The 288,358-nt window shown below is 38.2% G+C and overlaps 1 protein-coding gene across 1 annotated transcript; it reads left to right on the top strand.

Annotated features, from left to right (window-relative positions):
* The first annotated feature begins 34,385 nt into the window (after positions 1-34,385).
* Positions 34,386-236,628, top strand: HCN1 (hyperpolarization activated cyclic nucleotide gated potassium channel 1). Its single transcript, XM_075079035.1, has 8 exons — positions 34,386-34,919; positions 57,892-58,315; positions 138,945-139,106; positions 164,231-164,449; positions 193,923-194,069; positions 213,873-214,113; positions 230,962-231,126; positions 233,107-236,628. Exons 1-8 carry the CDS (start codon positions 34,534-34,536, stop codon positions 233,913-233,915), a joined length of 2,553 nt encoding a protein of 850 aa, XP_074935136.1. The 5' UTR covers positions 34,386-34,533; the 3' UTR covers positions 233,916-236,628.
* The last annotated feature ends 51,730 nt before the right edge of the window (positions 236,629-288,358 follow it).

Consider the following 288,358-nt stretch of genomic DNA (forward strand, 5'->3'; position numbering starts at 1 on the left):
AGCAGTCGCTTTTTATAAATGCATTAAGAACCAACTTACCTATGCTTATATACAGCCATTTCCAATATTAACAAGCACGATTAAATTCTCCCAAGACAGAAGCAATTCATATTAAATCACAATTCTGCTCACAACTGGTCTTAAAATGTTGTATTCACTAATGGGAGCCAACAGCTCCAGGAGAAGTAGAGAACCTGCTACCGAGGGGAAACTCTCACTGAATTGTCTGCAGAGTGCGCATATGCTGTGCAGCAGTGCAGCAAGGGCATAACTTGACCATCAGAAATCAGCAAAACGATTTTCCAGTAATATTTAGTACACTAAACCACTGGCAACTACGGTATCTTCAGACCCATTTTTTCAACTTTTATTTCCTACTAGTTTCAGTTTTTTGAACCAGCTAGGACTATCTTGATTTCTCCCACCCCATCCCAAATCTCCCATTTAACAATTCTTATCATACATAATCAAACAAAGACTTTCTCTCCTAAAAAAACAAACCATCTTGTGTCTGTCTCAGGTGGACTCAGGCATCTCCCAAGTTCTCCAGCCCCAAGTTAGAGTTCACCCTCTCACAGACATTTATTCATCTTGAATGCAAGCATAAGCAGCTGAAGAAGGTGGTTCATTGCATTTCTGTCTTTGGGTTTTCCATATTTGTTTATGCATTGTGTTGTATAGGCACTAACACTGTCCATACTTTCCAGAAGGATCTGATTCACTTTTGGTGCACAATACAAAGATCCTCTGTAAGTCTGCAGTTGACAAGGGCCTCCAGGTGACCACAAATACACGCACTCATGAACAAGTGGATAAAAACCACAAATTTTGCCCAAAATTCTAAGCAGAGAAAAATGTATCCAGGGAACCCCAGATATGACAATCATTCACCAGGCAGGCTCTGTGTTACTCTTTGAATAGATTGAGCAAACTTTTTTTAGAGAAGAGATGAAAAGAAGGAAGTTACAGTATGAACTCTAGCATTCCAGCCCTTTGTTTTTTAATAACTAAAATTACCAGAATGTTATTTTGCTTTCCAAAGACTGCTTAGCCCAGGAAAAATATTTTGCATCCGCTCATATGCAATAATATGCAGCAGCTATGCATTCTTCATTCACTGTTTAGCATATTTTACATCATAATCTGCAACAGCCAGCATTTATTTTAAATAATATTTCAAATGTTCTACTAAACTAATGTAATTAATGGCTCAGTGGAACATATTACAGGTAACATAACAATGGTTTAAATTTAACTAAAACATGGAAAGTTTGAACAGTAAATATATTTATTGTACTTCAATATACTGGTCAGTGATGGATTTTTCTTTGAAAAAGCTTAGATCTCCTTATATATAATATAAATAATAAGTGACAGATATTAGGTAAATCTAACAGACTACACTGGGCCAAATGTAATTAATCCTAGTTTTCATTGTTTGAAATCTTTATTAACTACATCAACTATAGTGATTGCACATGTCACTAATACATTGCAGATTCACTTTCCGATTAGTATGGTTGCTGTGGCTGAAGGCAACAAACTAGCAGTGTCGGCTCTACTGTAGTTTTCATATGTTTGGGCAGATCTTAAAGACATGGCCTCATTTGTAGCTAGCTAACTCACTACTTCAAGGTCCCTTTTTCATTCTATACTATGCTAACACATTTAATTCCCCAGAACACTTTGCTCTTGAAAAAAAGTCAGCACAAAACAAACAGAATATAAAATTTTTCAGTATGCAATTTTGCTCTGATTTTCATCTGTACTTTCTTATAAGTGGAAATGTAAGGTTTAGGCAACTGCTGCATCCTTCTGACGTTTTCTCTTGTTTAAGCACTGTTTGCCTGAATGACAGCCTTCTTGGATCTCATAAGACCCAGTTTTGTAGGCTATGCACAGATTTCTTCTTCTGATTTTAAGATAAGTCTATTCCATGAAAGGAAGCTGTAATAGCTGATCACTACTTTCATAATTGCAGCTGCAGAAGTTAAAGGACTGTAGAGCTTTTAGAAAAATGTGACACCTCATATTTAACATTTAAGATTTGTAGCAGAGTACCAATTTAAATCCTAATTTAAATCTAAATGATTCCACTGGGGGGGGCTTCAAATACAGGGAAGTTTGGCTCTGTATTGTTAACGGAAATAGTTCATTATAACTAGTACTTTGTTGAAATCTACGCTAAAGATAATACACCAAAAAAACCTAATAAAATAGATCATAAAACTAGATTTCATCAAGTCTAAACTGCAACCCTTCATTCCATCCAAACACAACCTATAAAAGATACCTATTTAAGTAAAATCAAAGATCTTAGAGTCAGATGTATATTCAAATGACTTAATGCCATAATGTTTTCTGCTGTCATCATAATATTTTGTAGTCTGCACAGCACAATGACTGTATTTTTCTTGAATGTGATTTCTATGCTGATTATATATATTGACCTCACTGAGGTTATCCATCTGCCTTCCACTGTTGAATATTTCTGCTCTTCACGTACAGCATTTACTTAATACTTTCCCTGCAGGCGACTCTTCTCCATACATTCGGACAGTGAATTGCGTACACAGCTGTACCCACACCTCTTTATATTATCAGTATCTTTTCATTACAACTAATATAATGAGTTTCACCAAACCAATTCACCAGGACACACTAAAAATAACAACCTCAGCACCCAGTAATCTGAAATTTTGAGTTGCCTTAATTTCTCCTAGTTTCTTTGAAGAGCATTCAGAACAGTCACTTTCTTCTAACTTTGGCCTCAGTTTTACACCTAAATCCCCTTTGCTCAGGAATGTGCCATCAGCTTACAGTACACTCTGAGGTTGTTCCTTATCATGTGTTAACTTACATAATACTTGATTGGTATGAATAAAATAAATTCAATACAAACCTCCAACGAATAAAATAAATTAAAAATCAACTTCTAATGAAAGCCAAATTTAAGAAATAACTCTTCTCTATTTTTGGCTGTACTTATATAACTCTAATTAATTTTAATTCCATGAGACAAAAGAATCTCTACATGGTGTTGTGGCTATCCCTTCCAACAAAAATTCCATCAGGATCCTAGCTTATTGTAAATAATGCAGGCACCTGCAACTATTTTAAAGCTAGTTACAAATATGGCAGAGCCAACCTCTTTCTTGGTAATGCCACGTGAGCTAAAATGGCATAAGTCACAAGCTGTTGCTTGGAAGGCTCAGGCTGGACATCAGAAAAACAAGTTCTTCATTAGGATGGTAACCTAGCAGTTAGAAAAGTCTACTCAAAGATTTCTGTAATTCCTATCCTTGGAGATTTTCAGATCTCACCCGGGCAAGGCTTTGAGCAACCTGATCCAGCTTTGAAATTAGTCCTGCTTGGAGAAGTAAGGTCCAATAGCCCCACATGTCCTTTTCAACCAACTTTTCTATTATTTTTATGAACCCATATATAAACAAAGATGCCACATCTTCAGTTTCCAATAGCAAGTGTCAAACAGGCACATTGGTCTGGTTCACACCTTTGGGACAAATTTTTGCTAGTTTAAATTGCAAGTACCTCTGAGTACAATGACTAGAAGATTGAAAAAGCTGCAAAGAATATCTTTCCCGTTACTGTTATCATGCAAAAAGCATCCAGATTTGCAATTCAAATATGAAGAGTATGAAGAGCAGGTAGTGTTGCAGCCAGGAGGGGAAAAAATCTGTTGGGAGTTGCATGGGCAGATACGGGAGCTGCTTTTTACAGACATTATCTGTTTTGGTTACATAGCATGACTTCAATTTTTCCTCTTCCTGAAATCCAAATCATCAGAAGTTGCATTGGCTAGATAAGTTGGGGAACAGGAGAAATCTCTCTGCTGATTATACATTGGACCATGAACAGCATTTATCTGTATACTAGCAAAAGAATGATTTCTCTTGCATTCTATGAGATGTGAATGGACTTCCCTGAAACTACTTTAAAAAGCCTTTTGTCATAGCGTGAGACGAAGAGATATGCAAAAGCTCTGCCAACATTTAGTACTCAGTCTGATGCTCTAGCTCATTGAAAACAGCATCAAAAAGAAGCTGCAGTCAAAAATGTGCTTTGCCAGAAGCTATGGAACAGTCAGTTACTTTAAACCAGTGAATCCAGAAATAAATTTGGTAAGATTATTACTTCCTTCTCCTCCCTGTAGTACTGTTGATGCTCCTTCAGTAACACTCCTGGTGATATTCATCCAGGAATATCCTTCAAACACAACTCATATGCTAAAAGAGTGAAAAAGAGATGTTTCATACAGATTTTTCCCTGGTATTTAAGTCATCTGAGCAGCTTCTAAACTCCTGCACTATAGTGAGAATTGTCTATATCCACATGTTAACTCTGGAGATAAAGGAAGGTTTTACCCTTTTTTTCCCCTTCCTGTTATCCAAAGCTGAGTGCTGCACACATCACATGAATAAAACATCCCTCCCTTATATCTTATGTGCTGCTTGGAAGTTATCTAATACAGGAATCCAATAAGTTGATCTTATTCATACAGTATTACCATAGTAGCTGATTTAAAGAACTTACTGTTACTGTGGAGCAGTTCCTTATCTACAGTTCCTCTCTTTAAAAGCATTTTCTATTTAAAAAATTATGCTGAGAACATTAAACTCTACTAAGAATTTTGATTTTGCTTTCCATGGATTTATGGGTTTGCAGTTTAGAGACAGTTTGTACTTTATACTGGTCAGCAACTTGATGCAGTCATAAATACAATTTTTATGTGCTCCAGCATTTTGGAAGAAGGGAAAACAGCAACAGAGGCTATGCTACCCAGTTCCACAGTAGCTGAGGGACTCCACCTCAGGTCATTCTGGAGATCATATTAACAAAGCATGGGATTATGTCATAACTAGTTATCATGATTTTAACTTAAGTGCCTTTAATTCCCATGCTAACGGGTTTACATTATAATTTATCTTCCTAGTAGAGATGAACCATTACAGTTCCACATGAGAACAGCAGCTGTCAAGTTGTACTGGGGTACTTCCAACTATGTCGCTTAACTCACGTTGCAGCAAGAGCTGTAAATCTGCTTGAAATAGTCTTCAGAAATAGCTGGATTTGGAAGGAAGCTTTAATATGGACTCTGAGTAACCACCATGCAAAACAGAGTCATTTACCACTCATTACCACCTCGATACAAAAATCCAGAAGGGTAGCATTGTGAACAAGCACAGATGCAAATTCTACTTAATTTTCTCATTATGTTGGGAAAGCACATGAATGCCAGTTTACCTCATTACCAAACATCTTCAGGTTTAAAGTGAGCATCCCCTTATCAAAAAAAGGGAAAAAAAAAATTCTCAAACCACCTAACTCTGAATGATTATCCTCATGTTCAAAAACAAAGTCTTTGTCTGTTGGAAAGTACATTTAGGTATAAATTTGAAGCAGGGGCTTCACCCCTCCTCATCTTTGCTGTCTACACAGTAGTGATGTAGTGTAACCTAGTGTATTGGGTTTGCATGGCAATGTTTTGGTAGCTGGGGGCTACAGGGGTGGCTCTATGAGAAGCTGCTAGAAGCTTCCCCCCATGTCTGACAGAGAGATTGCCAGCCAGGTCCAAGACGGATTCGTCACTGGCCAAGGCCAAGCCCATCAGTGATGGCGGTGGTGCCTCTGTTGTAACAGATTGAAGAAGGGGGAAAAACTGCTGTGCAACAGCAGCCGGGAGAGAGGAGAGAGAATATGTGAGAGGAACAACCCTGCAGACACCAAGGTCAGTGAAGAACGAGGGGGAGGAGGTGCTCCAGGCACCGGAGCAGAGATTCCCCTGCAGCCCATGATAATGACCATGATGAGGCAGGCTGTCACCCTGCAGCCCAGGGAGGTTAATGGTGGAGCACGTATCCACCTGCATCCCATGGAGGACCCCATGCCAGAGCAGGTGGATGCCTGAAGGAGGCTGTGACCCCGTGGGAAGCCTGCACTGGAGAAGTCTGTTCCTGAAGGACTGCACCTGTGTAAGGGACCCACACTGAAGCAGTTCATGAAGAACTGTATCCCACGTTGGAGAAGTTTATGGAGGACTGTCTTCTGTGGGAAGGGATGCTGGAGCATGCTGGAGCAGGGGAAGAGTGTGAGGAGTCCTCCCCCTGAGGAGGAAGGAGCAGTAGAAACATGTGGTGAACCAACCACAATGCCCATTCACTGTCCCCCTGTGCCACGTGGGGCACTTGGGAGTAAAGTTAAGCCCAAGAAGAAGGCAGAGGTGGGGCGAAGGTGTTTTAAGATTTAGATTTTATTTTCTCATTACCTTATTCTGATTTGATTGGTAATAAATGAAACTAATTTCCCCAAGTCGAGTCTGTTTTGCCTGTGACAGTAATCGGTGAGTGATCTCTCCCTGTCTTTACCTCGACCTATGAACCTTTCGTTGTATGTTCTTGGTGTGGTGTACTGGCTTTGTGGAGTTACCATCTAGCATCCATCTTTGCGCAAAAATGAAATGAATAAAATACCACCGCTCTGTGTGTAGTTTGGCGTTCTGCACACCAGGTGAATGAACCTGCTTTTCAGGAAAACACTACCAGACCTGTCTTGCTCACTGTGTTTGAGTACTGGGGGACTGGGCCCTGCTTGGTGAGGCTCTGCCAGCTGCACTGCTGGGTTTGGTTCCCTGACCCTTTTGGAGCAAGCAGCCCTTGGCTCTCCCTGAGAGTAGCCTTGGGAGTGATGGGGACTCTGCTTTGTCCTCTCAAGGAAAGGACAGAGGGAAAGTTGATATTTAAGGAGCATGGGATACATTAGCACTTTGTTTCAGAGCAGGTATAATGTTGAAGCAATCTGCCAGTCATCCTTCCTGCTGCCTGCTTTACAGAGCAGCCTCTGACAGGAGAAAAGGAACTCCTCTTGGGAGATGAGCTCTAAGTGCTAAGAGATGTGCAGCCTATGGGACCAGCCTGGAGTGTGCTCACTACATTGCTTACCATACGATGTGCCCTTTAACATGGCAGGGGATATACACCAAGGAAGCATGAATAATATAAAACATTTTACATAAACTTGAAATTCTTTACGTAATGGATATGTAATCGTCATCTATAAAGTTAGTTTGGTAGAAGCCAAAAGTTGCAAGCATATTTCTGATATTTTTGTTTATAAGTAAAACTATACAAATAGCAGTTGCTGCACAATTATACACTTTAGGATTCCAGGAGGAAACTTTGGAAGAAATCTCACTGCAGAAGTCTTCCCAGGTTTTCTCCCATGTTAGAAAATTTAAATATTCAACAGTAAATGACCAAAAGTTGTCAGAAGCTTAGTGGTACTCTGTGGCATATGTAAATGGAGCTGAATGGCACCACTGACATTCTCAGTGGACACTCCCACAAATCATCATTTTCAGTTGCACTAATTTGTAACCTTGATAGCCTCAGAAAACTGGAGACACTACATGCAGGGCAACATTTACTAAAAGGCAAAAGCCTTAACCCAACTTTGGCATACAAAATATGAGTAAACGAATGAACTTCAGCTGCAGGGAATTAACTCCTCTATTGTCTAGAGATGATCATCCTAGACTTTCTGAATAACACCTTGGCTGTGGGACCTGGATAAGGAATATTTCAGCATCTGCTTTTACTTTGCTAGAAAGATGCAAAGAGAATTCTAGATCTGTCAAACTAAGCTTGCCATTTGTATTTAGCCTTCTAGCAACACACAGTTATCATGCATATGCAATATTTAAAGGACTTTTCATTTTGGAGCCTTTCCAACCTCTTTATTAAATTTTGTCTCAAATTTTTTAAAGTGAGGTTTTGAGTATGTAATTACTTTTCTAATAATGCAGGAAAGATGTTTTGCTACCAATCACACAGGAATCTCAAGGAAGTAAGTACACAAAATAATAAGCTAGTCCATTTAGCTATTAATAAGAAACACATGCAACAAGCAAACAGAGACAAAAGTAGTAAATTAGCCCAAACATAGTAAATTAGCTGTTTTTTTAAAATAAGCTTTTGGAAATTATATTGGTGACATTAATAAGTTTTCAGGACTTGGTATAACTTTCTAAATTCACAGAAAAATAAAGATTGTCTTCCAAGTCAGTTAAGAAGTAGGAGCCTAATTCAGCTGGTATGAAATAAAATGCAAAGATTTACTGTTAAGAAGCTGAGTTGTGCTCTCAAGAATTAGTACAGAAGCATAATGACATTACTTTGGAAAGTGTCTAGCAGCTGCTTTCAATATCCTTGGTTTTGCCAGGATATTTTTATGATATTGCAAACAGCTGCTCTTGTAGTACACAGTATGCCTGTCATCTGTCTATCAAATTATTTCATTTCAGTATAAACAAGGAACAAAAATAGGACATAGGCAGCAGTCAATAGGAGTGGATTCATGGAACCTATTCTCTGTAAAGAAGAAGGATTCATTATTTCTAGCTCATCTGCTTGTAAATTTATTTCTTGCAGAAACTGTGTTTTGTGTTTGCAATTGGAATGATTTATTCTCCACTGCAATCTGCAGTTACAGATTGCTGAGGCTATGTGTTATATACAAGGTGGGGCTTTTGGCTGAGGTGTGAGGGAATCAGCTCTCTTTAATTGTGACTGACAGACAGTTATTCGGTAAGGTATCATCAAAGAGCAGTGCTGATTAAGGAAAGGGCTTACTGGCTGTAAGTGCTCTCTACTGTTCGAGCTTCGTTGTCCCATTGATATCCAAGTTACAATGACTATGATTCTCCTTAACAGTGCTCTTTTACAGGGCTGAGCTCTAGCAGTCTCCCTGTTAGCAGCATGATAAGATGGTCAGTGTAGTAATTAAGTGTACCACTGCCACTGACATATTTTCTAAAAACTAATGTGAGCCATGGCACTGGTTGGGAAGCTAGGGTATGACACAGTGATAGGTTTATAAGCTAGCCACTACCACTCAGAAAAGAAATTTTAGGATGATAAAAGGCTTATGAAAAAGTAAGTTTATTATGAAGTTCATAGAGATGTCAGCTCAGTGTGCAGCAGCAGTGAAAAAGCAAATAAAATGTTAGGAATCATTAGGGAAGGAATAGAAAATAGAACAGGGAGCATCTATGGCACTATATAAATCTGTATAGCAGCTTCAAACAGCACCTGTGGTTTGGTTCTTCTCTCTCCAGCAGAACTGGAAAAAAGAAGAATGACAGACAAAAAGGATGATCAAAGACAAGAAATATCTTCAATAAAAGGAATGACCAAATAAAATAGGCCACCATGGCCTAGACCGGGAAGGGGAAGGAGAGATGTCATGAAAAGTCTATAAAGTCATGACTGGCAAAAGAGGAGGTGGATTCAGCTTGACTCAGTGTGGGTACTACATGGACAGTCATCTTCTCTGGCAGCCATCACCTCAGTGCTTGACTGGAGACTCTGAAGAAGAATCCCAATGAGTGGTCACATAAGTGTAGAAAACCAACACACCAGAAAGAAAATACAACATACAAAAAAGGTGGTTAGAACTGGGAGCCTGAAGTGATTGCAGGATGTATCTCTAAGGCATGGTGTAAATGATTTACACCTTCTGCCAATTTGTGCCTCAGCAAAAAATAATTCCATCAGGCTTAACACCTTTCATCTTTATTGGTGTGAGGTATTTCAGGTTATCTCCAACTATAATTCAATGCATTTCTTAACAGGTGTATGCTATTTGATACTATTTACTTCCACTTTTTAGCATTTCAATATATATCAGTTTCACACTAAAAATATTCTAATTCTTTTAAAGTATTATCATCAAATGCAATGGGAGACTTTGATTTAAAACTTAAAAATTAAGTACAACAAATTACTTCAAGTACTTGGTGTGCATTTGCCAGTCTTGTGACTCATGGTTTCATGTCGTTTCATTGAAATTGTTGTGACAGGCAGCTCTGTAGCTACACTGAAATAGAGAAGAGGATCTAATAGGGGTAAAATAAAAACCTGTATGTCATTACCAATGCAAGAACAGAGTGATAAACAATCATAGAATCATAGAATCATTAAGGTTGGAAAAGACCTCTAACATCATCAAGTTCAACCATCAACCCAACACCACCATGCCTCCTAAACCATGCCCTGAAGTGCCACATCTACATGTTTTTTGAACACCTCCAGGATAGTGACTCCACCACCTCTCTGGACAGCCCGTTCCAATGCCTGACCACTCTTTCAGTAAAGAAATTTTTCCTAATATCCAATCTAAAACTCCCCTGACGCAGCTTGAGGCCATTTCCTGTTGTCCTATCGCTAATGACTTGGGAGGAGATACCAACACCCACCTCGCTACAACCTCCTTTCAGGTCATTGTAGAGAGAGATAAGGTCTCCCCTCAGCCTCCTCTTCTCCAGGCTAAACAACACCAGCTCCCTCAGCTGCTCCTCGTAACACTTGTGCTCTAGACCCTTCACCAGCTTCATTGCCCTTTTCTGGACACACTCCAGCACATCGATGTCCTTCTTGTAGCAAGGGACCCAAAACTGAACACAGTACTCGAGGTGCGGCCTCACCAGTGCTGAGTACAGGGGCACGATCACCTCCCTGCTCCTGCTGGCCACACTATTCCTGATACAAGCCAGGGTGCTGTTGGCCTTCCTGTCCACCTGGGCACACTGCTGGCTCATGTTCAGCCGGCTGTCAGCCAGCACCCCCAGGTCCTTTTCCTCCAGGCAGCTCTCCAGCCACTCCTCCCCAAGCCTGTAGCATTGCACGGGGTTGTTGTGACCCAAGTGTAGGACCTGGCTCTTGGCCTTGTTGAATCTCATACCGTTGGCCTCAGCCCATCAATTTACAGCTGTTTCCTCCAGGGGAAAAAAAATCAGGTAGAAAAGAATTGTATTTTAAATTCAGTTATTGTAACTTGTGCCATTAAGGGAGAATGATAGGGATAATTACACTGGGGGATGAGAGACGAATATCTAGCCTTATGTTTCAAGGCAGAATAGAAAAGAGGTGATGTACTTGGGGACATACAAATGGATTGAAAGGTAAAGGAATACTGAAGATCCAAATACTTTCCTCTATCGAAATAAAAGGATTTATACTTTTAGGAGGTACAACAACTTAAACCTTACAATGATTTTACATGATTAAGAATCTAATTAAGTGACAAAATATAGTACTAAGAGTAAATTAATTAATCCCATATTTAAATGCAGGAATGTCAGCCACCTGTCTATTCTCTGATTTAGAAATACAGATTCAAATATCAACATACAGACATTTATATTAAAGCCTCAGAATGTAGAATCCAAAAATAAGTCTTAAGTTTTATTAAATACTCTTATCTGGAAACCGACCTCTAAGCCATATTCACAGCTTTGAATTTTGTATTATTTTAGCAATTTATGCTTATCTTTGGGTCCTTATAAAGACCATGTTCAACAACTTCATTTTGCTAGCACAGGGGGTGCTAGACATAAAGACAGAGCTTGCCTTTTCAGAAGATCATGTACTCCCACAGTCTGGCCCATGACTATGGAAGAGACGACCATAGGAACTATGTCACAAACCTCACCATTTACTGCTCCTACTGCAAAATGTGTTCCTGCAATCTGGCTTTATATCAGACAGAGTGACATATGGATCAGTCAGATTGATACATCTATTTGTGCACATCAATAGTACATAAAAATACAGAATACACTTTCCAACTGCATGCACTTCCCTCAGGGGAAAAAAATGAAAGAATAAGCACGTAAGAGATGGTAATCAATTTGCTTAATGTATTACCTGAAGGCACTCAGACTTACGTGATAAGAATAGCAAGAGTGGATGAAGCCCGTGTTAGCAGAGTAGGATATTAAAGCAAATAATTGGTAGAGATGTTATCATCGCACTAACACCTTCTCAAAAAGAATATTCATCTCTGTGAAGTTACCATTCTATGCTCATGCAGTAAAACCGTCTGTTGGTTTGTTTTTCCTTAAATTATCTGGTTTTTTTTGCAAGTTATTTCACTAATAGCATTTGCTTGACTCAGTGCGGTTCTGGACAGCTGTTACACAAACAATTAAACTTTTCCCCAATTCTAAGGTTCAATGCTCTAGACCGTAATTTGCTCATTATTATGATTTGGGTATGTTTTTACCCTCAAGTTGTGAAATGCTGACTTGCCAGGTGCTATTCCAGAAAGTGTTTCAAGACTTTTTCACTGTTTATTAATGATCTGTTAAGAATACTACTGTCATGCACAATACTTTCCAAGCACAGAACGCAGACAAGGTTTTCCCTCTGGAAATTTGGATAAGCAAGTTCACAAATAATAAAAGCCTGCTTGGTAGATAGGAAGGAGGTATTACAATAGAAATATACAAACATAGTTAACGACATTCTGTTGCATTTGATAACTAACCATTCAATTAAAAAAGGCTGTCATTTACATATCTAACATCCAGCTTCCAGTACAGAGAAAGGTGGCAGAAGGTGAACATGCCTACAGATTGGCCCTCCAGTGTTTTCAGGACCGGAGCATGTGCCAGAAAAAATCAGAAAATGCTATTTTTTGCTTATTTATGTAACGTTGTACTTCTTACGTTTAGCCTTTTGAATATCAGGCAGAGACCCACCATGAAAATATTTAGTGCAAGCATTATGAATGCAACAGTCAGCACAAGCAGAGACAACAAATTATTTTTTTATTGTTATTTTATTAAATATTAAGTTGTTATTAAGTAGTCTTGTAGTTCATTTAGCCTGAAAAACTAAGGTCTGTTATCTTACTGTAATACAGGTACCAAACTGAAGCTGTCTGACAATTCTAAATTGTACCTCTGAATGTGAAATGAATTTGTAGCTTTCTGGACCAAAAAAAAAAACAAGAAAGAAAAGAAAAAGAAAAGAAAAAAAAAAATAAGTTGGGCCCAAACAGGAGTTATCTAAACATAAATAAATAGACCCAAACCTTGACCCAAAGCCTCACTGAAAGTTATCAGGCAATAACTTTCCCAAGTCAAAGGTGGAAATTAGGAAGACATTAAGAAGGAAGCATGGTATTTGAAGTATTGCACAACATAAGTAATTTATCACTGTATCTCAAAGAATCATTTCAACTAAGCTAAATCCTGTATGTTTAGTACTCAAGAAGTTCACAGCAAAAGCACAGTGGAATTTTATCAACAGTAACAACTGATGCATTATTCCTGTAATAAAATAATCAGCAATGTGAGACAGACTTGTTTATGCAATATTATATGCTATCATTGGGAATTTAATTGATGCTGGGAAATCTTTTTGAGCATCTAGCAATTGCATTTCAAGATGACTAAACATCTAATTTTCAACAGCATAATGAAAAGGTTATTCTGACTGCTTTTGAAATTGTATGATGAGAAAATAAGTTCACACTGAACATGGGCATTTCTGATTATTTGTAAATAACTACAGCTTCTGCTTTCTGCATCTGGGTACTCAGTTCCCATTGTGACAACGTAAATGGCAAGCACACTGTGGTAAAACACCTCGGTGCTACTCGCGACTGAATACCTCACCATAATTTATGAGAAACCCAGAAGAGAGGTGGATGTTAAATAGCTTCAGCAATTGTAAAAGCCATCAGTTTCAATGTTTCTAACTGCTTTTGTGATCCCAGACTCATTCAGGCATTGAACTCCCAGTGATGTCAGTAGTTGTTGAAGTGCATTTGAGGACCTGAGCCAGAGTGCAAAAGATCTGTGCTAAATTTGCAGGCAAACTTCATTAACCAAATGGCAGTAGACAAGTTGCCTTTAGTTATTTGACTTTCTGGTCTTTTTAACAGGCAGAAACATTTAATTTGTATCGATATCTCTTGGCATAAAGAAGAATTCCCACCCCCATCTTTTCAGGTTCAATCAATTACAGTAAACATAAAAATAGTGGTATTTTTTAATATTATCAAGTTCAAATAATTTGTTAGCCTTTGTTTTTAAAGTATAGCTTCTTATCAATGCTCACAAGCGTGACAATTCCCATCCCTAACCACTGGGAGGTAGCAGATGTACTATGCATTCATTATTTAGAGATCTCTTGAACTGTGCTTGGTACATCACCTAATATATAACTCTGTCGATCCATGCTGCCCAAGGATGTTTCTGTTCTCTTTAAGTTTACTTGGTTTTGTGGAAAATCGTACATTTGATGCAGTACAATTAAAAAAAGACCCTCAAATATTATTTATATAAACTTAGATGTGGTGGTCAACATTTCTACAAGAAAGCTTTGAACAACTACTACTGGAAATGTTAGTAAACAAGTTGCTTCTTGAAATTTGTTTGCAACATCTGTTGGAAAAATGATTCAATTATTTGGATTCCACATAAGGTTATCTCTACAATATGGCAGCTGTTCTCTTTTCTCACTCTAATTTCGTATGAACATCACTTTTCAGATAAGAGAGAACTTCTGGGCACTACCGATCTTGCCATTTTATTTAGTGAAATGTAACACAATTAAAAAATCCAAATAAATTCAAACCCTATCCTGATAAAATATTTTTCTTTTTAGTTTGGTTTTCTAGAGAATAAAAAACCAGTACTGCTGTAACATTAAATAATCAGTGTTTACTGGGTGACTAAACACCTTAATCGGAGAAATTAGTCTAAACATATCACAACAAAGGGCTACTGTAAACATTTCAATACTTCTTTGTTGTTCTGCAAATATCATGAGAATAGATTTTCCTTTCATATTGTTTATTAAAATGTAAAAATGCCCACTTGCACAAATGAATTATGGATAAGAATGGAAAAAATGTGTCATACTAAAAATGTAGCTGGATTCTATTATCCTTTGAATAAGATCATGTGAGCAGCTCCACTGACTTAATTTGCTCTGTTCAGTAAGCACAGCAAGATGAACAAGAGGTGCTACAACCAGCCAGTAATTAAGGGCTACATCCTGAGCTGGTAATGCCCAAGACTTGAATTACTAACTAATGTATGGGGGTAAAGGGAAGTTACAAATAAGAATGTGCAATTCTCTTTCAACATGCTAATCTTTCTCAACTTAAAAAAGCAACATAGCCTGTCTTTATAATTTCTCCTTTCCTCTAAGAAAACCTACTCAATTTGTTTATTAAGTAAATCTAAATTTAATCACATGATACGTGTTACTATCCCTAACTTGTCCACAATATGTATTGCTTCCTAAACAAAACAACGCTAGACAACGGCTGAATAAAGTGAAAGTTCACAGCAAAATTTAAGGACATTTCTTCCCACTTGATTCTATATGTATTCTCTCATTTCAAACTGAGCTTAAAACAAACTGTTTTTTGCTTCCAAACAGTACTTTGAAGTTCTGTTGTCCTCATTCTACTAAGACTTTGATGTGCTTCACATGCACTTCGAGTTGCCACTCACACTGTCAGTGACATCATTATTATGAAACTATGTTTTTCTAGTTTGCGGTTTTGCCTACCAACAAAATACTGATTTTGAGTTAAAATCTGCCTATGTTTATACTGATATTCAGTAATAAAGACTGCACCAAAAGCTGAATACATAGCCTGAATTCTAATCAGGGTATTTTTATTTGATTTCAGACACTACTTCTTACAAATCTCATATTTCTTTATTGCTCAAAGAAGTGTAAATTTATTGTTCAACATAAACAAATGTTTTTAGAACAATATCACTTTGCTCAGCTAGATGCTTATGAACAATTTATTCAAATTTAGCTAAAATGTTTTGGAGATGAGCTAGAACTAGAATTACAGAACAATTTCAGAGCTTCCTGAGTTCACAAAGAAACAAAAAACCCCATAGTTCCAAAGTAGTTAAGGATTTAATTTTGTAATTTCCATTTTCAAATCTAGGCGAACCTGGGAAAAAATAGATAAGAAAACTTTAAGAGCTTTACCTTAGAGGTTTGATGGTTATTCTTTAGTGTTATAATTCTAACTTAATCAAACTAAAAATCTGAAGTCTTGCTGTTTCAGTAGACCCCAGCATTATGAAATACTCTGGAAAAACTTTATGCCTCTGTAATTTGGCTCTCCCTTTTTCCTTTTTTTCCACTTGATGTTCGATTTTGAAGTGTTGAACCCTAAGTAACACCTCAAAAGTGTGCTGTATTCTTGGTGAAAATCAGTCTTGCTATGATATCAGACAAAACAGAGTTATACAATACAAGAAACTCCTTCACTTATTTTAGTAGTCTTTCTAAATAATTAATTAATTAATTTATTTATTTATTTTATTGAGGGGTGTGGAAATGTCAATAAGAACTATGCTTAATAATACCAGATTCTAAAAATCCAGAAATACTGAATACATTTTAAAAATTCCTCTAGGATTCTTCCCAAACCAAAAGTTTCAACAGACCATATTCATTCTGGAAAAAAACCTGGTTTTCATCAGCCATTTTTTTTGATTAGCAAATGTGTTGATGTCCAGTTTTTATAATAAAATAATTTGACCTAGGTCAAAGTATTTTCTCAGCCTGATGAGGTTTTAACCCCTTATGCTCTGCTACCTGCCTGGAAAGTAGGATGGCAACACTTATTTTCCAAAAAATGAATTTAGGATTCATTAAGCCAGAAAGAAAGATGCCGGAGGTCAGTGATTAGGGCTGTTATTCCTGAGGGATTTAAAAAAAAAATAAACCTGTGTTCTATTACTATTCACAGAATTAGCCCATCATTTCATCCATTGACCTTCTAGTATTATATTTCCAAGAAGACCTGGCCAATTTTCTATTCAAGTAAAGTGAAGAAGGTAAAGGATGGAAGCTCAAGCCTTTCTTTTAATTCATTTAATCCCCATATCCTCAACTTCTTTATTACTAGCTTGCCTGTGGATTTTTACAACTCAATTAATTTCATACCTGGGAAATCCAAAAAGCTTTCTTGACAGTAGTGCAAGATTGCACAGAAATCAGTTCATCCCTGAAGATCTCATCACAGGGTGGAGTCGCCTTCAGTGAGGTAGTTCTGAGGACAAAACCTTAATTAGGGGAATGACAGAGGAAGAGATTATTTGATTTGACAAAAACTAAGTTTTAATTTCTTTTGTGAACAGCTATGATGGTGGATTCAACCCCTTCTGCAGTGGAATTTGTGGTAGAATGCAGATGGTGCTGCAATTTTATTATGTTTCAAAAACATTTTTGGTAATTAAGCAATCAATATTGAAAACCTCTTGCCATAAGAAGAGTGTGCTTTTTGCTGAAAAACTGTAAGTCTATAAAACATTTTTTTCTATACTTAGAGTTTAGAAAGGTGCTGACATTCACTTCCTGTGAATTTTATGATTTGATTGAAGTTTAGAAAGAAGTTATGCCAAAAAGGCTTGAAAACAACCATCAGCATTATTTCTTACTGGTATGATCTTCAAATAGGAAATACTGGCAAGAGAGGACAAAAGGAGTAAATGAATAATTACCATTACGTGGTGGACTCTTCTCACAGAGTTCTAGTGCTGAATTTGATTTATAATGCATTTTTTGTTTAGATCTACAGGACAACAAAACCACTCAATCAATCTATTGATTTTTTCAAATAATATCTTACATTATTTAGTCTAATACAGCGTGTTTGAGAGAATTTGTCTCTTGGCTGTCTATAGAATGTGACATGCTAATTTGAAACATTTGCTAGCAGTTGATAAAACAGACTAGAAGATGTTAAAGAATACCAGGTAGTGTTTTATTCATTTCAGAAACTCAGTGCCAACTGGCACATCAGCTTCCATTTATGCTCAAGGAAATGCTTTGCAGGAGAGTCCCAGGAAAAGCTGAATAATTTATTCAGTCTATGAGAGTACCAAGCCATACAGCGCAGGTCAGTCCCTTTCAGAGTTCATTCTCAAGCCAATGCCCTCAGCTACATCAAGCTTTATTATGTTGAAGGGAAAGTTAGTGGAACATAAAAAAAGCTATTTTAAGGATGTGAACTCTGTACCATAGGCCCTTTACTCTTCCTATAACCATCATACATATTCTGCTATCACTGATGTTAGGAGAAGGCACGCACTGAGCAATGATTTGAGATTTTCCAAATATGAGAGAAGAAAGATTTTAGGGGCATTTCTTCACATTTTGACATAGTTTTACTCAAGTAGGAATGAAACTGGTAGTCTTTCTGTTATAGCAGGAAACTTCCATGTGGCAAACCTAAAAGGAAGACCTATCGATGCTACTGCAACTGAACCATGCAAATGTTATCATTATTCATAACTCAAAAAATTCAGTGACATTTAAATTATTTCCTGTAAAACAACAACAACAAAAAGCTTTTGATCTTATTAGTAAAGACTGAAACTCAAAGACTGCAATATTTCTCTAGATGATTTTTGGCAGTGCTATTCTGCCTAGATTGAATTCAATCTGCATGCAAGAGTACTAGCTCAAGGATTTTCATCTTCAGTATATAGAATTTAGCATATAGAGTTTACTATCCATTTGAATTTGATTGGTAATTTGTAAAATTTAAGTGAGACACATGCCTCAGAGACACAATGAAAGTATATGTCAGAATTAGATCTCCTGCCTCTTGTATTGGAATGAGACCATTAATTCCATTGATTTCAGTACAATAATTTCTAATATATATATTTATATTTAAGACAAAACACTTCAGAGTTTTATATTACAGACAGTGAAGGATAAACCTCTGGATTTATGGTTGATATATTTAGAATAATCCTAAAATCACACTTTACAGTACATAATTGTATGCAGCTTTCAGCTTAGCCAGTGGAGTGTGCCAAGTTAGTTGAGAAAAAATGAAAATTTTAAATCTCGACACTGAATTAATGAATGGACTGCTATCAACAACTTTTGCAGTTTATTATCTGCCTTTGATATTGTTACATGAAAGAGGATATGTAAGCTATAGAGGTAACCCAGATCAGCAAAGGCAATGTGCAATCCTCTTTTCCAAATATATGTATCAGTCCTCTTAAAAAGCAGCTGAAATTTTAATTTATATTAAAATTGCAATTTAGCACACTTCAAAGGAAAGTTCGGAAGGAGTATCAAAGGAGAAGACTGAAGAGATGTCCATACAATGGGCATCAGGGTATTCAAAGATGGTCACTATGATGAACAGGCGAAGGACTGTATATTGGTCTGAAATAACACAGATTAAACTCAGAAAACTGTAGCGCTCTTGTGCTGGAAAGTGGTTCTACAAGAGTGGGGTATTTTTCCAGTCATCACCTCACCTCTGAGTCTTTATAAAAATAGAGTTTGTGGAACAGGAATGACTAGATGAACCTTATGAACAATCAGAAAGGACTGACTAGCATCAGATATTCTGCTTAGATTTCACCATGTCCTGACGTGTCTCTAATTTACTGAAAAAGAGTTTCTGAAAAGTGTTTTTGTTTGGTTTTCTTTCCTTTGTTGAACAGAAATTTTTTAAATTGCCACCTTGTGGTATAATCTTTCTAAGATTAATCCTGTGAGGAAAAACATTCCACAGTGTCTGTACTCAGAAGCCTAACTCAAATGCAAGATACATCTAGACAGATGCAATACTGTAAGATTACTATTTGGATCTCAGTTCCCTAAGTTATTGAGGTGTATATCAAAACCTGAGCATGTGCATGCTTTCTGTGAAATCAACAAGACTATATAAGCTTAATAATTTTGCTGAATCACAGAGTAAATTACTCTAAGTAGGCAAAATTAAGTATGTGATAGTCACAAAAAATTTTCAGGAAACTGCTTACCAGTGCAGATAGATTAGGCTTTAATAATTTATTAGGTTGTAAAAATTTGTTTTAAAATAACATGGCTAAAATGGGCTCCATTGCTTATTTCTAAAAGTCACAGAAATAATCCTGCAAGCTCTGCAATGTTACATGATCCTGCTAGACGCCAGTATAACATCTTTAAAAGTATGACCACAGACAGTGACCTCCCTCTGAGGTTTGAATTGATTATCTTGTATAAACAAGATAAATAATCTTGTCCAGTATATATTTTTAATTTTTGTCACAGTATGCTTTGTTTGATTTATGACTGAAAGTGAGGTGACCTGCATGACTGCATTCTCTTTCAGTTTCACAAAAAAAGATAATTTTTTTTCTCAATAACCACGGATCAAGGCATCATATGATACAAGCTGAAGAAGGCTTACAGTGTAAAAAGCACTACCAAACAAGTCAGTGGTCAAACAGTTGATTTGATGCCTATCACACCCCACACAAAGGTGATCTACCATCTAATGTCAAGGGACCATACAGATTTGCTTAGGAAAGATTAGCACATATGTAGGATTTAGACATGGTCTATCCCACAGAACTGAAACTAGTAGGATCTCATTACATAGTAGAAATATATGAATTGCTACCATAACAGAATTCTTAAAGATGGTTAGAAGTGTTGCCAGGTTATTTTCCTTCATTAGATGACAGCCAGACCTGCTCTGACTTTTACAGTCTTTGCATTGTTTCCAGTGACCTTTGGATCCCACAGGTAATAATAGTTCCACGTCAACACTCACTGCCTATACAACATAGCCTGCATACGTTCTGCTTTAATAACATTCAGCCTTAATGGTCATCAATAGTCCATTTATCCATATTTACAAGTCAAAAAAATGAATTTCTGTTGTTTTCTGAGATGCTAGCTGTTCACTCAGCATCTCTATATATGTAGTCTCAAACCAGTATCATATTTCAAAATAAAAGCAGCATAGATGACTCACCGTAAGCACAAGTATCCAAGGCTCTTTATGCAAAATGAATGGACTCATATTTTTAAAGACAGCATTATATAAAATCCTTTAGTATGATTAACAGTAGAGGTTCTGACCTATTCGATTGCTTCTGTAGATTAAAATTGAAGCTGTCTTTAACATTTGATCACTAAAAGTCAGAGATAATTTTAATGAATGTTTTTTCCCTGTGAAAGATTTTTTCCACAGTTCCAGGGGTATTGCTAGAATTCCACCATTGCTATTTGTATTTTCTCTTACAGTCGCCTTTTAAAAGTGTATGTTCCATGTACTTCCTCCTCCTGTTTCCATGTGGCAGGCAAAGATATTCCATGACTCAAACAGCATTAGCAACTGAATAAGCCTCTAAGTGTACTGAGAAAAATGGAGAGATGGTAACAGCCACATTTCACAGAAGTAGAAAAAGTGCTTGTGTAGCATGCACTGGCATAGCTGAGCATATGCTCTCAACGGTTCTTTAGTCATCTGCTTGGAGTGGGCAGCAGTGCTGAGGAAAAGACAATCTGTCTCTCTGTTAATGAAAAAGTATCTCTATAGAGTTGATTAGTATAAGGGTAAACTGTTCAGTGACTTCGAAACTGAGAAATATGAAAAAAAAATGCACGATCACTGTGGAAAAAAATTACCTTTTCTGCTTGTGCAGGTCAGATATTTATGGCACATTAAACACTAAGTCGGTAAAGCTTGTAGTACTTTAATACTTCAAGACAGAATGTAAGAAATCTAAAACATTTTTAACTAAATACATCTGGAAGATTTACCAAGTTATATTTTTTTTTTCCTCTCAAGTGTAATACCATCTCCTTTTAAAGCATGCCTGCAGTTCAGTACAGAGATGCACAAACCAGCTTTAAAAGAGATAGCAGAGGCAATGGAATAGGTCTAAAAATGTTAGCGCATAAGCTAATCAGCTCTCACTTCTCACCTGAATACCTTGACATACACAGGGCTCCATGCTGCCGCTACTAAATTGCTTCATATAAACAAGCTTAACTGTGCAGATAGCTTGACTATCTCTGTACTTTCTATTGGATGCAGGGCAGGCATATTCCTTATATAGATCTGAAATGGCAGGTGGCTGAGCAAACAAAAGTGAAGGTCCAATTCAGCAGGGTTACAATGTCCTTTCATACTTTAACTAGAGATCATGCTGTTGGCATTTTATCTGACAATAGTGACAACATAATCATATTGTAGACAGGACTAACACCTCCTTCTTTTAATTAGATCATCCAACAGTGAAATCCATTTCAATTGCTGAAAAAGAGGGGGCAGAAGTTTTGCCAGCTGGACTAACCCACAGATTTATAATTTTATATTATATTTATATTAGCAGATGGACAAAACAGCTCAGATTTTTTTAAAAAAAAGGGTTAGACAAAACAAAGTATATTTCTCTTATATCCAGTTGTGGTAACTTTCTTTTTTAGAATATCCAGAATATCCAAAATTTTAGAGAAAAAATTCACATTTGCTGAAGTGTCTTTTGAGCAGGAAATAAGCCCTGGTCTTTCTTTCAAATACGTATTCAAATTTTTCCAGTTTGAGTCCTGAGTCAGGAATGGAACCCACTGAACGCACTGTTCTCCTGTTGCCAGTAAATATTTATTAAATCATTAGCAAAATGTCCCTCCTCCCTGTCTAGTACCAACTCCACAGACAACACCAAGTTGGGTTGGAGTGTTGATCTGCTTGAGGGAAGGAAGGCTCTACAGAGGGACCTGGACAGGCCGGATCAATGGGCTCAGGCCAACGGTATGAGATTCATTCAACAAGGCCAAGAGCCAGGTCCTACACTTGGGTCACAACAACCCCGTGCAATGCTACAGGCTTGGGGAGGAGTGGCTGGAGAGCTGCCTGGAGGAAAAGGACCTGGGGGTGCTGGCTGACAGCCGGCTGAACACGAGCCAGCAGTGTGCCCAGGTGGACAAGAAGGCCAACAGCATCCTGGCTTGCATCAGGGATAGTGTGGCCAGCAGGAGCAGGGAGGTGATCGTGCCCCTGTACTCAGCACTGGTGAGGCCGCACCTTGAACACTGCATTCAGTTTTGGGTCCCTTGCTACAAGAAGGACATCGATGTGCTGGAGTGTGTCCAGAAAAGGGCAATGAAGCTGGTGAAGGGTCTAGAGCACAAGTGTTACGAGGAACAGCTGAGGGAATTGGGGTTGTTTAGCCTGGAGGAGGCTGAGGGGAGACCTTATCTCTCTCTACAACTACCTGAAAGGAGGTTGTGGCGAGGTGATTGTTGATCTCTTCTCCCAAGTAATAAGCAATAGGACAAGAGGCAATGGCCTCAGGTTGCACTGGGGAGGTACAACACTGAAAGCGTTTCAAGCGTTGGAACAGGCTGTCCAGGGAAGTGGTGGAGTCATTATCCCTGGAGTTATTTAAAAGACATGTAGATGTGGTGCTTAGGGACAGTGTTGGTTTTACAATTGTATTTAATGACCTTAAAGGTCTTTTCCAACCTAAATGATTCTATAATTCTCTGTGTAGGATCTACTTCCCCTTCTTAGGTGGAGAGGTTTTGTGATGGATGTAGAATTTTCAGAGTTGCAGATGAACGTAACCATGAGACAAAGAAAGGAAAAGTGTTTGACTAAAAAGGAAAAGAAAGCATAGAATACATACTACTACAAAACAACTGGCATTGTCAATCATGAATTTTAAAATTAGGGTGTGCCTAAAGTAATGTCTCCCACCTTCCTGTGTTTTTCTTAGTGGGATGTTTGCCACAGTTTTCAAAGTAGAAAGGCATACAGAGTACTAAAGCCCATCATTCTCCACCAGATCATTACTGATGAATTCTTAGTTGCAAATATATATGGCTTTAAGACATCAGCTTGTGTATTTTAATCATAAGCAATTTTTTAAACGTGTATGAATAAACTCACGTATACCCTAAACACATCTCTCACAATGACAACATACAAAGCCTAGACAAAAACCTAGATTTTATTTATAAATGATGGCATAGCCTATTTTAAAGAATTCTAGACTGCTCATAGGAGCCTCTCTCTCATGCAAACATAGATAAACATATCAGTGATACATGGTTTTAAAAAAAATCTATTAAGCTTATAATACTTAAGAGGAATGAAACTCTGAATGTAAAATATAAATTACATTATTTTTACTTCATTGTTTCAAGGCACAGAAGGGATCCATCAGAAACATCAAATCATTTTTAGAGGGAGAAAGACAGACATGGGTAGCACTTTGGGACTTTCTTATTCATATTAAATAGAAAGTGCCCAAATACGGGCAGTACTAAATAGCAGTAGAGAACTGAAAGAGTGGTTAGTAAATAGCAAATATGAATGAAGATATAGATTACAAAGCTGCCCAGGTTGCTTAAAATACAGAATCCAAGAATAAAATCTACCAGGACACCAACTTACAGAACCTAACTGGGAAGTGATTCTTCACACAGTGACATACAGTGAATGTACTACTACAACACCTACAAGACGATGAAAAGTGCTAGGATTCTCATTTGATTAGAAATATTCAGCTTCACCAGTTTTGTAATTATACTAGAGTAAAAGCCTTGCTCTTCTATGGACACAAATGAGAACAGCGCAAGAAGAATCTACTAAAGTCCCTGCTCAGAGACGCTATACCTCTGTGCTGGTTTTGGCTGAGAAGGGGTTAATTCTCTTACTGTGGTGTCTCTGATGGTCGGGGACTTTTCCAGCTTCCCGCGCTCTGCCGCGAGGTGGGGCAGGGGCGGGGCAGGGCCGTGGTCGGGGCGGCTGACCCCGACTGGCCAATGGCAGGTTCATTCCGTACCACGTGACACCATGACCAGTATATTGAGGGGGGGCAGTTGCGGCTCGGGGAGGCGCGGCGGCGGGTCGGTGAGCGGCTGTGTCGTGTGCTGTTTGTTTTGGTGGTTCATCCCCCTCCCCCCGGGTTTCATGCCTCTCGTCATTTTCCTTTCCATTGCATTTTTTGTTTTATTTTATTTTAATCATTAAACTGTTCTTATCTCAACCCACGAGCATTACCCTTCTGATTCTCTCCCCCACCCCACCGGTGGGGGAGTGAGCGAGCGACTGTGTGGGGCTGAGCTGCCGGCTAAACCATGACAACCTCTTAAGGGCAAGAAAAAGGGTGAGCCAAAAACCAAACCCAAACTTAGGATATAATAGCTTATCAACAGAATCATTCATATCCTTTGCAACTTGCCACCCGGTGTATGAAGACAATTATTCAAGCATTTCAGAAAAAGCAAGTTTTAGATACAGAGCTTTCCAGACCTTTTTTATATTGCTACCACTACCTAGTCTCAGTTTGTATTACAGTTTCTACTTATCAGATTTGACTTTCCAGCTTGAAATATTATACTCTGAAACTCCACATCTTTCTTACAAAAGGAATTGAGATAACATTGTATCTTTTAAGATCAACATCATCTACCATCTGTAGAACACTACTGTCAGAGAAGGCTGTTGTAGTTTTGAATGCCATTACAAACAAGATAGGGGAACTCTCTATTAATAAAGTGCCAGATACCTGTTTCCTATGTTTATCTGTGATTGCTACACGTGCCATGTATTTTCTCACAAGCTTTGAAAGCCTTTGAGGATATTCTTCGCATTCAATTTATCCTCCGTTTATGTCAAGTAGTACCTTGCTGCAACCACTTTGAAAGATCACATCTTGCACAGACTCCTATCCCTATTTCTCTGATGACATCTTAAATTTTTTATCCTTTTTATAGTATCTTGCTCCCCGATGCTTAACTTTACCCGATTGATCTGGTAAAGTTCTTTTCAGTTCCCAAGTAAGAGCCACAATTTTTCAGGTAAAGTTTGAAGGCAAATATGCATTCTTTCTTATTTTCCCCTTTTTTTTGTGTTGCATCATCTTATTTTCAAATGGAGATTGGTCGTTGTTGAAGATCTGCCCTCTCTGTTCCCTACAAAAATAACACCAGTCCACCCACCAAAAAAAAAAAAATTACAATGTCCTCTGAGGTTTGCTAAAATAAATTAAATACTGTAGCAAGATTGCCCATATAGTGGTTTTCTTTCTGGTTAACCTCCGAGTCCAGTTCTGCCACCACTCACACAGATGAATGAAGATACTTACACATGCACAACGATCTTCACTGTTCTGTGGGTCAAACAAACACGTTTTCATAGTATGCACCCACACAAAGATAAATGGTTGTCTGGCAATTCCATCCGTAAGTGTCTCTGTCTATCTTCTATGCAAAGTATTCTTTAGCAGTAATTTTTACCGGACTGAAAGTCACTTGGGAGAATACTCTTCTTTAAAGAAACATTCTTAAATAAAAGAATAAATATACAGAAAAGACTGTAGGAAATAAATATTGAAAGTGCTTTCATTTACTGAAGCTTTATGTGCACTTAGATTAGATTACTGTTGAGGATACCTACTATGTATATACTTCCATAAAAGTTACAACTTTTATGCATTTTCTTCCACCTACTTTCCTTTTAAAATGACAAAGTCTTCATATCTTTTGCTGATATCACTTAGAGGGAATGCTTGTAATCACCTTTCCCTTAAGCTTCCACAGTTAACACCACTAGTTTAGCAATGCCTTAGTTACAAGAACATTGATGATTACTGCCAGCATTGAATTTTGAATTCCTCTGAGCTGGCTTGGATGTTACAGTGGTTAAGAGCCTCCTTACACTTCATGTTCCTAATGCTCCTACTGCCACAGCCCTGGGGAATTGACTAACTTGCAGCATTCAGTTCATAAAGCTTGGGTTTTCCATCCAGTCTTACTTTTCCAGAAGACCTGAACTTGCTGCAGACACTCATGCTCCCTTATAATTCTGTGGAGCCTTGCATGTGAGACTCCCATGGGCATGGAATTCACATCCAATAGTTCATTTCCAGAGCACCACAAAGGCTGCCTGTGTTCCCTCTCCAGAAGATTTATTGGCCATACAGCCATAGAATCGTAGAATGGTTTGGGTTGGAAGGGACCTTTAAAGGCCATCTGTCATCAACTCCCGCAGCCCCACTATGTCAAAAACCAACTTCCCATCAGCTATCCAACCATCTAATTTTAGGGTGTATACCTAACGCCACACAGGTTTTCTCCCAGAAGTGGCCTAGGAAAAGAAAAAAGCAACCACCTTTTATTTTCCATTCTTGATGCTAATGATTTAGATTGTTATTCATATTTCTCTTTAATAAAAGGACACTAAGCCTGTAACAGGCATGCCTCCATTATGGCATTATGTACTGATATCACAACTGGAAAGGGGAAAAATCATCTTAGAGGTAGAACTTCTTTAAAATCACTAACTCATCTGTTTTCCAAGTAGAAATCAGAGAGTATGGCAATCTGCTTTCAAACCTAAGCAGCCACTGCCTGCACAAGCAGTACTTACCTCGTATTTATGACAATTCAGGATATTACATCTGTTCAGCTGTGTACATTGTACTGCTTGCTTCTGCCAGTTGTGATAGCTTATTCCCCTCCCCTGCAGCAGAGATGCCTTTAGCGGAAAGAAAGTTGCTGGTGTGAGCTCGGGAACAGAAAGTCTGACAGCAGTAACTGGGACAACCCTTCCAGAGTTGTGTGTTCAGTGTCACCATTCAGCCTGCATCCCTGAAGCAGTGCAATCAACCCGGAGTAGTGCTGTGTGCTCTTCTAATTACACACGCTACCAATTGAAATGTGCCTACCACCAGCACAGTAAGCTACGAGTAATACAAAGTACCTCTGAAAAAAGATGACATAAATAGGTATCTGAAAGACAGCAAATGAGATACAGCTCTAGATTACTGCTGGGACCATCTCTGCACTCCTCTGTACTCCTTTTTAGTTGCTGGTAAAACAGACGATTTAACTCAACATTGAAAAGGTTTTTGCATTCACACTGTTTTCTCCAAAGTACTAATTAAAAACAGTTTTCCACTTACTGAATTTTAAAAAATATTTTGGAAAGTTGTAAAAAGCAGTATAGATTTAAAGAATTGTTTTGCCAGTATTCAGTTTGGTGTCTGTCCCCCCCCGCCAATTCTTGGCCCTAGAGCTGAAATTTCTTGATTTTCAATAACTTGAAGATTTTGCTTTTCAGCAGATGTTCCTTCAACTTAGAAACAACTGGAGCTGGTCTTCCTTTCTGTAAGCACTTAGCACATCAGCTTTCAAGATTTTAGGTTATTACTTTAAGAAATATTCCAAGCAGGCATTTTCAAAAGCAGGATATTTAACTTAATGAATATTATACCAAAGAGAGGTATTAGTCCTGCAAGACATCGCTGTACATAAAAACCTGAATACAACACATCACTTATGCATTTTGCTTGGCGCTGGTGTCTACATCCATTAAAATATGGGAGTGAAGGGACGGATCTTAAGTACTTAAACTAAGTCAATCAACACACAAAAGTAGTTTGCAGGATTAAAACTGACAACTATTAAAACCTTAACTAATGAACTTAAAAGTCAATAAGAGGGCACTTTCCAGCTATCTCTAAAAGCATCCTTCCAGTTCTGATACCCTGACCAAAGTTAGGACAGGAAGGTAAGCAAGACCGTTGATTTCTGGAAAATCAGGACAATGAAAGAAAATAATTTAAAAGCTAGCGTAGTATGTCTTCATACATGCATATCACAGCCAAATATTCGACACCATATACTTAGTCATTCCTTTTTATGCTGATATTCACACATTATTGAAATATACAACTGTAAAAAAGGTTTTATTTGCTTGGTGCTGGAACATCCAGAGGAAAGATATTTAAAATCACAAGAACTTGTTTTTGTGGAGTGATTATACAATTATGTAGGAACACTGTGCAACAGGAGGAAAAAGTTCTTGTTAATGTTAAGTTGCACTTCAGAGGAATTAAAGGTATTTGCCTTTTTAGAGAAGTGGTATATTTTTCTCATATTACAGAGAAGGGGTCCAAAAAGCCTGAATATACCTGCTGCCCAGCATAGTATTGAGCACTCTGAAGAGTATCATGTGACCTTTCACAGCTGTGTACACTAATTTTAGAAATGTTCACAGGACTAGGATTTATAGTAAAAGGTATCATGTTTTATACAGAAATTATCCAGACATGCCTAAATCTTTGTTGTGTCAAATCACAGTTATTCAAACCAATACAATCATAAGATAAATACTACTTTAAAAAAAGATAAACGTTTATATGGAGTCTGCTTGCCTATGAACTAAAAATCCCCAAGAATTATTTTTTTTCATAGCAAAAATTCAAAGTGCATTGTCAAAGCTATTTAGCTGGTCAGTTGAACATTTGTCAGAGAATGTGATTTCTTAATGATTTCTACAGCACTACAAGTACCCAACAATGCAGGCAGTAGGAAAAATTAATAAATTATTACCTAGACACCTCCAACTCAAAAAGAAATCAAACTAGAATTTGTTTTCCACCTTTTACTTTCCATTTGTGGCAGTGTTATCGCTGTAAAGATTGGATAACTATCTGACAGATTCCTGAAGAGATAATAAACACTAGCGTGAAAATATTCTTCTTCAAAAAAAGGTAAGTACTTGGAGCACACAAATATTCTACCAAATTACAGAAGTGATTTACCTAAGTAAAAGACATTCCAGAGAGCTGGTAAAAAGCAGTAGGAATTTTCTGTGCTTTAATTTTACGCTGGGTCATGGGCAACAATAAAACCTTCCTGTCCCGCTTTATCAGTTGTTGTTCCAAAGCATCATGCTCAGCTGCTGTAGCAGGCCTTCCAGCATTCAGCACCAGGCCAGAGCTGAACACCAAGGTTTTCCAAAAGGTAAAGAACGGCTGTGGCACATGACAAATAAATGAGCATGTATTTCTGTAGATTAACTGTAACCGAGTAGACAACTTAGTAGATCTCAGTACACTATAATTATTCTTGGCTACCAGTGTTTCACACAACCCAGTAGGTTACCCATTGGAAGACTATGCTTCTGTTCACATGTACCATGGTGTGTTCCTATCTGTACACATGAGCGTGTCTTGCACCCAAGGCCATGTCTCAGAGCCATCTCCTATTCACACTAGTTGTTTACCCTTGTTTTTGTTCTACAGAACAGACACTAATGCTTGGGATTTCTTTTAAATCATGCTTTTAACTCTCTCTGTAGGAGACACATTTCCCACAAAACACGTTTCCAGAAAACATGACATCACTGCTTTTGGGAACAGGCAACAGGGAAGAAGCTGCCTTTCATACTTTGTAGCAAATTTCAGCATCAATTACCTGGTCTGGCAAATTTAGGACTTGAAAATTTTACAGGTTGAGCACATCTGCTCTTGTTGACCTTTATAGAAATCACCAAGACCACATTTACATCAGTGTTCAGTGTGGATACTCAAACTGTACAATAAGGTAAATATCACATAAATACATGGAAAGCTACCACCTAACATACACACTTGTAGGTGCACTTGCTTTGTGAGAGTTTTCTTAAAGGGATACTAATGATTGCAAAGGTAAGATTCTTCCTCCTTCATGAACATTATTCAATATTAAGCTTATTGGCAAACATTTGTTGCCAGTATGTATGAATGAATATTCATGGAAGTAATACAAGTAGGGTGGGACCAAATGAAAATAATTTTATTGTGAACTTCAGACGACCAGACACAGAAAACAGCACATATTATGAATTCGGATTAATCTTCAATTTAGCTTGCCCAGCTAGTCCTATAATTGTAAATATAATTTTCCTTCCTTGCTAATCCTGCTTTAACATTTGACTTGATGGCGATCTTCTGTTGAGAAATACCTTACAAAAATCTCACAGGGTATGAAACTAAAACCTGAGAGGTAAGAGCTTTGTTCTGCAGTCAGGCGCATCTTATTCTGTCATCTCATAGAAGTCCTGTTGCTCCTCTGTGCCCCAGTTTCTTCACTGAACAAACTACATATGCTTTAACACATTGGCTGTTATTTTTTAATTTCTACAGCTGAGCTGTTCTGGGCATGTTCAGGTTACACCAAAATGAGAAAATGAGAGAAGTGGGACTATATTTACTACAGGCATAAAAATTTACTGTGCTTGGCAGAAGAGAAGGGAATTCATTTTGAGGTATACATTAGCATTACAGTTATAGAGTCATACAAAGCACTGGAATTAATGACGTTACAATAGTTTGATGGAGTCCTCTATGTAATCAAAATAATTCAATACAAACAAACAAAAGAGCCTACTACATTTTTAGTAGTGATCCATTAACCTGGAACATAGCAATGAGTTACAAATTAAAAAGGTTTTATTTTCCTTGTTCTGCTAACACTGATTTCTTAGAAATCTCATTTATAATTTTTTCCAGTGTCTCTCCTGACAGAGTCACAAAATCAAAATCAAACTTGACAAAAACCAAGCTATACCTTTAGCTAAAGTGAGTCTGTGACATTTCAACCATATGTAGCCCTGGTGAGGTCTTCAGAACTAGTCACACCATGTCCCATTACTTCCCTTTCTGTCAAACCAAAAAGCTCCCATCTAAGCTTACATGTTGGCCTGGGCCTCAGGAGAGGTCAATTTCCTGGCTGAAAGCAACGTAAGTTATTTTGGCCTGGAGAAGAATCCATTCTCCCACACAAAAACCACATATTATGAAAATCCTTCCTCATCTTCACAATTCAGGTTTACTACTGAAGATTGCAAGATGCTGAGATGTTAAGGCTATTAAGGCCATACAAATACTTAAGACAAACAGTACTTTAATGTGCACAAGTATACATTTCTTCTATGTAGAATAATAATTATAAAATCTAATATTTGATAACAGGAAGCACAAAATATCAAAGTATCAATTTTACAATGGACAGTAATTGATAGTGTAGTTTATATACACGCTGTGTTTAAGAAGCCTGCAGAGAATGTGTTATACATATTGCAGGTTATTTTCTCTCATTAACAACTTCTCTTAAATCTTATGACATTTTGATGTAATAAAACACTTTTGGATTTATATAATGCCACCACAGGAAACAATATTTCCAGATTCTTGTATGGCAGAAAGACGGGCAAGCTAGGAAGGGGTAGCCATTCTGGTAGGTCTGTCGTCCACGCTAAGGATAGACAAACATTGACAAAATGAGACATTTAATACAAGCAAAGCTGCATAAAATAAGAAATTGGATGTTCTTGTTGCGCACAATTTTCATCATCCAGAAATGAAGGACTGTCACCATTAATATAATGTCATTGCTTCTCCAGTTAAAGGAATGTACATCAGGATCTGCTTACTGCATCTGTAAATGCCTCAATTTTACTGTTCTGATTTACTCCATTACAAGCCTATTTTCTCCTGTACATGACTAGCTGTTGTTTAGCTTATGCTGGGAAAGACCATTCAGGTCAAGGGCTGCATGCTAAAGTCCTCTGAAATAAGGAGCAAAGAGGTGGAAAAATTGCTTGCTTGCAGAGAGGAAGGTTAATGTTGCGACACATACCTGACTGAAATGTGGGAAGTGTCAGTTCCAGTGACGCTGGTGTGGTAAACTATGAGTGCATGGAACTGCACAGCATGACTAGCCTATTCATCCCTTGCCTTTGCAGGTTTCTGTCAAATATGGCGTGAGCTAATTCTTTTACAAAGCTGCAAAACAATAATAATTTCTTACTTTTTAATTATCATTTGGTGACAGACATTGGATGAAAGAAGGAGGAGGACATCATCTGGGGATAAACCAGTAAGAGGGTTTTGTCTATCAGCAGCTGTGCATGAGCCATCAGCAGCTGTGCACACACTCTTCACTGTTTTCGGAAAAAATCATACAGAAAAAGTATCACTCCAGATGGTGAAGACTTATGTATGTCAGCCCTCAACCAATCATGCTGCAAGCATATTCCTTCCTACTCTGGTCACTGCCCAGCCTCCAGCAATCTATCCTGGTGCATCTACACTTTCCATCTTCTTCCACACTAACATCATGTTAAGGTTAAAAACTTCTACACTTAGCAACATATTAATGCCTTCCAAACCATGTGCGTTAGAGTGCAGCAGGCATAAACATTCTGTTAGAGCTGGAATTGCTGAGAAAGGCCTCAGATCACCTCGAAACACAGCTCCCTAACCTGATCTGCACTGCGCAAATTGTGGTGTGCAGACTTGCACACGTGTTTCTCTATCAGGTTTGTTTTACGCATCTGTTTTGTAAAGGATGAAGTGGGTAGCAATGAAGTGTCAAATACCATTGAAAATACTGGAGCCAAGCTTGGGAGACTTTAATTCTTTCTTACTATATTTTTAATGTACAAAAGTAAAGGTTTGTTGAGAATGTGTGAAAAACAAACCCATGTCAAGCCAAATGGAGTCCCAGGATCTACGCATATGTGCTCTAATATATGCCTTTATACTTCTGCAGGTACGCTTAATGATATAGCTCCTGTGATATCATCTGCATATATTGATTCTATACCATTCTGTAACCCAAACAAACTCACCCTCTTTAGGGGTAAATGGCACCATCTTTTAAGTTTTCAGAGCAGAACCCAAGGCCCTCCTCCTCGCCCATGGCTCATTAACATCTGCTTACCATTGGCAGAACTGCTCCCTCTGATCCCACCTCACCCCACACCTCCCTGAACAGTACCCACAGCAGTAAGGGTAAAGCGTGTAGAGACACCCAAGGCAATACATATCCTATTTCCTTTGAGTGCACTTAGCCTACCGGGAGCTAGGAGTAGCTCCTGCTTCCTTTCCGTCCAGCAGCCTTTTCTGTCTCCAGGCTTCCCAACTGTAACTGACGCGGTTCAACGTCAGCTGGAGCGAGCTGAACGCGGACTCCAGATCGCTGTTTACCCACAACACCAAAATCACCTCTCGGCATATGTGAAAAGCTTGTCTCCGCGCTTGGCCACACCTGCCATTTTACGCCTTGCACCGAGACAGGCGGGCGCCCGCGGCAGGGCGGCCTTCCCAGCGCGAACCGCTCCCTGGCGCGCTCCAGCCGCGCGCGCAGCAGCCCACGCATCACTCACCCCTACGCTTGCGCGCTCGGCCACGCGTTTTCACTCAGCGTAGGGTTCAGGAAGGGGGAAACAGCTGCTTGGAGGTAATCACGTGCCCTCTAACCGGAGCAAAGTGTTTTGTGTGTGAAAACAAGCGTCACTCAAAACCTGGCCTTCCCTCCTCGCTCACACCCCCTCCTGCTTCCTCACCGTCGTGCACGCACTGCACCAGTAAAGGACAGGTTCTGACTTCATTTTCAGCAGCATGAACCCAAAATGCCTCTGCTACCCCCAGTGCCGTCACTCGGCTCCCTGACGAGGCAGACCCCCGCCTCTTGCTCTCTTCCAGCCAGGCTGCTCCCCGAGCAGGAGGCAGGCGAGCCGCTGGGACCCCTCCACAGCTCCATTCCCAGCCACGGCCGCCCGCACTGCGTGTGGCGGCGCGCCTCCACCTCGCGCCTCGCCCAAGGCGAAACGCACAGCCACCCGCCGCACGCCTGCAAGCGCAGGCCCCACCGCCGCGGCGACCCTCCCTTCTCCTCTGCTCCGCTCGCCTGCGCGCCGCTCCGCGCCACGCCCTGTGGCGGGACGGCGGCCGGGCCCGGCACGCGGACTCCCCCGCGCCCCCGCGGGCAGAGCCCGCCCCGCCCCGCCCCGCCGGCTCCTCCCTCCCCGCGGCCCGGCCGCCTCTGCCCCTCAAGGACTCCGGGGCGCTCAATGTCAGGCGGGCGGCGCGGCCGCCGGCAGGGGGCGGGCGAGGGGCAGCGGTGCCAGCCCTGCGCGGGAGCGCGGCTCAGAGTCGGCGGCGCTGGCCATGCCGGGCGGCGCGGCAGCGCGGAGCTGAGCCCAGCCCAGCCCAGCCCAGGGCGGCCGAGCCCAGCCGCGGCGCTGAAGGGCACCGGCGGCGGCGAGGCTTTCCCGCGCTCTCCCGCGGCCGGGGCGCGCCTGCCCCGCAGCATGGAGGCCGGGAAGCGCAGCTCCTCCGCCGGCAGCCGGGACGATGGCAGCGCTAACGCCTTCCCAGCCAAGCCGGCGGCCCCGGCGGAGAAAGCCCAGAGCAGCCCCGGCGGCGGCGGCAGCGGCGGCGGCGTGAAGGAGCATGGCAACTCGGTGTGCTTCAAAGTGGACGGCGGCGGGGCCGAGGAGCCCGTGGTGGGCTTCGAGGATGCCGAGGGGCCCCGGCGGCAGTACGGCTTCATGCAGCGGCAATTCACCTCCATGCTGCAGCCGGGGGTCAACAAATTCTCCCTCCGCATGTTCGGCAGCCAGAAGGCGGTGGAGAAGGAACAGGAAAGGGTTAAAACTGCGGGGTTCTGGATCATCCACCCCTACAGCGACTTCAGGTGAGCGCGGGGCTCCCGCCGCCGCCGCCGCCGCACGGGGGTGGCCCCGCCGCGGGGGCCAGGGCGGCGCTCCCGCCGCCGCGCGCCTCGCCCGGCGCAAACTTCGCGGGCTCCGGCTTGGGCTGCGCCCGGCGGCGGTACGGGGCTTCCCCCGCGGGAAGGGGGCTCGGCATCGCCCCTTCCCTCCCTTCCCCCCCCACCCCCCCACCGCGGGCAGCCTCGCCGCCCTTCTCGGCGGCTACAAGTTTCCGTCTCCGACTCCGCGTCCGCGCGGCCGGGCGGCGGGAAGGCTCTGGCTGCCGTGGCGGGGCGGCCGTCCTGCCCGCTTCGCGCCCCTGGGCCGCCGCGGGGCCCGGCCCGGCCCGGCGCTCTCCAGCGTGCTGCACCCGGGAGGGGCCCGCAGGCCCCGCGCCGGCCGGGCGCTGCCCGCGGCCTGCGGGTCCCGCCCGGGCTGGCCGCGCCTCGGGGCCGCGGGCTGGGAGAGCTCGCAGGGGCAGCGGCAGAATTACAGCCCCGGGGGCCGCCCCGGGCACGCGCCGGCCCCGTCCTGAGCGCCCCGCATAAACGTTTGTTCCGGCGGGAGAAGCACGTCTCGGTTAGAGTTGAAGCAAAATAACTTTATCCAAGCTAATGCTGTGCGGGGAAACGACATTTTCATAGGTAGATGGGTAAACGTGGTGCTAAATTAACGTTGCTTTCACAGTAAGTGGAAAATTCATAGGAAAAGCAGTGCAAAGAAATTCCTGTGAAGACATACTTTGTTTTAAAATTATATTTTAAGTGAGGGACTATTTCATTGTACTCCCTATGCCAGCTGGCTTTATGCCTTTGTAAATTTAACACTCTCTACGATATTTGCTGAAGAACTATCGGTGTCGTTAAGCATAGTTAATCAACAGCTTGGATTGAACAGCCTGCATGTATACAATAAGCAAATTGCACTGGAGACCATGTTTAAAAAAGAAAAATACAGAATGTTCAATAGTTACATGGATCTTCTAAGAAAAAGTAGGTGAAATAGAACATACTTCTGGTGGGAAGAGGAGGAAATACTTCCAAAGGCCAAGTTTCTGTGGGACTATTCAGAGTGAGGTCTTACACAGTGAGCTGTGCTAGCACCTTGCATTCGAGCCTGAGAGCAGTACCACTACAAGAGTGGAGGAGCAGGGCAGCACTCGGTTATGACTCAAAACCATGCTTCGAATCCCTGCTTTTTTCCTGGGTCCCTGGAGGCAATAAGCTGCACTCGTTCTTTTCCTGGAGTACCTTTTACCCCTTGCATGCCAGCTCAGCTGCGCTAGCAGGTGCATTAAGCGGGGAGAGCCACGAGTCCACCCACTCCCTTTCTGCCGCCCGGAGAGGGATGTAGCAGGTCACATCTGGTGCTGTGGTAGCATGCATAGGGGGTTAGGGGCGCCTGATAGCTTCTTACTTACCCATGCATGAGAATGAGTAACTTTATTCATGTGAGGATTCTTTTAAAATGAATGAGATTATTCTTGCAAATAAGTTCCCTTGTTGTGTTTGAGTGAGGTGCACAACCCAGCAATGTTTTGGGCAATATGCGGCTATGCATCAAATTGTACAGCGTATAACTTTTTAAGCTGGTGTGTGAAACAGGTGATAGATACGTTGGTTCTGTTTTATTACAGAAACATCTCCTAATTCTGTCCTGTTCTTCCTGTGGGAAGGTTTAGAGATCATAGCATATGTTTACTGATTTTTTTTTTTTCAGTAGGAGTAAACACACTGTCCTTTTCAGGCCTGTTGTCTGCATATTTTTAAATTAACTGTATATTCTGAGGGTTTTATTATGTCTTTATTTTATTAGAATGGAGGTGTTTGGCTTTTAAAATAAAGCTCATAGTCTTTCATTAGTGTTGGTATGATGTGGCTGGAACTGGACCCAAATTTTTAGCCAGTAGAACTGTTTCGGTGACAAATGTGAGATGTTAGTGTTGTTACTCATGAAATAATTGCAACTGTAAAATGGTACTACTCTTTTTGGGTGGCAGCGTTCACAGAAATGGGTGAAGAAGTTGTACTGTATAGTATATTCACCTTATATGGGAACCGTGACAATGCTACTAAGTGCCTCCTAACAGTGTCTCTGTACTGGAAAAATGCATATGTAAGGATGGAGTTGTTCTGATTTATTGTTGCATGTGATTTTGTAACAACGTAATGGTTGTGTGTAGACAAGCCTTAAAGCATCTGAAGAGGTAGAGGTATTCTAATTTAACTGTGTTAATACTGATACCACCAAGGGAAGAAACTAAATTTTCTACCAAAATAAGAAGAAAAAGTGAAAAGCAGAATGTTTTGTTGTGTCCAAGTGAGAAGATTTAGAATAAGTTTGTAAATTTAGCTATTATTAGGACGTTTGTAGAACATACGAAAATGGACATCACAGTAAATTTTAAATATAGGTGCACTTAGAATACTGGGTTAGACATGGGAAAATTCTGGTACAGGTTCATGTGGACTCTGATTTATTTTTGTTTTTCTAGTTCTGGATGCTTGTATGTGTTTGCTGGGATACTTTGATGCATATGGCTTCATTTCTTGACCTCCTTCTCATGACTGTTATAAAACTTGTTATGTTTATCTACACTGAGCAATATTTTGCTGTGCTGTCTGGAGAGGGGCAGAGGCAGGCAATGTCTCTATGCCCTTCCCCACACCTTCACCCCCAACCCCCGCTTTTTTTAGTATGGACAGTGTGGAAGCTGTGTCTGTAGACTCGGTGCTCTGTGAATCGGTTACTCTTGTCCTTGTGGGCATTGGTCTCTAGTTTTATGGCTCTATGTCCTGCCTCTGTTTCAGGGAAGAATCGGTTCTTCATCCTTGGATACATCCTTGGGGAATTAAATTCAATAAGTATTACATAATTTCTCCACAAGGAGACCATGTTGTTCCTGGTTGTCTTTTCCCAGTCTTCTGAGGGTAATGTCTAATTTTGAAGCTGTTATGTAAACCGAGCACCTAATGCACATCAAACCCAGCACAAGACCTCGTTTATCTCTTCGCAGCTGTGATTGCTGCATCTCTAAACTTGGACAACAATTCTGTGCAATTGCATGACTCACAAAAGGTAATTTATTGTCAATGTTTTGGTTAGAGTTTATTGAAGTCCAGCGTGCTTTTTATGAGATAATGAGCGCCTCTGGCGGTCCCTGTGCACGTATGGTAGAATGAGCCTGCATCGCTGATCCAGCCCTGTGGCCTCGCAGCCGCCGCATGGGAGCAGCATGAAGCCAACAGGAGATGGGAGCAATAGCACATGGTTCTGCTGCTGCCATACGCCTTTCACTCATTTCATAGCAGAGTTGTGGTGGACATGGGCTTTGGGTGACTTGTATATGTTACAGCCTTCTGGTATTACTGGAAATGTACGTGGCTGATTTTTCAGACAATTAATTACTCCATGTCCTTTGGTGTGTCAGTAGTTCCTTTAATGCCTAGAGGGCTTGCTTGCACATGCCCAGGCTGTTCATCCAGCCCTGTAGCATCTACCTCCCTCCCTGTCTACCGGTACACAGAGAAAGTCATGTTGTCATGGAAATCTTGGTCTTATTACCACATCAGCTAGGGCATCCGTAGTCAACAATCTAGAAAGAAAACAGTTAGTACGTCCGGAGTCAGAGGGAAGAAGTATCTTTTGACTGGAAATAGCAATGTATGAGAAAGACTGAGCAGGAGTAATAACGTGTATGAGTAAGTGTAGCCTTTGCACTCTGATGGTTACAGTTCTCAGTTTGATGTTTGGGAACAGCCTTTGACTGGAGGTGGGACAAAAATTTTAATTTGTTTCAAGATAAAGTGAAGTAAGACTGTGATGTGGAGTTGTCTGGCAGAGTAGCGGGTAAGCAGGTGCAGTGCAGGCAGCGCTGAAGGTCTTTTTCCTGTGTAGATGAATACAAAGAATGAAATGATTTGCAACTATAGCAAAAAAACCTATTAACACTTTATGTTCAGAGAATCTCTCTGGGTAACTTCTCATCTATTCAAGGAGCACAAATTTTAATGATAACAGAAAAGTAAAAGCAGAGTTAATTCTAAAACTTGAACAAAATTTCAGAGCATGGTGAATAGTAAAGCTATGCCAGATTTTTTTAACATGTGTGGCATTCCAGTTTCAAAACCTTTTTGTATACACATTTGAGGGTAATAATGTAAATGTATTAGGTTTATTACATAAATCTTTATAAATTATAGAAAGTTCTATTGTGCTCTTTCGTAAGTAAATTTAATGTCAGGTTTCAATGGATTTTAATTGGGGTGAAAGACAGTAATATTTGCGTGTGTACATCTAGGTACTTACAGAAGAATATTTTTGTCTGTTGTTATTAAAAAGATTCTATTTTGTGCAGTTTTATGCAACCCATCCACATTGATGTGCACATGTTCACCTTAATTTTTTTCAGTTAAGTCTGAGCCAAACTCTAAGTTATAATGGCAATGTATTAGTGTGCCTCATATTTTTTATTATACTTCTCCTGTTTTGAACTTAATTTGCCTTATGAATCAGTTTTCTTTTTAATTGGTACCTGTCTTTTGGACCTGCCTCTGACCACCAGCAGTCACCTTAACGTAGTGGACTGTCCATGTTATATGTGCAGCTTACATACATATTTCTAAAATTTGTGCATGCATTGGTTTAAAACCTGTTCCTCTGAGACCTGTCTTTCGTGCCATGTGTTATACCTATCATTTATATACTGAGAAGCTTAGGATAAGCACTTTGTCCCTCTCTTTTGTCACATGTCTGTAATGTCTCAGTTGAAGCTAATGAGATTTATCTTTTTGTGAGCTGTTGCATACTTAGGTTTATATAGAGCAGTAGAGTTGGAAGGTAATGCTATATGTGATGAAGGCAAAATGAGTTGTAGCATACTTAAGTGTAATTGATATAGATATATGTATGCAAAATTAAGTACATAAATCATGTTGGTTTATATTAAATAGATCAGATACAAATTAGTGTGGGTTTTAATGGATACATTATGTCACTGGTAGTGTAGGAGTATGAAATGTCTAGTTTTGGATTCTCAAGGTAGTCATCTCAGTCTTGTTGCTCAGGATTTGTCATGAGGTTCTCTTTCAGTATTGAGACTTTTAAATTATTTGCTAATAAACTATAATCAGGGGTTTATAATTATACTGTATACATTAATTGCACAAACAAATTTCTTTTTTTTTAAAATTATTTGGTTTTTATGACTGAAGCACAGTTTAGCTAGGGCTATCTTTCATGTAACATTTTCAAATGCTATTGTGGCGACTATAATTTTTATTTCTATTAAAGAAAAACTTTGTACAGTTTAACTCTTCCTATTACTTGAACATTCACTCTTTGTATATGACTAAACATAGAGAACCATTTACTATTAAAAAGATTATTAGTAGTGCTTCATTTTATATTTGCTGTATTCCAACAATTTTTGGACTTTACTTCTGTAAATGCCCCAAAGGATAAAATGACAAAATTGTAGCATTAATCTAAATAATGCATTTATAATGTCTGAAAATCGTTTCTCACAGTAAGTTATATATTAAGCTTTAGGATAGTACCCCAGGTAAAATGCAACTCCCATAAAGGTAGGCTGAAGAGAAATACGGTAATGGTCCTCAAATGCATAAATGGATGTTACAAAAAGGAAAGAAATTACATGGAAGTAATAGGGTGAAATTGCAGCAACAAATATCTAAATTAGACATTTAGGAAGCAGGACCAAAAATAAGCATTGAAAGATTCTATTGGAAGTGCTTTGATGTGGAATATGGGCCAGAAATGCATTAGGTTGTTTTTCATCTTCAGTTCCTAGTATTTTTAATATTGAATAATGTCCTGTCATTGGCTGTCACTGATTCATTTGTTATGAAATCTAGTTGACTAAAGCTAGCTCCTGGCATTTCTTTTTGTACCAGTTGTAAGCATGTGTAAGTGAAAATGGATATGTAGAGGTGTATGTTGTGCTTTTGGGCTCGTCAGGGCCATGTGGTTTTGCACCCTTTGAAATTTTCTTCAAAAACCACAAAAGCAAGCTAGCTGAGTCCACCTGAGATTGGTGTAGCAGACGCTCACCTTCTGGACCTCTAAGGGATGTGGGGACAGATTCGTCTTGTTCAAGGAAAGCAATTCATTTTATTGATAAGACATCCTTCTGTCTCTAGATAATGTAGAATTCTAGTGCGTAGTTTGAGCTTACATATATGCTGATCATTTCCCAGTTTTCATATGTCCATTCTAGTCCTGGAATAACAGTCCATTCATTGCATTTTCTTTCACATTTTTGATGTGTTATATACTTGGACATAGGATAAAGTTTACAGCAGAGAATGACGGCAGTAAGCATAACTCAAATAATTCCTCGGTTCTTTGAAATACTTTTAATTGATGTTCTGAAGATTGCTGGCAACACCTATGAAATATACAAGTATATTTGCATTTTCTGGAAGATTCTTAATTTTACAATATTCACCTTCACAATCTAAATAAAGGCAAATATATTAACCATGATTTTGAGATGCGTTAAAAAGAAAACAAAACAAAAGCAAACCAAAATGTTACAGAATTCCTGTGAGTAATCGAGAAGATTGTGTTTTGGGGGAGTTATATGTGAACCTTTGAACTTTGACCTGGGATGCTCTATATAATGAGACTTCCTCTTCAGTTTTCTGATTATTTCGTTTTGACTGTCATGAGAAAGAAGTGCTTGATTAATATTGTCTATATATATATACTTATCAAAATTTAGATCTCATAAGACCAACATCATGCTTGGGCTCATGGGGAAAAAGCACTGATTCTGTTATTCCCATTGATTATTTTAGCAAGACTACACATTTTTGAATGTGTACTGGCACTTTTATATGTTAGCTTATCAAAATAAGCAATCCTTATAATCGAGTCAGTAAAAGTTTTTTCTTTATATTAGGTTTCTTGGACTTGAGTATATGGAGGGAACTGTAAATTGGAATACTATGTAAAAGTATGGAATAGTAAATAAAGGTCTGGATTTAGGATTTGGTTTGGGCAGTTACAAAGCTAAATACAAAGTGCATAACGTTTGATAAGTTGCTTAGGCTTTTTTATGGTTATATAATCAAGTTAAAATTCGAGTGGCTTAGTTTCTGATTGTTCAGCCTAGGGTAGCAGTAGAGATGTATGAAATCAGAGGTCACTTAAAAGGTATTAATCTTTACCTCTGCATTTCTACCTACCTATCTAAGATTAGTGACACTGTAATATTTAATTAAGCTTTGTCAGCTTTTTTTGAGAGGCTTGGTTTGAAGGTACTAGAAGGCAAAATACTATTTTTAGAGAGGTGGGTAGAATATGCAAATTAGTAAAGAAATTTACTTCCTTTCACTGTAAGTAAGTGGTATCCATTTTCACCTCTGCTTTTACTCAACTGGATGCCTGAGAGCTGCCTTCTATGTCAACATACAATTTTTGAGGGAGAGGAAACTTTTAACCTACTTTGCAATGTTTAGTTTTTAACCTGACAGTACAGTTCTCGTTAATTGCTTGAAAGTCCTTTAGCTGTCTATTCCGCAATTCTTTCCCAGAGGCATGATTTAATTTTAAAAATCATAGTGTATTCAGCTCTAATTATTGGAGGGCTTGTTCTAGACACATAGGAAGGTATGTTAATGACCAAAAAACTGTATCAGCTGGAGTCAATGTCAGTACTACCTCAAGGACATTGTCATTTAGCTTCCATAAAATCTCTGCTATTATCTCTTAATCTGATGATAGTCAGGCAAGCTGCATATTTTGCAATAATCTTATTGCCTTGATTTGCAGTGCAACTGGAATAAGTCTGGAGTAAACTTGCGTTCAGAAAATGTTCATTTAATCACAAAAGAAATGCAGTGTGTTTCTATTATATATTAAAAAAAATCCCAAAACATACAAACCCCAAGCCCTTTTTTATTTATGCCAGTGAAGTTCCCACAGCTGGAGTTGCATCATTTAGCTAAGAATAGGATTTTGTTCTTATTTTATTAACTTCTATGTTGTTTATGTGGATATCTTATCTAGTGAAGCCCTTTATTTAACAAAGAACTAGATACATTACTAGAATTTAGCATTCTGCTGATAAAAAAAATTTACTATTTCTAAAAATGTAATACTTATTAAATTTTTATTAAGGTTTTTCATTTTCAACTGAAAAGGCACAAGTTGCTTTATGCTCATGGTCAAAGCTAGGCTGGGGATTTTTTTTTGGGGGGAGTGATTTTTTTTTTTGTTTGTTTGCCTTTTCACTGATGTAATTTAAAATGGCTAATATACATAAAAATTGTTTTGACTGCAGAGGTTTTTTTTAAGCTGCTATTACTCTTTTTCATCTGATTCTCAGTCTGAAATCCACTGAAGCTTACACTTGCACTAAAGCTCCAGTGTATAAAGAGCTTCACAGAACCTCACCGTATCAAATCTTCCAGTTCTATACATAGCATACTCTGGTTGCCTCCAGATTTTTTCTCTCCTGTCAGCAGAGAAAAGTATGAAAGTATTGATGTTTCCTTGGCTGGTTCTGTTGTATGTTACAGTAACTTGCCTGATCCTCTAAGAAGCACCTCTCTTTATGGCATGGCTGAAGCAATTGGCAGTGTGGTTCTGATATAATCTGATGTTAAGCAAATCTGTAGGTTGAAGTAAATTTAAGGTAATGTATCATAGCATCCTGATAATAAACGATTATTCTAACTTGCTGTAGGTCAAAGCTGTGGAAACTATACTGAACTTTTATAAAATACATAGAGGAAGATCTATCCAACTCTACTCAGGAGATGGAATAAGCGTATGGCTACAGAACCATGGGGATGCAGTCAAGCTCTCACCTGACTATTGAAAGGTTTTCCATCAGGGTCTTGAGTGACTTCTGTCTATCTGTTCATTCCAGGAGGACTTATGATTTCTGTCTGGTAGAGAAATTACTATGAAACCAGCAGTCGGTAATACTACCCCCTAAAACATCTTACTAGTGCCTGACAGTACACATTTGTAAGCTTCTGGGTTCCCCAAACACATCCTGGGCTACAGGTTCCTTGGGATGACTGCATATGGGCTTGTTTGCACTTGATTTCTCAGTGAAGATAACAGCCGAGCTTGTCTGTCACTCTGGTTCACCTTGTCTTTGGTGCCAGACAAGCTCAGTAGTAACACCAAGATTTCCTTTCCAGCTAGGGATTAGTCTGTTAGACACAAACTTGGAAACAAAACATAAGCAGTAAAATAAATCAAGCATATACCCCAAGCTTCAGTTAATTATTGGGTACCCTTCTTGTTACCCACCTTACCAAGTATACTTCAGAGATACCCTGTTTTTCAGAGCTGTGTGCCCAGTGTCCATGGAAACTGTTATCTAGGTGACTCCCTAAATACAGAATTCTGCTTCTTCTGTCTTTTATTTTATAATTTCTAATAGTGTAATTTTCAGGTCGTGAAATCATGCTATAGGCAACTTGCAGTTCTCATTTGCAAGTTATCAAGAGCATGGTGGTATAGTCCCTGACAGACTTTTTTTTAAAACGTCTCCTTTCCCTCATTTTTTTTCCTTCTCCCTCCCACATCTTTTTGAAGATATAATGAATTCCTTTATATAAATGGAAATGATGCATTGATTTTTTTTTTTTTAATTTGTTAGCTCTGCTATGTAGTTTTCCATTCTTACTGAGTCTGTTAGCTAGGAGATACTGAGCTGTTTGTTCAAACTAGCAGGCAGAAATTAGCCTAGGTATTCTTCGTAGTGTCTTGGAGTTTGTAAATAAACACATTGTAATAACTGAAAAAAAAAATTGTGTACACATTTTCTGTTTCCCATGACTTCGGCAGGATGGAAGCTTTCTGTGGAGAACTGCAACCTGATGCAATTGAACCTGCTGTTACTGTAGACCTAATAACATGATACTTTGCTGTTTACTGCTAGCTTGGGAATTCTAGTGTTGCATACATCTATAACATTAAAGATATAATTATAAGAAACACAATTCTGTAATGTAGAGGGAGTATGGTATCAAGAGTAAGTGCTGCCAGATGGTAGGCAATCTAACAGCATTTAAAAAGGGTCAAAATTGAAAATGTCTGAAATCTGATGGCTTATTAAGCAATAGACGTTGCATGTGTGGGACAAGTGAGAGATAAGTAACCTAATTTAGGAGCCCACATGACCAAAATCGACTTTTACTTGCATGCATTCTGTCACTAAATATCTGAAAGGTATGTTTTTACTAACTTAAAGGTGTTTTTGAAATTTGGAACAGAATATTACATGCAGTGATATACTGCTGGATGTTGAAAAGTTGAGTAGGATTTGTACATGTTCTTATTATTTATTTATTGAAGTAGTTAATTTATTATGATGGCTGATCTCTGAAATAGAAGAAGAAATATAAAAACAATTACAAGTTTTTTAATGTTGTAAAGAATTAAATCCAGGACCTAATAATTGTGTTATTTCATATGCATATTACTTAGGTAGATGTGAACTAAATAAGACATAAATGATGACTGATTCCAACTAAACATCTTTGGTTTTAGTCTGCTATTCAAAGGTATTATCTATGAATTTAAAATCTCTTGCTTCCCTTTAAACTGTCCTCTGTTCTTGTTTCCTAAAGGTAGATTTTCCTGAGGTCTGCCTGTATGTTGCGCTCTGTCATTCACATGCAGGCTAATTTTCTTTTGTTGAGAGATGATTCTCGTTAAGACAGGTCTGAGGAATACTCCTTCAGTGTTATACAACCTGTCAGTGTTATGCAGCAATTTCCACCCCCACCCCGCTCATTGCCCAGGACCATATGAACATGTGACTATGGTTGTTTCTGTCATTTCTAATCTGCAGCCAACTTTCACCTTCTTCACAGGCTAGACCAAATTTACCTTTCTGAGGAAGGGATGGGAGAGCTGCAGTGAACTTCCACTCCCACACTTGTTCCTCACAGTGCAACAGAGTTCATTCAGACTTGTTTCAGGGAGGGGGAGCTAGCTATATAGCTCAGGAGTGCAGGTACAATAAATCTGCATAAAATGGTAGGAGATGCTCCTGCTGGGGCTACTGATCTGTAATTCCATGAAGTGTGGATGAATAGCACCTCATCTTAGTGTTGAATATACATACTGATTTTATGCCACTGGCAAAAAGAGCAAATTAATATGATACTTAACTTGGTTTCATGTTTCCAGTACGAACTTTTCCATTTCTGGAATGGTTTTGAAAATGTTAGTTTCACCCAGTGCTCTGCATAGAGAATGCAAATCTCTAAGATGTTAGATGAAGATCTGAGGTGGAAGTCAGGAGCCTATCTTTGGATTCCAGAACGAGCCAGGGACCTAGATACTTGTAAGCATCTGAACTGTGTGCCTGAACATCTTTCAGAATTCCAGCTGTAAGGAGCTGTAAATGGTAAAACTGATTTTTAGAAAACGTCACCCATGGGTGCTCTGCATTTGCAGAACTAGTGTATCAGAACAATTTGAATGTGCTTCACGTTCCATTTCTTTCGTATTATGTATTTTGATTTGCAGTTTACAGATCAATATCTTTTCTAAGATTATGATGAAAAGTTCTGTTAATCTTTTTTCACCCTCAATTTCTTCCTGTTCTCCACCAATGAATTATTAACATCTATTTGGCTTTCTAATTATTACATATCTTTAGCTTAAATGTGTTTGAATAGTTTATAACTCACTGTCCTCCAAAAATGAAACATAAATATTTGGCTAAATTAAATTTTGTCTTTCTGAGGAATATTGGCTTGTGGCTAGAACCTCTTCTGAGATCTCCAAAGTGAAATGTTTTCATATGCTTTCAAGCCAGAAACCTATTCATTAGATTTAGACAACTTCATTTTGAGTGAATATGGATGGAAGATAAAGATGGACATCTGGTGTTTTATTCACCATGGTAAAGGAAGCTCTTTTTATTTTGCTGTATCAAAGCAACGGTCATCTGTCTGTATGGAAGTAAATAGCTTCCTTGGTACTTTTGCAGTTGTTTATAGTTCAGGTCATAGGTCCCTGACCAAAGTTTCTGAGTGCTTATTTTAGAGCTGCTTATCAGTGGCTACGATTATAGGCAACTTTACTTGCAGGCACACACTTTCCTCTGTCACCCTTAACCTGTACTGTGTGGCTGATCTCAAGAGCAGCACGGGGGCTGTGCCATTGTTAAGGAATATGGACTATTTTATCTGAACACCGAAAGGTGAGAGAAAGAATTTTTGTACCAAGAGACTTCAAAGTCAATTGTGAAAAACAAAACACTCTACCAAAATATAACGTGGAGAAGTGGATTATTAAATAATTCCCTTTCATATTTTTTCTGATTAATATTTATAGGTGAAGCATATAACAAAGCCTGTGGTTAAGTTTGAATATATTTTCAGCGCTTAATATCTTTATCAATCTTCTATTTTTCAGGCTGAAAACTGACATGTTTTTCTGAAGCTTAAAGTGATCTCTTTTTTTTTTTTTTCTTAAATAAAGGCAACTGTGGAGGAAAAAACCGTCATCTAATATAACTGTTTTGAATAACAGTTCTACTTTAGATGGTTCTGTTTTAATGAAGATGATAGAATAGAATTTTCAATTAATATGTATATTGATAACAAATATTTTCCAGAGGCTCAACAAGCATTTCAAACGACTAAATTAAAACAATTATTAACAAATACATTTCAAGCCAGTAATCTGCCATAACTCAGCAAATACTTTCAACGCATAGTTTGTAAATTTAATACATACTGTTTTTAGAACTGTATCTTGGCCATCTGTTTCAGTGTTGTATATACTCCATTTTTTAATTACACCCAAGCAACGGATATGATCTGCAGTGCTGCTGCTGGCAAAGGTGTACTGGAAGGAGGAAAGGCATCGCTGCATATAAAGGCAGTCTCTTGTAATATCGAGCATTCCAGGTTATTTCCTGTTTTGCAGATCAAAAAAACTTTCAATAAATAAGTATATACGTAGGTTGTTCTGTTGTTTTTTAAGACATTTGATTGTTTCCTTTTTTAAGAATAACCAAAGCCATTTCTCTGAAAAAAGAATTAATTTCCTTGTATTGAATTAAATTGCAAAAGGGCCATTCAGCTATTGCATTCCATTATGCTGACCAATGTTCATAAATGTCAGAGGCATATTTTACATCCCCAGGAAGTTGGTTTGTATTCCAAACCTTCACCCTTCATGGAGCTGCTCGCAGTGGCAGTGAGTGAGGTTTTGCTCAGGCCTGCATGCGTGGACATTGCTGGAGCATTAGAGGAGCAGAGGTAAAACTAACAAGATCACAGTTACTTTGGCCAATAACTAGAACATCTTTGAACATCATGTATTCTTTTTCTTGTTTGCTTTGTTTGCTTTTCTGGGTTTTCCTTTTTGTTTTAAACAAGCGAATATCAGGTCTATCTGATCACTGCTCTGTCTAGCTGCATAATTGGCAGATTTGTTTTGGCAATGTAGGCAGAGTGCTATGCTGTAAGAAGGATGGTAAGACTGGAGCATGCAGAGTGCCAATTAGGAAATTTAAAAAAAATGTTAAAATGACATTGTATTTACTTAACTACTGTGGAGGGCAAACGGCTAGCAGAGAGATCTGGGTACGTGCAGAATAATGAAGAAAACCTGGGGGTTTCTGAGTGTAGTTGGTATAGAGGGGGTGAAAACTGTAAAAACTGCATTTTATTTCTGGTAGGGAAAGGTGTTTTAATGTATGAAGTAAGAAATTTTATTTTGAAAAATAATTGAACTTCCTAGCTCAGCATTCTCCTTCCTACCCACTATTTAGTGCAGAGCTCCTGAGGTGTGTCACCCTGTAAAAGGGAAATCATAACAAATATGCATGGGGAAAGGTATAAGCAGGCTTGTGGAATATTACTTCTGTCATTTCTTAAAATATTTTGTGCAGATTGTATTTTCAATTAATTGATGTTTTAGATAAATTGATACAATGAATTTAGTTAATAAAATGAATAAAATAACAATTCAATAACCATGCTAACACAATCTTCAGTGCGTATTTTTGAGCATGTATGTGAATGTCTCCTGTATCTGTTCAGTAATCAAAACTGTTCAGCTCAGATGTTGGAAGTGCAGAGTAAATTCCATCCTCAGCTGGAAAGAATTTAAACCTGTATGTTTACTTTGCATAGTGCTTCTGGCACGGATACTTTCAATAACAGTATCATCCCTCAGAGTCATTCTGCTTTGACAGAGTGAAAAAGTGAGAACTCCTCTCTGGTCTAGTGGTTGCCTTCCCTGGGAAGAAGGTTTTGGTTCCTGCTCTAGTTTGGGGAAAGAGAGCAGGTTAGCAGCGTACCTTGCTTCAGGAGACACAGCATAGCTTGGGGGTAATGAATTTCCCAGAGAGGTGGGAGATCCTGGGCTCAGCGACCCACAGATAGATGAGGAAAGTTGAATGGATTTTCTTATGTGTTGGTGAGAGCACTAGGTATTGAGCTGTTTTGCAAAAAGGGGAGGCACATGACATGGCCATAATTATTTATCATGTTAACGCTGTTGTGAATTTGATCCTTCTTTTTCCGTTGCTTTTCTAAAAGTGTCTGATATATATTTTAATCCTATTTCATCAAAGTATAAGTAAAAATGAAGAAAATTATGATTTTTACAGCAATTCCTCAGTTTCTCATGTTATTTTCACAACAAATACAAGTTAATTTATTTTAAAAATACGTAAATATTTTAATTAGATTTAATTACCTTTTGAAGCAAATGGTTGACTGCAAAATGTTATAGTAATGGATTACAATAAAACAACTTACTGATTCTTAAAATGGTGCTTCTACTTATTTTAAAGGATTGAAATCTCTGTACTGTATTTTTATATTCAGAGAAACATAGGCTTTGAAGCCAAAGATCTGCCATAAATAATTGTAAAAGGGAATAATAATTTAACCTGATATATTTATACTATCTCAATTTCTTGTTCTTGCATTAGAATCTTGTACATCTGTGTAGATACATAAGAGTTGTATAAATATTCAGCCATGTATATTTGTTTTCACTCACAAGGTAAGGGTACAAAGTCTGCATATATAATCCATCAACTTGTTTCATACCTGTCAGTAGTTCTTTGATGCTTTTTCATGTCTCTGATTTTTCCCTTCATGAATTTGAAGACTCCCTGCTTTTTCAGTTTAAATATAGTGCCCAATCTTGCCTTCAGTGAACTTTTTCAAGAAATGGTACACCAAATTCTAGTAAATGAAAATTTATGTTTGAAGATGTTTGTTCGAACATACTGTGTCTTTGTACATTTATACACACAAAGCCAGTTTCACCTCTGATTATCAGAATGACATTGATAGTAGCAGTATATATGTCAAAAAACAGGAATCTTGGTGTCGTATGTGAACCAGGTTGATGGTCCTAGCCTTGTTGGTTTTTTGTTTTGTTGTTGTTTCTGTCAGAGGTATTTGCCTCAGAAAAACTAATTGTCCCAACTCATTTGGTGGTCAGAGGCCAGTCTCCTCACCGAACCCTGTAACTGAGGTCTATCAACAGCTACTGAGCAATGTCTTGCCCATCATCTCCTTTGCTTGAAGATAAGTAGAGAAAATGGACTTTTCCCCATCAGCAGAAACTTTAAAGATTATACTGATAATTGAGAGATGGAACTGATTAAAAGAAAAAAAATATTTATTAAACAATAGTGATATTTGTCTGGCATTTTTGGTTTTGCGAGGGGGTGTGGGTTAATTTACCTTTGTTTTCACATGATGCTTTGTTAAGAAGAATTACAGAAGGCTTCTCCCAATTTAAGCCTCTGAATTTTTACTTAGTATGGAGGCATCCTAAGTGTCATGTTTCTAAATGGCACTCTTGAAATTACTGTCACTACACAATTCTTAACGCAAGTGTTGCAACATGAGATATGAGATTATTTTGCAGCTGAAATATTTTTAGATATGTCTCTTTCAAACTTTTTCTCATGCCTGTAAAGTGGTAATTTCTAATTTGGGAATGTGAATGCACATTTTAAAGTGATCCACTATAAAAATATGCTGACACTTAAAGAATCAGTGTGTGGCAATTTGCGGTGAGGTTGGTGATAAGAAACTGAAACAAATCAGTTGGAGTCCCTGCACAAAATGTTGCCTGGTACTGAGAGGCTACGGTCTAACAGTTTGAAGGGGAGGGTAGATTTGAGGAAGATACTGTTACTTGTGCTGTGACCTGTGTTGGTACAGAAGAAATCTTGATGATCCGAAATGTATCTATTTTGATCAGCATACAGGTCAGAATAGGCTTTTTCCAGGAGAATATTCATTTGTGAGTCCTGACTTTTCATTAGAACTTTTTTCTAGCTGGTAGCTACCTGGACAGGAGCGCTACCCTGCTTTTCCACCAAGGAATGGGGCCAAAGAAAGGAGGAACTGTGTAAAGATCATTGAGTGCAAAAGCAATATCAGAGCTCCACTGACAACAGTGCACTGTTTTGCCCAAGGTTAAGTGGAAGTCAGGTTTAATTCCTTCTACTGCAGTTTAATAAGTTTCTCCGTAGGAAGAGCGACTGCAAACATCAGATGTATTCATGCACTTGTGGTAGGGGATTATTGGCTAAAACCAGAGAGACTCATAATTAAATAATACTGTATAAATTTCTTTGTCCTCTCCTTTCTCCCCTCCCACATGCAATGAGGGCAACATTACTCTTCTACCTTATTTCTCAGAAATCTGAGACTCAATGCATGTAAAATACTATGGAAACCTTAGACAGAAGCTATTGCACGTGTACTGAGAATTAAAAAGCTTTTGATAAAATACCTGCTGCCTAAATATTAGTCGAATTTACTGAAAATATACATATATATATATATTAGTATAATGTTAGTTAATGTTGTAGTCACTTTCCATGGACAGCACTGTGATTTTCTTTTCTAGTAATCAAGCCTTTGAAGCACTCAAGCTTTAAACCTAAACAAATTCTGTAACAAAAGCCTTTTCAAAATAGTAAAGTGCTGTTCATTGGCTTCACTGGGTTCTGATCAGGTCTCCTGAGAGCTGCATTTATCTAATCATCTGTCTTGTGCATAGAATCACAGCTGAGCAGCAAATTGCAAATCTCCACTGCTAAGTGTGTTTAGTTATCAGATAAAACTCATTAAATCTGTTTGAAATTGTGCAAGGTTTTAATTTTTAGATACGTTCTATGGCTATATAAAAAAGAAGATTCAGAACTGCTGGATTTTATTAATCTGTCCTAGAATTCCTTTTCTGCTATGGGTTAGGAAGTTGCATCAATGTTTAAAAAATAACAGCAAGGGACATAAATTGGATCTCTAAGTATATATGGCTAACCTTGAAGGGAAGGACTTCAAGATTAGTCTGAAATCAAATGAAGATTTCTTGTGGTCTGAAAACTCAATTATTGTCTTTTTTTTTTATATGCTTTTAGTCTGAATCAGAATGAAACCATTAAGCTGGAAGATTCCCAGTCCAGCACTGCTCATAATTCAGGCAGGGAAACAAGAGTTTTCAGAACATCAGCCTGTGCCTCATCCCAGACTGACTGTTTTCAAGCAGGTAGAGAAAGCCTTTTTGCCGCTTCAGCATGTTACTTAGCTAAGTCAGTGAAAGGTCATTAAGCTTGATATGTATTAGGTTAAAAAAAAGAATAACAAATAATTGATGAAATTTTCACATGAGAAGGTTTCACAGACTTCTACTTAATAATATTTCCACCCATCAACCGATGCTTTTAGTACTCTACTGTAGTGTGTGCTTTACGATTGAAAGGGGTGACCCACAAAAGGGACTTTGTTTCAGTGTTGCAAGATTCCTCGTTTGTGTTTACTTGGCATAAGTTAACAAAACAGAAAAAAGAATGTAAATCAACAATTTCAGGAGAATGGTTTCTCTTGTAAACACAAACCCATTTTTTTGCCTTCTTAAAGCTTTGCAAAATTAAGTACATTCAGATGAGGAAAGTTTTATCCATAAAGAGGGACAGCACAACTGCAGAAGTAACCTGTTTGCTAGCGCAAAACTGTCGGATGTAAAGAAGTGACACATCACTGGACATTTTAATGCATTGATATTAATGTGATTGATTACAGTAAATTTTAAGTTTGGAAATATTAGAGCAAAAAAATTCCTGCTGAGCCAAAATCACAGAAACATGCAACGATAGATTTACAACGTTTAAGCAGAATTTTTTCCATGGAGGATGTTGAATGCAATATTTCTTGTTAAATTAGAAGGAATTTAATCTTTAATTTGTATGCCTTCTCCCAGAAGCAGCATGTTTTCCTCTAGGTGTGCATATGTGTAAGAGAGAGACGGGCAGAATGAAAACGGATAGCTGGGCAGAAGGGGATATCCTCACTTTCAGGTTGTGAAAAAGAAATGCTGATGATTTTTTCCAGAAAGTTTTCAAGCACAGACACCTGTGCAATCATGAAAAGAATTTGGGTCCCCTGAAGAAAACCCTCCCTTTTTCATCCTCCTGTCCTTTCCAACACATCCCAGTAATTATCTGCAAGTTGCAGGTGTTTTCAGGCATGTCTAGCTTTGCTCTCTCTTACTAAAGGAGTAAGAGTTGCACAGCAAGAGAAAGATGGCATGTCCTATGAGAATCAAATTCTGACATGGATAATACGAAGTTTAGTGCTTGTTACAGTGAGTTGTAACAAAGTTTTAAATTGCTGTTTTTTCTGCTGAGATTGTTTTGCTCTATACAGGGCATTGATTTCTCTGTTAGGTAAGCTGATGATCCATGACAGCAGAAGAAATAAAGTTGCGTTTGAAGGGGAGATAAAAAAGTCAGTGTTCATTTCACAGAGCATCTGCTAGTCAATCAAAATATTTAAATAAAGAGGAGGCAAGTTTTCTATGGAAAGCTTGTGAAAATCTTCTACAGTTCCTGATTCTCTGAATGTGTAAAGTGAAATCGTGTCAGATGCATCAGGCTTGGTTTGAAAGATATTTTACACTCAATTTGAATCAATATATTTTTCAAAGACCTTATACTTTATAATGTGGCTGATCAGTATTTGTGACTGAATTTAATGAAGTTTTACTGATGTTTTGCTCTTTTTTTATTAAATAACCAGACTTTTATATCTTTCTGGAAACTCAGAATACTTAATCTTAAGCAAAGCCCTGACTGGTCTCTAGCCTGAATTCACAGCACTCAGTGTCTTAGAGATGCTACGCTCTGCTGTGTGGTTTGTGAGACCACTGACAGCTTCTTCTGGGTCAGTCTGGGTGTACTGTAAGGATAAGCATGTATCAGACTACACTGATTCAAGGACACTGAGACTGCTGTGTCAATCGGCAGCAACCAGGAAATAATAAAGAGAGCAAATCTGAATGACCTTTACAGAGTTGTATATGCAGGAAATTATGGAGTAGAGATTAACTGATTTGAAGCTGAAATTTCCTTCTGTAAGACTCAGTTTGCTTTGGGTTGGATATATGAAGTGGAAAATAAAATGCCTGTTAGAATTCATAGTGCCTATCATTATTAAGCTTAGTGCAAACAGAGTAATTAATGCTAAGTTCTTTATCGCTGCTTGGGTAGGCACTCATTTTGAACAGACTGTTCATCCTATTCAGGATAGCCTGTGGCAATAAATAAACCACCAAAGCTTCAATACCATGTTCCAGAACTGTAAAAAACACCATGTTATTACTGTAAGTTTTGAAAGTATAGTAGATAAATTATGAATGAAAAGATCACTGAAAGAGGGCTCTGAATCAAACTGGTTTTATTTTGAGAATACCAAAGTAATTATTAGTGTATATTTTTTAATTTCCATATAAAAGAGTTCTTTAAAATGTAGAACAAATATGCTTTTTTAATACTTTTTTAATATTTGAAGACTTTTTTCACCTAGAGATGTCAAACCTCAGATTCATTTAGAAGCATTTAAGAAGGTTGCAGGATTGGTTCAGTGTGGGACGGTGCTAATCTCTACCTTCAGTTAATGGCAACTAGAGGTAGCTGTACTGAATTAGCTGCAGAGGAGCAGTGGACTCTATAGCTATTTACTACGGGGCTAAGGTCAATTCTTGCTTCTCATTATGAGCTCTGAAAGATCTCATTACTCCCAAGCTCTTATTCTTCTAACTTTCTTGAAAATTTTGTGTCATAGACCTATGTCTTCCTTGCTTTTTGTCAACTTTTCATAATACCTTAAATTAATCTGGAACCCTGAGATTCTAAGTTTTAAATTTGTAACCACCCTCACTGGGCAGGGTGTGTGTGGAAGAAGTAGCAAAAATAAATAATGCTAAAAATAGCTGAAAAAAAGGGCTACATCTGTGTCTCAATAGCAAGTCCTTGCACTGTCACGTGAAGTTTTTCTGCTTGCTCTTGGTTACATGAATAGTAGGATGTTCTGAACCGGTAGGGAAGGAACGCATTGTATTACTTTCTCTGCACAGGTCACAGAAGGGCATTACAGGGAGTTGCATCTAGTTTTTCTCACGTGAAAGAAAAATATCATATAACACAGCCAACATAATGGCATTTGAAAACATTTTCCTAAAAGAAAATGATTCATTTCTGAATGAAAAATAAATCATATTATAATAAGAGTTTTTCTTACTAACTAATCTGCTTATACTATATTGTGGGCTAGAATCCAAATACAAAACTGGTACAATCTCATAGTCCTTAGCATTCAATCTTATTTTATTACTGAAACCCTAACACTACCGCTTTTGCTGACATTCAACATCAGGAACTCCGGTGTGTTTTGCATAATCACAGTACGTAATGATCCTTTAAACTGTGGATTAGTCTAGGATAAAAACACCTGGTTCTGTATTATATTTTATGTTGGCTGGGTGGCTGGTTGTTGTGCGGATTTGGTTAGCCTTCGTTGCATAACCGCTCCCTGTGCTGGTGCAATGTGAAGGTCAATCTGAAAGCAAGAAATGCTTTGCTTAGGAGTGAGCCACACATACAAGTACACCTCTTGTGATTATCTCCTAGTTTTCCACTCATTTTCAGGATTCCTTGGAGGTGTTTATTCTCCCGCAACAGTTTTGTGAAATATTTTGGTCAATAGCATTGTAAAAGTGTGGTAATTGTACGTGTAGATCATACTATCAGTGATGTATGAATTTAGTGGTTCCTTCTGTGTGGTAATTCTAGATTCCTGAAAAGGAATCTAGCACAGCAAGAAGCCTCTTACATGAATTTAAAAAAATAAGAGAAATTTGGAACTTTTTTATTCACAGATAAGGTGAATACTATCACATGCTAAGCAAAAATACATACAGCCTGGGTAAAACTGAATATTTATAGCACTTAGCATTCACATTTATTGTAAGACTGAAAATGTGCAAGACATAAATCACATTGTGGTACACAGGGAATTACTTGTAAAGTCTATTTAATGCAATTTCTGAGTATCAGTTAAATGTACTTTGCCATTTACTCTCTCAAATGATAGCCAAGCCTAATTTCTGTACGTTTATTTTGGAGTAAAGAATTTTAGAACTGGGAATTCTCATGCCACTTGCAATCCTATGCTACTCTTCCTTTAGTGTGTTTTACAGTTACAGTTAATTATTTATATTATCAGATCAGCAATTTGTAAACGCAGAAGTATTTTCACTGATAAACATGAAATAAAGGGTATTTATAAACCTGGATTATTTGGCAAATACAGGAAGCAGTCTCTGAAATATAATGTATTCCATATGCCCTGTGCAAGTCTGGCAAATAGTAAACTCATGGTTCTGAATAGTTTTGTGACAATTTAAACTATTGTTATTGTTGATTGCCATGAACCTCTACCAAGATGAGGGTGTTTGTTGCATGTCCGGAGGCTGGTGCTAGTGTGATGAAAGTGGCCTGGAAGTCAGATGGCATGCCCATCACAGGTCCACTGTGCGAGGCCCCTGTGACGGTGGGCTGGACCAGGGAGATAGTTGTGGAGCCATTGCTGCCTCAAGTCCTCTAGAAAAGTCAATGAGTCCATGGGGACTTGTCTACTGGTTTCTGTGCCTAAATCAAGTTTAGTTGAACAGATCATGTTCTCAAGCAGAACAAGAGGTCATGCACTGGGTTCAGGCTTTCTCAAGTTCAGTTTCAGTTCTTTCATTGAACAAGAATAACTTTCTTCAACAATTTAATACTTAAGAGTTATAATAATTTTCTTAAAACCTGTTGGATATATACTGCCATCCCCTGCAAATCTTCCGTCATGATAGATGTATATTCTATGCAACAGGTGCATTTACTCACCGTTTCTAGAATAGATACTTGGGTTATGAGCCTGGCTGGAGTGAAATGGTGAAATGTAGTACCCATTTCATACCATGCAAGTTGCAGCTATTATTGTCCAGACTTCTTAGCTAGCTCTGAAAGAAGATAGACTATGAGGCAGTAAAAATGCATGAAAGTTCAATTCAGGTTGTAAAAGCGGATGAAGGTTTTGACGTTGTCTAATTTTTGTTTCTATTTTTTGCTTCAGTGCTTTTTTCTCTTCCTGTAATGTTATTCTAGCACTGTAATGATATGAGTACATTTGCAAAGAGATACTTATATTAAATATGTTATCTGTCAGATTGGGTTTCCATTTGGATAGAAACCTTAAAAAATATTGCATTGCTGAAGCACTTCTGATTGGCACCAGAAATCAGTTTTAGTTGTATAAACCCACTGATAGGTTTTGACAGGAGTCTAGATAAGTCTACATGCACACCTTTCAGATATGCCATCGATTGATAAGCCATAGTACTGTCTTTATACTAGATGTGTATTCTTGAGAAGGAAGGCACATAATGAAATGTATTAATTACTTTGTCTTCTCTATTGACTGTGAATCTATTGAATGAGTTAAAACAATGAGAGCTTTCTTAGCATGAACAAAAAATTTAAGCATCTTGACATGAAGTTGGTGGCATGATAGACACCATTTTTCGAAGCGTGTTCTACCACAGTACATCAACCATTCTGTTTCTTTTCTTTTTTATTTTTAGGTTTTATTGGGACTTAATCATGCTCATAATGATGGTTGGAAACCTTGTCATTATACCAGTTGGAATCACATTCTTTACAGAGCAAACAACAACACCATGGATTATTTTCAATGTGGCATCAGACACTGTTTTTCTATTGGACTTGATCATGAATTTTAGAACTGGGACTGTAAATGAAGACAGCTCCGAAATAATCCTGGACCCTAAAATCATTAAGATGAATTACTTAAAAAGCTGGTTTGTGGTTGATTTCATCTCATCAATACCAGTGGATTATATCTTTCTCATTGTAGAAAAAGGAATGGATTCGGAGGTTTACAAGACAGCAAGAGCACTTCGTATTGTGAGGTTTACAAAAATCCTCAGCCTGCTACGTTTATTACGTCTTTCAAGACTGATTAGATACATACACCAGTGGGAAGAGGTAAGATTTCTACAGCTATAACATCATTTGCTAGGTTCTTATTCCTCCAAAAAACTAGTCACGTCTCTCCAAAGAGCTACACAAGAACCAGAATGGAATATAGAGTTTTTTCTCACCAATTAGTCTAATTACATACAGGTGCTAGTAGAAAAGCCTTTCTGGGAAAAAAGCACAGAGTAACCTTCTTCTGTCTGCTAACAGCAGAGACCAAAATATGTTTGGGACCATCAGCACAATAACCATGGACGGGCTCCTATTGAGAATATTAGGAATTTTAGCAACCACCTAAATCTGCATTTGAGTTTGGTGACTAGCACTTAAACTTATGAAGTTAATATGCTTTTAATAACAGAGAACTTAAAATACATGCTCATATTTTTCTATTTCAGGAGAAACTGAAACCATTTATAATCCAGTAGATATCCTAGAATGCTCATTGTTTGAAGGCCGTATGTAGGCTGAGTATATAAAATACTGCCCTTCTTTATAAAAATTTTGAGTCATTGCCTTCTGAACTGTCAAATCTAGTATTTCCAGACACGACCTTCTGCTGTCTGCCAATTTGGCATGGTGACATTTCCAGGAAGTTATGGCATTCCCTAATTTGGCATGTTTATGGCTAGGAAGTGTTTAATGCTTTGGCACCTACCACCATGATTCAGTCACTTCATTTCTTGCCTGTCCTCATTTTTACAGTCTAAATATCATACTATATTTTAAAAGGCAGAGCTAAAAACATGGGAAAAATAACTGCTGTTTTCTAAACTTTCCTTGCAGCAAGTGTAATGAGAATTATTTTGTATTTTCACAGAAGCACTATTAAATTAATGCAAATCCATTTTATCTACTGTGATAAAGATGTATTTAATTAAATGAATATTGAAGGATGATTTGGTACCACTTCTGGTGCTTTTTCTGCTGGTTATCTCCAGTGTTATATTCACTTTCTGATTTAACAGAAACTTAAATGCAAAGCCATCTCGCAAATAAAGTCAGATTATATTTAAAGATGGCATGATGCTGGATGATACTAAGTATCAAAAGTCTAATAAATTTATTGTTTTTTCTCAAAAAGGTCCTGAAATAGTTAATTTTCTTACTGTATTTTGTAAATTCTACTTCTTTTCGCCTCCCTGTAATGCAGCGTAACTACATTTTTGATGCAGAAATAGAGCACTGCAGTTTCGTACTCAATTTAACTAAGGGAAATGATTAAGCATATTTTGTAGTTCTACCATAAAGCTGTGCTTTTGTCTCCTCTGCGCTTTACAGAGAGTCAACCTTCTGAAATGTGTCAATGACATTTTCTGGCTGCTTCAGTTAATGGCTAGCCACTATAAAGCCCTATTAAGCAGAGAAATTAATACTTTTTTTTTTCCCCTTCCGTCTGTTGTCAAAGATAAGTCAGGTATTCTAAATCAAAAATAGTTGAATTGGCAACTAAGTGGGACTAGAAGTGACCAGAGGATGTGGTCCAAACCAGCAACAGCTGGTATTTGGTCCATTTAGTCTTTAGCTAGTGGCTGCTTGATTGCAACTTCAACTTTGATTCTACTTGCAAAACTTGTAAAATATTTCTTGTATGATATTTTGTTTGACAAGTATTGAAAAATAAGTGGATTCCATCTTGTGTTTGATAACACATTATAGTGCTCCCTGGAACTTCTCAGGAAGGTGAAAGAGGGTCTGAGGTTTTTGGGGGTTTTTCTTCAGCCTGCAGTAAAGCAGCAAGAAGCTCATTGGCTGCTTTTAAAAAAGGTTTCTGATGACTGTTAGGGCATGTGGGAACAGTGGTAAATATGTAGACTGACTCAGGTTCTGACAAATCCCAAAATGAATTGCGTGCAAGAAAAAAAATGTTCTTTTTTTTTTGTGTAGCATTTTACAGATATCAGAAATGAAGGTGGTCATGGGTTTTCATTTTTGGCCTTTGTTACCACAGTAGTTGACTGCTACTTTGGATGTAGCTGGTGATACTGTTCTGCACGGTGAGCCACTGCCACTCTGGAGAAATCGTGTGTTATAGCACTGTAAGGTTTTAAAACAAAAAAAAAATATTAGTAGGGGTGAATTTTGCCCAATTAGGAAACAATAGTTGGATAATCCCACGAGGCAGTCAGTCAGACCTTTGCTGCTGATAGTCTTTTCTGTACTGTGTGTGTTGTACATGCACAACAAGGAGCAACTGTTCACTAATTTTTGTGACACGGAACTGGAGCCTGTTTGTGTGTGGTTAAAAGGATTTAGTAGTTTTTGCATATGGGCTGACATGCTGGTTTTAAATGTGGTCCAGATAAATCTGAAATACTGTGTATTTGGATCCAGAATAATGAGCATTATGGCAAAAATATCGAGAGGAGAGTCAGCAAACTCATTCTTCATAACCTGCCAAGAGGACACTTCATGGAAAACTGATTGATGAACAAACCAGGTTGTGTAATAAGGCTGTTACCCTATCGAGGTATTTATACATCCTTCAACAGAAAAGGCAGGTTAAAATTGTTTGAGCCTTTCCTCTTGTAGTATCACATACGTGGATTTTAGTTGGCTAGTATCCTGAACTTTGAGTAGGCAAAAGTTTAAAAGATTTTTGTTTGATACTGGTGAAACACAGTTCCTTTTCTTTATGTATTTCCATATCGTTTGAATGAACTAAATCAAGATCAAGCTGGTAATAGCCACATAGAATAATATTGAGGTAAATAATGTATGCATTGCAGAAGGTCTCTCCTTAACTGTTATGAGGGAACAGACCTATTGCCTGTGGTGCAATATATATGAAATCTGTTTTATATATTCATAGCAGTCTGATATTAATAGTATATCCAAATGAATGACTTAGTGGAAATGGGAAGAAACACTTTAAAAAAGGGACAGGAGGTATGTTGGCAGGAATTAGTTTACTGAATCTGCAAATTCACACTGTCCTAAAACTGCTTGATAGCAACCATATCTGATATTCCAGTTCTTTACAACTCAGATGTTGACAAATAGATCATATACTTACTTAAACAGTATTACATACTAAACTGTGCAAGAAGAGGTTTGTTATTTAAATTGGTGATTGTGGAAACTATACTTTTGCAGTAATTTCTGACAGTGGATTTGGTTTGGATTTTTTTTAGCACAGGTACCTAAAAATAACAAAGAGGATGTACTGAACCTAATTATTATTTACTTTAATTTATTTTATGAGACTGCCTATTCTGCTGACCCCTGAATGTTTTACATAGGTTTGCATGCAACTAGTAAGTTATTCTTAGTTAAATATGCTCATAGATAATTGAACATTGAAAAATGAAAGATGCAAAAAATTAGGAGTAAATACATTGTTACTTGTCAAATGATATGCCACTTTGCTTTATATTTGTCTACGATAGAAATCTACTACTTATTTCAAATAACAATATTTTCCCAAAGCTGCTTGAAAACGACTTTAATAGCTTTGCTTACAGCTATTCTAATCACAGGACAAGATCTAGTAGACGTATGAGTAAAAAGAAGTGGTACTTCTAAGACTCTAAGTTTTTCTTGTTCTGAGATGCCTGATTATGTAGAATTAGACCCAATTTTAAAGTGAATGAATGCTTATTGCAAGATGTGCAATAAAGGTTATGTTTTGCAAAAAATCACCTAGTAAAATATGTGACAATGGTAAATTGCAGCCATGTCTTATTTTGGCTTGACTTGTACTGAAATCTGCTTTTCAGTGTGCCAGACCTTTTCAAGGCTCATGAACCTACATAAGTGTCGATATCCATTCTAGTGGTTACTAAAGCTCAGTTGTTTAATGAAACATATTTCTGGGCACATCAGAGACATGCCTTACTCTACTTTTTTCTGTTTTATTTCTAATAACCACAGTGATGCTGATCCAGAAAAATTCATAAATACCAGCTTGCTTGAATGCTAAGTCTTGCTGAAGTGCTTAAAAATTAAGTAAGTGTATGACAGCTTTGCCAAATCAGCTTCTGCACTGACGGTTTCATGTTGCTTCCACCATACCAACCCTTATTATCACAGGTCACCACTAGGTGTCCTCCCCTTGTTGTTTTGCTTCTTGCCAACAGGCAAAAACACATATTGTGTGTATATGATGTTGAGTCATAGTGTTGCCTAAATAAAAATATTGTAAAAGAACACTTGAACACTTGTGTGATCCAGACAACAGAAGACAACTCTTTCTTCAGTAGCCAGCTGTTTCTGTGGTAGGCATGTGGATGACTTTTGTCCCCTATAGAAAATGAAACCACTTTTTCTTTCCCCTACAGCCAGGTGAGAAGTCAAGGCTTTTTTGTCTCTCCTCTTGATCACTGACTGGGGAATTGTGTGGGAAGGGAGAGTGGATGAGTTTAGGTGGGTGCTTGGTAGTGTTGGATGAAAAGACCTATCTTTACTTATTGGATTATTAATTTTATTTTATTTTAACAGGACTGTGTCTACCAGACGTGGAGTTTTTCTGTCAATGATGGTATTATACAGTTTAACTTACTTTTTTATTAATGGTCCCATGGAAATGGGAGGTGACATAATGTTTTTTTCTTTCTTTTCATACAGTTTTAATTCCTGTCCTCCAAGGAAATAATTTAAAATAATTTAAAATATATTTTCTAGGCCCTATAAGGTTGTGTCAGTTAGTGAAGTACTCCAAAGAAGCATACCAGTACAGCTTGAGTGGCATTTTTAAACTAAATTAACTTGAAGTGGGACACACTTTTTTATTGCCTATTACAGATCCATCAATCTAATATGAGCTGTCTAGCTCATAGGGGGTGAGGGGAGGAAATCTGTTAAATAATTCTAGGGGAAAGAAGATGTAGGAGAGCCTACCTTCTCTTACTGGGACAAAGTCTGTGAATTCTGTAACAAGCCTCTGTATTGGTGTCTTCTCCCTTCCTACCATTAAGAAGATTGAAGCAGCAGAAAATCCCTATATCCTGCCAATTACTACAGGAAAGAAAGAGAAAAGCAAGTTTTGCATTCTTTTGGAAAGTTGTGTTTGGAAAATGCCTCTTATGTATAAATGAGTGAATTTGTGTCCTCCCAGATGAAGTCTATGCCTGGGGGCAGGCTGTGTGAATTGATGAAAAATATAAAAACCTGAGCTGTTTGGCACTTTTGGGTTTTTTTTTTTTTTTTTCCTAAGAAGTGCTCCCTAGCAGGATTAAGTAAATATGCAAGCCAGTTATTCATGTTGTTTAGGGTGCAGATACTTGTTTAGGATGCAGATACTTGCTTGCGTATGTACGTGTTACACAGCTGACTTCCATTTTGTGCTGGGCTGTATCTCTGATGCCTGTGAGGTTTGCCTGGGGCTTCCTCCTTGTTCTGCAGTCTGCCCTACCAGATGGAACTGTTGTTGTATGTGCCTGACATGTACTGACCAGTTCCACCTCTTGTGTAATCTAGCGGGAAAAAACCCCATACTGTTTGCTTGCAGTTTGAATTACAAAATCTAAGCGTGCTTCTTGCTCAGCATAGTTGTGGCAGAACATGAGCTCTTTAACTTTGTCAGAGCAAAGGGTTGCTTAGCCAGGTTCCCCAGTGGGAATGAGTTCACTTTGTGAATGGGAGTTGCACTGGCTGTCAGTTAGTTACGGGGTAGAATTCACACTGCTGGTATTCCTTCCTAATTCAGCTGGGATGTGGGCTAATGGCTAGTCTGTCTCTATGACAGCAGTTGAGAGCAAGGTATTTCATTGGCGGACTCTGATCCTGTAGAGCCAGGAACCTGAGTACTAGCCCTTTTCTTTCTCTGGTAAATATTAGAGAGTGTAAAGGCAGTTTCTTTGATGCTGTTGAGGCTGATGGTACTATGTCTTGATAGTGTAGTTCTAGTTTACTAAATATAATTTGATTATATGCATAGAACTCAAATGATAGATACATAAATAATACCTAAATTCCAAAATAAAGCATTATATCATATAAAAGAATAAGTAAATGGAAACGTTTTCATAAGACCAAAAATCAGTTTCATAATATATTGATATGCAAGCCTCAGTGCTGTTAAACAATAATTTTTTTTCTCTATCATGTAACTTACAAGCCTGTTGTCTGTACTTTGCTAAACAGAGCACCTAATACAATCTTTACTAAATTGGTAGTGTTCCCAATGGGAAATTATAATGGATATAACTTCATGTAAACCTTTTTGTTTACATGGAACTATCCATATTTTAACATTAGGTGGGTAAATTGTGCTTAGTTGTGCCAGTGCTTTTTCATTTATTTAAATGAAAAATACTTGAGAAAAGTATGTATCATTGCAGCTAAAGGATACATCCATGAGATACCGTTGATGTAGATGATGGAGCATACTCTCAAGTTTTTATTTTTACTCTTTTAAAATCGGTACAACAGTGGGAAAATACACACAACCAATAGAGACAATTAAAAGACATTATGATCCATGGTCTCCTAATAATAGAATACTAACTGCTGAAAAATAACAGCACATTTGTAGAGCAAGGCGTAGAGTATTCTGTTTTTAATTTCCTACTTTATTTTCTACACATAATCACTTTCATGGAAAGAATAATCCATCCCCCTACAGAGCAAATAGGAAGTGTTACGAGTATAGTTTCTCACTTCTTTTTACCCCCTTTTTAAGACTGAGCAAACTGAGCTGGCTTTCTTGTGTCCCTATGCCAAGAGAGTAATTGCATGGTGATGATTTGCCCGGGAGATGAACCATGTGGACATAGCCTGAGATAAATTTCCCTGAACTCAAATGTTGGAAGATAATGTTTTCTTCTACATATGAGTTTTGTCTGCTTCCTTGATGATGGGCCTGTTGCTGGGAGTCTCGGCTGTGAACTCAATGAGGTGAGTCCACCCCTGTAGTTACATTTCTGCATGATGCTAGTCAATTAGTTTTGAAAATAATCAGAACTGTGTCAGCCTGTCTTTGACACTGAAGCGTAACACAGATATTTTAGAAGAATTTTTTTAACACTTAATTTGTTGTTCATTATTTTTTAAGCCATTCTGGAGGCAATTCCTTGTTTTGCACTTGCTAGAGTTTGCATGCATTACTCCTGGCTGCAGACTTGGAAAAAAGCCTCTTGTTCTTCCTTCCTAAGCTTTTAAAGCAAGCAGAAAGCCTGTTTTGCTTTGGCAAGGTAATGGGCCTGATGGATACACCTCATGCCAGGCAAGGTGGGAAGTCGGGGATGTTTAGCCCTCTTGTGAGACAGAGCTGCCAACTGCTCACCACATCGCCCTGCACCCTCCTGGGAGCTGAAGAGCTGTCAGAGAAGGTGATGATGGCCGAAGAGCTGTTGGGCAGCCCCCGGTCTGGATCATGGTTCGCCATTCAGACACTGTGATATTGCAGTGAGTGCACATGTTACATGCTGACTTTGGTTTCCTGCAGTGATGAGACAGAAGGGGAACCTGTGAATTGGATTTTTAATCTTTTTCCAATGCATTTTAACGAGAAGAACGGCAATTTTAGGCTTTGTTCTTTGCAGACTAAGCACAATCAGTTCAGGCGTCTGCATTTTCAGCTTTGTATTAATAGTGACCAGTTCAGAATGACTGTTTACACTTCTAAATTACTCAGAAACAGTAATTTAGCTAAAAGATATTCTCAGCTTGTCACTAATGCCTTCTAAGATCCTTCCCCTCTGTGTTTGATTGCATAATACTAACAGAGCTTTGCATGTAAAGAAGCCAGTTGAATAAATACCTTAGATCTGTGCACAGGTTTTAGTTTGTCTTAGTATGCTCTTTATGCAGCTGCTAGGGCAGGTCATCTTTGGAGATTGTTAGGGATACGTTATGGCCATTTATGCTGTCTTAAATAGACTTACTTTTAAAATAAAATTTTAGAAAACAAATTTGAAGCTGTGTTACTAGTCTACATGATAAAATATCCTTAGTTATCAGTTGAAATGGAGACTTATAATCAACTGCAAAAATATTTCTTTATTTATTAAAGAAAGCAGCAAGATGTCCTTGCAGGGTTTCATTACTAATTGAAAGCTGAGGAACAAGTTATAGAGAAAAAATAAGTCAGAAAAGTGTATGGGTAGGAGCTGGGTATGAATAATTTTAACCTCTTCCTAATATTTGGCAACCAGGGGCATTTAATTTTTAAATTAAGTAACCATGCATTAAAGGATGGAAAGATAATTAATTAGCTTTGAGGTTGATATAATTCTATGTTCTGCTTTAGGGAGAAAGTTGTCAGTTGCTGTGAACAACTTCTGAAAGTAAAAAACCCAGAGCTCATTACTATATTCTCTCATTTTCTTATGCAGAGAACAGTGTGCACTGGTGAATTTTGTGGGTTTTTGTGGGAGAGCATTGCCTCAGTTAGCTCAGAAAGATCTGAGAGGTAGAAGAGGGATATATCTGGAGAACTTGTGCTGGGCTGTGCTGGGTAGACCACCCATGCAGTGTCGCCTTTATTTGTTCTCCCAGTCTGTCCTGTTCCTTAGCTCCTCTGCTCATTTTGTCGAACAAGACCAGGACTGAAATGATACCAAATTCACCTCATGTCAATGGGTAGAGAGTCATGTTCTGATTTTGAACAAATTCTACTACCTTCTAATGCAATCAACTATCCAGGACACTACTTGTTTCTAGTTGTTATGGCTCCCATTGAGGACAATGGAATAATGGTTTAATAGTTAATGAGGAACAAGTTTCTGCTTTATAAGGATAAAATGGTCTGAATTAACCACTTAGGCAGTGAGATGCCATCATATAAACATATTTAGTGAGGGCTGAGAACTGTGGTGGTGGTGTAGAAATGGCTTTTCCAGCTGCAAGTTATACTTAATGAGTTATTTCTAACCTGAATCTCATACATTTTACTCCAAATAACTATGACATTATCCCACATGTGTAATGTATGATTTAAATATAGTTGTGACCTGAAAAGAACAGGAAAATAACCTAAATCAGAGATTGTCAGAGCTGTGCTTCTTACTTCAAAGCAGAAATGAAGGCTGATTGAATTGTTAGGCTCTTCTCACTATACTGCACTGGGAACATGTGCTCTTTCTCACCATTTTCATCTTTCTTCACCCAGAGATGGGCTTTGCCGTAGCCTTCCAAGTGTCTAGGCTTAAAATGTTTTCCACTTTGTTACTTATTGTCACCTTAAAACACCTCTATTTTTTCCAGCCTCTCTGCTTTCAGGACCAATGGCAACAAGCATACATCTGCTTACCTTGGTATGGTGCCTCGTAGTTGCACCGCCTTTCTTTCCAGTAAATGTTGCAACTTGAATTGATCTGGCAGGAACTGCTGCTATGCAGTGTTTTCAGTGTCATTTCAACCTTGTTTTTGTGTGACAAAACGGTATGCAACACTGGAGATCCTGCTTTGGAGACCTTGTCTTTGGAGATCCACTCAAGTGGGTGCTCGTAGGTGAGGAGCTGTGATGGTAGAGCCCTGTATAGTACGTGTATATTCTCCCTGTATATGCATGGGAGAAACCATCTGTAAAAATCTGGGGTGGGTGTTGGTCTCTTCTCCCAGGTCCCTAGCAATACAACAAGATGGAAGGGATTCAAGATGCATCATGGGAGGTTTAGATTGGATATTAGGAAAAACTTATTTACTGAAAGTGTGGTCAGGCATTGGAAGAGGCTGCCCAGAGAGGTGGTGGAGTCACCATCCCTGGAGCGATTTAAAAGACGTGTAGACGTGGCAGTTCAGGGCATGGTTAAGCAGGCCTGGTGGTGTTGGGTTGACGGCTGGACTTTATGATCCTAGAGGTCTTTTCCAACCTTAATGATTCTGTGATTCTATGAAAGCGGCTGAATGACTAATTACGATATAACTGCTGTAATCTTTGCCAGAGCCACGGGGCTTGTACAATTGGGCTGCCTGTAGAAGAGATGAAAGATGTGTCAAAAAAAAAGAGGTGAGAGAATAATGGTAATTCAAACAAATGTGCATGTACATATTCTATGTGAATATGTCTTCAAGTGTGAAGGTACCTAACAGCATCTCTGCGCCCTGAATTAGAAACCAAACAAAATGGTCCTATCTACAATTTCTATATCTCCACATTAATTCTCTATGCATCATACGCTCAGTTTACCTTAAGTGACTGGCAATAGTCAAATGACAAACAGCCTCTTATCTCCACTAAAAACTCCAAGTGTCACTGCTGAGTTGATGCTTCTGTTCATACTTTTAAGATAGTGGCAGACAAGATTTATGGGCAAATACTGAACCTGGAGAGAGAGTATTGCTGTGCATAATTTTAATTGAATCTATTTTTAAGATTATCTTCCTGCGGGATTTCCAAAGTACATTACTGAAAAAGGTGTAGTAGTTCTCTTCAGGATGATCAATTCTTCCCTCAAACAAAGACATGAATTGTATCTTCATCTGTCTCAAAAATAACAGAGCATCCCACAGAAGAATTGTTTCCAGCTGAGGAAATTTAATGTCAGATATGTTCTAACATGGAAATGGGAAAAAAGAAGTGACTAAAATGTAATTTCAACAGGCAAGGGATAACTCCTAGAACTGCTGTATTGTTTTGGTCTCAAGAAGTTTTAAGATATTGAACCCAAACAACTTTTATTTTTATTGCAGAGGCTTTCCGATAAATGAAGTGAAACACTGGTTTTTCCTTCAGCATCACTCGTATAAACACTCTTTTTCCCAGCACTTATTTATTTTCCCCATGGCAAAACCAACCTACACCATAAATGTGTTTTTCTCTTTGTCCCTCTTATTATGTGACAATTTTAGTAACTTAGGCTTAGGTGGATATTTATTTATATTTCTGTTTGCATATCATATATATGTATGTTTATTTAATATTTTAAAAATAGTTTCCAAAAAATCAGCTTGTTTATTGGGGCTCTTAACTGGCATAGTAACTGCCAGGCACTAGAAATGAAAGTGTCAAAATACTTTGCAGGAATAGAATTAATCAACACTGTAACTTTTTAAACAAGTAAATCTGTGGAGAGATAGCTTATTTTAAAAATACACTAAAAAAATACTATGTTAACAATTATGCAGCTAAACCTAGGGGAAAGGAGACTATCTGACAAGAGAAGGGGTAAGCAACCTCATGCCTGTAGGTGACTTTTCTCTCTAACTGGTGCTGCTTGTTAGTTGCTGCTGGCTGGAAAACTAGTATCAAAAAGCTCATCTGTGATATTTTCCTTGACTACCATCTTTTAGTTTAGAGATTTGAAAATTATACACGAGATATACCTGGCGGTAACACAGACCTGTTTGGATCATGTCCACTATCCTGACATCAAGTTTGTGACTGGAAGTTGAGAACTCCAGTTGTTTCTCCCCTATGTTCTTGTCATTGCAAATATTCAGCAGACTCAGTCCAATGAAAAAGAAACAAGACTGGTGGCATGTCACAAGCAAATGTCTTTCTGAACTCCTAAGAGAGAAAGTATATTCAATGTAACTTTTTCTTAATCTGCTAAATAGTGCTTTTATTAATTTTAAATGTATTTTTTTCATATTTGTTATTATGGAAAGAATGGCTGGTTCGTTTTGGCAGTTTAGGATGCTGAGGAAACATACTGGAAATCACAATATCTGATATTTTCTCTCAAGACTTCTTGAAGATTTACTAGCGTTCAACTAGCCTTAGCTTAGTTTTTTCTCCATGTTCCTTAACAGACCCCATCTTTCAATCTGTGTTTATGTTTTGGACTCCAGTTTTGACAGGCATCTCCAGGTTTGCAGTAACATTATTATTATGTAATAATTTAATTAAGTAGTAAATTACAACATTCATCCTCCAACATCTTTTCAGTCCCCCACTGTCATGTAAGTGTCTTGAGAAGACAGAAAGCCTGTGCTCTGTACTTGCAGGCTCAGAGAGTCAGAGCCTGCTACTGGGTTTGTAGCTCTGACTCCCTCAAATCTGTTTCCATAGCTTAAGCTGTAAAACACGAGAGGTTTTAGTGACAGTTTTTACTTACACTACAAATAACCATACCAAGAAGACATATGCTTCAGTTTCTTTCTTAGAGTTGGAAACAAAAGAGAGAAAACCAGTTTTCTAAACTTGTCATATTTGCTGAGTTAAATAAAGCATTTTTGCAAGCCATCCCAGATGAAAGCTACAGAATGTAGATTTGTTCCAATCAAGTTTATTCTCCATTAAAAATTTTCTCCTATAGTATCTGTGCTTTATTTTATAAAAGGAAACAAACCCAAGCAAGTCCACCATATTGTCCACTAATGTCTTGAATAAAGTAAGCAGGAGGCTGGGAATCTCTTCCCTCCTTGGTCTTATGGACTTGGCATGGGACAAGGTTTTCACTGGCACACTGCCCTACCTAAGCCAATGCAATTTCTTGTGCTGGACCAAGCGCCTAATGGAGCACCTGCCTCTGCCCTCATGGTGGGAGCACTCATACCAATGGAGAGGCAGCGTGGGTGTGTGTGGGTTTTGTGGAATGTCTGTTTCATGACACACAAAGGGCAATGCCTCAGCCCTGACATTTCCCATCCACTAGCTGTCAGCAGATCTGCATTCCATGTTATGACTCTTAGCAGCACCACCTGAAGTGTCCGTCTCTCTCAAAAAATTTGGCAGGGAGCCCAGACACCCATTAAGCACTGGAGAGCAAACATTTCAAAATATGCTACCTAGGGATCATCTTAGACTTGGCTATTGGAGCTACTCTCAAGCTCCTAGCCTATGATAGTGTTGAGAATTTACTTGTGTACAGAAGAAATAACGTGTATGACCTGGAGAGAATGAAAAGATGAAGCTCATTTAGTTTTCCCATGTAATATTTTGAATTTGGTGATCCAGTCTGTTCATCTCGGCTGCATTCACTGGCTGTGCCAGTGAAAATCAGAGAATTTTCCATGTGGCTGATGGAAACTCTGGAGGCTTCTCAAGACTTACCTTGCTGACCCATTTCATTCTTTTGCAAAAGGAAAAATAGATATGTCTGCCAAAAAGCTCTTTTAAATGTGAAACGGAAGAACCAATCTAACCTTTTTGAACTTTTATTTTCAAGTTGCTCTTAAGTGTAAAGCAAGGCATAGCCTGTTCCAGTTCTGAGACTATGCCAGAGCTTTTCAAGGATACTGCTAGCATTCAGTTATCTTAGATGATGTTCTCAGAATACTTCTAAAGTAGCAGGCAAAGAATGATTAAGAAGGCTTCTACCTCTTTACAATGTTTTCTGTGGCAGATCAAGTATTTGTACTTGAAAAACAGAGTTATGTATTTGTGTTATGTGCTTTGAAAGAATTATATATTTCTTGGATACGGGGAGAGGAGTTCATCAGCTCACTAGTGTTAGTTGATGAACACTACTACGTAGGTAGAACAAAATCAATTATAATAACTCTTAAATGGATAGAGATGTTTCAAAATCATCAGATGATTTGGCCCATTCCTGACTTTAAATCTTTTACTTACTATGTCTAGTTTAGAAAAAATATTATTTCTACCAATGAAAAAAGCACATTTTAATAAGCCTTTTATCCTTAAGTGATCATTTAGAAAAATGCATAAATAACATGTCTCTGTAGGAGCCTGGTGACTTAATCTACCTCCTGGTTGAAAATGTGATGAGATAAATTACTGGTGCTTGAAAAATGATAAAAGGTCGTATAACATTGACACAGGTCTGCTGCCCTGATAGCTACTCAGTATAAGAAGAAACAGTGAGCCAAAACGGCTCAGAAAAATGCAGTATTATATTAAAAAGGCTAAGGTAAAAATCTGCATACCTTCAGAGCAACACCTGACATGGCATATCTTTTATGCTGTTCTTCAAAATGTATTTCTACCTTGAATTTGTATTTTTGTAATTCATAGTGCTGTCTTTGCTGGCATGTAAAAATACTATACTCTGCGTTTTAATCATGCTAAGTGTTACCAGCATCAGTAAAGGCTGCTCTTCTATCTGTTCTTTCACTGTTTACAGTTTTGTCCACTGAAATCAGTTTCAAATGCAGTTTCTGTTGCATTGTGATTATACACCTCTCCTGTGACCTTGGGAGATTTTGCCTGTACCAGGTACCATCAACAACTTTTAAGGTTTTTTCTCCTCAAAAATGACATCTCTTCAGGGTTCCTGATTTGCCACATATTTCCTTGATTCCTTGAAGGAGTGAGGTATGAGTTATGTCAAAGTGGACTTCCAAACCTGAGATTTCTAAAATGAGTAGACAGCTGAAGATTATTCCCCTGCCTTCACAGATGCTTGCTTGTTATGGTGTCCTTGACATATAATAATGCGTCATAAAGTACAAGGTTATATTGTCCTGTCTCAGCCAATTCCTAGACAGTCAGCACTTTTTAAATTGGAAACCAGTTGGGGTTTGGCATTCTCAGGATAATGCAGATAGGCTTATAATCTCGATGTAGTTGATAGCAATCCAGAATGATATTTAATATACACCAGTGCTTACGTTCAATTGTTGTCAGTGATTTCCCTGGTGCTATAGCACCATTTTTCAACAAAGTGTTAGAAATTCATTTTGTTCCATGCCTTTTAGGTATGCCATTGGTAAGAGGTTGTGAGACTCAGCAGTGGCTAAAAAGGATCTCTAAAATGTTCTTTTTCTTTATAGTGCAGATTAGCTATCAGATCCTTGATCCATCCATATTCACATGTCTGTATCCTTTTATCCTGTTTCTTCCTGTAAGATCAATGGGGTTACACCAATCCCTATACCTAACAGGGAGCAGGTATTTAAGAATTTGAATAGGCTGGTAGAGATGAGGCCTTTGGATGCTCTGCTGGTCTTTCTCCCTTGTGCCTGTGCCAAGCCCAGTATTAAAAGTACCCCACATCTACTATGGATTTGAGTTCGCTGGAGTTTCTAGGCAAGTAGATTTATACTCTGTTGCATTTGAGTGCAGCTAGTAGGGACCTGCTGAATGCCTCACAGATCACCTATTCCTTTCCGTTAATGTTTCTGTGAGCACTGTCTAATGCTAGCCAATTAAATACCATTTCTTGAGTCTTATTTCTCAAGCTACTTTTAGGATTTTTGATATTTTTTCCTCCAAAAGTAGTATGTAACATGAATTGTCTTATTTTGGTATGGTTTGTTATTTTTTGTTAAAGACCTTTTAAAGAAATGCAAGTTTTATTGATGTAAAATACTCAGTTCTGCTGGGGAGCATCATTGTTTCCTACAGTCTTCATTTTGGAGCATTTGACAGACTTTTAGGTTTCAGGGCTAAAACATGGAATACTTTTGAAGACATTTTGGAGGCTTTAATTCGGATACAGCAAATTCTGAAGAAAAGATAGGCTTCCTGTGCTTTTAATAACATGTATTTCTGAGGAGATTTATCACCTACCATGTACAATTTCAAAAATAAGTTTTTCAGAGTTTTCCAACACAGGCAAGGTTTTTTTGGGTCTGAGTCCTTTTTTTTCTTCATGATGTCTTCAATTCAGTAATTCTCTATATTCAAGATACAATTATGAGGGAATCCCATGAATAAATTTATAGGGAAGGATGTGAAACTGGGAAACTCCCAGGGGGTCTGTCTGCTGTAGTACCTCCCACTAGAATGGGGAACTCCAGGTTTTCCCAGAAGGTGCTTCATTATCCGAATTTTTCTTTTCAGTTATGTGAGTGATGTAAAAATAATGAAAAATGTAACTGTGCTGGGTAGCTATAAGACCAGTGACCTTCACTTTATTGGAAAAACATATTTTAGATTAATAATATTTTCAGTCTGTTGTGAATGGCTAGTTCCATGTATATAACTTGTCTAGGCCTGGATGTTATTTTGTCCACCTTTTTATTTTCTTTGGGAGAAGGCAGTAGGGAGGTTACTGTAATCAATAAAAGGAAAATTCCATTGTTAGACTATTAAATATTCCTTACCCTTTAGTAGGGATTTTCTTTTCCTGTTCTGCTATTTTTATGTACTGCATACAATTCCAGTAACAGCAGTAGCAATGTCTGACCTTGTGTTGTAACACACCCAAGTGGCATGCCAGTCTTGCCTTCATTTTGGCAGGGATAAGTTGAGATTCTGGGATAATTAGAGCCTGTCATTTTCTGCAAATATGAGCTTTCAACAGAGCATGCCAATTCATGGTTGCCAGTAACAATAACAATAATAATACTACTAATAATACTTTTTTAAAAAGAAAGTGCGATGCTACCAATGGTAGACATTTAGTGAGGAAAAACCTCAGTGCTGAATATTTTTCATCAAAGCATGGGATGGGGGGAAGAGAGAGAGATGCCAAGAAGAATGATGTTTGGTAAATACGAGAAGTCATATAAAGTACAGCAGAATCAGATAAAATCCCTGTCTGGCTATGCTCCTATAGCCCCTAGTGAGTGGTCTGGATTATCAGATGACTATTTATTCCCTTTTTGATTGGTTGAAGCAGTCCCATTTTGTTCACTAGGCAACTACTTAGGAAATAATTAATCTATTCCCTATCTCAGATAAGTGGTCTGTCCTTCAGGTTGTGCAGTGAGAAATACCTCCCTGCTTTTATATTGTTATATTGCAAAAATGTCTTGGACCTGTTACAGCGCACATAGAAATGTGTGTGTTTTGTTAGAAGATGTAGAGGCTTTTGGGATGAGCAGAACATTTCCTGCACATTTCTAAAGGTAATCAGATGTTATGTCTGCATCTTATTCCAAAATTTCAGTATCAAATTGAAACCAGGATGTTTAGTAATTTTTCTGCACTGGTCTTTCCATCTTATTTCTATTGAAAATTAACTTTTCTCCATTTGCCTTCCTGCGCCTTGCCAGTTGTCACTTTACTCAAAGGTGTTTATAACCACTGATGACAGCAGAAGTGGAAGCAGTTGCTTTTAAAATGTCAGTGCTGGCAGCTCATGAAAAGATAGTATTAACAGTGCTACAAAACACCTGCTCATTGCTGAGAAAATGGTCGATGCCAATGCACTGTAGTAATTCTGTTTCTTTCTATTATTAGTGAACTCTGTGAAGAGACTAGGTTTTTTGACATACGTGGTAATGGAATGCTTGCTTACTAATAGTCCTTCATATCTAAGCAAATTGTTGTCCAGATAAATTTAATCACTGTATTTTCAGAAGTGTTCTCAGTTCCACTGAGTTTGACGTTATTTGATTGCTGGTACGAAAGAGATATAGAGTATATTTGTAGCTTTGAAAAGTCAGAAAAGAGTCCATCTGCTTTCTTCAGCCTGCAGCTAGAAAAAAGAATCAGGAGACTTGCTTCAACTGCTATTAGAGGGAAATATGTGTTTTGTCATAAAAGTAACAGGACACAGAACCACCATCCTTACAGCAGCTTTGACTGTTCTCTTTTCCTTTTCCTCCCTCCTTCCCTGCTGCTTTCCAGTTATCGCCTTGTCTTCCCCTCCCTCCCTCCACTGGTAGAAGGCAATGTCATTTTGTTAGCTCAAAGCTCATTTTTATAATTTTTGAGCTCAAAGGTAATTCTGTTAGGTTGGAAAAATAAATGAATGGAATTTATTTATCTTTATTTATCTACAGGTAAAAGGCATATGTATGTTTTGTGTGTGTTCATGTAGATCTAGGGTGCAATCTAACCATGAGGAAAGGCAATATGGGAACAATTTATTTTTGATTCTTTAATATTGACTGATTCCTCAGTGCAGATTTGTGGTTATTTACTAGTTCAGTACACTCTGAATGAAATTATTCACTTTCACTTCTCAAAGCCACTGTTTTTTTTTATTTAGATGATGATGGCAAAGAAACCTGAAAGAATGTAGGACCACAGTTTTAAATGTTCAGGATGTGACTTTGAGAGACAGCAGGTACAGTTGTATGACAATCTGTTGTTCAGCAACTCTGTCTTGTGAAAGGATTTTATGATTCTGATATCTTTCTTTGCTTCAGTACAGAACAAGATATGGTAATGTCAAGTTTACCAACAGGAATAGTAAAGAATAATATTCTTCAATTAGGCTAGAATATTTTAGCTTGACAAAATAAAAAATTTGCTTTCACCTTTATTTTTAATTTGCATTATTAGATATATATATAGTGGTTACAATTTTAGTTTTAATTCGGAGACAGGTTATTTCAACATTGTGAACTCCTTAACTTTCTCCCCACTCTTTCTCCAGAAAACGTTGGAAGAGGTGATGTTCTTTCACTTCCAAAGAAACTTCTTCCCCAATATGAAATATTTTCTTAATTTTTAATCAGATCTACTACTGAGTCACATAAAACCATAAAAGATTTTTGTGCAGACTAAGGTTGGTGACCATGCATTTGCTGAAATATAATGACTCATTTTCAGGAACAGATAAAACCATTATACTGCCTGAAACACTTTTGATGCTGTCTGGCTTTTACTTTTCAATTACAGCATACATTATTTAATACTTTTCTCATCTTAAGGTCTATATACCTCCTCTGGTCTTTGCAACAGTAAAATGCTAATAATATGGAAAGCACAAAAATCACCCTGGAAATGATGTTTAGGGAAGAGTTGTGATACTTAATATTTATGCCATTAAGTATGCTAAGGAATTTGTTTCACAACAAGCTTCAAAATCATCCTAAAAGCTGTACCCCTGAATGCATACCTTCATTTTGACACAGGTGGTGGGTAGATAATATAAAACACAGAGGCCAGAGTAGTGTAGGGTTCTGTCACTTAATACAGTCTGTACCATGGTGGTTCAGACTTGTGTCCTGTGAGTTGGAGGCAGGTCTTTCAGCCTGGAACAGGGGCCCATCTCCGTCATCATGAAGTAATGAATTTACTAAACTATTATGTAAAAGTCAGTTATGTTGTTATTAAAACTAGTGCCACTAACAGTCCCGCATTAGTTCTGTGAGGCACCAACTCCCAATGGTTTCTGTTAGGATGCTTTGAGAAGACCTACCTTAAGTATGCCACCTATTATATGCCGCTTCAGGTTTTATATCATGTCTCTAACCACACTGAATTTTATTTCATTTGAAGTGACAACAACCCTGCCACTTCATGACTGTGTGGTGTTTCCGGAGTGTGCTGGAGCGTGCTTTCTGCTCTGCTGTTAGTTTTGACCTGATGGCAAATAACACTGAAAATGATGCAAAGCTGGACAATTAAGATATAGGTTTAGTTAAGGTTAAATGACGTATTTATTAATCCACCTTGTTTTAAATTCAGTCAGTTTCTACTTTCCTGTGTTTTGCTTGGACCTAGATATCCCATCATCTTGGTATTACTTTAGGTCATCCTTTAAATAGCGTTTGAGCACTCTTTATCTGCATGGAACAGCAGGTCACACTATTGGGTGAACAAACTGTTACTATATGAGAACTAAACTGGCTGGAAAAAATGCCCTAAGAAATAAAAGATGTACATCCATAACCAGAAGTATTCCACAGGATCCTGTCTTGGGTCTGTCCAAATCAGGTGAATGCTATAGGTGTAGGTAATCCTACTTGCAGACAGTCTGATCTCTTGGAGTGCTTCCAGCCCATGCTTCCAGGGGCATAATAAGAACTGTGTCCTCAGCCAGAGGTTTTGTTTTATCTCTTTATCTCTCTTTGCTGTTAATCCCAGGTTGGTTTTGAATCTTCATGCATTTACTGTTTTAGATTTTGTTGTTTCATTATTATAGCAGGAATGAGAATGTTAACATTTTTATGCCAGTCTGGTTTTTTTTTTTCTTCCCATTTTCCTTTGTTCTCTCTACTCGCTTGTTCACCTTCATCGGGATGTCTGTTGCATTGGAAGGTAGGAGCTACTCTTGGCTCGTCTTTTGCCTACGTTTTCACAAGCTCCACTGATGTGACGTCTCTCTTTGCCGTGAGGTTGTTGGATGTGGGACAGGGTGGAAGCATATGATCTTTGGCTTATAACTGATAAGAGTCAGTGAGAGAGGGTAAGCCCATTCGTCGGCATCTGTAAATGGACCAGTTACTGGTTGTAAGATCTCTTTTTATTAGTTCAATATTCATTTAACACTGAGCTCTATCCACTCCTTTATTAAGCTGCTAAACTAATCCTGAAAAACAGTAACTAAAGACTGATATTTTTCTAATTAATAAAATAGAAGCTGTTCATGAAGATAGCAACATGAAAGCTTTGGGGAAAATACATTGTCCTGGTATCTCCACAGTAAGCAATTCGGTATTGTTAGACGTTTAATATATAAGGCCAAATTTTGTCACATCCATTACTAAAGTCATGAACTTCATCATTCAACAGTTTTCCAATAAATGAAATAAAATCTATGTGTTTTGATCTTGTGGAGGAGGAATTGAAATAGATGTGAATAAACTGAACGTACTCATCAGAATTTTCATAGAAGTAACTAAAAATGTTACTTAGCTCATTAAGAGACATTGGAGAGAATCATGAGATCTAGTTTTAGTATTACCTAAACAAAATCTATGCCCCCAAGTGATGATATTCTAGTCTAATAATGTATTTAAATATGGTATCTCAAGACTACAAGATGAAAAAACGCTAATATGACAAGCAGTACAGTTAAATTACAAGAGCAGGCAACAAAGACGTGGTTCAGTTTTCGTATTATAATGGATAATGCAATCCATGCCCTTGTCTTGGCTAAGTAGGACAAAAACATTCACATCTTATACAATCCATTGACAAGTTCTTAAGAAATTTTGCATCAAATGGCATTCTATATTTGTTCATTAATTGCACTATAGTGCTACCTGAAATACTTTATTTGATGTTGGAAGTCATATTATTTCAGATGCAGCAGGAGTCTGTCCAAGGTTGTTAGCTTCTAGAGAGGCAAATGGAGGGTATCCTATCAGCCTATTTAGATCACTGTAAAGGAGTTTTTCAATACATCCAAACCTTTCCCCTAATATACCTATGATATTTCTATTTATATATAATATTACAAGCTAGACTGCATGTATCGGGTCTATTAAAAATTACTAATTACAGGCAAAACTAAATAAACCAAGCATAATTATAAAGCAGTACGGAACAATTAACAGAAAACATATCCCAGTGTACCAGTAGCTGAAATACATGCTTCCTGATAATTTCACTTGTAGAGTCAATGGAATGGCACAGATAAGGCTTACTGCCTCTCAGTGGAAATAAGAGAAATTATGCACTAATTGTATGCACATTTTTAATAAGGGATAAGAAACACAAGGTCAGGTTCCGGCAACAACTTGGAAGGAGCAGTAGCAGTAATTTACTCTGTGTCAGAGTGATTTTTTTCCACCGTGCTCTACTAGCATGTCCGAAAAATGTAAACTTCTGCTTTTCTAGACTAATAACAAAAGAAACATAAGGAATATGACTGCGACTGTTCACTTGTTTTCAAGCCAGGAACTGCTGTGGTTTTTGTAGAAGAGAGAAGAAAAGGGGAAAGTAGGGATCATTCTGTCGGCAAAAGAGTTTTGTTAGATTAGTCTAACACATATCTAATCTATGGCACATTAGAATTTACAAAATTAAGCTGCTGTTGTTTTTTGTAGCTATTCAAATAGTAGAGGCTCCATTTAGAATGCATAAATACGTAGATTTTATCTCAGAATACTGCTGAATGCTCTCACTTTTGGTAGTGTGTGCATTTTGCTTTTATTAGTATTTCAAATCACATGTGAACTTATACTATTGGTGTTTATTTTACTGTTACTACTTGCAAAGTATTTGAACAACAAATATATGACTCTTCTATTCTGAGAAAGGAAGCATGTTTTAATGGTTTAATAAGTAGCCATAGGTAATCTTCTAAACACTGCTGAGTTTATAATTTAAAAAGATGAGGAATATGGTTGCACGTATCACGGGAGAAAGCTGTGCAAGATGTAGAGAGCGCCTTGTGTGGTGTCCATCTGCTTTCCTTTGCCTGAGACAAGCCAAAACTCATCCAGCCATACTTACAGCCTTCACAGCGCCTTAGTAGTGTAGATTTCCAAGTTACAGAGCTATAAATTACTTTTTATCCCTACTGTTGTGGTTTTATATCGTAGTCTGTTATTACCTCGGATAAATTTTATTAGAAACTCTCTTTTCACGTGGAATAATTAATGGGCTCTTTATTGCTTCTTCAAGTAAATGCAGCTGATTGTAGAAATGCTAATTTCCTCATTTACAAATTATTCCAGAAATGCTAGTTTCCTTGTTTAATGCCTGACTGTGGGTGGTTACACCACAGAGCAAATTTGGAGTTACTGAGATATACGACTAATAGATGAGATGGGGCCTGTGGCTCTTCGAAGAACAGGCTCGTTACAGTCTAAGCGTGTCTGCTTGGTTAACAAGTTGGACACAGGGATTAATCGATTTTTCCTCTATATTATTTTTCAGCAGTCAAAATTAATTTTCCCTGTTCAGTATTTACATGGCATTTTCCCAGATTTATTGGGTAGAAAGTTCTGGATTATTTCTGAAAGCAGTTATTCATCTGCTGAAATGGAAAGTGAGCTGGTCTTCAAATTTCAGCTGTTTTTGACTGAACAAGCGGGTCACACGCTTTTGTGTTTCCTGGCTAGAAAAGTATCAGTCATACTTCTGGTACAAGTATTCCCAAATATAAATAACAACTCTGTTTTCTAGTGTTCTCGAGTACAAAGCTAAAATGTTAAAAGCTAAAATTGCACTGTTTTGGCAAATTATTAATACAGTGCAAAGAGATGGCTGTGAAGAGAAGTGAAATGATTTTCCAGAAAAGCAACATTAATATTGCCTGAAATTATTTGTCAGTATTCATCTACTAACAGACATTCTTCTAGCCATTCCTTTGTACTTGTGACACCACATTAAGGTAGTCACTTGCTAACCTTTTCAGAACCACTTCAGTTTTTGAAATCACAAACAAAAAAATAAAAACGGCTTCCAATATCCCTACTCTGAAGCCTCCTTCTGAAGGCGTTATTTGAGAAGGGTACTTTCGAGGGATGCTATCGTAATTTGTGCTCTCTTGCTGCAGCATCATACCCTGAAAGCAGGCAGGCTGTGGCACCAAGGAGGTTATTGCAAGGATGTCATGAGGCAGTTGGGGGAAAACAAAGACAATCTGTGCATTGAAGACTACTGGCACTACTGGAGGGCACCCAGGTTTACAGGGACAGGATAATTCCCATCTTTTATTCTGTTTTTATTCCATTTCCCTGACAGTTTTTTCTCTTCTGATTTGTTTATGTGAGTAGAAACCTAAGTTTCTACTCACTCTGCTAAACTTCATGTTTTATTGCTGACTTACCATTCTGGCTGACCTTTGATCCAGTAAGGCTGTTTTGGCCATTTATTCTGCCTTATCTAATTTTTTGATCTTTGGAGCAGGGACTGTTTTCGTTTGCTGTCTGTAGAATACTAGCGCAGTTGTGTACTGGTGTTCGACTGGGGTTTATGGGGACTACCATAATATAATTAAAAAGTTATTAATAACTTGATTTGCATTGTGATAGCTCACTGACTGAGATATCACTGTAACCTCCAGTTTAATAGTTGTTACTATTTATTTTCTATTCATCTTAGTGCCTAGACACTCAAGCCAAGATCAAAGTTGTATGGACACATGGGATAAAATTAATCTGATGAAATGTAGATGTCTATTTCTGGGAAACTTTCAGCTTTCTACATAATTAAAATTATGATAGCAGAATAGTTCAGAATTTGCTATTTGTCCCTCATCAAAGTCAGCACTGTTCATCTACTGGTCTTTTTTTTTTAAGCATAACTTCTGCTTTTCCTAAGAATATTTGCTTTAATTTCATTATTTTTGAAAGAAAACTAATGAAGTTGCTATTTGAAATGGAAAATGTGAGAAGTGTAATCACTGAGTTTTTAAGGTAAAGATACACTGTCTCAAAGCAATTTTTCATTGAGAGTCTAATAGTTAATTTTTTCCTGTGTTGCTAATAGCAATCCAGTATTTTGTTTAGCAAGTCTGCCTCTTCTGATTATGAATAATAGTGGACAACAGATGTTAGAAAGCAACTCTTGCTGGGTGCTGAGTACTCTGTCTCCAATTTAGGTAAAAATATGTATTCAAGGTGCAAGAAAGACACAGGTTATACCACAGCACAGTGATCTTTATTTTGGTCTCTATTTCTTTCTCAAAAACCTCCAACATATATTTACTTTTTCAACCAGAGTTGAGCATTTAAGCTGGTTTTTTTTTTTTATGGGACTATCCTCACCCAAGATCTTCCTCCTAATATAATACTTAGCTCAGTGCTCATAATCTTCCATATGAAGTTGAGGGTTTTTTTTAATGTTGTGTGTCACTTTATGCTTAAATATAAATTCTTCTGTAATTTTATTGCTTATTTTTATAATGTCTTTCTGCAGTTCTTCTCAACTGGTCCTTGCCCTTATTACCCTAACTACTTATTATCAGCAAATGTTCTTATCCCCTTTCCAGGCCGTTCATAAGTGGGAGGATCAGCGTAGACCCAGCAAAGGCAATAGTCCCTCTCTACGGAGAGAACTGAGCATTTCTCACAAGAAGGGGCTGGTGTGGTAGGTAGCCCCTTCAGACCCATGGGCTGTGCTTTAAATTAAGCACATGAATTAGTTCCATCCAGCTTCAAGGCACTGAAGCAAAAGCTGGGCATGCATGTTAATCATTGGGTTACTTAGATGTTAAGTTTGGGCTTGATCCTGCAAAAACATGTGTTTTGTTAATATAAGACCATATAGCACTTTGCAGAACAGAGCTCAGTATTAAAAGCATAGTGTAAATCATCAACTTGCTTTTCACACTGGCATATTTTTTTTTCTGTTTAAAGATGTTAAACATGATAACTGCAGAAGTAATCTGCAGTAGAATTCATCAAGTACACTTTACTTTGCATAAGCAGATCTTCAGTGTTGCTTAATTTTGATCTTATCCGTTCAGTGCACATTTAGGTTTAGACAATAGCAGTTAGAATTAAGTTGTCTATCTTCTTTCAACATTGCCTCAGGGTTTATGAAGAACATAATACTGTAGTTACAGATTCCTTAATGTTTCAGAAGACAAGCCATTAATGGCATACTTACGAAAGTGCATTTTAAACCACAACCAATATTTTTGCAGGACAAGTAAAGAGATTTGTTTAATCCGCCCTATTTTTAAAGTGATATTGTCATGTGACATCGTGTATTACTGTTAGAGAACTAGATAAACACATTAGAGTAATTAACCTTCCTGGAAAGAGGGAGCTTCTGAAACTTAGACATGCTATTCAAAAAAATAGTCACTGTTGAATTATCATCATCTGCTGGAGAAAGGCTACTGATCTCATTATAATTTCTTTTAAGAATATTGGACTAATTTCATTTGAAGGCAAGTGAATTGAACTAAAATGAAATCAAGGGAGCTGAGTCAGTCTTCTTCCACCAGGAACGTTTTTTCCCTCCTATTCTTTTTACTAGCTCCATTATGAAGCAATAAGCTGCAAAAAAATGAGCATCAGAATTCAGTCTCAGACCTCTTAGCAAAAGGAGAACATTGTGCAGTTGTTTAAAATGTAATATTTCATGTGTGACATTTCCACTTTCTTATTTAGTATAATAATATAGGTCTTATCAACTTTTCTGACTCAAGAGTAGCTTGACAAGAAGTGGTTGACATTTTCAAATGGCTTTCTGGTCAAAATTTGTTTTGACATCATCATACTGATGAACTAGATGAAATCTTGTTTAGTATTTTGAGATATGATTGCAGAGTATTTAAAATTACTTCCTTTTCTTTACCCCTTAACTCTATCCCTTCACTTATTTCCTTCCCCTTTTTCTAAACTGAAAATACTTAAAACACTCTTGCTGCTTTTATAATTGTTCTGGTGTCACCTTCCCCAAAACTGGTTGATTTGAAGCAATGTTATTCTTGATGCCCATCAAAAGAATAAACATTGTTCTGCATATGAATGTATTCTATTTGGAATGTGACACTGTAACAAGTATTTCAATAATTAAACTAATTAATTTTCCTCTAATTTTTGAGCATGCTGTGTTTTACTGGAGAAGTACTGGTCAAACAGTATAAAATATTCTCTCTCAGTACACCTTCTAGTTCCTTAGAAAGTTGCTCAGTGGCTGCAGACATTTTCCAGCCTTAGTGTCTCATTAATAGTGCCACTGTTCTGTTAAAACTGTGCCTGTTAACGCTAGCTGACTGGGAAGTAACCTTCCAATGAAAAGTGAAAAGAGAGCTCAACATGAGGTTGCATATGATTGATTGGTTCGATTTTTTTCAAAATAAAAAATATATTAAGTTCTTGTTTATTCATTCAGTTTTGGAGGGTTGTTTGGCAATATTTTTAAGATGAAGGATAGTACTATGACAATATTTTAAGCTTGAGGAGCTGCTCTAGATTTTATAGAGATGAAATATAATTTCATAGACTATTGATAAGCCAGAATTACCTTTTTTTAAGCTGTCAACACAGCAAGACAGGTAGGTACTTTTTGAAATGCATGAGTATTAATTGCTAAAATTGCTAATACTCAGTGGAAATATCTTGGGATTTTTTTAGTCATGGAAGCACCTGAGAAAATGTGTCATCATGAACCTGAAAGTTACCTGAGTATACACAAATACTCTCTTTCCTTACCCCAGATTTAAGTGGAAAGTAAAGACTCAAAAGGAGTTGATAAATCAGAAATGGTAAGTCTTTCTTTCCAAATCATATGGCTAGAGGCCTTGTTCATATTTTGTATTGCATATGCAAATATATTAAAATAACTGAATGAATATTTTAATCATCCTTACTCTGAATCTATCAAAGGAATGATGCCTTCAAATGTAAAATGACTGCAAGATTTTAACAGAAATTTTTTCCATTTTGGCTACATGACTGTTGTGGTTTAACTCCAGCCAGGAACTAAGTCCCAGACAGCTGCTGGCTCACTTTCCCCCAGTGGGATGGGGAGAGAATCAGAAGAGTAAAAGTAAAAAAACTCATGGGTTGAGATAAAGACATTTTAACAGGTAAAGCAAAAGCTGCACAGACAAGCAAAGAAAAACAAAGAATTCCTCCACTGCTTCCCATGGGCAGGCAGGCATTCAGCCATCTCCAGGAGAGCACGGCTCCATCACGCATAACGGTTACTTGGGAAGACAAACACCATCACTCTGAATGTCCCCCCCTTCCTTCTTCTTCTTCCTCAGCCTTATATGCTGAGCATGACGTGATAGGGTATGGAATGTCCCTTTGGTCGGATGGAGTCAGCTGCCCCAGCTGTGTCCCCTTCCAGCTCCTTGTGCACCCCCAGCTACTCACTGGTGGGGTGGGGTGAGGGGCAGAAAAGGCCTTGACTTTGTGTAAGCCCTGCTCAGCAGTAACTAAAACATCCCTGTACTATCAACAGTGTTTTCAGCACAAATCCCAAACATAGCCCTTACTACCTGCTATGAAGAAAATTAACTCTACCCCAGCCAAAACCAGCACAATGACTTACAAATACAGTGATAACAAGCATTATTAGATCTTCCTAAGAAGATCTAAGTATAAGCTCATACGTTTCTCAGCAATGTGTTAGATTGCACAGTTAGACTAAAAGCACATTCCGGATAGTGATTACAGCTGATTCTTTCTGGCAATGAACTGATACTAGACTCAGGCTTGACAGGAAAATATTTAAGGCTTTTGACCTAACGTGTAGTACACCCATTTTGTGTACAAGAAAAGAAATGCAAAAAGTAAGCGTCACTTCAGGCATATTTGGAAGTAATTCTGCCATCCTTTGCTCAAAAAATCTGAGTCAAGGGAGGACATGGCCGGAGTTTTTCTTGACTATGGGCAAAAGCAATACTTTTCTACTCCCAGTTCAAACTTAGAATTAAGACAAATTTTTTACCCAGTCCAGTTCAAGGCATCACTGTAAATATATGTCAAGCCACTCCTCTCTGGCTGTCTGCCAGTTTGGCTCTGAACATGATCTTGGAGACACACACTGAGCTCTAGATGGTCATTTGCCTGCTGGGTCTCAAAACAGCTGGTACATTCTGAATTGTTAACACACAAGTGTTTTACAAATGTAAAAGTAAGGGATGCCAGGAATAAATGATGTGCTCCCTTGATGTGTTCATTGCAGTAGTAAAGAAACCTGAAAACAATGAACTCTCAGTCATTTTGTTGAGTCTCTTGCCGGTCATGTTCTCCCAACCCACAGCTGAGGTCCTCAGCTGACAGTCATAGCTTCAAGAAGAGTGTTCTCTGTAAAAGGGGTTAATTGAACACAAATGTTTGCTCTATTTTACTCTTGGCACTTGCTTCATCAGCTCATGGGAAGTGAAGCAAACATCAATAAATGGTTAGAGTAAATATTTACTCCAACCGTTTATTGATGTTTGCTTCACTTCCCTCCAAAAACATATTCCTTTTCAGTTAGGTCTGTTCATAAGCTATGGTTTCACTTCTAATATTTTTAGTTGCCAATGTTGATACAGTTCCTATCTTTCAACTGCTGAATCTGTTAATTTTGAAATGTGGTACTCCTTTGTTGTCACGAGTCTTTATGCATTACAAGATATACTTAAACTTGCCCCACAGCTGTTTAGTCGTGCCATTATAAGACACAGATTAATGCAATGATATCTAATTTTTCCCTAGTATTGCTAGGAAAAGTGCCCTGAGGGACAGCAAGCTACACAGGAGCCATGCTGGGGTTGGCAGCAGTGAAAGCCAGTAGCATTTTGTACTGTAGGAGCAGGGACACAACTTGGAGATGGAGAGGGGTAATCCTTCTCCTCTGTTTCACACCTGTGAGAGTGAATCTGGGTGTTGGGTCCAATTTTGGGCATCCCAGTACCAGACAGACATTGACATACCTGGAGAAAGAGCAGAGGATGGCAATCAAAATTATTGAGGGGTTACAGCACAAGATGTATGAGAAGCAGCTGAGAGACCAAGGCTTATTTAAGGTTCGGGGGGACCTTATTACTGTCTACAACTGCCTAATGTTAGGTGGTCTCTGGGAAGATGGAGCTTGACCTTTCTCAGAGATGCCAAATAAGAGGAGATTTAGTGGACAAAAATTGCAATAACACACTTGGATTACATATTTAGATATATCTGTTTTTTTACCATGAGACTAGTGAAATACTGGAACAGAGGCCCAGGGAACTTGTGGTATCTCCATCCCTGGAGGTATTCAGAACTTCACTCAATGTGGACCTGAGCAACATGACGGAAGGTGACCTTTCTTTGAGCAAGGAGTTGGACCAGCTGGCTTCTAGAGATACCTTCCAAGTGATGTGATTTTATGAACTTTATTTTTCTGTTTTTTTCCCTTATAAGCCATTAGTACTTTCCCATAGTTTCACATCTTTGCTGTCTTAATATACAGTTAAATTTGTCCTTACAAAATCCTTACACATCTCTGTCCAATTTAAAATCAAAAAATGTTTTGTGCTGTCAGACTGATAGGAATTTATCTTCGCTAATGCAACAGATGATATTATGGCAGATGATGTAATTTGGACTTCTTGTCCCTCTTGGAAATTAATGAAGCAATATTATTTGTTCCTTTTCTTGCATCTTTTCATGTAAGATAAGCATCATTTTTATAGTGCGTTGGTTGCCACAACTGTGTATGAAGTTGTGTAGTTTTGGATAGATTTCAATTTTGGATTCCAGAGGCCTTTGTCTCTTATTCTTTTGCATTCTTTAAAGTGTCTATTTATGCCAGAACACTGCCTACACATCATAAGCCTCCTCTCCCCCACTCCTTCAAAAATACGCTGGCCATGTTCTTCCGATTTTAACCAGTGATAAAGTCCTTTATGTTCCCATTCTTTTTGCATTCTTTTTTAAAGAGTCTATTGATCAGGTCTCATTTTTATGGAGAGTGCAGTGTATCTCAGATGTCTCCTGTACAGCTTTAGGTTGGCATCTTCTTCCCAAGTTAACTTAAAATTATAAAAAGCATTATCATGCTCAGAAATGGCTACTTAGGTATTTTACTGCATGTCTTCCCTTCTGCTGGTATCTGTTGCGGTAATTTGTACTTTTAAAGAGAAGTTGTTTAGATAATTTCCTGAAGTCAGTGGTGAAGACAGTTACAGCTTGAAATGGCTAGCTGACCTGGTATCCATCTGTGTATCCATTTGTGTATAGGTCTCCTGAGCTGATGGGCTTAGTTTTTTCTTTGTCATCACACAACAGATACAAGAAGGATAATGCTAGGATAATCAAACTTTTTCTCAATATGCAGATACATGAGACAACGAAGAACAGTATATTGAAAGCAAAGTATATTTAAATAGAACTGTAAAGGAAAGATGATGAAAAGTGTTGTTTTGGTTTGCAAGCTTCAGCTCAAAACCAAACTTTCATATACCAGCTGAGTAACCTGGTATTGGGTTATTAATATTCCATACTCATCTACTCTGTCTGGTTGTATCTGATGATATTTTGTTTTTAATGTTTTTGTGGTTTCTTTTCTTTTTTTACACAAGGTATAATTTTTCAATATAAAATGAAAATATCCTTTAAAGTCTCAACATTTTTTCATTAAGTGTAATATTCTTGGTCATTGTTTATGGCCAGACCAGATCTCTACTAGTCCATGCTATACCTCCTATTCAAGAATTAATCACTTTAATACAGTGTTTAATAAATTTTCTTCAGACTTCCTATTTCTGAGAGGATTGTACCAGATCTGAGCTCATGTATCAGTTCATGTCTAGTGAATGATAAACAGTTTTTTGCATGTTCTTCTCATTTCTTTCACTGTAGAAAGGTTGGGCTTAGTGCTCTGAAATAGCTTACAAAGTTTCGTTCTGTTACATTGTGGAGTAGTGTCCCTTGAGAGAATTAACAGTTTAACAGTTGTGTCATTGTCAGTGTCATTTCAACAGGCTACAAAAAACCCTCAAAATACATGAAGTCAACAATGTCCATTAGCAAAGAAAAGCTCTCTACTACCTGAGTACATTTTCTTTTTACAGATTTCAGGCTTCTATTTGAAGGTGTTGATATCTTGTGACAGAAAGCAAACTTGAAACTAGGATGAAAGTTATTGATAAGCAGTAGTGTGCATGAAAGAGATTTTTTTTCCCCCTGGCTATGATAAAAAATTTATATGCATCAGATTCATGTTGCAATAAAGGATATGCAACTATAAACAACTAGTTACTTGAGACCAGAACACATGTAGCAAAGAAAAGAGTATATGGTATATGTTATGTCATTTTTTGCACATTTCCAGTATTTGGATACCTTCATTATGTTTTAAGTAGTGGCAAAAGATATCCATTGTAAAGTGATGCCCGTAAGATATTTCCACAGCAGCAATTTAGCATTGGGGTGCAGAACAGTCAGTACTCCCCTGAACTTAGCTTTTTATACAAGTAGGACTTTGTTATTGTGGTGATGCCACAGCATTGCTTTTGACTAAAAGCAGAAGTGATTAGACTGCAATGTATTACCCATTCATATTTTACTACCATTGAGCAATACATTTCTTGCATTTCAGCTGCCACAGATCTTGATATTTAGTAGGACAAATTCTTTATAAAGGTTGGCTGCAGGAAAAAAAGAAACCAATCTTTGCATCTTTCTTTGCTCTTTAATTTGTACATATCCAGTATATTTTGAATTCATGCTTTTCTAAAATAATTTAATGTTGCATCTTTGTTGTTTGCTTCTGCTGTTCAAATAGATGTGCAGTTATCACCCTCACTGGCAGTTTGTCTGCCCTCTGTCTCTCATACCATGTCCTGTATTTCTTCACTGCATTACCTTACCCAAGTCATAGCAATTAAGAATTACCTTGTATTCACTGAGTGCTTCTACATGCCCATCTACATCCATTCTATAGCAAGATACTGTATATTGGAAGAAGGGACCCTCATTCCATCAGTGCCTCATTTGATAAGCTTGAGGCTCAGCATTTCTTAACTATGGTGACACAGGGCTTTAAGGAAGTAAAGATCCACTGAATTTAGGTTTTCTACAGCAAAATACAGACCTGTTAAAGCTATGTTATTAAATTATATACAGGGTTTGTTCTTTAAGATAATTTTCAACCACTTTAACTCAGTGCTAAACAAGATAGAATTTAAGCTCAATTTTGTTAGCAACTCTGAGGTACTGGTCCAGATGTAGTAAATTGGAGAATATAATAATGGAAAATTATCTTCAATCAAGATAATATTGTTTTAATAATGAATTAGTATGAATAATGTGATTTAAAAATTTGTTTTCTAGTGTTATTTCATTGTCATTCTTCACCCAATAATGTTTTTGGGACAAATAAGCATTAGTCGTTTCAGAGAGATTAAGTGTACTGCTTTCTCTCTAGTGTTCAGCTGTATTGTTTCAGAGCTTTTATTGCACTTCATCATTTCAGAGTTTTAGGTTATACATTGCATGCTTTTCTAAAATGAATTACCTTTTTTTTTTTTTAGTTATTGTATAAAAAGTTCTTGAAGCGTCTTGACCATTTAAATATATTTAGAAATCTACAATAACACTTCCAATTGACAGCTGAAGTGGCAAGGCAACCCACAACTCTTTTGCTTGTTCCCTGTGAGTAGTTGCTTCAGAGATTTCTAATTCAGGATACGTTCCTCCCCATTATTTCCACGTGCGTTTGAGCGGTATCCGATACAGGGCATCACCCATGAAGAGCCAGCTGACGCAGCTTAGGTATTTATTTGTATGAGGTCAAAATGTCCCTTTGAATTTTCAGGTATGTTCCCAGATGGGCTTTTATACAGTGCATAACAGTCATGGATTTATTCTTACTTATTCAGGGTGAAGGAAGGGTCAAAGAATTAGGGGCACGTTTTGGCCTTCATTACTCTTGCAACTTGTATTTCACTTTTTCTACGCATCATAGACTGTGTTTTCTTCAACTGTGTTCTGTGTAAAATATTGCCTAAGGGAAGGAGAGCTGGAGCCTGGAGCACTAGGCTGTAGTATCATATTGCCATTAAGATGCCAAAGCATAGTTTCACGATCTTAGTAATGCCTGTATATCTTAGTAATATGAGGGAATCACCAATTAAATCTGAAATGCTTATCTTAAAATAGTAATATATGTATTGGTACATTTTAAAAATGTAATTAGTTAAAGGTTTACATTCAGACTTATTGCTGATAAACTTTACTAGAGTATGTTCTTTAGATGAACTCTCAAAATGAAGTAACCAAGAAAACTCATTCCACAGAGAAGAGAAAATACCACACGCACACACAACATTTAACATTTTACTTATTTTTCTTATGATGTTATGACCTCTAGATTTGCATTTCAACTAAAATTGTGTGTAAAATGGCTCCTAACTGCAGTGCACATTGAAGTTTTCAAAAGCTGAACTGTTGATTTTGGTGGACCTGGAAGCAAACTGTATTGTTGACTGAAGGTTAATAAGAGCAGAAATTGTTGGTTAGTCTGACCGTAGGGCTCCTGCTGCTTCCTTTTTACTTTAACATTTTCTGTCTAGATCAGAAATAGAGTAAACCAGTTTGAGAAATTAAAAATTGTGGTATGGAATGATCCCTCCTTGCTATCTGAAAACAGAGAGGAGAGAGAGAACATGAATCAGGTTAGTAGACTGAATGGTATAGTCTGAAGATGTAAATTAGAAGGCAGGCTATACTTTTTGGCAGTAACAATTAGCAGATAATGCATGTCCAAATTCTGAGTACTGTAAAAGTGCTTGTATTGTGGATGTAGAAAGTTGAAAGAAATTACATTCTCATTAATATTGTATTTTAACACTGAATAATGTTATCTTGAAATTCCTAATGAATTTCCTAGTGAAAGGATTTTAGCATTCTAGAGTTCAGGATGGAAGTTGTTTCCTTCAAAATAAGAGTAGGACTCGCTATGTTCTCTCAAACTGAGGCCCAAGGAGACTGAGGTACCTGTACTTTTGAGCAATAACCTAGTGGTTGGAGATCTCACCTGGAATCGAGAAGATGTAACTTAAGGTCTGAAGAGGTTCATGTTGATGACTGTCACTTCTCAAAAGAGTATTTTCGTAGCCTATTGATGACTCAGGTGTGAAGTATGGAGGGGTATAAATTCTGCTTAATGCTCAATTTGATTTATTTTTTGTTAGGTGGTTAACTTTTGGAATTCAAGGCTGAAAATAATGGCCATCACAATTTCTGTGCCTGTCGCTCTCTGCTGGATAGTATAGGGAAGCTGCAAGTTTTATTTATGAAAAAATGATTATGTTCTCTAAGACTGTGTCTGGATTTTTATGTCATCCTCAAAGCCAAATTATTTAAGAGCTGTGTCTTCATATGCATAGCTGGGGTTGATTGGGGTTGGTCTTGTCTGTCTTAAGTATCAATACTTTCTACCACTGGTTTTCTTTTAAAAAAAGTAATTCAGGTTAATTACGTTTTCATTTTGTGAATGCTTATGTCAGGGGTAAGCATATGTCAAAATGTCATGAAATTTCTTCTGTGTCCTCTTATGAGTATCACTTTTGCCGTTGGAGCTGATCCAGAACTGCAAAACACTAAAATTCTACATTTTCTTGCTGTTTTCCAACCAAGAGTAACACCGACATATTGTGCTATTGAAAACCTTGGAGGTGCTGCAAAATTAATCCTTTGGTTGCTCAGTTTTATACTGCTCAGGCAGTATAAAAAGGTATGTAGTTAGGATATTTCAGTACTTAAAAAACCTCTAGATACAGTATATGAAGGCTATTTGAAATGAAGGTTAAAAGTGATAAGCAAAATGGTTCTGAAATAGAGATAAGCAAAACTATTAGGAAATAATTTGCGAAGAGTAGAATAACTGTTTATAGTGCCTTTTTATCTCTGCTTTGGTATTTGCGCAGGATCTAACATCTGTGCTAATTAGCAGATCAAATACCTTTGTAAAGTAGAGGTGTCTCTGGTCAGGATAATACCTTTCGCCAGCTTCTGTCCCCATATTGCCCCAAAATACCTAAAGCCCATTGGTAATTACTTACTTCTTTCCAATACACAGTATTAGTTTAAGCTCTTCTTATAAAAGCTTAAAAAGCATCCTCTTTTGAAAATACATCATAAATAAATAAGATGGGATTGAAAGAGTAGCTGATCCTTGCTGATCCGATACAGATGCTGAAATACGTGAAAGCAGAGCTAACTTAAAACACTATTTGTTATAAAACATGAACTAATCTGTTAGTTGCATCCTTGCCAGGCTGTCCTCTGTAATCTTTCTCCTCTTTTTGTCTTTTACTCGCTACTCTTAGAGGTTCCTTGGCACAAGTTTTCATGGGATCTGCTTAAAAAAATGATTTGCCATTGGTATTAATCTTTCTCAAGTTGGTTTGTTGCAAGATAGATGTTTTTCTGCTTTTCAGGCTTCTGAACTGCCACCCTTGTCTCTGCACAGAGCCAGCTTCTCCCCAGCAGCCTGGAAAGTCTTGTCCCCAGCCGATCTCTCTGGTGCTGTTCCCTCTGGCTGGCATGACATACGCCCATCATGTAACACAGCATGCAACTTCAGTTTCTTTAGTCAGCGAGTACAGCTGTGCTCCTAAATGCATTGTAGGCATATGCCATGTTTTTATATAGTTTGAATGCTACTTTTTCCACCAGTAGAGCCTTGTTTTAAACAGAAGCATCCTGTAGTTAAGGCTTCATTTTTTTCAGCTCTCAAGGATGAAAACTTAAAAACTAAGAAACTTAGAAGCAGCTACATAATGTCACTGAGTGTTGGGAATCTGTTCCCCCCTCAGCTTGAGGGCTGATTACTCTTTTAAAGCAGTCCACTAAAAGAAGCAACAACCCTCCTTCGATCTTTCAAAGCTTTACATGCTAGGTGGTCTGTTAGACTTGACCTCATAAGTTCCAGTTTTTAAGTGTGTTGGAAAAACTAGTTGTTTTCATGCATCCATAGTTACAAGAGTGAGAAAAGAGCTCTTTTGCTTAACGCAATGTCATTTCTCAGGTAATTTGACAGAGTATGCATATGCATATGCATGGCACAGAAGAGGTTATACTGGGAGGGTTTCACCTATTTACTTGTCTCACGGAGAGTTTTGTTTCCTTTTAAATCAGGTTTTCTAGCTGGATTATAATATGCTGCTTAAAATGGAAAACAGTAAATATATTTTGTGTTAAGAAACAAATGTATTAAAAAATAACAATATTTTTTGCCCCTCTCCCGTTCTTATGTAAAATGATTTCAAAATGAGAAGAAACTACTTTAGGCTAAGATACTAATTTTTACTGCTCATCTAATTGTAAGCAGTATAATTGAGGTAAGATTGCAATAGGTTGTAACTTCTCTAGACTTGTTACAGTAAGTTAATATATTTGTTTTTGTATACTGCCTTCCACTAAAGAGTAAACTCAAAGATGGCTACTATTGCATAAACCATTAAAGTGTCAATCACTGCATCAAGGATAGTGAAAGCAGGAGCGGTCAAAAATGATGACTTGGTGAGCCCAGAACAGAAATTGCGAAGTCCCCACTGGTCTCTTTGCTGTAACAGAAAGCTAGTTTAAAATCACAAAGAGTAAAATATTTTAATAGTTATGGTATTGTTCATGTACATTGTACAAAGTATTACACATGATTGTATTAAAACATAGTCCTGTTGGAAGATTGAGGAGAGCAGTTTGCAGGTGAAATGGTACAAAGGCCCTACCTTTTTTAGCTCTTTGAGGAAATTAAACATTTCAACATTCTTAAAACAAAAATAAGTTTTTTGGTGGTTTGGGTAGTCTCTCTCTCTTTTTTTTTTTTTTTTCTTTTTTTTTTTTTGTGTGACAGGAGGTTTCTCGGGACTGCTTTATTATTCAAGACTTTCAATGCCAAAGATGCAAATCTGGAAGACATAACTGACAATATTTTAGCAAGCAGTCTAGCATAAGTCAAAGATCATTCAAGAGTGCCAGTGGAAATGAACAGTATTGCAACAGTGATAGTATTTCAGAATTTCTAGAAAAATTACTTGAGATAAAAGAAAATATGAGGTAGCCTGAATTGGAAATAAAACTGATTTAAGCATTAATGAAATTTAGCTTTGTATGAGAACCCTTGATGGAAGAAAATGCAACACATCTCCAGCTTGCATTGAGGCTGACCCTCAGATATATTTGGAAAATGAGACTTCACAACTAGGACAGATAGTCTGATACTATATAAGCTATTTTGTGATAGAATGATCTCTAAAAGCAGACTGTTTTTATACTATGCATTCTACCTTACTTGATACGGTAATTCCATCTGCAGTGGGAACTCCACTATCTAATATTCAGCTGCCTTTTGATATGCTATTTCCTCCCCTTGTGCTTTCAGTCACGACTCCAAGGGAGAAGCTGGACTGTTCTTTGATCAATGTCTGGGTGGGGGGAAGCATATTGACAGAAAATTTACTCACAGCCATATTGTAGATGGTATTTTTAAGTTTCTTTTACATAGGAGAAACCCCAAAAATAGTTATAAAGGTAGTTTTCAAAGTCCTCTAGTCCCCACAAACCCATACAACTTTCTTTTTTGTCCTTTTTCTTCCAAGACAGCCTAACAGGAGCTTCAAGTGAACCTGCTACCAGTCCTATGTTTATTCAATACCAGATCATCCTTTATTTCTTTTCTTGTGTTTCTTGCCCCAGATTAAAGAATGTGTCTCTTGTATCTTATTTTAAAAGCAGGCTGACTTTTGTGCCCTTAGTACTTTCCAGGATTTTGAAGAATGCGTGTTAATTTTCTTTATTCTTTGTGCAGCATACCATGCATGTACTGATTTTATGAGAACTAAAAAACATTAAAAATTTTTGATTAATTTCAAAATTGTCACTCAGCATATCACTATAATTTGATTAGAAATTGCTACATTTTCTTTTCACTTAAAATATTTATTAGGCTTTGTGTAAATTGCAGTGATTGTCATAGATTTGACTTCTTTTGTCCAGTGGTTATGGACATATGCATACACATGTACATAAATAAGAAATAACATTTTCTAGTAACAATGCTTTATTTGAAACTCATTCTGTTTAAAAATCTCCATTTTATAAAGGCTTCATACTGGGGTTAATGAATTCTTGAACATTTCTTACTCTGTGTTGACAGAATATAATTAACTATATAAAAGTTCAATCACTGTGAATCACTTGGCATATTCTTTGTTGTTTTTTTTTTTTTAATGTGAGATGGTTACAGTCTAAACTGAAAAAATGCATCCACTTTCCTCCTCACTTGAATGCCCTTGTTACAATTCTCACCTCAGTTTTAAGTATGAATTCTTACAGTGAAATTCTGGTGCTGCTGGAGTCACTGGCTATTCTGCTAATGTCTTGATGAAGCCATGACGCAACCTCTTTTCTCCTAGGCCAGTATTCACTCCCTCCCCAAGCCCCCAGAGCTGTAAAGAGACCTAGTGTTAATTACATTTACATTCTTTTAGGCGATGTCAACATAAATCCAGTTGCTAAACATGCAACTGCATGAAGATATTTATAACCAAGCATTAACTGAAAAGCATTTCTCAACTGATATATGCATTTTCATTTTAAGCAATATTTATTGAAGCATCAACAGTCGGTGCTTGGATAAAATGCTAGTTTTATGTCAAATACTGTAGTCTTGCAATTCTATTAATGAGTTTTTACAAGAATAATATTTGCACTCCTCTTTCCTAATGCCAAGTATTTGTTTGGATTTATTTTGAGGTAGCTGTCAAAATTAGTTAACAAAAAGAAATTTTGACAGGGGAATATGTTGCATAGTTAGGACTGCCAGATATAAGGCCCAGATCCTGTCAGGCTGAGACATGTACAGCTTGAGTATGCATTTGGCTTCTTTCATGTCCAACCTTTTTATTTATAATAGAGAAAATAAGAGCAGCAGCTTAGTGCTGAAGATGTGAAATGTCCTAAACTCTTCCATAAATGAAACATATGTTTCCTCGGGGATTTAATGGAGCTTAATATGCAAACAAACTTACTAATTTAGCACTAACAACTAAACATGAAGAATAAAATCACAGCTCCACAGATGTTACTAGTGACTTTGCTAATGATTTCAGTGAGGTCAGAATATAATTCAAGATTGAAAATCCAAGCAAAACAAGCACCATTTGACAACATAAATTTACAGATTAAAACTTTTTCAACCAAGATTAAGGAAAGTTTATAGTATAAATTGCTCAGGAGGCCAAAGATAAGAAATCAACACACAAAAGATGTTGAAGTAGTTAAAATATTTTTGAAATGAGAAAAAACATCACCACCCCCCTGTATCTGCCCGTTTTATTGATGCATGAATCATCTACAGTCACTAGCTTTCTTCTCTAGAAAGCAGGAAATTGAAGGAGGCATCTTTTGATTCATATCAGAAGAGGAAAAGCGAAAACAGCACTTCTGCTCTGCATTGGAAGAGAAATGGCATGGGGTCATGGAGTTTCTTGTCATTCTCATTCTTTCATGGTTTGCTTATTCAAAAATAAGTCATGCAAGAACTAGCAATTATGCATGCCCTGAAGAAAGAAAATGGAATAATTCCTGTCAGTCAATTTCAAATCCTTATTTTAGACTCCCTAAAAATATGAAGCTTTGGAACAACAGGAGTTAGGACATATTTTTTTTTGACCCAGCTGAACAATTTAAATCAAGTTTTAAGTTAGCATTCAAGTTTCTCAAGCTTTAAGGTTGTCATACCTAGAATTTGTTCTGGGTGCAGTAGATCTGTGATGATAAGATACTGGTTTGGTGATTTACAGGAAGGTAACAGAGTAGCATTTCCAAAAACATAATTGATAAGGAATTAATAACCTTTAAAGAGGATTTGTAGAAGTCAAGAATAACTAATGTACCATTTTTGGTACTTGAGTATTTTGGTGAGTATAAAAAGTCTCTCTATTTTGATGATAAAACTGTTCCACAATAGAATTATATATCATTTCAATCATTGTTGGAATGCATTCCAATACAGACTCAAAATCTATTAGAAAATGCTGTAGCTGTGATGGTGAAATATCACAATAAATATCTTTTGGCTGAGAATTTGTTTTGGGGTGGGGTGTTTTTTCTTTTTTTTGGGTGTGTGGGTGGTGGTTGTTTTTGGGGGTGTTTGGTTTTTTGCTTTTAATTTTTTAACTTGCATGTACTTTAATGTATAGAACCCTGACTGTTGAATTTTGATTTCTTCTATGCTGCCTTCATCATGCCTCAAACAAACAAATTTCTCAGGGGTCTAAACTTTTCTGTGTTTTTCAAATACAAATACTTCAAGACCAGGAATTTCCTGACAGCTTCTTTACTCCAGACAACCCTACTATTTTTATCTCCAAAAACATAATCACAGAATTGTTAGGGTTGCAGGGGGCATTTAGAGGTCATCTAAGTCCAACCCCCCCTGCAGTGAGCAGGGACATCTTCAACTAGATCAGGTATTTTATCTCCTAATAATAGGAGCTGTCAGGGTAGCCCCTTCTTCAAGAATTTTGAAACATGCAGAGGCCTCTTAACCACCTCATAAGTTGATTTGGACTTTGAAACAAACTAGTACTGTTTTAGGACACAGAAGTTAGCCAAATGAGACTGTCACTGACAAAAGTTGAAAAGTGAGGATGAAAGAAATCTGTGCCAAAACTGAACATGCAAAATGGTTTTTAAAAAGAAGGGGGTGGTAAGGGCAACAGAAGATCATGTCTCAGGTGTGTGGGCTAGGTTAACAACTTGCGTTTCTGAGACTGTGAGCTTGTGTATCAAAGACAACTTTTTCAGTGACTCTTGATGGCTTCTATCATCACAACAGTAGCACATAGCCATGCCAGTCCAAGAAATATGCCACCGATTGACAAATAGCGAGGAGGACTGTCTAGGACCATCTGACTTCGCAGTCTACAAATTAAAAACTAGAAATAGAGGATGGAGACTAATAAATATTTCTGTACACTGAGCAGCATCTTAAACATTGCTCCGAAAATAAGAATTCAGACAACTGTCTGTTAACTAGACTTTTCTGACCTAAAAGGTACATGGCCTGACCATACTGCTCCCTACTGATGTGAGATACTGTAGCCAACTTCTATAGGGGGGGATAAAGCACAAAGGAGAAAAAAATAAGAGCTAAAAGAAGCAAAGATTATCATAGAATCTTTATTAAGGTTGGAAAAGACCTCTAAAATCATCAAGTCCAACTGTCAACCCAACACCACTTGTGCCTCCATTTCACATTTCAGCCCCATGTCTGTACAACAGTGAAGAATGGAAGAGACACAGCTGGTAAAACTGAAAGAAGCCTCAAACCTTTTTGCTGACACAGGGGCCAAAAGTGTGGTTTTATGTCTGGCTAAGCTGTGTGCTGACCTATACAATACAGTAAAGCTTTTATAGACTAGGGATTCTAGATCGGCCCAAGTCTCATGGAGAAAGTGAACGACACAGAGAATAAAGGCATGGAATATTAAAGGAAGATGAAAGTTTTAAACTTCAATTTCAGTCCAAAGCATCTGTTTACTGCAAGAGGATCTGACTACTTAAGAGGTCTGAAGTTTCTTTTTTTATGCTATAGAACAGTTACTTCTGTGTGTGTAATGCGAGGACAATTATGTAATCATCTTTTTTCTCCACTTTGTTCACAGAAAGGCAGACAGTAAGTCAAGGTCAGTGTTGAAAGCAAGCCACTGTTCTTTCAATGTGGGGTTATGTATTTGAAACAACAGTTTTTGCTGTACACATTGGTAACAATTTGGCTTAATGTATTCTCAGAGTGCTTGTATTTGTCAGCATACAGAAATACTGAGGAATTTGTCAGTATATACGGATGAAAAAGAAATTCCTCCTAAAATCAGTTAGGACTCTGAAATGGTAAATTAATTCAACTATGCTTTATATAGCGTGTGTAGAAAGATAAATATGTTTGTTTACAAATAATTGGGGCCAGCTTTAATGATGATGCCAAGAAAGTAGATTTCTATATCTGTGCTTTGTTCTTTGTGCTGACAGTTGTACACTGTTAAAATGCAAATAAGAACAATGCTATGGAGAGCGGTTAGCATTATATTTTGGCCTTGAAATGCAAAGATTGCACATCAGAGTTATTAACAGAGGCAGGTGGCAAGATGGATGGTTTCTCCTTCTGCTTCTGGCTGGGTAGCATAATAGCAATGAAGAAAACCACCTTGAAGCTATGTTCCTTTCCTGAATCATTATGGTGCTTGTGGGCTAGAGTACTTGATGGGAATACAGATTTCCTCCCCTACCACTAAATGTCTTCTGCCTTGAGGCTGGAGAAGGGAAGTGCTGTGGGTAGCATCCATGTTCTTAAATCTGACATGAATCCAAATAATCCAGCGGGGGTTGTGATTAACCTCTTCATGGTAATGTTCTGAATTGTCTCTAGGTGTATAGCTGTGGTGTGAAATGTAAGACCTCGTTCATTACTCTTACTTGAGCTAGGAGACTTCTCCTGCAGAGAAATGAATGAGCTTGATGAGTGAGGGTTCAAGGAAAAAGATTTCTGTGAACCATTTAAGAGCAGATTCAGAGAGGAATAGATAACTAGGTCATGACATAATGGACTTCTAGGAAAAATGCCTGAAGTGATAGGCTGTCATCTTGGTAAACTGCTGTAATGCCTACAGCTTCAGCATCCATGGAAGACAAATAGATTAAGAGGGCTGTGTAATTGTAACTTCAAGTTTTTAATGTACTTTGGAAAGACTGGAGTAAGGGAGAGTTAGTTGATTTTTTTGCCTGCTTACAAAACTAACAGTGTTCAGTGGAGTGCTTGGTACAAAATACTTGGAAGCTTTCTGATGCTCAGGACACAGCCATATGGAGAAGTAAAGTGGAAAGATCCTTTACTGATGCAGACTCTTTCATTACTGGTTTGGTGTCAGATATAATTGTTCTTTTTCAGACATGAAATAGAAAATTGAGTATTCCTCTTCTATTTCTTTAAGGTAGACATAAAGAGAAAATAAAATTCCAGTTTAGAAGTCCTTACTTGTTCATTGTTGCTTCTGCTTACACTGTTACACATTCTTCATGGAGGGAAAGTGAGAAATGAAGAAGGCAACACCATATTTGAAAGTGTGCATCACAGAAGAATGTAGGACAAAAAAAGATTGGTACCATAGCTACGTTTATAAACTCAGGAGCAAAAGTAAAAATGCATTGAAAAAACTATTGCAGATAAATAGGTCCTAAAGCAGACAGGACAGCTGGACACATTAATGTGAGCAAAGCAGCATCCTCATTTTAGAAGCAGTAACAAAATTTTACAGTTTGTTACTTTACATAAAACTGAGAGCATTCAGGGCAGTAATAACTGGTCTGTATTTCACTTCTGTCTTAGATACCTGTCATTGGAGGCTGAGTTTATAAATCCTACACCCCATGAAAGTATCTCATGGAAGCCAATACATCTGCATGCTTGACACACAGAAGTATTGCCAGGAGTTCAAAATTCAGGAGCTAAGTCCCTCAGAAATCGTGATATTTTCCTTGAGGAAAAAATGGTTATGTTTAGATTTTGAGCCTCTGACACTAGTATTTTTCAACGTTTTCCTGATTTCTATAGAAAATACACTAAAACCAGGGCACTTTCAGGGTATGTTGTTAGGATATGAGGTTTAAAAAGGAAGGAACCATTAGGCTCACAATGACTTTGTGACTTCTTGCAATGTAAAGGTTCCTTGGGAAAAGTTCTGCAGAATCCGACCCTTAACAAGCTCGATAAGCTTCACTAGTCTTCTCTTGTTTTGAAAAGGATCACCATCTACTGAAGCGCAGTAAACTGCATTCTATCGCCATGTTAAAACAAAGCCTATTATGCTGAAAAGCTAGGGTTTGTAAAGTTCAGGATACTCTTATGCAATCTGTTGTATCTGTTAACTTTAGGTTAATAGTATTTCTTTAAGTGTCTCATAGAAAAGACTAGCCATCCATAGTTTCAGTGTTCCTGTTGTCTGCAAGGTAAAGTAGCAGATCTCAGATAGAATAGAGGAATTGTGCCACAGCTGGATATAATGGAGATGTCAGGTTTAATAATTTGACTTTGCAGGCTGAGAACGTGATAGATTTCACGGGGTTATTTATAGAATTCAGTCTCACTGACGCAGAGTTGGGAGAGTTTGAGACACATTTTCCTTGGCAAGCAAGTTTTCTTTTGCATAGGAAGACCTCTAACACTGTGAGCCTCAGGAGAGACTAATTAAATTGAGGAATAAATGTCAAAGAAAGGGGAGTTAAACTCCTAATGAATGTCGTCTTATTTGATTTGGTAGCCACTTTTTCTTCTTTGCAGTCTCCATTCTTGCAACATCACCTGCTTTATGATTTTACATGCCACCCTTTGAATAGTGTCGAATTTGGGAAAAAGCATGGGGAAAAGACAAATTTAGCAAGTCTCCACATGAGATATTGGCTGCTCTATGATTTGTTTTCCATTTGAAATCTGAAAAACAAACAGCTGTTAGCAAGCTTTTCAGAGTAAGCCTGAAGAGACTTTTGTTACAGCTTAAATCTGTAATGGCCAACATTCCTATTAGTCTTTGAGTTACTGAATGGTACCAAAACAAAATATAATTGTCAATAATGTACATTATGGCAGAGAATTATGCCATCAGAGCTAAAGGAGTGTCCTTTAGTAATCACACTTAATGTTTCCTCATTTTGAGAATACAAATAAATATTAATATTCTTTTAATGAAGAAGAGTTAGGAGGCCTAGTTACACTATTAAGATAGGAAGTTTCAGTTGCTTGCTCTAATGAAAAATAAACAGTGATTTTTTGAAGCCTTGTAGGAAAGGCATATTTCATTACTACCTGTTCTGGATGGTTGAGAGTACAAAGCATTAAACTAGAACACCCTGACTAAACAAGTTCAACACTGAAGTCTAGATCTTTATTCTTACAAAGTCAATTGCAATTCCAGTTTATGTACCAAGGATTACCACCTGTTGAACTTAGTAGGGAGAGCTGAGTTACTTTTCAAAACTGCGGTTGTGATGGCAGTTCATAAACTCAGAGGAACAGCAGCTTGTCTTTGTGTTCTCATCCAAATTTTCACTTGGATTCATCTGATCCACCTCATATGGGTTGATGTTGGCTGGACTGAAATTCCACATCCTCTTAGAGTCCAAACTGCTAAATTACCAGAAATTTTTAGTTGGTTTTTTTGTTCCTGAAGAGCTGCTTTATACCATTATCATCAAAATACCAAACTAAAATCTAACAGAAAATAAATGTCTGCTATCTCAGTCTTAGCAATCAGGTGGGTGCCACAGAGGTTCATAAAGCAGTAACCTAATAATCTCAAATTCAGCAGGTTACTTCAGAGTAAATAGACTATATTAATCTGTAATTAGTCAGTGATATTAATCTATAATCAATACATCAGGTTGCCCAGAGAGGCAATGGCATCTTTATCCTTGAAGATACCTGACTGGACACAGCCCTGAGCAAACTGCTGTAGGTGTCCCTGCTTTGAGCAAGGAGTTGAACTAGGCAATCTCCAGAGGTGCTTTCCCACCTCAGCAATTCTCTGATTAATACATAACCCAAGAAAACCTTATCAGAGTTTCTCAGAAGTCAGAATAACTGTCTCAGACCAGAAGGTCCTTTATGAAAAAAGCAGGTCAAAACCAATGTTGGATATTGTTCTGAACAGTGAATTGTGGAAGCTGAAAAACAGTCACTATGCAGATTGCAGTGATTATAATTTAGCTGTATTTTCCATATGCAAATGAGATGATCTGAATTTAGGCCGGTATGAGACTAGTCTTCCAAAACACTCTTGTTACTATACTGAGCAGTACTATGCATCTAAGGTGGACTAACTCTTAACAAAAACCAAAAAACTGTTCAAGGATCTCTCCCTGAAGGCCCAGAAAGCCATGGATCCACATTTATTCAGAACTGAATTGGTCAGAAACCATCCAGGTCAAAAGGACATATGAAATCAGTGATACAGTGATTCATGTATATTTCTAATAAGTATGTAAATGAAAGGAAAATAGGAAGGCATTGACTAAATTTGTCAAGTCAGGTAGCTGGGGACTGATAAGGACTAAGGAAATGAAGGCTAATAGGGCTAAACATATTGAATACACACTGAAAATTAAGAGAAGGAAAACCAATATAACTCAGAAAATTAGCAGGTTATTAGAAGAATCTGCTCATTGTCCAGTGCTCCTTCATATATTTAGCAGCAACTTGAATGAAAATATAAAATGTTTCCTTATAAAAGTTGATCTTGAAAGAAAATTGATCAGTCATTTTAATCCAGCAGTAAGGAACATAACAGATCTGAAGTCAAAGAACACAGGCTATACCTCTGCATATGGAAGAACTCTTTCTCAGAAGCTATAGCTGACAGTGTAGTTCAGAGAATATGCTTTGTTAGAAAATCTAGTCTGAAGTGCCTCTCTTGACCTCTTTTACCTGAATTCACCCCTTTGGTTGCACAAGTGTGGGTGTTTGTCAGGCCACTCTGGAAATCAGATCAGGGAGAAGATCTAAGCTCAAAACCAAAATAGACTTTTCATTATTATTTTTTTTAAACCAAATCATTTCCTCAATTTATTTTATGGCAAAGCCTATCAGCTGTCTTGAAAAAAAGCAGCAGGAATGCGTAAGTGCTGTAAAAAGCCCTCCACTTACTCTGTACAGCCCAGGACAGGAAAGGATGGGAAGACTCCTTGAGCTGTTGGGAAGTCTTTGGTTAATAATATGCCTTTGCAGTTATGTATTTCTTTCCTCCAACTTTTACTTAAATGAAAACTATTATGTTCAGAGATAAAAGCATCTGTAATATCTCTTTCTGACATACTTTATTCTGACCCTGGTCAGAAAACATCCAGGTCAAAAGGGGATATGAAATCACTGATACATGTGTATTAATGATAACTGTGTAAATTCTAGGAAAAAACTGGAAGGCGTTGAATAACAATGTCAGGTCAGATAGCTGGGAACTGATAAGAAGGTCTAAAGAAATCAAGTTTGATATGATAGATGGGTATTTTCTTGATATCAGCCTCATTTGTAGATAGTTGCATCATCTGTACATTTTGTCTTATCCCATTATTTATGAACCATATTTCTTTCAGGACTCCAGGATCAGTTTCTCATTTTGGTATTATATTTTGCCTACTTAGACATGTGACTTTAGGATAATATGATCATTATTTTATTTGTGTATATATACAATAACACAGAAATTGTTTTATGTAGAACAATCACAAAGGCAGCAATTTGTGCGAGTCGAAAGTGCAAGGGAGCCTCAGAATAGAAACATGATGCCACAGCCCTTTTTCTAGGAGTATGTGAAAGTGCTGTCAATTAGGTCTAACAAGGGAATATTTGTAACAGTAGGGAAAAATGATGAACGGAATTTACATGAGCTATACATTGCACACAAAAAGGAAAAAAAGCCACAACTCCCCCTCAACAACTGTTAATCTGAATGGATTCACTGTTTTGTCTGGAGCTGCAGAAATGCACTTGCTTCTGGCACAACGCAAGGATATATATACAAGTTTATATACAAGGTATAGACAAGTATTTTACTCTTCTAGAAAGATTTCTGTTCGTTCATGGACACTTAGTTCTACTTCGGTGCAAGTTAGCAAGCTGTCTCAGCAGTTTGTATTTTGGTCTAGCCTCAAAGTGGAACCAGGCTACAGCTTCCCCAACACTCTTGCAGTTTAAATTTTTTACACTTCAGCTGTTTGTGCTTATGTACAGCATGTTCTGCCTTTCAGTGAAACTTCTTTTCCTATAGCAGAGGGAAAGCATTCCTGGCACACTTCAGCCTAGGCAGCGTAAGAAATTACAGTGTTTAAAGGAGCAGTAGGGTTTCATGTTGCAGAAGCTCCTTTGCCCTTTTGGGAACTGCCCGTTACGCATTAATTCAGTGAACACAGTGAACAATGATTCAGACTGATTTGCCATCACAAATGCCTGGTTTTCTCTTGCATTTATACACAATGCAGTTGCATCCAGCTTTAATGTGTCATTGAGGTATAATACCTTTCTGAGTTCTCCACTTCAGAGTTTCAGGTTCACAAGACAACTTTCTCGTGCTGCTGCTTCTCTGTCACTGCCACCTAAGTAACATTCATCCCAAAACACCTCCACAAAAGAGTAGCAGTGTCCCTGCTGGCTGCCAGCTTGAAACAAAACAGCCTCCTGAACCTTCTCATTTTCCTCAGTTTACAAAGCTTGTTTATTGCAAAGGCATTAAGATTCAGTGAGCTTGCGATAAGGAAAACAAATGTGACAAAAAAAACTCGTTTCAACATATAAATATATAACTATCAAAAAGAGAAGACACCATAATATTCATATCTTATGGTTAGGGAGAAAGAATCAGTTTTGGTACAAGCATCTCCCTGAAGTGAGGAGACAGGAGTGATGAAGGATACTCATTAAAGTCCTTGAAGAGCAAAGGCATATGCAGTGTGCTGCAGTGCAGGGAGTGGTTGGTAGTCTCTCTAGTGTTTGGTAATTTCTGTGCTGAGAGAGTCTTTCTTTAGAAACTTAGATGTGAAAGTTCTTGTTGTGAGCTCATCACTGGCAGCTATTTTCATACCCATTCTCACCTGTCCTGGCTGCAAGGCTATCAGATTGCACAGAGTCATGTTGGAATTAGATTTGCTGAGGAGAGCGACACAGAGGTGTCTGAGATGGCTTTTCCCCTGCATCCCATTATGTGTCCCATGTTCCCCTAGGAATCCACCCCCCTAGTCAAAAGCTGTGGTAGTGTTGACTTAGCTTGATGGATTTCACATATGGACATGGGGGCTGAGGCTTTCCTTACGCAGCCCCAGAAGCAGGCCAGCAAGGTATTATTTGGGCTTCTCCACCCCCCCCCCCCCCCCCGCCCTTGTCCATGTGTGCTTCTTTAAGGTTGTGCAGCTTTTATGATGTAGCCTAAATAATAAGCTTTATCAGGATGTGTGAGGTTGGGTGCAGCATCACACAAAACAGTGTTGCTTCCAGATATAAGCTTCTGTGTTTGCATAACACAGCTCAGATTTTGTGAATTCACTGGCTTTAGTCAATGCTGCTGTGGAGATCTCTGCCCCTGTGCTTTTATTAAGGTCTGTAAAGAGTACCTTCAGGGAAACAGAATCTTTAAGGAAAGCAGTATGTAATTTTTTTCTGACATTCTCTGTGAAATCATAAGGTTGCTCTTATTGCTTCACTGTCTCTGAAATTGCACATAAAATTAATTTGTGTGTGGTCTCTTAATTCCCAACAATTACAATGTTTAAAAATGAATTTCATGCCTCTTGTTCATGCAATTTATACCTTTTTTTTTTTCTTGAAACTCTCTAATTCTGATTAATATAGGAGCAAATTCCTTCCAGCTCAGCAAAGTGTATTTGCAATGTGCTGTCATTAAACAGCTAAAGCTGAAACATCATGGGGACTTTACTGTCCCAGCCCCTGTCACTATTCTCTTATTATCCAGCTACAAAGAGCATGTTGTTACATAACTAACACAATTTTTAGTGTCACAGCAGGCAGCTAGAGAAATGGAAACTGAGAACTGGGTTATTTTAGTTAGGAAAGAAAAAGAATATATGAGATTATTCAGATCCCTTTATTTATAAATAGAAAAGTTACGTATTTTGAAGAGCTCTGAGGAGATGTTCTCAGCAGCAAAATTCTCCCCATCTCCCTTTGGGCAATAGGGAGTGTCACTGCTTGGGTGTCCCTGTTTAAACTCTTGTGCTGCTGTGAGTTCATTTGCAGATTACAGTCTTTTTTCTAAAAAATTCTGTGGTAGAACTTCTGGCTGTTGCTTTTAAACACAGATGCTTAAAGTGGTTCTGGTATATTCACATGCCCGTTCCTGAACAGAAATTGCCTGATTTGCAGAGGTGTGGTCAATTCTAGGCCCTGTTGAAATCAATGGGAACTGATGAGTGCTCAGTTGTTTTGAAAACCAGGCCATTTATATATAGGTATGGCCTATGGCACCCAATTTCAAAAGCCTGGCTTTAAGATCATATACCATCTTCTTCCTTTTGAAAACTGGGTCGCTGCTGCAAGAAAGGGTAAGAAGAGTAATGAAGAAACAACTGTAATGAAAAGAAGACTTGGCAGAGCACCCAGGAATATTTCTGTGTAGACAGTATCCTGTAACTATAAAAATATATTTTTTAAAATAACTAAAAGCAAATTTCAACTTGGGTAAAATTTCCTATATTTCCTCTGCTTTGTATTGAGAAGACAAAGGAAAACGAATGGCTACGCCGGTGCATCACTGTCTGGTAATTATATTTGTAAGAAAATAAAATTCAGATGGAAGATACAGAAACAAAAAAAATGCTGATTCAAAGAATTTCCTCTGTACAGATTTATTTTTCCTTCTAGTTTCCAACAGGAAAATAGATACTGAAATGCATTTGTGTACAAATATTCACTCACTGACTGTCCTACTTTCCACAGTATCATGAAAGCAACTTTCCTTAAAAAACAGTTCCATTTTCCACCAATTTTACAGAATGTATAGTGTTTTTACATTTTTCACTCAATATGCTGCAAACAGAAAAGAATTATGATCTGCTATGGTAGTAAGAGCTCTGCCAGATAGTATGGTTTGAGGCTTTTGTAAAACTCACAGCATCCTGAGGAACTCCTTACAGGCACACCATTAGTGTCCTCCTGAGGAAAGCATTCAGAACCTTCAGGACAGATTTTACTCGTGGTTACACAACTGTATGAAACTATATAACTGATTCAAGAAACTGAATACAAGATGAAGCATTAGAAACAATTAGATTTCATGTCATGATCATAAGAATACAAAAAGAAACTGTTTGGAATTTATGTCAGGTTTAGGAACCCCCAGGTTCTGCATTTCTGAGCTTTTCAGGGCAATCATTAGCGTGGGTGACTTCATTTTTGCAGGCTGTAGCTTGTGAAAGGGTGGTGGTTGTTAACCTCTTTTCCTGTGGCTTTGTTCCGTGTGGATCCTCCTACATTTAAAAAGGTGTAATCTCTGAACCTCTTTTCATGTGAGGACTTCTCCTTTATGGATTTGCTAGTATTTAATAATGTTTCAGTTGACACTGTGGCCATCCTCTTGGATAAGGAGGAGAAATGGGAGAGGAAAGGTGAACTCTGTTCTCTTTCCAGCTGGCTGTTTTCCTGAAAGTTGTAGGAAAGGGATATACTAAAACTCGCCCTTTTGTTCCCTTCTGTTGGATTTTATTTAAAAGTGCAATGACAAAGGGGCACTGAGAGATTAATAGAAAAAAAATACTCCTTTTTTTTCCTTAAGAAACCAAGCTAAGGTGGAATTTGAGTATTACAATCACACAATTCCAGAAGCTGATGTTTTGAGAAAAAAATGTTACACTGGATGAAGTTTTGGACAGGAGTGGTGAATCTTCCTTTCAAGGCAGAAGTACTTTTTTTCCCCCTTTATGGCAGGAGGCAAATTTTGAGTCTGAGCTGGAAAACTTTTCTGAGCAGGATCAGTCTGTTTATTGAAAGCTGAGCCTACCTGTAGGTCAGGTTAGTTTGGGCTTACTTTTAACAGTGATGTTGGATCATTTAGTTAAAGTCTCTGAAGTGCACTCAGATTTGAAACAAAACCTTTTCTCAATTTAAGCAGACCTTTGAAGTAGGGCCTAGAAGACAACGATGAGGTTCACTTTAGTTTAAGGTGACAAATCTTTTACTTTTGTCAGAGGTCGTGTCATGTTCAGTAATGTAAATGCATTTTAACCATTGCATCCTTTTTTGACTGGTATAAATTTATGAATTCCAGTGAAGTAAAAAGAAATTCTCTAGTTTAGAAGAAGTAAAGACATGGTTTGTTGTCCTTCAATATACTTCAGAGCCTGGAAATATTCAGACACTATTTTAGGTACTTTTAGTGGGTTACATGTTTTAAGGGGTAAAATACAGACTATTTTCTGGGGAAAGTAAAGCCTAGAGGGGTAACTAAAGTAAATTATGAATAATACAACAATTAGGTAATAAATTTCACATAACCTACCTGGACTGCATTCAAAGACCTCAACAGCTCTGCAGACTCTGGTGCTCCCAATACCTGAGGGCTGTTTGTGGAAGATGATGGGTTATTACCCAGTAAACCGAGTAGGTATGTAAACTCTTTGCTATTTTGAGACAGATTTCCCCCTCCTCCTCCCCAGATCTTCTTGTCTGAGCAAATGCTCCTTTGCTTGTCCAGAGTAGTACGTGACCTTGTCATTTCTGTGATGAGAGGCACTGATCTCCATACAGACCCACTAAGCAGATCTTGGTGGGATGCTGGTGCCTAAGCCCATGCTCCGGAGGGAGCAGCCTTGGGGATGCTGCCCCTAGGAAGGTGACAGTGGGCAGCCTGGGAAATTAAACGAGTGCCCCCAGGGAGGCCAGTGGAGCTTAGAAATGCCACTGATTTCAAGAACTGTCAGCCACACTGCTTCCATTATAAGATCCTTTAGTTGGTGATTTTGTTTATCTGTACGGAATTGTCTTTTATTCACTAAGGTCAGGCAGGAGATCCACCAGCATAACAATAAATGGAGTCAGGACAGAGACATGGGTACTTTTGCACTTTTAATATAATCTCACTTATCTGCTGTGATACACCTTGGGATGTTAGTCATGTAAAAAGCAAAGTTAAAATACTGGCATCCCAAATCCCTTTTTGTTGGGTTAACTGAGAGAAAGCAAGTATTTGCACAGTTGAGAGACCTTGGCAGAGTAGATTAATATTAGGATACGTAACCCCTTTTTACACCATACAGATACTTGGCTCCTTTGGCTTTCTCGCAGAAAATCTGTTCTCTGTGCTTAGCCTCCCTAAGCCTCTCTGTTGCTGCTGTTGTCTTCAGCTATAATACTAGTCTCTGAATGCAATTAGTCTCTGTGTCACATTGACAACTTTACATGTTTATGGTATGTATTACCTGGAGAAACAGCTTCTCTGTGCAGATAATACTGTTCTTTTAAGAATTACAAAAATACGTAATGACAGAACCGAATGTTCAAAAGCTTGAGCACCTTCCCAGTTATATCAGCTAGTCTGCAAGCCTTGTATTTGTTGTATCATCATATACTGTAGTACAGCTGCAGAAACAGACATATTAAGCTCTTTTGAGTAGTGCATAATACTGTTTTGAATATCTGTATTTGTGTCAGTGATACTGGTTAAAAGTTGCCAAATCTGGTAGCCCAAAAAAGTCAAGGCTGTTGCAGCATCATGTACCCAGGTCCACCCAGTAGTGACACTGAACAGGTATTCCCAGTAGGTTACACATGCACACAACACATACAGCCAGCCACACAGATCAACCCACGCAGAAAACACAGTGCTCACACAAACACCAACAACCTGTTCACATGTCTTGCAAAACATACACGTGTATAAGTATACATATATACAACGCGGATCCCACAAACAGCTTGGCTCAGATGTTCAGTATGCCTAGTAGCTGCCCCTGGGTCCTTCGTCTCCCCATTTGCTGACATCTGGACATAAAAACACTGGGGCTCACAGCCCTACACGCACACATGCTCACACACACCCAAACAGAGACATGCACACATGCATGCATGCACGCATAAGAGTTCCCCACAAGAACTGGGCTTAGAAACTCAGTCTGCTCAGTAGCTGCACCTGGATCTCCATCTCCTGGTTACTTTGCACACAGACATGCAAATACATGCATACGGGTGTGCCCAGTAGCTGGTCCAGGCATGTGACCTTACCACTAGCCAAAACCCAGACTTCCTAGTCTCTCCAGTAGGTGGCTTGGATCCCTGGCACCTCCAGGACCCACTCACAGAACTTTTGGTCTCTCCAGCATTCAGCCCAGACTTATGGCCCCATTGATACTTTGCTCCCCAGCCTCATATCCTGCTCACCAGCACTTCCAGCTTGGTGTTTGCTGGCGATTACACACTGACATACACACCTGTGTGCTATGCACACATGCTGGCTCTCCTGTGGCTGGCACCAGGGACACACCTGCGCTCCTACTCCAGTTGCTGGCACTTAGACCTCCATGCACACACATGCACACATGCCTCTGAAGCCACTTACAAAAGTTAGACATGTAGTTTAAAGGAATGAGTAGCTGGTTAGCAATGGTGAAATATTTATTCTTTCATAAAAATGCCACTGCTTTCTGAAGAATTATTTGGATTTCCTAACAATAGTGGGAGAATCTTTACCTGCTTTTTCTGTTGGCCTCTTGGCAAGAGAAGACACTGAGAAATTGCAAGAGTAGGGTGGGATTCGCAGTGAAAATGCTCATACCAGCATGTCCAATGGGGGAATAAGTCAGGCCAAGCAGTGTGGTGACAAATGTTCCCTAGCTGTCTCCCAAGAGGTGAAACAGAAGAGTAATCACCTCAAGTGTATGTATACAAATGCATGCAGTCTAGGTAACAAACAGGAGGAACTGGAGCTCCGTGCCCACTCAGGAGGGTATGACGTCGTAGGAGTAACTGAAACGTGGTGGGACAACTCAAATGACTGGGGGATCGCAATGGACGGTTACAAGCTCTTTCGTAAGGACGGGCAAGGTAGAAGAGGTGGAGGAGTTGCACTCTACATCAAGGAACACCTTGAATGGATTGAAGTCAACTATGGTGATTGCGACTGCTCTATCGAATGCCTCTGGGTTCAAGTCAAAGGAGTCATCTCCAAGCAGGACCTAACAGTGGGCACCTGCTATCGACCTCCTACCCACGGTGACAAAGCCGATGAAGCGATACTTGGGGCACTAAAGCAAGCTTCTGGCCAACAGAACCTGGTCCTAATGGGGGACTTCAACTACCCAGACATCTGCTGGAAGAACAGCACGGCAGCTCGCATGTCATCCACCAAGTTCCTGGAATGCACAGAGAACTGTTTCCTGACACAAATGTTAGATGTACCAGCCAGGAAGGAGGCGCTGCTGGACTTGCTATTCACAAACCGAGGAAGTCTGCTTTGTAATATCTCGGTTAGTGACAGCCTTGGCTGCAGTGACCACAATATTGTGGAGTTCGGGATCCTGCTGAACGTGCTGATGGTCAGCCCTAAGACAAGGGTTCTGGATTTTAGAACAGCAAACTTCATTTCACTCAGGGCTCAGCTGGGAGGGATTCGATGGGAAGCTTCCATGGAAGACAAAGGAGCTAGTGAGTGCTGGGAGTTCTTCAAGAACCCCCTATTGGAAGCACAAAGCCATTTATCCCCTACAAAAGAAAGGGAAGTAAGCGGAGCAAGGGGCCCCCTTGGCTCAGCCATGACCTCCTGCGTCTACTCAAATCCAAAAGGGAAGCACACCAGAGACAGAGAAGTGCAGGATTATCTGCTGAGAGCTACAAGGGCATAGCCAGAGAGTGCAGAGCTGCAGTTAGAAAAGCAAAGGCCCAACTTGAATTGAAACTGGCTGTAGATGTCAAAAATAACAAGAAAGGTTTCTTCAGACATGTCAACCATAAGCAAAGCCAGAAGGAAAACGTAGGACCACTGTTAAACAGAAAAGGAGAGTCAGTCACAAACAATGCTGAAAAGGCAGAGGTCCTCAACACTTTCTTCACCTCTATCTTTACCAGCACTGTTGGGGCCCAGGCTTTGGGAAAAAATTGCCGATTGAACTAAACACCGACCCACAATCAGTGAAGGAAGAGTTAGTATGTGAATTACTACATGAGCTTGACCCCTACAAATCAATGGGCCCTGATGCCACCCACCCGAGGGTGTTGAGAGAGCTTGCTGACATCATCGCAAGGCCACCCTCCATAATCTTCAAGGAGTTGTGGAGAACGGGGGATGTCCCAGAGGACTGGAGAAAGGCAAATGTTACCCCTTTCTACAAAAAACATAATCCAGGACTGCAGCACAGACTGGGATCCACCTGGATGGAGAGCAGCTCTGTGGAAAGGGACCCAGGGATCCTGGTGGACTGTGTGGCCAAGAAGGCCAACAGGATGCTGGGTTGAATCAAAAAGGTCATCACCAACAGAGAGAAAGAGGTCATCATCCCACTCTACTCAGTGCTTGTCAGGCCACACCTGGAGTACTGTGTACAGTTCTGGTCCCCGCTCTACAAAAAGGATGTGGACAGGCTGGAAGGGGTCCAGAGAAGGGCCACCAGGATGATCGAAGGACTGGGAAGCTGCCATACGAGGATAGGCTGGGAGAGCTGGGTTTGTTCAGCCTTGAGAAAAGGAGGCTCAGAGGGGATCTCATCACCGTGTACCAGTACTTAAGGGGTAGCTACAAAGAAGATGGAGACTCCCTTTTTACACGGAGTCCCATGGAGACGTCAAAGGAGGAATGGACACAAGTTGCTCTTGGGGAGATTCCGGTTGGACACGAGAGGAAAATTTTTCACAGTGAGGACAGTCAACCATTGGAACAATCTCCCCAGGGAAGTGGTTGACTTGGCCATGTTGGACACCTTTAAGAATCGTCTGGATAGTGTGCTGGGCCATCTTGTGTCGACTGCTCTTCCTAGAAAGATTGGACTAGATGATCCCTGAGGTCCCTTCCAACCTGGGATTCTGTGATTCAGTGAAGAGTGAAACAGATTTCTCTACCCTCTTTGCTTACCCTGGTGGTCACTAAACTGTGAGGATGCTGCTTCCTTTGTCTCACTGTACTCTTACATTTAAGTTTTCCACAAATATACTAGCCCAAATGAAATGTGCCTGTATTTGTCCTCATTGTCATGGTGTCCTCTGCAGCTTTTCCTAGGATGATAACAAATGGGGTGTCAGGAGGAATCTTCTTATCCTCTTCTCTGATGACTGAAGAGAAGAAGCAGGGGGTTGTATAACTGAACTGAAAAATGCCAGATAGCCCCAGGGAAAAAAAAACCCTTGAAGGACTCAATTAATAGTTGTGTAAACGTATTCAGAACTGGATTTTAGTAAATAACACTTAAAATGAATGATTGTAACATTATTCACATGGTTGTTCCTGAGAAATTGGACTGCATTAGCTAATACCTTAATGTCAAGCATGAATAAATTACCATCAAATTTTAGTGCAAAATTATCTCTTACGCACAGAAAGATGATAGCAATGTAACCATTTTGGTACCTTAACATGAGCTGATTGTGAGTTCAGAATAATGAGAGATCACAAAAGGTGTCATTTTCAGCTTTTGAAAGGCATTTAGAGGAAGGCAGAACCTAAAATATCAGGCAGTCATTGTTCAAGTGAGAGTACTGGTGTATGTGATCTTGAATGCCATATAGGCGTTAGCAAAAATTATTACATTTTACGTTTTTTAAAAATCTGAATTCCATTTTCCTGACAGTCTTGATTTCTGTGTATTGGAATGCATGTTCTCCTATCTTAGAAAGGAACTTTACCCTGTAACTCCAACTTCTGATATAGAAAATATAAGGGAGTGTCAAAAGTACCAGCAGATGCACAGGAATGTCTTATCCCAACACTATCTCAAATCACTTTGCTCTGCTCTGTCAGGTGCATGTGAATTTGCTTAAAAGCTATTTTATAGCATCACAGTTATGAAGATTAAGAAATCGGTCCAAAGGTAATTTTGTGGATATCCCTGGCTGAAAACACTTTCTGGTGTCTCACAGTGGCAGTAAATTGTGTGGGAAGGCACAGGCATACACATATACCCTCCGTTGTAAGCTCTGCTGTGTTGCAGGGTGTGTGTTGGTACACCTGCGTCCTATAGCTGGAGCACACACTGTGAGCACAAGTTACCTAACATTTCATGTAGGTGTCTCTGCTGCCTCCTCCAATTTGCTCTTCTTCTCTCCTCTTGGTTTGTTTGCTCACGGGAGAGCAGTGAACAGTGCTGCTGCCTGTGCAATTTGACTGGGGATAATTTGAGGGATTCTCCTGCTAGCGCCCATTTCCTTGAATGATAAGAAAAGTCCTGTATTTGTCTCTATTCTCCACTCTAAAAATATTATTTGTCCTGCAAAGGGTAAACCTACTGGATCAGGAGTTTATTCTGATTAATGTATTGCTGTGGGGTTCTGTGATAATACAGATTATAATAGCATCCTGCTTCAGTGAAACAGACTGCTGATGTCTGGTTTTCCATATTACCAAAGGGAATATGTGAGGAGTGAATGAAGTATATGATGAGCAACTTAGTAAGGTAATTTAGAATCTTATTGTGTTCTGTGCAAAATGATATGTTTCCAAGTGCAAACGAAAAGTCTGTTTGGAAGATTTATGCTGGGGTTACAGTTGAGAAATATCCTTTCCTTTTTAGCTCTGTGTCTTGCAGCTGGATTTTGAATTGCTTGGAGTCTACTAATCGGCTTTACTGGTAGACTTGCTGAGAAAGCATTACAGTCATCCAGGCGAGGGACAAGAAAGAAACGTATGCATGAAATTTCTGAATAATTTTTGGACACAGGCAGTATGAATCTGTGAGGCACATTTCAGAAACCTTGACATGCTAATTTAATTGTAGCAATAATGAACTAAACCAAAAGAAGTCAGTTATTTTTCCTTTCCCATTTGTTCTGAGATTTTACTTTGATAATTCTCTTAGACCTGTGTAGGAAGAGCATTCAGTACCATCTTCCACTGTCTAATATCAGGGGTCAATGTGTGAATTTAGCTGTTTTGTATTTTCATGTGAAAACCTGACAGAGTTTGCATCAGATAGGTTCAACTCTGCGTGTTCACGTATGTATGTATGAGACCATTCCATTAAAACCCTCAGGTGATTTATGAGTCCAAATTCAAGCGTCAAAGCTGCATTAGATAGTTTATTTGAAGTGTATTTGATGCCAAAGCATTTGCCCTGGGTTTGAAAATGAAACGTAGAATTGGAGCTCACTGCATATTTTGGGTGTGCCAGGGGCTTCTGCACAGGAGTGTGGAAGTGAAGAGCTGGTGCGCAGTCCCCTTTCCTCTCCGTCTGGGGCTGTGTGAACTGGTGGCGGGAAGAGAGGAGCTGGCTTCTGGTGCCTGTGACTGTGCGAAAGGAGGGGACTCCTTGTAGCTTGCTGAGAGTAAGTGTGTCCTTATTCTGTGTTGTGGCTGGTCAGGGACAGCCTGGATCTCTGTATGAGATGTAGGAAAGCAGTATTTAGCTGAAACTTGGTGCTGGAGCTGTTATTTTGGTCAGAGAATCCTAAAATGGTTATAACTGGCTTAATGAAATAGCAAAATAGGCCTCTAGTTACATATCAAACATCAAGGATCTTTGCTTTCTCTGCTGTTACATCTCAGCAGATTACCAGGTACCTCCAGAGCTGTGAATCTAGATCTGGGATGTTGGCTGGCACTCAGGCAGAACAACTTCCTCACTAACTCTGCCTGTGCTCTGCAGGAAGAATTAAGGAAAACTGTTTATTTCTGTTCTCTGATACTCCCTTTCCCAATTAGGAAGTGTACTGATATTGCTAAATGCCCCTGCCTACTACCACAATCCTTCAAAATCATATTTGGAGGGGCTTATCTTGACTCCTCACATATTTTACCCCATCCTGTCTTACTGTACTGACGTTTTTACTAGGCTTGCCACAGTTGTTACGGACAGGCATTTGTTGTTTCGTCCATGCTGACTTGCAAGATTCACATGTTAACTTTTGCATTGCCTCTGTTGGTTCTCAGTTTGGTCTGATTGTGGATCCCCTCAAAAGAAATAATAGTTCATCTATAAGAAAGCCCACAAAGCTTATAGGAAGGGTTTTTTCCCCTGTTTTTATGCAGAAGGAGAAATTCCAGTGTGAATTTCTGGTGTGATCGGTGCCATGTGGTCTCAGAGTGCAGGAACTGAAGAACCTAACACATAAATGCATAAGATGTCTCAAATAATAGTAAAAAGGGAAGGAGAGGTGGCTAAAAGCACCACTTCAGAAACCATTAGTCAATGTGCTATGTTGTCTGTACAGAGCAGAAGAGGGGACAAACAGTGTACTAAGCAGATCTACCACAGAACATGGGATTTAACTTTCTGTGTAGAATGAAAAATCAAACAGGCTGGGAATGTGGTGGAGATAGACAGGCCTAGATTTTTCCTGATTCATAAAAATTTATTTTTGGGAAAATGAAGGCAGTAATTCATAAGGGAAAAAAAACCCAACAACCTCAACACTTTTTTTGTAAGAACAAGGAAGTCAATAAGCTGGCATAGCAAGGAGGGGTACTAATTTGTTTTGTATTTTTAGGCCTTTCTGTAACTTGCAGAGGCCAGCTCAACTAAATCCTAGTTATTGAACACAATTTCAAATGTAGTTTTCCATTTATCACTTAGAGTCATTTTAATTGTGCCTAACTGTTCTCTGTCCATGCGAGGGAAAAGAAGCCTAAGAGAACACAGCAGAGAGGGGCTATTTCCAAATAGATGATTAAACCGTTACACTAGAAAATGAAATTAGATTGGAATGTAATACGGCTATGAAAATGATATTTGTTCAGTGAGTTGTGTGTGAGGACCCTCATACAACAGTGTAACAGGATTTGCAAGGTATAGGTGCAGAAGTACCAACTTTAGAGAAGAGAATTAATGTAAGTGAGGAGGCTCTCAGGTGTGGTAGATGATGTAAAGTGAAGAGTCCTCCAGCAAAATGTAACAGAGCGAGCTAAAACCAGAATGGATCTACATTTTGACAGGTGACAACTTTCCAGTGATGCCAGCCTATCTATAGAAAGTTAAAACGATGGACAGACCCCTGTGTGGTTGGTTTGGCTTTTTTTCCCATTGAGTCAAGACAACTGCTAATACGCTTAAAATAAGGTACTTGTGAAGTGCTTTCCTGGACTGGGACCAGGGAACCCACACAGCATTTTGCATGATTGATCTCCCATATAGTCTGTGAAAAATCCAGTATTGCCACGGACTATCAGTTTACCAGCCTTTTTTCCCCCCTTTTTAGCACTATCATGATTAATAAAAATTTATTACATTATTGTTGTATCATCTGAATGCTTAATATGAATTATAAATGCTTAATATGAAGATTCCACAGTCCACATTTGCATTGACATTAGTACTTGAAAGTAAAATTTAAAGCCTCTCTTTTGAGCTTACATTTCTAGTTCCTGCAGATTTCTAAGAGAAATGTTGAACAACAACTTTGGAAAAATCCATCAGAGTACAGTGTTCCTCAACAGTGATTTCTAAATAATCCGTAAAATTTCATAGATTCTTACCTCACAGACATTTGGGTAACATCTTTAAGTTACATTTATCATGGAAATGAGTGGGTGTGCTTGATAGAAAGGAGGAAGCTATGAAAAAAATATGCAATGTGGAACATAGATCATTTGTTAAATGACCTGTTTTTCCTGTAGTTTGCACTGAATGGACTCTGCCACTTCTGCACATAGGCAGGATTTTATAGGTTATATCCAGTAAAACTAAATTATTACTACAACATTATGATCCAATATGACGGAAAAATCAGGTGGACTGAAAACTGATGATAAAATAATTCAGAATATTAAAACCAGCTTTTCTTGCTTCTGTGGTGTTTGTGAAAGTGGTATCGGTATTTCAGAGGCAGTGGCAGGCTGGAGTGAGAGTGGCACTGCCCTGTTTGGTGTCTGATGAGAGAGGCGGCGTCAAGAGAGACCAATAACTGCATACTTTTCAGTGATGCCGACCTTCCTATACAAAGTTAAAATAATGGACAGACTCCTGTTTGGTTGGCTGTTTTTCTTCCCACTGAGTCAAGACAACTGATCATGTGCTCAAAATAAGGTAGTTGCTAAATCTTTGCTGGGTTAGGCAGAAGCAGCTTATGCCACATCACCTGCTAATGCATATTTTGTTATTTAACAAGTTAATATATGAAGTTCTGGCTTGGTGAAGCACCGGGTACTGTTGTGCGGTGGGTGCATACCATGTACCCAGAAGGTTCTGAGGCATTTCCATTGCTAAGGCAGCCTGATTAAAATGTTTACATGAGCATGGTCGGTTTGGTCATTTCAAGTTTGCTGTGAAAAACAATAGCAGGAATTAGTCCTCTGCCTATATTATATTTGCTGTAGTATTTTCTATACAAAATCTGCCTGAAAAATCCAGCAATCCTTATCTGTAATTAATATGGTACATTCAAGGCTCCTTTTGGTAGCAGTGCACTTGTGATCAATTAACTGTCTGAAAGTAGTCTATAATAGATTAGTCCAATTTTCTATCCACAGTCTTTCCAGAATAATGCCAATATTGACAAAAAACTAATAAGCAAGGGGGAAAACAAAACAAAAGTAAACAGAACAACGCAAGAAATAAAACCTGAAGTGAGTAAGTAGATGCTGTTGCTGACCTCCCCTTTGGCTTCACACCACTGCTGAGGAATTCTCCCTCTGGCCCATCTTTTCCTGGACTGGAGGAAATTAAATGCACACTCAAGTGTGAGAAATAGAGTTTCACACATCCAATACAGGCAATTAACATGATTTGTAAGTTTTCCATTATTTTGGTAAGGTGGGAGTTTTGAGGCAGGAGAAGAAAGTAATTTTTTCCTGATTATTTATTTATTTCAATATACAGATTATTTATTTTGTAATTTTCTGTAAGCACCAGTTATTTTAGAGTTACTGAAACTCTAAAATAAATAAAGAGTTTCAGGCTGAAACAGAGAAAAAAAAACTTAATTTCATGGTGATTCTGGAATTAGCATATGCCCTACTGTCAGGCTGGCAAAACTAAATTGCATAAACCTCCTTTAATACCTATTTTTATTCCTGGAAATGCAGTTATGGAAAATAACTTAATTCAGAATATTTGAGCTGTCAAAAATACAAATTCATAAGGTTATGAGTACCCCTAGGTGGCACTACATGCTTTTGCTGTTCAACAGTAATCAAATACTTTATATGTAAATAAAAGGAAAATCACAACAGCTTAATACACTTGATCTCTAAAATGTCAGTTGTATAATAGATTCCATATTTTCTCTAATAAAGGTGGCTAACAGAGTTTTTTATAACTCTCAGAATAAAATCATACTTGTGTGAAGCTTGCCTGGTATTATGCTAGAGTTTATTTCAAATTTTGTTGTGAAAAATATGTACAAGGACTTGAATACAGATTTTTCTTTAAAAAAGTGTAAATATTCCACTAAAATATGTTTGTATTTTTTTCATTTAGATTTTAACATGTTTTAAAACTTCCCTGGTAAAGGCCTGCTAACAGTGAGGGAAGGGACAAACAGGCGTGGGCTGGGCCTAGGTGGCTGACCTGCTTGATAAGAAATAGGCTCTTACAATAAAATTCAGATATAACAGATTGAAAACATTGTAAAGAAACAGTGGGTTTTTTTCTACATCAGATGACAGCAATGTGTCTCAATATACTAATGAGTTAACACATTCAGCAGGATTTGAAGAAATATAGAACTTCTAGGTAGATAACAGGAGTTATGTAAGGAGAGGGTAGTCATACTATATTAAAATCAGTAGGAAATTGGCAAACTGCTAAACTGTTAATCTAGAATAAATTATCCCAGTTTTGGTTTTATCTGTTTATTCATTTCTTTACATCTATATTTAGGCTTTTTAAATGGAAGTTAGCACATCAAGTGTGAATTAATCCTTTCCGGTGACCAGTTAGGGTTGCAATATGTTAATTACTACGTTCTTTTTCATCTGTTGACTACTTTTAGTGAGGAACTATCCTAAAATACAAAATCTGCGCAAGACTTCCCCTGGGTTTGTGTGGAGATAGGTGACCCCCATGAGCATGCGTCAGCTTTTCATGCAATGTGAACACAGGTCAGCGCAGCACCAGGGCATCACTGCCGGAGTACCCAGGCCAGCTCAGTACGCACATCCATGTGGCATAGGGTCTAGGTGTCAAAAGAGCCTGTCAAGGGAGCAGAGGAGCTACATCAGTTATTTCCTACCCTCTCCATCCCACACAACCAGGAAGCAATGCCTTTGCAGGTTGGTGCAGCCCTTTTTACTGCAGTGAACAAAGATCTTGCTGGCCCTTGCAGAACAGACAGCAATAAACCTAACTACTGCAGTAAAATAACCTAGAAAAACCTCTGTTAGGTGCTAAGACTAGACTGTGAGTCTTCCCAGGTGTCCTTTAAATTCAGTGGAACAGAGAGACTCGTCCAGAGGGCAGTTTTCATCACGCAGGTTTCCTGCTTTAGCAACACTGGAGGATTTTTCCATTGAGGGTGCCCAGCTTGGCTCATTTAGTGAGAAAGGCAGGAGTCTTAGGGTTGGTCTGTGTGTGCGGTATGAGAGGAGAAACAGATGAAAGTAGTCTTCTCTGTTTCTTTGACTTGGCTTTTTATACAGAGGTGCCCTCCAGACATTATGGCTCTGCTCCCGTTGGCAAATGATATATACAGGTAGGTCTATATATATTTCCATGTAGGCTTTTCAGTGCAATCACATGTATCAACCGTATTAATAAGCTTTAAGAGCTAAAGCATGACAGCTGAGCTGGTACTGACACCAAAGAGGAATCTATGTGATAGCATTTCTTAGCAGTCATTAGTAGTGGTGACACCTGGGCCATAGGTGACGTAGCACTGGGGAAGGTAGCTTTAGTCTTGTTGGCTTGGGGGTAATCATTTCTGTGACATCTGGTGCAAAAGAACTGAAGTAACCAAAGCTGAGAAAGACAAAAACCCTTTAACTGTGTCCTAAAGTGGTTAATATTATTCACAACACACTTTTATAACTAATGCAGTGTTTCAAAATAGTGTATGTGGGACCTTTGTCACACCAAACACAGTAATGGAAAAATAAGTCTGAAAGCTGAAGTAACTGGGGAAAAAAATGAAAAAAGGCACCCAAAAGCCTAGTGGATTAAAATGAAATAGGCTATGTGCTGGAGAAGAACAAAATGTTCAGACGTCCTGGGTTTTCATTTCATGCATTAAGCTGCATGATACTTTTTCTGAATCCTTAATTAACCAGGTCTAGGGGATGTTGCAAGTTGCTTAGCCAGGGCAGTTTTTGTACCTTTTTTTGAAGCTGGTGTAAAATAAGTAAAAAGAATTATAGGGGCATCAAGGAAACTTTGTAATGTGGTTGTGCATGTTCTCTATGCTGGCTTTCAGTGTTTGGTGATTTGGACTGCAGTTTATATTTCTGTACACAAGTTTAACAGACAGTGATGTCCCTTTCCTCTCAGCTTCCTGCTAAATAGTGTTCAAGTCCACAGCACATATAAAAACAATATCAGTGTATTTTCTTCTAGGTCATCAGGTGAAGATACAAGAGTAGTAAATACCCACATGGCAGAAGTCTTCAGGTGGTTAGATAGGATCCAGTCTTCATGTGAATCCTGTGTAAACTGCAAAACATGCAAAATCTCCTAATATGTCTCTAGCCTGCTTTTCAGAAAAGAGCATGTTCACCAGCACAGCCAATTTTACTGCTACAGATAAAATAAATGCAAGAACATGTAATACAGGCTGATATCATGTTACTATTTGTCAATACCAAAGAGATGGGCGTGTTCTCAGTGCCAGGAGTACAGACACACAAATAAAATTTGAACTTACATTTGTTTTGACCTAGAAGATATATAAGGAAATATTAATGGATCTTTTGCTATTTCAGGCATAAAAACGAAGCGTGCAACATCTGATAAAACAGGTAATAGTACCTGAAATGAACAAAAATCCATACGCACCTCAGCTCTTAAGTTTCTGCTATCTTTTCCATACAGTTGTCTGTCTTCTTGGCTGTCCATTGGATTCATGCCTCCCAAATCCTTCCTTCTCTTATGGTTGGGATGTACAGACTGCCATTTAGTTTAATCCAGCCACAAGAGGAGAGGGTAAATTAAGTGAAAAGCTGGATCCACTAAAGGCAATACCAAACTCCTACTGACTTCTGGGGGACAAGGGTTTTCCTAGGATACCTGAAGGTACATACTTTCCCCGAAGGAGCTCTGTATATTCTTAAGTAAAGAGCTTTCTGGAAGTGAAGAAGGAACAGGGCAGGTGGAAAAGAATTGTATGTTGAGCTTGGCATTGGCTGGTGTTGTGTTTATACACAAACGGTGCATTTTGTAGTGAAACCTTGTTGAGGAGGGTGTGGCTAAGGTAGAAGGTGGGGTTTTGATTGCTCACAAGCTTCAGGCATGTACCAAAAGCCAGTGTTACTTCTGCATACATCACTGTCATATGTCATCTGTATATATTTAGGTATGCATAAATATATAAACATACACATACAGGTGATATCACATATATGTTAGTACATTATATCCAGCATCAGAAAACAAATTGTACAGTTTTCCCATTTTAACAGGTGTACTTGAAAAATCTAACAGTACCCTAACGGAATAACATTCTGCTTGTGGCTGACAGGGAAATACTAAGAGAGCAGATAACTGTTTTATAATGTGCTCCTTCAGAAGGGAAGAATCAATAATCACTGAGGTGCAAAGGGAAGATAAATCAATTGAGAGGAAAACGAAAAAGTTTGAAAGGATGATGCTGGAGAGACCTGACTCTGATTTAAAGAGGTTTTAGCCTGTGATTACAAAACCTTTTCCATCTTGTGAAAATAATGATGTAGTTCATTAGTTGGTTTTTTTTTAATTGACTTTCAGAGCTAACGTTCACTTTATTGTTACCATGATGCAATGAATGCCTTGCTTCTTGAAAAAAAGAAAAAGAGTGTAATTAATTATTTAGGCCTTTTTAATATAAATATTTATCACTGTTTTTCCTCATGATAACTGTAAAGACACTGAGCGATCACCGCATAATCTCAGTGAAATAAAGGGGATGAGCATTATATGCGAAATATATGACCTCCTTGTGCTGGGTTGACAAGAAAGAGTGTAGCAACCCCAGAAGGGTCTTCTGTCTGCTGTGCAGCACTCTTCATCCACACGGCTGGTAGGGAGCCAGGGACAAGCTGTAGTGTCCGTGTCTCCTGTGTCTCAACAATAAGCCGTGCTGCAGTTAGTATTGTAAAGACGCGCGAGTGAGCAGAATACGTGGAGGTCTTGTGCAGAGCACAGTCTGAATATTTAACATGAGGCATGTTAAAAAAGTAAGACAGCCTTTTGATATATTTTTAATTTGTTTATTCCAGAAATAGAAGTCAGATGGTAGCCGGTCAGACTGTAAAGGTTTTCCCAGAATGGTGTGATTGTGGGTTGTTTTTTTTCCTTCTTCTTCTTCTTCTGTTAAGCAGTGACAATTATGACATTTTAATGTCTAGAAAATGTGGGTGACCCAAAAATTACTATTATTTGTTCTGGGCATCAGACAGGGAAGAAAAAAACTGTATTTGGCAGGTTGATTTATAAAAAATGGCAGGTTTTTTATTGCTGCTTCTGGGGCTGGGAATATTAGAGCAAGTTCCAGGTAGATGGACTAGCCAAGTGACAGGGTCATTTGGGCAGGTGGTAAATTGTACAGAGTAATTTCAAAATTGTACTTCAGGGAATACTGCCTGGTAGAGAATTAAGTGCTACTCCACATTCAGCAGTCTTTCAGAAAACTCCCTGCAGCCTGTTATCTTTGCTTGTGGCCTGTCTTTGCAGGGCAAGGGCTGGGTAAGCAAATAGTTTTTGCAGCTCTGTAAAACCACAGACTCTCCTTCCTTCTCGCCTGCCCTCTTCCATTCCTCGAATGATACCACACACATGCACACCCCACAGGCACACAACAGTTGTGCAGCTGGAAAGCATTTGGAAGTAAAACAGTATGTGGCTTGTGGAATGGGGTTGCTTGGGAGCTCCTCATATTTTATTTTCACTATCTCATTAGAAATAAGAGGAGCCCGTAAAGAAGAGGGTCTGCCATCGCTTCAAGACATTCCGACTCTCTGTGTAAAGGGCATAGCTTACGTGGCCAACCATGGCACATGGGCAAACTTCACCAACTGGAAAAAAATGACAAAACCTGTATGTTCTCATGTTATTACCATATTAGATGATGTCAGAAGAGGCAGATGGGGAAGGGGCAGCCTGCAGCCCCAGTGGCAGCAGGCCAGTGCTCCTCCTGGCACTCACCACCTTTGTGGCTCAGGGTTGCACTTCAGTGCTCCTGGTTGACCATCCTTGTTGACCACGTGTGAGATGCCATCACTCAGTGCTCCCGACGGTGCTGCCTGAATAGCATGCAATCTTATTGATCCCATTTCCACACATGCTGAGTTGTTTTTTGCATGTACTGGTTAAAATTTCCCTCCTCCCTCGTGCCACCTCTGTGTTTTTTATTTTTCTCCTCCTGGGCTATTAGCTCTACCATGTGCAACCTATGCCTTTTGAAACACTCAAAGCACCTAGTGCTTAGCTGGTACTACAAAACTCAGTGATAAAAATAACTCTCCATTTCACTGTCACTCTGCAGTTGCATAAATACTGTTCTTGATATTCAGCCTCCGTCACAGCACTGTCCCAAAGCTGCAAAATGCAGCACTGAAAGCACACAGGGTAAACATTTCCAGGATTTAGCCTTCTGGAAACAATGAATTTCTGTAATGTAGTAAAAGTAAGATGACTGAAGTATCATTGCAAACTTGCAAACTCCTCCAATTTTATTGTAGGCCTTACAGTATTGCATTTCTCTCTACATCACGGTTCCTGGAGTTGTGTGATTTTTGTAAACATCTCAGTTTTATTACTCTTTTCTTTTTTTTTATAGTTATTTTTAGCCTCCTACCAGTTTCTGAGGGGAGCTTCATAGGCAAGCAAATATGAACAACCCAAAGAATATTTTAAAATTAATCTCAAGTTTTATGGCTTCACCTAAATCACAGTTGTATTGGCTTGGAGCTGGCAATATTGCCATGATGTGGTAGTTAATATTTTAACCTTCTAATGGCAGCCATTGGATAAAATCAGTCTGAAAAAGGATGGACACAGTTACTTGCTCTAAATCAGAGAACCTTTACTGGATATTGTTTGGATGTAATGTTCATGTTCTCTGTGGGAGTGTATGAAAAAAATGAAGAAAGATGATATGGCACATGGACAGAGTATAGAAAAATTAGAACATTTGGAATGGATGGACTGAAAATGTACTGCAGGGATGCTCTGGGGATCAAGAAGTGAAAGCACAGAAAGCAGAGGGAAATTCTGGTCTACTTACTGAAAGTAAATCCTTTTCCTCTGGATGTTTAATAACAGAAGAGCCAGACATTAAAAATACAAGAGAGTCAAAATCTCAACACCAAGTTGAATTTCTTATCATCCACGAAGAGGAAGTAAGGATACTCTTTTCTTTAAAAAAATTACATGATATTGCTTTAGCAATCTTCTGTTTTAAATGTGAGCTATGTATAGAAAGGAGAAGAGGAAAATGTCGGGAGGTTAGAGCGGTACAAAATAAGGACTAGACAGAAACAAGCTGACAGAGAAGGAAAGCAGTAGCTTGCAGCCTGTATTGTAGAGGAATGCACTCAAATACGAACAAGAGAAATATCCTTTTTTAAACAGCAATGTAAAGGAAATGGAAGATATAACTATCAAATGTCCCAAAGGAAATGTACTGAAGTTTTCCTTCTGTTCAAGGAAGAATTAAAAAAAGCAGGGATACATCGGATAATTCAAAGAAGAGCATGTTTGCTTCAAGTTCTTAGCCTGAAGTTTTGCTTCACTGTGTGTCCTCTTCATTGGCTGCCAATCATTTCGCTGTCTTGTATGAGCTATATTCTTGCTCAATAGACAGAGTGATTCCAGCTGCACTGTGGTGTCAGCTCAGGTGTCAACAGAGAAAGCAGAAACAGGAGACTGGGAAAAGGCTGTGTCGGGGCTAGCGTGGTCTGTTCGTGAGCAAGTGTGAAATTAGAGATGTTTTTGCTTTGCACTGTTGACAAACATGAGTATTGCTCGGTGTTGTGCAATATCGCAACACAGCATTGAACCATAGTGTGTGATGTCAAGGAAGAGGTAACACTAGCACCAGCCTGCACTGACTGCTGTGACTACTGTGGGTCTGGAGATGGGAGGCAGGCAGTAAAATGCTGCATGAAGTGCTTGCTCTTGAGAACAGGAAGAAGTCTGTCGCTTTTGCTTTTGTAAATAATAAGCTGTAAGACAGCAACCTAAATTACTGAGCCTTCAGCAATATGGTCTGAGCATAGGATGATGCCCAAAAAAGCTCACTGCTGTTTGCTAAACCTGTAAGTAAGGTCCTTTGCAGGAAACAGGATGGATTAGCTCTGTGGAGCAATATGCAGTTGACATACGTTTGCATCTGTAGGAAATGGCTGCAAACAACCCCACAGAAACTCCTGGCAGTAAATTAGTGCACAGTTGCAAGGAATGAGTGCACAGAAGGTTGTTCCTGTTACAAAGTGCGGGATGGACTGAAATGCTGCTCTGAAGGAGATCTGGCAATAGCATCTAGCTGGCAGAAATGCTGATCTGCTAAATCAAAGTACACAAGAGGACAGAGGTTTTCCTGAAACAAGCACTGGGTATATTTGAAATATAGACAAATATATTGCCTACCACAACCTGAATGGCCAGTTGAGAGCACACACAGACAGAGCAGTAATTGCGCAAAAGGTTTTTAACTTTATAGTGTTCAGCAACAGATCACTCAAGATTCAGCAGTCTCATAAAGTTTGCATGCAATGATAAAACATTCAGATCAAATCTCTGAAGACAGACCATAGGTGATCACCTGCAATGACTCCAGTGTCAGCAGGAGCTGCAGTAGGGAACCAGAGCCAACCTTTGCAAAGTACAACCTAGTGGATATTCTGTATTTAGAAAATGGGGCAAAATAATCTACAGCAAAGTTCAAGTGATATATAGACGAAGGACATTTGAAAACAAGACAAGTTCATCAGATCACCCAGAAAGCATTAGAAAGCCACTGCTAAGACAGCCAAGAAAGTAAAGGCAGGGAGACAAGTACAGATGTGTGTCTGAAAAGGCTGGACCATCAGATTACACCCACAGCAGGAGTAAACCTAACGCAATGATTGCTAAGCTAGGGCAACCTTCCCAGGAGAGATGGTGTGCTGTGTCGCAGCAGAGACATCGGGCAAGGCTGGTTCGGTGGGCAGCTTGCTGTGCAAATGGGCGGGGGCACGGAGCACGCAGGAGCACCTCTGTGCTCAGTGGTTGAGCGGCATGGAAAGCAGCGACAAAATTAATGTGTGGGAGAGCGCAAGGCATGAGGAGGGGTGTTGTGTTGGGCTGGTCAGGGGCTCGGTACGCATCCTGCGCTTCTCTTACTGGCGTGCTAGAAAAAGTGCAGAAAAGATACATAAGAGAGCCAAAAAAATAGACGGTGGGGGTGCAGGAATGTTTGAGTAAAAAGAGTTTATGTGGAATTGTTCTCATTCAGTGGAGCTTCCTGACTCAGACCAGACTTACCATATCTTTGTGTAGTTTATGATTTGCTGTTGATGAGTTTTAGTAAGTAATTATTGCAATTGTATTACTCATATTTTAGTGTATGTTTCAGATCCATACGCTGACATGTTGTGTCATTTATAAAGTAATCTGTCTTGTTCCATTATTCGTAGGGTGAACTACAGCTAGGCATTGTGTTTAACAAGGTACTAGTTAAAAAAAAAAATTACTAAATTTAACCCTTCCTGGAGGGGCTATATAATAGTAAGTACTGTGAGAGGTTTTACACATCAGGCTTGCTGTGCACTAACAGTTTTCTTTTTCAAAATACCTTAATGTAGTAAAACAACATGTTAAAATATAATTAATTAATTAATTAATTTGTTAATATTAATTTATTTGCTAAAAAAGTATTGGGAAAAAAATCAGTCCAGGCACAATGTCCCCTCATTAGCTCATCATTGTTATAACTGATAGAATTAAAACACGAAGTCTAAGTTGATCATGTATTGAATCCTGAAAATTTTACCCATCAGAAACAAGTGTTATTTTAAATAATATTTTGGAAATATAAGAAAATCCAAGAAGCCAAATAGGACCACAAAACAATACTTCTTTCATCTTACTGTAGTTTACCTTTCTTGATATTACTTGTATGTTGTTTGTCTTTTTTTTTTTCAGTCGCTCACTTTTTCATAGACTGTCCTTAGAGATCTGCAGAGACTTTTGAATATTCAGAACTGTGTGCAAATTCTGTTTGTGGGAATGCAAGCATACACTCACTTTTCATAATAATGATACTCATATATTTACCAAATGTTGAATACAGTTACAAAATCAGAATAATTTAGCATCTGAAATTTCTGCTCAAGGTATTATTATGTACTAAACCAAGTAAACATAATACTTCACAGGAGAGGGTATTATATGCAAATCTCCAAAGTAATTCCTTTAAACTGGTAATATTTTTCTGACTACATTAAGTTTTATCAGGCAACTGAATTCTTAATTTCTGCTAGCAATTTTTAAGGCAAATTATTAAGACTGCAGTTCCGGTGTGTTCTTTCTACTGGTCCAGGCATCAGTTCTGTTTTTTGGTATTTAACTTTTAAAACCTTGAAAGATGTCCTCTACGTGATTTTGAGTGACAGAAAGAGTTTAGCTGTAGATTTCATTTGCACTTCGCAGAAAAAAGTTTTTTATACTGCAGTTCAGTTAGCCATATAATTTTTAAAATCATTAGTCAATATTGTGAAAATTGACTTAGACCTCAGAACACTGATATGTAATTAGCACAATAATTTATTCACATATATACTTTTAGATATTATTTCTTTGATTTTTATGTGTGTGTGTGAATATGATATATGAGTGACTTTATCATATTTGCTTTTACCAAGTTTTTCATATAATAAATGGATTTTCCATGTTTTGGGCTTTAGGCATTCAGCTGATGAAGAGTTCTGACTTTCACATAATATTGTGCACTAATCATTAGCCTCAACTTGCACTGACAGTCTTTTTTTTTTTTTTTTTTAATAAGGAACTCTTAGATTACTATAAAAAGCAGAATTTGGATTCTAATGCAGTATGGAATTTTACATATTTTATTCACTGCTTATATTTAATCTTAACAGCCCATATACATAAACAATAAAATGTAACAATTGTGCCTCATAAAACAACATTTTTTTGCTCTTTAAAATGAAGGTATCACATGCTATTAAAAGAAAACATTGTGCATCAGTTTTATCTCAGAACTTTTATTCCACAGCTAAATTAACATAATGACTTTAATTTTCAATTCCTTGCCCATTATTTCGATGTTTGGAAGATTAACCTCAACAGCTTCAGTAAGACACCAACTGAAATTCCTCAGGAGAAATATGCCTCATTATTTCAGTTTTTGCTATTAGATCATTATGTTGCTGTATTGTAATTAGGACGGTTAGTTTGAGGCTCAGATATGTGGCAGCATGACTTTGGGGGCAGTCATCATGTAAAAAGAACTGATGATTTAATAACATTAATGAACCATCCCCTTAAATCTCAAACGGATTCTTTTGGGCGTTTAGGATAAGGTAAGAGAAAAATTTCTTTTCCTTTTATTCGCACACTTTCATTTCCTTCCCAGGCCTGGTTCTGGCTGAGAAAAGTGAAGCAACTTGAAGTATTTGCATCCTGTCATGACACACAGATCTTGTGAAAAGAAAAAACCATAAGAGAATTGTTTTACAGAAACAATAGTTTTAGATATAGTTTGGTAAACATGCAAACTTTAAAGGCTCTGTGTACATCCAATCATCTGGTGCTTCTCCTACTCTCAGGAAGGGTATGATTTCATTTCATGTTCACAGAGTTTGGAAGTTAAAACATGACTACCTTAAAAAAAAATATGAAAATACTGAGATTGAAAGGTTGGTTACATGTGTCCTGTTTATACAATGTTGATTGTAGAAATATATTGTTTCGGAATATGCCATCACTTTATATGTATTTATAAGTACTTCCTGCTGTGTATCCACTTTGTGTTTATTAATTTTTTAATTTCCCTCTTAGATACGGGTGTCTGGGAGTCCGGATCATGTCCCTCTTGTTTCAATGGCAGGTGCAGCCAGGGCAGTGCACTGTTCCTCTCTTTTAAATACATGTGTTAGAAGAAAAGACACAGTGTGCTGGGGTTGAGTGTGACCGTCTCCAAAGTTATGCTTTAAAAATGGAAATCAAAAGGGTTCAAGGTTTGTGAGAATGATCAACAACATTGTAAAACAATTTTATCAGTCATGGCACTTTTTGTGCAGACATTGGTAATTCCTAAGGTTCTCCCTAAACTGTCTCAGCATTTTTGACATATCTTATGGTGATTTCTTTCTAAATATATGTCTGGTATACATTGTTTTATTTTACATTCATTAGGGATTAAAAGTGCTTGTGTAAGTATATTAAAACTGGGGAACATAGACTTCAGAAGCTGACATTTTCTAGAAATGCAGTCAGGTATCTGACTTTATGCCCTTATATTTGAAACCTTGTAGGCAGTGATATTTTTTAGGATTCACATTGCTTGCTCTGCTGCCCTTTTCAGCGCTGTGGGAGCCCCTGCCTTGGCTTTTCTGTGGGCAGATGAGTGATGGTGAATAATTTATTTCTTTTCTCATTGGTGCCAGAGTACATCTGCACATTAATATGAGAAACAGTTCCTCTTGCTCAGCTAGCAAGAAAAATCATAAATAATATTTTGGGCCATTTAGAGACTGGTTGTATCTTCAAGCTGACTTCTTTGTAAGATATAAATAATTATAAAAGATAATAAATGAAATGTTCCTTCTAGCTCAACTCCACCCACAGAGGTCTCCTGCTTGAGTTCAGTGACAGTGTCACTTGAGATACTTGGCCCATCAACGAGCTTGAGCTGAAGGTCAGGCGATGCTGATGCTTGAAATACAGCTGAAATGGAAATGGAGCTATTCTTCAAGCTGACAACGCTCTCAGTCCCTGTGCTCATGTACAGTTCAAGTATTTTTTGCCACATGGTCACTCTCAATTTGGTACTATGACTTAAGGAGAAGAGCTTCAGCTAGATTTTGTCACAAAAGCAGGCTGTTAGTAGTGCTGTTTATGTATTTCTGGCAACTGTGAACTGTTGTTTGTTTGCGTGTTTTCACTTTGCTTCCGTTAATGAAGATAAAAGATTAGTCTTTCTGACTAAGAAAACACTCAGTTTTCACACAGACAGTGTTTCTGTTGTCAACATAAATGATGGATGAGATGTTCACCTCTGTAAAGACAGTGAAAATTAACAAGTAGTTTTTATTTCAGGATCCTGAGATGTATCATTCTTGGCTTGTTTTCTTCATTGTAGAACTAAAGTGACTGCTCTTCTCTATTTAGATGTCAAGACAGGTCACAGACATTAATCACGACAGGATAATAAAACCACACGTTTTGGCAGTGAGGTCATGCCCTCTGTGTGAGAGGTATTATATTAGTATGGCATGGGCCAATTAACAGTAGAAAATATATGTTGCAGAATTTATATATAGTAAATAAGTTTTGCTTCCTGGTTATATGTGACCTTTCCAAGGCTTGCCTAAATCTTACTTCAGCAAAGTAGTTTTATTAATGCTTTCAGGTTTAACCTGGATATGGCATGCTGTCACATTTGTATGTTGTTTGCTATTCCTTTTGCTCTACAGAAGCTGGCTTCCATTTGTACATGCCTTGAATTGGAATAAATGGGACCTCTATTATAAAACCTAATGTCAGATTGATTCCATCTAGAAAATAACAATTTTTAAAGGTCACATAAAGTAGGCAATTTTCTGCCCTTTTTTTCCAGATATCTTTGATTAAAATAGTTTGTTCTGTTTATTAAATCACTGGTGTTTTCCCTTCAGGGCCAGCTAAAGCAGAAGCAGATCTTTGTGTTTGTCATCAGCTTAAGGTCACAAATACCACTAGATTAAATACTGCTATATACCTTTCCCCAGTCTACTGAATTATCAGTAAAGAATTATTTATCGTAAAATTAAGCGCACACATCCAGAGTCAGTGTAAAATGTTACCCTGGGCATAGCCAGGCATTTCAATCAATGCACATTTACATCTACTTCTGCAGATGTTTTCCAATATAGACTGTAATAACCTGAAACTCCCAAAGAAATCGACTTTTGTAGGAGTTGGATCAGACCTATAGCATCCCAAGTGATTTTTACAAAGAATGTCTTTGAAATTGATTTGTAGAATATGAAATGGCTAAAGAAAATGCCTTGATTGCCTTTCATTGTTTAAGGTATATTGAGAGATGGATGCTTAAAAAAAGGCATTGTGCTCTCCTCCCCCTTCCATATTATTTTATTTCCTGGGGACCTTTGTCACAACCACGATTTTAAAAGGGAACATTTAGCTCAGCTAGGAAAATTTGGATCCTACAGTTTATAATCTTTGTCTAGTTGGTACTCTGAGGGATAAACCTAATAATTCTGGACTGACCCAGATTGAACAAAAAAACCCTTGTCATCTTTATAACTGTTATTTTGCCCAGCAGTCTAGCCTGAAGTTCCAGTGTTGCCCTTGATACAGCTTTCAGCATGCCTTCCAGAGCCTCCATGCACGTGTGCAGCTCTTTCTGTCTCTCCACAGTGGCTATTTAATATTCCAGACTGCACACAGCTTGCTTAGTGCTAGTGTCATTTCGTATTACCCAAGGCATGATGCAAACCCTGATTTGAAGATTAAACCTGAGCTACCTTTGTGGTACTGAGCACCTTTAATACTTATGAGAGGTGGAAAAGAAGACGTGTGTGGATGAACTCAGTGATATGAGATTTGAATAAATTTTCTAGGAAGTCCTAAGACTCACTTTTTTTGGTTGTTTTTTTTTTTTTTTTAAATCAGAATTAAATTCTGATAATTTATAAAAAACAATTTTTATAATAGATCAAACTGAACTAAAAATCACAACCGAACAAATAGTACATGCCAATTATCAGAAGGCAGAAGGGGTAACGTATTCATTCCACGACAGCAGTTCAACAGCTTTTGTGTTCGTTTAGTTAAACTGTCTGTGCACTATTAAGTTAGTATGACAGCCCTCAAATACTATTAAGCAAGTGGGTTGGTAAGACTGGAACAGTTTTTGTGTCTCGGGCTCAGAAATTAGACTTAACAGGACCAATTTAAAGTATATGCTCCATTGTAAATGTGAGGAAGAAATAATCTGCGTCCTGCTTCACACGTGGGAATAAAAGAGTATTAATAAAGTGAATAAAAATGTGAACTCTGACTTCTTCAGCAATTTCTTATTCTCTGTGAGCAATATTTTGCCAAAATATTAGAAACTGTTCATCTGTGGTTACATTTCAGCCATTGTCAGAGGCACTGTCAGCTCTTTAGGCAAAATTTTAAGGTTACCAAGGCATTGAGAAAAGGTTATAAAAATAATATAGGAAGAAATTATGAGTTCTTAGAAGTGAGTTAATAAACTAAATTTATTATTAAACATGATTTTGAAGTATATGGAAACTATGAAACATTACAGTATTCTAGCCAACACCCCCCCCCCAACAAACTTGATAATAATAATGTCATCACAATCACAATAAAAGACACCACAATCAGTTCCTGAATGGAAGGACATAAAATATTAAAAGTGCAATATATGACTTCAGTCCACAGGGTAGTTTGACAATTAGTTTTAAAAAACCAACACTCTCCCCCTTCCAAATATAAATATGTCAATACAGTATTTAAATGTTTTTTTCCAACCAAGCCCACATTTCCATGGTAATTTCCTTTTAGGAGGAAAAAAATATCAGCTTTTATTTACTGGAGAGAGACTATCAGAGATGTTTAAAAGGTTTTTTCAACATTTGCTTAAGTTTTTCTTAGGAAGTTATTTTCTTTAATACAGAGTTATCACAGTTATTAGAATAGGCTACACAAATATTAGACTATGTAAGCAAAAGATGAGTGATAAAAGTATGGTATGGCATGGCATGGCATGGCATGGTTGAAATGCTGATACAATGTTACCATGTTAAGCAATCCAGATAATATCTAGAATATGTTCATGAATTTTTAGTAATACTGACCCTGAATGCTAAGCTGCACAGCAGCTATTTCTGGAGTGAAAGGTTTCAGAAATTATGGAAGTTGCAGTGTTGGATACAGACTGTTGCAATAATTTCCTTTGCTGGATTTAATTTCACATAAAATTTTCAGCATGTTATTGTTCTTGTAGTACATGAACATTTCTGCAGAGTCTTTGAAGAAAAACAGTAGTTACACAGTTGTACCACTGTGACAAGATAGAATAGTCCTTGCAGAGCCCAAACCCAATGTCACAACTCCGGTTCAGCAAAGCCCTTTAGGTTGAACTCGCTGCTCCAGCTGTTTGGTTTGAGTTAGTCTATCTTTGTAATGTCTCCTTCTGTGACCTGGTTCTGCTGGCTTGTTTGGGAAGCCTTACTATGCTATCACACAGTCTCATGGGGTAGACAGGGAGCAATTCATCTGTAAGAGCTTGGCAAGATCTTGGAAATGCTGAAATAAATACATCAGTAAATCTATCCATCCACTCTTTTTTTTTTTTTGTAGTGAGCATTACCCAATCATATAATTTTTAAATTTGAAATTAAAATGTACTAGCACAAAATGCTCTAAAATCTTGGAAATTCTATATCAAGATATGAGCTTTCCAGGCCATCTCTGTAATCTGAACTGATGCCCAAATATGAGCTCCATCCAAGTGAAAGAGCTGTAGAATTATCATTTTTATGCAGCTATGTTCACAGGATACATGCACAATCTGGTATGATTCCTAAACTCATAGCTGCAGAGGCAGGATAACTATTCAGGAGCCTTGGGTATGTGCAAGTGCTCTTTTTTGGACTCTGGCAGAGTTTTGGAGAACCAAATCTTCCCATTTGTCACATACACCTAGGTGCATGTTTTCAGAAAAGTTCTCTTTCTAAGTATAGAAGTGAAGACATTTTTGCTCAGTTTGGCTCTGATTATCACATTTGTGACCCATTTTTAAAAAAACGCTCAGTATCCAATACAGTGAATTATTCTGAAACTGGTCTCTTACAGTAAAGCTGAACAAGAAGCTTGAGGCAGTATGAAAACAGTGTCGGTAGCCCTATGTATAGATGTGATAACTTGCTTTTCCGGAGCAATAGAAAATCGCTGGGGAAGTTGTGATCTCTGTGTAAAATATGTATTGTTTCTGTCTGATCTTCTGCACTTTTTCAGACAAATATTGTAGGGGAAATCCTATGTTCTCTGCAACTTTTCATGTGATCATGAATTCATCCACACTTTGCAGTTGTAGCATAATAACCAACCATGTGAATAAAGTGTAACCTGAATGAGTGTTAGTGTTCCAAAACAGTAGTAAACCTTGCTATTTTTTCCAGCTCTTTAAAATAAAATTATTTCAGTCCACATACCTGCTTTCTCAGTTAGTATCATGCTACTGAAACTGGAGCTATTGAAATAGCTGTAATATAAATACGCTTCTTAGCAAGACAAATGTATAACGGTGACACTTTTCTGTTTATTTCCATTTACAGTATCTCCTGAATATTGGTGTCATCTCCTCAATTTTGACAGGAGCTAGATGGTATTTGGATAATGTTACAAGCATCTGTTGCCAATGTCTATCAAACTGGGATTTGGAATATAGTCTTTTAAAATGCCTTATATTGAAAAAAAACTTTTTACACATAAAGTTAGTGTCTGAGGTATATTTCTACTATGCAGGTTTTCCATTTTGGGACTTAGAATATACACCATCATTTTCAAACAAGGACAAACTCCCACTAACAGAAAATGCTGTTGAAAGACATCATAGCATGCTCTGCATATTTGCACTTACACTTATTTACAGTGTAGCTTCTTAATCTCTGCTTTCAGTTTAGATATGTAAATGTTAGTATACAAACATTCCCTCTTTCATATGTGAATTACTTTATTTACAAATGCAAAATGTCATGTACCAATATGCCTGTATATCTCTAGCAATCTGATGTTTTCAGCATTAAAGCCTCTGATTTCGATGTCTATATGTATAAATAAATAAATAATATTTTCTATGTAAAATTCCATTAAATACCAATTGGACATTCTTCATCTTGTAAATGGAACTCCATAGTGATAATTATGCGTATTAAAACGTAATATATTTATCTTGAGCTGAGAGTTGACTGAACTGCGTAATAAGTAAAGATGCCTGTATTTAGAAGTGCTTTAAAACCAATATAGCAGGAAAGTGCTAAATACAGTGTTTTTCTCCAGACTATTTGGCAGCTGACTGCTGCTGTTCATACTAATTCTGTCCAAGAAATTTGTCCGTGACAAATCTGAAAATGTCTATATTGTTTTTAAAAGTATATGTATGATTTGCTCTAAGACACTTTTTAGATGCAAACATTTTTGCCTAAGAGTGGAGGAATATATTGAAATCCAAATTATTATATTAGTTTGATATAAACATAGCCATTACAGATGTAGTAGCCACAAGATTCTCAGTATTAGGAAAACTGATAATGATTAACAGCAATGAACTACTCTTTTGTCATTTTGCTTGGTGAAATAGTATGTGCAAATTGGATTAACAGTATCGAAATAGAAGTCCAAAAATATGTAAAACTTCTTATGTTGTTTCTTCACTCAGATTTTGGTGCTTTTAAGAAGGTAAGAAATGTGAAGGTGAATCTTTTCTGAATGGGTCATTGAATTTGTATCTCCCACAACTTTGTGCGTATTTAGACACCAAGTTCAGAGACAAGTAATGATCTCAGTACCTTTACCAAGCATTTTTAATTTGTGAGACTTGCTTCAATTGAAAGGAGTTGTAGGCTTTAAGAAAACACTTTAGGTGGTGACTTCTTACCCAAACTATGCTTTTTTCAGCAGCTTATGTAACACTGGCATGCAGCCAAGAGTCAGGTGTGTTGGCACATCTCTCTGCCCAAATTAATGTGCCTGAATTAATGGTCCTTGATGAGAAATTTCAGCTTTTTTAGAAGTTCAGGATGATACTTCTTTGCCTTTAACCTGCCCTATAAGAAGTAAGTTATTTGCATTTCTGATTTGCATCATGTACCTCACCTGTAATTTTTGCCCATAGATTTTCCACATGACGTATGATCTGGCCAGTGCTGTGGTGAGAATCTTTAATCTGATTGGAATGATGCTGCTGCTGTGCCACTGGGATGGTTGTCTGCAGTTTCTAGTACCACTACTCCAGGATTTCCCACCAGATTGCTGGGTGTCCCTAAACGGTATGGTTGTAAGTATTGTTCATTTTTCATTGTGCTTTCTAAACATTATTTTTCTAAACAATTAGCTTCACACCTAAGGGTAAAAACACATGGCTAATAATACACTGCCCTGGAATTTATTCAAGGTTACTTTTGGGGTTTTTTTGGCTGCCTTGCTAATGAACTAAAGTTTGTTTTGAAGCCCTCATCACCAATAAAGTATTGACTTGTCAGTAAATGAGCCAGCAAACACGTTCAGTTTTAAGGTGTTTTTAATTTATGAACCCTTATTCCCTCAAAAAAGCCACCAAAAGAAATTTGAAAACAGTCAGTTTACCAGTGCTTTCGTCAGTAGTTTCAGAATGCTCCTGAAGGTATGTTATTGGTGTTTGTTTCATCTAATGTTGTCGTCTGTTTTGTAAATAACTTCTGGGTCATCTCATGATCGCTTTACCAAGTTCTTCACATCTTAACACTCAACATGAGTTTTTTCTAAGTAAAATAAGAGAAATAGAATTACTTCAATTATATTTTTGTGTGTGTGAACAGATTGTTCAAGGATGGAATGTGGCTGGGCCTTATTTATAAGGAAGGGTAATGATGTTCTGGCTTGCTTTACATGTGCCTTAAAAATCTATGGCTGTGAAGAATTAAGTAGTTTTTATTAAGTCAGATAATGAGGTAATACATAGAACATTTTCATAGGAAATACACTGAAAAAGTTGTTGAAATGTGCCTATACCAAAAAAGAAAGTGGCCCAAGCAACTCTGTCATTCGCCATCTGAAAACATGTGTATCTCCAGTTTTTACAATTTTAGAACCCATAAAACAGCATCTTTACTGTAGATGAGCATCTTGCTTGGTCTACATTTGTCTAACATAGAAATATAACAGTATTTATTCCTTTAGGAATGTGATATTGTGCATTACTGTGGGAGCTCGTTGGCTAAGATTGTCAGTCATACAGACAAGTATTTGCAGTCATCAAGCAACATCTTCAACGATAAGCAGCAGGTTTGCTGACACCTCGTTGTGCACCTTTGCTAAAAAAAAATAGCGACATATCTTCAAAAATGGGATTGCTACAATAAAAGTAGGTCACCAGGATACTGACTGGCACGTCTTTGCATTCTGCTGCATTCTGGGTTCTGCTCTGTAACATCTTCCATTCAGATTTAGAAAGGGTACATTTTCTACCAGCTTGTTACAATCTGCATGAAAAGCATGCTAGTGAGTGAAAGGGTACCTTGGATTATGCCTAATCGAAGTATTTCACTTTTAAAGAACACTGAACTATTAAATTCTCTCTCTTTCATAAGAAGAGCTCATTTAATCGAAGAAGGCTGCACACCCTTTGCATATGCTCAGGGACACCCTTCTTTCTGCCTCTCCACACTCAGGCTTTTATATGGAAACAGTAGTCTGTCTTTACTGACCACACACTCTTGGAAAGATCTTTTTTGAAAGTTATACTTTTGTTTTGTTTTGTCTGGCAACTGAATCTGTTGCTGTTAATGAACTGGGGAGATCTGAAAATTGAGCAAGATTATGTTCGCAGCATAGGCAGTCTTTTAGTCCTATGGCAAGAGGGAGTTGTGGACTGCCAGCCTGGAATCAGGAACATATCTAAGGCCACAGTTGGAGGAAGCAACTAGACCTTTCTTCTGATCCTGTCATGTTGTCATGAGACATTTCCTGATTGCTTTCAGGCTCTGGAAGTGAATTCTTTAGCACTGAATAGGCAGACAAGCCATCTGGAATATCAGTCCTCTGAAATGATAGAGGGAATAGAAGGAGGAGGATGATGATGGTGGTGATGGTTACATGCTTTGCTAGTGTATTCAAAGTCTAATTGACTGCTGACTTTGGAATGGCTTCAGGTTCCTGATACTGCAAGAGTTTTGGGAAGCAGGGTATCTTACTCACCCAGTGTACTGTAGCGTGTAACAATATAATCTGCTCTGAATTTTAAAATGTCTGTTACTGAGATGTGATTTGGACTCAAATACTGTTGAGAAAGAAAGTCAGGTAAGAATCTTATTATTTCCTCTCCCCTTAAGTTCTTTATCTGTGAACTGGTAGTGATTGCCATGGCAAAAGGCCAGCATAGTGAGGAAGAGGAGGTCTTTCCCTAGTTCCAGCTAAAGCACTTTCTGTAAAAGTATTCCCTTCTACTCTGATTTTAGTCAGAGATTTTAGTAGATTAGTAGGTAGAGATAACCCCTTGCACTTGCGTACCTTTGGAGTTTTGTTCACGTTTCTGAGTCAAATAATTCTGAAATACAACTGCTGTAAGAAAGGCAAAATTGCCCCTCCTTGCACTTCAATCTTTTTTGGAGTAGGGGAGGGTTTCTGTGAGCATTTCGAGTGTTTCACACTGTGGGTCCACTGTACATTCCTCAAAATGGCATTGTTGCAAGAACTAACCTCAGGCTAATATACCAATTCTGCTTTGAAGTAAATTTTAGCACTTATTCATGGTGATCATTGGTTTGATGACTTATTCAAGCCAATGTGTGCTCAGCCAGAAAAAGATAATTTTCCAATACACAAATCAGTTGCAAGCCAGAGCATTTGCAGATAACCTGATGCTAAAGGAAGTACAGATGCATGAGGATGACATCCTGGCCTTCTCAGCTGACACGGCCACTGTACTCTTCCAGCTCATAGTTCCCTTCTGTCTTGCATATTAGTTGCTACAGGCTGCAGAGAGCAAGAACTTCTGAAAGCCTTCTCCTGAAAGCTGTTTCTTGTGTACAAGCTGATATGTGAAAGTATTCAAATTCTACAGGCGTGCTCAGGGTTTTACTTTATAAATACTGTTAAGAAATATAACATGGGTAAATTCAGTGTCGCAGAGGAATAGGTTAATGAAACCAAGCTGCATTTGGCTTACTGCCTCTCTGAACAATGCAACTGAATGCAGTTAAAACAAAACAAATCAGTTGGATTTTCATCTTTGAAAGGATGATAAAAATGACATAGTGTATCATGGAGTAGACTATGAAATGAAATGGAAAGCCTTTTCTGTAAAAGGGAATAACATCACCACTGGTTAATACTGCACCAACGTACAGCCTAGGCAGTCCAACAAAAATGTTCAGATCACATTGGGTTATTATCTTCAATAATAATAATAAGAATATTGCATTGTATCTGTACTCTCAGATTGGTCTTCATGGCCAGTTCCTGGCATTGGCCTTCATGTTGCTATAAAATGAAAGCCATATCTGGCATCTTCCTTTAATTTTTCTAAATGTGATCCCACTTGCCCACTTCTGTATCTTTACTGCCGTTTGATTGCACTGATTTTAGTAATGCTGAGTTACGACTGACAGGCAAAATCTTGTGCTCTCCCAGAATATCAATACACTTCTCTTTAAAATTATGAAAACCGATAAATACAATATAAAAGTAAGTGGCAGCTGTTTTCTTCTGCTCACTTTATGTCTTGTTCCAACCAATCCATTACAGACTAACAGTCCATTACTTCTGCGAGGGTTTATGGCTCTCAGATGCTGTGCCTTGTTTTTTTTTTAACACTAGGATTGTGAATTTGGTTCCTAAAAAATGTCTTCTCTAAAGAAGTTTCACAGACTTTCCTAATGATGCTGCCTAATTTCTCCTTGGCTCAGAAAGCCTATTACCAGAGCTCCTTGTGTGATTTATCCTCAGCTTTCTGATCTGCATTGCTTCAGACTAGTGTACTTCCATAATGACTCATAGGCAAAGCATCTTTATCATATCTCAGAGTCTGAGCCAATAGTTCTTTAGAAATTTAGGGGCAAAACTTGCAGCTGAAACCAAGGGGGGCACAAGAACAGAAAAGCACAGTGATTCTCTCCTGTATTCAGTCTCTGCAAACCAAGATTCTGTGTTTTGCAATTGGTTTCAGCTGCAATGAATTACAAAAACACAGTGTGTAAGTCCCAATGGATGAACAGTTATAGCCAGATCTTATATGGGGCAGAGTTTCTAGGCAAGTAGAGGTGAGAGCTGACATTTTTGCCACTGATGCCATCTGGCTATCTGAGCATGACTACCTGCAATAATGCATCCCTTTCAGCAGATTATTAGGGTTTTTTTTGTATTGGAAGTTTGTTCTGGCTTTTCATATCACCTAAGGCAAAGACACAAAGGCATGTTAGTCCTTGACATAGCAGTATCTGAAGATCCTTAACCTATATTTTCCTATTTGTATTTACAATAATTGATTGTATGGTTAGGAAAACATGGGGTTCTTCAAGCAAGTTATTTACCTGACTTGTTCAGATTTTTCACATATAATGTTCCCTTAGTGAGATAAAAATCTAGCAGAGAAGTGTAGAATTTAACTTGAAGGGTGGGTTTTTCAAAAGCCAAAAGGATTGTAAAGCTTTTGGAAAGGGCTTGCTTTGCTGGCATTTTTCATGGCAGTCAGCTGATGTTTGCTCAGCAAGAACCCTTCAGGTACTCTGGCCTCTTTGTTTTGGCTTTTCCTTACTGTCCTTGCAGTTAGATTGTCTGCAAATCTTGGGGGCCGTTAGGTTTTGGATTTGGTCAAGTGGGATTTCGCATTATATTAACTCCCCTTTGTGTCACATCACAGGGGCAAAAGAAATCACAGGTTGGATTTCGGCTCTTCATCTCTGGAAGTATCAGCATTACTAGGAAAAGAATTTGGGAATTTCTGCTGTAAAGTCCAAAAGTGCCTTTCATTATAAAGTGAATGACTTAAATGAACACTTGATAGGGAAGTTCAGAAGTGCAGGAGATGGTGAGGATTTATAATGCTCTAAGAACTATGCTAACATATATATAATATGCACAAAAACTATTGAGTAGTAACGCACATTAATTTTAATTCTTAACTGTTCTTAGTAATGAACACCATTTTCCATTACACAATCACCTTTTTTCATTAAAATGTCTGTTTTACTCAGTGGAGCTCAAGGAATACATTACAGTAATTTAATGTGTTATTCAGCATTAGGTTTGCTCCTTTCTGGTAATGCATCAGCTTAACACCTTCTTCCCTGTAGATGGTCTTTAGGGCAGCTAACTTTCTCATGAGATTTTTCTGCATTTGACCATTACATGATAATTATCACTTAAAGCTTCACAAATGTTTTTGAGTACTTTTTTATTATAATGCAAGGTGTTGTAGAGCCATGTTTAAAGCATTAGATTCCTCTGATTTCATTTGCAGTGCTGAGCAATAAATGCTTATGTAAATCAAATCCCACACTCCTAAATCGGGTGCTTAGAAAATATGGAACATACGGGAATCATCTGATTACTAGACGCACTGAGGATCTCATGAAGTATGCTACTACTTTAATGTATTTTATACTCATATATTTAAATTTATGTATGTTGATTTAGTTATAGCAAATGCATCTAGGAACAGATAAAAGATTGAAATTACCTGACAGAGATGGTCTGTTCAAAATAAGGGGAATTGCCCAACTCAGATAAGTGCTCTGTTTAAAACACGATTTGGGAATATGGTAATACTTATTACAACAGTATGTAACTGACATTCTGAGAACTAAGGTACCCATATTTGGGAAATCTATAGCAAATAATAATATCCCTTCTAGTACGTGCAGCTGTTCAGAATTCAGTTATTGCTCTCTCTGGCACACAACACTGACCTAGTCACTGAGGTCAGTACATTTCTCCCTGCATCAAGATGATGAAGTAATGACCTGTTTCAGTGGGTTGGGATCAAGGCCAATATTAGCTCAGGAGAATATATTAGTTCATGTGATTTGACACAACAAGAAACTGCAGAGAAAAATTTTGTAGACATGCAGTGCTAAATGACAAGGTATGTTCAATGCAGACTGAGGACGTGTGTTAATTGCAATACCAAAGTTTTATGCCAAGCTAATGAGGACCAGAGAAATAGGGTAGCTGGGGACACTGTTGATTTAACTCAGTGTGCCATGATCAATTACGAGGAAAACAATTCAAGTTCTCATTTTACAACAGTTGCTGAGGCTTTAGGAAGACCACATAGGTTTTGGCTTATGCTTTTTTGTGTTCTCCGACAGGTTAGCAGGTCATCTGCTATTGCAGGGCTAGAAAGGGAAATAATAACAACTTTTTCTTCCTACCTTCTTGCCTTTGGTGTAATAGTCTGTATAAGTTTGCTGGTGTCTCCTATACTTTTGGACTGTGTATTTCTGACAGTAGGTTTCTGATGTGTGTACATAAAAACAGTTATTAGGTTTCCCGTGCCTCATACTAATTGAAAATATTTCCTTATTTGTATTTTTTTCTGTGTATGGATTTCTGCCAACAGGAAACTGATTACAAATAATAAAAAAGTTCCTGTCATCAAACCCAGCATCTATACAGTATGCTTTGAAAGTTATTTCCATCATGGCTGTTCTTTCTTGGCCTAAAAATTGCATTCGTTTGTCCCATACTATTTTTCTTGCTGTTTCTTTTATGTTTTCTGGTTGAGATTGTATTATTTGTCTCTTTCAAGCCATGGAAAGCTGGTACAGAGCAGCATTTTTCTTATTCTTTCTAAAAATCTGAAATATAGAAGAAACTGTTTTAGATTCAATGAAAGTCAGACCTCACTGGTTCCCTAACCTAAAACAATGACAAATGCAATCATCTTCATAACTTGATGTGTTCTTAGGTTATTGTTTTGAGGTATTTTTATTAATACCATGAGGTAATTGAGAAGTAGAACCTTTGAAGTTGAAAAATAAAGGTGCAAAATCATTTACAGGGAGGTTTAAATCTTCCTAAAAGTTTAACATTAGTGAAAGTATTCATGTTATCCATGCATATTTGGATTACAACTGAGGCAAAAATGAAAGCAGTCCTTCAGAGATGGTATCCTCAGTTGTAATCCCACAACTCCACCAACTTTGGAAATTGTTTAGCGTTATCAACTCAACTACTGTCATAAACCCTGCTACCTTACTTTGCTGTCACTAAAATACTTTAAACTCCATGTTGTGGTATTGATAAAATTATTTAGTGCTGATGGTGATAGTTACTTCAGTAGATATTGGAGCTCAGTGCTACAGAGAAATGACCTAAATCAGGACACCCGTGTTTGTAAGCATTGATTGTAGCATTGTGTTAATGATGTGATAATAGGTGCTAGAGGATGACTTTGGTAATGAATTAGTTGGCTACTTTGTGTGCGTCTGTTTCTTTCACATAGAAAGCTGGTCTTCCATATATGGGATAAGAATAATGAAACAATCAGTTAAAGGAGGCGTGCAAAAGCATATTGATGTACCTAATAGATACTAACTTATTTCCACACTTTTTGTTCATTATTGTAGGAGGTAGTAGGAAATTATCAAGTTGTGGAGGCAAGGAGGGACTTGCCCATTTATCATCAAAATTTAATTTCCATGTTTCCCCCTCAAGAATCAACCCAACTCATAAATGGCTATATTGTAGTATATTGTGAAGGGCTTTCTGATAACTGTAGATTACAAAATATTTTATGTATTCTTTCAAGTTTAAGGCTTACAAGAATCTGCACAATGTTAATGTTGTGTTTGATAGACATTCTAGGGGAAAATAATAGACATCATAAAGCATGCCTTAAGCCATTTCTTGAAAAAAAAAAGTAAACTAAAGCAGAAACGTAAGTTGGACCTCTCACATTTTAAAACCTTTTATCCCTCATTTGCCTTAGAATGAATATTCAGGAGAAGATATCAGCACCACATGGCCAAATGCAGCTTTTCTGTTGTAGAAGAGAGTGTTCCCTTTGTTCTGAGGGAGCTAGATCTGTCTACTTTGCTCTGTCTCTATAAATTTAAGAGTAAGTGTTCATCTGCATGTGGTGGTATTCCAGTTTGAACAGGGATATTCATGTGGAACAATTATTCTGAAGTAGCTCTCCATGGGTGGCCTTTTCTCCTGTGATTGGCATATCCAAAAAACTGAACCCTTGGAATATTTATGCCATAGCAGGTTTCCCAGAATAAATCCAGATGTAGATATAACCAGATGAATAGTATTCATATACAGCTGTTCTTCAACAAATATTTCTCTTTTTCCTTACAAACCTATATTAAAAGCAGTCTAATTCTAGATCTGTATGCTTGACTGTATATGTCATACTACGTGTATCATACTATCTATGATTGTATAAAGATAATTGGCTTTGCACAAGCTATATATTATTGCCAAGGGGGTCATTATCAGCCATATCACAATCAGGTTTTCTCAAGAGCACTGATTTTACTGCTTTTGACTGAGACTTTTGCCATATCAAATCTGAAATTTCTACACATGGCTATTTAGCACCTGACTCATCCTAGTATCTAAAGTGCATCTGGAGAGAAGTCTCTATTGAGATGTAATTAGACATAAAAATTGGCTACCCGAAATTGTGTGTTTAGGATGCTGACATTTCACATTAGAAAAAAAAAAAACAGACAGACACTCTGTTCTGTGTCACGTGCTTCTGAACCGAGGCCTTTTCATACATCAGACACTTGAGATATTTTTGTTTCCATTGACCTGTGTCCACTAGACCTGCATCAGTATTTATAGGATCCGTAATCTGGATTCCCAAAAGCCCAGAGGGAGGCAAGAGGGTATCATAGCAATGTTTTTTAAATCTGGTTATTTCTGAACTTCTCCTTACATGGAAATTTTAATATTTCATATTTTCACTTTAATTCAAAACGAAGCTAAAAGCAAAACAAGGAGAATTCCCTGTAGAACTGAAAGTCTCGATTTGCATCCAGTTCTGGCTACCAAAACGTGAGAAAAGCAGGAAATATATGGCACTATTGTTTTCTTCTTTTGTTTTAATCTACTGATTTTCCTTAATGTCTGAACTGGTTTTGCTCATACTTTTTATACATAAAAGCCAGGGATGTACACAACTCATTTGGATTTAGACTGCATGTATTTTGCTTGTTTTAAAAGAGTAGGGTAATTTTCCCCAGCATTGCTCCCTTTCCCTACCCTTTCCTGCCCTTCCTGCTTTCTGCACATACACTCATTTGAGCAGACTAAACCTGAAGTAATTCAAGTAGAGGTATAAAACTTTCAGAAAATAATGTGGTTTAATAGAAAAGATGGCAAGGATTTTCTGTAGGAGAAATACAGTAATATTTCACAAATTTTACATTATCTGAAATGTGCATCATCTTATTTAACATTATTATTCATGAGTAAATTTTGAAGGATATCTTCTAAGTAGTCTGTGTACAGATGTCTATGTATTACTTACATAAGCAAGCAGTGACCGCTGTCTTTTATCAATTACTTTAAACATTAAATGCCTCTTACATATATTTTGTTTTCTTTCTGCGATCTGGATTTTTATGTTTGTTTCATTTACTGTTTAGAAGATACTACTGATAACATAAGGAAAAGAACAGACCCTGTGGTGAGACTTTGTCTGCTCCGTATACCACTTTTAATAATTTGCACTGCGTTTTTTTTTCTCATGTGGGAGGAATAGCAATCTTAGCATTAAAAAGTTGTTATCTATTTAAAGAGACTGCTATAAACTGTTTACTTGTGTATTTAATCTAGCTGTAATAATAAAACAGGTTTCCCTAAATGTCAAAAAAAACCATTATTGACATTACCTTAATATTTTTTTCTTTTTGTTTTGAATGGCTGGGGTTTATTACAAAAGGTTCATCGCAAACTCATATGAATAGGATTGGAGCAGAGAAGGATATACACTATCAGGTCCAGTTCAGTAACACAATTTTACCTACGTTTTGCACTACTGCTGATACAATGAGAGAGAAGCTTTGAAACAGTCTCTTTGAGAATCACCGATTGATGTTTGGATGAGACAATAGTTCCCATATTCCTCACAGATGACTCATGTACCTTTTCTAGTCCATCTCAGGTATACTTTTCGTCCATCCAAGGTGCGTTAATCTGTAATAAAATAAGTTAATGTAATTTCTCTCAGATTTCCATAAATTTTTCTCTCCTTTTTTTGTATTTTTTAGGCAAAAATACATTAGAGTATAGTCATTGTCTTTGGTCTTTTATATCTGGGAGGGGATGAAGTTAGCCTGCGTTTCAGGGTAGCCTAGCTCTTTCACAGCAGTACATATAATCAGAAAAGGATTATCGATATTGATATAGATAGGGAGGGACTTCCATGACTGTTTTTGAACAAGTTTCTACTTAAAAGTGGTATTTTCAAGCAGATTCTACTCAGACTGCTAGTTCTGTGTTACAGAGAGTAATTGTGTAGTAGTCAGGAATAAAGGCATAGCTCCAATAATTTACCACTTTTTGCAATAATATGTAATCTCCCTATGCATATCTCTAACAGTAAAAACCTTTTGAATTTATTGCTTAGATACAAATAGAAAAGTTATGCCAAGTCTAAACTCAGTTAAATGTTGCTGAAACGTTGACAGAAGAATATTTGAGGGAATTTTCTGTTTAATAGCTTTTTCCAGACATTCAGAAATAAAGTTTATGGTGCAAGATAAAAACCTTTGGTGGGAGGAAAACATATATTTAAATCAGATTTGTGTGAAGAGAAGATGCAAGAGCTCACCCTGGAAAGGTACACTTAAGGGCAATGGGCAGGCTTGCTACACTTCAGTAGTTAAGGGCAGATTTGGCACTGGAATTTTTGGACCCATGCAGATGTTTCTCTGCAAGCTCTCATATACCATTCACCTAAACGCTGCCTATCCCTTACCCTCGTCTCTGTATATTAAACACAGGTGCAATACAGACTATTTAAAATGTGCCTTTACTTTCTTGTTATTTTCTAACACTGATTGTCATGCCTTTACTCTTGCAACAAGACCATCCTGCTGCTACATACTCTTTCATGCCTAAACGGAGTAGAATAAAACTTACTCTAAAAGAAATTAGTTTATTTCTGAGTTGTGTGAATATGCAAGGATGAGGTCTCCTTAGGCTTTGGCAGTCAGTATCTTTACGAAGCAGCTGTTTATGGAAAGGGAAACATATACATGCTGACCAGAAGTGCAGCCTGGCAATGCCACATGTCCTCAGAAATAACAGCATAACTGCACTGCTCCTTGCTGAACAAGTTTTGCAGATCAATAAAATATATTAACTCTAAACCAGCTTAGTTGAATTGTAAAGGCAAAACACACACACAGAGAAATAATGTGGCGAGGAGAAAGAACATCTGAAGCTGAAGTCTCGTTTTTTTTAAAAAGTATGAGCCAGTGCACTTGTCCATCTCAATGTGATTTGAGGAAACATAAAGGTGGCATGTATACAAATCAATATAAGAGGAAGGATTTCTAGGGATTAACAAAGCTTGTTGGTTTTACTTTTTTTCTTTTAAAATCTTTCAGACACCAAGACAGAAAAAATACCATTTAAATTACTTATGTAGTGACACTGAATGCATAATCTGAATGAACAACGAAATATGTATGGTATCAATGAAAAATCACCCAAATATAATATAACCCATGTTTTTAATCAGTAATGACTCTCAGTTTTATTTTAAAAGATGTCGAAAACAATGGCTTTTTGCTGTTTTGAAGAATGAAATCTCCTTTGATACACTTCCTCTGATGAACTTCCTCCCAGGGAGTGATTTTGTTCCTTTTCACAGGTTTAATTCTAAAGGTTGGATCTGAAAAGTACTTTATTTTCTTTTTCTATCAAGAATTCTCATATTTTTAGTGTAAACTTCAGAAGGAAGAAATAGCCATGTGATCTGAAGAAAGAAGCGTGGCCAGCAGGTCGAGGGAGGTGATTCTGCCCCTCTGCTCCGCTCTGGTGAGACCCCACCTGCAGTGCTGCGTCCAGCTCTGGGCTCCTCAGCACAGGAAGGACAGGGGCCTGTTGGAGCGGGTCCAGAGGAGGCCACAAAAATGATCCAAGGGCTGGAGCCCCTCTGCTGTGAGGACAGGCTGAGAGAGTTGGGGCTGTTCAGCCTGGAGAAGAGAAGGCTGTGGGGAGACCTTATTTGGCCTTTCAGTACTTAAAGGGGGACTGTAGGAGAGATGGGGGCAACCTCTTTAGCAAGGCCTGTTGTGACAGGACAAGGGGCAACAGTTTTAAACTAAATAAGGGTGGATTTAGACTAGATATAAGGAAGAAATGTTTTACGATGCAGGTGGTGAAACATTGGAAGAGGTTGCCCAGAGAGGTGGTCGATGCCCCATCCCTGGAAACATTCAAGGTCAGGCTGGACGGGGCTCTGAGCAACCTGATCTAGGTGATGATGTCCCTGCTCACTGCAGGGGGGTTGGACTGGATGACCTCTAAAGGTCCCTTCCAACCCCAACTATTCTGTGATTCTATGATTCTACGAAAATAGGTTTGATTCAAGACCATTTTAAACCTAATTTCAATGAAATGGGAACTTCAGTCTGTAACATTTTGGTGGGAATTATGAAACTGTTTCTGTTTGTAAGTCAGCTAAAACTTGTCAGTACCTATGTGCTTGGAGGATGCAAAACATGGTTGCAATAAAAATAAATTATTGTTATCACTGTTCATACTTAAAACCATACATAATGCTGTGAGTGGCTAGATTTAATAACATAAGACATTGACATGGTGCTGGTTTCAAGGCAAACTTAACGGAATTTCTCTTCAGTGAATTGTTTTATTACTTTGTTTCAATGGACCCACTAAGAGTTAAAAAGACTATTCATTATACTAAACTTTCAATAGATACCAGATTTTTAAGATCAGTCTTGTCATTTAGCCCATGTCCAGTAAATATGAAGCTTCTAGTTAAGAAAGTTTTCGAACCATCTGCAAGTTAGATAACACAATGTTTTGGTAGATATATACTGTTTTCATTAGAATCTGGGTCGTTTAAGATATTTCCAATTTAACATCCTCCACAACCTTTCTCAAGCAAAATAGATGTCAAAATGTGGATATTCAAATATGTATACTGAATTCAAGAACTCTTACTCTCATTGCATGCTGTCTGCTGTATAACTTTATCCATATAATTGAATAATTATGAAGTTTGCATTCTGAGCATTCCTCTGGTCTCATTAGGTATCTTTTCTTATCTCTCGCTTGCTCCTAGCTGTGGTTTATGATACCATCTCAGTGTAGTATGCTTACATTAAAGCCACGGTGTTGGAACTGAATTCACCTAGTCAAATCTCCAGCACCTCCTACAGAGCCCCACTGACTTTTCTCAGCCTTTGCATTGGCAAAGCTGTATCCTAATCTGAATGTCAGGTCAACTGCAAGAGGAAAACCATGGATCATAAAATAAAATCATAGCTTGAGAGAAGAGACTGTCCTTAGGAATCTTATTTTCTCCACTGGATAGGAGCAAGGAGGAAATGGGTAGGCATGGCCATCCACTAAAACACAGGCAGGATAGCTCAAGGAGCTAATGAGGTGGCTTTAGCTGAACAGGATCCTGCTGCAGCTGATGGAGAGAGAAATGCTCCCCGCAGGTGATAAAGAGCACCTGCATTAAACTTCTACTCTGAATCACCATCTGCAGGAGTCTGATTTTTGCTGACAGTGTAGGGAGCCTAGGGCAGCTCACCAATTCACTTAGCCATCAAAGTGAGGTTCCTGAAGTGAGCTGATGTGAAATTTTATTATGCCTTCCTCCCCTATTGCCCATTCTTGCAAACAAAACCCAGGACAAGTTGGGCCACTGGTCATTGTAGATACCCATGTGTAAACAAGGCCAAACAAAATGCACTGTTACTATTCCTGTTCTTCCTTGGGGCCATGGTGATCTTCCTGTTCCTCTCTCCCTCAGACATCAATCCTAGACCTCCCATGACTGGCCTCTCCCCAGGGTTTGTCCTCTGGATTGATCCATCTGCCTCAGCCTTACCCATTTCAGTCAGAGCATTTTCATTCACAGTATCTAGACTGAGGAACCTGAATTCCTTTAAAACTACTCAACAGGTAGATCTTATAGTTGCTGTGCAGGATAATTTTGTGTACGTTCCTGTAACCAATGTGTGCAATTTAATTCTTAAATGCAGTGAGTTTCTTACTCTTTATGTTGCAGCTATGAAAGTATCACATATGTTTTCCATGCATTTCTGTACAGTTAAATGATATTGCCATTTGAACAGGTGTCTCATAAATACTTACTATGGAGCTGTGAGAAGGCAAGTTGGCTAAAGAAAAGTTAGACCCATGAGAAGTAATTAATTTATGAATTAGTCCTTTTCTGTATTCATTTATCTGTGGAAAGAAAGTATAGAACAATGAAGCCTATTTATGACTTGGCCATAGCTCTTTACAAATCTGACTATTCAAAGTACATTTTTTTCTCTCTTCTTTAGATAGATAATAAAAATCTTAGTGGTGGTAGATTGTTTAGAACAAGGAATTAATATCTTTGAACAGCTTTTTCTCTGATCAGTGACCATCTATTTGTTTGAAAACTGTGATAGCAAGAGAGGTTATATGCCACATGATCACTCATCAGGTGAAAATAATGCAGTGAAACAGTCTATACAAAAGACTGAACATGAAATTAGAATTATGCATCAATGGCTTCAGTGCATCTCACTTTTTGGTGATGAATACAAGAGGTTTTGGGGAAGAGGTGGGCAGAGGAAAGAGGAGAATAAACTAAAGACAAAATGAATGCGTGACTGCATCCAGGTTAATGATTCTGCTGTTGAGACTTCATTCATGTGGGACCACAGGATGGACAGAGTGGCTGTGTAAAGTCCGGCCAATGGTCTGTCTGGCCCCTTTCCAGGGGTGGCAAGGAGCAGATGCCCAGGGAAGATCAAACCACAGTAAGTACGGAGTGCCAGTTCCTTTACCATATCCTACAAGCTTTCAGAAATTTGCTGCTGGGGAACTTGTGGATCCAGAGCTGGTGTCCGTGTGTTTAATAGCCACTGCTGTGTGTATCTTCCAGTAGTTTGTCCAATCACTTTTTGAGTCCATGTGAATTTTGCTATTCGGCCAGAAGTGTGGGCACTGTGTAACAGCGTCGTGACTCTGCCGGACTGCCATGGTTTTGAAGCTGGCCTTGCAGGCTGTCCTTGGAACTGTGCCCTGCACTGGGGTGACTTTACCTGAGAGGACCCAGAGTGAACAAGTGGGCATGGGCTGTTGGTTTTACAGGGGCATCCCTGCCTTTAGAGCTGGAACTGGGATGTGGGTGCTCCTCACATCTTAGGTAAATGCTACAGGGTCCCTCTGGTGCTCTGTCAACTCCTTCAAGGGCGTTAAGAGAAAAGAGGAGCAGGTTCCCCTTCCTTCCCCTCAGAATATGAAGTTGGTACCTGAAAAGTTAAGACATTCTTCTACGACTTAGGTTAACCTCCCTTCTGGTAGAGGAGGGAAATTAAATTTTTTTGAGTCTCTAAGTCTTTTTTTTTTTTTTTTTTTTTGATGCCTAGATATCACTTTGTGGGCAGCATTTAGGATGCTAAATATTTTCTTCTTTATATTATTTTATTACCTTGAAAGGCTTGCAGACTCTGGTAAGCACCTGCAGTTTTAGGACATCTGAATTTAAGAACAGGTCATCAGCAAAACTCAGATGAGTTCTCAGAAAAAGAAAAGCCTCTGACCTAGATCCAGCCTACTTGCTCTGACACAGAGGTTTGTTCTTTTTGTAGAGACAAAATAGGATTTCAGCTGCAAAACTCCTCTGCTTCCTGTTGTCACTGCCTAATAAAATAATGCACATCATTTTGTGGGACGTAGTATTTGATGAAGGACTGTGATTTACAAAAAAAAAACCAAAACAGACCAGCCTCTTGAGGGCTTGGCTATTTAGTAAGTTAATTCCTGAAGAACTGTAAACTAACCAGATGTAGCCTAAAGTTTCAAAGGCATCAGGTTAGGAAATAAATTAAAAAACAGACAAGAAAAGTGTTGCCTTCAATACCAGCTAAGTGAAGAAGAATGCTTAAAAACAGCACTGCACTGAACCTCTGCCTTGAAAACTACATTACTGAAAGAGAAAATAAAACATGATAAAAATTATATCTTTAGATGAAGGAGAAAAATATTTGAGTTTGCCTATGCGGAGCCAATCATCACCTTACCAGGCAAAGAACCTGATTTTTAAAGCACTGCAACTCCTGATTCCTAGTCTCAACCTTTACACTGATTCTCTGTGTGAAAGTAGCATTGGTTCACCTTGATTCATTTTTAAGCAGCTTAAAACATATTCAGACCCCAGACACATTTGCCTTTATGAGGGGATTATATTAGACTGTTTTAATCTACTGTAATCTGAATTTTATTTTTTCCTAAGGACACATTCCTACAAATACTTAAAAAATATTTTGCTAGAGTATGTATGTATATAGAACAAGGATGAAAGTATTTATTGGAAAATCAGGCTTTGAATGTTTTGAGATGTTCTTACTGTGAAAGCATTGTGATACTATGATTTTGTGCATGTCTATGTAGCTTTCAATTTATGTTTTGTTTGCCTAACCTTTTCCTAATAACAGCCAATAATACCCTTTTCTGCCACTTGCTAAATTAGATTTTTCTTTCCTTATTTTTATGTAGCTACAAAATCCCTTTGATTCAAAGAGAATGGTGATAGCACTCAGAAAGCTAAATGTCCACTGCCAAAAACATATCATTTTCATTTGTCATTTTATTTGGGATCAGATGCTTCACATAATTTGATGTCTAGTCTGAGTTGTTCACAGAATATAGAGATGCAGTTCCTTCTGCTGAGTTATCGTCTCTGAATTGGTTGCAAATATTGTCTCTGACAGTGGAGATTCTTCCTAACAGTTTTGAGTAAAGCAGTATGCTGTGGAGTCACGAGTCAGGTTTATGTCACTTCACTCCATCAGCCGTCTCCCAGAACTGTACTATGTTAAGCCCATATTATCATCTGCCTGTTCTTGACTGTCAGATAGCTGCTGTTGAAAATTCAAAGCTTTTCTTGACGGTTGCATTATAAAAGCATTTCATAAATGGTCTGATTCAATGCTTGAGGCTTATTAAGTAATTTGTTTTGCATCATATCCAGCTCCTTTCACCCACTAAAAAGAGCAGAAAAAAGGATACGGTGTCTTTAATGCACTCTGGTTTTTTTACCTCTCCAGAACAGTGCTATTTCATGAACTTCAGTTTCTCATCGAAAATGCGTCCTTGCAGGATTTATGTATTCTCTTATTACACATGCCATTGTTTTGACTCTTTTTTTTTTTTTTTCTTGTAAGAAAGTGTTTCTCTCTGGAATGCATTGTTTGCCCAGTCAAATTATGTTTACTGAAAACCTGTGGATGTATTTGTTGTAATCACTTATTGTGACCACACAATACTTATTGTGTACTTACTGTGATTACAACATATTTTCCCTTTGGTGGACAAAATGTATCTGTTCCAGTCAGTCCCTTGTAAACAATGGCACTTAAGTTTATTTCAGGATCAAAAAACGGTGTGATTTGAACTTCATCAAGCTTCGAGTGTGTTATGAGAGAGGAGAACAAAAGCCAAATGTCTTCATCAGATTTTTAGATTATTTGATAAATTTAAGTAAAAAGATCTTGAAGAACAAAGTTCATCATAGAATGGCTTAGTAACATCTGCAGTTTCAGTTACACACATTTATAAAAACTTTATTTTTTGTATGTATTTTGTGATACTGAAATTGATTTCAAAGGAGGGGAGAAGGAATGCTTTCTTGTTACTAATGATGATGCCATCTGATAAGTTTGAAAGTAGATGTATTAAAAAATTAGTCATGACTGGTAGGCAAAGTCTAGACCCTCCCAGTGTCCCCCTTGCAGAAGCAGTTTGCATCCACTGAAAGTTCTTTAAGGAACTGAAACATAAACCCTTTAAAAATGCCTGACTGCTTCACTGCATTCTGATCTCGCTTTTCCAGAAGATGGGCATGAGATGAAGCGCTTTGGAAAATTCCTTCATCAGTATTCATCCCTTAGTTTGTCACTGACTGTTTGACATGGAGGCTGTATCAATACTGGTAGATTAAACATGCCCAGGTCTGTTTTCTCTCCTGGAAGTCAATTGCCTCTCAGCCTGCTTTCATACAACTAGACTTCTTAGTTGCCAAGGCAAAGTGGCTTCAAGTGAACCTGTGCTAACTCTCAGGCTGTGTTCAAGAGTTGTTTTGGAGGGTATTAATTGGCCCAAACCAAAACTACCACTTGCTGAAAAATTACAAGTACAGACAATCAAATTCCATGGTGGGAGAATTTTTCCTACCACTGTTAAATTTTCACATGGGAAAAATAGACACAGTCTGTTCTTCTTACATTTTACTCTAAACTCCATAAAAGCTTTGTAACAGCTTTGTAAGCTCTAATTCCTTAATAAGTCTTATTAAAATAATCATTTGGAATGGAATGTTATTTTAAATGGGATTTGTGCATTACAAACTTTCTTCAGTCTTCTGCGTTCAGTTAAGGGACTGCAGTGACCAGATAAAAGGATGAGTCAGAGCAGGCTGATTCATAGGCAAAAGAATAGAAAAAGTACTTTTTCCCTAAGCTTTAATTTATTGTTTTGTAACTTTATATATACGCTGTAGGAATTCAAGATTGTATCTCTGATTACATACAGATACACAGAACAAAGCAATACTGAGCAGTGGACAGGGAAGGCTCCCCTATGAGATTCTGAGTGTATCTGCTTGTGTGAACCATCTTTTTGAATGCAATGGGCCTATTCATGTGAACGTAGTAACTCAAATATACGTGAAAGACCAGGCTCTGTGCATAAGCCAAATATCTGCACTTGTATTGTTGTTTATGAATTGCCACACTGATTCTACAATGAAAGTTATACATCCTTACCACAAATGGTGATCACAGGTGCTGCTTGCTTTTAATGGGGGAATGTGTTAGCAGATAAGTATTCAATTTTTTCTGTGTCAGGAAAAATTATCAAAAGAAAAAGAAGGATCTCTTACGCCATTGTTTTTGTTTAATGACTAGTGCGAAAGACACAGCACCAAAACATGAATAAACTGTAATGACAGCAAAGTCACATAACGACTCTGAACAAAGTAAATATATAATATTTAGTGGTCAAACCTCTTTGCCTGTGGAATGCAATGCCAAACACTTTCTAAAATTTTTCTGCCACTGTTGGTCTTGAAAGTATATGCTAAATCATTTGCACCATCTGTTATCTGTGCAGGTGAGAAGTTTCTGAAGACACCTGCTTATTCAACTAAGCTTACTGATTCAGGTTTTTTTCCATAAATTATATGTACTTACACACTTCCAAACATATACTCTTCTTCCATGTGCTTTTTAAAGGTTTTTATAATAACAGCAAAATTTTTAGTCTTTCAAGTCTGATGCCACCTTGCCTTTGTTTACTAGTTTTAGAAGACAACAAGAGGTTCGTAGTAATAATAGCTGTGATAAGAAGTAGAGGTTTTGCGTGATCATGCATTCACCGCTGCGTGAGTTTTGAAACAGTAAATATTGCACAGCTTTCCCAGCTGGCCAGCTTAGTTGTTCACTGCGGTATTCAAACAACTTCTTTGAAAGTTGAAATGCAGAGATGGTATTTTGCTGTAATTTCCTGTCTGAGATTTTAACTAGTGTGTCATTCTAAGATACTGTATGAAGCCAGAGGCAGTAAATTATGCAAATGACTAATGGACAAGTAAGATATATATCTAGATCAAAATGTATATATGGATTACTGTTGAAATATATTTATACACATAACACTTGAATTCGGAAATATGAAAACAGAGCCAGAATTTGCAGACATGTAGATGCCAAATCCAAAGCATGAGAAACTTCTTAGGACAGTAAAACTTTTATGGAAAGTTCAGTGTAACAGTTAGGAGGATTGGCCATTGAAGTTCAGTGATGTAGGATTTGGTAAGAAACACGTCGTTTTTTTCTAGTGCTATCTGACATACCTATTAGAAATATCATTAACATGCAGGTATAACCTTTTCTTAGCACATCTTTTTGATTAGTTACATATTATTTTAAATAATTCTTAAATTTAAGAAGCCTTTAAGAAACTGTTGGCAATGGCTTGCAAATAACTATATACAACTATCTCATATTATGGCTATATAAGACACAAATACAGTTTAACTGAATTCTTGTTGGAAAAGACTGTAATTTTTACAGTAACTTTGACCAGCAGTGGCTCATGTCCTCCAGATTTTAGGTAGATGTTTCTTTGGGGCCACTGTTGCATTACAGTATGTGCTACCATGTGAGCAAGGATGCTTTGTGCCTTCTTCAACCTTTGAAGCCCCACCCTGAACTTTACATTCATTCTGTGCAATAACTTTCTGTGACCACACTAAAACCAGAGGGCTTACTTACAGTCTGTATGGCTGCCTCCATGCTCATAAGTTAAAAGTGCCCACTTTTAATGGGCAGTGGGGTAGGACTGGAATAGGAGCTACCGTGTCCATAGAATTACTCATTTGAATTTCAGCACAGGACAAGCTGATGACAGCTGCCTAGAAGGAATGTCCTCACCACACCAGCTCCAAAGTAGGCCTGATATTGCTTGGGAGAGTGCAATGTGGCCAGTGCCACACCAGGGGTGTTTCTAACAGTATACCCATGTGAACCAAGTCCTAGAGCTTGGAAATGGTTTCTGATACTTTTTAATTTACTAAGATAGACACAAACCATCTATATCCTGTCAAGATTTGTATCCATCTTTCCTCCTTTAGATATCACTTACTTTCAGAAGAACCTAAAGGCAATGGTGGGCCCGAATGGATGTGTGTGACTGATTGCAAGGCAAGGTCTTCAGGCTAGAGACAGGCTACTTCCCCATACCTACTGCAGTTTTGGAAGGGAGAGTCAGGAGTGTGAGTTCAAGGTCCTTGTAGAAATCATTTCACTTAATTCCTAAGTCAATCTTTGCTCCATGATCATAAAGCATACCCTTGCAAACTGTGAGGACCATTTCTGTGACACACGCAGTGAGTTTGATGTGAAGGGAAGAAGGAACTGAGTTAAAAATGTGGAAACCACTACTGTCTGTGCAATAGTCTGCTTGTTACGAGATTTCTAAATCAATTGATATCTCAGTGCAAGGGTATGGCTGAGGGAATATAAACTGTGCCTGAGGGAATGACTACAGCATGGGAATGGAATTGATTTTTCTGATGACAACAAAATCTCCTGGTGAAAACATTCACAGATCCCAGTAAAATAGAAACCCTTTCTTAATCCACTGAGAAAAATAATTTGCCTTTTATTGTTGTCCCTTAGAAGGTGCTGTGTGACCTTTCTGTGATTTATTTCTTATAAGCTGAAAAGTTAATATTACAAAGAGATACTTGTAGCAGGTTCATGTGAAATTATGAGACAAAGCATGGCATCCTGCAGTGAAGGAAGAGGCTTGGAAACAGACTTACAAATTAGAAGTGCCCTGTGATTAATGTATTCTTCAGGATAACTGCTAAATTAATGTATATACTTACAGAACTAATTGCAAATGATCAGTGATCATTCTTTTCACAAATGTGAGGATTTCCTAATGTCATCAAGCTAGATTATGTAATCAATCCTTGGATAAACAGCTGTGGTATTTCTCACAATTACAGTTTTCCAAATTAACGTAATTTCATTTAAAACATTTTAAACCGGTTACTGCTAATCTGGAACAGTGATCAACTCATTGTCAACTAAGTAATTAAATACCCCTTTTTACTGATTGGTAGGAGATTTTTTTAACTCATAGAGGTTTATGTTTTGGGGTTTTTTAATCTATAAATTAAAACCAGATTATGGCCATTTAGGGGAACATTTAACATTAATTTATATAAATATTAATATTTAACTGTTATATTAAAGAAAAGCTGACTATGTAAACACAGATTTCTTTATGTGGTAGGATAGGCTTTTATTAACTCAGGGATATTATCTGTGAATATGTTCTGTAAAAATCTCCTTATGATGCAAGTGCAAAAATGCTTCTTATTAAAAACCAACACTCTCCAGGCTAGTAGCAGAGGAATGGCCACTCCTCACTTTTTTACAGCAAGGAGCAGCACTTTGGAATGGGGTTGTGGAAGATTCCAATGTCTCACATTGAAATAAAGTTAGAGTTGCTTCTGCCAAACCCTTATCTTATACAACACAAGTAGAAAAATAATTAAGTAATAATTATTATTATTTCATATAGTAATATTGATAGTAGCATACATGATTTATAGGATTTTATGTTAGAACAAACGTTCTTTTTAAGTGGTTTCTGTATTCAGAATAAATCATTGAACAATACAGGTAACTGTACTGAAATTTGTACCTTCCACAAGGGTATTTGTTCAGCACCATCTTAAAAAAAATCCCCATAGAACCTAAAAGGACCGATGTTTGCAACTGATTCTACAAGAACTGATTGATTATTAAGGAAAAGAAACAAACAAAAAAGCACTGGCAAGAATTTTCAGCAACAAAATCCTCAGACAAATCCAAGTTGGATTAAAATGTTTTGTCAGGCTTTTTCACCAGGTCTTTTTCTCCTTCTGCTAAAACCTTTCAGTCCATCTGAGGACCAGCTACTCAGTGCGACCCATTTTGAAATGTCTGAAATGTGCCGAGCCTGTCTGTCACAAGCTACATAGTAATATCTCATGGTGCTTGTATAACAAAATGTCCCTTTGTGGTGGCTTTCACCTCCAGTCTGGATTCAGATGCAGTCATGACTGTTAGAGGTATTGCATCCTTCTTTGGCTTATATGTAAAGGTGGATATGTGGTTTAAAATGTATTTGTTCATTTTGTTGTACATTTTTAGTTATTTCTCTTCTGTCATTACATGTCACTTATTCGCTCATGGTACTACTTCACCAGTAGTATTTAATTTGTTTTTCACTCACCCTGTTACATACTTAGTAGAAAGCCCATCGTGTATGTTGTTTCTTCTTGCTTCTCCTCACTCCTACTTTCTTGTTCTTTCTTGAAGACAATGGTATTTTGTGAAAAAACCTGTAATTCACAGACTTGGAAAGGACCTCAGTCAAGACATAAAATCAACCAGCATTTAGATTAACTCAAAGACTTTGATGTAAAAATATCATTTTACTGGAAGAATTTTATTTGAGATTTATCACACCAAGCATATGATAGAAAAGATTTACAGACCAGACTGAGATCAGCTTTTATTTTTATTTAATATTTATAATAGTTATGCTAAAAATACCATTTAGGAGCGAGATCCACTGCATGGAGCCCTGCAGGAACTGAGCTCTTGATCTTACAACCCCTTGAATATTATGGCTTTAATAATGCTACTTGTAGCCTTAAAAAGCAGATCTATTTTTTTTTCCAGCAGGCAGTTTATTGTTTTCCCCAGTGTAGTCTATATAAAGCTGCAACAGCTAAAGAATTTGGTATGGGTCTCTAACTATTCCCTTATTAATTATCTCCACCCAAAGGAGATTGATACCAGCTGGAAGGAAAGTCCTTCAAAATAGACTGTGTTTTGGTTGCTGTAAGCTGCTCTCCTGAGAGGCGGGGAACTTGCGTTGAAATACCTACACTGACCCAGACAGCAAGAAGTTTCTGTGCTCTCCAGTGGGGTAGCTTGATCCCGAACTGGAGATTTTTCAGGGAAGACTCCTCAGTTCGTGTATTTTTTGAGTATTTTTTAAAGCCCCAAAACAAAAGGAAACTTACTTCGTCGCTACTCAGTGAACCCCTCCACCGATTCCCAGCAGTCTAAGATCTCTTTTATTTTTTTAAGTGGACACATTGAAAACCTATTCCTTAGCAGCATTTACAACACAAAATTTTCACATTGAAGACAAAAACAGCTCAGAAATCTGAAAAGCTTTAATTTAGAAAGTGAAACAGGTATAAATACAGAGGAACCATTAATTTGTAACTTATTATGTTAGTGAATAAATACTATGTCATCTGCAATCCAAGAATTTTTACCTTATTCCCTGTCACCAGTTATTTTAGCTAATCAGGAGTCTAGAAAATGTATTTTAATAGTTGAAAAGCACAACAGTAGTTGGTAACCTTGGCATTTAAATGGCAAGACAGCAAGCCTGAAGCTCTTTGAGAAACGAGCATTTGAGTAAAGCTTGTATGGGTGGAAGAGACACACAAATATTGATATTTCATATGTAAATTTTATATAAAAATGCTACTGCTCGTTTGGAGATTTGTTTATGTTAACAGGATTATTATTTTTGGTCTTGTATTTTAGACACTCTGTTGGATAACTGCCTAATCTTACTAATGTCATCCAAGTTCTTCCTTCTTCACTTCTTCATTTCTGAAATTATTCTCAGTGCTTTGTGGTAAATACAGTGTTTCCTCATGTATGCTGCCTCCCTCCAAGCACAATTTGTTTTTCTGGGCACTGGATGATGAACAGCTATAAAACTGTTCTCATTTCATTCTTTTGGCAAGGGAAATAGAAAAATCTGACAAGGAGTCCCAGGGCTTTTTGGAATGTGTTTAAGAGTCTGCTTTTCTCTGGGAACAGCCCCTTTGGCTATCCTTATGTAAAGCTAAAGGGAAGATGCTGACAACACCTTTGCAATTTTAAAAGGTTTTGAGTGAGGTGTTGGGTTCCTTCTAATCTCCCAGACAGAATGGGAAGGGGTAGCTATATGTCAGAAATGTAGGACTCAGGTATTTGCCTTTTCTTTTCAGCTGTGTTTAACAGACCATGGTTATGGATATAGGTTTGTTGTGATTACAGAATTCTTTTGAATTGAGATGCTTCTGGTATAAACACAATATTACAAGAAAAAACAGGATAAGCAGGCTTTACAACAAATGAGAGCTTATTTTCCATCCTTGGGAAGTGAAACAGCTGGCAAGATCAAATATGGTTATACATTAAAACGGACAATTCTGAAAAGAAAGAAGTGGGGCCATAAGGGTGTGTTCATGCATATAAAAAAACATACTGCCTTCTTGCACTTGATAAGTCTGCGTGCTCAGCTTTTTCTAAACCATACGCCATGGACTGTAAAATAAAACTGACCTTTAGTCTCCTTGTAATTAGGTTAACACCCAAGTTTAAGAATACAATCATGTATTAAAAATAGTCAATTTTATTTCATCTCACTGTGCAAAGTATTATCTGGCAGGATCTCTGACACTTTAACTAACAGTTAATTCAGAAGGAATATCTCTTCTCATGCACAGAGGACACATTACCAGACTGCTCTTTCAAAGCCAGTAATCCATGATCCCACGATACAGGTACAAAGGTATTTTTCCCTTCAGCTGCTTGCTGGCTCAGTCACTTGTCTCTTTTCTTGCAGAATGATTCCTGGGGAAAGCAGTACTCATATGCACTCTTCAAAGCCATGAGCCATATGCTCTGCATTGGTTATGGAGCCCGTGCCCCCGTCAGCATGTCCGACCTCTGGATAACCATGTTGAGTATGATCGTGGGGGCGACTTGTTATGCCATGTTTGTTGGTCATGCCACTGCCCTCATTCAGTCTCTTGATTCCTCACGGCGACAGTATCAAGAAAAGGTAACTCATTTTAACATAACTCCATACGTTTTGAAATAGATTAATGGGTTGATTTAGCTGTGGAAAAGGCTGTATAAGTTTACATAAAGTAGTCTAGTAGCATCTGAATCTTGCAGCAGGTTTCACTGAGCATGAAGGAATTCAGAACATGCCATAGGCTCAACGTATTCCTACATGAACCCACTTCCTTAGGGAGCAGACGGTTCTGCATGTCACATGCTTTGAATGAAATCTTGGATGTGAAACTTGCTTTAAATTCTGTAAAATCTTCTGTGAAATCTCCATCCCCTCGTTCAGATTGTGCTTGTACCTCTGTGCTACTCTCTGACGTATTTGATCTAGGTAGCTTGAACAGGCACCTTGAGTTCAGTAGGTTGGGTGTGTCTGTACAATTTCCTGTCATTCCTTTGGATTGCAGTTTAGGGATAACTTGAGCATGTCAAAAGAATAGCCTTTAAATGAGCACCAGACCAAATCAATTAGTTTTGTTTGGAAATACCTCAGAGAAGTGCTCAAAAAAGATTTGAGTAAGAAGGGTTGGGGTGTTTCCTTTACAAGTAGACAAAGAGGGAGGAAATGAGATGTGTAGGAGAAAAAGAGTTTGCATTCAGTTTTGTTAAGCTTAAGGTGCAACAAGACCAATACATCAGAGATGCGGAGAAGTACAGGCTGAGCCGTAAGTCCACTAACAGAAAAATTACCCAGTGGCTGATGCGTTAATCTCACAGCTGTTTTAAACAGAAGTTTTCAGCAAGAAAGCCCACACGGTGTTATCTTGAAGCATACGTGAGAATGAGACTTTTAGAAGCAGAGGATGAGTGAGCATTAAAACCTCTAAAAATCTGGGCTCAGTCAGTGACCATGGGAAACCCCCTAATTCATCTCAGCATAAAGTCATGAGGCTAATCCTCATAGGTCATGTAACCCAAACTAACTGGCTTGTTGGGTCTGTTCTACCAGCTGAAAGGGAAGTAATTTTGTCAAAATGGGACACTGTGGGGCAGAAACATCTTAAGCATGGACATGAAGGAAGACATAGAAAAGGAAACCCTAAACCTAGTATAACTGCAGTTTCATTAGAGGCTAGGGTCAACATACACACACACACAGAGATGTATGAAATCCGCAGAAATGTCACCATCCACCTGAAACCTCATCTTAATTGTTGTCCTTAGACCTTGCTGGCTGCAGCATGATATCACGATGTTTTGAGCATCAGAACTATAGTACATGTGCAAAGATATTCATATAGTTCAAACTCTGTTGAGTAAAGCCAGTTTAATTTGCGTTTTTGGTGTAAATGAAAACCTGGCAGCAGTCAAGTGGTATTGCATTTCTCATGTTTTCACATAACAGCAAACAAAACTTTTCTTTCCCTCTGTTTTTTATGCACACATTTTATTAAACATTGCCATAGAAATATCTGGCATTTTTCAGTTCCTGCAGTTCTCAACAGTTTCATTCTTCTTTTTGTTTTTACTTCTGATTTGTTTCCTGACATCACAGGCAAAAGCATAGCATGGCATTGACAATCAGGAATGAAGAAATAAGCCAGAAATTGCATGTTACTGTGCTTTAGAAAAATGTTTCTCTTTTTTCTGGCAGCCATCTGTATACCAGTTATTACGGGCTAGAGCTAAAGGATGCCTTAATTTAAGAAATTTTTTGTACTGATTTCTGAGACCCTGAAATCATATATATTACCAGTTACAACAACTATACTGGTATGTTTGTATATTCTTGACCATTGCTTTATCATAGTTTAATCATATATTTTGAAATAAGTCTTTGATTATAGCCTAAGAATTATAAGCCATTACTATATATTGCTAATGAATATTGTATATTTTTCTTTACTCTGCAAGCTAGATAAATGAGTATTTCAAAGACCAGTTTTTGCTACCCATTTTGTCAGCATATTTTCTAAATTATTGACAGATAAAAATAGCTTGTATTTCACTTAACTGAGACTTGAGCAAAAGGTAAATCAAATCTCCAGCCACAGGTTTCAGAATTTTAATATATATGGTGCAATATCTATTTTTGGCTGGTGCATTGTTTTTTTTTTTCCCTCCTGGAATTAAAAAAATTGGAAAATTCAGGAGGCTGTGACTTGTTTTGATTTTTTGGGCTTAAAGGCTAGGATCAACTTCTTTTTTTAGTCTTACATATATAGGATTGTGTATTTCTTGGATCCATTGTTTTCTTTGTAAGAGTTACAGAAAATTTAATTAACAGGAATTGCTAGGCAACATAGAATGATTGTGGGGATGAAGAATGAGGTTGTTCTTTCTTCTTCTTGGAGTAACTTAATGCCAAAATCTTACCCCCTTTTTTTCTGATAATATTTTCTGCTGCAGCTAAAATGGTATTTCATAAATGTATCTGTGGAATGCAGCTAATGGAAGGAGAATTCTGGTCCTTCTCACACTGGAAGCAGATAGGAGTGACATATTTGCTGAAATCATCATATCTTCCTCTTTCAGATGTTCCCAAAGCTCAGGGTATGCAAAACTAGAACAGGCATAATTCAAAATGGAGGAAATAAGCACAGGAAGACAAGAGAGCTTTCATTAAGCCATATACATCAAACACCATCTAAGAGTACCAGCTAAGAATTTGATGTGTGCCAAGCATTGCATGCTGAGAGAAATCAAAGTATAGTAAAGAAAGCAAATATTGCTCCGTGTGTTTATTGCTACGGGCCAATGACATTATTTATCAGAGGAAATTAACAGTGGTTATAAGATGTCAGATGTAGAAGATGGACAATAAAATCACATACCAAGAAATGCTACAAAAAAGTACACATTGGTACATTCTGGTTGCTTTGAGGAAGTTCAGGTGTTTTTCTGCTGAACTGAGTGGAACTGTTCTCAGAGAAAAACACCTCTCAGCCTGAATACATACATCAGTTCTTGGTATCAGTGGCTGAAGGCCCAATATCTGACAAAGCAGAAAGACGTGTCCAAGCCAGGTATACTCAATCCATATTCCCTTTTCAGTAAGAAAGTCTGACGAACCATTCTACCTTATAAAAGGATAGAACAAATCAATGAATCAGTGGCATTTTAGCACTCTCCTTACCATCTTTCATATAAGTCAAAGACGAATGCAGTAGCAAACTAAAGTAATATTTTACATGATAACTCCTTTGACATTTTCTAGTATCTAGGAAGTCACCACTTGTCAAAGACATTTGCCTTTGCAAAGGCAACATTTATTTGAAACAATCAGAAACGCATATGCAGAACTTGTTAACAAACTAGTGTGAAATAAAGTAGCCAAATGAACAGTCACTTGACAAGGAGCTAAATAAAGATCATTAGTAAAATATTTCTTTCTTTAGATGTTGGCAGTTTTTAATAGGAAGATGTTCGCCTAATGCTGTGGATGTCACTGTAATCTTGATTGAAGACAGCTTAGTATTTCCTCTGTTCAAGTCTGTCAAGGGCATAAAATAACTGGGAACAAAGTCACAACAAGATAATAGAGGCAAGATTTGTACTACCATACAGATTGTTTCATGCTCATAAAGATTTTTAAATTGGTTTCATAAATTGTCAGCTATTAGATCCATTTTCATTATGCTATCATTTTGTGTATTTTGATTTTTCTCTGTTGGTAAGCAACTCAGAAAACCACACAAGGTTTCAAAAATATAAAAAACAATCAAGCAATTTTAACAATTGCAAGTAGTAAAGAGGCATAAATATATTTTATTCTACTGTGTACATATCATAGGAAAAGGAAAAAAATGACAACTATGTCCATACAGTAGATGCTGTCCCACTCATGAGAAGATATGTTAAATCATTATTAAAGCTGTGAAAGAATTCCCAGATTCAAGTGTCCCAAAGGACATCTTCTAACCCTGTACTCTGCTTTTATCTTATCTGTTAATTTATGGTCACTTAGCCCCTCTTTCATTAAATCAGTCTAGTTCAAAAGGAAAAAAGGGCCTAAATGTGTACTTCTACAGAGAAAAAGCAATAATTGCATATAAAGATAATTTAAAAGCAACTTACTAATGGGCGTTGGGTATTTTTACACAGACAGCATCAGGATTTGAAGCACAGATCGCTCATTTTTCATTTAAGCATCCAAAGAAATGTTCAGAAATGAATAATGGGTTAGAGCAGGAGGGTAGCTTTAGGTTTTCCAGCACGAGGCCTTATACCAGGTTTTAAGTCTGACCCTCACATCTCCAGTCTGGATATTGAGATTGTCCATATAGTCCATGGGGAGACACTCAGCATGTACTTGCAAGAAGTAACAAGCTCTCAGGGGCAGTTCTGGGGCAGCAGTGGCCAAGGCGTGTTTCCATTTCCCTTCCCCTCCATGAGGCTGCGGTACGTACTCGAGCACCTTGTGCAGTGAGACATCTGAGGTCCTTCCTTTGGAAACTGGGAAGGGGGACCACCTCTTTATGCTTCTTTCTCTGAGTGGTTGTTTTAGGGTGTGGTGAAGGGGCTCTGCCATAGAGTAAATGAAGGCTTGGTAGCCACTCATTCAGCCAGTGATGCCTCTGCATTTTCTTGTGTGGAACAGGAGGCAGGTCTTCCATATTTTCCTAGTTTTCAGGCACTTTGTGGTTAAACTGAAGGTGGAACAAGGCAGATACCAAGTTCTTGGCATGCTCATTAGTACAACTTCGCTGAATAGGAGACTTTTTTGTAAAGTCTTAGATATCTGTAAGCATCTCATCTGTATGTATCAGCAACTTGTGTTATTTCCACAGGAGTCTTGGAAATCACAATCTGGTCATGATGCAAGTGCATAGGAAAGGACGAGCAAACTCAGGACCACATAACTGTTTAACTAGGCTTGTACCAGCTCAATATAAATATCAATATACATGTAAATGAAATGTAAATATAATTTTTTGTCAGCTTGCCCTTGCTCGAGTCCAGAGAGACGTGAGATAGAGTGAAACAAATAAAGAAGAGTTTCCGTTCTTTGAAAATCTTGCTTAAATTTGAAAATTTTGCTTAAACTGAACAGATGTTCAAAATGCAAATTGCAGAACTTGCATTTTAGATACCCACCTGAACTTGCAATACTGGAGTTTTAGCATGTAATTCCTGGATCTGATCTGATCAGCAAAGTTTCTCATGAAATACTGATTTCTAAGTTCAGTAGCTTTTTTGTGGTGTTCACATTCCTTATAAAAATGGACGTCTTGCTTTTCGATGCTACTATTGGTTTTAGAAAGCTTGAAAATGGTATAACACAAAATTGTTCTGTGACTGGTCTCAGCTCCTTTTCTTTGCTTATGAATAGCCCGTTTTCACTTACACAGCATAATTTTAGCAATAGGTCATGTCATATTCAGGTTGCTAGAGGAGGTGAGCCATTTGACAGATAAATCTTATCTTTTCTGTGCAGGTGTGCTACAATATACATGCCACCCCAAAGGAATTACTTATTTTGGATTATGAAGGATGGTTTACCTTATCCTGTAGTTATATCTACCTGCAAGGGGAAAAAAAAAAAAAGGGAAATAAAGCAAACTGTTGTCACTGACTGTCAGTCTTAGTATTGCAAGTTTTTACAAAAATCTCATCAGCTTGCACAGGTATCTATCCTATTTAGCTTTGCCCCAGTGTAGCATTTTCAATAGTAAACATTTTTTGAAGTGTGTTAGGAACCATCAGGTACAAGAGTTGCTAGAAGTTTCAAATAATTTTGGACCTTCCCGACTGAGTATTGACTATGCCAACAGCATTATAGTCATCATAACATTGCAAAGTAGAAATTCATTATTCCCTAAATATTTAGGCATATCTGAGAATCATTGTCAGAGCTAATATCTGTGGATTGTTTCTGGTAGTTATAATTCTTGGGTTTGTGATATTATTTGGAAGTCCAGGGTGTGTTATAGTTAGAAAAGGGTCTGGAAGTCTTGACTTTTGGATTATTTCTGAATCATTTTATCATCTTATGCTGTTTTGGCAAACATCAGGTGGCAGGCTGCTAAATGGATAGATGTAGTATTCCTGTCTTCTGTGAACTTTACTGATCCTTATAGAAAGCACTGAGATTACTTAGAATAAAACAAGCTATTAAGAGATATTTTGTATAGCTGAATTACAACACATTCTGAAAGGGAAAAAATACATTACTTCAGCTGAGTATAAACTTTTCAGATATTCTGTTTCACAGGGTGCATACTGTTATTTAAAAGAACATGCACATTGATTCTTTTGTGTGTGTTCTTTTAAATATTTTGATGCATAATTAAGACCATCATGAACTCAACCCTTAGACATGTAAATGAATATGTAAATACAGCCACTAGAGCCAGTGTGGACTGCACAGACATAGACATTCATTGAACGTGAAAATATTTGTTGTGTCAGGGCCTCCACTGGCATCACTTGTTTTCTCTTTTTGTAAGGTCACCTTTATCAGTTTACATTTATTATAATTACCTGAATTTTTGCTGCACATATTTATGACATTTAGTTTTACCTTGATCTTCCCAAGCTTTGAAATGGGAAAGAATATCAGATACTACTGCAACAAGTAAGGACAAAAGCTATTCCACCTCACCTCAATATCAAAAATCAGAAGTTATTCACCGTTAGCAATACAGTGACAACAAAACAAATGCACTTGTTTCTTTTCAGGTGGAACTGAATAGTATGCTCATTTCAAGGGTAATACTTTAGGAGAGGAATATAAATCAGTCAGAACATTCTCACTAGACTGCTCTCCTTTTTTGGTCTGCTACTTCATTATTGTGTTTCAGCTTCTCATTATGGTCAATGTTGCTGGGGTAATCAAGTTGGTTATTTTTGCCTTTTATCTCTAAAAAGGCGATTAGTTCCTCCCGGTACCAGGTACTCTGCAAGCCAAGTGCTATCCACCTGGCTGCATCATACCTGTGCCAAACTGTAATAGACTCCCACTGCTTCTAAAATGACAGGTGGCACTTACTCTGATTTATTGCTGTATTGTGAGTAATTTACCTATAACGTGTTCCGCTGCCTTGCATTATGGATTAGGTTTCTAACAGTTTTCCATATGAAATTGCAAAGCAAGCTCATTACAATTTCAACCATGTTCATGATGACTATATAAAATTAGCAGTGAAGATATGAAGTTATACCTGAGCCAGTTTTTACAAAAATAAAAAAAAACAACACAAAAAAACAACAAAAAAAAGCACACAAAAAAAAACCACCAAAAACAAACCAACCTGCTTTCTTTTCACAGTAATAATCACAGGGTAAGTTACACATTAAATTAATAAAGAAAGGCAATAGAAAAGAAAACAAACAACGAGGAGCTAACTTTTGTTTTTCAAAGTCTCTGTTCAAATATAGCACAAATTACCTTTTAACAAGAGAAATCTCTGTGATTCACACTAGATAGATATAACTGGTAGCAATTATCCCCATTACACTAGAATGATTGTGCTCATGTCCTGTATATGTAGAAGGAAATAGCACTCAATATTATCTACTGTAATAATATGAGTGAGAAAATAATCCTTGCTGTGGAGATTTATTTGTTTCCTTTGCCTTGTTAGGGAGGAAGGGAAGAAGGAGGATTGATTATTTTTATCTTGACTTTTAAATCATAATTCTCTCCTGTCCTTGCCCTGTTACTTGAGGTTTGAGTAATTAAAGCATGTCTGTCTTGAAAAAATAATAATCTGTGTAACTAAGACATGCAATATAGATTTATAAAGGCTTTGGAGTGCATAGGATAGCAGTAAGACTGGAACCTTTTCTCTGCAAAGGATGTTTTAAACAGTCCTTTGTAGTTTATTGTATCCTAAATTAACAGTTTTGTCCAAGTGGTTACTAACCTTGGGCAAATATTGTAACACTAATTCAAGAAACCTCTATTAGAACAGAGACTCAGTAATGAATATAAAGTAAGATGTTCTTATTTCCATGTGTTTTCATAAAATGCACTAGACTTACCTTTTGGAGCAAATTTCTGCAACCAAAACAAAAAATCAACAAAACCTTTAGATTGCATTTTTTCTAAACACTAAGTATTTACTGAAAACATAATGAAAGCAAACCTTTTCATAAAAATGCAGTATTCTGTGGGTTCATGTACAGATTGGGGTTAGGAAGATGTCATTTTCACATAAACATCTCTACAGTCTCCTCCTAGACGAAGTATTCATTCATCAGCTGCCTTTTATTATTGGCAGTGCTGGATGCCTGTATATATTCAGGCAGAGCTGGCTGAACATGTTTCTTCACTGCAGAATTTGATGTAAACGTAAAAAGAATTTTATGAAGTTTTGAAGAAAAGACTGAGCAATTTTAAATGAAAAGTGAAAGCAAGTCTTTGAGTGTTTCTTAGACATGTGATAGGAGCTGGTAACCAGAGTTCAATGGAGATAATTTGCCTAATTAAGATGCCTCCCTATCCTTTTTCCCTTTTCAACTTTTTTTTTTTTTTTTGCATAGGCCTTTCTTTTTCCCTGACTTCGTAGAGAATGTAAGCAAGTGAGAGGAGCAGGCGATCACCTGGCAGGAGAGTCTAGCTCTCTTTGTTGCTGCTTCACTCCTGCACAGCATCAGGAGTTTTTCAGCCCTCATTTGGGCAGCATCAGGCAGCATCAGAAGATGGTCTTGGTCTTGCCTGAGCCAGAGGTACCACCAACACCAGAGGCAGCCCAAAAGGCTGCAATGGAAAATTGAGGTAGAGAGCCCCAAAGGGTGACTGATCAGTATAACAGAGCTAGTGGAAAGGCATCTGTGACTTCTTCCTGTGGTATGCCTGCAAGGAAAAAAGTAGCTGAAAGTATCAGGAGCCAGAGATCATGTGAAGTGGGAGGGATGAAGAAGAGAAAGAACTAAAGAACTGGGACTGCACCGGGGGAGAGGCTCTTGGTTTGTTTTAAGGAAAAACTGTGATAAACATAGGAGATTATAATGGGGGATTTGTTGATGGCCCTTAAATTCATCTGCTAAGAAGGGCCTCCCATTGGGCAGTATATGATCTTATCTTGAAGAAATTTGGAAATAACTTAGTGTGCCCTCTGATTTTTGAGCAAAGGGACAGAGATGAGTCTTTTATTTCCATGTGTGTTTTACCCGCTTACTTCGAGCACCAGTAGCTTCTATAAGTGGATACTGCAAATAAAATAACAGAAGAGACCCAAAGTGAGAATGGTCAATGGTAATAGTTACCTGGACACCATCTCAGATCACCTGCTCAACCAGCTGTGAGGTTTTGGGTTGCATGGGCAGAGACAGGACAGCAGCTGATAATCCCTTCTCTCTCAGGTGAACCTGTAAGGCAGACAACAGTATTTACTGTTCAAACAGTTTTGCTAAGAAAAAAAAAAAAAACCCAAACCTGAAAGGAAATAAATTAACTACTATAAAAAGGGGAAAAGAGATTAAAAGCACTAGTGGGTTATACTGGGCCATTGATTTTATAGCAAAACTATAAAAATCAGTGGCTAACTGACTGAAAAGGAATGGCACAATATAAACACTAGTATATGTAACTTAGTAAGTGAAAGTATTATTCTTTATTGCTGATAGTGTTTTAAATTTCTATTTCCAAAATATTTAAGAAACTGGCTCTTCCTCTGTAGAGTTCATGATTTGAAGAAGATGCAAAGAACTGTCTAACTTTGCAAAACATTGCCAAACCCAGAAATTATTTGTGACAGACATAAGCCTTAACTCTTCCTTGTTTTCACCTCATCTTTCTTTTCTTTCAAAGTTTCTCAGTCTACCAATCTGCTCCCCAATCCCTACACCTGTGTCTAAGGCAGTCTCTGCATCTGGCAGAGCACATTGTCCTCTTTTTCCTCAAAGCGTTCCACAGAAACTGCCTGTTTTGTGCAGTTTAGAGGAGATAGGATGCTCATCTAAACCTTCCACCAGTCTTGCCATGGCAGGAGAAGAAAGCTTTCATTTTCTGAAGGATGCTGTGCCACTAATGCCAACAAAGTGAAGACTCCCCAAGGGAGGCTGCAGCAGTGTATTTACATAGAGTAATATGACAAAGTGGGGAAAAGGAGAAAAAAGTGAATAATGAAAACATTGTACTGTGGCATATCCATTAACGTTAGGTCCATGCCCCATTGCATGTGACTTTTAAGTCTGCAGGACAGTTCTGAACAGAGTAGGGACCAATCAGTAGGCTGAGAAAATGAGCTGTCTCTGTCTGCAGTGGCTGAAGGCGATTCCTCGGTGGGGTGGCCTGGGTTTCTCTGTCACATCAGGGCTAAAGCACAAAATTGCTCAAAATAGAGTTTAACTCAAACATTTACATTATATGCAACTTCGAGCATACTTTCCCTGGGTGGCAGAGAAGGCTTCTGTGCAGGCCATCAGTTTGAGAAAATGTCAGTATCAGACATGAAAAACAGAAGGAAATACCAGTTTATACTTGACATGCTTGCTGCTTTAGCCCTAAAAGTCATTAGGTTACCATAGGTAGTTATTATTTATAGCAAGGTTCTTACTTATCACTGAAATTTTAGCTGAAGCAGTAGTCTGTTTCTGTAGTTCTCAGGAATTAACACTGTAGAGCTCATGTGCTATATTTGATTATCACTACTCAAAATGGTATTTCACTGTCTATGCAGCTTTACAATACATTGATTTGTTGTGAATACATTGAAAATTCTTCTGGCTCTGTTTTCACATTCAGCTGAGAAACAAATCATAAACTAAAAGTCTTCACTTGCCTTAGCAGCTTGTTAGCTGTGTTTTTCACATAGCCTGTGCATTGATTTCTCTACAGGGGATGCACTACTGTTCTTTTGGGAAGGTTTCCGTACAATTTTATGACCATGGGACAATACTCTATGGTCTAGATACAGAATTCTTGAATATGAAAAGGGATCTGGTAACCTTTTGTTTATGTATTGAATGGTTAAAAACCAAGCCCCTCACAAAACAAAGCAAACCAAAATAAAACTTCTTTTAAACAAAATGAAACACTTTGGAAGAACCCACCGGGAATGACCCTCCTTGACAGGACTATGCAGGTTCCAGGTGGGCTTCACCAGGTGTCCTGCACTGCAGCCTTTCAATGGGATGCTATCGTCAGTGGTGGTAATGGTATTTAGACTACCAGTTCAGAATAAAAGTGGACTTACATTATAAACTGCACATGTGAAACAATAGTCATGGGAGACTATCTACTCATAGCCAGTGGTACTATAGTGCAAATTGCTCCTCTTAGCATGGAAACAAAGGCTTCTTTATTCTACTCCAAAACTAAGGTAAATTTTGCAAAAATTTCAGATGCTGAACAGAGTGCTCCTAAAAATATGTAAGATGGGAAGAAATAGATGTGTGTTTTATAAATCTGATTTAAGTCAAAGAAAATGTAAGTAATCCTAAGGTCTTTTTAATTTAGAATTCTTTGTCAAATTTTTGAGAACCCTTTGCTAGCCTTTCACTACTTTCATGTTTTTTCATAGCCTCTTATAGATGTTTTACCCACTTCTCCAAAGCTCTCTGTATTTCTCCTTCTTGTTATGGACGAAGGAACTAAAAGAAAATAAAGGTTTTATTTGACAGAAGTTCTGTTATTTCTCTTTAGCAGTTACAGCTTTGTGACTCTACCTGTGGATGAACCCAGCTATATTGAATAAAACACTTTCCCTGACTGTTTCTGCAGAAATGATCAACACAGAAATACAGTATCATTTATTTGAGAGTTAAATCTCCATCGAGATGTGGGAAGTAGTCCATTATTACTAAGAACTTTTTGTCTGTCTTTTTGGAGAATAAAAATTAAGAATTATTCTTTATGTAAGATTTGATGCATTTGATGATAGATTTCTTCACAACCAGAAATATCACAAGGATTGTTTCCATTTGCTCAAAGAAAGATATAAATTTCCTTAAAATATGTTCTTTGCAGAATGTGCTTCATTAGCTTTTCTATCCCCAATAGGCTCTGTAGCTCTCTTGTTTCTCATTTTTATTCTAATTAAGGAATTATCTTTAAGTCTTATTAAAACTTTTAAAGTTTTTTCTGTACCTAGTGAATAAGTTGCGTAATTCTGGAATACAAGAGGATATATCCTGTTGCTCACAGGCGTTCCTCTGGAACTATCAGGTTTATATGGATGCATTCCAAGGGAGAAGAAAAGGTTGCTTGGAGTATTACTTTACTGCCACGGCTGTCATTTACCAGAGAAGCCTCCAGGTCCAAAAATTCATTTCCTTAAGGATATCTCTGAAGTGTTTATACTTCAAGACTAGATAATCACAGACTCATAGAATCACAGAACCCCAGGTTGGAAGGGACCTCAGGGATCATCTAGTCCAATCTTTCTAAAAAGAGCAGAGTCTAGACAAGATGGCCCAGCACCCTGTCCAGACGATTCTTAAAGGTGTCCAACATGGCCAAGTCAACCACTTCCCTGGGGAGACTGTTCCAATGGTTGACTGTCCTCAATGTGAAAAATTTTCCTCTGGTGTCCAGTCGGAACCTCCCCAAGAGCAACTTGTGTCCATTCCCCCTTGTCCTCTCCATGGGACTCCTTGTAAAAAGGGAGTCTCCATCTTCTTTGTAGCTACCCCTTAAGTACTGGTACACGGTGATGAGATCCCCTCTGAGCCTCCTTTTCTCAAGGCTGAACAAACCCAGCTCTCCCAGCCTATCCTCGTATGGCAGCTTCCCAGTCCTTTGATCATCCTGGTGGCCCTTCTCTGGACCCCTTCCAGCCTGTCCACATCCTTTTTGTATAGAGGCAACCAGAACTGTACACAGTACTCCAGGTGTGGCCTGACAAGCACTGAGTGGGATGATGACCTCTTTCTCTCTGTTGGTGATGACCTTTTTGATTCAACCCAGCACCCTGTTGGCCTTCTTGGCCACACAGTCCACCAGGATCCCCGGGTCCCTTTCCACAGAGCTGCTCTCCAGCCGGGTGGATCCCAGTCTGTGCTGCACTCCTGGATTATGTTTTTTGTAGAAAGGGGTAACATTTGCCTTCCTCCAGTCCTCTGGGACATCCCCCGTTCTCCACAACTCCTTGAAGATTATGGAGAGCGGCCTTGCGATGATGTCAGCAAGCTCTCTCAACACCCTCGGGTGGGTGGCATCAGGGCCCATTGATTTGTAGGGGTCAAGCTCATGTAGTAATTCACATACTAACTCTTCCTTCACTGATTGTGGGTCGGTGTTTAGTTCAATCGGCAATTTTTTCCCAAAGCCTGGGCCCCAACAGTGCTGGTAAAGACAGAGGTGAAGAAAGTGTTGAGGACCTCTGCCTCTTCTGCATCATTGGTGATTGACTCTCCTTTTCTGTTTAACAGTGGTCCTACGTTTTCCTTCTGGTTTTGCTTATGGTTGACACGTCTGAAGAAACCTTTCTTGTTATTTTTGACATCTACAGCCAGTTTCAATTCAAGTTGGGCCTTTGCTTTTCTAACTGCAGCTCTGCACTCTCTGGCTATGCCCTTGTAGCTCTCAGCAGATAATCCTGCACTTCTCTGTCTCTGGTGTGCTTCCCTTTTGGATTTGAGTAGACGCAGGAGGTCATGGCTGAGCCAAGGGGGCCCCTTGCTCCGCTTACTTCCCTTTCTTTTGTAGGGGATAAATGGCTTTGTGCTTCCAATAGGGGGTTCTTGAAGAACTCCCAGCACTCACTAGCTCCTTTGTCTTCCATGGAAGCTTCCCATCGAATCCCTCCCAGCTGAGCCCTGAGTGAACTGAAGTTTGCTGTTCTAAAATCCAGAACCCTTGTCTTAGGGCTGACCATCAGCACGTTCAGCAGGATCCCGAACTCCACAATATTGTGGTCACTGCAGCCAAGGCTGTCACTAACCGAGACATTACAAAGCAGACTTCCTCGGTTTGTGAATAGCAAGTCCAGCAGCGCCTCCTTCCTGGCTGGCACATCTAACATTTGTGTCAGGAAACAGTTCTCTGTGCATTCCAGGAACTTGGTGGATGACATGTGAGCTGCCGTGCTGTTCTTCCAGCAGATGTCTGGGTAGTTGAAGTCCCCCATTAGGACCAGGTTCTGTTGGCCAGAAGCTTGCTTTAGTGCCCCAAGTATCGCTTCATCGGCTTTGTCACCATGGGTAGGAGGTCGATAGCAGGTGCCCACTGTGAGGTCCTGCTTGGAGACAACCCTTTTGACTTGAACCCAGAGGCATTCGATAGAGCAGTCGCAATCACCATAGTTGACTTCAGTCCATTCAAGGTGTTCCTTGATGTGGAGTGCAACTCCTCCACCTCTTCTACCTTGCCTGTCCTTATGAAAGAGCTTGTAACTGTCCATTGCGATCCCCCAGTCATTTGAGTTGTCCCACCACGTTTCAGTTACTCCTATGACATCATACCCTCCTGAGTGGGCACGGAGCTCCAGTTCCTCCTGTTTGTTACCTAGACTGCATGCATTTGTATACATACACTTGAGGTGATTGATACAAATTAAAGGTAAGGTGAAAAAGAAGATAAGAAGATTACAGGTATTTTGTAAGAATGAATGAAAAGCAATGCCTGGGAACATGAAGAAGAGGAGCAGTTTGTCAGACTTTTGCAGCTGGTGCAGAAGGCTCAGAATCATTAATATTGTGTGATATTGTGTGTTAACCTCAGTGATTCAAGTGAAGCTGGAGACTTGATCAATCTGACAAAGAATTTTAGATTATTTAAAAATTTAAATTGCAATCTCCAAGTCTCTTTTTTAAGTGGAAGGGCTCTTTGCATCATACAGCGGTAAGCTGTATGCTCAAATAAAATGTGCAAGAAGGTTTCAGACTGTGTATGTTAAACAATAGATCATAAAGTAATAATAATATTAATGAGGTTGCCTGCTCAGAGCAGAGGTTTTCTGGTCTCCTCTAAGCTCCTGAGATTCTTAATAAAAGTCTTAGTACTGCAGCTGTCTGACACTGACTCAGGTGTTTACATGGGAAATGCCTGCAAGGAGGTACATTAATTGCAGCCAATGGCCCTGTGTAGACCCATTTTTCCCAAGAGTAGCATCTGTGTGGGATAAGTCTTTGTCAGCACTTCCCACCACCTCGATTCTGTGTAAGTTGCTATACTTTATTGGAAAAGCGAAGTGAAATATGATCATCTTCATTGCTAGTTCTATCAGTGTGAAGAACAAGAGAACTTTCTTTCCCCCTCTACCTTGATATGTTCTTATTAGGCAAAGCGGAAAAGACACTGGGAGATGCCCAGCCTAGAACCATTTCCTCATCATTAGGACATGGCTGTGAAATGAGGAAAGGCCAGTTTCAGGTCTCTGATCAGAGGTCAGGAAAAGCCATACATCCTATAACTCTTTGTTAACTGAAGAACCAATTTGTCTCTCTCTTTAGCTTTGGACAGACCTTCCCATGCATGATAAACTTATTGCCATGCAAGTGTCTTCAAAATGGATCCATTAAAAAAGCAAGTTCTTTTTGATGAATTGACGTTTTCCACTCATTAATACAAAAAGAACTGGCAAGCCTTAATTAGGTCTTAACAGAGCCAGAATTTCCAGGATCAGCAGCTGTGTCACGCCAGTATTTCTGTCGTGCATGTGCTGGTGCTGCTAGTAACATGGATGTTGGCACAATACCAAGCAGATGTAACAATTATGGTGGTAATAAAACTTTTTTCATCATCCTTTTGTTACAAGTATTAAACAATAGATACAAAGTAACATAATTTCAACCTAATTATACCTTTATCTATATCCCTTTTCTAAATTACTATTGCTTCTTGAAATAACTGGATCTCCTGTGGGCGAGTTGCTAACAACAAGGCATGCCCATTTAGGTAAAGGCATTGTAGCATGTGCCAAATTTAGCGTTATGCAATGTTTCTGTATTGCAGGATCAGTGGGGTAAGGTGAAGTCCACGCCAAAGGAAACCACTGCTTCTCATAAGCAAACCCAATACCCTTCTCTAAAAAAATTTAATTCAGAAGAAAATAGGGGACTGACACTTGTTACCCTGTGTTCAGAGACAGCATCAATGTTAGCTGCAGCGTTCAGTGCCTAGGGACAGAAGTCCCCATCACAGGTCCTTGAGCTGCACAAACTGCTGCTCATGCCCAGAACCGAACTGGAGTGAAAGAGCAGAGATGAGCTGATCTCCCTCACCCCCACTTTACTGAGACTGCATGTGGGGAATAACTCCTTCTGCTTCTTCTCTACCCACTGTAGGCACTTTTGAAAATGTATATTCTTTTTTACTAGCACAGGCAAATTGAAAATTAAAAAACAGAAATCCAAAGCATTCAAAAGATAAGGAAAATTGTACAAGATTACTGAATAGGTATTAAATTTCCCTTCGAAACTGGCAACTTTAAGGAGACCGTTACAGCGTATCTGATATTTTAAAATAAGCTGTCATCTGTACAGTATTTTTCTCATTAAAAAAGAAAATCATCCTGTCTTAGACTTGATACAGTCTCACCTATAGTAGCATGGAGAAGAGATGCGTTTCTTTTCATGCCTTGGGGCTTTGATAGTTGTTTCATTAAATCAGAGTTCTGTCATTGCTTCTGTGAAGAGAGGAACTGAGCCTGGTTTTCATGCTTCTTTCCTCCCCTCCACTTTTTGAAACAGTAAAAAGCAAATTTGTGCAGGATAAAGAACAGACTAAGAAAACAAATCCTATTCAGAAAATGCCCTATACCTAATTAATTTTTCAATTGCACTAATTGAACAGAACAATAGTAAGAGATTGTGTATTTTGTAGCAATTGAAAGGAAGTGTTTAATTACTGCATGTAAGTAAAACAACAGCTTAAAGCATTCTTGCAAGCAGCAGTACTCTTCGGGGGGTGATTAGCGAAAAATAGATAGTAAACAGATGACAGCTTTTATGCTAAACAAATCACTTCAGTTTCATCTCATGATAAAGAACTGTAAAAGTGAACCTACCACACCATTCAGCAGGAAGCTTACTTTTTATTTTGATCTATGGCTGATTATAAACTGGTTTCGTGTTCTGTTGGGGTTTTTTTTTGTTTTGTTTTGTTTTTCCCCCATGAAAATACCTGTATGCAAGTGGAGTAGCAGCAAAGAAAGCAGACTTGTAGAAATATCTTTAGTTTTATAGTGAATTCAGCCATTCAGTGACTGTGTGATGGACAGGTGACCTTATTGCTTTGCCGCTACTGAAATAAATAACCAAATGGTTGATTGGCAGGTTCACTGTTTGGTGTCTTTTCTGAACACAATCAGATCTCTGGTTATTTGAGAACCATTTGTGCTTACTTATTTTTGGTATATATTTTGGTATATATAGTGTGTATAGATATGGCCATATATACTTACTTATGCCCTGTGAGTAAATGTTAAGGTTAGTGCTAACTTCAAGTTTGACCAAATATTTGGTCAGAGATTGTCCTTCAGTGCCGCGACAGTCAGATCAAAAGGTCAGCTGACTTGTGAAATAACCTGCCATTGTTGGCCTGTGGACTACACATAAATGAGAGGTATTTGTGAAATGGAAGTTGTTCCTTGTTCCAATGTGGTTGGGGGAACATATTCAAAAAAAGGGGCAGGGAGCTGAATCTTCTCCCCATTTGAAACATGGAGATATTTCAACATGCATACCCTTTCTTTCCTCTGCTAATAATCCCAGTCAGAGCTAGCATGAAAATTATTTTAAAAGGATGAACTGTCCAAAGACCTGATGTCAGTAACCTTTGCAAGGGGTACAGCAATGTTTTGTGATTCCTGGTTGAATTTCCAGTGGAGAACAAGAGTCACCTTTGGCCAAGCACATGTAAACCAGCTGCAGCCCTCTAGTGAGTATGAAGCAGAAGCGTAAAGAGATTATTTTTAATATTAGGACAGAATCAATGAATCCACTCTTATGGAGGTGAAAAAACTGTTGTCACATGGAAGAGAATGAGCACTTACAAATAGCAAATACTATGTATCAGCTACTAAAGATAATGCTTTTAAATGTTGGGAGAGACTGAATAGAAGTTCAACTTAAACACTTTAGGAATATTTATCCAGAATTCTTTATACCTTCGGAAAGTGTTTTTGACCTTTCTTTTCTTTCTGTCCTCCAGTAACCTAAAAACCATTCAGGTCCTCAACCAAAGGCGGTAGGTTAGACCTGTGCTGTGTTTGCATAATGTGAGGCCTTGCAGTAATGGGGAATACTTGTTAGTGAGGTAGGATTCACTTACTGTAGAAGAGAGCTGGTCAGTGATCATGTTCTCCAGTCCGTTCTAGCTGCCACTAGCTGAGGCTGCAGACTAGAGGCATCAGCACAGCTAATACAGAGCAGCAGACCCAGTATACTATTGTTTGGACTATAACTGTGAATTGAGGCACACAAACAGTTGGTGAATGGATTGAAGGACTTGAAACAACTGCAGAGAGGGTAATAACTTCGGAGACCTTATATCACCCAAGTGACAGGTTCATTAAATAGTACTGTTTGCAGTCTGAGATGGAAAAGATGCATCTAGCAGTATCCTGCAGTACATGCCCTGCTCAGGCTCCCACAGTCAAACAATGGCTCACCAAAAATAGGGGTTCCCTATCTTTTGTGAGCAGGAATACTGGGTTTACTTCATTTACACCATTGTGTATCAGGAGTAATGCTTGCAGCTGGGAACGTTAAGGAGTTAAAGAAGAGAAAAATACCAGGTTCTCGGAATAAATGTGACAAGAGAAAATTGAATTGAAAATCTGTTAAATAGCCATTAATAAATATAAGCTATACAATTCTTCTCCTTCCTTTTCCATTAATCTGTAACTTAATGTCTTTTATTATTATTTTAACATAGAACCCACTTAGGAGGTTAGACTGGGAGTTCTTGGAAAAGGAAAAAACGTGTAGCCTTTTGTCTATGACTGCCTCATGTTGTTCAAAATCTTCCTGGAATAATCAAGCCTCAGGGATTTTTTTCAGACATTATTTTTATTTATACAGATAAGATTATTCATTCAGCAAACAGAAGAAATTTAGACATACAACTGTGCAGCTCAGCTAGTGAGATGGAACTATTGAATACAGGGTTTAAAGATAATTTTAAAACCTTGCAAACAATATATTATCTAATATATCAAATGATGAGTAAAAAAAGCAAATTAATTTATTATTTTCTATGAGAGGTAGATATATATCATAAAAAGGGGGAACTGTGCCATATGAAATTACACGGTCTTTTTTTTTAGGGAGGATGCAATTTTTACATACCATTTTAATAGCACTGGGTAATAGAATATATGGAATTTAAACAGCTTATGAAGTGTTTTAGCAAAGTGGCCGCTTTAAAATAAACAACGCATTCATTCAAAATAGTATCTTTAAGTGGAAGTAATGTATTTTCATTACGTAATCTTCACACAGAATTTTGCAAATCTTATCCCTTTAATCTTAAAAAATATATTTTGCTGGAAGTTGATTTTTAAAAAGTGTTGTTACTCCTTTTTCATAAGGAGAAAAACTGTTCCCCTTTGTATTATTTCAGCACTCATTCATTGCACTTGCAGTTATCCTTCTGCTGCAGAATGAAATCTCAACAAATGAAATGTAGGTATATTGCTTAAAAATTAATTGCCTGTGAATTTTTGGTCAGATGAAACTTCAGCCTTCATTTTTTAAATTCCTTCATCAATGTAATTTAAGTGATAAGTCAACACCCAATTGAATACCAAATTTAAGCATAGTAGACATTAAAAATATTTCCATGAACTGTAAACCAGAATGTTATTTTGGTATGTTTCAGTTTTAACTAGGAGTTTAAGTTTCCTGCACATTTAATAGTCTGTGTAATACCATGATTATTTACTTTCCAAGTCCACCTATGCATTTGAATAATTTTGAGACAGAGGCAATAAAACATCTCATGTAGTTAGTATGGCAAAGGCTGTCCCTAGCTGCAATTATTTGCAAATCTGTGGTCATAGTTCAGTTCTGTCCATGTCCATACAGCTTATTATCTCCAGAGCTATGAATTAACTTTCCTTGAGGAAGAGGCAGATATTTTTAATACCAAATACACTTTCCATGAAGCAAAATTTTCCACCAAAACCATTAACCCTTCCATACTCCAAGAAAATTATATCCGTTTTCCATCAGAAAAAAAAAAACAACCCACACACACAAAAAAAGAAAACACATAATGCATAATTTTGTTTTAGCTTAAAACGTTTTATATTATGTTTTGGATAGCTTTGATATTAAACTATATTTGCTTAAACAACCACTGCAAATTCCATCCCTCCTGTTCCCTTTTCAGGATCCCTGTTGAACCTCCCTTCTTTTCCTGAAATGTTGTCTGTCTGGTACCTCCTACAGAGAAGCGAGGGGCCTAAATCTCCATAAATAAGCAAATTAATGTCCACCTGTGACAGCATTAAGTGTTTAGATGCTTTGAAACAACTCCCTGTCCCCTGCCCACCCCGTCCCCCCAAACTATTTCAGAAGGTTTTTCATCCTTTTCTTCACTGGGGGAAAAAAAAAATCTGTAGGTAAAAGACAAAATCTTGTGCCCAGCAAGGTGAAGGACAAGAGGAGAGGCCAAGCTCCTCAGTTCCTGCAGCTCTTTCAAGGCCTTACAGCACAATAGCAGAGAGGAAAAGGATTTTGACATCAATGATGCCTGCTTATATTTTCTGGAAAGTGCATGAATTACATTTGAACTCCTAAGGTATAAACCCAGTGAACTTTCACACGGATTAAAAAATACTGGAAGATTGTTCCATAACATTGTAAACTGTATGTTTATAAAAACACTACCAAGGAAAAGGTATTTGAATAATATGAAAATATTTGTGCTGTGCCTTTTTATTCAATACTTACTTGAAAACCTGTTAAGATGATCTGGTTTTTAAAATGCCATATGCTCTGCCAGGTAAGATAACTGACAGTGACCTGAATCATAGGTCTAGTCACTACTAAAAAGTTAGACAAGGAGAAATTTTATAATTATATTGCCTTATTAAAATTAAATCCTTTATAAGTCATACAGTTCTATAGTTCAGTGCATTTTGTCAGTTCTTATTCAGTGATGTGTTGGCATACTGACTACCTTGCCCTTACTCTGATTCAGAGACAATCTCAATTATTGCCCTTTCAATGCAGAGCACCCATCTGCTTTTTTCCATAAGGAATCTGAAATGCAAATATAAAAACCTCATCTGGCATTTGATAACTAAAGATTCATCAGTACCTCCCTGTAGCATTCACTTTCTTCTTCTGATAAGCAAATTTATTAAATTTCTTCCTTTTAAGTCTAAAATTTTAAAAGCACAGTTATAAGGGCAAATGATTGAACTTGGAAGTAATCCTTTAGTATTTTCCTATTGAATCATCCTATTGGATACTATATAGAATCATAGAATCATAGGATCATTTAGGTTGGAAAAGACCTCTAGGATCATCAAGTCCAACCATCAACCCAACACCACCATGCCTCCTAAACCATGCCCTGAAGTGCCACATCTACACGTCTTTTAAATACCTCCAGAGATGGTGAATCCACCACCTCTCTGGGCAGCCTGTTCCAATGCCTGACCACTCTTTCAGTGAAGAATTTTTTCCTAATATCCAATCTAAACCTCCCCTTGTGCAACTTGAAGCCGTTTCCTCTCGTTCTATCACTAGTGACCTAGGAGAAGAGACCAACCCCCACCTCGCTGCAACCTCCTTTCAGGTAGTTGTAGAGAGCGATAAGGTCTCCCCTCAGCCTCCTCCTCTCCAGGCTAAACAACACCAGCTCCCTCAGCTGCTCCTCGTAAGACTTGTGCTCTAGACCCTTCACCAGCTTCATTGCTCTTCTCTGGACACGCTCCAGCACCTCGATGACCTTTTTGTAGTGAGGGGCCCAAAACTGAACACAATATTCAAGGTGTGGCCTCACCAGTAGCACAATAAAAAGGTTCATATTTTAGAATCTTTAAATAAATTATTATTTTAAAATAGTTGATGTTTAGCTAATTGGTCAGTGCTAGTCATCCAGGCAAAACAAACCCAGAGACTTGGATTTGTTCAGCCTGGAGAAGACTGAGGGGGGATTTCATCAATACCTATAAATATCTAAAGGGTGGGTGTCAGGACGATGGGACTAGGCTCTTTTCATTAGTGCCCAACAACAGGACAAGGGGCAATGGGCACAAATGGGAACACAGGAAGTTCCAGCTCAATATGAGAAACTCCTTTCCTGTGAGGGTGCCAGAGCAGTGGCACAGGCTGCCCAGGGAGGCTGTGGAGTCCCTTCCCTGGAGGCATTCAAACCCTGCCTGGATGTGTTCCTGTGCCTCCTGCTCTGGGTGTGCCTGCTCAAGCAGCGGGGTTGGACAAGATGATCTCCAGAGGTCCCTTCCAACCCCCACTATTCTGTGATTCTGTGGTTAGACCCCTCCTAGGGTCAATGGAGAGAGAGATAATGATGGCAAAGGTGAGTACATGCCATCTATGCAAGACAAGGATTTTAGAATAAGATTAATTGCCCCTTGTTAACTCTCTCTGATTATGAGAGAGAGACAGTCAGGATAACTGGTTTAAATTAGATACTTGACTCTTAGAAAGTTGAACTAAGGTTTCACACTAATAGCTTTCCAATCTTAGTAGTCAGATCATGTTTCAGGTCTGTTTAGCACAGAAGGACAGCAGTCTTAATTTTGTAATTCTAAAAGTTTCTGTTCAAAATACAATTTTGGTGATAGTCAAGTTTGCTGCATTTTGATTCACTTGATTTTTTGAAAGTAGCAGTAGATGAAAATTACAAAGATGAAGATCATTTAAGGATTAGGATGTGTAAGAATTGTCTGGGATTTCTTCTATGTGACCCCTGCTCTGTAGATGGTAAAGCGTTGTCTATACAAAACTGATTTGCTTTAGGGTATGTAGACCTCATCCTGCTCTCACAAGCAAAGCTGGTGTAAGACAACAATTTTCTTTGCTTTCACAAGTACTACTGCCAGTCCTTCCCGCAGTTTGGTTGCGGGCCGTTGTGAATTTTCCAGATCATAAGCTGGAGCAAACCTAGTAGAAAAATACCTAAAGGCATGATATTGTCACTAGGCTTGCATAATACCTTCAGGAGTGTGTTGATGAGTTCAATGATGGTGTGAAGCTTAGTGTGGCATAAAGCTTCCGATGTTACTATTGTAGAAAGATCAAGATACTTTATAGAAAGAATGGGTTGAGTTTTGAGAGGTGAAGTAGTAGGAATAGGATGCAATTTAGAAATTCAAAATCAAAGGGCTCAGGTACAAGCTGCTGCTATAAACTGGAAGATGCAAAGCACAGCAATTGCAAGTGGCAAGGAGAAAATTAGGAAGCTGAGTGATGAAGCTGCTCGTAGAACGACTGCAAACAATCATTTTAATGCATCTTGGTTTTCCACTAGATGGGAAAGAAATAATAGTATGAACTACAAATTGGTGAGACTTCCTTTAAAATATTATGTACAGTTCTAGTAATTGCAGTTGGAGAAAGATGTATTCAGACTAGCATGGATGTAAAAGTAGGGGGCCACTATGCTGTCTTCCGAGCAAAAAGTAGAATAGACTACTTGGATGAGTCTGGGAAGAGACATGATCCCCATCTATAAATACTCCAGCGAGAAATACCAAGGGTCAGGAGCTTTTGGAGCTGAAAGATAATTTTTACTAAGCATTAGTTGATTTAAACTGTATCTGCATACATTTAGTTTGAAATTTAAAATAAGATTCAGAACTATATTTAAGACCGGTGTGCTTCTTGAAATAACACTCTTAAAGGATTGAGGGAGAGAGAAAATCTAACTTCTTGAGATGACTTGATTTGTTTATAAGAAGTTACATGATTTGATGTTTTGCAATAGCAGGGGAATAAATTCAGAATCTCAGGGGACCTATTCTTCCTAATGTAGTTTCGAAACCATGCAGAATTGTGATGGTTCTTCACACGATTCATTATTTAGAAAGGCTTCATCTTGATCAAATTGCCTCCTCTCACCTTTCTGCTCCTTCTCAGTCAGTTAAATCTCCTGCATATTACAATACTACTTATATTCTTCTTTTATACATGGCAGGCAAGCATTTTCAAACTATTTTAAGAACACTGATGAATTTATTGCATCTAAATTGTGGGATAGAACTTGCTTAATTCAGCAGAAGGATTTTACGAATGATCTCTGCTTTCTTTTTACATTTGTAATCAATATATAGGTTTTGGGGTTTTTTAACTTTAATATCTCATTGAAAAGTTTGTATTCATAAGGCTGTGGCTTTGACTGGATAGAAACCTTCAATAAAGTAAAGTTATTTTATTTCCTTTTTTTTTTTCTAGCCGGTCTATATGTGATTCATTTTATATTAACATCTTAAACAGCATGTTAAAAATACAGTTAAAATACTTTATTAATGTACTTTAAGGGTCAGGATTACATCTGTCGTGAAAGGAAAGGGAAACTGAACATAAACATTTTTACATGAAAGATATTAATGTAGTTTGGGTGTGACCAGGTCCACATACTGTACATGAATGTCATTAGTTCCATGCTTTTCAACTGATACTATTCACGTATTTCATATGTATATATAGTATATTGTATCAAGGACCGAATGTTGAGCTGTAAAGTTTATTAGGACTCTGCAATTTTTTTCACCTAAAGAGGGCAATTTACTAGTTGTGAAATATTATGAGGAAATGTCCTGGTAGGCTCAACTTATATACTAAAATATCTTGTAAAAGATCAACATTCAGGCGTCTTTCTCACTGATTTCTTTGGGATATTGCCTGCATTGGGATACTGTCTTAATTTTAAAATATTTTCCCTGCTTCAGTTGCAAATCATTATGACAAAGGCCTCACTCCTCTCCTTTGCCTTTTTCCATACCTGTTTTTCTAAGGATCACTGTAGTTGACCAACCAAGGACCAGCTATGATCAAGGTCATACTACTCACATTTTGCTGGAGGAATACAGCAGCAGAATTTTCCTACATACAGGGAACCCATGAAAAAGATTATGGCTGAGACAACAAGAACAGTTATTACTGGATGGTGCTTTGCAGTAAAAATCTGTGAAATAGTACTTAACTTTGAAATCAACTTAGCTCTTGCGTGTTTCAGCATTTTGTTTATTTGTGTAGCATTTATGGGCATTTTCATTTCACTGATGAATATAAACCACTTAGAAATTGTGGCAGTGCAATATATGAATCACATTAATATACATATTCATTTTAGGACAAACAATTTATTATTCATCTTTAAAAAATAGATAGGTATGGAGTGGCCAACAACATAGTATTTATTCCATTCTGTGAGATATTCTGTGAGGAATACATAGTTGTAACAGGTATGAAAAACAGCATCAGCATTCAAAAATACTGTTTACTTTTATGAAAATACAAGACAACATGTAATGAATTTGACAGAGAGGGAAATTAAAGTGCAAAAAGAACATGTTTTTTGTACAGGCAAAACCACTGTAGATAGTATAGAAGCGCAGCAAAATACAAAAATAGGTATTTGTATGGATAATGAAAGCATTTAAAATTGCATCGATAAGATCAGAAGGTTGTGAATTCCATATTTCAGAATACAAGCCAGCTGATCCAGGGGAAGAAAGATTACAATCTTTATTTAATTGCAATAATTTACATCATTATGCATGAAGAAGTTTATTAAAGCAGTCTAAAAGCATTTGATTATGAGAAAATGTATTGATGTTAACTGGACCATGTTTAGGGCTTTATGGAAATAAACACATACTTGGGTGGAGTAAGATTAGACAAAACAATGATGTTCTCATTTAGAAAAGTTTATCTTAGCTTTCTTCTTGCCGTGTCTTCATCCAGCACAGGCTCTGCTGAATATCCTGGACTCCTTTTCTTTCTCTCCTCAGAACCCTGGAAATGGAATTAGTTTGCAATTGCCTTTAGAGGCCTCTCAGATCCCTTTAGAGGTGTACATGTGGAGTCCCTTACTCAATAGCCCTCCCTGGAGAAACAAGTGCTCCTTGGTGTCAGACAGGAGCAAGGAAGGAAAGGCGATTTTAAAAAGGGAGTCATTGTATTTTGAATTTAGTCTGGTGCTTCTCATGTGGCATAAGAAGAGCTAAAAAAAATAAAAGAAAAAGAAATTAAAGCCAATTTTTAGGGAACTTGCATCAAACAGATGTAAGAAAAGCACTAGAGAGAAATTATTCCATCCACATATGAAGATGCAAGTTCAAGTGTCAGATCGGATGAATGACTCAGGATCAGTTACAGCTCTTTTAAATACGATTAAAATACAAAGTTTCGACAAAATTTAACTTCACTGACAATTTTATCGACTTCATATGTAAAATCACGCTTAGAAAAATCAGGTGAAGAAGCTACCGAATTTTCATATTTATTCAAGGGATTCACATTGCTAATGAGAATTTTTAAACCTTTTTGACATTGATTTTTTTTTCCCCAGAAAATACTTTAGGTCTCTAAGTGCATTTTTTTCATGAAGAAAAAAAATAACCAAAACAACAACAAAAATCAGTATACTTATTTAAAAGTGAAAAATGTCTCCATTTCTAACTATTATTGACATCTGTGGTACCCACAGAGAAAATATTCTTCAAAATTAACTTGGACAAATTAGTAGTTTATTACACAGAATAAACAAGACCATATTAATTTTGCTCTCTTCATATCTTCATTTTAGCACACTTTTTTGCAACTGGCATGTGACACACCAAAGTGACAACTAGTCTGTGAAACCTTCAATATTGCCAATAATATATAGCAGGCTGAAAAAATGTAATTGCTTTTCTGAGAAATAAATGAGCAATCATTACTTGGAGTGAGTTAGTGAAAGATCTCAGCTGCTGAAGAAAAGAATACGTTAAAAGTTTTGAGGGAACACTTCACATGAATGCTATGACAGAATGTCAGGAAGGGAATAGTGGTAGCATGAATAGCATGAATGATGTGGCATATGAGTCAAAATCACTCTGAGAAAGATCAGGAAAATATTTATTACAGGTTGATAGTGCTAGCATAATGTACACTCAAGGGTCAGGTATTCTGAGATGAAAAGAGACCTTGATAGTACTTTAGATGGCTACATATTTCTGGGAATCGTGGGAGACTTTAATTTCCTTGTTGAAGAGTTTTTAAAGAAAATGTTGCTGATACGGAGCTGTCCCTATTACTCTATGTGTTACTAATTTGGAAACATTTAGAGACACACCAGTGATAAGCACTAGGAGTTTTATTTTTTCTATTTCCCTAAAATTCTCATGTGTAAGCATAAACCGTGGTAGAGAAAAGAATTTGCTTTTATGGGAAAAAAGCACCTAGGCAAATAACAGCCCTAAGGAAAGGGAGCAGTGTAAATTGCTGGCAAAGCAAATTGCTTTTAGCATGGATGTTATTTTCTTCAAGGTCATTCTGGTACAAAAGTCCTTTGCAGCTTTCTTGCATTATAGATCTCAATGAATGCCTATTTTTTATTAGCAAGGATTACTCTTTATTAGCTTTGCTCAAGCACATTTGTATGCCAATAAGATTGGATAGAGGGGTGCAGCCCCTGTGCTAGGGACACAATGAAGTAATGTCCCTGTTCATGTGTGCTATGACAAATGATACATGTTACAGACTCACAGAATGGCAGGGGTTGGAAGGGACCTCTGGAGATCATTTCATCGAACCCCCCTGCTTGATCAGATACACCTAGAGCAGGGGGCAGAGGAACATATCCAGGGAGGTTTTCAATGTCTCCAGGGAAGGGACTCCACAGCCTCCCTGGGCAGCCTGTGCTGCCAGAGCCTGTGCTCTGGCACCCTCACGGGAAAGGAGTTTTACATATCCTTCCATGAGGCCACAGCAATTGAGGGCTAGACACAGACGTGAAGGGGACACCGCACAGTGCAGCATCTTCTCCTTGGCTTTCCTGCAGAAAAGCTGGAGCATTGCACAGCAGCTGGGACTGTGTGACCACCTTGATGAGACATATAGAGCACTGGGTGATCTCATGTCCCTTCCCTCTAAGTAGTTCCATGCCTAGATTAGCTGTAACTGATTAGTAGGGTAATTTTAGAAGGAATACCTTGTTTACGCTAGATTATGCCTGTCTTCTGATGACCCAGAACTCTGATTCAAACCCATAATGTATAGATAAATTTCTTCATATCAGAACAGAAACCAATAATAAACATGCAAATTTAAATCTCACTTCTAAAGGAGGGGGTGAAGAGTTCTTGCTTCAGAGGTGCAGAATAATTGTACAGTGGTTAAATCCGACTTACATATTCATCATACCTTGTTGAATAGTCCCATACAAAATTACTTTCCTCTTAACTGTGGAATTTTTCCACTTTGCAAAGCAAAACCTAATTTTAATTCCAGAGGATGGAGCAACCTTCAAATATACAAGTTAAAAGACACGTGCTGCAGTTCATTGGAGTGCATGTACTTTATAAATTCATTTAAATGCTCTACAGAGATGCTGAACCTAATTCAGACTTCATTGGCTTTTTCATTTAAAACAGTTAAAATTGCCTAATTAAGCATGAAAAAATGAAGAAAAAAAATTAAGAATCCTTACATAAGTAAACCAAGTTTCTGCCAGGTTTTGACTCACCTATAAGCCTGGGAGTGGTTTTATCCTTCTGTGTCTCAGTGCCTTATCTTCTTCAACTGAGACAAGGATGCTGAATCTGAGGGGCAAAAGTCTTGTTCAGGCAGTACTTGTCCATTTGTGGTTTAGGAAACTTCTCCATTTTGTAAGTCTCTAATGTATCATGCAGTTTAGTACAATACAACTCAAGAGTATGTTAGTTTGGGACTTTCTTTTCTGAAAATTATGCTATCCAAAAAGGCTTCTGTGGAAGGGAAGCAAACAAAGCAGAAGACAGGACAGAGGACTAGTAAAAACAATGAAACAAATGCACAAGATAAATGAAGTGAGGTCGTCTGAGTCTCCTGGGTCTTGGCATCTCTCTCTTCCCCCACTTTCTATTTCCTGACACCATGCCTATTTTTCCAGTTCACTTCTCTCTTCATTCCTCTGGAGGAATGCTTTCTACTTCATTATCTCCACATATTTCAACTTTGTTCCTCAGTCGCTTTATAAGCATATATAACATTAATAAGTACCATATTAATACAGCATAACCAGTTTCTGAAATGTCACACCTTAAATTCTCTCCGAATGCAGCCCTAGACACACTAGACACAAAGATGCACACTGTCTGCAGTTTCCCTGTCTGCTGCATGGAATGAGCTAAAAATGGTGTTGGTGTACTTTCACAACTTCTGTATAGGTGGGAATATAGGGAACAAATGACAAGTGTGAGGGTTAGGCTTCTAAAACTTATATATTAATGTGGATATTGTAATTTCCACTAAAGGCAGTTCCTGTAATTTATAGTTGTGCTGTCATGTGAGTGATACTAAATTAACCGATATTTGAGTGTTGTCTGACATACAAATAAAATGTTATCTTTACAAAATATGTAAAGCTTATGTGGATACATGAATGAATTTTTGTTTTTAGGTGTCTTTAGATGGTAAAAAAAGTGGGTTTTTTTTCCTGATTCTTCCTTTTACTGTCCTGACAGTACAAACAAGTGGAACAGTACATGTCATTCCACAAGTTACCTGCTGAAATGCGCCAGAAGATCCATGATTACTATGAGCACCGTTACCAAGGCAAGATCTTTGATGAAGAAAACATTTTGAATGAGCTCAATGATCCCCTCAGGGAGGTAAGATTAAAGTATTTGAGTAGCTCTTCATGGTACAGAAAACTTCAATGTCTTTGCTATTTCTGTGTTGAAATGCTCTTTCTGATTCTATTCTGTAACATTTAATCTCAGTTTACCTAGTCAATAAACGACCAGGATGATGCATTTTACATTAGATTGACATAAAGAAGTAAGCAGATTTACGCTGTATCCTGAACCAGAGTGTCAGAGTCACTGCCACATGAGGATGTCAAAGAGTAAAAATCCCACCCTTAATTGTTGAAACTCATGGTTTTCAGCCGTTCTTTAAATCAGAGAGGGGCTGGACTAGAATGGTCCTGGGTGAAAGGTTTTTTCCACTCTCCATATTTGCTAACAACACATCTGTGCAGATGAAACCACTGAAAGCCACCAGTGAAGAGAGAGCTGCTTTATTTCCTTCTGTGTAAGTACCATCCTTAGTTAAGATGGTCTTTACTTGAGATGAGGAAGCTGAAATATAATATACAAGCCATTAAAAAAAACTCTTTCATTAGAACTCTAGTCTGTATTCCAGTTTTGGGGTTTTTATAATGTTATGTTATGTGTGGGAGCAGTTGGAATTTACTTTGGCAAGGTGCTTCTGTGGGAGGAAGGCAGCGTTCATCTTGCTGTAACAGAGGTAGCTACTTAATGGGAATATAAATCTGTCTTCTGTTGGGTGGTGCTCATGCCTGACCTACTCAGGGATGTTTGTGTTATCAGTTGGCTGATATCCTCTACTGAAAGAAGGAAAAAAGCCAGGAGAATAATGAAGTTGAAAATTCTCAGACAGAAGAAAGCATAAACAGGGAAAAGAAAAGAAACAAGGAACGGGGACAATAAAGGAGGAACAGTCTGATATGTGATGAAACCTGTGCAACTTTCAATGGTACCAAATAATGCCTTTTAGTATCCTCTGCCATAGGAGGAGTGGTGCTGAATATTTGTCTGTGTGTATATTTATAATGTGTTTATAACACCCAACTGACACAGGATGACATCTATACTTTTGGAAAGATATGTGAAGGGTTTTATTTTGGTGGTGGTGTTTTGTTTGTTTTTTTTTTTTAAAGTTTTGTGCATAAGAAAAGCATAGGTGTGTGATTAATTGTCTACACCATTGAACACTGCTTGTTTTTGTGGAGGGAAAAACGTGTCATATGATCCATTGCCAAAAATCAATCACGTTCCATATTTTAAATAGTTAAGAAATAATGTCTTGCCTGTTCGCAGGCTCTGAAGGCAGCTGGCAGTTTTGCCACATATGTCTTATGAAAGTCTGATCATGCCTTCTCTTACAAACTGCAAACTGGGAAAGGGTGAATGGTGCCCAAAATTGCTGGGCCATTGCTAGACAGTTCCAGTGGAAATCAGGCCAAACCCTGATTGTTCTAACAATTTAACTGTACAGATGACTGAGTTCCAGTTTCTGGGCCCACTTAATTCCCTAACGTAGATGTAGCCTGAGTCCTTTCATTGTACTGTGAATTTTTAAGTGTTTTGGAGGGCAGGTGGAAGGCTCTGGCTTCTGCACTGCCTCTGCCAGTTTACCCTGTAGCTCTCCTCAATAGCTTTTGAAATGTCAGGAGAATGTACTGTAAAAATCTATCATGCAGGTCAGGAAAAGTGTGGGAATTATTCCTAGAGTGCAGTGGCAGTCAAAATATTAATCTTGGCCAGTACAGAGCTTTTGTTTTGTTAAAAGAAAAGAAGCATGTACAGGCACATCGGTCACTGACATCAGAACCAGTTTCATGTTTCTGCTTTTAAGGAAACCATCTCTCCATAAATAAAGTCTAATACCCTTCTGTTGCAAAACCTTGTTTTACTAACAACAATTTGCAGTTATGGCACTCTAATTTCCTGTCTTTTCCTCCATTCTTCCTTCCCTCCTTGTTTGTTTCCTCCCTCTCTCCCTCCCCTAGTCCTGTCCCCTTCCCTTCCTTTTGTCTTATTGCTTAAAAGCAGCAAGGCAAATTTGGTCAAGCATAAAAAACCCAAAAAGCACTTCTGGGGAGAGAACAAGCATGGAAAATTTCAAAAATTAATGAGCCACTAAAAACATGGAGTAAGAATAGGATTTCATGAAAGGAGTGGCTTGAGGTTTTGTTGTAATCATGCTGTATTTAGCATGTCTTCTTTGTTCTCTGTGTTATATAAGAAAAATTTATTTACTCAGCTACAGTCAGGTTGCACACTGCCCTGATGACAACATGCCAGTTGTTCCAGAAAAAGATAAAAATGGTAACACCAGAACAGGTTTCATAATGTATCTGTCCAAGTTCTGGTGGCAACTCACGCACTGTGCCCTGAAATCACCACTTGGGTGTTCGCTTAGTTTAGCAGTTTCAACTTCTATTTTAGCTCCCACTTCGATATGTGCAGTTTGGTAGTGCAGGTAGTAGCTTTTTGATGTTACTAATAGATAATAAATTACAGCCTTTTAAAAGCAGAACACAATTATTCATAAATTGGATAGATCATCTTACATGCCAATAACTGCACAAGGCTGTAACACCCAGGCAATAGCACAGATACCATAGCTGCATCATTCAAGAATAAATATTTACTACATTTCTTAATTTTTAAGGAATCCTGCATTTTATTATATTTTGACTTTAGCGTAGGGTAAGAATTCAACATTCAGGGTCTCCACAGGGCATACTTAGCTTCATGAAAGTAGCTTCTGAAGAAGACATTCAAATGAAACCATTATTTCCTCACTTACAGTAAGCAGAACAAAAGAAACCACAGAAACTACTGCATAATTATGGCATGAATATCGTGAAATATTATAAAGAAAGTTACAGTGTTTTCAGTTCTCCTTGTTCTCAGCCAGTTGAGTTTACTGTATGGGCAGAAATTTTCTACAGCTAGGTTCTCTCTAGGAGTGATGACTTTTTTTGGTCCATGTTTTAAAACTTTGACTCACTGTTTTTAGTGGAAGAGTAATTATGCTTGATATAGATATGATCATTTAACCATTAAAACTACCTAAAGGACATAGAATTAGCAGTGAAAATCTGGTGTAAAACTAACATGGTAAATACTACTAATAAAGCTGTATATGCTTATAGTACAGGTATTACTGTTTTGGTAAAAAAGGATGGATGTTCATTTTACTGGGCATCTGAAAATTATGTATGGAACATTCATAGTAGGTTGCATGATTGAAATAATGAAAAACTAAGAAAAGCATTGATCCATATGTGTGAGTGGCCAACTTTGTTGCATAACAGAAATAGAATCATGTCTGTTGTTGGGAATTAAGTAGGGCTTCATAAAAAAGGAAGAAAAGAATCCTGAATGTTTTTAAATTTTACAAGCATCGCTCTAGGTGCTTCACAGCTGAGTAAAGCAACTCGTAGCTGACCTGCATCATTCAAAGATAAGCTTGTATTAATAAAGAAAACCTACCTAACTAGCCTAGAGAAAAGGCTACATATTTAAACAACAGTTGACATGTGAAATGAATTCTGCCTTTAATAGCATTTGCAATTAACTACCTCCCTCCCTCCATTTTTGAGGTAGTAGTTAGCAATTGGTTAGTACTTTAGCATGTTTCCCTTATATAAATATCTTCTCTGGTTCTTCAGCAGATAGAGGTATTTGTGAACTTCTCTTAAGTTTGCCTTTTTAACTTGGAGTTCTTGCCACCTGCTTGCTGAACATCATTTAGCATCAGAAGGCCCTATTCCCAAAAGGTCTTTATAAGTACCATGACATAGAATGGAGACGGTACAGACAAAAAGAAAACCAACCAAACAAAAAAAAACCCCACCCACAGCTAAGAGAAATCTCTTCCAAAAGGACCTGAATTACAAAAGTTTAAAGACGTGTACATACGTGGCTTCACCTAAGAACAGAGTGTGAGAAATGTCGAAGTGACTTAGCTCTGGCCTTCGCCTAAGCCACCATCCTCGCCAGCAATGGCTGTAGGCAGATGCTCATAGAAGAATGAGAACAGGGCAAGTATGGTATTTCCTTCAATGGCTGTCCTAGACTGCCAATATTTTCAGTTCAAGGGATTCTCTGAGACTTAAGTGATTTGTCTACCGAGTCATCCTTAATACGTATCTCTTCCAATTACTTATTTACAATCCTCTTGAATCTACGTCCTCTCCTCTGCAACCACACCATCTTTTGGCAATGAGCACAAACCTGTACCCGGCTGCATGAGAAGCCACCTCCTCATTTTGGGATTAAACCTGTATTTTGGTTTTCATGGCCATTAGTTCTTGTAGCAAAAGTGACAGTGTAGTCAAATCCTATCCACCCTTCACATGCTGGTTATGAATTTATAGGCTTCTATGGTAACACGCTTAAACTGTGTTTTTCTTAAGGTAAAGAGACCTATTCTATTTAATTCTTCGTTGCATGGAAGCCAGCTGCCATCCATGATCACCCTTCTTGCCATTCTTAAAATTTTTTCCTGGCTCTACTATAGCCTTTAAGAGATGAGAGCACCAGGTCTGCTGCCAGCATACTTATGTTATTCCTTTCAAATTTTGAATAATTCTTTTCCTAATAATTCCTAACATTAATTTGCTGTTTTAATCACTGCCAACCATTGAGTTTATTTTTTTAAATTGTAACTGTAAGAGGTAACTCCTAAAAGGTAACGGATGCATTATTTTATGTATTTGTCTAGGTGTATCACTTAACATTGCTCTCCCATCAGTAATTTCCAACTAGCCCATAAGAAGCTGCACTTAGCTTCTTTTTAACAAGCTGCTTCATCTTTACACAGTGCTGTTTCTGAAATTGAGCAGAACTGTGTGAAGTTCTTAGCCTTTGTTATTCCCACAAGGATAGTGAATATAAGTACATTACAGTACCTATTAGAGCCTAATGAATCAGGTGAAAGATTCTGAAAAAGGTCCTACACAGTGCTTAGTGTTGCTTCAAGGGTGGCGTTTTGTGACAGTTCTTGTAAGGGAGATACTTTCACAACAAAATAATGGAAAGCTTCCATTACTGGATTTATAACTGGTCTAGAGTGATAACAGGAATAAACCAGATCAGTTTGGTATATGTACACAAATTGAGTATATTGTGTCCTTTCACAATCAATTTTAAAGTTATCAATTTAGTAAACTTAATTTTTTTCCCAGTTAGCTTTCTCCTTTCCCTAATTAAAACTTACTTCCTTTTGTAATATCTTTCCTTCTATTTAATATTTGTCTTTAGAAATCACAAAACATTATATTCTCATTTAGACTATACTATAATCCTATGCACAAAGAATTAAACATTTCTGGAGTTAATAGTATGAGGCCAAAATGGGATGTGATTAGACCATAGTATGCTTCAGTCCTTTCTAAGAATGTAGTCATTATGATTTTTGGATACAGGCCATCAAGCATTAAAATAATGGTAGAAAAGCAAATGAATTTATTAAAAAACAATTAAGTATCAGAGTCCATATTAATTTTTAGATATTTCAAATATTTTGCTTCGAGAACATCTTAGGTCCATAAATTTAGGTCATGAAAGACAGGTAAGTCTTTCATTATAGTGCACTGTACTTTTATGCATTTTTATATGCAGTGACCCTTGGTATGAAGCTTAAAGAGGGGAACTAGGGAAAATGCATTAGAATTATAGATGTAATCATACTGGAATTCATTTAAGTTTCTATATAGGTCTATGGAGAGACTGAATACCTCTTTACCTAGTGCATTAAAGGGTTTTTTTTTCACATAGGCACAGATAAAACATAACTACCGTTCATACTCTGGAGTACTGAAGTCATGAATGAATTATGCAGCATGTCAGTCTTGCAGAAGAAATGCTGATATACCACAGCATTATTTATTTGACAAATGCTGAAAAAAAAGGATTAGTATTTTTCAAAGATCTGTGTAAGGTATGTCTAAACAATAGTCTACGTATACAAGGCTTAAACAAAGCCCTGAAAACCTCTTAGAATGGACTAAGTTTTTACAATTGAGAGTAGTAACGAATGGGCCATTTTAATGTTGGAAATGAGCAGACAATCACCAGGTGATTGGATTATTGTGTTTTAAGATGCTTTGCCCCAGCAGGTGTGACATGGTAACAAACTGTAATCTGTTTCCCAGGGACTTAAGACAATGTAGTTTAATTTCCTGAACTAAGGGGAGTGTGTTTGCTCCGCGATGTATGCACATACACAAGTGCAGTTGAGACACAGCTTTTGAATAGTCAACCACTTTCACTGCTGTTGCACGTATTCAAGAAACTCTGATCACAGTCCTTTCTGTGTTTGACATGCTTTGTTAGCAAATCCATCCTGAGCTGTGACATGCTTTGGCAAGTCCAACATCTAGCTGCTTCCAATAATACAGATAATAATACACCAGCAGTTCTCAGTAATTATGATTTTGAACAGTCTTGTTACTGCACCTGTGAGATTCCTTTGTCATAATTGTTTAATAAATATTTCAGATATGACAGTTCTTTCATGAGCTCTTCAAATATACTAATCCAAATCAACTCCTGAAATTTTAGTGCAGTAGTTGCCTTTCATAGAAAGGTAAATTATTTGAGAAAAGTACCAGGCTATTTAGATGCAAACTAAATGCTTTGAGAGATGTCAAATCCCATTAGAGAAGAGTAAAACCAGTCTGTGCCTGCTCCTGTCTGAACTTCTGTCTGAAGAGCAGATTCAGAAAGGTTTTTGCGGGCAGCAGGTCTGGTGCACTGAGAGAACATCAGCTAATGCAACAGGACTGCTGTCCCACAGGGGAGAATTTCACACCATTGCCTTATTCAGTCCAAGATCATGCTTCCAAGTGTCTGTCATGTCTCAGTTTTTAATAGAGTGAAGGATTGTTCAGGTAGCGCTAGGAGCAGCAGATGGAAAGAGTCAAGCACTTTTTCTTCACGCAGCCTCTGCTGAAAGCCAGGGAAGGTTACTACATATTAGACAATGTGTACCACGGCATGCTTATTCATATTAGGTGTGAATATTTTATTGCAATTATAGATGGCATAGCTGATTTTTAGGAGGTTAAAAATAATAACAAAGTACTTCAGGTGACTTCTGAGTTAGCTGTCCTTAGGCAACATGCTGTGCTTGCTTTGGCTTGGCTAATGCCCTCTCTAGTAGGATTTGGAAAGATTTGGTTTATTTAGCTAAAACTAAATGATCTTTTGCCCTAATCCCTGAATTGTGACTATGAGCCCTTTATGTTAAAACAGCAGAAGTTAACACATGTTCCTTTGAACCCGTTAGAGACTAATTGAAGAGAAATGAAAAATAAATGGAAATTCTTGATGCAGGGTTGGAAACTACACAGTCTGTTTTAATTCATGACTAGGAGATGCAGGATCTGGCTACAGAAAAGCAATCTGGTACCTGCCAGGGTTCTCCATTTTCCCCTCGTGGGCTTCTGCAGTAAAAAGTCATGGCACTTTCATAAGGGGAGCATGGGAAGGGGAAGAGGGGAAGCAGAGGGCAGGATGCAGTCCTGATCCCAGTAGAAAACACGGTGCAGACAAGACAGAGATGCACGGTATGGATGTGCCCATGTCCCTTTCCTGTAAATCTCATATTTGGAGGTAGTGAGAAGGAATATATTTTCCTTCAGTCTTCACTGTGGAATTTAAATTCTGGATCCAGGAGCAGGCTAAAGTCTTTTGAGGCATATTTGTTTGGAATCAGTGAAAGTGCTTGGGGGCTCACATAATACAAAAGTTTCTGGGTTGAGCGGGCACACTTTAAATGTGCCAGTGTCTGCGAAAGTCATCACAAATAAAGATTAGCATTGTGACTCACCACCAGCAAGGGGAGATAAATATGCTGTGAACTGTCTGATGCTTAGGAAAATGCATATGCCTATTTTTATGGACTCAGTTGCACATTTTGATTCTGGTAGTAACAACATACAGAAGGGTACACGGCATTTCCCATCCCTTTTAAAAGCATGTCATCTCCAAGGCAAAGACAAGGAGAACAAAAACAACAGAGCAAAAATTCTGTCCTGAATGCATATTTATTAAATTAATTTCCAGTTGGTGCACTTGTTATGTAAAAAGGTAAATCTTGGTAAAGCTGTGGGAGATATCCAGGTTAAACTGTGCGTATCATGACAATGCTAGATCATTGTTTTGCTTCCTCCTAGTGCCACTTGAACAAAATATTGTACATTATTTTGAAACCTGCACAAAACTGTCTAATTTGCAGTTTTGGACTGTTGTTGTCATCTAGCAAATGCCATAAGCAAATACAATCTTTTCTCCAAAAACTGTCTTGCAGGTAAGCCAAAGGTGAAATACGGCTTTTTTTCCTAAAGTCTTAGTACCTGAAAAATCAGGGGTCTCCTCCTTAGTTGCAAAATAATCTTCTGAAACTGTAATCTCTTTTGATTAAGAGTCATTATACAAGGTATTAAATGGAATTTTTGAAATTACTTGTAAATGGACAATATAAATTAAATTTAGCATAGATTTGGATGCACAGGTGTTACATTACACTTGTTTAATTTAAAGATAAGTGTCTGACACTGAAGGAACTTAGTGTCTGATATTTTTAGTGATTACCAAGAGTCTTCCTGCCCTTGGGACTGAAATACTGTGATACAGGATTGTTAGAGAAGAGTGGAGCTAAAAGCAGGTGCAAAATGTGGAGTCTGACACTGTGAGTACAGGTACAGACTTCCCAGTAGCTCCTGGGCTGAGTTCAAGGCAACGGTTTTTACCTGTTGTCTTCACCTCTTTCATGATACCTTCACACAGCCCTGCTCAGTGGTAGCACTGGAGCCTAAGCCAGCCTCAGCAGGTGTAGAGCACTGACTGGCAAGGACTTCCCCTAAGAGGATTTTAATCTCCCGGCTTGTTCATTGGAGTCTATGTTTGTTAATTTTCTTGTTAATATTTCCCTCATTTGTGAAAAGCAAAAACTCTGTGGTTGGTTGAGAGGATACTAATAAAGTGCCCTGAAGCACATGGAGTTGCAAGTTCTATGAGCTGATCATTGCATGTTTGTGCGCTCTGATCACTGTAATACATTTGAAGCAATGGATGGTGCCTTGCTAGAAGGCTAAACTGTTTTGTAGATAAAATAAATACCTGTGTGGTTATATATATTTTAAAGAAAAGCCACATTCTTTGTAATAATAGTTCCCATTTTAGCCTGGATTGCAGTTATTAGTTAACTGTGCAACTGAAATCTATTTAATATTTGTTTCTGTTATCTCATGAATGTCACATGTATTAAAAATCAGTTTATTTCATCGTGAGTTTTTTTCTTGTACTGAACTGAAAATGAGGAAGTAAAGATGTGTCTGTATCTATTAAGTAGGAAAAGAGTAGAACTATTGAGAATCAGTTGAAAAATACACCTGATGAGAGCATTATGCTATGGGATTTGTAACAGCTTAATGGGGAAATACAGTGGCTGGTACAGACATCCACAGTCCTTGCAACAAAAATCTAGCTACTTGTTGTACCACTCATTGCTACACATTGTATAAACACTTGTCTATTTATGAAAAAGCAAGTTTTCATAATCATCCCTGTTCCACCAGGATCGGAAAGTCTCCCAGCAGTAGGGGTCGGAAATGAAATAGCTCATGCTTTTTAGCACCTGGCACAAAAGAGATTCACTATTGAGAAGAAGCAAAATGCTGTCAATATTATGTGTGGACAGCTTAATATATAATAGACCTTGAGAGGAATTAAGAGGCAATGACATCTGCAGAGAAGCAGAAATGGAGGTGTATGTAGCTTGCTTTGTCATTCTCTGACACCAGATACATTCTTCATAACATTGATACTTACAGCAATAGGACCAACTTAGAATGTGAGAAAGAGGTTAATACCCTTCCTGAGCCATTATTTAAAGTTCATGGCTGGCCTATTTTTAGGCCACCATGTGAGAAGATGTTCACTGAAAATAGATACAGATCATGTGTCCTTGCAGAATATAGAACATCAGGACATTTCATTTCCAAAGAACATAATTGGGGCTGGGAGCAGAATCTTCTTTCCTCTCACCTTTTTGCTTGTAGATTATAACTTCAGTTATGCAAGCACATGCGCTTACATGAGTTATATTAACCTCTAAATATTTAACTAAAACTAATTTGAAATATAGTTCTAATGGGACATGTTAATTAAACTGATCTTTTTTTCATTATTAAGTGTACAAATATGTACATTTATACACATATATATACACCCATGTACACATATAAATATATGTGTGGGAGAGCATATATGTGCATATATATACACACATCCACAGACTTTCAGGCACATAGATGCGAATGCATGTGTCCAAGATGTATGTGTGAGAAAAATACTGTATAATACTCTTTTGATATCTTTGCCTATTACTAAGTACATACATTGCATTATGTACTCCAATATGGTCTTTATGCTTCTCACTGTTACAGTATATGTCAACATATATTTCTTACGCCACCAGTCTATGTTTATAATAAGTTACCTTAAAATGAACTGTAATGACAAGGGTTTTAAAGGCTCTCCTATGATATAAAATCAATAAAGATAAATGTGTTCATAAAAGTGGAGACTAAGACACAGTCTTAAGATAATTTGAAAATCTTTCTGAATAAATTATAGGAACATATTTCTTACAGAATTAATCCTCAGCCTATATTTAATTCATGAAGTGAGTAATGTAATTATACTTAAATGCTATTAATGGTTAAATAAATTTAAAACTTTGGGCAAGCAGATTAACTGAAATTGTTTTGAAAAAGAATATTTAACTGATGTAAAGAGTGTGGCACTGTCTGTGCACCTGCACCCTGTGGCTGCCGGTCTCATGCACAGCTGCTAATGGCAGTTCCCGAGTGCCCTGCTGTCATCAGGCCCCCTTGCTTTTAGTGCGTGTCTAGTCCTGGAAAGAAAGCACAAGCACAAATATTTAAGGCCTTAGTGATTGCATGCGAAGAGCAGGCACAGCATAATTAATAAAAGTAGGTAGCAGAAGGCTACAGGTGTCTCCCCTGGTTTCTTGTTTATTATTTCCATAGCCACTTCTCCATACTCCCTAGAACAAAAATTTTCAGGATGTACAAATGCTGAGGATGTCCCATTCATCCTTGATCTGTCAAGTCTTGACCATGATTTGGCTCCTACTTGTAATGTGACTCTTTCTTTGTTACTCTGATACCATGCCATTATTGTTTGTCTGCCTACTGTTGTCTGATGCATTACTTTTACTCCAGCTGTTATTACTAATCCGCATTGACTAGCCTACTCCTGCCAGTTTGCCTTCTCTTTCCTCCACATGATGTGCTATTGAGGCTGTTCTTGCTGTCACCGTGCCTACTTTCACTCTTCAGAATTTCTTCCACTCTTTACACCTCCCATGCTATTTATGCATCTCTTTCCCCTGCATCTTCCAATACCCCTACTTAGCCAAAGTGGCACTCTCAAGCAAATTCTACCTTCAGGGATGCCTGGCTGTCACTCTACAAAGTTATTCCCAGAGGCTTCATTTTCATTTTTACCATCCAATGATATCTCTTCTGAAGCCAACTCTCCATGTCTCACCCTTACAACTGAGCATCATCCTCTTGTTTCACTGTAAAACTAGGCTCTAGAATCAGCACTTCCAGTATTTTTCTACTTCTGCATGCTTGCGCTCTGGCACAGCGGCCCGAATGTGGGTCATGAGCTCCTTACACTCATGTTGCATGTTGCTACTCATAGCATAACATCACTGAGCCCTTGTGCCTGATCCCTCTCCAGCACCCTTTTCAGTAGTCTCCTTTAGAAGGTAAATTCACATGGTCTCATAATTAGCTTGTCCCAGTTCCCATAGCAAAACAGTGATGAAGACTGATTCAGAATTAGAAAGGGATTGTGCATCCTCCTTATCTGTCTTTTTATATCCTTCTGTTATATATAGAAGTGTACATCTATACCTGACATTGTAGATATTCTAGCACATACACAGGCATTCAGGGTTCTGTCACACATTTGTCTAAGAAATCGAAACAAATCTCATTGTTTACAAATGCTGTTTATCGCCACTTTAAGATGCAGATTATACATAGTGTGGCAATGTTTAGATTTTGTGCATTAAAGTTAGGCGTTTGCTGTTTCTCCCATATCGTAATGTAGAGTAGGCCTTCATTCAATAGTTACAAATCAAATTAGATGCAAACAGAAATGTACTTAAAAACTCTAAACATAATTTCCATGTGGATATTTCAACCTCAGTGAACTGAGATTTTCTGATATACTCAGTAAGAATTCATTTAAGCCAATTAATAGTTTTATAGAGAGAGGCTTTGAACCAATGGGATTTTCATTCATAATAAGAAGTAAGTGTTAACCTAGCAATTAACAAGATAACAGTATTTCTGATCCAGAGCTCTTGGAGAATTTTAAAATAACTCAGTGAACAAATCACCACTGATTTTTAAATAACTGTTTTCTTCGTTGTTGTTATTACTGTGTCAGCTAAACCGTACACATAGGGTGTAGATAAAGCAGATTCTCTTGAGAACTACCTCCTTGATGACTCAATTATTTTGGCCATTTGGGTTGCTGTACACAGGGTACTGAAGATGGGAGGAGGGGACAAAGAGGAAGGGATGGGATGGCAGATGGAATTTCTTACCTGTTGCAGAACTTACAATAAACTCTCCATGGAAGCATTTCTAGTTTCAATTTCTCATCTTGACCAAACAAGTGCAAATCAGGAATAAGTCAACACAGAAATTCATATCCAAGCCACAATATCTAAGATATTATTTTGTAAATACTATAGTATTAGTCAGTATAACACACAAGCTTACACAGACAGAAACGGGAATGAAGATATTTGGTTACTCAGGGGCAGAAAACCATAATAGTGATTGTTAAATACATTTGTAAATTGCAGTTTATTTATTCAGTTACTAAAAGGGAACAGTCTCTACAGCAACTGCTGTACTGTACAGCACTAGTTCCATATTACCTTCTGTAATGAACTGTGAGTGTTTTTTCGCTAAGAGCATTCAGGAAATTTGTCCCGCAGTACAGTTCAGAAAGGAAAACCTGCAAGAAGTAGAGGTTGGTCAACTGGCCTGAACTTTTAAGTACTTACGTGGATTATCAGGACTTCTCAGGCTTTTGAAATTAGACTGGCTATCTCACAATTTCAGACTGCCTTAGAAGATTGCCTGTATCGCTGTTCTCGTTTTGATGCTTCTCATCCTTCCCAGCTGGAAACCAAACTTAAGAGGCATAGAACATTTCAGAACATTGAAGAAGTTGAGAGCTAAATTCCCTTTAAAAGCTGCCCAGTTAAGGAATGGATGGACAGTTGGGTGAATGAAAGGTGGATAGATAGCGTCTTTTTTCTTTCTTTACTTCTTTGTTTTGCTCTTTTTTAATCTTCTAAACATAATGGAAGATCCAGAGAAGAGAATCATAAGGTGCACAGAACTGCTCTCCCTTAAGCTCCATTAAATCAGTTATCAAGCTGGGAAAAAGATGGATATCAGACTGACTTTACTGGAGGTTTGGTTGAACCATATATCCTAAAAAGTATTATTCTGTCTATATTTTAATTTAATGAAATAATAATTCTGAAGCATAAAAATGCATATAAGAAGTTGAATAGAAAATTCTTATCAAGTAGGGAATGATAGAAAAGTATGCAGAAGGCCAACATTTAATCAATGAAGCCAAGAAAATATAATTGGTCAAACCTATATCCCTTCTGCTTGCAAATGCATAAAAAAGATTGGTTTCTCTTAGGAGACAGCAATGCTAGCTACCATATGCTTTCTTTAAGGCTGACTTGTCTTGTACTGCGTTGATCAGAGCTAGGCAGGAAAAAAAAAAAAAAAAGCCTGCTTCAGCTCAGTTCTGGTAGAATTCAGGTAGAGGATTTCATTCATCATTTTTCTGGAAAGCATATTTGTTCCTCCCTTTCTTTGCCAGCCTAAGCTTATCTCACAACTGTCTAGAAAATTTTTTGCGTCTCAGCAATGGCTGTGCAGGTGTGCTGGAGGTCTTGGGGACCTGTGGGCTTTGAAAAAGTAAATACACAGGCTGGACGCTGGTTTTCAAGGGAACTGAGATTACGTGGACTGTTTTTGCCTTAAAGATCAGAGGTTTTTTCAGGTTTTGTGCTTTGTTGGTAGGTCAGACACATAGATTACCTCAAATCAGAGAATTATTGGGCTTTGAAATATATAGCCAAAGGGGCTAGACAGAATTTTTCTAAAATACATACACCTGCAATATCCAAATATGTTAACAGAATTACAAAATATCAAAGTCCTGAAGAAAAAAGAATTGTGTTTCTCAGTGGAGCTCTAGACATAAATGTTGGTATCCAAGAGTTACCATATTCATAAGTAAAATTTAAGCAGAGTCTCTGTGTTAAAATTTATCTATGTAATTGAAAAATGGAAAATTGTGGAAATCCCATTCAAAGAGAAAAATGTACAAAGTTATTATTACTTATATGAAAGCCTCTGAGCAAAATTTATTTTTAAGTCATACACCCTGTATAGATGGTTAAACAGAATGTGTCAAAGCAATTTCAACAATTACAGGTGTACCAGAAATTAAGTATATTGCATCCCATTGCCACATGTAGATTTTCTGGCATTAAACAAGGTGTGAGCTAATGATGTAGTCATTCCCTCAGTGGGGTACTAATCCTAGTCCTCCTGATTGCCTGCTATCATAAAACCTATAAGAACTTAATATCAATGAGGTGCCTCCTTTCTGCCAAAGTTGACTATAATTGACCAATGGGTTAAAAAATTACAAGAAATCGTGAACACATATAGAATATGCCTCCTGAAAACCTGCTTATACAACCCCAAATTCCTAAATATTCTGCTTTTTCCTACAGTCCTCTCTTAGTCATTTGCTCAGTAATTTCTCTTCTGTGAGTTATTTCTAAGAAGAAAAAATAGGTTTCTCAATAAAGTGAGTTCTTATTTTCAATGGCCAGGAAATTAAAACTGATTTAGTTTTTCATCCTTTGAAAGCAGAGTGTAAAGGAGGGACACTCAGAAAAAAATGTGCCTTGTTAAAGGTATGCACTAGAATTTTACAATAATATGTAGAATTGACCTAATGAAACTAAGCTATTTTTTGATGTAGTCATAAACAGGCTTTGGTGGCCTACATATAAGAAGGACATAGTTTGTAGATGGAAGTAGTACTTTTTATTAGCTCAGTTGGTTTAGTGGGAAAAAGCAAAGAACCTTTCAGGCATACCGATCTTCTAAGAGCTTTTTGTCTGCTTTTTTCTAGCAACAGCTTTTTCCAGTCAGTCTAACTAAAACACTATGTCTATCCAAAAATCTTCTCCTGGAGGAAAGGTCTTAAAAACTCTTACAGATTCCAACAGAGAAGGTGGCCGTCACAGTGCCCTAGTCACAGCTAGGTGAGCCTTGCGACTGCCTCTGTGATGTCTTGAGAGGTATCGGAGTAGTCATCCAGAAATATTGAACCCACACAGAATTATAATATCTGGTGCTTTAACATCAGTTTGAAAAAATAGCCAGGAAGGCCAAGATGAGTAATAAAACCAGTACGCTATAAAGGAGCAGGAACCAGGGTAATTACCTAAGTAATCTCTTACATAAAGCAGACTACTGCACCTTCGACTTAGTTCTTGTGTAACAGAGACCAATAGTGGAACTGATCCACACTTGCCCTGTGTAGGTCTGAATCACTCTTGCCCTTCAGCTACTTCAGCTATATAATACACTCCTAGCCCTTTCCTCAGGCTTTACTTGGTATTTTCTTCATGTAGAGGTGAGACAAAATCATTATTATTTTATTTAATTTAGATATCATATTTGGCAGCATAATCTGGTTCCAGTGTGGCTCCAAAGAATTAACTCAAAGAATATATGAGTGAAAGCTTCTTCTCTGGACAAAATATCAACTTTTAATTTGGCAGTTTGTTCTTTTGTTACCTCTCTTTTAAAACATAAAACTATTTCTCCTAATATGTTCTGAGTTACATAAAATGCGTTCATAATCTTTACAGTTTCTTACTCCCAAGAATTATATTTAAAGTAATATACAAGAATCTGAAATTGCAGGACTGCCTGTGATTAAGACTCAGGGAAATGTATTTTACTTGCTCTGAATGATCTCATATTTAAATAAAAGAACACTTCAAAGAAAAACAAAGCACTTAACAATGACACATTTCTTTCTACCTCAGTAATTTTCCACCTTCTAATGTCTTAAATAAGGAAAGTTTGTACTTTTGCATAAACTTTCACAGAAAACTAAACAAAATGAATGCATTACTAGGCTATAACAGCTGAAATTATCACAGCAGGGTGGTTTTGTAGCTACGTTGGCACCTTCATTAGGCAACTCAGGCTGAGCAGGTAATGTCTCTGTATGCATGGGTATATCCAGATATAAATTACATATTGAGAGAGAAAGGTGGGCAGAAGATTAAGCTTAGAGGATGTGACATTTCAAGGGTGAAAATCCAGCAACAAGAGTGTATTTGGTTGGGATTGCCAGGACGAGATGAATTTCTTTCTCGTTGGGCTGGACTGGCTCTGTGCAAAGGAGTCATGCAGGTCTGAATTCTCCCCTCTGTCTATATCATGCTCTCCTATGACGCTATTAAGATATAATCCTGATCACTTGTCTTGTTTTTACTAATTTACCTTTCGTTTACTTTGTCTGCCCTACTTCTCAACTTTCAGTCCAGATACCTTTTCTCCAGGTTTTGTGCTCTCATGCTCTCACTTTTTCAGGATTTTCAGTTCCTCGATCTGGTTTTAAAGTCAACCTTCCTAACTTCTTTTTTCACTTTCTTCTAGGTCTTTATGTTCCTTCTTTTTGTTTTCGTCCTATTCTCTCTTTCTTAACACTGCTCCACCTAGGTCTATTTTCCTCTTTCTTCCCAATCATGACTAGAATTGAACTTTCCGCTCTCCCAGCCTTTGCTGTGCTTCCCCACCAGCTTCTATATAATTTCCACTCAATTTTTGCTGTCTTTAATAATTCCCTTTCTCTGGCTTCTGGGTATACAAGATAAGCTATTCACTTTCAGAAACAGAAAACAAGCAGCAAGTCTGCTAAAAAGTCCCATAGCAAAGCAAGAAGTAATAGTTATTGCCAACTTTTCACCATCAGGCAAGACTGCTGTAAGGCAGTCTCATATGGAGCTGAGGATGTCTGGAATGCCTTATATGACGCCACGAGAATATACAGAATGTACTTGAAGGGGTAGCCTGGGATTAATCCTCTTGACTTAATGACTCAGCAGGATTCATTGATCTTGAATGCCAGTGACACCTACCTGGTAGCTCGCACCTTGCAGTGCTGTTGCTTGAGATAATTTTTGGATACAGGCAAACAGCAGCACATCTTGTATCAAATTTTCCATGTGTTTTTACAAGCAGGACTAGCTTGTGGGGAATATTTAAACTCTGATTGTGATGTCTGGGGAATGATAGTATTGTCCCATAGTGTTGCACCAGTAGCATCCATGCCTTTGCTTGCGCTGAGTGGGAGTCATAGCCAGACTGCTCTTCCTTTCTGTAAGTAGGAGTCTCCGAGTCATTACAAATCTCTGTGCTCTTTTCCTCACATCTGTTCTGTTTCCATTCCTGCCATCTATTCCTGTACATTTCAAGTTTCACGCAATCATGAAGAAGTCTGAATCTTGGTCTCAGATCCATCTCTTCCTGTCTTAATCCAGCCCATTTATGCTTAGCCACGAGTCTATACATGATGCAGTGTTTCAGGCATGCCAAAACACTCATAAGGGGAAGTTAGGGCAATCAGAGTGGGTGGAGTAGAGTGAGGCAATACAATGAAAAGTGATGCAAGAGGAGTGTTGTTCTATTTCCATCACTTATAAATAATTCTCAGATAAAATGTTCTTGGTGGAATCATATCCCAATGAATTCAACTGGAGCTTAGTGTTTGACTTCAAAGATTACTCTTCATACACTCTATCTTTAATCCAATAAGTCTGGAATTAAATCTGCATTAAATTGTAGTAATATAAAATTATATATTTTTTATATCTCCTTGGCTCATTCCAGAGGGAAAAAGAAGAGGGCTTAGACAGTGTTTATCTAAGTAATAGATGTGCTGCTCGTGAGGCCAGGGTTAAAGAGAATCTCTGTACTACCTGTTGTTAAGAATCAATGTTCATTTCTGCTTAGAGACACTTCTGTTTCCACCTTGCCATTATATAATGACACTTTATTGTGAGCTTGCCAGAAGGTATCATAAGTCTGTCCTAGGAGTAGCACTAGAAAGTAGTTTTGCCCTGTTTTTTCTTTCTTTAATGGAAAATAAGACATTGCTGGAGATAACAGCTTTCTGCTTCCCAGGTGCCTGGTGAGACATTTTGTTTCACATTATTTTCCAAGTTCCACAGGAATGATTTTGAGAGGATGTAATTTCTCTGGGGAAGGTGGTTGTTTCTTTGCTCTTAGATCATGTCCATGCTTCTTAATTGCCTCAGTAGCCAATGGCTTCCCTTCAAAGAGAGGTTCCCACCTCTTTCCCAGATGAAAGGGGACTGGTTTGAAGAACCCGTTATGGTTTCTTCCATATGGTAGGGGTGAGAGGAGAAGAAAGGAATGTGTCCAAACTGTGTACAAGTATATCTGAGCTTGCTGCCCAGAGAGCTGGCTGCATGGGATATATGAGATATATGAGACAGCAGATGCATGGAAGGTTGAAAAAGCAACTTCCAGAGGAGTGCAATGGGTCTCAGTCAAGGAGGTGAGAGCACTGGTAGGTGGGATGTCTCATTTACATCAATCACAAAGCCTTGGTTCATGTAAGAAATGCCAGGGATACTCCACGGACAAGGAAATTAGATTTAGTTTTCCAAAACAGTTAAGTGACTACTGGTTGTATTTTGCTTTTATTTGCTCTGTGTGCATTTATGTACAGATGATCATATGTGCTATCCCTGTCATGTTTGCATTGCTAACTAAGTAGATGTTGCCTGCCTGAGCCCCTCGCCATGTCTGATGCTGATTAGTCTCAGCTCTTTAATACACTGTTAAATCTGTATGAAAACCGACCATGTTAGTTTTCCTAAGACAAAGTAAGGTCTGCAAGAATGAGCTTGAAACTTTTTCAGAGATTGTTCAATTTTTTTTTTTTTTATTTAAAGCAAGTAGGACATTTATAGCTTTTTGGTTCTAATACTTTAATGTAGATGTGCTCATAGTTGGCTCTGTGAACGTAAATATTCTTGGTGGGAGATGCCCTTAAGGCCTGTAACACTCTTAAGAAAATAGCAGTGCTTTCTGCATATAAGGGTCTACTGTATATGCATTTCTTTGAAGGGCAGGGATGCATGCCTCTATGTTTATAAAATGAATTAAATTCTGGGAAGGAAATTTTTCTGTTGATTTAAGCTAGCCCTGCAGCTAACTGTAATGTACATTTATATTACCACTGGAGTTGTTCTGATCAGAAAGATGTTACTGATGTAATATTTAAAAACACAGGGCTTGCATAACTATCTCCTTTTCCAGTTATTGCAGCAGCTAATCTTGTTGTCAGGCAGTGTATTTCCTATTTAATTTTTATTTTTCTGTCATATTTTTGCCTTTAAAATCCAAGGGGAATAATGAATAGTGTGAAAAATTGCCTGAGGAATACAAATCAGACTGCACTGTTCTTTCAATCACTTCACTAGAAACACATGAAAATATAATTAAAAGATTAAAAAATTAGGCACAGAGAGAAACAGAAAAGTCCAATATGAGCATAAAGAACTTCTTTGTGAAGAAATCAGAAAGTCTTTTTTTCAGTGCCCATCACACGGTATATATTTGCTGACCATTATTATCATTATGTTTCCTTCCCATTTAGGAAATTGTCAACTTCAACTGCCGGAAGCTCGTTGCTACAATGCCTCTGTTTGCTAATGCAGACCCAAATTTTGTGACTGCCATGCTAAGCAAACTGCGATTTGAGGTGTTCCAACCTGGAGATTATATTATCCGAGAAGGGGCTGTGGGTAAAAAGATGTATTTCATTCAGCATGGTGTTGCTGGTGTGATCACCAAGTCCAACAAGGAGCTGAAGCTGACAGATGGCTCTTACTTTGGAGGTGAGTAGGAAAAAAATGAATGATAACATTGGAGTGAACACACTAGAACAAAACATGTCCAGATATCAGACACATAGTGACATCAGTATAAGTCTACTGAGTGTCCTTCCTGAAATTTGAAGTTATTTTGAACTTAGAGCACTATTATTTAACAAACAGTATTTAAATAAAAATATAATAATTTGCATAGTACTTTAATAGCTATTTAAAGATAAATAGGATTCATATTTTTTTGAAAAGGGATACAATTTTTGAATCATAAATGCAAAGTACTTCTAAAAGGTAAAAATCACTGTAAGAACTACAGAATTAGGCAGTGCATAAAAGACCATTATTTATATACGATATTTTGGTATTCATGAATATTTCAAGCTATTATTAGTGCTTTTTCAGTGAATTTTAGCACAGAGCAATGTTTATCCTTCTAGTATACACTATGAGAAACTGGACTCCCTATTTGATTAGACAGCTCTCCAACAGATGTGTATTAATAAAAGCTAGACATGAATTTTAATCCAAATTAAAATCATCTTGTAATCCTAATGAAAAATAGGTTTTCATTTAAATGAAGGCATCTGAATATTTATATTCTGATGAAAAAAAAAGTCTTTTTTTACTTATAATAATTGACGGGTATGAAAATGTTTTTCTTTGTGACTGTAAATTGTCTTTGTGCAATAGAATAGGTGTCTGCTTCCATGAGTAGCAGCCAGGCTGATTTCCAGGAGCTGATTGAACATTTGCCTGTACCACTGCTGCCCATGACGGTTACAGTTAGTTGGTCATTGTATTAATTTTCTGTTGAATCTCATGAATCATCTCAGAACTGAGTCAAAAGCTTTTTAGAAAATGTTCAACTGAAAGCCTAATCAGTGGCATTTAGCTGGTGTATAGAAGAGGGAAGCTTAGAAAAGTGAATTGGGCTCACTGTTTGAATTGGGCTATAGAGCTACTTACTAATCCCATTTTAGAAAAATACACGAAAGCTACTCCCTACTGATCTGGCCAGCAGGCCTTGTCACTCTGAAGTAGCCTCTGCAAGGTGATTTGTACCAGTATTTGTAGAAGCACTTCAGTAAAGAGGTCTTGTGCTTATCCCACGGGCTTAAACTGTAGATGCTGAAGACAGAAGATTAAGGAGAAAGAAAAGGTAAATGCTGAGGATGAAGGAACAGAGCAACCTTCATCTTGGTCTCCTCTATGCTTAGCACTGCCCCAGTTTGTGAAAATGAATTTGCAGGAGCCTGCGTACTGAATCTGACCATAACACTCCTCTGAACCAGCAGAGGATCAGAGGAGATTGTACATGGAAGTATTTTACATAACTGTCAGCCTGTTGTTGCAGTGCAAACGACTACTTAGCTCATCCTGTTCATCCACTACCCTTCTTAGCAGGTGTGCAGATGAAAAACAGGCTACTATTTGCAATACCCAGACACCACGAGAAATTATTACAGTGCATACCAAAGCAGTTTTACTCATCCAAACTGCAGCTGGGATGAGACATGGGGTGCAAAAATGGGGGCAAATGCAACAAAAGCATAACAGCTGCTGGGGCAAATGGGAGATAATTGCTGCTGCTGGATGTAGCGTGGAAAGGAGAGACAAGGAGAGGAGAAGAGAGGAAGGGTGAGCACACAGGAAGAGAGAACCTCAGAAGGGAAGTGCCCTAAGACCCAAAGTGTTGTGATTCAGATCTGTTTTAACAAATTATCTTACAGCATTGTGAATTCCCAGAAGGGAATTTCAGACTCTGGAGAAGAACGACCTATTTGACTGCAGCTGAAGAGAGTGTAAACAAGCTGCACATCAGATAACTGTGAATTGAAAAGGTTTAGTTTGTCAAAGCAGCAAATCTCTTTAAATATTCTTTATTTACAAATAAAATAAAAGAGATACTAAAAATCTCTTTTGAATATTCTTTTCTCTTTGGAGAAGATGCTCTTTCCCTGAAATACACATCAGAATCTGAGTGAAGCTTCCAGACCAAAGCAGACACAAGAAATGTTGCAAAGTGAAACAGTAACAATTTGGAAGAATAAGCCTGTGTTCAAATCCTAAGACCAATAACACCTTTTTTGCATAATGGAGACACACAAAATCTGAGGCTGAGATATTAGCTAGGAAGCTGCAACTTGTAACTTCAACTGTATAGCTCCCAAGTCTAACACAATAAATCAATATCAACACTTCTATTCTTACAAGCAAGGGAAGAACACATACGTGGGAAGGCTGTGCCATACCTAAGTGGATCCTTTTTCAAATTTTAAATGTCTTATGAATTGGAAGTTCCTAGTCCCAGCCAGAGATACTAACTGGGATGTCAGATACGTTCCAGAACTATGTTTCCCAGAGGCCCTGGCTCTGGGGTAATTTGGGAGGAGTCCCTGGAGAGGCAGACTCGCCTCCAGAACTCACGGAGGGATTCACCAACATCCTACCTTGGATGTGGAAAACATTCATCAAACTTAAAATATGTAAAATGTTTGGATTAAGGTTGGACTAGATGATCCCTGAGGTCCCTTCCAACCTGTGATTCTGTGATTCTGTGATATTGAGAACATTGTATTAGTAGAAAGCTTCTGACACCCCGAAGTTGTAGGAGAACTGGAGGTTAGCATGAAAGCCAAGAATTAAGAACCAAAGCAATGTCACTAATATTTGGGAGAAGCTTGAATGGAGACTGTTGGGAGAGTGAGAGCCTGGAAAACCAGAAGTTGTAGTAGTAAAGAGAGGAAGGAGCTGGAGATTTGAATACTGAGATGCTGTTGAAAGTTTAAATTGTCTTGCCTGATCTTTGCTCTTAATTAAAAAACAGGCTTTCCTAGGCATCTGGGTGTTATAAGTCTCACATGAAACTAGATAAACTTTACAATTGCTTGGAAATTCTTCTCAAATGGATGTGCCTGGATAATCATCAGTGAAACAGATTAATCAGACTACACTTCACCTCTGCTTTATGATCTCTGTTGATTTTTGAGGGAGGTGCAGAATGGTGACTGTACAGAGACCTCCCTAGACCTGGGTTTTATTACTCTGCCTCTTTCCTCACCTGTGCTCACCAGTTTCTCCTTTCTGGAGGGAAGGAGTAAGTACCACAGAGATCTTGTGGTTTGTTTGTTGGTATTCCTGTGGGAAGAACATCCTATACCCTGTCTTGTGAGTTCATAAACATAATCTTCCTGAACTTGGTGCGCAGGAGCATTACTTAGCCCAGCAGCATGTAGGATGCTAATTTTCATCCCAACAAGTTTTTTTCAGACTGCTGATTGAAAGATATTATCATCCTATGTATCTACTCCAAGTATTAGTAGGAATTTGAAAGTAATTTTTCTACCATTCTTTTTCCCTCGGCCATGTGCCCCCTCCACCCTCGCCCCCTCTCCTCCTTTGATGGAATGCACAAAATGTGTAAGGGACCCTGTGAGAAATTGTGGCTGGTCTAGTCTCCCTCAGATCTGCAGTCAACATACTAAAATGAAAAATCCCCCAATTGTGAGATGGTAAATATGTTCAGAAAAAAGTGTGATTTGAGATTGACTATGTTCTTTCAAACCTTTCAGTAATGACCACAGAAGAAATGTTTTAAAGAGAGTGCCATAAATTATATCTTGAATAGACATGGACCAGTGGAAGGATTGTTTCGTAACGATTCATGACAGTCCATTTTCCTCTGCCTTTTACCGGCATTTAAAGAAAACAGTAACTTTTTATTGCCATAACTTAGAATCCCTATCCTCACATGGTGTGCTTGCAAGAGTTTTTATAGAAGGGACAGGAATTAGGCAATGAAGAATACATGAAGCTAATTTTCACTTTATTGTGCAGTTATATAGCCATTTCTACATCATTGAAATTACATAAGCCACAGTTACCAGTGGAGAATGCCAGGGTTTTAATACTCTATGGCTCCTTTCATTGGATTCTCCAGGAAATACAGAAATACTCATTTTTCCTAAACGTCTATGAATTATTTAATATCTTCCTTCATTTGTTCCCTGTTTTCTAAAATGTATTCTAAATCCCTGTTATTAGGAATGGGATGGCTGCTACTTCCAGCAAAACAGTAAACTCATCTTTTCTCATTACAAATAAAAGAGAAACTTCTCCCACTGAGACTGACACAGTTTTCATATGAGGGGAAACAAGGTTGCTGTCAATGGAAAATATGACCTTCTCCTTCTAGCTGCTTCTGTAGGATGGGCAGGAAGAGTAAAATGTGAATGAAGAAGGCCAGGACAGAGTCGATGGTCAGGGCTATGTAACACATAGGACAAAACATAGGGGAATTCAGAAGAGCATGGTGAGCAAGATGGAGGTCAACAGAGAGAGGACTATGTGGGTAGAAGTCAGGTTGTGAGTAGTGCAAAGAAATGTAAGAGGAACTGCAAGTGCAGGGCAACGTCATTGTCATGAGATTGATGGGAAAGGAAAGAAAATGCAAGGTGCAACAGGACATCTGAGTAAGACTGAAGCAACCTTCAGAAGCTGGAAAGGAGTGGGAAGGTGCTTACACCTATCCTTTTTGAACAGCAGGTAGAAGAACCTGACTGCATGTGTGTTCACAGCTAAGTTGAATTGCAAGCTTCATGGACACACTTGAATTCAGCCTTCCTGGGATGGAGAATAAAAATCAGGAGAGAGATGAAAAATGCAAGCAACTGTATTTAGAGGGTGTTGTGATAACTAAATTATTTATTTTTTTGTCATGTGGTCCATGTTTTGAGTATCTGCAGTTACAATACTGAAGTGTAGTCTTTGATAAGTACATAGCAGTGGAGAACGAAAGCTACGCAATCTTTTTGTCTGTCTCAGTGCATATTTTTTTTTCTCTTCTTTAATACCTCAGTAGTTTAAACTCATTTATGCTATAATCCCAATAGTAAATGGTAGGGAGAAAATGTCCTGTTCCCCTCCAGCTGCCAGCCCCGTGGAGTCAGAGGAAATACTCTGGGCATGCAGTCCTGATCCAGCTAAGCTCATGATGAACGACCTTTTTGTGTAACCGGTGTGTTATAGTGGTGCTGACATGTCTACAAAGAGAAAAAGAAAGGAATAAATCCAGCACTACCCAACCAGTAAGGCTCAGCACAATTTAAGAAAAAGGAGGATTTCTGGGAACATGTTCAGGACTCTGCTGTTACTTCATTTTGTTTCTTGCTGGTGGACAAAGGACTGATTTTTCACTGTGGTCTCATCCTGCTCTTGCTGTAGTCACTGGCAAAATTCCTCGCAACCTCAAAGGACACAAGATAAGACTTGTGAACCTGCTAGCTTTTCCTTTCTCCATCTGTTTTCCCACCTGTGTTTACACAGGCTTTCCTTCATTCAGCAACCCAGACGTCTGTTCCAGGAAATTATAACCCTTTTTTGTCTGTATTTAACAGATACTGTATTAGAGCTGAAGGAATGCTGATATTGCTAGGGAAATCCAAACCGAGTGAGTAGGAAGTGTAGGTATATTTTTCTGAATTAGGTCTTAGGCCCCATGGAGGTTTCATTGTGTTTGCAGTTGGAAGGAGTTTCCTAGTTCCAGTAGATAAGTGTGCAATAATTCATGGTGCCTGTTTTGTGATGTGTCCATTGCAGTTCCCCCTCACAGTGTTCTTTCTGCTTTATTCCCGCATTGAGAATCCCAGTGGAATCACACCACTGGGAGTCATTCAATAAATCAATTTGTAGAATAACTAAAACTAATGTTGCTGAAAAATAATTTTTTCCATGAGTTTCCAGGTATGTTGAACATGAAGAAGTGCATGTGAATTTTTAAAACTCTTTTTATGATATGAGAGTTGCTGAGTGTGAATATGAATAAGAAAATGTAATAGTCTACATCCTACATTGTAATAAGAGGCAAATACATGTTTTATTTTACTTATTCAAATGCAGATATCACTAACTGTGCTGAATATCATCATTCACACATAAATCTGATTCTTATCCCCATCTTCCCCAAATATGTCCCAGAGACATACTATGACATCTTTTCTTTTTTGGTTTATTTTTTTAATAACATGTAGTTCATGGAATAATTTAGATTTTTAAATGTTTTATTTTGCTTAAATTATATAGTACGGCTTTAAAAGTTATCCTTCCACACTTGAAATTCTAATAAATTGTATTTTACATTTGCTTCAGCTTGTAGAAGGCCAATTAGACAGAACTTCTTTGACCTACCTATTATTTATGGAGCTTTTCCCCATTTTGGAACAGCAGCTGTCAGTTTATTTTAGACCAGTGCAGTGGAAAATAATACAATGGAAATGTTGAGTCACTTTAAATTATATTTTGCCACTTTTTTTTTTTCCTGGGTACACTCTAGGTACTTCCTTTTGAGAGACTACTTTTAAAGATTTGCACTGTAATACTATAAACAGAGAAAGATCTGTTAAAGAGTATGGCCACTAACTGCTTTACACATGGACAATGATATGATATACAGTTTTACATTTTGAAAAAAAATACTGCATGAGACTACTCCTTATTCAAGGTAGTGGTGAATTAAGTCTCTCGGTATTCATACTCCAATCAAAATAATTAATTATAAGTAGCCTCCCTGAGGTGTGAGTGTTCACATTCATAATGGCAAGTACACAGTTAAGTGCTTCAGGGGAGGATGATCTCCAGACCTCCATACCGACTCATTCTTAAAATACTTTTCAGGTGGACAGTATAGAACATTTTTCTAAAAGTATTGTCTGCAAGAGATCCTAAAAATGAAATGTCTTTTTGGCACAAACTAGTCTTCCATTTTGAGGACACATTTCCTCATGATATAGCATAATTTCTTGTTCTGCATTATGTTGTTTTTTTGACACCATATTTTATACAACAAATATTATGCAATCAGAAGAACTTCTTGCTGTTCAGACAGACTATTATTTTTTAAAGTCCAAGCGACTTTTTGAGAAATAGAATGAAAATAACTCTGATGCTAAAAGATAGATAGAATTTGGTTTGGTTTTAGGAGGTTTATTAATTAGCAAAGGTAAATATAAATTTAACAATACTAGTAATAATTCTCGCTATCTAAATAAAATAGTTTTCAAACCAAATTATAATTCTAATTCTGTGAATTCATGAACAGTATACATTTTTAATTTAGACTTTATAAATAAAAGAACTAGACATGAGCAAAATACCACATCAACATAGCTTGGAAATCTGAGGTGGCCAACACAGATAAGCCAGAACATGATTTTGCAAGTACCTTCAATTTTGCGCAGTAGAATTTAAACTAAATATTTGAGTTTAGATTAAATATTTAATCTGAATATTTAATTCAGGACTGGCAGTCTCTGATCATTTGTTTAATAATTTAATAGAAAAAAGTGAAGTGCAATAGATTTACAGTCCACTTAAATTCAAGTTCAATAGTTTAATTTGTAACTGTTGTTGTTTGCCAAACTCAAGATGACAAGAGCATAACACTGAAGACATAAGGAACAAAGTGGCTTTTTTCAACAGGGAATAAGCATCCATCTGAACAAAAGTAGGCACAAATGAATTACATAAAATCACTTTCAGCCTTTGACCCAGCCAGTATGAGAGCTAAATTTCTACTTAGGCACATTATTTTAGAAGTAAGCTTAATTATTATTTTTGTAAAATAAAATATCAGTCAAATTATGGGCTTTTACAAGGTAATAAATAGACTACCTTACTATCCCTTGGTAGAAAGAACACTTCATTAAAGTAGAATATATGGATGCTTCATAATAAATAGGACTGAAGATAAAATAAGGACTTGTGGTTTTATTTTATATAATGGTCCTAGGCTTCTGTTCTGTCAAACAGAGCTTTCTCAGAATAATTTGATTTAACAATAGAAAATAGTCAGGATGTAAGGAATGTTACTGGCCTCTGTTTGCTCTAGTCATGAAAACTTGGCCACAGCTATTTTCAGTACCGTCAGATAGGAAAAAGAAAAGACAGGTCGGGATGGAACATAAAATGTCTCTGGTCATATAAGATGCCACTTTTTATAAAGGCAATTGTATTCTGACCATGTATATTTGGCTCTCTTTCTTGATGTAGAAGTAATTATGACTAACAACTTTTCTGAAAATAATTCAATTATACTGTCGATATGTATTAAGTATATTACATTAAAATATGTTTAATAGTGTATTAACATTAACTTTACAAGAAATACAAGGACTCAAAAGCATCCAGTTATGTATCAGTCTTGTCAAAAATTACAAAAGTCATTAGAGAATGACTAAAATGTATTGGCTTATTGCATCCAAATGTGCCTTGAAAATTAATATATGCTCAAAATGTTATTTTCCTTATCAATATTTACTAATATCACAGCAGATAATATTTTAAAGGCTCTGCCAATTTGTTTTAATGAATTTGACACGGAAATAATAAGAGGCCTGCTCTGAGTAAGTCTCAAAACATCCAAATTATCACACTGTTTTTCTCAGAGCTGCTATAAAGTAGTGTGTTAAGCTTTATTCAAGGAAATGGACTTAAAAGAACAAGAGTTGTTTCAAGAAGCAGACTTCTCATAGGTAGGCAGCATAAAAGACAAATTTGGGACAAAGTAAAGAAAGGATCATGCTTTTAGGCTTGAGGACAAACCCTAAATAAATACGAAACATATTTTAATATATGTATTCCTCTATAAATCCTATCAAAGTTTAGCTCAATGAATGTTAGGCAATTCTTTTGATACAAATAAGGTTTCCCCCAGGAAATTTGTGCTGTCTCCAATGAAATAAATGTACCTCTCTGCCAATTAGAAATACTGTTAGAAAAAAAAAAAGACTAGAACCTCTTTAATTAGACCACTTACTGTACCAAATATTTGACATATATGCACAAAGGTTAAGCAAATTAAGGCTTGGGAGGGAGACCTCTAGGGAAGAGAGTAAAAAAAGAAATATAGCAAAAGAACTAATCAACTTTCACCTGTATTTTAGCTCAGGAAGATGGTTATAAAATGCCCATCATGGATACCTGTCTCCAGCTGCTTCTAAGTTGTCTGTCTTGAATGTTGATTCTTGTCTCAGACTAGCTTTGGAAACAAACCCTCCTTCTTCCAAATGTGGGGATTGTGTCCCAAGGATAACATTCTGGATAAAAGGGACTGGTAAAATAATGTTTGTGAGGGTGCTCATATCCCTTATTATCTACTTCTTTTTCCTACTGACCATTTCTTTCCTCAAGAAGACTAAAACCCCTATTATTGCTATTGTCTATTGCACCTTGTTATTATGTCATCCTCAAACATAAAAGCAAACACTCTTTTCAGTTATCTTCCCCTCTTCACATATACGGCATGATAAATATGGGAAATCTTCATGATGGTGAAATTATCTCAGCTGGTAAAGGTGCTGGCAAGCAGGGATAGATATTTGCAAACAGGAATAATGTTCCTAACTTGCAATGAGGGGAAAATTCCACAAGTCAGGAAGCATGAGTCTCTAGCTTACTGAACGAAATACATTTTTGTATTTTAATTGCTATATTAGTAGAGGTTTAATTAATCTTTTTGTAATCTTTTTCTGTTTAAAACATTGACAATTTCAACCTTGCTGGTTAGGGCACAGTTTCTATTTCTTCTATTTGTTCTGTAAAATAAAATAAAATAAAATAAAATAAAAATAAAATAAAATAAAATAAAATAAAATAAAATAAAATAAAATAAAATAAACAATGAACATGCTGAGAGCTCATGTGTCAGAGTCTTCAGAGCCCGAAATTTCAAATTACTACAAATAGACAATAAAAATGCGAAATTAACTAACCTGTTGGGGTTTTTGTTTGTTTTAATAAGATGACTAGATAAGGGCAATAGCTATCACAAATAGATAAATTTAAATTAGGTTTAGGTAAATAGTTCAAGAAGTGTCAGGAGACTCAAACTAAGACATTAAGGAAGTTGTTCTGGACCCTTAAATGTAATTGGCCATTTTCATTCCCTCTTCAAAGCAGTAACTACTCAGCAGTGTATCCAGGCCTCCTTCATGAACCCTCTCCCTGGTTGATGAACCCAGATATTTGAAAGCAACTATACAGACAATTGTTGTTGGCATTTTTTAAATTAAGAGGTCATGCAGGCAGTGTCTGCTATTGCTCACTCTGGCAGACTCAGACTGACTTGTCTGCAATTCTGTATTTAGTGTATATAAGGTGGGAAAAGGAGTAGTATTTGCGCAGCTTTCTTTTGGACATTCCAGATTACAAACCTGGCTATAAAAGACAGTAATTGTCTCAGTTTTCCTTCCTCCTTAAGTTCTCTCCTTTGCTGCAGGAATGTTCCTGTTGAGCAGTGACTGTATTTTAGTTTCTTAACTATAGGACTGAATTCAGAGTTAGATGTTATCTGAGTCTTTTCATTTCCATCCACTCCATAGATCTGGCCTTTCAGGGTATCCCTTCATTTTTTTTCCTCCACAGCTGTGACTAAAGTCAATGCAAATACTGTTTTGCAAAACAACCACAAAACAAGATCTGCACAGCTATGTGGCATAGCATTTAAGTTTGGTTTTGGTTTTTTTTTTTAAAAAATGCAATACTGAAACTCATTTAATTGCTGTAACCTACATTTTGACTAATTCTAAGAGCTGGTGGTAGTCATTTTAGTATCTATAACAGAAAGCAGCATATCCCTGGGTTTTCAATATTGTGCACTAGTGATAATATTTTGAAAGATAAAAAGAACACATTAAAAAGTTATAAAAATTAGATATATGCATTTTATGTTTTCCAGAGTTTAATAAAGAAAAAGGAAACAGAAATGCAGATGTTCATTAATCACATTTTTATCATATGAATCAACTTCTCCCTGTTTTCTGTATTAAAGATGGTTAAGTCAACATGGAACTGGGAAATTGCTCCATTTCTGAAAGAATGGGGTGTCAAGAAGCTTACTGATATTTCTTTTAAATTGCTTGAAGTTTATATAGTCCTTTCCTAAAGAAAAAAAAATCACATTACCTGTTGTAAAGTTGGGAGCAGAGTGCTTTGAGCTGAAGGTCCCTTCCTGTGACTGGCACACTAAGAAAGTGCCCATTAGCTAGTTCCTGGTCAGTGGACGCCTTCAGTAGCTTGAAGGAAATCAAGAACCATTGATCTTTGCACCATGCCAAAGAGTTGTTGTTATCACAGAATCACAGAATGGCAGGGGTTGGAAGGGACCTCTGGAGATCATCTCGCCCAACCCCCCTGCTTGAGCAGGCACACCTAGAACCAGGGGCACAGGACCACGTCCAGGCGCATTTTGAGTGTCGCCGGGGAAGGGACTCCACAGCCTCCCTGGGCAGCCTGTGCCACTGCTCTGGCACCCTCACAGGAAAGGAGTTTTTTCTCGTGTTTAGGTGGAACTTCCTGTGTTCTAACTTGAGCCCATTGCCCCTGGTCCTGTCGTTGGGCACCACTGAAAAGTCTCTGGCTCCATCTTCTTGACACCCACCCTTTAGATATTTATAGGTATTGATGAAATCCCCCCTCAATCTTCTCTTCTCCAGGCTGAACAAAGCCAAGTCTCTCAGCCTTTCCTCATAAGAGAGATGCTCCAGTCCCCTGATCATCCTGGTAGCTCTGCACTGGACTTGCTCAAGGAGTTCCCTGTTTTTCTTGAACTGGGGAGCCCAGAACTGGACACAGCACTCCAAATGTGGTCTCATTAGGGCAGAAGAGTTATGTTAGAAAAGACTAATAACCTAAATATAGTAGTTCTGGGAAACTTGCTCTGAAGATTTACAAGATGGGTGGATGGAAAGAGCTTTTGTACATCTAAGTTTTGTCTGTAATAGTTTAGTAACTCATTGTTCTCTGTAAAATAAACAATATTCTAACCACTGTCCCATTCTCATAAAACATTCCCAAATATGTTAAACCAACAGTCCCAAACCTTTGAATTTCTTTGATTTTCCATCTTTCTTCTGCTGCTGAAAGTAACCAGATGGTCTGAATAGCTGCTTGCCCATTTGCATGGCAATGTATATGTCTGCTACAAGATGAAACAAGTTTCATGCAGAGGAACTGAAGCAATAGTCAGCTGTGCTCAGCTGGAAGGACATTTCATTAGATCCTGTAATGTTAAATCTGACAGATGATGGAAAACCTGTTATAGCTTTGGAAGGGGACAGAGCACTTAATAAACTGCTGTAGTTCAGAACTGCGTAGAAACCACTAATTTTTTTACTTGATTTTAACACGGAGAGCACTATATGGCTAAAATACTAGTTTGTTCATTTATTCATTACTACACAAAATTAATTCCTTCATGTAATGAAGTGAACTTTTTATTTAATTCTGGTCTTGCAAAACAAAGCTGTGCATATGGTAATAATTAATTTTCCACATATTAGTAAGTTAAGAAATATGTTCCATGGAGACAGGACCAGTTTTGTGTCCTTAAATGAAAAAGCTTAGTACTGTACTCATAACTGTTTTCTTTATCAACACAGTTATCTGTTGCTGGACACATTTGTCTGCAAGGAAACTTTAGATTGTTATTTTTATTTTTGAAGTTTTTCAATCCCTAGTTGGATGTTAATGTGACATAGAAAGTTGAGTAATTACATCCAAAGTATAATTTATATGGAAAATGAACTGAGACTTATGGATGGGTGCCACACTGTCAGATAAAGTGTACGGTCTCCCGAAGTAAAACAGGGTTTTCCTAGTTCTATATAGTGGAAACAAGAAATTATTGCTAGGGCAGCCAATCCATGTACCCTTCTAGAAAAGACTAAGAAGGCAATGTAACATCACAAATTATGATAGAGGTGAACCGCTCCCACATCCCTAGCAGTTATTTTCTTGAGAAAAAAAAATTTAGGAATCACATAGCAACAGGGGAGGAGGAAATTTATCACCTACAGTGGCATATTGATGCAGTCCACAAGAACAATGAACCTGATCTCAGTTGGAACCAAAACGGTGGCCTTTGCAAATGGCCTACTAATACTAATTCTTTAAAGGTCCTCCTACGGGTTGTGTCAATCACCTTAACTCATTCGTGTTTTCCTGAAATCAGTCTTTCCTTGGTGCCGTCTTTCAAGTAAGTAGAATTTCCTACCCACAGTGTTCTGTCACACTAATGCAATAATAAAATACAATCTACACATCCCCTCTTTTACAAGGTACAGATATAGCCAGGCTTCTTTAGAAAGTCATGGTATTCCAAAACTGAACCTGATGCTCTTGCTGAAATACTGCCATAGAATCATAGAATCAGAGTCATTTAGGTTGGAAAAGATCTTTAAGATCATCAAGTCCAACCGTTACCCTGGCACTGCCAAGTCCACCACTAAACAGTGTCCTATGTATGTGTGCAACTGATATATTGGTAATCAGTTTTTATTGTTATAATTATAACCTTCAGGACAGGCTTAGCTTTAAACTTTCATTGTTGTTCTTTCTAGCCAATGTCATGACAGCAAGAAAGTACGTTGTATTTGAGCCCTTTCCCATGTTCTTTTGAGAGCTGCATTTTTCTGTGGGAATGTTCTGATGCTAGCAGAACACAAATTGTGATTTTCACAGACAAATTAATTGCATTTCTATTAAATATGGACTGTAAGAACAAATGAATGTGAATGTTTTAGCATCATTTAGTGCTTTCAAATAGTCATTTTTGATTAGTGCAGCAATTGACATTTGTTTCAGAATGTTCTAGGGAACAGTTGTCCAAAGCGGTTAAATAATTAAAGTAAAACTTACATTAGCAATTTGAATTACAGGATCATTGTAGTCTAATACATAATTATTAATTGGAATTGAAGACATTCTTTTGTTTGAAAAGGAAAGATATATGTATTTGACACTTTGAAAGTGTCAGCATGAAGGCAATGCACCATGCCAACTGCAGATGGGAATACTAGTGAGTAATATGCTGCCGCCACTTCCTTTTTATGCTATAGAAAGCATTGTTTGTCCAGGCTGTTTGAAAATAGTCTGCGCCCTTTGTGTTTCACTGCACACTCCTGTGCTATTGTTTGTATTTCATAGTCAGTTTAAATCAGTTGAACATCAAGGAGAACATGGTTGTTGAGGGCACCTGGTGTACTTGATGCCACTAAGACTCATTTTAAAGATACCGTTAATATTTTCGTTGCTTTGTTGTCTTAATGAAATCTATTGTTTATTTATTTGTAAAAAAAAAAAAAAATTACTTTGATTTATTTAAAAGAACACAAGTGTTTGATGGGAACACATTTTGACATTCTGTGTTCTTCCTTTCTGGTCCAAGTAAATGAGATTTAATATGATAGGTCGTCTTATGCTTGAGAGTTTGTTCCAAACAAATAGCTAACAGACAAAGTGAACTTAAATGCAGAACACACACAATTAACAAGCACATTAGTCTTGTGGCCAGATGATATTGGTACACATAACAAAGCAATATAGATGATGTATCACTGAATACAGTACAACTCTAATCAGTCAAGAAACATTGCTGGAAATGCATTATAAGGGTATTCATCACAGGGTACTTTTTCTGTCAGAAGACTGGAGTTCATCTTTTGAATGAAACCATTCAACTGGAGCTGAGAAGATGAAGCTTTTCCTGCTTCCTGAGCAGGCAGGCTCCACATGGCACTCCCTGATCAGTTTTGAGGAATCGAGACATTTGTCATACTTTTCCTGACCCATCCTTCATTATGCTGTCGAACTTGAAGACTTTGTTATGGTTATTAAGAGCCTTACAAAAAAGCGTTCTTCAATCAGAAGTTGTGGGCTGCCATGGTTTGCAGAATACAGTGTATAGTTTTCAGTGATTCTTTCCATTACCCTCACTTGACAAAAATAATGGAAGATGAAAGAAGGAGTAAAAAAAAAATATATTAATAGCAGTAATGTCCATGAATTCCATGGTCTCGTTGTCCTGTGATGAAATCTAACATTGTCTCTTATGGTTTCTTCCCATCTTTCTCTTGGAAGTAATCTAAAATACAGCTTTCTAGATTAATAATGATGTAGTGATGACAACAATACTTTCTCAATTTATTTTTTACACTCTGCAGAATGGTTGGGACATAGTCAATATTTGTTTTGTTTTGGGCATGCAATGTTTTTTAATCTCAAGTACTTTTATTTGTTACATGTAACAGAAGACACCCCTTATGTCTCTAGTATCATTTGCAGCAGTTTTAAATGAAGAAAGCTGAAAATGAAGAGGTGATCATGAGTCACACAGATTTTCCAACCAGTTCAGTTCCCTCTAAATTCAACCATGTATTGTAAAACTTTATTCTGTGTGAGATCTAAAGAATATCTTATGAAATGGAGAAGGTATTCACTGCATTTAACCGCTCCCTTTGGGCAAAATGTCCCTCTCACTCTTGTAACTAAAATGCAGTGGGTTCAATCAAAGGAGAAGGGGTCAGGGTGAGCCAGGGGATAGAAGAGGAAAGGAGTGGCTTCTCTTTGACCTGGCTGGCTCTTTCCAGTAAACTGTCATTATTTCATGGGCATCAAGTCTTGTGAGGAACATTAGGTCAAGACTCTTACAATACCCATTAGTCTCTATAAATTCTCCCCAAAGCTGTTGGGGTTTTAGTACGTTCTGTGCTAGTACTGGTCCCATGTTAATTTACTTGATTTATCCAATATTATTTAAGCATCTTACCCCTAAGCCTTCAGAATTAGGTAGCATTTTAAAGTTCTTCAATAAGAAATATGAGACAAAAAAATGAAGGTTCTTCACATTCTAGAATAATAAAAAAATTTATTTTGTTAAAGACATAGAAAGAAAGAACTATGCTAGAACTTTATAGATCTGAAATAAAGCCTGCATAATTCTTTATTTTTGTTAATGAAGAATATTTGATTTTCCACACTTCAGAGTGATGATTTGTGATAGACACACAAGCAGGGTAGGAGGCAGTTTCCTAGCTAGTATTTAAATATGAACAAATATGAACTCACTGCTCTGAACTGCTAAAACTAGGTAGGGAAACTATCTCTGACCCTGCCCAAGCCCAAGAATTGACAATATTTCTATATTGTAATTCCCCAGCTTGAAAATGGGACCAACTCAAACACATCTTCTTGCAGTTGACTTTTCAATTTTTTGTATTTTAATATAAATAAATATTCTACCCCATACATTTTGCTGTTCCAAGCCTTTGACAGTGAATTTGGCCTTTATCCATTAATGCTCTTCCTGTGGGTTCCAGAATCAGCAGTCACAAGTTTTGGGGTGATTCTTGTGACCCTGCGTATGGCTTTGCTCTCTGTTCCAGAATGAAGAATTCCTGTTGGAGGCACTTGCAAAAAAAGGCTGCTAGACTAATCAAGTGAAGTAAGCAGAGGTTAAAATGCCCGATGAGAAAAAAAAGTCTAAAATCAAAAGTTTACCTTCCAAAAATACCTAGGACATAAACCCCAAGGAAACAGAAGGCATTTTCATACTTGAAGCATTTTTTCTTAGAACAGCTCTTAAATTCAAATATCATTATATCGTATTAAATTAGTGTAGTAAAGGTGAATGAGGAATTGGTCCTCTATGTTAGCTGGATATTTTTAAAAAATTGATAGAATCAGTTGGCTTAATTGAGTCAGCAAGCTGTGTTTGGGAGCTGATGGATCATTTCTTACAACTTGAATGACTGTTTTAAAAAGGCTTGAGAAAAACAGAGTCCACACTGAGAAAACTTATAAGCAGGGCTCTTAAAGGACATTAGTTATTTCTTCAGAATAGCAAAAATAGAATCAAGCACCTTCAGATTTGTCACTGCAACCTTGCATAAACAGCAATAGAGAAATTGCTGCTGAGTGCTGAATTATTACTTTTTAGCCCTGAGTCACTTCCTAGCTTTTAAGTTTCGCATGGTTCACTAACTTCTTTTGCTTTCTGTGTGTGCTGAATTTTTCTCTCCCCAGAGATTTGCCTTTTGACCAAGGGCCGTCGTACTGCCAGTGTACGAGCAGACACGTACTGTCGCCTGTATTCCCTCTCAGTGGACAACTTCAATGAGGTTCTGGAAGAGTACCCTATGATGAGAAGGGCCTTTGAAACGGTGGCAATTGATAGACTTGACAGGATAGGTATTTTTTTTTTCTTATTAGGAATTTTTAAGAATCTTTCTACATTTTCTTTTCCATGACTTGCAGGATAAAATGCCCTGATTAAACCCTTCTTAAATGTTTTGTTTCTGTTACACTGTAGTAAACGTTCTGTTGATCTATGAATAAGACATGCGTCCAGACCAGAAATTCTGCAATCTCACTTTTAAATAATAAAAAACTTTGAGTTCTAGAAAGCTTTCATACTCCTCTGAGGATTGTTTTGTATACTTTAATTATTACAAGTATTATTCATTAATCCTGTATATTTCTTTTGCTTACCTCAGCACTTGATAGGGTTTATGCTGTTTCATGAGCAGTAGATGACATTTTCCTACATAAATTGTTTACAGATGACATCTATAATGCTGGGATGATCTGAAGCCTCTCAGCACCCAGAAAACCAGTGTTTGTTGAAGTGATTTAATCCTTTGCGGCAGGGCTCTCATTTTCCTCACAACATGGGCCCTACTAGCATTGATGGTTGCACACTGGCGTTATTCAGATCTGCTTGCAACCAGAAAAGCAGGGCAACAATATCCAAGTGAAAGTCAGAAGGATATGACAGATTATCAAAACAGGGTGTGCGAAGTCTGCTGTTGTGTATCCAGACATTCTAGACCTCTCTAATAGGATGTACTAGATAAAATATAAGGTCTTTTGTTGGAAGAATTGCGCTCTGACCATCATTATTGACACTGATTTTAAAATGGAGCTATGCTTAAAAAATCATTTATCCTGTTTGGTGGTGTTTCCTCAACTTCACAAGCAAACTCTAGTGTAAGGATTTCCTCATATCGCTCTTTCTCAATACAGTTATGTCTGCAGTTTCTTCAAAGTGAACAGAAAAAGACTTGCAGGGCAGTGTCGTTGCACTGTCTCTTCTAAGCTGAAGATGTGATTTGGAAGAAAACATGTTTAATATAGCAAAACTAAAGACATTAAATACAAGTATACAGGCTTCTAATATTTAATAGACCTGTTCTAGTATTTTGCAGACTGTGAGCACTCAGTGCATTAATTTATCTTATCAAGACTTTTCAGACTCTTACAATTTGTATCTCAAGACTCTGGAAATGTAGTTCAACTCCAAATAATATGTGCTTAAATAATATGAGTAGGAATGTCCAGTCTGCTTTTGGAGCAACAAATCTTTCTGAAGTGCTGTGTTTACAATAAGAAATGTACATAGGACAAAAGATAAAATGTGAACCATTTTATCAAAAAAGGAACAATTGAGTGCAATTGTGTTCCTGTTCATCTGATGACATGGAATAATCTCTACATTTGCAGACACTGAGAGCCATCAAGCAGACATCAGGACACGAAGTACAGCAGTCTTTATTGTGCAAGCAGGCGTCACATTATCCATGAGTTCATATTAGTTCAGAAACATTTAAAAAGATGATTTCTTGCAAGCTAGTGCTCACTGGTTGCTAACGTCTAAAACTTAGTTCCAGGGAGTGTGCTAAATGGCAGGTGTATTTATAAGTTATGTAACAGTCTAGGGGAAATTAGGGGAATGAGGGGGGAAGACATTATACATGCAGAGCCCGATGGCTTCTTCCACCCTGTTGTTCAGGAAATTACCATGGCTACGTTTTCTGAATGACCGTAGTAATAGCAGTACACTACAAGTGAAGAGGCACAGAAAGTCCAGGTGTCTTTGAACGCAGTGGTGTTATGCAAACCTGCCTTGCTGGTGCAGAGGGAGGAGGGGCCGGGTGTGTGCAGAGGCCAGCTGTCGGGGGCTGCCTGCCAGCCTGAGTCGCTCTGGTGGTGCCCAGTGTGGCACAGCCTGCTGCAGTGGGCTCGCCACCAAGCTGTGGCACCTGCTCGCCCCAGTGTTTGCTGAGGCTTTTACAATATATAGCCCTTGGTGGTCGGGGCTGAAATGCAAATTCAGGATGAGGGTCTGCTCCTCCATGTCAGGCTTGCTAACTCTTCTGCCTCTCTGTGAAGGGAAGAAGAACTCAATCCTCCTGCAGAAGTTCCAGAAGGACCTCAACACTGGGGTTTTCAACAACCAGGAGAATGAGATCCTGAAGCAGATCGTGAAGCACGACAGGGAGATGGTGCAGACCATTGCCCCAGTAAGTTTGCAGCAGATGCCTGCCCTGAACTCCAGCACCTCCACCTCATCATCACGCATCAGGACGCAGTCCCCTCCCGTGTACACCGCCAGCAGCCTGTCCCACGGAAACCTGCACTCCCCCTCGCCCAGCACGCAGACGCCCCAGCAGGCCGTCATCCTCTCGCCCTGCTCCTACACCACTGCTGTCTGCAGCCCTCCCATACAGAGCCCGCTGGCCGGCCGAACTTTCCAGTACGCTTCACCGACGGCCTCGCAGCTCTCCCTCATGCAGCAGCAGCCGCAGGCACCTCAGCAGCCCCCTGGGGCTGCGCAGAAGAACGAGGTCCACAAGAGCACCCAGGCCCTCCACCACACCAACCTGACCCGGGAGGTGCGTCCCCTCTCCGCCTCGCAGCCTTCCCTGCCCCACGAGATCTCCACCCTGATCGCCAGGCCTCACCCCACCGTGGGGGAGTCCCTTGCCTCCCTCCCCCAGCCGGCCCCCAGCCCCGGCGTGCCCCCAGCTGGCCGGGCCACCATCCCCCAGCGGGTCTCACTGTTCCGACAGATGTCCTCGGGAGCCATCCCCCCGAACCGGGGGGCCCCACCGCCCACAGCTCCCCTGCAAAGGGATTCTTCCACAGTCTTAAGCACAGAGCCCGAGGGAGAAAAACCACGGTTCGCGTCAAACTTATGAGCCCTAGTGACTGTGAGCAGCAGACTTGTAACTAACTGACCACCGTCCCCGGGACTGTTTTGGTCTGTTTCCTAATGTACCCCAGCAGTCTACTATGAGAAAAATATTTTAGACAGCTTTGCCCTACGTAACGAATGTAAAAATTATATATATATAAAAATATATATATATAAAAAAAAGAATTAAAAAAACTTGTTTGAATTCATGTCTTCCTTTCTTGCAACCATTAAAGAAGTCTAAATTCAGCTGTAATATTACTTATTTTCAGCGTGTCAACTTTAAAATCAGTCTAACAGATTTCTCTGTTTATGAGGTTTGCTATTTTCATGGGAAAATTGTCAACACAATAACAAACTTAGGAGTATATTAAAAAAAAAAAAGAGAAATATCAATCTAACACATAGCACTGACCAAGTGATATTCTGAAACCTTTATTTCATTTATTGCATACATGTTGTTAATGTCTCGTGAAGAATTCAGTTGTTATTTCCCATTGCATTTCATCTGTTAGTACTTCTCATTGGTAATTAGATTGGAAAAGAAAAAATTTGCAAACACCTGCAGTCAAAAGGCTGGCAGTAGCACTCCTCTGGATAGGTTGTAACCGTGCGACATGTCAGCCCTTCTGTTGTTTCAGAAAACTGGGTGGACTTCGATCTTCACCATGCTAAAGACTTTTACAAAGACTATAAGTATTGCCATTGTAAATAACTTTTTAGACCCAAACAAAAATAGCTGCTGTGTGGTAAACCATTGCAAGGTCTTTGTTTAGGAATTTAGGTTCCGCTCTTCACTTCAAAATTTACAGTTTTAAAATTTGTTAAAGCTAAAAGTGCAACACAACTGTTAAATTGTAATGCAATGGCTTAAAACCTACAATGTTACTTTTACATGCAATGTTTTATGCAAAATTGTACGCTTGATCCTGCAAACTACTTGTACTTCACCAATACTGTCATTTTTCTTCTCCTTGCCCTCAATAGCATATAGCATCTGAGAATATTCCATGCATGCTTTGGGGATAAAAAAAAAAAAAAAAGGTGATAAAAATAGGTTCAGTCAGCTATTGTAGGAAAAGGCTTTACGGTATCTTAGAAAATAATAACCATTCATTAACTGTGTCTACCTTAAAATTCCTATAATGCTGACTTTGAATCTCTGGTTTAAGTCTAGAAGTGAGGTTTTTCATTTAAAGGATTATTTGTAAACCACAGCTTGGTTTAGGCTTTCAGGTGCTTTCTGTGTCTTCACTGTAGTTTTGTAGTTGACTGTGGTGTTAATTTACAAAAATAAATATAATATAGCATCAAGTCTGTCTGGAAATGCACGATTTGCTCTGTGTATATTGTAATTAAATGGATAGTATATCCTAAGGCATGTAGTGTCAAACATAGCCCATAGGTACGAGGTTTATTATTTTTTATGTCTTCAAAACAGAAAGGAAATGGTGACAGAAAGCAGGGTTAGAGCATACTGTTTTGTGAACGTTTTGTTTTGTTTGCTCAAACCTTCACATTATCTTATCCGCAAAAAAAAAAAAGTTATTTCGTAATCATTTGTGCCTGATTGTCACATTAAATAGAGATTGAAACTAAATGTGTCATAATTTAACTCACTGAAAAATCAGCATTATGGATATGATACAAGCATATATTCTGTTCCTTAAAACCCAGCTGACTCATGTTAAGGAAGTGAATGCAAAGGATTCTTTTTCTTCCTAATAATGCTGAGTTTAATGATGCATGGAAAAATTAAAGCACATCACAAACTACGTAATGCAGTGAATCCAGATGTACTTGAGAGCCAAGTAAATATTCTAAAGCTAACAGAGCTTGAACCCGTGCTGCCTGTTATGCCTTTTACTAAAGTGGTATATCAAATAAAATTTTAAAAAAATCTTCCTGTTTTTGCTGACTCCCACTCACCGGTAAAAATCAATGTAATTAACTCATTAACGTGCTGCAGCCATTAATTTAAGTGGCCCAGAGTAGTATACGGGGAAGTGATTGTTTAAAAGTGTTTGGAACATTATGGATACGCTGCAAGACCATTTATCAGTACAATACCCCTTATATTATTTTAATAATAACAAATTCTGTCAGTTAATTAAGATCATATACTGATCTTTCAAACTAAGGTTTACATTTGATAGGAGAAATGGGGTTAGTAGCAAAATATTTTTATATATATTTTTATTTTATTTTAAGCACTATGAAGAAATATTAATTCACATGGTCTTTCAGTGAAACCATAAATAATTTTTAATGACTTTGTAATAGAGTGGACAATATCTAGGATTTGTATGTTAATTTAAAAAAAAATGGTACAGGGTATAAAATTATATACGTATATATATATATGTATGTATGAATGTATATATACTTAGATTAAGAAACAAATGACTCACATTCCTGTAATATAAAGGTCCATTGCTAGATTCAGAACTGACCTGTTTTCTCTGTACATACGTAAGCCCATAAATATGAAATCTCACATCTGTACAGGATGAAATGTATTAATGAAAAAGGTTGGATCTTACTGCTGCTTGGGGAGACTATAGATCTCATTCTTACAATAACTGTATGATCAGGGATGAGTTAGATTTTTTCTTTTGTCTTTGCTCAAAGCCATAAATAAATATATATAAAAGATTATTAATAAATTGAAGAAAATATATAAAAAATAAAGTCATGAATTTTTTTGTGTTCCAGTATCTTTATAACTGAGCAAGTTTTGCTTTATCATCAAAGAAGAATTGTTTGCTTTTCTCCTTTCTTTGTTCTGAGCCCCAGAATTGATATACACTAAATATGGGGAGGTGGGGAAAAAACTGCCTGAGTAATTATGTGCACTGTAGGAAAAAGAGGGCTTAGAAATTCAAGGAAACTACCTGATTTACTCAAACAATTCACAAGCTATATTTCCTCAGTAGATTTTCCCCACAAAACTCTCATTTAAGCCATTACCATGAACCTGTAATATTTGTGGAGTACAAGTACATGAAACTGAAGTTGTCTTATATATGAAATTTTAAATATCCTGGGGGAGAATCCAAAGTAGCTGTTAGTAACTTAAGGAAACTAGTCTATCATCTTTTCACTTGGTGTGCCAGTCTCAGATGATGTACCTCTGAACTTGTATATAATAGTTGAGATTTCAAGGGAACATTGATGTGGAAGTAGTGTCCATTAATTATATTTTAGGTCATTGGAAATGAAAAAGCATAGTCCACTCAAAACAATAATAGAAATATTTTTTTTTTGCATTAATTTCAGTAGGATCAACAAAATCTTAGATTGATAAACTAAGCAAGCGTGAGTAGCTGTATTTTCAAATTGCAGCCTAGGGTGTATTATGAATTCTTTTCAGTGTTTTTTTTTTAATTTATTATTTTTACATTACTAAGATATAGCTTGAGTCCAATTGTAGTCAATGGAATTATTTCCCAATGAAACTGCATTGTACTAGAAAATTCTTGTTTAGCAGCAAAATTCAGTTCTTCTGTCTACATTTGACCACTGCACAGGGTATACTTTTGCTGTTTGGTCCAGTCTTATTATTTCATACATGTTTGTGTAAAGAACCAAAAGGAAAAAAAGGGTTGATTTTAAGTTATATTTCATATTACTATATATGGTATCAATATGTACCTACACACAAATGTATATATTTTAAAAATCTATCAGTTTCTAAGATCTATATCTACTTTAGCTTACTTCCTACCTTGCCTTAATTTTAATCTAAGAAGCGCCAGCAGAACTGGAACCAAAGTAAAGTAAAATTTATTTTAAAAAGGAAACTTTCATGTCTTGACTCATGTCATTAAGAGTCAAGCTTAATATTTCTATCTTCAAAGCTTACTCAACAAGCTCTCACACTGACTTCAGTATTTCTATCCATGTGAGTTCTTTTCTACTTTATAGGTGACATTGTCCAGTGAAGAAAAATGTTTCATTTTAAAAATACGATGCTTGATTTTTAAACAAACCTGCAATTCAACTGGTCTGGGAATATGCAGTGACATCAGTAATTTCTGCTGTTCTGAAGTCATCTGTTCACGCAGGAAAACAATGTTACAAGATAGGAACACAAAGTGTTTAGAACTCATGGGTCTGAGCTACATGCAGTATCTGGTACAGTCTAGAACACGCTGTAAGAATTGGGTGTGCAAATTTATTTGTTCAGTGGGTTTGGCCTTTCCCTTTCCTTCTTTTTTTTTTTTAATCAGGGAAGAGTAAGAGTGCTAAAATGGCCCTAGACCATATACTCTGAGAAATAAATGTTGCGAATCCTGAATCTATACATTTTTACCAACAATCAGTACCCAGTGCTCCTTTGCGCACGTGGCAATTTGAATCACCTACTGGATTGGTGCGGTGGGTGATACAGGCAGATGGCATAGTTTCTGGCCCATGGTTACATTTCCCTCACCACTGTGAAGACATGCAATATCTTAAGAAATTACGGTAGCACTGAATTTTTCAGGTCAAGACACGGGAACGTTAGAAAGAGAAATACAGTGATAGTAGCCAAGCGAGTACCTTCCATACATATTTTAAAATACTGCTACGTGTATGTGCCCCCGGTTTAAAAAGGTATATGTTGTGAGAATGAAAACATTTACCAGCTCCATTAGATGACTTGAGATGTACACCGTGGCTCAGATGAATTGACAGGCTCAAGCACGCATTTGAACTGAAACTGAACTTTGCCCCATCCTTGAAACTGTTCCAGTGATGTGACGGTATTTCACCTGCTTGCAGAAGATACCATGTTTTTTAGCATTCTCCAGTTTTAAATGTCAAATTTGCAATAGGCTTCCCCCATGCTCTTCTGTGAAGACAACTTGCAGTGCTGAGTTAGTTCTTGCTGAAAGGTCATTGGCAAATTTGGATTAAGCAGAACCTCAGACCATGAGAAAAGAGAAGATGCCAAATGCCAGGTCTATAACCAGTCCAAACTGACCTGTGCACAGAAGAGAAGCAGGTACTTGAACCATTTCTCTGGAAAGTCAGCAGTCATCTGTCAGCAGGGACTCTGATACTGAACCATGGGTCTCAACAAAACCAGGGTCAAATCTGAAAATGTATCTCCAAAGTCAGCTACTTCTGGACTCCATAGTTAGTGAAGTTTACAATCACAGACACAGGCAATAGTTCCTATAGCATCAGCAAAGCATCTTATCTGTCTTGTTTTTAATGACTATTCTACTCTTTATAGGTTCTGTATTGCACTTGACATCACAAAATCTGTGTCGTACACTAAGTGTGACCATTGCTTATGGATTTACTTAAACTTCTTTAGGGAGCACATGTGCAGTCTGCACCATGTTTTTCTCTGCAGTGTAGGGTTTTTAAATGGAAAGATCTGGTTTTGAAGTAAGAAAAGATCCTGTGTAACACGGTAATAGCTGCAGATCTCAGACTTCACTGTGGACAGTTAGGTGCTTTGGGGTTCTAGACTAGGCTCTTTTTGAATTTGATTTTTTATTTCTCTGCAAAGTCAACATAAAAAAATGTGTTTGCTGTGCTTGTTACACCAGAGGTATAGTCTGTGTTGCTGAAGAGATGCCTGCAGCATTTTATATTAATTAGTTTTTTCTAAGTGCTGGAGGATTTATGTCCAGCTATATGGGTTCCTCTAGTCCAGCCAAGAGGCCACTTGCTTGCCTCTTGGAGCAATAACCAATGCCAGGTCATTGTCCACTGCAACAGTCAAATCTTCTAGGTAAGGGGAGAAAATGGACAACAATATTAGAAGTGGTCTTACAAAGAACTGTAAATATTCCCTAAATATGACCTGAACTGATCAATTCACATCTGAATCCTCTATGATAAAACAGATTATAATGTCACTGCAAGCTTTGTTTTTTATAAGTCTGCCAATCGATATGCTTTCTGCCTCTGGTTTTGTCTTCATCCTGTGCTAAGTCATCTTGGCAACAGAAATGTGTACCAATACAAAATGTGTACTGGAGGCAGTGATGTAAATCTCAACTGTTTTTCTGTTTAGCTGGTACCTGTATGTTGATATTCAAAAAAGATTAAGAAACAATTTTTTAAAAAACAAGATGAAGGAAGTGCATCGTGTGCATTTTACCAACTGGTAGCACACTAATGCCTTCCTCCAGGAAGCGCTTGTGGTGGTGCAGCCCCCTGGGCCACCCTGGGATCCCAGGATAAGCCCTGTCTTGCTGTTATCTTGGTCGTAATGACTTGGGCACCAGGCAATCTCTGTCCATACCTGGGCCATCTGCTCCCTGAATTGTGTACCAGAATTGTGGCCAGAATGTAAAATATTGACCAAAGCAAATCATCTTGAGCCTATAAATAGCAATCCAAAAGGGAGACCTTTTGAGCTCTCCGGGAGGGCAGCAGGCTGTGTGACCCTGTATCTCCCCCTGAGCTTGGACACCTCTCAGGGTAGTTTTCGCTAGGACTGAAGGATTTTCTGTTGACAATTTCATGAGGACTCAAAGGCCTGATTTTGCAAGGTTCAGTGGCCACATGCTGACGAATGCCAGCACATAAAAGTGAGTAATTAATGAAACTCACAAAAAGGGGAATTTTACTCACAGGTTAACCTCGGGGGGGGGGGATGGGATGTATGTGTGCAATTTGGCTATATATATATATATAAGAATTGTCCCTATTTAAATAAACCATTGACCAAGTCTGAGACTAAGATTGGACCTAGCCGCACCTAGACTTCTCCCTGAAAGGAGTTTAGAAAGCAGCAGGGTCTATTCCTAATCTAATGACTCAACGAGAGGGTCCTCCTTATCCCCTGCAACCATGGTCCCTCTGTGAATCACTCTAACTCAAGTATAATTGAATTTTCCTCTGTGCACTTCTTCTATGTAAGTAATAGAATGAACCTTGCCATTTTCGAATCTTTAACTAAGTCGCTGTGTTGATTGTAAAAAATTCCATCAAATTGCTGTTTTAAATTGGCTGATGCTGTTAAAAATAATACAACTTAATACTGTGATCTGTCTCAAAAATATTAATAAATCTTAAATTGCTAACCAAAGCTGTGTAACAAATCATATTCCTGACAAATTGGTGTAATTGGCTGTATCCACAAACCTGTATTTGTGACAATTTGGCATAGTTGGCATGATCTACAAGGTTTTATTTGCAACAGCGCTCAAGTAGTTTTAATGATTGACTTGGACCTTTGGGATTAGATAATGGTGCCCTGGGGAGAAATGGTGAATGCCATGTTAAAAACGAAGAGAATGGTTTGGACATCTCCCTTCTTTTCTCCAGTGGCAAAAAGTTGTTTGTCAGATCCACCAGACAAATGAGGTTCTAGATGGGACAGCTTTTGGTTTTGTTCGTGTCTGCTTTGCAAGACAGAAAGATGTGAACAAAATTCAGAACTCCTAGTCAAAATCTTGGCTGAACTAATGCACATAGAGAAATAAACTTCCTTTATAGAGCATATGATCTTATGTCAGCTGGCACATAACATCAGAAAGCAAGCTTTGGACCGTGGAAAAAAATTCATTTGTTTACCACTGTATACATGACTGAAGATGCTATGTGCCCCTAAACACTGTGAAATCTACTATGTGGGTTAGATCAAAGATAACCTCTGAGCCAGAAAGTGAGAAACTGTCTTTGGGCTTTTAATCTCCAGTTTTATTTCTATATATTTAAATGTCCCAGAACAACAAATCAAAAAAAAAAAAAAAAAAAAAAAAAAAAAAAAAAAAAAAGATCTGTGACTTTACAAATTCCTTAGGTTTTTATCTTCTGTAAATAAGCATTATGGTTGTGTTTCTGGTTTCTATGAGAGCTGAATTAGTCTGAATGAAAATGTCTCACATGGACATCTCTCAGATTTGGAGTCTGAGAAGATTAATATTTCATAGCCTTTATTTTCTTGCTCAAGTCTATTACAGTCAGCGTTCTGTGAAAGAGGAGACATTTTTAACTGGTCTTTGGCCATTTATTTTACAGCTTGCTAAGAAAAAGAGCATTGGCATTGTTAATAGTTGGCAAAAAACTGATGTATCTGGGGTGAACTTCCATAGTGTAGGCAGTGTTATTACAGAAAGTAGCACTGAGCAGAGAGCACCATATGTCATGGTCCCAGTTCGCTGGCTATTTCAGGTCCATGATTGTCAGTGAGGTCATGTATTGTTTTGTCATGGTTCAGCCCCAGCCAGCAACTGAGCACCACGCAGCCGCTCGCTCACTCGCCCCACCCCTGTGGGATGGGGGAGAGAATAGGAAGAACAAAAGCAAAAAAAAACCCACTTGTGGGTTGAGATAAGAACAGTTTAATAATTAGAATAAATAATAATGATAATATTGATTATGATAATAATAACAATAATGATAATATTTAAAAAAGGAAAAGGGAAAAAGGGAAAAAAACAGAAACACAAACGATACAACCGCTCACCACCCACTGACTGACGCTGCCTGTCCCTGAGCCGCGATTGCTCCCCTCCTCCCCCGGCCAGCCCCTCCCAGCTAACATACTGGGCATGATGTTACGTGATACGGAATATCCCTCTGGCCAGTTTGAATCCGCTCCCTTAGCTGTGCCCCCTCCCCTCCCACCTTCTTGTGCACCTGGCAGAGCATGGGAAGCTGGAAAAGTCCTCGACTAGTACCAGCACTACCCGGCAACACCCAAAGCATCTGTGTGTTATCAACATTGTTTTCATGCTAAGACCAAAGCACAGCACTGTGCCAGCTGCAGTGACGAAAATTAACTCTATCCCAGCTAAAACCATGACATGTTTATTGCTGCATGCTTCTGGCTCACTTCTTGCTCTCTTATCCTGTCCCCAATATCCCTGTACCTAGTATCTAGAACATACAGAAACTGTTCTGTCTTCCAGAACAACTTTTTCATCATTTCAGCTCTTATAGGTGATAAATACATTGCGTCAAGTGGAATGATCATTCTCTAGGTTTGTTTTTGGGTTTTTTCCCACACGTTTTGGGGAGTTTCTCAATAGTAATGGGATATACTCGAGTCATTGCCAAAGAGCAGTGAAAACAGCGAAAGTGACAATGAGTAGAAGAAAGGAAGAGAGAAGTGCCGAGGCAGAAAAATTTTATTTCCATGAAATAACACATTTGTGTTGAGATTCCCTGAAAGGGATAGGGGAAGAAAGATGACAGTATGTCATGCCCTATTTAAGGCTGCCAAGCAGCTCTGTCATGACGGTAGCAATAAAGCAGGAGGAGCAGGAGAAATAAATCTGTCTTGTTTCTGTCACAAATACGTGACTTCTTTTAGTTAATTTAATTCATTTATTTTGAGAACTGAAAGCAGATAGACCCACTTTGCAGGTCGCTTCTGTTGATATCAGAGCTGGATCTGCTAGAAGAGTGTAAGAGACAGTGTAAGACTGATCCCATGAACTCTTTTAGCACCTTTTATATATTTCAAAATGCTGTAGTATTTTTTTGTCTTGTTATAATAACATTGTATTCTGTGTCTAACAGTTATTTTTATGAACATGGACAAGCTTTGTCAACATTGCTAATTAAACTTCATATCAAGCTGAAGTAAGCTTCCTATAAGTGGGTCCAAATGACTTAAATGAAAACCACAAAAAATACTGCTGATCAGGACTTGGTGGAGATTGCAACGCACCGTCACCAGCATATAAGATTTCCAAAGACGTTTCTTCAGAAGACTTGTTCTAACTTACACCAAATCTTACCCTCCCACACATTCTTCTATCTTCCTTATCTGCTGTGGCCAATTTGCTATGACTTATGTCCCATTTCTTTTTTTGCACATCCTGTAAGTCATTTGCTGGCTTCTAGGAGTGAAGTGAAAACATCATCGTACTGGTGGTGAAAGGCAACAAATCATGACAGTACCCCACAAAATTACGATAAACCTGTCTTTGGCAGCCAGAGACTATAATCAGAAGAGGCTATTTGTTTGCTTTCATAGGACGTCCTGCAAACATTAGGGGTAAACAGAGGCTTGCATTATTTTGAAATCCATCTAGAAGAAAATATCCAGAATATGACTGAATTTTATCTATTTGTCCACTAAGTTTTGTTTTAACACTACAGCTGGGGGAAGGCAAGCTCACTATAGATAGTAACAGCAAGTCTAGGACAAATAAGTATAGTACCTAGCAACTATGCTTACCACCATACAACAAATCAGTATTGGTAGGAAAAGAGGTGTAACTCATTTAACCATTAACATCTAAGAACATTCATACAAAAAACATTTTGTAATGGAACATTGTATCTCAATAAACAACATGTATATTTGTTAAATGTTTATTGGTACTAGCACTTTGAAAATACGCCCTTACAGCAAAAGGATGGAAAGCTATTCAGTAATGTATAAAGAAAAAATTAAACTAAATTATAAAGAATATTAAAAAAAATGGAAACATTCAGTTATGTACATATATCTAAATCTTCTGCATGGGCTTTTATAGAGATGTCAGTGCAGCCCGGACTTCTACACCTTGAATCCAATGAATACACGTTGATTGTTAAATTGGTTACAACCACCTGTAATCCAGCCACTCCAAAGCAGACGCAATACCCTTCTTAGTGGCTGATGGGGCAGTTTTTCAGCCAGCAGAAAAATGTTAGGAATCATAACTATTGATTTCAAACTTTAGGTGCGGGGAAATATTTTAGCCAAGAGTATTTCCTAATCTTAAACAGTTATGAAAATACTAAATATAATACTTCAGACATTTTATTTTAGATTTGTTCAGCAAGTAGTATCTCAAACCCTTATTTATATCATACATCGACATTATTCCATATACTAAGATTAAAGTGCCATCAGCAGGCATAAGTTTTGATTATTACCTTTATTTCTTATATCTCCTGGGGGCATAGGGTGTTTGAATGCTACAAAAAACCCTTAACCCAATAGAACTGAACAAAAGGATTTCTTTAAGGGCCAGAGTAAAGAAATCTCACACTCTACTGAGCACTACAAACAAAAACTCTTCAGCTCTGATCCCACAGTCTCACTGCAATACCAGCCCTTCGGCTTTGGTGCATGTGTTCTGCACAGGATTATTCATTTAGTAGTTCATCCACTGGCATTTTTTCTAGTCTTCCCAGGTCCAGCTTGAATTTTTAATCTCTTGCCAAGGATAAAAACAGGCCAAGGATAAAAACAGTGATTACCTGCCTTATAAGACTTTTTAAATGGTGCGTACGCCCATTCAATGTGTTGTGGGACTGGTGCACAGTCCGCTGGCAGTCAGTAACTAGCAGCATCCCTCTGAGATCACTGTTCAGGCCAATACTGTTTAATGTCTTCATTAACACTGACAGTGGGACATAGTGAACTCTCATCAAGTTTACCAACTGCCCCAACTGACAAGGGACCATGGGAGGTGTGGGAGCAATTTTACACTGGAGGTCAAGGGTGTTCAATGGGCCCTCAATAGGCTGGAGAAGTGGGCTGACACTGATCTCATGAAGGCCAACAAGAGCAAGAACATCTGGCATGGGATAACCTTATTCAACATTACAGGATAAGGGACGGCTGTGTAGAAAACAGCCAGAAGAGCTGGGGCACCTAGGGATCCTGCGGACTACAAGGTGAACATGAGCTAAAGGTGTGCTCTGGCAGCAAAGGCAGCAACCAGCATGCCAGGCTGTATTAGCGAGGCAACAGCCAGCAGGCTGAGGGAAATTATCTTTTCCATCAATTCAGCACTTGGGGGACTGAATCAGGACTATTGTGTCCAGCTTTGGGCTCAATGCAAGAGAAGGATTGACAAAGTAGAGCAAGTCCAGCAAAGGATCAGCAAGATATCCAGGGGGCTGAAGCAAGTGAGGTACAAGGAAACACTGAGTGAGCTCAGCTTGTTTAGCCTTAAAATGAAGCGGGAGGACTTGGGGACACCTTGTTGCTGTCCATGAATTCCTGATTAGAGGATACAGATGAGGTGGAGCCAGACTTTTCTTGCTGGTGCACAGCAATAGGTTGAGAGGTGATGAACCTAAGCTGGAATATAGGAAGTTCTGATTAGATGTAAAGGAAAAATGTTGTTTACTAATAGGGTAGACAAACACTGGAACAGGAGCATATGAGGCTGTAGGATCTCCATCCTTGGAGGTGTTCAAGACTTAGCTGCCATGGCCCTGAGCAACCTGATCTAATCAGACTTGTTTTCCACAGGGTGTTGTACTGAATAGATCTCAGAGATCACTTCCGACCTAAATTATTCTATGATTGTATGATTGCAATGTCACCATCTGTGCCCACCACTCCTGCCCACTTGGCACCAGCCGCTTAGTTTGAACAAGTTTGGATCCAATGGTCTATGTCACAAGACACAGCCACTGCCTGTCTGTTATGATATTAAGTCTTTTCATGGCATGGAAGTTGTAGAGCAGCCCTTGTTCAAGGAGTGTTTCATGAAATCACTCCTCTAGTAAAAAGAAAGGGATAAAGATGCAAAGGAGTAGAGAAAAGGAAAAGGCAATAAAATATCTCAGGTAAAACAGCGTCCTTTCTGCTGGAAAATGCATAAATTAAACAGCCAGTTCCTTCCTCAGGCAGTGTTACTTCTGCATGCACTCAAGCCTCTTCTGTTCACCCAGCTGACAAATATCTTTACTATCTCTAGCATTTAACACTACAGTGCCAGCAGGCTGGGCTGCACTCCCTTCTGTCTCCTGCTATAAACCAGAACAAAAACTGTCAGCAAACTTGTGGATATACAGCCAAAACTTAGCCTTCATTTGTGACAGCAGTGCAACAGGCAAAATTAAAGCTGATATAAGCATCTTTCTTATGCTTCTGTGTGGATTATTGCCCAGCATCCTCATTTGTAATGCAGACCACCAGGGTATGCTTATTTTGAACGCACTGTCACTGTTTGCACACAAGCTGAACATGGCCCTGCATATTCACTCTGCATTGAAGGAAATTATCTATTTTGTTTAGCTACAAATCAAACGGATTTTGTGTGTGCAATGATTGTTTATGGCCCAATAATACTGAATCATTAATGGTAGGAAAGAGAGCTAATATAACACTGTTACATGAGGAGACAAGCCTTCAGCTGGTTGTGCGTTTCTTCCAGACGTGCAGGGATTGTGTTACAGCCATTGCTCTTCATTCAGGCAGTGACTTCAATTAGGCTTCAAAAAACTGGTTATCAACTTTGTTTCATTTTTGAGGATAAAATGTGCTTCCTGGTTGAAATCTGAGCAGCATACAGGCCTCTCTGGCTTTGCTGGCTGAGTGGCATCCTAGAGGCTTCTACAGGCCAAAGTAGTCTTAGTTACTGAGATTGTTTTCTCATTCCAGAGGACAGACTCATGGCATTTTGAAACATTTCCTTCCAGTCCTCAGACTTTGCAGCCAGAAGCATGTGGTAGTTAACAACACCTGAGCTGGCTAAGACGACCCCAGAGAGGAACTGCTGCCCAATGCAGTTGCAGATTGTCTTGCTAGTATCTTATTTAATTAGGAGATTAAATATTAACATGAAGCAGTGGTGTACTGCATACTGCTGCAAGTTTATTATGTGTCTCCAGTTTGGTGGTAGATTCTCTATTCCAAAGGAGGCTTTAGTCATTTTTAGGTACATGCTGCAAAATTCATGGCTCTATGCTCAGTTACTGAGCAAATAACCATGGTAACTATATGACCATTTTAACACTAGCCTTCAGTGGATCTAGGTAGCCAGGTGAGGTGCTCCACTACCATTCAGAGTCAGCTCTGAGTCGTTGCATCATATCTGATGACTTCGGCAAGTAGTCAGCATTACAAGAAACTTCTGCTATTTTCCTTTTGGCTTGCATATCATACTCAGAAATATGGATTAAAATGAATCATCTTTCTGAGAATGATGCATATGCCAAAAGAAACTCAGCAGAAGTTTCTTATCCCAAGGGAAGCCTTATGGCCATGTTTTTGGAAGAGAGAAAAACAACTAGTGCTTTGAAAAAATGTGATTTACAGCCACTGAGACATAAGATGCAGATCCTTACACAGTTGAGTTTTTACAGTCGCTTTTTTAGAATGGAAATACTTTTCCAAGAATGGTGGTTTTGCCCTGTTAGTTACATCTTGGACTGCATGGAAACTGTATTTATCATAGGACATAAAAAAATTGCAAAACACTACATTACACTCTGGCCCCAGGTAGGAATTCTTCACTTCATAGAATCCACAGTGGTCAGCTTCCTTTATTCTGAGCAATAAAAAATTTAAGAAAATTAAAATACTAACATACATGTCTGCCACTGCCACTCTTTTATTGAAGAGTTCTTTTTCCATGCTCCCTTGGCCTGTCACCCTTGCATTAATTCTTTTCTCCTTTGTGTAAGTTAGTAATAATGTCCCTTTTATTGCTTTTAATTGCTTTGTTTTATTGTAAGCATGTGCTTTTGGTTATTAAGTACTCTTTTTCTTACCAGTTAATGAATGATTTACTTTATTTAAGGCTACCCTTACATCTGTAAAGATATTTTGCAAGCCCTTGTAATTAATTGAAATGTAAAGTCAATCTGGCATTTTTGTTCATTGCCATCAGGTTTACTGATTCTACTTACCCTTATATACATTGCCAGAGGACTGATGCTGAAACAGAGACATCTTAATAGCTCTGCTGGCCCATGTGTGGACTATCAGAGACTATACCCAGGTTCAAGAAGAAAGGCCAATTGCATTAACTGACGATGTGCAGGAAACAATTTGTCGTTTAGTGTGAGAGCTGCCTTGAAGCTTTTCCTTCTCTGGTTTCTATCATATGCATCATATGCATCATATGCAGCCTGGTGAAAGAAATTCCTATGGATTATACTGATGCAGGGACCAAGACTGTTGTTTTTCCCTGTAGTAAGTATATGAGATCACCATCAGTTCCTAAAACTGAAAGAGGCAATAGGAAATGTATGACTAATACCACTTTTTTCTACCACAAATGTGAGTGGATCCTGTCTATGTCTGCACTGAAATGTAAATCTGGTTTCCCAGCTACGTGCTAGAAGTAGGAAACATACAGTTTCAGTCTATACAGTCTGCAGAGTGTTCATTCTACAAATTAAATGAGCAACTCTGCTAACAGTAGGGTTTTGCTGATCAATTTTTTGTCCAGGAGGGATCCTGCAGTTTAGGGACTCCAGGTATCCTTGTTGCAGCTGTGTCAGTAGAATCCTGTAGGGCAAGCTCACTAAACAAGTATTACATGCGACTTAAGTGACTGCATTTGAATTTGCAGTCAACCATTTGAGCAAACTTTCCAGCAGAAAATATTTCCTGTGCTAATCTGTGATCTGAAGATGTCCATAGTCTGTTTCCAAAAAAGAGTCAAGCTATGTTTTTGTCTGGCCTGGAAATCTTTATTGTAAGGATCATATACAGCTTTGTAAAGAAAATGAAATAATGATATAAAATAAACTTACAGTGTTTGTGATTGTGGTTGTGTTCATTCTAGGTGATATTAGAGTCAAGCAATGAATTAATTACATATCAGGCACAGTTCACATGGGTGACAGAATAGTTCAGTGTTGAAAAGGCAGCATCAGCGAAGACCTGTTAGTGTAATGGAAACTGAGAAGTTGGGTGTGATTAGCTCAGAAAAGATTGCTGTCCTTTCTTTTAATTGCCCTCTCTGTGAATTGCAGACAGATCATATCTTCAAAGTTTTTTGTAGCATCATTAAAGTCTCGTTACAGGAGCAAGTATGGGCACTGGCTTTAGTGATATGACAGACAGCATTTAGATTTGGGGTTTCTAAAACAGAAAAGAGCTGAGTTGCAATGAGACACTTGAATTAATTTTCAGTTCTTAGTAAAAATTTCTCTGTAAAGTAGTAAAAGAAGAACAAAGTTGATTAAGAACTCTGCATGACTAAAACATACATCTTCTGATATAATTTGCAATTTGCCTCACCCAAGAAAACTCTAGGAAGTGGTACAAATTTTATTTTATTCATATTACAGTCACTCCTTTTTCACAACACATGTAACTGCTGCTTTAGGGAGCTTGCAACAGTGCCAAAAGCAGGCACTGTGCACTGAGGTTTCTCTAAGACATTTCCTTACATTAAGAAAGTATTATATTAGCTAATTAGCTTAAAATTAATTTGGGTTCTTTTCAGGGATATACAGTCAGCTGTCTAGAAATACAGTTGTCACAGTTTAAGCCCAGCCAGCAACTAAGCCCCACACAACCATTTGCTCACTTCCCTGCAGTGGGATGGGAGAGAGAATCAGAAGAGTAAAAGTGAGAAAACTCGTTGGTTGAGGCAAAGACAATTTAATAAATCATACACACACAAGCAAAGCAAAACAAGGAATTCATTCACTCATTCCCATGGGCAGGCAGGCGTTCAGCCATCTCCAGGAAAGCAGGGCTCCATCAAGTGTGACGGTTACTTGGGAAGACAAACACCATCACTCTGAATGTCCCCCCCTTCCTTCTTCTTCCCCAGCCTTATATGCTGAGCATGACACCATATGGTATGGAATGTCCCGTTGGTCAGCTGGGGTCAGCTCTCCCAGCTGTGTTTCCTCCCAGCTCCTTGTGCACCCCCAGCCTGCTCACTGGTGGGGTGGGGTGAGGGGCAGAAAAGGCCTTGACTCTGTGTAAGCCCTGCTCAGCAGTAACTAAAACACCCCTCTATTAGCAACAGTGTTTTCAGCACAAATGCAAATCATAGCCCCATACTAGCTACTATGAAGAAAATTAACTCTACCCCAGCCAAAATTATCACAACTATTTTTTAAAAATGCATAGAAAACTATGTTATGCATTACACAGCCCTAGAAATTTGAGGGGGAAAGAACTGATGAGATACTTGCATTTTTTTACACATCAAGATGGAGTTGAAAGGGATCTTCCTTACCCATCAGATCTATTTTCTGCTGGATCTCTTTACTAGTTAGGGGATTTTATCCTTAACTCATCCTTTTGAAAGAACATTGTCAGAAAGAACAGCATCACATATCTGTTTATTAAAAAACCCACTCCATCTAACATTCATCCCACAGGTCTTTCTACACAGTTTGTATTTTGTAAAAGTCCCCTTTGTCTTGCAGGTAACTTTTAATAATTCACAGTTATTCAATATAACAAAGATATTAACAGTTTCTAGCCAGTTCCTGGAATAACCTGGGAGACAAGGAAATGTCATTATCCTCAAATTACAGATGGGGAACAGAGTATCAGAACTAGAAATTATTGGCAGAGTCAGGAGTCAAACCATATACTTGCTTTTATGATAGCCCCAAGTTCACTCTGCCTCAGAGAGCGCATGTGACTTTTACTATAAGTAAACCTCCACTGAACTCAGGATGTTGTCCAAAACAAAGCAAGTCCAAGTGTTGTAAATCCTGAATATTATTCTGTGTATTGCAATGGTGGTATATGAAGCCCAGAGATGCAAAGTAAGAATAAAGTTGGAGTCTCTCAGAGAGAATTAATTAATTTGAGGAGCAAAGAAATGGCTTTGTGATTCACTTGAATTTGAAGTCATCAGGCTCCACTAACTCACTACAAGGAAGAATAACTCACTGCATGTGTGTACATTATGAACAGCAATAAAGAAAGAAACTTCCTGAGGCCGTTAGAGCACATTGGCTTAAACGCAAGCAGAATTATCTTCATGGATGTGGTTGTACACCCCTAATCAAACTGGGGCTCAGGTAACCAGACAGTTTATGTTAGAAAATTCAGAGTCTGATGTTAGTTGGGTACAACTTGTGCCTTGTTTTACATGGATCAATGCTAAGTAGAAGTAGTAACTTTTAGTGTTTCTCCCAGAATATATTGGCCTGCTCGAAACAGTAAAACAAACTTCTCTGGCCCAGGTACCCCTCAGAATTCAGGTACTGGACTCCAGCCAAAACCAGTTCAAGAGACAAAAAGCATAGAAGAGAACTAGGAGGTAGTATTTTATTTTCTATGAAATTAACTTGGCTGCTTGAAGACCAAGGTCCTTTTTACAGGAATTACTTGCTAACCAGAGAATGTATCAGCCATGTTTGAGATCTAGTAACATGACAGGAAAGCACATGAGGAAAGCATAGGAAAAACATCTCCTTGCCTTTCAGCTGCTTGTGTCACTTCACACAGGTGCTCTGCTGTGTCACTTGTCAGTCCTGTGCCTCTGACGCGGTGTTAGGCTACCTATTGAGCATGCAGACAAAAGAATTATTCATAGGCTTAAACTGGTATATCAAAAGTATTACCAGCATCTGGGCATATGTTGGTTCCCTTCTGTGTCTTGGTTTGATAGTACCCCTTTTAGGTCACACTCTGCAAGGCATTTTGGCAAAAAGTAATGTGAAAAACATTATTTCAACAAGAAAAAGTAGCTGCTCGGGAAATTGCTAAGCATTTACTTAAAACCCCCAACAAACAACAAACTTATATGCTCAGTCTAAACCTTTTCCTATCTTGAATCTTCCTAGAGAATTAATGCTAACTGAATATGCCTTATTTTTATACCTAAATGGATCCCTTTTTAATTCAAACAATCTAAAAGTATGTGAAGCACATAGATAATGGAAGTTCTTATAAAATATTAATACAAGCAACAATGCCCGGTGGTGTTTGTTACAGTCATCTTATTATGATACAATGTTACCAGTCCTTAGTAGTTTACTATGAGTCTTCTGACATTTCATACTTTTTTTAACAACCTCAAAACGAGATTAATGAATTTATCAGTATGTCAGCTTCACTAAAAGAAAAACAAACTGAATCTTATTGCTCTATATCAAAATATGTTCAGGATGAGTTACAGGCAGAGTCTTACTTTTATTTAGCTTTAATGCATGATTTTTAAAAGCCTAAGTTTGGCACTGTCACTCTTTGAATCGGCAAAGGCAAAGCCTGAGAAAGAAACCAGCGCCCAGTCGTTCCGTGAGCGCGCTGCAACCCGCACAAGCATGGGTGGAGGGCCAAAAGCCATTTGGCTTTCACCTTGCCACCTGAGTGCTTCATTTTGTGCAGCAGCCTGTCCCCAATATGATGCATCCAGAGAACTACTGCCAGTGGGCTATTCTGCTGTACTCGGGAGTGCTAGTACTATCTGATTCATTATACAACAGCTATGGTCAGATACAAAGTTGGTGATATTTTTATACTATCTTGGGCTCAGTATTCAACAAGTTGCTACTTTTGCGCTAATTTGATTAAATATCAGTTGCTACAATGAAGAGAAAATTCAGTGTTATTGATGGATGTCAGAGAAAATTGTTTACTGTAGAAATCTGCAGTGATAAGGATGTAAATATCTATCTCATTTTAAATTCAAATAATTTTAATAGCCTAAGCAAGCAACATTTGTGAAAAGTAAATATGGCTTTTAAAGATGTTAAATACATTAATTTGATATATATTTACTTTTCAATGAGTTAAAATTGGCCTATATTATCACTGGATAAAGAAGCGGGGATTTTAATAAAAGCCTGATTTACAGAGTTGTTATATACACGTACACATTATGAAACAATAAAAGTTTTTAAACCATGACTTATTATTTTGATATTATTTCCTTGATTTTTTTCAAGAAAAAATCAGTAACTTACAAGCCAATATTAAATATTTATTGATAGTCATGTTCTAAGTTATTCATGCAAGGGAGGCCAGGCCTCCAAATGCTGTGCTCTGTTCTAATATATATGGGTCTCATCAAGTGTTGAGTGAACTGACAAGGCTAACTCTCCATCAGTTTAGTGAATACTGAACTGAGTCTACAAAAAGCAAGATGTGTTTCTTTACAATACAGTAGGAAAAAGTATTTACACAGTCTGCATTTAATAAGCTTTGGGAAAAGACCAAAATTATGTATTTGCACATATACACATATATATGTACACATATACACACATATATACACACATATATATATATGTAACCACTCCTTACCTATTTCTGTAGACCCTTATTCCTCTGGTCCCCCTCAGAAACCATCTCCTTATTCCTAGAGATAAATGAGGTTAAGATTTTAAGGACAAAGTGATTTGTTCCCTCACAGGTTTCAGACTAATTTTTTTACTGCAACTTCTGGAAGGGTACAACCATTTCTATCTCTGTTGTCTGTGGTTTAGGCTGCGCCTGTTAGTGTTTTTGTTCACAGCAGTTGTGGTTTTCAAACCACCCCCCTGATCATCCTCCATGTTGATTTTGGTTGCAGAAAGGTTCTGTTTTCTTTTCAAACTGAATTCTGGGCCTCAGCAACAGCTGTTTCAATCTACTGATCTGCTTCTATCATAGCAAATTGCTTGTTGGTGTAGCTACAACCTCTGGGGTGAAAAAGGGTTGGGTGTCCTCTTTTGCCTTTCCATTCTCTTATCTTTGGGCATATTTGGTCATACTGGGCTGAATACTCCTGTTCTTTGGTCTTGGACGTTAAGTAGTTCTAGACTGTCTAACGCATGATTAGGATACTACCTAAAGGTACAAATGTTTGTAGGAGTAAGTCAAAGTCAGAGAACACCAGACCACAGAAAGAAAAACCTGTGTTGATCGTCCCCACCCACCAGCTCCATTGATAAACTTGTATAAAGAAGATTTATATGTAGAGGACCTGACCAAAAGCTAGATTTTTACCGCTTTGCTTTATTCATTTATTCTGTGATGGCATGACTGGCTGGGTAGATGGAGAGAGAGCTGGGGTTGTTGTTTACCTTGACTTCAGCAAGGCTTTCAGCACTGTCTCCCATAACATCTTCATAGGTAAGCTTAGGAAGCAAGGGTTAGGTGAGTGGACAGTGAGATGGACAGAGAACTGACTGAATGGCAGAGCTCAGAGGGTTGTGAACAGGGGTGCAGAGTCTGGTTGGAGGCCTGTCACTAGTGGTGCTTCCCAGGGGTCTGTGCTGGGTCCAGTCCTGTTGAACACATTCATCAATGGCCTGGATGATAGGACAGAGTATAACCTCAGCAAGTTCCCTGATGATACCAAGCTGGGAGTAGTGGCTGATACATCAGCAGGCTGTGGCGCCGTCCAGTGAGAGCTGGACAGGCTGGAGAGCTGGGCTGAGGGAAACCTGATGAAATTCAACAAAAGCAAGTGTAAGGTCCTGCACCTGGGGAGGAACAACCCCATGCACTGGTGCAGGTTGGGGGTTGACCTGCTGGAAAGGAGCTCTGCTAAGAAGGACCTTGGAGTGCTGGTGGGCAGCAAGCTGACCATGAGCCAGCAATTTGCCCTTGTGGCAAAGAAGGCCAACAGTATCCTGGGCTGCAATAAAAGGAGTGTGGCCAGGAGGTCGAGGGAGGTTATCCTCCCCCTCTGCTCTACCCTAGTGAGACTACATCTGGATTACTGTGTCCAGTTCTGGTCTCCCCAGTTCAAGAAAGACAGGGAACTACTGGAAAGAGTCCAGTGGGGAGCCACCAAGATGATCAGGGCACTGGAGCATCTCCCTTATGAGGAAAGGCTGAGAGACTTGTGTTTGTTTAGCCTGGAGAAGACTGAGGGGGGATCTTATCAATACCTATAAATATCTGAAGGGTGGGTGTCAAAAGGATGGGGCTGGATTCTTTTCAATAGTTCCCAATGACAGGATAAGGGGCAATGGGCACAAATGGGAACACAGAAAGTTCCACCTGAACTTGAGAAAAATCAATGACAGAGCACTGGAGCAGCTGCCCAGAGAGGTTGTGGAGTTTCCTTCTCTGGAAATATTCAAAATCTGTCTGGATACGGTCCTGTGCCCCCTGCTGTAGGTATACCTGCTGAAGCAGGGGGGGTTGGATGAGATGATGTCCAGAGGTCCCTTCCAACCTCTACCATTCTGTGATTCTGTGACTTACTACTTTGCTCTGCCTTGAACATGAGATACAGCCTTGGTCAATACTGGGACCAATACTGTTTGACTTCTTCATTAATGACCTGGATGATGAGGCAAAGTGCATATTCAGCAACTTTGCAGATGATACAAAGTTGGAAGGAGTGGCTGATATACCAGTTGGTTGTGCCATTATTCAAAGGGATATTAGCAGGCTGGAGATATGGGCCAACAGAAGACCCATGGGGTCCAACAAAAGGAAATGAAAAATCCTGCACCTAGGGAGGAATAACTCCTGGCATCAGTAAATGCTGGAGGCTAACAGGCTAGAAAGCAACATTGCAGAGAAGGACCTGGGCATCCTGGTAGATAATGAGATGGCTGCAAGCCAGCAATAGTCCTTTATGCCAAAGAAGGCCATTAACGTCCTGGGCTGCATTAGGACTGTTGCCAGCAGGTCAAGTGAGGTAACCCATCTCCTCTGCTCAGCACTTGTGAGACACAACTGGAGTGCTAGGCACAGTGCTGGGTTCCCCATACAGGAAAATGTGGACATAGTAGATAGAGTCCAGCAAAGACCCAGTAAGATGACTGAGGACTTGGATCATCGAGGTACCGAGAGAGCTGAGATTGTTTATCCTGGAGAAGGGAAAGCTCAGGGAAATCTTATCAACGTGTGAATGCCTGATGATGGGAGGAAGTAAAGATGAAGCCACACCCTTCTCAGTGGTGCCAAGTGACAGGACAAGAAACAATAAATGCACACTGAAATTACATTTGAACATACGAAGGAATTTTCTTTTTTGCTGTGACGGTGATCAAACACTGGACCAGGTTGCCCAGAGAGGGGTGCAGCCTTCCCATCCTTGGAGATATTCAAAACCTGACTGGACACTCTTCTGAGCAACCTGCCACAAGTGACTCTGCACAGAGCAAGGGAGTTGGACGAGGTGATCTCCAGAGGTGTCACCCAGCCACAGCTATTCTGCAAGTCTGTGATCTTGGCATGGAAAAAGTACTTCAGGATTCCTCTCCTGACTCTGGAGTTGAGATGACACCCTTTTAATGCTCAGGGGGGCTGATATTTTAATGACTATTTCATCATAGGCAGACATATAAAATCTAACTTCACTTTTAGATACCACTCTAGTATTGCAGCTATGGAAGAAAATACATCTCTGCCCATACTTCACTCACAAACAATTCAAATTGTTCATCAACTTTTAATTCCAAAATGTCCCAGTAACAGCCATTTTCTGACTCGGAGCATCACTTTTTAGTTACAAGCTGTGAAACTTTTTTAGCTCTGGGCTGCATCTCTCTGTGTTTACATTCTTCCTGTGATCTGTTCAGACTTACAAATGCTTTCCTGCTCATCCATCTCTGAGGAGCTGAAGGGGAGCACTGGGAGAGCTGCCTCGGTTTGGGCAGCTGCCAAGGTGGAGGGAGACCTGAGAGATGCTGTTCCTGCAGAGGCAAAATAGGCTGCAGTCATTTGAAAAGCAGCCGATCACAGTGGGGGTAACTGCTTTAATACTGGAGCACAGACTGCTGCAGAGTTCAGGTGCTTGTAAGGTCTTTTTGTAAAGTGTAATAGATTTTTCTTGATGGATTTTAAAGGCACCGTGTAGGAAATAAGTTATAGGACTATACTGACAAGCTGAAAGCCTGCAAGACCCACCATTTCTTGAAAGACAGACCAGACCAGCACCTCAGGGATCCAAACCCAAATGTTGCTTCCAGAGGCTGTTATATGCTTCCCCCTGACATTTGGCAATACTGAGTGACTGTGGCTTGGCAGAGGGCTCCCAAAATTAATTTACATTAATTTCACAAATTCCTACATTAAAGATGATTAACACATGATTTTTTCATCCAAAGTACCCACATTTTAGGAAATGCTCTGTCCCAAGGCCAGACTGTTTCTCTTAAGTCTCTTACCTGTGCCTCTGGCAGTGCCATACTCTCCCTTTTGCTAGCAACGTTTAGCTCTCCAGAGGAAGCCATCCTTGAGGGCACATTTGAAAAGCAGAACACCATTCTCAGAAATGCATCTGTGGAGTTCGGGATCCTGCTGAGCATGCTGAAGGTCAGCTCTAAGACAAGGGTTCTGGATTTTAGAACAGCAAACTTCATTTCACTCGGGGCTCAGCTGGGAGGGATTTGATGGGAAGCTTCCATAGAAGACAAAGGAGCTAGTGAGTGCTGGGCATTCTTCAAGAACCCCCTATTGGAAGCACAAAGCCATTTATCCCCTACAAAAGAAAGGGAAGTAAGCGGAGCAAGGGGCCCCCTTGGCTCAGCCATGACCTCCTGCGTCTACTCAAATCCAAAAGGGAAGCACACCAGAGACAGAGAAGTGCAGGATTATCTGCTGAGAGCTACAAGGGCATAGCCAGAGAGTGCAGAGCTGCAGTTAGAAAAGCAAAGGCCCAACTTGAATTGAAACTGGCTGTAGATGTCAAAAATAACAAGAAAGGTTTCTTCAGACATGTCAACCATAAGCAAAACCAGAAGGAAAACGTAGGACCACTGTTAAACAGAAAAGGAGAGTCAATCACCAATGATACAGAAGAGGCAGAGGTCCTCAACACTTTCTTCACCTCTGTCTTTACCAGCACTGTTGGGGCCCAGGCTTTGGGAAAAAATTGCCGATTGAACTAAACACCGACCCACAATCAGTGAAGGAAGAGTTAGTACGTGAATTGCTACATGAGCTTGACCCCTACAAATCAACGGGCCCTGACACCACCCACCCCAGGGTGTTGAGAGAGCTGGCTGACATCATCGCAAGGCCACTCTCCATAATCTTTGAGAGGTCATGGAGAACGGGGGATGTCCCAGAGGACTGGAGGAAGGCAAATGTTACCCCTATCTACAAGAAAGGCTCGACGGAGGATCTGGGTCACTATAGGCCCATCAGCCTTACTTCAATCCCTGGGAAAGTTATGGAATGAGTCCTCCTGGGGGCCATCACAAGTCAAATGAAACACATGATTGGGAAAATCCAACATGGCTTCCCTAAGGGCAGATCGTGCTTGACAAACCTGGTGGCCTTCTATGACAAAGTGACTTGCCTGATTGACATGGGGCAGGCGGTGGACATCATCTACCTAGACTTCTCCAAGGCCTTTGATACAGTCTCCCACAGCCTCCTCCTGGAGAATTTGATGTGTTATGGCCTAGACAAATGGTCTGTGCAGTGGGTGGGGAATTGGCTGACAGGTCACACCCAAAGGGTGGTGGTAAATAGCTCTTTCTCAAACTGGCAACCTGTCACTAATGGAGTCCCCCAGGGGTTGATATTGGGCCCAATGTTATTCAACACCTTTATAAGTGATCTGGATAACAGGATCAAGTGTAGCCTGATGAAGTTTGCGGATGACACCAAATTGAGTGGGGAAGTTGACTCTCCGGAAAGGACAGCCGCTCTGCAGGAAGATCTAGATAGGCTGGAAGAGTGGGCCAACAAGAACCTTATGAGGTTCAGCAAGGACAAGTGTAAGGTCAGGCACCTGGGAAAACGTAATTAGGGAGTGCAGCACAGACTGGGATCCATCTGGCTGGAGAGCAGCACTGTGGAAAGGGACCTGGGGGTCCTGGTGGACAGAAAGCTCAACATGAGCGAACAGTGTGCTGCTGCAGCCAAGAAGGCCAACAGGGTGCTGGGTTGCATCAAAAAGGGCATTGCCAGCAGAGATAACGAGGTCATCATCCCACTCTACTCAGTGCTTGTCAGGCCACACCTGGAGTACTGTGTACAGTTCTGGTCCCCGCTATAGAAAAAGGATGTGGACAGGCTGGAAGGGGTCCAGAGAAGGGCCACCAAGATGATCAAAGGACTGGGAAGCCTGCCATATGAGGATAGGCTGGGAGAGCTGGGTTTGTTCAGCCTTGAGAAAAGGAGGCTCAGAGGGCATCTCATCACCATGTACCAGTACTTAAGGGGTAGCTACAAAGAAGACGGAGACTCCCTTTTTACAAGGAGTCCCATGGAGAGGACAAGGGGGAATGGACACAAGTTGCCCTTGGGGAGATTCCGACTGGACACCAGAGGAAAATTTTTCACAGTGAGGACAGTCACCACTGGAATAATCTCCCCAGGGAAGTGGTTGACTCGGCCACGTTGGACACCTTTAAGAATCGTCTGGACAGGGTGCTGGGCCATCTTGTTTAGACTCTGCTCTTCTTAGAAAGGTTGGACTAGATAATCCCTGAGGTCCCTTCCAACCTGGGGTTCTGTGATTCTGTGAATATCAAAATAAATTTAATAATTGTTGATGACTGTCATATTAATGAGTGGTTATGGAACTGTTACCTGTTGCACAATCAGCAACATTTTCAGCATGCTGGTCAGCATGCTGAGCTCTGAATTACTGAAAAACAAAATAGTCAAGTACATAAAAAACAGAGGTGGCTGCTTTAAAAAGAAAAAAGGTAAGAAAAAAGGTCTTTCTTGGGTATTGAAGTAAATTTCTTTGAAAATCTAACCAGGAACACTCTGAAAATCTGACTTTTACTAATAAAAGGGCAGCATGATCTTATTCTAGTATGGTGAATTTATTTATTTAAGTTAGAACAATAAGGGATATATGTCTACACTGGGATCCTAAGTGAGACTGGTGACTTTGCCATATATTAGTATGTATAATGTATTACTCAGGTCTCCCTTTTTTACAATAGTTGTTCATTTTTCACTGCAGTAACAATGGCTGTTTGATATCACTTATTTTCAAGATCGATGTGCTTTATGAGAAAAGAAATATATGCTGTTGGGAGCAGTATTGATTTAATGGAGGAAAGTTGATTAAAGGACAAAAGATTATTCAAAGTGTTAGCGGTGGGTAGACCTGTGGGATCCAGTGGGGTCTTTTCCGGGCAAAGATTAATTGCCAATGAATATTTTAAAATAAAATGTGTCTGCTTTAAAGTTGGTGAAATCATAAATGAACCAACAAAATAGAATGGCCTTCTTTAATACTAATATTGCAAAACCATAGCAGGCAACATGGGGGAGGTTGCTTTCAGGGCAGCACTGGAAGGAGGCAGTGGGAAGGCAGTGAGTTATCAGCATTCCTGGTGGCTGAGGTGCAGCTTCCCTTGGGCTTGGTCCATAGTCAAAGGGAAATTTCCACTGACATCGATAGACTGCACATCCGGTCCCGTTTTAACAAGCTATTGCATTTTTTTAATTCACCATATGTCATTAAGTAACCAGAGCACTACTAATAAAGCTCAGAAATTATATCAGGAATTCAACTGCAAAATTAGATGCAACCAGCTAAGTCAGAAGTAGAACAACAATTAACAAAATCTTGGTAATTAAAATCTCAGAGAATCTCGTAATACCTTTATACACAGCCAAGAGCACAGGATCTTAATTTCTTTTTATTAAATGCCTCTTGTGGTAAACAATTAAGTAACACCAGTAATTCCTTTACTCCAAATGTCATTCTGATGACATGAACGCTCGGACAAGTGACACCTAATTTCAGTGCCATCCAACTGCAAATAAAGTGTGAAGCCTTTGTGCCTGTGTGGGAATATATAGACATCTTCATGTAGGCACATATGCAGAATGTGTGAGTCTCACCCCTTTAAAACTAGTATGGTTTCAGCCAGACAAAGAAAAGTGTAGGAAAAAATAGCTTGCGAGAAATTTGAAATTATTTTTCAGTGTTTCTTTTTGGGGCAGTAATAACAGCTTAGAGTTCTGAGTGTCAGAGTGAGAATAATAAAGCTGATTCCCAGCATTCAGGCTTTTTGTTTGCTGCCTTTCTTTTCCCCATTTCACTCAGCTTGAACAATGAAAACAGATTGGGCAGCTTTGCCATGTACAAATGAAAAACTACAGGTACAAGTAAAAATTTTATTTATTAATTTCTAATGTCCATTCAAGGTTGCCTATTAATTTTGCATGAGGAATTGTTGAAAAGTCTATTGCCTTTTTTCCTTCCTCAGCCATAATTCTAACTGACATATTCTATATGTCAGTTAGAATTGCCAGTTTTGAAATAAATGTTTGAGTTCTATCATGCATGATTGCTCCACAGCTACAACTTTGTAGTCTCTTCTGATCTGCAGATAGTTGCCTACTTAAGAGGTAGTTTGGTGTTTTTGGAATTACCTTACCCAGCGGTCTAGGAGTCATACTTAAAAACCCAAATAAGCAAACGTCTGAGTAATGAAAGGCTATTTGCAGGAGGTAAGTTGGTCAAAATCAGATTTTATGTCCCTATTAGAAATATTTCACAAGAACTTTTTAAATAACTGTTATCCTTATATATACTTGGAAACCATTCCTTGGATAGGCTGAGAAAGCATGATATTGCTTTTATTGACATTTATTTATAAATGACATTTATTGACATTTATTGACATTATTGCTTTTATTGACATTGACATTTATTTCATTTGCAATGTAAATCACTTTAGATGACATATTTTGGCAATGTCTCGTGAAAAATGCTGCTGATGAGCTGAGGAAGAAGCAAGCACTGTAGGCTCACTGTAGACTACCCAGTTTTCAGGCTGTCCTTCACAGTAGTCATCTTGATGGCACTCCCTGGTACAATACATGTGATGAGTTAGGTGACTACAAAAAGACTTGTGACTGAGCAGGGGGAGACCTGACCCAGAAACAAAATTTCAAGGAGAAAAGTGATCCAAGAGAGCCAAAGCTCTCCTCAGAGGAAACAATGCTCAGCCACGTACTTCTTTCAAAGCAAAGAGAAGCATTTTCCTCATCTAGGATTCAGAGCTGAGAACCCTCATCTGGTGCCTAAAGAAATGGGGCCTAAAGGCATGGGCCTTCATTTCTAGCTGAAAGCTAGGGATTTTTGCCAGATAAATGAATAAAATTTATGTGGGATATAAAGGACTGCAGCTCAAATACCCACTTCCTAACTGGGCAGCGATGTGACAGATGCCTCCGTCACTAACATATTGCACAGGGAGATTTTCTCAATGCTTTCTGTTGAAATGGGTCCAGCGTGTTTATCTTACAGCCGGCTGGACAAGACGTTTTCCAACGAGGTGCACAGTCTGGATTAAGATTTCTGTTCAAAGCAAGCACAGAGCCTCCCCACATCCCAGGTGTGCAACCACATTGCAGAGCTCTCAGGGCTTCAGTGTGAGTTAGATGCACAGCCCAGCTGTTCAGTCACAGTTCATATTACAATCCAGGCTTTCCTGTCACTGGGAATTCATTAATTCATGGGGGAAGTATGTAGGTGGAAAGAGTCTAGAGACAGTTGGCACCTGTTTAATAGCTGATGGGCATCATGGTTTAATAGCAAGGCTGCTGGGAATACCATCAATTTCTCTGTGTAGGACCTGGGCACCTATAACCCCCTGGGGGATCCAACTGCATCTTCTTCAGTCACAGCTCAGAAGTCAAAATGAGTTTTAACAGATTTTATTCTGCATAAATGATTATCAGTTCATTACCTTTTATCCCTCTTCTCTTTGTACGGTCTCTGATCAGCCATTGTCCATCTACATGTGCAGCAATATTTCTTAGTTGAAGCCAGGCTTTTCAATACTGCCTCTTTTTTAGTTTGCCATTTTGCATGTTCCATTTTATGTGTCAAAAATACATTTTCATGTGACAATGCTGTAAATGCTTGATCCAAAGTGACAGTTGTCAAAAACCAGCCAATTTTTCTGATTTGAAGGCTTCAATTAAGTGTATTAAAGGTAAATTATGACTTCATGAGGCATTCAGAGATGTTGCCCTTCTTGGCTATGTAGCATAATATGCTTGAAATCTATTTTTTATTATCACATAGCTGAGCCAACTCTTGCTGAGGACAACTCAGGACAATTTACATATTTCAGTGATGGCAAAGCTATATCCTCACTGTTTGGTTTGTTTGTTTTTTATTTTTCTACTAGTCCCTGATAATTTCTTTCTCATTTATTATTTGCTAGATTTTTACATCACCCCCTTTTTTTTTTATCAGGTTTTGTGTGTTCTGCATGAACAGGCTTTGCATGGAAAGTTTTCCAGGTTTTAATAGCTCTAAATATCCAGCATTAAAGGCTGATTGCTGCGTATTATCACATTGTTTACATTTAATACCCCTGAAACTACAAAAGCCAGCATCTTCTTTAAGATGTATATATTTCATATTCATATCCAGAAAAATATCTTGTCTCTCTTTAGTTGTTATTTTGCTGTATTTCTGGGTAAAAGTGTTTCTTTCAATTACACTCTTTTAACCAGTGCTCAAAAAAGGCAAAATGCAGGAGAGAAGAAAGAGGATACCTTTCATTTCTTTCCTTGACTGGTTTGGTGGTTTCTTTTCACCGTAGTCCAACCTATTTAAAGCATGCATTTCTGTCTTCTGGCAGGTAATAACCCATTGACAGCCACAAGCTGAATCATTTAAATGATTCTTTAGAGTAGGGAATGTTGCTGTTTGTTACAATAAAAGCATGCCTACAGAGCAGTGCTTCCTGCAAGGGATTTCACACAGCAAGATTTCTAGCTGAAACATAAGCAGTGCCTGTTCCTGAATCAGATTTGGAGACTTGCTCCAGATGAGTATCTAGGAGTATGCTGCATAATGCCTTCATCAGTCTGAAGTATGAGTTCCCAAAGAGTAAGACACACTTCCCTGATAATGCATCCCAACAAAAAGTACAGTTCAGTTAGGCTTATTAACTTGGGCTTTATAACTGTCCTGAAGCAGCTGAGGTTGGAGCAAGGGTGGCCTTGCCTGCCTGCGGCAGCTTTGGGAGTGTGAGGACACAACTTCAGTGCTACATGAGACAGTCTAGCACCCAGAAGTTCTGAATGAATGACATTCATGTGGGCTGGCATAGACAGCAGTGCACAGGGAGGCAGAAGCGTGCACGCTGCCTTGGCACCCCAGGCTGACCAGGACCCTGAGTGAAGTGGATGAATGTCAGCTGTAGTTGCAGGGTGCATGGGCTTGGGCTGAGAAACCTGCATTAGCCAGCAGTGTTCGTTTGCACAGTGCAACGAGCAAGTGTATGGCTGCCTCGTGAGTTTGCAGTACTCAGTTTATCAGCTTCTACTTCCCTGTGTCTCTGGGGATTGGAGACCATGGGCTGTGCTAAGTGTCAGTGATAAGATCCTAAACTCTTTAGGGACAAGCTCTGTTGAAGATGAAATAGTGATCTGACGCACTGTTTTTCTTGCTCCCTTATGCATGTGAGCAGTAACTATGTATCTTTCAGGGACATTTTCTAAGTTTTGAGGAAAACTTGGTGTTTATACAATGCTTAATGGTGTTGATTGTTAAAACTTGGTGTTTATACAATGCTTAATGGTGTTGATTGTTAAAAACATGTTCTAATTCACACCTGTTTTCTGCAGCCCTGATTTTTGTCTTACCCTTCCTGCATAAACATATATCAACTTTCCACTCTCAGGTATTTGAAGCTCTTTTCTTCAGATTTTTTTCCACCATCTTGACAGAACAATTAATTCAGTAAGAGAAAGAACGTACTGTCATATATAAACAAAAGTAATTTGAATGAACCGACGTATTCTTACTGATAGTATTTATGAGTCATTTTATCCAGTTCTTCCTGATGTTTTATAAAAAGCTCTTTATTTATGACACTTCCATAGAAAATAGGCATGTACTCTTTCCAATGTGCCGATATAAAGCTTTGCTAGATTTTCTCAAAATGTCTATTTCCTTATCTTATAAAATCTTCCATCATTATATCAGAGAAAAAAAAATCATAACAAATTTAGATGGAAAGTATTTACTAAGAAACAAAAGTAGCCAAGAAAGCGGCTTTTTTCTTTTTTTTTCTTTTAATGATGAAGAGTCCTTTGAATTTCCTGGATCTTTCCTTGATTCTTCTTCCAGAGTTTTTAATAATTTACTACCAGCACAACTGATGTGACCAAGGGTAGCTCACATAGCTTTAACTCCGTAGCAGTTGTTGTCTGTTCTAAGTCCACATGAACTTAAGAGAATGCTGTAGATCCTACAACAGTTTTTAAGTTGACAGAAGAAGTGATGACTGTATGAAAAGTAAAGGAGCTACACTTATGTATTTCCTTTCCTCAGATAAAATTTGGATGTCTTTTAAATCAGAGAAAGAGTCTTAGCTTTTAAATTCCATTGCTGAACACATGAGGTTTCATATACAGTTCTGAAAACCCAAAGGGATTAGTAGTTTTCAGAAAAGTTACTAGTCAAGAAAATACCACAATTTATTTTTTTTAACATTATTTCAATATATTCACTAGGATTTTAATTATCTGGTGTTGGTTAACTCAGTAAAAATTGCACCTGTCTTAGCCAACAAGAGGCCCAAGATAAAAGTGCACCTTAACTTGGGTCTAAGTGAAGTTAAAATATATTTTCAGTGTAAAAAGTGAAAGGTCTGAAAATAATCTGAAAAGTTCTTCTTTCCTTACCTGGATTAATGAAGAATTATCGTTGAGATAATGTGCAGTATTACATGTAATTAACTCATTATTCTTCTAATAGAAATGAGAAAAGACTGGGAAATGTGGAAACTATGCCTTCACTGAAGCTTTTGTGAGTCTTTGCCGTTAATATATTTATTTCTTCTAGAGAGTGTTCTTTACTAAATATAAACCATGTGTTTCACAGGTTCTGCATTTTTTTGTGTGTTCTTTATATATAACATATTTAGGCTACTGCAACATATCACACTCTGACAGGTAGGTTTTATTCAATGTGCAAAATGGTTCTTTTTTTCCTGAACAAACACCTTGTCTGTCAACCAAGCTACAGCAAAATCATGTACAAAGTAGTCAACAGAATAAAAAGGTTTTGTTTCTTCTGCAGGAATGTTCTGCTTGTTGAAATGTCTACTCCTGTTCAGGAATACACATAATAAACAGAAAGCTCTTGTCTTAGTACAGTCTAAAAATAAAATCTGGATTTAGTGATTAAATGGTTTGAGTGATATAAATAATATTTTATCTATGTCCGTTGACCTAGTGTTGAATCTAGTTAACCAATTCAAAAAATTATAAACATTGAAACAACATATCTTTATATTTTAATTATACAATATTTCATTTCTTATATATGTCCCAATATTTCTCAACATTTCCAAGTTCTCTTTTTCCAAAGACACATGTTTTGATCTTGATATTTTTGGCTTCCAGTTGCATCTTCACTTCCTTGAGTTTAATTTACCTCTGTACCTACACAGGCAATATAAATTATAACATTTATGCATATCCCTTGATTTAATAGCACAGAACTGGACAAGAATCTGTATTTTCTGTGTTGTTTAGTGTGCTGTTGCTGCAGAGCACAGGCACCCTGTAACACAAGGCAATGGAGGCAGAAACCAGTGGCTACAGCACTGCACAGTGGGTGCACTGTGCTAGTCCTGGGATCTGCTGTCTCCAGGAGCACACAGGTCTTGAAGAAAACACAATACTGGGCATCTCCCGAGCACATTGGTGTAGGAGGCATTTTACACAGAGGCATGACCAATGTACGCACACAAATCTTGCTCACTAGGTAAATCAACGTAGGAGCCCGCTAATGGGATTGCGACTTTTTCCCTCTTTGTCTACTGTGCTTAGTAAGTTTGTGTGTGTTTTTCCCATTTGCTCTATTAGTCTGCTCCTTACTGTGGAGCTAATCTTTACCTCCATACATGCCGAGGGGAGAGGTGAGCAGCCTGACAAACCCTTCCTCAGGAACATGTTTGCAACTCTTCAGCAGTGGTGGCAGTCTTTTGTTGACACTGTTATCATAAGTCCTAATGACATCCTCTCCCCTCTGTTGCTTTTATTACATCTCCCTTCCAACTGCTTCGAGAAGCTTTAGGACTTTGTCATATACGAGAATTAGGATGAATCTGAGCCAAGCATGGCGGGGGTTGGGGTGGGGTTGGGGTGGGGGGGGAGGAGAGGAGAGGAGAGGCAGGCAAGGGAAACTTACTCCAAGGGCTGCTATAACCAGTAAAGATTCCTTCAATTTGTTATTCTTCCAAAGACAAAATTTTTACTGACCAGGGATATTGTAGGAGAAGGATGTCTAAAAGGCTACATCAAAAATCTGTTCTTTTTCTGGTTTGGTGTTGTCAAATACATTTCAAACAGTATTAAAAACTGCCTGTGGTGAAAGACATGAACAGCTCAGCTGATCATCAGTTTCACTGAAGACATTGCTGTAATATCTGATTTAGCCACACTCAGGTTTTTCTGCTTAAAATAGAACACAGAGGTAATAAGTTTATAACTAAGATGTCCTTATCCAGGAAGCACTCAGAAACATGAATAATTTCAGTGCAAGTGCTTAAAGAGATTGGGGCTAAAGCCACATTTTTCATATCAGATGATCTGGCTCAAGAAAGAAGATGAGCTAAAATAATAACAGTATTGAGGTCTAGGTCTAGCTTATTAATTACTTCTATCTTTCTATAAGAATTTCCAAGGCATGTATCCTCCCCCATCTCCTAGAGTGATGGGCATTAATAAAAAAGCTCCAGAGAGCTTGTGGCAGCTTTCACAATACAATCCACCCTCAAATCAGCCACGCAAACGGTCTTTTCCTGAGCATCTGGTTCATCCATAAGATTAACAAAATAGTTATATTTGTTTGAACAAGTGACTCCATGGAATTCTATTAAAACAACTCTGATTTTGAGCCTTTGCATGTTTCATCCTTGCATCCTGGGAAGTACTGAAAATATTTGTGTACTTACAAAAAAAGTATGACAAAAAAATTGTAGGGTATTTAACATTTTTTATCCGATTTCTGCATGAACCTGCCTTTGATATTGTACTAAGAGTCAGCAGAAAAAAACCTGCAATGCTGCAAATATATTTTAGCATGTAGGACGACACATCTGGGACAGTGCACACCAGTGTATATCAAATGTAAGACTTTCAAACAGCAGTACTTGCAAAACTAGAAATAGAAATAAACTAAGATCATTAAACAGCAAAATTCTCCTAAAATAGTTGCACAGGTGGGGAAACCATTTTTTTGCTCACTGGGCACTTATTCATCAATTTATTATGCTTTTTAAAGTACATTCATTAACCTTTCATGAGCATTTCTGGGAATGAGTTGAGTGTTTTTTCTCTAAACTGAAGATTGTACTCACTAGGAAAAAAAAATCAAAATATGGTGGATTTTTAAATTTCTAAGCCTAAATCATTCCTCTTAAATCTTACCATGTTCTTTGGCCTCGTATGTATGACTGTGCTGGTCACACGTACTCCCTAGAGGGAATGCTCGGTTATTAGATGGTGCAACATGGCATTGAAAAACACCAAGCCTTCTTACGAGAGGTTGTACTACGTATTTAATCCATGTATAATCCAGCTAGCATTAGCACTATTTCTAATTAATTGAAATTAAATGCACAGATGTAAGAAAAGATTCACGCTGCTTAAACACATGGTAACACCAATATGTTCATAGACTGAGAAAAGCATACAGATTAATGATTACCTTCAATTTTAGAAGGTCACGGTATACAGTGCCCTCCTCTTCTGTGAATGTCCAAACTAAGATGGGGTCAAAATGGCTGTGTTTTTACCTCCCTGAAGTGCCATGTGGGGAATACAAGTCCCCTGGCTGGTGCAGTGTCCTGCTTTGAAGTAATTCCCCATTGAACACAGAGACGAGAGATGATCAGCTGATAAATCTGTTTTCTTGGACAGCGCTCAGTGTAACCCTTGGGACTATAGCAGCAGTAACAGCAGCAAGTTTGTTGATTCTGCAGTCATTTTAGAGGACTAAAAGAATAACTCTATGTTTGTGCCTCCCATTATCCTCTGGTAACTACAGTGGGATGAGTTTGCCATCCTAGTTGAAAATCTGCATGGTTGACCCTCATCCAATTTCGCAAAAATATTTTTGTTAGGCTGCTAGTAGCGTATCATCATACACAAGCAAAGACACCCAGCTGCACTCAAACCTCGTAAATCAAAAATGCCTGGCTTAAAATAAGAGACAGTAAAATTATGAGGTTCACAATAGTAAATAACTCCTCTACCCAGAAGCAATAAGCACTTCTGCATATTCATAAAGGATTAGTTAGCTGAACTTCAATGTGCTTGGTATTTCAACTGTGGCCTGCTCCACCTGGGCTGAGATTTACTAGCCTTCCTGCTTGTGGAAGGTGTTTCCCTGAGCTGTGCTAGGTGGATTAATCCATTCACTTGGTTAACCTCCCCATTGAAAAGTTTACAAAAGCAAAGAAGAAAACCCTTGCAGAGAAGTTCAGCTAATACCTTGTGCTTAGAGTGAAGTAGTGAAGGGTCACAAGCGCTGAAGTGGACAGTTTGAATTGAATGGACTATGTTACTCTCACTAACTTGGACTACCAACACATAGTACATATAACGGCCCATCTCCAGGTTATGTCTAGACAAGAAACACATTATCTGTTGAAGTATGTTAGCTCATGTAGTTCATAAAATACATTTTCCAAAAGGATTTGATACTGAATTTATTTAACACAACATATGCAGCTTTTATAATAAGCTACAGAGAGATTCCTCTCTCACTTGTTGAATAGTCTCTGTCTTGCCTGTAGTGCCTTGTTTCTGATTTCATTCTCTCTTACTCAGCTAGGACTAAATTGGTACAGTTACACTGTGGTCGTGCGTTGAGTCAAACCTACCAGCAAGTTTATAAAGTGATAAATGGATCTGCGACAATGATCGGTAATGGAGAACCTGTTAGCTCTAGACAGTTGAAGCAGTGAAGAAACTCTGCTTCCATTTCATTTGACTTTACTAACAAATTATAAGTTGTGTCAATTATACTAGAGCAAACAAATGTTTTGGGCTTTTAAAAATATGCTCTGAATAGCAATATCTGGTTTAAAGTTATGTTGTTGGCATCCTTCCAAATACATCTGTAGTTACTGCAGGCAGAAAAAGCAAATTTATTACATTTTGTTTGAGCAGAGGTCATTGCAACATTGGCCTTATGTATTCTGGAAGTGTTTTAAGCTCTTTGAATACTGAATGGAGTTTCAGTGAGCTGGAACCACATGCTGAATCTTATTACAATTCAATCAGTATTGCTTCTAGTTTTTACATATCTGACAGGGTTGAAAGTACATACTGAATGTGAACACGATGTTTCTTTAAATTATTTTCCAAATTAAACTTTTGTTTTCATTTTTCACACCTAAAGTAGAAATGTTATTGCAAACGATCCACACCATTTATACTAAGCATGGATATTATGTATTGTAGCACAAATGCTGCACTTCATGCAAAGTTATCTTCAACACATGGGTTACACCTCCAGGGCAACACAGAGAACACAGACTACAGCTTTCTGACTGGCCAAAGAGGGTGACTGCTTGTCAAAGGGAGTGTGAAATAAATTGCTTCTTCACCTGGAACCAGTGAGTCTTCAAGCTGCCATTAATTTTTTAGTCTTCTAAGGACATTGAATTACAAAAGCACTGACTGTGGTGATATTACCTAGTTTGGAAGAGATCTGCTCATACCTCCATGATAGTGCCTTGTGCAGTTTCCTAAGAATCACGGTAGGATAATGTCTCTTTGATTTCAATTCTGGAGGCAGTAGCACAAAGTAATTTGTACTGAAATATGTAATGGTATAGATTCAATATCTGTGTTAAATTTTGCGGATATAATTTTAATGATTATTTTTTTAAATTTATTTGGAGATATTTAGCCACAACCACAGGGTTTTTGAGCTAAACTGAGAAGATAAGCTTCAAATGCAGATTATTTCATCACACCTTATTAATTCGTTTATTTAATTTACCACTTCCTTCTCCTTTTTGCTAACATCCCCAAAACATATCTGAGCAAAGGTGACATCTGTTTTCTACTCTTATTCTGCACTTATTCTTTCCAAGACAGCTAGAGGTGAAAAAAATATATATGAAAGAAATATTTTAATTGGGTTTATTTAAAGAAAAATATCACTCCTATCTAGTTTCTAGCATTTTCTCAAGTTTCTTAGTGCACAGTAATGGTCAGAAAACTGTGGGCAAAATGCTGCCATCATGTGGCTTTGTATTTATGTTCTTAAATTTTTTCAGTTGTGTCAGTAAGTTTTACACATCTTTTCTCTCCTTCTCTCCCCTGCCTCCATGTCATTTTTCAGATCAGTAGTTCCCAATGTGAGTGAGTATTGTTATGAGTTAAGTCAGCAATTTCATCACCTTCTTGAAAGATGTGACCGTCATTGCATGCTAAATAAGGAAATAAATTTCCCTAGATCTAGCCACTGAAGAAACTATGAATAAACAGTCACCCAAAACTAGACTATGCAAAAACAGGTGGTGCCCAAGCTTTTGTTCTAAGCTTAAGAGCTCTGATTTAAACAAACAAAAAAAAAATGCAAAGAGTAAGGGGTTGATTTGCTCACAGCTGTATGTCTGGTTACCCAGAGGGAAAAGTGGCAAACAACCACAGAAAAATAATTACAGCAGCCAAGAAAATGCAAAGGAAAGGATTAGAAACATGTCTCTGGGAGAAGAGAGAGATGTAGAGGTCTGGGTGCTATATGGAAGGCCTTTTGGATCATTTAGCAAAGCAGTGCCTTCCCACAACTCAATCTCTGCCATTTTCAAGGAGCTGTAGGGCTGGGAAAACAGTGCAGGATGTAGCTGCAGGTTTCTTGGTCTGGTTTCCTACTCCACGTCAAGATCAGCTATTCCTAAAGCAGTCCTCACAGAGATTTATTTTAATGCAGTCTTAAAAAACATCCAACAATAGTGTTTCCTCAGCCTTTGTCTGCCAAGCAGTTGGTTTCCAATGTTATAGTACCTAACTCTCCCTGCTTTTTTGTAATTTCCAACCCAAACTTCCCTTGATGTAATATAAAACTTAAATTTACAAAAATTTAAATTGTCCTATTCCCAAGAAATGTAGAATATTTATTCACCTAGTTTTATTCTCACCTTTGTTTGATCATCTCTTCTCTTCCCAAACTATTCCAACATCTTTTGTCTTGTCTTGTAGGTCACGTTGTGTAAACTTTTTTACTATCCTTTTGCAGAATTATGGTCCCTTTACAGGCAGGTGTTGGGTATAGTCAGTGTAAATAGACTGTTTCTGTTAGTATCTGATGTCCACATCAGTATTTACTCCTAATGTATCTGAAGCACCAAATATTGCTACTCTATTTGCTCTTGAGCCAACATTTTCCCTTTGCCAACATTTTCTAGAGGGACTAGTTTATGGTGAATTTGGTATTGGTCACAACAGATGCAGAAATGTATGATACAAAAGACTGAACGCACATTTGTGACTCAAAAGAACCTTTAATCTCCAATGCAAGTCAATGTGCATATCAGATAGTTTTCTGCTCATACTGGGGAGAGCTGGAGGAATTGGAAAATATCAGTAATGTATTGAATTTCCAGTCTAATTATACAATAGCCAACGTTTTCTAGTTCAGAGAAATTTTGATACTACTCAAAACTTTGGCTGTTTTTTTGATTTTTATAAAAGCTCAATGTCCATTATCTGACCCTCAGTGTAAGACTTCTCTGTGATTTTTAGTGGGTAGACACCGGGGAAACCTGGATTAGAAAAGGAAAAAGAAAAAGAAAGTTAAAAAATAACGTCCCTTCCTGTATTTTTCCTTAAAATTTTAAGCATAACCAAGAATATAATGTGTTGTGCTATCTATATGTGTTAACTATTCGATAGTTAAATATGTATGAAATATTACTGCAAAGTAAACTGTGGTGTGAGTTCTTAATCAGCAATTCCACATTACTGGGCTATGTTCAGTCTCTTCCCTTTGTCAAATGTAAGGTCTCCTCCCACTTGATAGTCAAGAACTAGGGTATCTTGTACTTAGTCAACCTTTGTGTGCATGTATGATTACCAGGTGCTGCATGGATTTAATGCTGTATCTTTGCCAGTAATTTGTAATTCTGTATTGCATTTGCATTCAGTATTTGATCCATCATCCTTCTGAGTGAATGGATGTACCCCACCAGGTACTGGCCTTGACCTTGAGTACACTGCAGTAATACATCTTCTTGTGATTGTCTCAAGCCTGGACGATAGCCAGACAGTTTCAAAACTATGTATATGTTTTCCTTTAGAGCCTTAAATGTAACCTCTGATTAAACTTTTGGTTTTGCATTTAGATTCTATCATAATAATTTGATATGTTTGAGACTACTTTGGGAGGCTTTAGAATTTCTGTCACTGGAGGATTTTAAAGACAACTTAGAGAAACATCTGTCAGGACTGGTTAGGTAGAGTTGATGTTACATGGAGGTAAAATAGGTGACCTTCTTAGTCCATTTTCCTCTTTTTTCTTTATTTTATAATTGGCCACTGAGAATACAGTTGGAAAGATGGTGACTTTTTTTTTTCAGTATGACCTCTTCTTCCTAAACTAAACTGAAATGCCATTGTTCATTTGTTTTTCTATTTGGGTAATTTGGAGTGTCAGGATATTTTGTTCCAGCAGTTTTCAACTAAAAACTTCACCTGGGATTTTTTTGGCACAGGCAACCTTTTCCAAGGTGGTTTCTAGCCCTCATGTAATACAGGCAGAGCTAGTTTCTACATATTATTCCTTTGCAAAACACTGCCAGAAAGAAGGCCATTTGATTTGCTTCTACCTTAGCCTGCTAGATCTCTTTTACATTACAAAAGTGGAAATAAAATTCGAAGGAAAAAGCAATTAAAACAAACTGAACTTTAGCTCAACACAGGCTTAATACCAAAGCAGAAAGTACATGTAAATAACCTAAAGTGAAAATTAATGCTGCCTTCAATGCACTAAAGAGAGTTTATTTTTATGTATGCAAACTTGAGTTGCTGTGTGCACACCAGCTTTAGGGTTATCTGAGATAAAAATAGCTCATAATTTAAGGAGACTTCACTGTCTGTGTCTCAAACATAGGTTGTTATAAAATAACATACAGAACAAGAAAAAAGGCTTTCCCTTGGTAAGGATTTCAGGACAGGAAAACGTGCATTAAATATTTGATTGGAATATTATGAAGGACCTTTAAATTAAGAACAGGGTTTTGCTTGGTTTTTCATACCGTGACAATATTCAGGAACATTCAGTAAGTTTCTTCCCAAATAAGACGTAAATGCTCTGTTCAGTCCTACTGGTGGCTTGAAAGTATCTCGAGCTACCATTTATAAAGTAGTTCTTGTATAAGGACAAGGCATCTTGTTACTACAAACAAATTAAGTTAATGTCACTATAACTGAGTATTTTAGGGTAAGTTTTGCTCTTTGAGATGAGTCCCTAATACATCTGCCTACAATTTTCCCTTTAACTGAGCACATTGAAACTACCCATAGCTTTCAATCACTTGAAGTCATACTTTCCTGTATATTTATTCTAAAGAAAATGTCACTTTTTAAATAGAGAAAGCTGAGTCTTCCTGCTGAAAAGCTTTCTACGAAAAGTTTCAAAACAAATCTCCTCTGCCTGCTGTCTGTTCCTTTTCTCTTGATGTTGACCCAGTATCTTTTCCTGGCTTGCTTGATTGCCTGAAACTGCACAGTTTATTCTGGACCACTAGGAAAGGTGGGTTTTGGGGTGCCTTGTGTTTTATTTTTAGGGTTTTTTCCACCTTCCTTTCATGATCTTGTAGGCATACCTCTTTCAGCACCTCATGCAGGCTCAACATCGGCTGAGCTCTTCCCAGCACCAAACCCCCTCCCACTGGCTTCTGCACTCCTGCCCAGCATGCAGCCCTTGAGAGCGACTGAATAGGCAGCCTTGTGCCCACCTAACGCTAATAACTAATAAAACAAATGTGAATCAGGTCCAGCCAGCATGGGTTCGTGAAAGGCAGGTCCTGCCTGACCAACCTGTTCTCCTTCTATGACCAGGTGACCCGCCTAGTGCATGAGGGAAAGGCTGTGGATGCTATCTACCTGGACTTTAGCAAAGCACTTGACACTGTGTCCCACAACATCCTCCTAGAGAAGCTGGTGGCTCATGGCTTAGGCAGGTGTACTCTTTGATGGGTAAAAACTGGCTGAATGGCTGAGCCCAGAAAGTTGTGGTGAACGGAACCAAACCCAGTTGGTGGCTGGTCACAAGCTGTGTTCCCCAGGGCTCAGTGCTGGGGACAGTCTTGCTTAGTAATATTATCAGTGATCTAGATGAGGGGATTGAGTGCACCCTCACTAAGTTTGCAGGTGACACTGAGTCGGGTGGGATTGTTGATCTGCTTGAGGGTAGGAAGGCCCTACAGAAGGATCTGGACAGGTTGGGTTGATGGGCCAAGGCTAATCGTATGAGGTTTAACAAGGCCAAGTGGCAGGTCCTGCACTTGGGTCACAACAAGCCCATGCAACCATACAGGACTGGGGAAGAGTGGCTGGAAATCTGCACAACAGAGAAAGACCTGGGTGTGCTGGTTGACAGCCGGCTGAACATGATCCATCAGTGTGCCCAGGTGGCCAAGGAGGTCAATGGCATCCTGGCTTGTATGAGCAATAGTTTGGCCAGCAGGAGTAGGGAAGTGGTCATGTCCCTGTCTTATGGGGAGGGGTTGAGAGAACTGCAGTTGTTTTGTCTGGAGAAGAGGAGGCTGAGGGAAGATCTTACTGCACCCTACAACAACCTGAAAGGACATTGTAGTGTTGGTCTCTTCTCCCAAGTAATAAGCAACAGGACAAGAGGCAATGGCCTAAAGTTGCACTGAGGAGGTTTAGGTTGGATATTAGGAAAATTTCTTTACTGAGAGAGCGGTCAGGCATTGGAACAGGCTCCCCAGATTGGTGGTGGAGTCACCATCCCTGGAGATATTTAAAAGGCATATAGACGTGGTGCTTGGGACATAGTTTAGGAGGCATGGCTGTGTCATGTTGACAGTTGGACTTGGTGATCCTAGAGGTCTTTTCCAACCTTAATGATTCTATGATACATTAGGTTGTTTGTTTGTTTGTTTTCAAGGTAGTTTCACTTATATTCCCATTTATGTGACTCCTCATATTGCAGAACAGACGGTGAGAAAGATGCTTCTCCTTAAATGACATCCCAGGTTGTCCTTTAAAGGTGAATCAATAAGTATTTGCAGTGTTTGCTTTGCAATTCAACGCACTTCTAGTTTAAAGAGAAACATATGTTCAAATCACAAAAATCTTTCTAAAGGGTCTTTTGCTTGTCATAGGAATGATAATTCCTATAAGGTGATAATGATAAAGTGTAGGAAATGTTTCAGGTTTCTTATAAAGGAGCACATCAAGTATCAAGTATGGACTTAGAAATCAGAAGACAATCTCAACACTGAAGTTTTTGTGTGTCCTATTTTTACCAGATCAAGCAATCATTCATTCCAGTGTTTTCCAAAGAAATGCATTAAATAATCTTTCAGAATTTCATACAAATTTATCTTACTTTATGTAGTCTACTTCATGACAATTAAAAATGTAACTCCTAATGGCTTTGGTAATGTTTAATTTAACAGAACTAAGAAATGTCTCTTAACCAAGAAAAACAAGCTTCTCCAGAGTCTCACTAAAGTAAGTGCCTAAAATAGATAGGATGAATCACTGCTTGGACATGAGTGTGCTTCTCTGTTGATGAAGGAGGAAGCTTAAACCAACTGCATAGGTTTAGGCATCTTTAGACATTTTATGTTAGTTGAGATTAATCCTATTGTAGATGTTCCGATCAAACAATTTCAGGTTTGATTTTTCTGGGTGGAATGTTACCATAATTTTGAATATAAGGATGTCTGAGGTAGAGGGCTGAAAGTCCACACCAGAGCTGACATTAATGCAGTGTAAACACAAAGCAAAAAACCTCCAGAAAGGAAAATTATTATTTTTTAGTTTACAGAACAATGTTTCTCAGATAGAAGGGAAACAGCGTGACAATGTATGGTGTAAAACAAAAGAGACAAATCACAGAGAGCTAGTCTAAATTGATGCATTTCTTCACCAACTTGCCTTGATTCGTTATATGTATAAGGCCTCCATGAGTTGAAGGAGACATCAGAAAAAGCCAGAAAAAAAATAAAACCACCTTAGAACAAAATATGGGATAATCCTGCAGACAAAAATGTAGTGCCACAGGAGACAGTAGGAGAGACAGGAAGCTATGGCTTAGAGTTTTGGGCAGGAAAGATTAGCAATTGCTAGATTCTGGGATCTGAGATTCTGGGATCACATCTTAATAACTGGCCTATTTTGGTTGCTGGGATTTTTTTATCATTTGTAGGTCAAACACTCAGAGTTTGGCCCAGTGTTCTTGCTATTGATCTCAGAAAAATCTGGCCAATTAGCCAGAATCTTTGTGGAAGCATATTTTAATACGTTTTCAACATTAGCATCCATGCCCCTGCCTAGGGAGGCAGATATGAGAACCACCAAAGGCAAGGGTGGATCAAGGTCAGCATTTATAACGTCTGTAATGAATTCTGGACCTTGTACTCAGAAATCTTTAACCCAGGGGCAATCATAAATTGAGTTAAAACTTAACCATAACTTTATCTGACAAAAGGGCTCTTTATAACTTGATTCATCTGTTGGGAACACAGAGAATCTTACATAACAGCAGAGTAAGATGTTAAAAAAGTTTTCCCAGACCAATTTTTGTATAGTCCAGCAATCTCATAGCTTTGATGCCAATCATCAGTTTAAATCTCCCCTTATAAACTGGTATAATTTATAGGCCTTTGAACAGTTATATGAATACAGAACTTTGACAAAACTATATGAATCAAGTGTTGCATTTCCTTTCTACTCTGGGGGGGGAAAAAACCAAACCAAAACCCAAACAAACATTTTAGATGTATGCTTATTGAGATAGTAAAAGAAGAAAGTAAAGATTGAGGAGAGTTTCTGACCAAGGGAGTTTTTTTTTTTTCCCCCAGAATTTGATGCAGAACATTCAGAAAGATCCAGAATTTCCTTTGACAAAGCAATTAAATCTGGCAAGCAAGGGAACTTACCTCATCCAGTCTAATGTTTATAGGGACAGATAGTAGTTTTGCAGTTTGGACAAGAGAAAGAATATAAAATGAGAGAGAAAAGAGACCTGGGGAAGAAAGTTGTGTACTGTTCAAACTCAGAATCGACAAAACCAGTGCAAGGAGTTGTTCATGATGTATTGTAAAATGCAAGACAAAATGATGCCCAGAAGCACTACTGTAAAATGGTTTATCTAACACAGTACTTGCTAAAACAGTCACAATATATTCAAATGGAGAACTAGGCTTTGGTCCTTGGGCACTGGCATAAATAATTTTCATGTCTTTGCATATAGGAGGTCAATATTAGCTAAATAAGAAGCACTCATCCCTGTAGCTAAGAGAGGCTTAACTAAGAAAGAAAACCCTACAAGGAATTTAACGCTTGCTTGTTTTCAGATGCAGCTGTAAGATTTGCAGATTGGGTACAAACCTGGGAAAGATTTGTTTGATCCTGATGCACTTTCTGGAGCAGCTGACAAATACAAAGTGAGACAAAGCCAACAGTTTGTATGTGTGGTGGGGAAGAGATCACGATTGCTCTCAGTGTTTTGTTTGGCTGCCAGGTAGGGCAGGCAGAGAGCAGGAGGCCCCCCAAGCCGTGGCTCAGAAGTTTGGTCCAAGTCAGGGAGGTTTTCTAGCAAGACACAAAGCAGGTGCATAGCTGAGCGCCAGAGGAGATGGAAATGTGAAATCTCAAAGGTGCCATAAGGGGACTGTAGTGATTTTCCTGAAATACCAGTTGCTCTGGAGAAAGGGAGCTATCCCTGCAACAAATCCTTTAATTTTTATCTATTTAACCCTGATCATTTCTGTTTAAGGCATTATTTATTCTAAAATGATTTCTGAAAAATCTCTAAATTTATTGATTCAAAAGTCTTGGGAGGTGTGTGGTATATATTCTCTAGGGAAAAACAATGTGGGCAGCTTTGCCTGTACAGAGTCCCATCATAGCATGCCAATCAGTTTAAAAGAGAAAAAGCTTTTCCAATACTGAAGGGAAAACCGATTGTGATTGCCCAAACTGTTATTGAGAATCAGACGCAGCAAAAATTATTGAGTATTTGGTCAGCGTAATCATAGCCTTTACTGTCTCTCTAAGAGACAGCTGCCAGGCCTAGCTGGGATTTTGCTTAAACACATCTGTGTGGTGTTTTCTAAAGTATAACAGAGAGGTCTTTAATGAACTCAGACTAAGAATATTTGGGGGCGCAAAAATGTGAAAGATGGTGACAATCACAGAATCATAGAATCATCAAATTGTTCAGGTTGGAAAAGACCTTTAAGGTCATTGAGTCCAACCATTAATCACAGCATCTCATAGACTCCTCACAGGTGGCAGAGGGGAGGAGGAGGAGCTGGGGTGCAGCAAAATACTTCACACTCAGCCTAAGACCCATCCTGCAGGAAGGGCAGCTCCTCTCTCACACTAAATGACCAGACCTGATTTGGCTGCTCAGCAAAGGCATCTGAGCAGGCATGGTTTATTTTGCTGTCCTCTGCAAGGAAGGATATTTTTCCAATGGTTTATGCATGTCTCAAACATACTGGGATACTGAGAAATCCTCACAAATACTAACCTTACTATAAAATCGGTGATGCATTCATGCACAAGACTGGATCAGTTGGAATCAAATGAAGTATTTTTTCAAGACGTTTATAAAATTTCCCTTATTTTTACTATCTAGGTAGTACTTAACAGCTTACTGTGGCTATTATACCTAGATTCATAACGTAAGCCTCTAATTTTGCTGTTTGACAGCAAACCGCATGCATGACTTTAAGCTGTTCATTTATTGCAAGTCCCAGCTATGCCAAGTGATCCAAGAACCTGGTGGAAAACAATAATGCAGGTTCTGCCACTTCATCAACATACGGCCCTGTCTCCCTACTTTCTCTTCTTCTCTCTTCAGTCAAAAGGGAAGTCCACTGAAGAGTTGGTGATAATATAAGAAAAACAAAAAACCTTTTAATTTATTGCCTGTAGCTGACACAGCTTCCTAAAAGAAGACACTGTACATATTTATGTGATGGGAAAGAACATCACAACCTTCTGTGATAATGAAAGCAAAAGTCTTTCTTTCTACGTAGAGGCAAATGGGGAAAAGGGCAACATCTTTTCTCAGTGCACTAATAGCAGGAGAACAGAAAACAATCTGAGTTGTCATTTTTGCTTGCCCAGGTTGACACCAGAAGCAGCTCCAGCAGCTTGAAATAGCTGAGCCTCAGGGAATGCCATCACCAGAGTTGGTGGCCCAACTGCTCCTGATGTGCTGACCCCCTTGGAAAGTCTCACCACACCACAGGGCAGCACAGGCACTTGATAACTACTCCCAGTTCTTGTACTCAAGAAGTTATGAATAGGTACCCAATTCTAAATTCTGTACTTTGCTAGGTTTTTTTTTTAGTTCTGCTAAGCTGAGAAAACCTGATAAAGGGAATGGCATATCTGAGAAGTTCTGGTATAAGCTTTTTGGCACTAAGGTCATTAACAGCACAGAATACAAGTCCCCAGTTTTTTTTAAGAACATCTTAAAGATATTCTTATATCTTTATATTAGATACTTCTTACACCTTTCGTATAACTTCTGTAAGTAACACTGTGGAAAAGTAGGCTCGATCCAGAGCTGACGATGCAAATTCCTGATGAGTTCACTGAAACCCAACACATTTCAACACAGCTGCACTTATAAGATAATTAGGCAGGAGGTGGTAGTCTACAAATTGAATAGAGCCAGGGCAAGGGTTCAAGCTCTGGCTTCCAGTTATCCATTTTGCTTAATAGTGCTGGTGGGGTGAATGGGTCATAGACTGTCCTCAGTAGTCCATGTGGATGAGGCTACTCTGTACAGGGATGCACAAGGTGTGGCAGGACACTCACACTTAGGCTGCCCACCTTCCCTGATGAGGTTATCTACCTTGTGTCTACTATCCCTATGACTGTGCAGCCGCAAGATCACTGCTAAAAAGCTGATATACCTTTCTAAACAGGGCTGTAGTTCTCCAAAAGGATGCTGGTGCTGGCTGCTGCCTGATTCCAACACTTCCCACCCAGGATCTTCCTTCTTCCCACAGGTCCCCAGCAACGAATGAATTTAGACTCATCTTGCACCCTTTTATTCAGATATTCACATTTTATTCACCCCATAAATCTCATTGTCTCATCAGATTTATGCTATCATATTTGTTACTCTAACGAGTCAATGATGACTACTCTTAGACTGCATATATTAACTGTCAGATAAAACACTTAAGCCATTTTCTTAATGACTTAATGAGGTTTGAGGCCAGTGTAACAATGGAATGGACGCACAAACTTAGCCAGAAACACACTCTACAGTTACAGTATTACACAATGGTGATAAAATATTTATGGAATGATTTTAAATTATGATCACCATCTACTTTGTTCAACATATTTGTTAGAATTACTAATCAACCATTAACTAGCAATGGCTCTTGGATAGAAAGATAAAGACTTATTTAAACATTAAAATGTTGTAATGAGGCCGTAATGACCGAGGAGGAAGCAAAATCCTATACCTGCTCAAACTGTGGTAACGAGAAATATCTGAACCCATAGGGTTATTAAGACATCAAATAAGTGATTGTTTTTCAGCTGTGCTTTCATCTATTGTGTATCAATGGCGATGTTTAACATTTGTCTTTATTCATGAAGTTCAGGAGCAATCATCTGGAAATAGTTTTTTTTTTCCTTGGGTTGTTTACCGAATTTTAAGTAATTAGAATCAAATGTAGGGTTATCTGTTTCCTCCAATTCCCTGCTGCTCAGTACCATCTACTAGATAGTGGAGGATATACCTATTAGCAGAGAGTGCTTGAATGACTTCTAGTAATTGGCATTTCAGTAAACCTTGCCAGGTCATCTAACAATATTAGGGAGACATCTGAGTCATTGCTCTCTTAACAATCAGCTGACTTTTTTCAGGTGGCAAAGTCACTAGATGAGTTTACATGTTTTTTTCTTGCAGTGGTAAGGATATCTTATTTGAAATGCTTGAAGTGCTTACCATTTCATGCTTCTATGACTGTTAATGCATACAGCGGCCCCATAAATCCTGTGGGAAGCTTGAAAATATTTGGTTATTTCTACCTTACCATTATTTTCTGGAGTATATGGAAGTGTAAGTTGCCGTGTAAAAGAAATTTTTATACAAACACAGTTATTAAGACAAATAACTCTTTTTTCAAGGTTGCTATTAAAACAAACACAACTCCATCCTTATGTGTCCTAAGGGACCCTCTCTTGGGGCATTATGTGGTTCCCTGTTAGCATGGCCTGGTCTCAGTTCTGTTACACTCTTCTACAGCTCATGCTTTGCCATGGGTAGTGGTAGCTCAGGACCCCTGGCTGACTGCCATGGTCCTGACATCACGTACTCCCTCCAGCTGCTTCTCCACTTGACTGTTTGGTGAGGTAGCCAGGCCCAGGGGAACCTAGTGTGGCAAAGATTTCCACTCCTTTCTGCAGAGAACCTAACTGTATTAAGGGTATGTCTACATGTCAAAACAGAGGTATAATTGTGGCAAGAATGAGGTGAGTTTAGCCTTTATAGCATGGAGATGGTGTGGCTTCAGTGCGACACGGCCTCTGGGGACCACATGTACAAATTTGTATGCCCGGTCTGGGTTTAGAACCATGCTGCAGTTTTCTTATACTGGGATCATTTCCTCATGTACCAAGATTAAAATTAGCACCCTTATTTTAACTCAGTTTAAATGCCATAGTCTCACCATTTTGTGGCCTACAAAAGGGGAAAGAAAATGTCTTTATGCCGTCCATCCTTAGCTGAAGTTCATTCAAAAAACTATTTCCAGTAACTCTGATTCCCTTTTAGCTTTATCAAAACTGTAATGGCAATTAAAAAAGAAAAGATATTTGAAAAGGGAAAGCTTTCAACATTTATTTTAATCTCCACATTGTGCTGCTATGGTCTGAGAGTGCATTTCTATACTTTTTGTTCCAAATCACTTAGGTCAACTTTCCTGTGGATGGGACCTAAGACAACCCACACTGGTAAATGTTGCAGCAATATGGAAGCCACATGAATCCGAAAGAATCCTCAAGTTTAATGTATTATTCATTTTCTGATCATATTGTTTGTATGATGTGTTCTTGCATGTGTCCTATATATGTAGTATGTGTGTCAAAATATACAAAAGTTAATAATTAGTGTTGACATAAATATATAAAACTTTTTTATACTATCGGAACGTAAGAGATATGTATATACAGGTTATTTGTAACAAACACAGTAAGGAGGGGTAATTTAATTTTTAATGTTCCCTGCCAATGAAAGCATTGTGCTAAACGTCCTATGATCTGAGAGTTACTACAGATGGCGTATCTATTTATTTTTTCAATTAAGCCTATTACATTTAAAGGTAATTGACTAATTGCACCTGAATTCTATTTTAATGTTATTCTATGACTTATTTCAGCTGGTTAGGGTGACAGTATCTTGGTCAGCATAATATGTACGCCTATCGCAGCTTACAAACAAAATCCATTCTCCTTTGGAAGCATTTTTTTCCTCTTTGTGTTGCATAGATACCAAGTGGTCACTCTTGACAGCATTTGGCAGCATGAGGGAGAAGATCTTAGAATTTGATCTTTGTCTTCTAAGACATTTGCTTTCCTCTTCCTGTCTGGTCAGTAGTTTGCTCAGATGTCCTAGGATAGGACATCTGGAACAGCAAGTCTGAAAAGTATGGCATTGGTAGTAGTGAGCAAACTATAATGAATAGAATTTAGAGTGAAAAGGGAGGGTTTTGTTTGACTTTTGCTCAGACTATCAACCTGCATAATTCAGTGCTTGCTCAAAATGTCTGGCCTGTACTGGGTGCAACTAAATAAATGACAGTAATGCAGCTCCCAGAAATGTAAACTTCTACATTTGCCTCAGTAGAAATTACAGCAATGTAGGGCTGCTCTGAATTAATGATTAACTTGGCTCTGGTCCCATAGGAACCATCTGGGTGGACCTAAAGCACAGCAGCTCCTGGCAGGTAGGAGCCTGTGAGGGAAAAGTCGTGGGACAGAGCTGTGTAGGTGGACGGTGATCTCCTGGGTTTTGGGGGATCCTTAACAGGGCATTTCTGGTTGAACAGGACTCTATGGATATTATCATGGTATGTAAGGAACACTAGTGTTAGGTTACTTGCTTCATTTAAAAATCTGACTACTCTTTGTTGTCTACTTCCTAATTTTTTAGTCTTCTAGTCGTGTAATACCTCTTTTGGATGTAGCAGGTGTGCTGTGTCCCAGCATTATTTGGCTTCTTCTTTGTGGGGAGCATGGGCAAAGGGATTTTTATTCTTCATTGCAAACATCCTTACTTTGAAGAACAATGGCAACAGTGAGACCTGGCTGAGACACAAATATGCCATGGAGGAAAAACCTAATTTATTGTGATATAGAAAATTGCATAAGAAAGTTCCATAAAAATGAAACATTATTATTTTGAAGCTTTTAGGCTGTTCTAAACTAGGATATTGCATGAAGAAAGCAATTTAGAAATAAAAGGACATTTTCATAATAAGTTTGAAAAATATTTGAAATATTAGCATTACATATAAAAGAAATAAAAAGAGTCTGCAGAAGTGCCAGTAGCAGATTAGAAAAAAAGAGATGCACCCTTAAGAAAAAAAAAAAAATCTTCTTTGTGCTTTAGGTATGCATCATGACCTGATCCTAGAAAAGTAGTTGAGTTGTTCTGAAAAGACGTGGTCCTTTTTCTATGTATTTTTCATAATTTGATTTTAGTCTGTTGGTAATGTCCACTTTTCTAATTCCCTTGGGTAACACAGCACTTCAGGAGCTGAATGGTAATCTTAGTATCTAAGTTTGTTATTAATGATGTGTGGTAATGTTTGAAGCTTTCATGACATTGATGTCAGAAAAATCACAATAATGCTAAACTTTTCTGACAAGAAATCAATGATATTTTATGCAGCTAGAAGCAGCTGCCCCCTGGCCCCCTCTTCCTAGCTTCCAACCAACATGAAGTTGCTGAGGTATCTTCACTACCTTTTCCCACTTCAACAGTTTTGCTCCAAATAATGACATGCAACAAGTTCACGGCCCCTTATTTAAAGGGGCATAGTGAGATCCGAGTGCTTTCCATCCTCCTAAACCCCTGCTTTGGGATGGGTACTGGCAGAACCTTCACAGGTGCTATATTGGTGTATAGGGGACATGCTGTGAGAAGGCAGCTGCTCCTCATGCAATGGGAATGTGACTGATGGACCCTCCAAAGATGCCCTAAAGGCTCACAGGGTAGTTGCAGGCAGTCACCTTTCTGTTGTGCTCTTCATGAGCCACCTAACAAAGCAGCACAAGGGCAGTCCCACAGGGTGACTTGCCTGGGAACTAGAAACTGCTTATGTCCTCCAACTTGCCCATGCTTGTTACAAAGACTTTAATGAAAGGCAGATTGTGCTCTTGTTCACCACAAGCATTTAAGACATTATGTCCCTGGAACCACAAGTCCTTAAGTCCTTGGATCAAATCTTGAACGAGCTGATGAAAGCCAGATGCTGCAAATGCATGAAAATTTAAGTATTGAGCCCTGGTAAATATGATGAGATATTCTCAAAAGGAAAAATACTGCTTACTCTTTCCAGAGCTATTTTCAAGCCACATCCTTTCGTTAAGTCACTGAAGTCCAAACCATTAATACTGAGCTATCATCAAGGCTTATCTCTTAAATTTCCTACACCATGTAATATGCTCAAATGGAAATGAACCAGGCCCCTGAAAAGCACTGGGTAAGAGTTGGGACTCCCTATTCATTCAGAAGCTTAAGTTATCAAAAATCAAAGCCAGAGGAAGAAGTAAGGGGAATAGCTGCCTCTCTGAGCCAGGATGCTACTCCTGCTGCTTGAGCTTTGTGAGAATGAACTTTCATTGGGCTTTCAGGCATGGTTAAACAGGACAAAGTGGTGCATATTTGGGCAAGCAAAGGATCCGCATGTGTTTTTCTCTTGCTGGAATTTATGTCTGTAACTTAATATGTTTTAATTACATCCTCCTAATTTGTGACTTAGGCAAAAGAATTATTTTGGATGTGGTTCAGTATTTAATAACAGTACTGCTTAAGCTAAATATTGAATGTTCATGGTTATTTTGCATCTGGATCAGCTTCTCAGTCCAGTTCCCCCCATAACTGCACAAATGCTAATGCAAGCACCACACAGTGATGGGAAAGAGGTCAGAGAAGCAGAGCAAAGGTGCACCAGTTAAAACCTGTACTGCTACCAGGGAGTTGTTCAAGAAGTTGCCTTTGGGGTTTTGACAAGAAGCACTTCTCTGTGCTTGCATTTCATTTTCTAGTGCTTTCTGGTAGAAGTATAAAATGTTAACTTTATACAGAAATCCAACATGACAGGTTAGGTGGCAGAGGCATTTAGTTTCCAAAGTCACATTCATAGTTCAGGTTGTCTGAATTCAAACAGGAGATTAAGGCAAAATTAATGTAAATGCCTAGCAATATCCCCAGGTACCTGATATATGTCACAGCACTGCTCTTCTTGCAGCAGCAAAATGTTAACTCTCATTACCCTTTCATCACTATGAGTAGTCACCTCATTGCTAGTTTTCATTTAACTATATTCAGATTAAATCCTGATGTACTGTAGTTATGTTGTGAGGGCTATGTGTTGAATCAGTAGTGTTGCAACAACAGACAAGCTTTCTAGTATTTATGTCAGAAACAGAAGTATTAAGTTGCAACCTAAGATGAGAATAAGAATAATTTTGCTTAAATTTAGTTTACTTACATTCATTTACTCTTTTAAAATTTAATCAGAACTTTGCTTGTGAGCCTGCAGGTGAGTCCTGGCAAACTTGAGAGTGAGAGCATGGCCTTGTGGCCACAGGTGATGGATAACTGTGCCTGTCAGGGATGCAGGGAGGGGTTGCACAGTAAAAGCTATCTGTGGCACCATTAAAAACTACAGTTTTTTATTATATAGATATACATTGCCCTACATATGCAAAGACTGTGTCGAGATGTGATGTAGGACCCCAGCAGGACTGGCAAAATTCAGGGGCCTGAGCTAGAGCATAAATCTACTTTCAGTGTTTTAATCTTAATTAAACAAGGGGCAGTTGAAGACATGGAGCAAAAGCATTTAAAATATTTATTGTGGTTTAGCTCCTGCTGGCAACTAAGCCCCACACAGCCGCTCACTTGCTCCCCCACTGGTGGGATGGGGGAAAGAAGGAGAAGGATAAAAGTGAGAAAACTCGTTGGATGAGATAAGAACAGTTTAATAATGAAATTTAAAAAATAATAACAACAACAACAACAACAACAATAATAATATAATGAAAAGGAAAATAGAGAGAGAGAGAGAGGCGAAACCTGGGAAGGGGGAAGGGGGAGTAAACAACCAAAACAAAAAACGTGCTGCAGTTGCTCACCACCAACCAACCTCTCCGCCCCACATCAACTCCCCCAGTTAATACACTGGTCATGACGTCATATGATATGGAATATCCCATTGGGAGGTTTAGATTGGATATTAGGAAAAAATTCTTCACTGAAAGAGTGGTCAGGCATTGGAACAGGCTGCCCAGAGAGGTGGTGGAGTCACCATCCCTGGAGGTATTTAAAAGACATGTAGACGTGGCACTTCGGGACATGGTTTAGGAGGCCTGGTTGTGTCAGGTTGACAGTTGGACTTGGTGATCCTAGAGGTCTTTTCCAACCTTAACAATTCTATGATTCTATACGAATGCCTTTTCTGGAACTTTATTTCTTGAGCAAACTAGCTGATTTG

Source organism: Phalacrocorax aristotelis, chromosome Z (assembly GCF_949628215.1).
Source record: "Phalacrocorax aristotelis chromosome Z, bGulAri2.1, whole genome shotgun sequence".
Taxonomy (NCBI): domain Eukaryota; kingdom Metazoa; phylum Chordata; class Aves; order Suliformes; family Phalacrocoracidae; genus Phalacrocorax; species Phalacrocorax aristotelis.

Bases quoted from the DNA above. Each gene is read 5' to 3' on its own strand.
- HCN1 (XM_075079035.1), top strand. From the start codon at position 34,534: ATGGAGGCCGGGAAGCGCAGCTCCTCCGCCGGCAGCCGGGACGATGGC. The intron at 139,107-164,230 runs GTAAGTATTGTT...CTTTTCTTGCAG, and splicing joins TGTCCCTAAACGGTATGGTT to AATGATTCCTGGGGAAAGCA. The intron at 194,070-213,872 runs GTAAGATTAAAG...CTTCCCATTTAG, and splicing joins TCAATGATCCCCTCAGGGAG to GAAATTGTCAACTTCAACTG.